Below are 240,475 nucleotides of genomic sequence, written 5' to 3'. Positions count from 1 at the left end.
GCAGCAGACAGACAGACGACAGACAGACAGGAGGAAAGAAGGGAAGAGTCCTTGGTTAGGCTGGGGGTGTAGTTTAGTAGAATGCTTGCTCTAAATAAATGAAGCCCTGGGTTCCATTTCTAGCATCAGTAAGTCATGTAGAGTGTGAAGTGGTACCTCGTACATAGCGACTGGGCCACATAAGACTCGGGGTGGTGGTACACAGTCTTTTCAGCATTTAGGAGGCAGAGGCAGGTAGATCTGAGTTCAGGGCCAACCTGGTCTACATATCAGGTTCTAAGACAGCCAGAGCTACACGGAGAACCCTGTCTAGGAAAAGAGAGAGAGAGAGAGAGAGAGAGAGAGAGAGAGAGAGAGAGAGAGAAAGAAAACAAAAATAATATCTGCCCCCCAAAAAAATTTTTTTAAACCTTCACATTATCTCATAGGGAAAAAAGATGGTGTGGATGTAGAGATTCAGTGAAGGAAACTGAGGCCCGGAAGCATCCACTTACTTTTCTAAGGCAAAATTTAGGATTAGATGGGGATATCTAGACTCCTTGCTTTAGTTCATGTAATTTTTTCCCCTTTTTTTAAAGACAGGGTCTTATATAGCCCAAGCTAGTAGCTAAAGTGAACTCCTGATCCTTCTGCCACTATTCAAGAATTACAAGCGCGTAAGTCACACCCGACTCTCTTATTGTTGTGGCAATGTTGGTGACGGTGCTCTATGACCAAGCTACATTCCAATCCTCTTTTTTACTTTTGTTTGTTTGTTTGTTTGTTTGTTTGAGACAGGGTTTCCCCATGTAGCCCTGGCTATCCTGGAATTTGCTCTGTAGATCAGGCTGGCCTCGAACTCACAGAGTTCTGGCTCTGCCTCCCAAGTGCTGGGATTAAAGGCGTGTGCCACCACTGCCCATCTCCTCTAACCATTTTTAAGGTTAAGCAAATATTTTTATTTATTTATTTTTGTTTTTTTTTCGAGACAGGGTTTCTCTGTGTAGTTTTGGAGCCTGTTCTGGAACTCGCTCTGTAGACCAGGCTGGCCTTGAACTCACAGAGATCCGCCTGCTTCTGCCTCCTAAGTGCTGAGAGTAAAGGCGTGCACAACCACGGGCAGCAAATATTTTTTTAAAAAAGCAATTCTAGCTGGGTGTGGTTGCACCCACCTTTAATTCCAGCACTCTAGAGGAAGAGGCAGGTGGATCTCTGAGTTCAAAGCCAGCCTGGTCTACAGCGCCACAGCCAAGGATACAAAGAGAAACCTTGTATTGAAAAACCCAAAAAAGGGGCTGGAGAGATGGCTCAGCAGTTAAGAGCAGTGGCTGCTCTTCCAGAGGACTTGGGTTCAATTCCCAGCACCCACATGGCAGTTCACCAACCGTAACTCTAGTTCCAGGGGATCTGACACCCCCACACAGACATACATGCAAAACATCAATGTATATAAAATGAGAATAAATAAATCATTTTTTAAAAAGAACAATTCCTGCCCCACCCCCGTCTCATCTATTTATTCTTTATCTTTCTGTTAAAATTCATCCACACTCTTGCCTGTTTTGCATTAGCCACAGTAAACAATGACTGTAGTAGCCAGGTCCTACGGTCCAAGAAACAAGCTTTCCACACACCCTCGCTCCTCCAGACCTGAACCCTATATGGGGCTCTAAACTTATAAAGTGCTCACAACTCCTCTTCCTTCCTAAGGACTTTGTTTACACAGTCTCACGTAGGCCACATTGGCTTTGAACTTGTGTAGCTGAGGATGACCTTGAGACTCAAGATTCACTTCCACCTGAGGAATGCTGGGATCACAGGTGTGTCCACAGCGCGCCATCCCTCCAATAACGTTCATTGAGGCAGGTATGAAACGAGGCACGGCTCCGACCAGTAGTGAGATTTGCTTGAGGCCACACAGCACACCTGCAAAGACTTTGCCGCATTGCAAAGCATCTACAGGTACCAAGGATTAGGAAGATGTGCATACTGTGCAGGAATCCCATTTTTCAGTCAGTGGAGGGTACAGCCCAGGTCTTCTTGACGCTAATTTACCCAACCACGGGGCTAAGTGTGAAAACCGATCCAAGCAAGGAATTTGTCAACCGGCTGATGAGAAAAGGTCAAGGGAGGGGAGGGGTGAGGTCACATCCCTAAACCACTGCTAGGCGGTGCCTGGGGTGGTCTCCCGTAGAGGCCAGCCTGGTGCGCCCAGATCCTGACGGGCGGCGCCCACGGAGTCAAAGGTTAGTAGAGGATGACTTGGACTGTGGGGGCGGACGTGCGGAAGACTTTGAGCCCCACACGATGGAACAAGGTCCGGGCGCCCGGGAGGCTGCAAGGGGAGGAGGCCCAGTACCAAGCCAGCCAACTCTCTCGTGCCCTCCCCTCACCTAAGGGCGGGGTGGGGGTGGGGGCACGGCAGGGACTAGGCCCAGAGAGCACGCCCCCTGCTGAGCAGATGCGCCGATCTCGGGGCTGCGGACTCGGAGCCCCTCTGCCAGCCTCAGCTCTTGGCAGCGCCCAGGGACCGCAGCCGCAGCCTCCCACCCGGGAGCGCTAAGGCGCACCGGGTTCGCGGGTGGGTGCGACCTCCAGACTCCCGCTGGGGGGCGCCGCTGAGCACCGCGCTCCGCTTAGGGCTTGGGAGACCCAACCCAGCACCGCCCGGCAGGGCTGGGGGGCTCGGGTCGGCTAGGATCAGACACCCGAAAGCTGGGGAGCGGGACTCCCGCCCTCCGAGACCTTCCTCTCAAGCTCCCTTGTCCGCTCGGCAGGTCCGGTGCCCTCCACCCCAACCTGCGGGTGCAGCGCTGCACCGCCGTTCCCGCTCTGTCCTTGGAGGGTGTGGAAGGGTGGGTTTGGGGCCGGGGGCGGGTCTGGGGGCGGACCCGGAGGCGGGGCTGTCTCTGCGGCAGGGCCCAGTTCGGCTCCCCCGGTCTCTCTCTGTCTCTCCTCCTCCCTCCTCCTGCTCCGGGCGGAGCCCGGCATGGGGGGGCCGGCGCCCGGCAGGCCAGGTATGGTGATGTAGAAACTGGGGAGGCTTCATGCGGGGAGGTGGTGATGGGGGCACTAGAGGCAGGGAGGATTGGCGGGGCGAGAGGCGGAGACACCCAGGGTACCAGGACAAGAGGAGGAGGAGGGGGTGCCCCGGGAACCTGGGGCCCTTGGATGGAAAGGGGGGGGGGGATGAAGCAGGCCAGGTTTGGAATAAACTGGGAAAGGAGGAGGACGGCTGTGAGGAGGGGCTCCAGGGAGGAGACGTGAGGCTGAAGGCGAAAGGGAGAGAGTCTGTTTGGGGGAAGGGACGCAGAAACGCAGGTATGGAGGCCGCAGCCCAGAAGGTTGCTATGGGGCCAGGCTGGAGACCCCCGCCCTCGCCAGGGTGGGATTCAGGGGCGGGACTACGAGGGGGAAGCCGGGGGTTCTCCCAAATCGTGGAGCAGAAAGAAGGTAGATTTGATTTGGGCCATCAGCGAGAGGAGGGAGGCAGAAACCGTTGCTGAGGGACCAGGGAGCTGGAATAGAGGTGGACGGAGGTCCAGGCCCGGGATTGGAAAAGCGGGACTCCAGGGAGTGAAGGTAGATGGATGGATGGGATTTTTAGTTACCCAACTCATTATCACCATCCTTCCTTCAGCATCCCCACCCTGACCTGATGATCCCCCAGTAAGCCTCAGGGCCCAAGAGAGGGTAGCAAGCCTAACTGCCCCCCCTTCCCTAGCTGGGTGCAGTGTACGCAAGTAGGCCCTGAGCACAACTCCTTGTCTGTAGGTGTGGCCAGTTCCATAGCAGATTTGTGTGCTAGAAGGTCTGTGTGTATCGGTGGGTGTGTCGGTGGGTGTTTATGTCTGTGTGTTTGCTGTTCCTGGGTTTGTGTTTACCTATGCCCCTCTCCGTCTGCCCCTGTTTGTAGATAGATCTGTGGCGGCGGCGGCGGGGTGGTGTGTCTAAATGTGCTCTGTGCTTACAGAGTTGCTGTATATTCGTGAGGTCTGCCTGTCTCTGGTGGTTCAGGTTGTATTTACACAGTATGGGGATCTGTGTCAACCTGATCTCTCCAGAGTGGCTCCAGACACCTTTGTCAGGGTGTGGGACTCTGTGCACACAGACTTCTACGTCTGTCTGTCTGGGAGGGGTCCTGTAGACTGTGTTGGATATTCTCTGCCCGTGTTTTCCTCCTCTGAAGACCCAAATCATGTCTCTGCTCCCTTTTTCTCCCTCCCCCAACCGTATCTTGCCTCTTCTCCTTCTCACCCGTTCCCCACATCAAGTGGATCCGGGACCCAGGGAGGGCCGCCCCCCGGGCCTGGTGGCGTTAAGCAGGGCCCCTCAGCCCCCACCTCCTGCCTCACGACATGAACCTTCTCTACCGAAAAACCAAGCTGGAGTGGAGACAACACAAAGAAGAAGAGTCCAAAAGGAGGTAAGGCTAGAGCCCTCGACTGTCCGACTGTCCGTCCCACGGCCTGTTGCACGGTCCCCCCGGGCCGTCCCCTTTGGCTCGGCCACAGCCCCTCCTGGGGGCCATCAACCCTGTCACCAGCGAGAGTTCTTTTTCCCCCTGATTGATTTTCCACTTAGCACAGAATGGCTGCAAATGCATATGCTTGGGCCCAGCCTTGTTCCGGCTCCCTGAGAGAGGGATATGGCCAGGGGCATGCCTTCCAGCTTTGGAGAACCCCATTGGCTTTTCCCTCTGCCTACGGCCCCCCAAGTCACTCCTTCCCAATCCTCTTTTCTGTTGTTTTGAGACTAGCTGCTGGCTTTCCTCTGTCACCTGACCTTGGAAAGGGCAGGCCCCACCATCCTCACAGGGTCTATGGCGAGGGTCATTTTAGGGGCCTCAAGAGCATTCATGTCTCTCCCACCCAGTCGCCCCTTTTGAGGGAAGTGAGTAACTAAAGAGGTGCGTGTGTGTGCGTGCGTGTGTGTGTGTGTGTGTGTGTGTGTGTGTGTGGTGTCGTTAGAGGATTTATAGGCTAGGTCCTACAGAAGAGCCAGGTGGAGACCCCCATGCCCCTCACTCTTACATCCCTACCAATCTTTCTCCTTGCCCTCCCAGGAACCCAGGCCTAATCCCTCAGCTTCCTCCCCCTCCTCCTCCTCCCCCTCCTCCTCCCCCTCCTCCTCCCCCTCCTCCTCCTCCTCCTCCTCCTCCTCCTCCTCCTCCTCCTCCTCCTCCTCCTCTTTCCCCTTTGACTACACAGCCTCTTGGAGCCTGAGTCAGAACCACCTCCCAGCTCCCTTCTCCCTCCTCACAACTGTGGAGTTTAATTCTTGTTGTTAATTAGATTAATCAGGGCGATCACTACAGCGATCTCCCCCTAATGAAGGGTTAGTAGACGGGGCCTTAATGAGAGCCCACCCCACAGCAGCTCCCCCTGTCTCTGCCAGCCACCCGCCTTCACTCACCCGGGACACAGAAAGGGAATAGGAGTGAGCTGGGGAGGCTGACAGAGAGAAGGCAGCAGAGAAGGAGGGAGGGAGGGAGAGAGGGCGGAGAGGCCCAGGGAGGCTGCTCCCGGTGATTCAGGCATCACACCCTGCCTCTGGAAGAGGTGGCCTGTGATGTGACTGAGGCCACAGGAGCGGGGCATGAAGGGAGACCAGAAGCCAGGTGTGGGGGAGCGCAGTGGCAGGTGTGTCTGTCTGCTTGTCTGTCAGGTGGCTGTTGCCTGGACTGTGTCTTTCTCCACACAACAGGCTGTGTACTAGTGAGGTGGTCAGTCAGCACAAGGGACACTGTCTTATACAAACACCATTTCTTCCATTTCTCACACCATACGCGGACCCCCCCCCCCCAGTGCCTGGCTTTTCTTAAGTCCAAATAATCTGCCTGAAAGCGTTCCTACCTTCAGATAACACTACCCCACGCTCCTGTCCTCCTCACTGGAGAAACAGTTGCTCTACCCTTGAAAAGGCCATCTCCTCCTGAGATGGAGGCAGGCAAGTTGGAGGCCTGATGTCTAACTTCTGTTCCATCCTGTCTTCTCTCCTTAGCTCCAGTAAGGAAACAGCCCCCACAGGCCCAGTGGGGCCTGGGGCTGTCCCAGGGCCTGGGGTCCGAGTGCGGGACATTGCCTCGCTTCGAAGGTCCCTCAGGATGGGCTTCATGACGATGCCCGCATCCCAGGAACACACCCCTCACCCCTGCCGCAGCGCCATGGCCCCACGCTCTCTCTCCTGCCATTCAGTGGGCAGCATGGACAGTGTAGGGGGTGGGCCTGCAGGAGGCGGGGGAGGTCTCACAGAGGACAGTAGCACCCGAAGACCCCCGGCCAAGCCCCGGAGACACCCCAGTACCAAGCTCAGCATGGCAGGATCAGGGGCAGAGACACCACCAAGTAAGAAAGCAGGTGAGAGAACCACCCTGTTCCCCCATCCCTTCTCAGGGGAAGCTAGCAGCCGGCAGGATCCATTCCAGACCAGGGGGGTGCCTCTGGGAGGGTTCATTCAGCCAAGAGCCAAGGAAGTTGGAAGGTTCCATTCTCAAAAGGAAAAGGGGGTTCCTTTTAGCTGGACCTCAGATGAACCATTCAAGGGCAGGAGACACTCCCTAAAAGAACAGTTCTTAGGAAAGGACACAAAGGTGGGTAGGAATTGCAGATCCTGGGATTGGTAGTGGGGGCTGAGGTAGGATGCTTGAGGCTAGCCTAGGGTACATGATGAGACCCAGTCTCAAAAGGAAAAAAAAAAAATACCAAACAACAAACAAAAAAAACCTGAAGAAAAACAAAAGCAAACCAACAAAGCCCTAGACATGGTAACACTGGCTTTAATTCCAACACTCAGGAAGCAGAGGCGAGAGGATCTCTGAGTTCAAGGCCAGCCTGAACTACATATCCAGGCTAGCCAAGGCTGCATAGTGAGACCCTGTCTCAAACAAACAAACAAAACGAAAAGAAGAGCGAGAAAGAGAAAGACGGGACTGATATGTAGAAAAGGAAGTTAGCGGGGTCTGAGTGGAAGGTTATGGGAAAGGTGACTGGACAGATATGTCCTTGAAGGTGGGTCAAGAGGTCAGGAATTTACCCGCTTTACTATAGAGTGAGTTCAAGGCCAGACTGGGCAACTTAGAGGCCCTATTTTAAAAGATAAAAAAATTTATTTAAAAAAACAAAACTGGGGATGTGCTTTAGTGGTAGAGCACCTGCCTGGAATCCCCCAGTGAGGGGCTGAGGTGTGGCTCAGTGGTAGAGCCTCTGCCTAGAATCCCCCAGTGAGGGGCTGGGGTGTGGCTCAGTGGTAGAGCCCCTGCCTAGAATCCCCCAGTGAGGGGCTGGGGTGTGGCTCAGTGGTAGAGCCTCTGCCTAGAATCCCCCAGTGAGGGGCTGGGGGTGTGGCTCAGTGGTAGAGCCTCTGCCTAGAATCCCCCAGTGAGGGGCTGGGGTGTGGCTCAGTGGTAGAGCCCCTGCCTAGAATCCCCCAGTGAGGGGCTGGGGTGTGGCTCAGTGGTAGAGCCTCTGCCTAGAATCCCCCAGTGAGGGGCTGGGGTGTGGCTCAGTGGTAGAACACCTGCCTAGAATCCCCCAGTGAGGGGCTGGGGTGTGGCTCAGTGGTAGAGCCCCTGCCTAGAATCCCCCAGTGAGGGGCTGGGGTGTGGCTCAGTGGTAGAGCCTCTGCCTAGAATCCCCCAGTGAGGGGCTGGGGTGTGGCTCAGTGGTAGAGTGCTCACCTGGCATGTTAGATGCTCTGTATTCAATAAGTTCCATTTCTTTTTCTGCTTCTCACCCTACTTAGGCTCTCAGAAGCCAACCCCTGAGTGCCGAGAATCTAGCCGGAAGGTTCCACCACAAAAACCCAGGCGAAGCCCCAACACCCAGCTGTCTGTGTCCTTCGATGAGTCTTGTGCCCCGGCCCCATGTCCTCGAGGGGGGAACCTGCCCCTGCAACGCCTCAGCAGGGCTTCTCGAATAGCCGGAGACCTGGATGCAGGTGCCCAAGAAGAAGAGCCCGTGTACATTGAGATGGTGGGGGATGTCTTTCGTGGAGGAGGAAGAAGCGGAGGAGGCCTGACCGGGCCTCCTCCTGGAAGTGGAGGCCCAACCCCTCCAGCTGGTGCCGATTCAGACTCTGAAGACAGCGAGGCTATATATGAAGAGATGAAGTACCCCTTGCCTGAAGAGGCAGGAGAAGGCAGAGCCAACGGGCCCCCTCCATTGATGGCACCCTCCCCTCCACAACAGCCCCATACCTTCCAACCGCACCCTCACCGCCGTCCAGCTTCAGCCCTCCCGAGCCGGAGGGATGGGACACCCACCAAGACCACTCCTTGTGAAATCCCCCCACCTTTTCCCAACCTCCTTCAGCACCGGCCTCCATTGCTGGCCTTCCCCCAAGCCAAGTCCGCTTCACGAGCCCCTGGCGATGGGGTCTCAAGGCTACCGGTCCTCTGCCACTCCAAGGAGCCAGCTGGTTCCACCCCAGCTCCCCAAGTGCCTGCACGAGAGCGGGAGACGCCTCCCCTGCCGCCTCCGCCTCCTGCTGCCAATCTGCTATTGCTGGGACCCTCAGGCCGAGCCCGGAGCCACTCAACACCATTGCCACCCCAGGGCTCCGGCCAGACCCGGGGGGAGCGGGAGCTCCCCAACTCTCACAGCATGATCTGCCCCAAAGCGGCAGGGGTATCGGCAGCCCACCCTGCCCCAGCTGCCTTGCTCCCCGGCCCCCCCAAGGACAAGGCCGTGTCGTACACTATGGTGTATTCTGCGGTGAAAGTGACCACACACTCGGTCCTGCCTGCTGGCCCGCCCCTGGGTGTTGGGGAGCCAAAGACGGAGGAGATCTCAGTTCTCCATGGAATGCTGTGTGCCAGTTCGAGGCCCCCTGTACCAGGGAAATCCAGCCCCCATAGTGGGGCAATGGGTTCAGCAGCTGGGGTCCTCCACCACCGTAGCTGCCTGGCTTCCCCCCACAGCCTTCCCGATCCAACTGCAGGCCCCCTGACCCCCCTCTGGACCTACCCAGCCACAGCAGCTGGGCTCAAGAGACCCCCTGCCTATGACAGTCTCAAGGCTGGGGGGGTGCTGAATAAGGGCTGTGGAATGGGAGCACCGTCCCCCATGGTCAAGATCCAGCTGCAAGAGCAAGGGTCTGATGGGGGCTCCTTTGCCAGCATCTCCTGTGCCCACGTTATCGCCAGTGCAGGGACACCAGAAGAAGAAGAGATGGGCGCCGCATTTGGGGCAGGCTGGGCTCTACAGAGGAAGGTCCTGTATGGAGGGAGGAAAGCGAAGGAACCGGACAGTGAGTGAGGAGTGGGCACTGGGTGTGGGGGTGCCCCTGGTGGCGTGGGGTTGGGGGTAAATACTGAAGGGAGGTATTTAGAAACCCGCAGGTCCATTGTCCTGACCTGGGAAGTTTTCTGGGAGACCAGATAGATGGGGATGGGGAGCGGAATGAATGGATGGAGGAGGGGAGATGTCTCTGAATGTGTTCAGGAAAGGTAGGAAGGGCTGGGATAGGGGCCGGGGTATAATCCAGCCTCATCCCGCTCCACCCTCTGCCCCTCCCTTCCTTGGGCTGCAAGGGTGTGTGTTTGTGAGTGTGTGCACACTAGGAGCTAAACACAGCTGCCTCCCAGCTATTACCATGGCAACCCATCCAGACAGGAGTGAGAGGAGAGGGAGGCCCCTACCGTTGCCAGGCAACGCAATGCTCTGCCAGGCCTGCTCTCAGAGATGGGCTTAGTTCACATACAGCCCTTCCCCCCACTCTATACACTCAGCATAACCCTCCCACCCCCTTTCTGAGATCAGGATTTGGGATTCTCCCCACTGAGAGACAGCACCCCTCTTTTCCAGGGTGTTCATTCTAACCCTATCTGGACCTGGAGAGGTTTCAAAGCCAAAGCTAGGGCAGAGAAAACCCCGCTGGCCAAGGGAAGGGCTTTCTGAACAGAGCACATATACATGATTCTGAGCCCCAGTGATGATAACAATGGGTAGAAGGGGAGGTGACAGGGCTGGGTCTGGTGTGCGTGCGTGTGTGTGTGTGCGTGTGTGTGTGTGTGTGTGTGTGTGTGTGTGTGTGTGTCCTGGGGGAGTGAGAGGTCTCCCATTCTCGTGGTGATTTGCAGAAGGGCCACCCATGCTGCATTGTATGTGCCTGCTGGGGAACAGAAAGGCCCCTCCCGCCTGCAGACACTGAGCTTTTTCTGTTATCCCAGCAGAAGTCGAGGACGGTGCCCGGGCCTGGACTGACAGTACAGAGGGTCCAGGCAAAGTAGAGCATGAGGACAGGGGCCCTGTGGCATCAGGGATCCCTGTGAGGAGCCAGGGGGCAGAGGGTCTGCTGGCCAGGATCCACCATGATCGCGGAGGGAGCCGCACAGCGCTGCCAGTCCCTTGCCAGACTTTCCCAGCCTGCCACCGGAATGGAGGTGACACCTTGCCCTCATACTCTGTACAGATACGGGTGGGTCAGGAATCTGCCAGGGTCTACCTTGGACCACCCTGCCTGACTTTCTATCAACTTTGTATGGCCATATCAACTCTATGGCCATTAACCTTTGAAAAATATTTCTTGTACTTTGAATGGAACCTAGGGGTTCCCTCATGCAAGGCAGGTGCTCTACCCCTGAGCCACACCCCAGCCCCTCACTGGGGGATTCTAGGCTGGTGCTCTACCACTGAGCCACGCCTCAGTCCCTCACTGGGGAGATTCTAGGCAGGTGCTCTACCACTGAGCCAGACCCCCAGCTCCTTACTGGGGTTCTAGGCAGGTGCTCTAACCACTGGACCACACCCCAGCCCCTCACTGGGGATTCTAGGCTGGTGCTCTACCACCAAGCCACACCCCCAGCCTAGAACCCTGAATCTCAACACTATCTCCATCGTCTTTCCATTGATGAGGCAGGGGACAGTTTGGCCTATAGCCTCCTCAGGGAGGTGAGGGACTAGGCATCTCTAGGTCTCTCTTCTCATCTCTGGTTTTTGGGCCTAGATTTCACAGGAGGGTACCGCCTGGGCCGCTCTGCCTCCACTTCTGGAGTCCGTCAGGCTGCGCTCCATACCTCTCGACCCTGCAGCCAGCCCAGGGTTACCCTGAGCCAGGTGAGATCTGGTCTTTGTTTTATCTTTGAAGAAGCAGCTAGAAAAGAAAGCTAGTGTATGGAAAGAAAAGATAGACCCACTCATTCACCCCTGTAGCCCAATGCTCTAGGGAAGCTGAGAAAAAAGAAAAAGAATTCATCGGGAGTTGGAGGCCAGCTTGGGCTACATTAAAAAAAATACTGTCTCAAAATACCAAATTAAATAATTTAATAAACAGGGTAAGAAAGGAGTCAGGGCACTATAGGGCACATACCTGTAATCTCAGTTTGGGAGGTGGGGCAGGAGGATTGGAAGTTCAAGGTCATCTTCCCTGAACTACATACTGAGTACCAGGCAAGCCTGTCTCAAAAAAGAAAAAAAGGGAGAAAAGAAAAAGGAGCTGGAGAGATGGCTGAACAGTTAAGAGCAGGTTCTTCCCCTGCGAAGGACCAGAGTTCAATTCCCAGCACCCACACTGGGCAATTCACAGCTGCCTGCAGCTCCAGCTCCAGGGGATCCCACGTCTTGCAGCCTCCAAGTCCAAACGTATAGCATATACTCACTCAGGCACATACACCAATAAGTGAAAGAACATCTTAAAAATAAGGTGGGCTGTGAAATGGTTCAGGGGGTCAAGGCACTTGCCGCCGCCAGCCCTGACGACTGAGTTTGATCCACAGAAGCCACAGGGTGGGAGGAGCGAGCTGACACCCAAAAGCTGCCCTCTGACCTCCATGAGCTGTGGCACGTGCCATCCTCCCAGACACAAAATAAATGAAAGGCTTTTAAAAATGGTTAGTAAATAAATAAGAAAGGAAGATGGATGAAAGAAATAAAAAAAAAAAAAGAAAGTCAGGCTGGGGACCGGCCAGTGTGGCCTGCGCAGATTGAGAGGAACGGGAACTAAAAACAAGAAGGGTAATAGACAAGTTTCCAGGAGGGGGCGAGCTACTTAACATGGTCACAAGTCGGGTCCTGGGTGGTGGCAAGTCTGGGCAGTGAGTAGTCTTTGGGGTACTTTTAGCGATTTAGGAAAAAAGACCCCCTTCAAAGACAAATTTGAAAAATACATGTCTGGTCTGGAAAGACTAGTATTTTTGTTTGTTTGGTTTTTGGCTTGTTTGTTTTTTGAGACTAGGAATGATCTCATGGTCTTCTCGAACAAGATCTTCATTAGGAGGGGGGGTTGTTTGTTTGTTTGTTTTGTTGGTTTTTTGAGACAGAGTCTCTGTGTAGCCCTGGCTGTCCTGGAACTCACTCTGTAGACAAGGCTGGCCTCGAACTGGGAAATCTGCCTGCCTCTGCCTCCCACAAGTGCTAGTTGTTGTTGGTGGTGTAGGTTTTTGTTTTTTAAAAGCGCCTTCCTTAGTGCCAGGCAGGCCTAATCTAACACCAGAGCATATCACTGTGGAAAGGGTGTCTGTCCATCACACCCACCGCCTGGGCGAGGGGACCCGATGCAGGCCTGGGGAATGGTTTGTTTCTATGGAAGGTCTTTGGTTTGGGCACCAGGTCCTTAACACTCCCTGTCCCACATATTTTTCTTTCTCTGGTGTTTGGCACAGACCCACCCTGTGCTGCCTCTGCCCCTGCCGCCCCAGCCTGCCCGGGAGCGCGATGGCAAACTCCTAGAGGTGATCGAGCGTAAACGCTGCGTGTGCAAGGAGATCAAGGCACGCCACCGCCCCGACCGGGGGCTCTGCAAGCAGGAGAGCATGCCCATCCTCCCCAGCTGGCGGCGGGGCCCCGAACCCCGCAAGTCCGGCACCCCGCCCTGCCGCCGGCAACACACGGTCCTCTGGGACACTGCCATCTGAGGATGCAGGGGCGGCTTGGGACGCCTGGATTCGAAGGGGAGGGGCCTGCCCGGGTCTACTTGAGACTTGAGAGGGAGGACCGAGGAGAGAGGGTTCCTACTAGGCCCATCGTGGCGACTTGAGGTGCTAGTAGCATCCCAAGTAATTTGGGGGAGGAGGAGGGTTTGCTTGATGTTGGAGGGAGGGGTCTGAGCGTGTAGACCCCTCTTTAAGTGAAGGCCAAGGTGGAGATCACCACCGGGAAAGGCAGGGTTTGGTGGAAGGTGGGGGTGGGGCATATTGACTGGAGAGACAGGGAAACTAGCTCTTTTATTGAGAGCCAGGGGGAGTGGGGAAGGGTATTTATTTTGTTATTTATTTTAGTCTGGAGGGCAGTTCTGGGCCCTTTTGACCTACTCCTGAGCAGGAGGTGGAGAACCGAGGCTAAATTTGCACCCTCCCCAAGGCCAGTGCCTAAAGACCTCCGCCATCCTTGCCCAGCTAAGAGGGGAGGATGGGTCCTGCTGGGGGGGCAGTCAGAAGGTAGAGGCTAGGCCGTGACAGTATTTATAGTTTTCCCAGAATTTGGTAGTGAGTGTGGTCTGCTGTAAAACAGGCATTTATTTAGTTCTGGGGTAAGGGTCTAGCCAGGGATGGGTGGGATGATAGGGAAAGAGGGGGAACTTAAATGGGTGGAGGGGGCGGGTATTTATTTAAATTAAAAAAAAAAAAGCTGTCAGGAACTTTTTTTAATTCCTTTCTTTTCAGAATAATATATTAAAAGACTCAAGATCCTAGAGCTGGCTTGTTATATTTCCCCCGTGTGCTCTGTCTTTTTCAAGGGCTCCTTTTCCCACAATGCCCTGGGTGGGTGGGAGTCCAGGGGGTCCCCGGGAGCTGCCATGATCAGTCACAAGGAAAGGTAGAGTTTCAGGTAAGTGGGAATTCCATCATGCTGTCCCATCACTCTGTGTGTGTGTGTGTGTGTGTGTGGTGAGCACACTTGTGTACTTGTGTGTACCCCCTGGGGTATGAACACGTGTTTGTGAATGTGTGCACATGAGTGTAGAGGTCAGAGACTGGTCTCGGGTGCCTTCCAGAATCCTTTCAGTGAACCTGGAGCTCATTGATTCTGATAGACTAGCTGGCCAAGAAGCTCCAGGGATCTGCCTGTTTCTACCTGGGATTGCAGATGTGGATGCCTGGTTTTCACTTGAGAGCTTGGGATTCAAGCTCAAAGCCTTGTGGTTGTTAGACAAGAACTCCATCAGCTGAGCCATCTCCCCAGCTCCGGCCACTCCATTCTTCCCGAGTATCTGCTGTGTTCCTGGCAGATGCAGAAGGAATGCTCAGACCCATGAGGCTTGCATGCACTCTGCTGACCTTGGGGGTCTACTGTGAGAGCTGAAACTCCCAGGCTCCAATACACACCGATGCAGGACTAGCAGAGAAGAAAAGGGCTGTTGGTCATTTAAGAACACAGGACAGGTGAGGAGGCTGGGGATATACGTCCACAGTAGAGCATTTGCTTGGAGTCTCCCAGGGAAGAGGGTGAGGCATGGGTCAGCAGTAGAGTTCTTGCCCAGAATCTCCCAGTGGGGGACTGGGGGTGTGACTTAGCACTTGCTACATCTGTTCCAAGCCTAAGGTTCAATCACCTGTACCACCAATAACAAATAAGTAATGGTGAGGCATTATATAGATTATTAGGAAATGCTGACAGCACCATGAAGGCTTTTAGAATTGAGGAAACGCCAATCAATTAATGGCCTGTTGGTGGTGGCTCAAAAAACCAAAAACAAACAAGAAAGAAAAAAAAAGGAAGAAAAAAAGAAATTAATGCTAGTTTGACGGGGTAAGATAGTGGGCAGTGAGGGTGTAGTCCTGTAATCCCAGCCTTTGGGAGGTGGGGGGACGGGGATTCAAAGTTCAAGGCCTGCCTGAGCTATATCACAAGACCCTGTCTCACTGAGCGGTGGTGGTACACAAATCTTTAGTCCCAGCACTCGGGAGGCAGAGCCAGGTGGATCTCTGTGAGTTCGAGGCTAGCCTGGTCTACAGAGCGAGATCCAGGACAGGCACCAAAACTTTACAGAGAAACCCTGTCTCAAACAAAAAAAAAGGGGGGGGGGCTGGTAAGGTGGCTGAACAGGTAAAGATCCCTGCTGCCAAGCCTGGTGGCCTGACCTGGATCCCCAGGACTCCCATAATAAAAAGAGAGAACCAACTCCCACAGGCTGTTATATGACCTCATTATTATATGACCTGTTATATGACCTCATGAGCACATTATGGCGTGCATACTCACACAGATATGAATAGAAAATAAAGCAAAAGGAAAAATGGAATGAAACAAAATAGTATATTAACAACAGCATCACGAGTCATGATATGGAGCTGGGCATGATGGCACCAACCTTTAGTCTCAAGACTCAGGGGGCAGGCAGACTTCTGTGAGTTTGAGGCCAGCCTGGTTTACATCGTGAGGTCCAGACCAGACAAGGCTCCAATAGTGAGATCCTGTCTCAAAAAATCAAAATCAAAAAAATCATAATGTGGGCCTGGGGATGTAGTTCAGATGGCAGAGTGCTTACATTCAGAGCCCTGAGTGAGCCCATCGTGAGTTTGAGACCTGTATATTAAAAAAATTATTACAGCCGGGCGGTGGCAACAGCAGTGGCGCAAACTTTTTTAATCCCAGCACCCAGGAGACAAGAGTCAGGAGGATCTCTGTTAGTTCGAGGCCAGCCTGATTTACACACACCAAAACTACACAGAGAAACTCTGTCTTGAAAAACAAAACAAACAAAAAAACAAAGAAAAATTATATATCTTTATAATTATTATATTATTAATATTATATATAGGGAGTGACTTTAATAAATATATAGAACTTAGAATTCATATCAGATCAATCAATAAAACCAACATCCTACAGGGTTATTTTAAAGAGGAAATCTAGACAGTAAATCCCTGCTCATAACACATCCAGCACTCCCCACCCCTGCACTCTTTCCCCCATCCCCCCCACCCTCATGCTCCCCATCCCCACCCCCTCCTGGAGAGCCAACTCAGCAGATAGGAGTGCTGGTTTCTCTTGTAGAGGGTCCCGAGCTTGGTTCTTAGCAGCTCCATGGTTCCCAGACACCTCTAACTCCAGTTCCAGGGCATCTGACATCCGCTTCTGACCTCATGGTACACAGGACATGGCAGACAAATACTCATAAATAAGTAAATCTAAAACCAAAATTCAATAAGTTAAAAAACAACAAGCGCCTGGTATGATGGCTCAGAGGGTAAAAATGCTTGCTGCCAAGCCCAGTGAACCAAGTTCAATCCCCAGAACCCCCCAAAGGTAGCTGGAGAAAAAGCACTCTACAAAGTTGTCCTCGACCTTGACAGGAACACTGTGGTCAGGATGCACACACACACACCACACACACACACACACACACACTAAATATTTTAAGGTAAAAGGGTAAGATTTGTTTGACTAAGCAAGGAGCAAGGACTTGTCGGTGCATTTAAATAGCTTCATAACAAAAGATGACAGTTTTCAAATGGATTTACCATAGCCCTCAGGGACTCACTTGGGAAAATTGATAAAATTTGAAAGTTCATCCAGAATGATAATGGGGAAAACCAGAACATTCTGAAACAGAATAACAGGGTGACCTGCCTTCCTGAACACTAAAACATAAAATCGGAACATGTCGGCCCTAGCACAGAACTCAAATATCAAATAACTCATCGGAATAAGAAGTGCCGAGAGGGGGCTGGAGAGATGGCTCAGTGGTTAAGAGCACAGGCTGCTCTTCCAGAGGACCCAGGTTCAATTCCCAGCACCCACATGGCAGCTCAAGACTGTCTGTAACTCCAGCTCCAGGGGTTCTGACACCCTTACACAGACATACATGCAGGCAAAACACCAGCGCAATACAACATACATAAAAAATAAAGATTAACCAACAACAAAAAACTAAAACAATAAGGAAAATAAACACCATGGAGTGTAAGAATTCAGGTATATTAAAAAAAAAAAAAAAAAAAAGAAGTGCCGAGAGACCCTAGCATCTGGCACTAACCGAAGAGGGAGCTGTTAGGAAGTTTGTAAGGAAGTGGTTGGTTCCTGTGGGGTGCTTGTGATCCCAGCACTCAGGAGGATCAGGAATTCGAGGCCATCCTCAGCCACAGAGCTAGCTTCAGGCTAGCCTGGGCTATCAGAGACACTGCTTCAAAACAAAAGTGATGTCTTGAACAGTTAACCCGTTTGGGGGGGTATGGTAGAGGCTGTAGCTCTCATCATTGGTGAATGTGTCCTACAGAAATAATAATGCAGCCCTGCGGAAGGAGTGCCTGCATGAGGGGGCTGATCACAGCATTGTTTGAAATCATGAAGAAAGCAGCCCCCAGAGGTCACTGGGACGACGCTGACCCAAGAATGTATGGTAACATGGACAGCAGAAGCTGTTAAATAGAATGCAGAAGATACAGATGTTCTGGACGAGACACAGTTCCCAGTATCACTGAAGGGAATTAAGCAATCTGTAGGCAAGACATACAGAAAGGAACTCTCTAGACAGCTTGTCCATTTGTAAATCTTGACAGAGGACAAGGTCTGGAGGAAGTACACCAAACAGCTGTGACTATTTTGAAGTCTGGAAGAAAAGAGACTTAACTTTTAAGAAGTTAATTGGGTGGTGAGGCGGGGAAGGGAGGGGCTGGAGAGAGGGTTAAGAGCACTGATTGCTTCTTCCAAGGGCCAGGGTTCAGTTCCCAGCACCCACAGAGTGACTCAGAATCATCCGGAACTCCAGGCAATCTGACATGACATTCTCTTCTGGCTTTCTCTGGACATGGCACACATACACACATGCAAACAAACACTCATATACTTGGAATAAAAGTAAGCTGGGCAGTGGTGGCAAAAGCCTTTAATCCCAGCACACATTTGTCTTCTGATCTCCACATTTGCCCTGTGCCAGCCATGTGCACACCCCCATCTCTCTCTCTCTCTCTCTCTCTCTCTCTCTCTCTCTCTCTCTCTCTCTCTGTCACACACACACACACACACACACACACACACACACACTCACAGATTAATACATTGTAATTGTAAAAAGTCTGGTGTGGTCACTCACACGTGTAATCCCAGAACTCAGGAATGTGAGGCAGGAGAATCGATTTGATGACTGGCCTATATAGGGAGACCCTTTCTCATGCTCCCCCTCCCCCAGAAAAAAAAACAGACATAAAAAAGAAAATATAAAACTGATACAAAGCACAGTTCTGGTGGCGCACGCCTTTAATCCCAGCACTTGGGAGGCAGAGGCATGTGGACCTCTGTGAGTTCGAGGCCAGCCTGGTCTACAGAGGGAGTTCCAGGACAGCCAGGGCTATACAGAGAAACCCTGTCTTGGAAAAAAAAAAAATCTTTTCTTTTAAGGGCCAATGAGATGGCTCAGAGGATAAAACTGCTGCTTGCCCCCAAGCCTGACAACCTAAATTTGATCCCTTGGACCGAGTGGTAGGAGGGGAGAATGGACTCCCACAAACATGCTGTGACAAGCTGCATTCCCTCACCACACCCACACTCACACAGAATCAATAAAATGTAATAATTTTTTTTTGAAATTAAGGATATAGAGATAGCTCAATGATGTAAAATGTTTGCTGAGGGACCATAAAGACTGAGTTTCGGGGTTGGGGATTTAGGTCAGTGGTAGAGCACTTGCCTAGCAAGTGCAAGACCCTGGGTTCGATCCTCAGCTCCAAAAAAAAAAAAAAAAAAAGACTGAGTTTGGCCAGGCCTGGTAGTACATGCCTTTAATCCCAGCACTCTGGAGGCAGAGCCAGGCGGATCTCTGTGAGTTCGAGGCCAGCCTGGTCTACAGAGTGAGTTCTAGGACAGCCAGAACTACACAGAGAAAACCTGTCTGGAAAAACCAAACCAAACAAACAAACAAAAAACAAAAAAGGCTGAGTTTGACCCCTATAATGCTTGTAAAAGCTGTATGTGGGGGCTCATACTTCTAACCCCAGCCCGGGGGAGGTGAAGATGGGGATCCATGGGGCTCACTGCTGGCCGGCCAGCCTAGCTGAGTTCATGGGCTCCAAGCCATTGAAGAGACTATCTCAAAAACCAAGGTGCCTGAGGGGTGGCACCCAGAGTTGACCTCTGACCTCCACGTGGGTTTGCACTCAGGCCCACATGTATTGGGTGCAGATATACACAGACACAGGAAATTAATTTTAAAGTTCTATGTTGAGGCTCACATCTGTCACTGCAGCACCCGGGAGGCTGAGAAAGGAGGACGCTGTGAGTTTGACCGCAGTTTGGTTTACATGAGTTCTAGGATAGCTGGGGCTACACAGTCAGATGCTGTCTCAAGAAAGAAAGAGAGGGCCTGGAGAGATGGCTCAGCGGTTAAGAGCACTGACTGCTCTTCAGGAGGACCCAGGTTCAATTCCCAGCACTCACATGGCAGCTCACAACTGTCTGTAACTCCAGTACCAAGAGATCCAACACCCATGGCAAAACAGCGATGCACATAAAAATAAAATAATTAACTAATTTTAAAAAAAGAAAGAGAACAAATACAACAATAATAATGACAATGGTCCTAATTTTTAATTGTGTGTGTGTGTGTGTGTGTGTGTGTGTGTGTGTACATTGTGAATTCAGGCATGTGTGTGCCAGGGTGAATGTATGGAGGTCAGAAAACAACTGAATTCCCTATCCTTGCCTTCTCCCTTGCTTGCTTGATTTATTTTTATTTCATGGGCGTTAGTGTTTTGCCTGCATGTATATCTGTACGAGGTTGTTGAATCCCCTGGAGCTGGAATTACAGACAGTTGTGAGCTGCCATGTGGGTGCTGGGAACTGAACCTGGGAACTCTGGAAGAGCAGCCAGTGCTCTTAATCGCTGAGCCATCTCTCCAGCCCCAACTTTTTCCCTTGCTTAGGGCGGGACTTCTTTGTTTTTCATCTCACATAGCCCACACCAACCTCAAACTTGCTATGTAGCCAAGGATGAGCTTGAACTACTGACCCTGCTGCTTTTACCTTCTGAGTGCTAGGATTTACCGGGGTGCTGGGGATCAAACCCCAGACATTGTAAATGTTAGGCAAGCATTCTGACGACTGAACCACATTCCCAGCCCATCCGTGTTTCTTCTTTTATTTTGTGTTTATGATTTTTTTTTTTGGTTTTTTGAGACAGGGTTTCTCTGTGTAGTTTTGGTGCCTGTCCTGGAACTCAGTGTTTATGATCTTTAATTATGTATATGCATGTATGTCTTATGTGTGGATGTGCACGTGAGTGCAGGTGCCTTCAGAGGCCTTGGGTCTCTGGAGCTGGAGTTACAGGTGGTGTAAGCTGCCTGATATGGGTGCTGGAAACCAAACTTGGGTCCTCTGCAAGAACAGTATGTACCCTTAACCACTGAGTGAGCCATTTCTCCAGCCCTCAAAACGCCTGTAAAAGTTAGCTTAGAGTCAGGTGTGGCATATGCCTTTTTATCTAGCACTGGGGAAGCAGAGGGAGGCAGATCTCTGAGTTCCAGGACAGCCAGGGATACACAGAGAAACCCTGTCTGGAAAAATAAATAAATTAATTAATTAAAGTTCACTGAGGACCAGGGAGATGGCTCAGCAGATAAAGGTGCTTGCAGACAAGCTTGATGACCTGGGTTCGATCCCTGGAACTCACAGGAGGGAAGAGGAGAATCAACTCCTACAAGTTGTCCCCTGCCCTCTCTATACCAGCTGTGACATGTGGGTGCCCACACACATTCACACACAAAATAAATTAATGTAATAAAATTTAAAGTTCCCTTATGTCATGTGCGGTGGCTCACATATGTAAACCCAGCAGGGACTTTGGATGCTGAGGCAGGAGGATCACCCTAGGTGCAAGGCCAGCCTTGACTACAGTAGTTCCAGGGCAGTATGGGTTACAGAATAAAACACTATCTCAAAAAAATTATTTTCTCATTTTGGCAGCATATATACTAAAATTAGATGATACAGTGAAGGTTGGCATGCTCCTTGTGCAGAGATGACACGAAAATCCATCGGTGTTACATACATTGTTTTCTCCTTTTTTTTTTTTTTTTTTCTGTTTTGTTTTTTCGAGACAGGGTCTCCCTGTGTAGCCTTGGCTGTCCTGGAACTCACTCTGTAGACCAGGCTGGCCTCGAACTCACAGAGATCTGACTGCCACTGCCCCCTGAGTGCTGGGATTAAAGGCGTGAACCACCATGGTGCATGGCTGTAGTCCATATTTTTTAGCAGAGCCTTGGCAGATGCATCTGGAGGTAGGCTATCACTCTGTAAAGACCTTTAATAAAATATTACCCAAAACAAACAAACAAAAAAACCACCCACCAGGCAGCGGTAGTGCACGCCTTTAATCTCAGCACTTGGTAGGCAGAGGCAGTCAGATCTCTGTAAATTCAAGGCCAGCCTGGGCTACAGAGTGAATTCCAGGACAGCTGCAGCTAGACAGAGAGACCTTGTCTCAAAAAAACAAAAAACAAAACCCAAAAAACAAACAAACAGAAAAACCTGGAAAAAAAACCCAGTGGGTTGGGCATTTCATGATATTATGGGACTTTATTATTTTGGGGGCATGACAATGCATTGTATTGTGTGTCCTTAAGAGTCCTCAAAGACATTGTACTGAAATATGAATAAGATGACTTGTATGAGACTTGGCAGTTGCTTCAAAATAAAATGAGAATAGGGAAAGATGCCCATGGTGGCCATGAGTAATCCCTGGAGGGTGGACAATGGGCACATGAGTGTTCACTGAAAGTGTTTTGTCTGAAAATGAGTCTGTTTGAAATTTTCCAAAGTGTTTATTTTAAGTCAGTATGACCGGTCAAAAATTTTTCCTCCTTTGGAAATTAAAAAAAAAAAAAAAAAAAAAACAAACAAGGTCTGGGAATGATAGACTAGGAAGTCCCTCCTGTAATAGACAACACTGACTCTAAAAATACCCCATTCTTTTTTTTTTTTTTAGATAGTCTTGTGTAGCCTAGGCTGGTCTCAAAATATAGCTGAGGATGACCCTGAATGTCTGTTCCCCCTGCCTCCATCTCCTTAGCTCTGAGGTAAAAAGCATAAGCCACCATGACCGATTTATGCACTGCAGGGATTGAACCTAGGGCTTCGTGTGTGCTAATTAAGCACACTTCCAACACAGTCATTTACTCAGCTTCTAAAAGATAATCCCCTTTGTGTTTACAGAAGCAATGTGTGTGTAAGGTGGAAATTTTCCAGGTGCTAAAAAGCAGAACTAAAACAAGCTATCCCCACCATCCACAAGTTAGAGTTTACTGTATGTTACAGAAAACTTTCTCTGCGTAGGTATATGTATACTAAAGCCAAAATCAGGCCATCCAGCAGGTTTTACGATGTATTTATTAATACTGTGGAGGGGAGGGGCTTGAGTGCCAGGCATTGGTGTGGATGTCAGAAGACATCTCTGCCATCAGCCCTCTCCTCTCACCCTGCTAGGAGAATATAGTCTGGGAAGGACTAGGGAGGGGACGCTCCACCTATGCATTCATGGGGGAGTCGTCATCCATGCTGGGTGCAGACCTTCCAGTGTATCTGCTGTAAGGTCGCTCACACTCTACCCGTAGCCCCTGTAGCTCTGTAAGGAAGCAGGAGAGGCTCCCTGGTTCCCCTGAGTCAACGCTGGAATCCTAGCTCCTTCATTTGTTCGTTTGTCTCCTCCCTGAGGAGGAGGGGTAGATGTTTACATCTCCCAGGGGAGGACTTTTTAGCCATATTTCCACACTTCTGAATCTCACACTCCTGTGGCAAGCCCTTGACCCACTGAGCCATCCCTCCAGCCCCTCCATACTTCTTTGTTTTTAATCTTTATTATACATTACTGATTTCCTTCTGTGGATGGGCAGGTGTGTGCAGGTGCCATGTGCCACAGGGTGAGTGGAGGTCAGAGAACACGTTGTGGGAGTCACCTCTCCTCCCATCGTGTGGGCGCTGCCATCAAACTCAGGCCCTCAGCCACGGCGGCAAGTGCCTTAACCCCGGAGTGACAACGCTGGGCCTGTTTGGTTTTAAGTAGCTCAAGTTGGCCGTGAGCTTCCAACACAGCAAGGATGACCTTGAATTTCTGATCCTCCTGCTTTCACTTCCCCAGTGCTGGAGTTACAGACAGTTATGAGCCACTGAACGTGGGTGCTAACCTGAACTCAGATCCTCTGGAAGAGCAGCAAGTGTTCTGCGCATTTGGTGCGCAGGATGAACCACCCACCATGTTGGGTTATTTCCGTTGTCCTGACGTGTGGAATAGCCTGGGCTAGGTGCATTGGAGAACATAGAATCCTTTATGAGCTTGGTTGCTTCCTCAAAACACCACCTAAGGTTCACAGGAAGTAGGAGCTAGAGGATCCCAGCACTTCCTGTTCAGGCCTTTGCGTCCCTTGTGCATGTACCAGCAGAGTGATAGCCCACCCTGAGTGTCCAGCTTCGATATCTCTGTCACCTCATGAGGGTGCCAAGCATGTTGTCTGGGCTCATCCAGCCCACTTCGTCCTCTGTCACCACCCTGGGGCAATCTCTGGTTACCAAAAATGGCCGACAGCCAGAACTCACAGGTGGGAAGTCCCAGAGATGGCATTGCCACTGTACCAAAAACTTTCCGCTGACCAGATGGTGACCTTTCCTGATTGTGTTTGGCATTCCTTCCTTAAAGCTCAGGGTTGGGTGGGACGGGACAGCGACATGTACACATTCCAGAAACTTCAATCATGAGGGAGAAACTGGAAAAATTAGAACTAGAGGGAAAATTTTAAATATATGCATTATTTATTTCAAGGCCCCCTTCCTATCTGAATTTACTGAGTTCATCTAGTAACTTCAAAGATATCTTTGCATTTGGGTCATAAACTGCCATGGTTGATCTACTTAAAGACATAGAAGTAAAAAAATATTGGGAAACACTCCCACTTCCCCCTTCTCTGCATTTTAAGGTTGGGCTGGGTGCGTAAAAAGATCTGGAGGAAAAACCATCCATTTTCTCCCTCTGTTTTCTTCTTTTGTGAGACAGAATCTCATATATTCCAGACTGACTGCCAACTCACTATGTAGCCAAGGATGTCTTGAACCCCCTTCTTCAACCTCCCAAGTTCTAGAATTAAAGTGTGTCCCATCATATCTGGTTTCCTTTTCCTACACCCTCCCTCCTTGGGTGGTAGTGTATTTTGTTTGAAACAAGGTCTCATGTAGCCCAGGCTGGCCTCCAACTTGCCATGTAGCCAAGGATTACCTTGGTCCTGATCCTCCTGCCTTCACATCCCATGTGCTGGGATTACAGATGTGCACCTGGGCCACATCTGGGCTCCCTTGCTTTCCTTTGTAGCTAGGTGAATCAAGAGAGATCTGAATGGAACCTTATTTTTTATTTTTAAGATTCATTTGCTAGGCAGTGGTGCGCATGTCTTTAATCCCAGCACTTGGGAGGCAGAGGTAGGCAGATCTCAGTGAGTTCAAGGCCAGCCTGGTCTACAGAGTGAATTTCAGGACAGCCAAAGACTGGTACACAGAGAAACCCTGTCTTGAAAAACCATACACATAAAAAAAGATTTATTTATGTGCAAATGTGTATGTGTGTTCTGTGTGTGTGTCCATGGATGACAGAGAAGCGTGTTGGATCCCCTAGAACTGGAGTTACAGACAGTTATGAGCCACTGAACGTGGGTGCTAACCTGAACTCAGATCCTCTGGAAGAGCAGCAAGTGTTCTCAAACACTAAGCCATTTCTCCTGGACTCTCTCACACACAGCACACCTGGAGGCAGAAAGGGCCTCAAGGCAGCAAAACACAACCAGAGCCCAGGACAAGTCAACTCCTGGAATTCCGGGGTGACAATGGTCCGCTCCCTTCCTGTGTCTACTTGCTTCCCTCCCAGCCTGCTGCTGTAGCTGACAGAGACCCAGCAACGGAGGATTCCCTTGCTATGATTCTGCCTAAGAGGAGGCCTTCTGATGGAGAAGGGACCGGGGCCCTGCCTACCGTCAAACCAACACATTCTCTTTCTTTTTTAATTTAATTTTTCAAAAACTCTCTGTGTGTGTGTGTGTGTGTGTGTGTGTGTGTGTGTGTGTGTGTGTTGTATGTCTGTGCACCACTGTGTGCCAGGTGCCTGTGGAAGCCAGAAGAGGTATCAGATTCCCTGGAATTGGAGTAACAGATCATTGTGAGCTGCCTCATGGGTGCTGGGAATCGAAACCAGGTCCTCTGGAAGAGGAACTAGGGCTCTTAGTCATTGAGCTATCTCTTTAGTCCCTGCCCAGTTTTTAAAAACAGAGTCTCATTATATAGCCCTGACTGACTTGAAGCTTGCTATATAGATCAGGCTGGCCTAGAACTCACAGAGATAAGCCTGCCTCTGCCTCCTGAGTAATGGAGTTCATTTCCCAACATGTCTCATCCCTCCAACTCCAGTGGAATATAATGCCTCTGGCATCCGTGAGCACCAGCACACACACACACACACACACACACACACACACACACACACACACTAAAAATAAACAAGATCATTAAAACAGCCCTAAATCAGATTATCTTTTTTTTTAAAAAAGATTTATTTATTTATTATGGATACAGCATTCTGCCTGCATGTATCCCTGCAGTCCAGAAGAGGACACCAGACCTCATTACAGATGGTTGTGAGCCACCATGTGGTTGCTGGGAATTGAACTCAGGACCTCTGGAAGAACAAGCAGTGCTCTTAACCACTGAGCCATCTCTCCAGCCCTAAATCAGATTATCTTAATGCTCAACAGGAAATACCTTTTGATTCCTGTTGCAAAACCTGACATCACTCTGTTTCCAAGTCCTGACCTTTTTGTTTTGTTTTGCTTTTGTGAAAGGGTCTCACTTGTGTATACAACTGGCTGTCCTGGAACTTACCACGTAGACCAGCCTGGCCTTGAACTCACAGAGATCTGCCTGCCTCTGCCTCCTGAGTGCTGGGTTAAAGACCATACCCAGCCCTTATTTTTTTAAGCATTGTTATATTCATATGCATCTGTATGATGTATGCATGTGGACATGAACATGGAGGTCAGAGGACACCCTTCAGGAGTCAGCTCTCTCCCTTAACTGTGGGTTCCAGGCACCCAACTAAGGCCATCAAACTTACCTGACAAGTGGTTTTATCATCTTAGTCATCTCAGGGCCCTGTGCTTGTTGTGTGCCCATAAGAACATATACACAGACCCTCCCTCCCTCCCTCCCTCCTTCCCTCCCTCCCTCCCTCTTTCTTTCTTACATTTTTATTTCTTCTAGTGTTTCTCAGAGCTAGAACTCTGTTCACCAGGCTTGGCATCTTCAAGCATCTTCACCCACAGAGACACCTCTACAGAAGACATTTTGTTGAACAGAATCTTCTTTTTTTCCCTAAGTCTCCATGAATTCCTAAAATGACCGCATTTCCCCACCCGATTATATATGTACATATATAATCATATATACATACCTATGTGTGAGTCCAAAACCAGCATTTCCAGCTCCATCCTCTTACATAGACTGCAGAACAGTTTGCCTAGGCCTGCCCCAAATCAGCACATCTGCTCTTGAACTCATTAGGGACCTCAACCACCTGCCATGTCCTGCTCAGCCAGCAGCAGCAGGATCCGCATCCCACAGCTGAAGTCTCTACATAGAAATATCTGTCTCCTTTCTGCCCCACTCACATACTTGATTAATTAAGGTATCAGATTAATCGCTTCAAAACAGACCCAAATGACAGCGATTTAACCCAAAGAGGGGTTTATTTCTTCCTTGTGTAACTATCTAGACATTAGCAGTCCAGAGCAGATGTGTGACTCCAATACAGCAGCAGCCAGGCTCTTTCTGATTCCCTGACATCCCTGGGGTGTTGTCTTTGATTCACAAGGTCCACCCAAGGAGTTTAAGACCAAATCCACTTTTTGTGCATCAGGATTATACCTTGTTGTGATGTAATAGACATTGTCTCCACACAGCACCGAGATACTGGTGACAACAGGTTCAACCATAAACAACTGACTTTTTTTTTTTTTTAGATGTAGCTTAGAAGGGCTGGGGTGTGGCTCAGTGGTAAAGTACATGCCTAGAATCCCCCAGTGAGGGGCTGGGGTGTGATTCAGTGGTAGAACACCTGCCTAGAATCCCCCAGTGAGGGGCTGGGGTGTGGCTCAGTGGTAGAGCACCTGCCTAGAATCCCCCAGTGAGGGGCTGGGGGTGTGGCTCAGTGGTAGAGCACCTGCCTAGAATCCCCCAGTGAGGGACTGGAGGCGTGGCTCAGGGGTGTAAAGTGCTTGTCTATCATGCTCAAGGTTTGAATTCTATCACCGGAGTCTGCCAGAAAAGAAAAAAAGGGTTCTTCAGTGGGTAGTCATGGGTCCTATTTCCCATATACTCATACCTTGTTTAAAAGAAAAATTAGCCGGGCGGTGGTGGCGCACGCCTTTAATCCCAGCACTCGGGAGGCAGAGCCAGGCGGATCTCTGTAGGTTCGAGGCCAGCCTGGGCTACCAAGTGAGTCCCAGGAAAGGCGCAAAGCTACACAGAGAAACCCTGTCTCGAAAAACCAAAAAAAAAAAAAAAAAAAAAAAAAAAAAAAAAAAGAAAAATTAACAGCTCAAGAGAAAAATGACAACAGCTTAATACAGCTACATAAGAATATCGTGAGGCCACAATGATGTTGAAAAGACCATTGATAGTGGCCTGAGATGACGGCTCGGTGATTAAGAGTCCTTCTTTGTACAATCATGGGGACCTGAGGTCAAGTTCCCACATAACTCTAACCCACATAAGCAGTCAGGTATGGCCACACACCTGTAACCCCAGCTCTAGTAGAAGACAGGAGGATCGCTGGGACTTGCTGGCTGCCCGCTGAGCTCCAGCTTCAGGGAGAGACCCTGTTTCAAGAGAATAACCTGGAGTGATAGAGGACATCCTGCACCTCTGCATATATGTGAATGGTTACACACATGTGCATATCACACACACACACACACACACACACACACACACAATCACTGCCAAATGAGTGGTAATAAAAGACTTTATTTTTCTGTTTCTTCTTTTGTTTTTTGTTTTATGAGGCCTGAAACTTGCTATGTATATAGATCAGGGCTGCCTCTGCCTCCTAGGTGTTGGCATCAAAGGCACATACCACGACACCCAGGATCTATTTTCTTCTTTTAAAGTAGTGTCACTATGTAGCCCAGGCTAGCTTTGAACTCTCGATGCTCTTGTCTCCTCCCTCCAAGCTCTGGGATGACTGTGAGCACCACCACATCCAGGTCAGCAGAGTATTACTTTGGTGAAAGAGAAGTTAGCAGTTACAAGCTCACTCTGTGCTTTTCAACACAAGTTTGAGAAGTTACCTGTGAAGACTGGGTTGCGTGTACTTAGGCTTTTCTTTCTCTCTCAGTATTCTGCACTTTCCATTTAAGAATCTGAGTTATGGGCCTTTGAGACTGCTCAGCAAGTAAAGGCTCTTACTACCAAGCCTGACCACCCGAGTTCAATCCCCGGGACCCACATGGTGGAAAGACAGAACCAACACCAGCAAGTTGTCCTGTGACCTGCCAAGGACTATGAGGGCTGTGGCGAGTGTGCACCACATGTAATCAATTAGTCCATCAACATTAAAAAAAAAGCTGGGCGGTGGTAGCTCACACCTGTTATCCCAGCACTGGGGAAGCAGAGGCAGGTGGATGTCTGTGAGTTCAAGGCCAGCCTTGTCTACAAAGCAAGTTCCAGGACAGCTAGAGCTGCTGTTACACAGAGAAACCCTGTCTCAAATAAACAAACAAACAAACAAATAAATAAATAGAATCTAGATTAGGTTTGCCACCACTGTGCGCCCCCCCACCGCCCTTTCTTGATATTCTTTGTCTCTCTGTCACACTGTCTTCCAACCTCACCCTGCCCTTCCACGTCTTGCCTGTGTAACTGTCACACATAAATCCCGAGTCTTTTCTACTCTTCACTGCGCACATTAAGTAGCTTGATCAGCTCTGCCCTTAATTTAAAATGCAGAAGAACAGAATGTCCCAGGACTCCACCTAGCTCCCATTTCCACCGAATCACACCTTCTTGCCTGGTCTTCCAGTTAATTAATTAGTTGGTATATTTGTCAGGTTAGATGTAGGCATAGGTTTGAAAGCCAGAGTGTGCTGGAAAGTTCAACCCGGATCGCTCCACCTCTTTTTACACTTCTGACCCGCTGCTCCGATTCAACAGTTTGCCAAGTCCTTCAGCTGTGTTTTCGACCAGGTTCCTCCCTGTTCCTAAGTGACATGCCTGTGCATCTGTTTCTTGATAACTCAGTGTCATATATAATCAGTGAGTTTTTAAAAATAGGAAATGAAGTGGGACCGGGACCTGTCCTTAGTGCATGAGCTGGCTGTTTGAAACCTGGGGCTTACGCAGGGACACTTCGCCAGCCTGGGAGGAGGGGACTGGACCTGCCTGGACTGAATCTACCAGGTTGAACTGAATCCCCAGGGGAGTCTTTGCCCTGGAGGAGATGGGAATGGGGGGTGGGCTGGGGGAAAGGTGCGTGGGGGGGGAGGACAGGGGAATCCATGGCTGATATGTAAAATTAAATTAAATTATAAAATTAAAAAAAAATACCAAAAAAAAAAAAATAAGAAATGAGCTGGTTGGTGGCGGCGCACGCCTTTAGTCCCAGCACTCGGGAGGCAGAAGCAGGTGGATCTCTGTGAGTTCAAGACCAGCCTGGTCTACAGAGTGAGTTCCAGGACAACCAAGGCTACACAAAAAAAACCAATCAATCAATCACAGGAAAAGGGGCCCAGCAAGATGGTTCAGTGGGTAAAGGCACTTACTGCCAATCCTAACAACCTGAGTTTGATTCCCAGGATCCACACAGTTGCAACACAAGAACTGACGTCCAGATGTTGTATTCTGACCTCCACACATGCACATGCACATCTGTGTGCCTGTCTCCCTCTCCCTCTCTCTCCAACCCCTCCCCTCTCAATAAAAATGTGAAGCAAAGCAGAAAAACAGGATTTAATTCTTCTATTCCCACCTGCAGTGTTTCAGTATTAACATATTAGTATTAAAATGCTAAGACCGTGTATTGGTATTAAGAATGTTGGACCTTGAGCTGCTGAGCCTCCCGAGTGCTGGAATTACAGGTCGCGTCAACACACCAGCAGGGAGTTGTTGTTTTAATTGTTCATAATGTGTGTATAAACTTCTACCACTACTAATCTCCTTTTCAGGATTAACAAGCTGAAAAGCCAAGCATGATGGCTGAACATTCAAAAGGCTGAGGCAGAAGATTACCAAAAATTCAAGGACAACCTCCATGAAAACTCTCAAAAGGGCTGGGAATATGGTTGGTGGTGGAGGGCTTGTCTAGCATGTAGAGGCCTTGGATTTGATCACAGTGTTTAAGAAGAGGCAGAGGCAGGCAGAGCTCTGTGAGTTCGAGGCCAGCCTGGTCTACAAAGTGAGTTCCAGGACAGCCAGGGCTACACAGAGAAACCCTGTCTGGGGAGTTGGGGATCTCAAGGTAGTCTTCAGCTATATAGCAATATAGCAAATTCCGGATTGGCCTGGGCCACAGGAGATCCTGTCTCAAAAGGAGACAGAACACTAATGCTGAGGTTCCAAGATTCTGCTAATCAAACACCAATCAATAATTTTCCCACCCAGAGTGGTCAGTGTCCAAAACTGACCATCTTCAAAACTGTCTTGTGTTGTTTTGGGGTCACATGTAACTCAGGCTGGCCTCGAACTCACTATCTAGCTGATGGCCTTGAATTTCAGTTGTAAAGAAATACTAGAGGGATACATAGGCTTTCTTAAACTAATATTTTATGTTATAGGTATGGGCATGTTTTTCTTACATGCGTGTCTGTATACCACATAGGTATACAGTGGGCAGAAGAGGACTTTGGATTCCCTAGAACTGGAATTACAAATGGCTGTGATCTGCCGTGCGGGCTTCCGGAAGGGCAACCAGTGCTCTTGGCTTCCGGAAGGGCAACCAGTGCTCTTGGCTTCCGGAAGGGCAACCAGTGCTCTTGGCTTCCGGAAGGGCAACCAGTGCTCTTGGCTTCCTGCTGAGCCCTTTCTCTATTGACTCTCACTGTGTAGCTCTGGCTAGCCTGGAACTCTCTCTGAAGACCAGGCTGGCCTGGAACTTGTGGTGATCCTCATGTTTCAGCCTCCTGAGTGTTGGGACTAAAGTGGATGTCACCAAATTCAACTTCGTGGGTTCAAAAAAAAAAAAAAATCTAGATTCTACATAGAAAACAAAACATGCAATATTTGTCTTTCTTTAACAAAAGCAATTAAAATTTATTATTAATGTGTGTTCATTTGTGTCGGGGGGGGGGCACATGCAGGCCATCAGCCCTGTGTGGAGGTCAGAAGAAAACTGTGGGGACAGTTTCTTTTTCTACCTTTATGTGAGTTCTGCGACTCGAACTCAGGTCTCTGTGCTTGAGTCACAATTACCTTCCTGCCAGACCAACAATTCTTTTCTAATTAACATGGTGATGCCCACTTGTATTTAATTTCTCGTGAACAACACGATTGCATTCTTCTTTATGACTGAACGATAATATACTACTGAGTATATATGTGTGCATGCATGTGTTTGTGTGTCTGTGCATATGTACATATATTCCTGTGTGTATGTTTATATGTGTGTTTGTATAAATGTGTGAGAATGTGTGTGTATATATGTATGTGAGTGTGTGTGTGCGTGTGTGCGTGTGTGTGTGTGAGTGTGCGTGTGTGTGTGTGTGCGTGTGTGTGTGTGTGTGTGTGTGAGACGTCCAGAGGAGGATATCTGACGTGCTGCTCTCTCAATCTCTGCCTTATTCCCATGAGCTAGGGTCTCTCACAGAACCTACAGCTCGGCTGGCAGCCAGCAAGTCCTCCAGCAGTCCTCCTGTGTCTGCCCCTCAAAATGATGAACTCACAGGTTCACTCAGACACTCACCTGGCTTTTTGACGTGGGTACTGGGGATTCAAACTCAGGTCCTCACACTTGTGCAACAGGCACCCCTTCCCTCTGAGCCATCGCCCACCCCCTGACTCTCGTTTTTAAAGCCCACAGTCCTGATTTTCAAGACCCCTTTCTGGTCTCTGATGCTTCTTTCCGCTGCCCTTGGTCCGGGCTTCAGGGAGGAAGCATCTATTCTTATCTAACCCAGCAAGCAACAATGTTAATCTTTTAAAGCCTTTCTTCTGTTTTTTTTGCTCCTGCTTCCCCAAGGTCACTTTTATCTGTGTTGTTTTGGTTCCTGTGTCTCACACCAAAAGCCGATTTGACCTTCGGGTCTCTATTTATACATCACTAACCTTGTGCTAGGTACTTCTTCCAGAGAGGACGCCATCAATCACACACAGGGCGTGGAGGAAGAAGGTGTGGGAATCCTGGCTCTGAGACTTGAAGGTGAGCGTGTGTAGGGAGAGGACAGCTGAAGGTCTCCCCTTGTTACCCACCCCCAGCCTTAGCTGTGTTATGCTCCCTGGGCTGGAGTCAGCCTCATTTAACCTCTCCAGAAGGTCACTATCACATCTTGAGCTCCTACTGGCAGGAAGTTGGTCACCTTGTTGTTCTTGGTGGGAGACTCTGTTCCTCACACCCTCCCAGGCTGGGGATGGAAGTCAAGGTTCTGTGCATGCCCACAGGAGCTGTGCTCACACCCCCTCACTGGGGGGATTCTAGGCAAGAGTGTGACCACTGAGCTGCAGCTCTAGCCCCTCACTGGGGGATTCTAGAAGGTTCAACCCATGAGCCACACCCCAGCCCCTTGCTGGTGGGTTCTAAGCAGGTTCTGTATTGCTGAGCTACATGCTCCCCCCAAGCCTCACAGCCTAGACTCTAGAATGCCCCAGTGAGGGGGGTGGAGGCATGGATGTGGCTAAGCAGTAGATTCATTGCCTAGCATACAAAACTCCTTAGCAACACACACACACACACACACACACACACACACTACAGAAAGCCTGCCAGACCCTCCAAATTAAGCTAAGTACCTATTCTCTGTGTGCCCTCGGTGCCGAGTGTACATCTGTTCTCATTGTGTCGGCTATCTTTCCTGCAGTACAAATTACTTCGAGGCTTTAGCGTTTTAAAATGACAGCTCTCATTTACCGTCTCACGGCTCTGTGGGCCGGGAGCGCGGGGCATGATGGGACTGACTTGGCTCGGCTGCCCTGGTGTCTGGGGCCTCAGCTGGAAGTCCTGAGGCTAGAGGGCTGAAGTCACCTGCAAGGCTGACTGATGCTGGCTGTTGAGCAGATGACTCACCTGGCAAGCAGGTCGGGACTGGCTGTGGGCACCCTGCCCCGGTTCCCCCTGGGTGGTCCTCTCCCCAGGCTGTCTGAAAAGTCTCCATGATAGGGCCCCTGGCTTTCCCCAGAAAGGATGATTCAAGACAGTGTGGTGTAGGTACCACCTGCCCCGCTCAGCGAGTGTGTGTGTGTGTGTGTGTAAGCCAGAGTTCAATCACAGGTGTCTTTCCTGATAGCTTACTATTTATTTATTCTTATTTTATGAGTTTGCCTGCATGTATATGGAGTGCACCATGTGTGTGCAGCACTCAAGTCAGAAGAGAGCCTCAGATCCCGGAACCTGGAGTAACAGACAGTTGTGTGTAGCCATGTGGGTGCTGGGATCCAAACCCAAGCCTTTCACAAGAACCACAAGTGCTCTTAACTGCTGAGCCATTTCTCCAGCGTCCCATCATAATCATTTTATCATATATCCTTCGGTACATTTCAGACACGAGTATGATGTATTTAGATCATATCCACCTCTCACGTCTCCCCTCCAACTCCTTCCGGATTCCCCCATCTCCTCCAGACTCCATATCTGCTGCGGCTGCTGTGGCTAATAACCCACTGAGTTCTCTATTAAGGGTGGGTTCTTGTGAGCACTTCCCCTTCACCTTATTTTTTGAGAAAAACTATGCCAGGCCCTCTTACTTGCCAAGTGCAATGATTGATTGAACCTAGGATTATCTCTGAGATAATCCTCTTCACGCCAGTGAGGAATGATCTAGGGTAGGTTAGCCTCTGGGCATGTCTGTGGGGATTATCATTGTTCAGGTCGTTGAGGTGGGGAAGGCCTCCCACTGTGGGTGGTACCATTCCCTAGGCAGGAGTCTTGGATTGTATAAAAAGGAGAAAGTGGTGGGCTGGTGAGATGGCTCACTGGAAATGGTTCTCAACCTTCCTAATGCTGCGACCCTCTAATACAGTTCCTCATGTTGTGACCCCCCCAACCATACAATTATTGTCGTTGCTGCTTCATAAGCTGTAATTTTGCTAGTGTTAGGAATCTCAGTGTAAATATCTGATATGTAGGATACCTGATATCTGACCCTGACCCACAGGTTGAGAACTAATAACGGAATGGCTCAAGGTGCTTACTACCAAGTCTGAGGACCTGGCTTTGATCCCTTAGACACACAAGGTGAAAGGAGAAAATCAACTCCTGCACGTTGTCCTCTGACCTCCATCTGGGCACGCTCCACACACAAGGTAAAGTAAATAAATACATGTAACTAAACAATATTTTCTTATAAGAGAAAGTGAGCCGAGCACAGTCTTCCTGAGGGTGACCGTATTGGGGCCAGCTGCTCCAGCCTCCGGCTGCCTTGACTCCCATCAACAATGGACTGTACCTCACGCTCTGAGCCCAAAGAAACCCTTCCTCCCTTAAGTTGCCTTGGTCAGAGTATTTTTATCACAGTGACAGGAAAAGAAACCAAGATGCTCAGCAAGCACAAGAGGGGCTCCCCAGGACCTGGCACCACTTCCTTGATCGCCTGACCTCTGAAGACGCCCGCCAACTGTCATTCCCATTACATACCGTTTGTTGGACTTGAGTCTCGAAACTAACACAGAACTGAGAACTGGCGAGTGAACGCCAGTTTGCAGGCCGGGGATACAGCCAGTGGAGTGCCTGCTTTGCATGCATGAAACCTCGGGGTCCTTTCATAAACTGGGCACGGTGGTGTATGCCTGTGTTCCCGGCGCTTGGCAGGTGGACGAGGGGGGACCGAGATTACCAGATTATCCTTGATTATGTAGGAATTTTGAGGCCACCCTGGGCCCTATCTCAAAAAGAAAATCTAAACTAGATTTAAAAAATAAACAACTATAATTTTGGATGGAGGCCTCTTTCAGGCTGTGTGAATACATTGGATGATCACCATGCCATTAGCATGACATTATTTTGAGTTACATGTTTTCCTTCACACTCTTCACCCCCATAAAGGCCAGGCTCTGACATCCAGCCTGGTACCCACTGGAGTGCCCAGTAGATACCTGACAACTACTTAAATGTAAGAACTCAACTGTGCTGACTCTGAGGCCATTGGGGGGGCGGTGTGTAGACCAGAGGCCATTGTCAGGCGGTATCTTTCATCTAGTCTCAACCTTATTTTTATTGTTGCTGGTTTTTTGTTTTATTTTCCTTGTTGAGATAGACTCTCACGATGGAGCCCTTGCTGAACTGGAACTCACTAGATCAGTGGTTCTCAGCCTGGGGTTTGCAACCCCTCTGGGGGACGAATGACCCTTTCACAGGGGTCGCATGTCAGATATCATGCATATCAGATATTTTTACATTATGATTCATAGCAGTAGCAAAATTACACTTTTTTTTTTTTTTTTATTTTTAAAACGCTTTTTTTTTTTTTTAAGATTTATTTATTTATTATGTATACAGTGTTCTGCCTGCATGTGTACCTTCACACCAGATTTCATTACAGGTGGTTGTGAGCCACCATGTGGTTGCTGGGAATTGAACTCAGGACCTCTGGAAGAGCAGCCACTGCTCTTAACCTCTGAGCCATCTCTCCAGGGGCGGTGTGTAGACCAGAGGCCATTGTCAGGCGGTATCTTTCATCTAGTCTCAACCTTATTTTTATTGTTGCTGGTTTTTTGTTTTATTTTCCTTGTTGAGATAGACTCTCACGATGGAGCCCTTGCTGAACTGGAACTCACTAGATCAGTGGTTCTCAGCCTGGGGTTTGCAACCCCTCTGGGGGACGAATGACCCTTTCACAGGGGTCGCATGTCAGATATCATGCATATCAGATATTTTTACATTATGATTCATAGCAGTAGCAAAATTACACTTATGAAGTAGCAATGAAAATAATTTTATGGTTGGGGATCACCAAAACATGAGGAACTGTATTGAAGGATCACAGCATTAGGAAGGGTGAGCAGGGGCTACAGCGGACCCCCACCCCCTGACACAGGGTGTAATGTATCCTTGGCAAGTGCACAGTCCTCCTGCCTGAGTCTCCCAATGCTAAGATTGTAAGCATATGCCAACATGCCTGGCAAGCCTCACGCTCCTGCCATTATTTCTTTTCCGCCATGATGGACTGTGTACCCTCAGTCTGTAAGCCAGAATAAACCCTTCCTCATTAAGCTGCTCTGTCAGACACTTTATCGAAGCAAGGAGAGATGTAATGAATACAATGGCTGAGTCATGCTTACCGTTACAGCAAAGGTTGGCGAGATAAGGGCACCTTTGTATAGGCCCACCTCCAGTTTCCCCAGCAACAACTCAGATACCACTTCCTTTTGACGGGGATTAGGGACACAATGGGGAAAACCAGTTAGCAACAGCAGATATTTGGGCCTGTGAGCACACCAGGCATCAATTATGGAATAGATAAATTATATGTTTCCTATACAGAGGGAGGGTTTAAATATACGTAAATAACAGATTAATGGAAGTGCAAATTCACTGAAATGTAATTGTGATTCTGTTAATGTTTTTTTTTTTTTTAAATCAACACAGCTATCTTTATGGGGATCATAAAAATCTTTTTAATGTTAAAAGAGATCCAGGGGCTGGAGAGATGACTCACCGGTTAAGAGCACTTGCTCTCTGACAGAGGACTTGAGTTTGATTCCCAGCATCCACATGACAGTTCACAAGTGTCTATAACAGCAGTCTCAGTGAACCCAAGGGCATCAGGCACTCATGTGGTGTACTGATACACATGCAGACACAGACAGACAGACAGATGGATGTAAAAGTAAAACAGACAGACAAACAAACAAAGTGGGGAGGTAGAGGCAGAAGGATCAGAAGTTCAGCATCATCCTTAGCTACATATCAAGTTTGAGATCAGCCTGGGTCTCAAGCCAATGAAAAGAATGAGAGTAACAAAGAGATCTCTAAAATTAGGGTTCCAGGTGTGTTAGTATGTGTGCAAAATGTAAATAAATACGAGAACGACTATACATTACTAAACAGCTGTGAAAAAGAACGAAGACACTCCCAAGGACTGATACAGAACAATTTCTAAGATAAACTAACAGTTAAAAAGTGAATTGAGAGAGCTGTTGGGCTAAGAGTCGTGCACTTGCTTATGCTCCATTCATGAAAAATCTCATGACTTATCTTTCCCTGGAGTAAAGAGTAGGAGGTAAAACATAGAAACCAACCATCTGCAAATGGGGTGAGGAGAGATCTTCCACAATGCAGCCTGCACAGTTTTTGGATTTTGAATCATAAGGCTATTTTGCTCATGTCTAAAAACCAAAGTAAATTCTTAGTGTTTAGTTTTATATATATATATCTTACTTTGCAGGCCTGGAAAGTAAGAGCCTGAAACTAAACACGAAGAATAAAGGATGTGGCTCAGTGGTAGAGCACCTGCCTAGAATCCCCCAGTGAGGGGCTGGGATGTGGCCTAAATTTCTCCTCCTACATACTCTCCCTGCCCAGAAGTCCCGCCTATACCTCCTCCCTCACTATTGGCTATTCAGCTTTTTATTAGACCAATCAGGTGCTTTAGGCAGGCAAGGTAAAACAGCAACACGTCTTTACATAGTTAAACAAATATTCCACAACATAAACAAATGCAACATATATTTACATAGTTAAACAAAGACATCTTTGCATAGTTAAACAAATTCTGCAACACCATCAATTCTGTCAAAGAGCCCTTCTAGGTGTTATAGACACAGAAATTAAAGAACACAGTCCTTTGACCTCCACACAGATGCCATGGCCATGTTCCCACCCATACACACAGAGACATACTAAATAAAAAATAAATATAAATTATTAAAGAATAATGCTTTTTAAACAATGAAAAGCTAAAGAGTTGGCTTATTGGTTAAGAGTACTTATCAGAATCACTCATAGATTCTCTCTCTCTCTCTCTCTCTGGTTTTTATTTTTTTAAGGAAACAGAGGAGGAGGTGATCTAGGGGGAGGGGTTCCATGGGGAAGGACTGGGAGGAGTGGAGGGAGGGGAAATTGCGGTCAGACTATAATGTATGCAAGAAGAATAAAAATTTTTAAAAAAGTACTTGTTACCGAGCAGTGGTGGCGCACGCCTTGAATCCCAGCACTCGGGAGGCAGAGCCAGGCGGATCTCTGTGAGTTCAAGGCCAGCCTAGTCTACAGAGCGAGATCCAGGAAAGGCGCAAAGCTACACGGAGAAACCCTGTCTCGGAAAAAAAAAAAAAAAAGGACTTGTTGCTCTTGCAGAAGACTAGGGTTCCATTCTCAGCACCCAAATGATGGCTTGCAATTGTCTGAAACCTCAGTTCTACAGGATCCGACACCCTCTTCTGGCATTCACAGGCACCAGGCACACATGTGGTAAACAGAAATATATGTGGACAAAACACTGGCACACATAAAATAAAATAAGTAATTTTATAAAAAATAAAAAATTATTTACTTAAGCCGGGCGATGGTGGCACACACCTTTAATCCCAGCACTTGGGAGGCAGAGGTAGGCGGATCTCTGTAGCCCAGCCTGGTCTACAGAGTGAGTTCCAGGAAAAGGCGCAAAGCTACACAGAGAAACCCTGTCTCAAAAAACAAAAACAAAAAAAAATTATTTACTTAATTTATTTTTATTAGTCCTGTCTGCACTGTTCCCACACCACTTGCCGGGCATGATGGCATGAGACTCAGGCATTGTGAGCTTGCCAGGGATATGTATCATCCTGTGTCAGGGGATGGGAGAGAGAGAGAGAGAGAGAGAGAGAGAGAGAGAGAGGGAGGGAGGGAGGAAGGGAGGTGGAGGGAGGAGAATTGGGAGTTCAAGGCTATCCTGGGCTATATAATAAGCTCAAGTTTAAGGCAGAATGGACCACACGGAACGCTATCTTTTTTTTTGTTGTTGTTGTTGTTTGTTTTGTTTGTTTCGAGACAGGGTTTCTCTGTATAGCCCTGGCTGGCCTGGAACTCACTCTGTAGACCACTCTGTAGTTCAAGGCTCTGTAGACCTCGAACTCAGAGATCTGCCTGCCTCTGCCTACCAAGGGATGGGATTAAGGCATTCCCCACCACTGCCTGGCTGATGGAACCCTGTCTTTAAAAAAGTAATAAGCCGGGCGGTGGTGGCGCACGCCTTTAATACCAGCACTCGGGAGGCAGAGGCAGGCGGATCTCTGTGAGTTCGAGGCCAGCCTGGACTACCAAGTGAGTTCCAGGAAAGGCTCAAAGCTACACAGAGAAACCCTGTCTCGAAAAACAAAAAACAAACAAACAAACAAAAAAAAGTAATAAAATAAGAACAGTGAGTGAGATATCAGTGTGCAAAGAAGCTTACCTTGTCACCCTGGTGACCTAATTTCATTTCTCCAGAACCCATGTAAAGAGAAGGAGAGAATCAGTTCCACAAAGTTGTCTTCTGATCTCCACACTTGCCCCGTGCTGTGTGAACACCCCCATCATACACACGCAAAATAATATACTATAAATAGTAAAAAATTAAAAAGTCTGGTGTGGTCACTCACACGTGTAACCCCAGAACCCAGGAATGTGATGTAGAAGAATCAATGTGATGACTGGCCTACATAGGGAGACCCTGTGTCGTGCTCCACCTGCCCCCCAAAAAACCACAAATAAGAAAATATAAAACTGATACAAAGCAGGTGCTGGTGGCACAAGCCTTTAGTCTAAATGTTCAGGGGGCAGAGGCAGGCAGATCTCTGAGTTCGAGACCAGCCTGGTCTACAAAGAGAAACCTTGTCTCAGGGGAAAAAAAAAGATACAAATCTAGACTGGAGGGTGATCAATGGCGACCTGTGTGTCTGTGGTGTCCTCACAGAGCCTAAGCCCTCAAAGGAAAGTCAACTGTCGTGTGGAATTTCCTCTCAACCAACTAGACTGTGTCTATCCAGCTCCCCTGCCGTTCTGGGGCACTGTGAGCACACCAACCAGTATTATCACGATGCCAAGACAGAACCCAATTGTCTGCTTTATCTCTGCCGTCAGACCATGTCTGCCAAGACCAGGGAGTAGGCTTTACATTCAAAAAGTTACATGAAGATGGGATTAGAATCAGGCCTTGACGGATGAAGATAATTTTAACTGTTGCTGCAGATGTGGAGAGGTTCGTGGATGCTGCAGTGCGAGGTGGCAGGGAGCAAAGGAGGATGGGGTAAGACCAAAGATGGCAGAAGACCTGTGGTCTGCGGCAGCAATAGTGAAGGACACGTGTGCACACTCCCCAGGGCCAGGGCCGTGTGAGACAAAGTGGGCTCGGTTTCTTAGAAGGTTTAGTTGTTCGGTTCTCTCATGCACCCTAGGGTAGTCTTGAAATTGCTATATCATTTTTATTTTATTTTATTTTATTTTATTTTATTTTATTTTATTTTATTTTATTTTATTTTATTTTATTGTGTGAGTCCAGGGCTTTTGGGCAGCCAAGTGCTCTACCACTGAGGCAAACCCCCAACCCCTCACTGGGAGCTTGCTGAAAGAAGTTAGTCACTAGTGGAGTGGTGGGTCCTTGGAGAATCTATCTTCCATGTCTTCCTCCTGTTCTGCTCGCCATCCACCAAGAAGTGAAAAATGGGCTGGAGAGACTGCTCTGTGGTTAAGAGCCCAGACTGATCTAGAGTTCAGTTCTCATCACCCACATCCTGCAGTTCACAACTGCCTGCAAATCCCACTCCAGAGGACCTGACACCGCATGCAGGTGCACAGACCCACACCCACACCCACACACATGCAATGTTCTTTGACGTTCTTATTCTGATTAGTTATGTGTAGGTGTGTGTGTCAGAATGTAGGTATGTTCACGTGAGTTCAGGCACCCACAGAGGCCAGAGGTGTTGGATCCTCTGGAGCTGGAGTTATAGATGGCTGTGAGTCACCTTACATGGGTCCTGGGAACTGAACTCTGGTTCTCTGGAACAGCAGCCATCTCTTCAGCTCCCATACTATTTTTTTTTTTTAAGTGAAAAGCAATCTTAGCCATATGTCCTAGCTGTCTTGGGGTTCTGTCCAAGTATGTGGGAACAACTGACACATACTGAGCCCTCTGAACCCATGAATCACAATAAATCTTTCCTTCCCACCCCCTCCATCCCCCCACCCCCCGCCCACACGGTCTCTCTACATAGTCCTGGCTGTCCTGGATCTCACTCTGTAGACCAGGCTGGCCTTCAACTCACAGAGATCCACGTGCCTCTGCCTCCCAAGTGCTGGGATTAAAGGTGTGTGCCACCGCCCAACCTTAAAAGATACTTTTATCACGTTTATGTGTGTGTGTGTGGGGGGGGGTTTACATGTGATACATGTGCACATGTGGACACCAGAAGACAACCTTCAGGGGTCAGTTCTCTCCTACCCTGGATTCCAGGAATCAAACTCTAGCCGCTGTTTGAAAGATATTCTCAGAGAATAATTAGGGGGTGGGAAAGCTGGCTCAGTGGGTAAAGTGCCTGCCAAGTCAGCATGGGATAGACTTTCGGTCTCCATATGCACAGACACTCACACACACACAGCGGCACACGTGTGTGGGCACACACATGTACTCACATATTCTCAAAAACCTCCACCTGTAGATGTAACCAACCTTCTTATTAAATAAGAAACACAGAACCAATGCAAAGAAGAAAGCCAAGAAGTCAGAGCTAAGAGCTAAAACCTTACCCTTCCTCCTGCAGTGGTCCTACCTCTCCGAACCAGAGCTACCCCTGTGTTAAAGTCTTTTTATATAGAGTTCCTGTTCTGCCTTCTCATTGGTTGTAAACCCAACCACATGACCGCCTGGTCACGGCCTGTCTGTATAGGCCTCCAGGTTTTCCATGCTTGGTATTGAGATTAAAGGCATGTGTGTCCAATAATGGCTGTATCCCTGAACACACAGAGACTTACCCAGCTCTGCACACCAAGTGCTGGGATTACAAGTGTATGCCACCACTGCCCTGCTTTCCTATGGCTTGCTAATAGCTCTGACCCCTGGGCAACTTTATTTATTAACATACAAATAACATTTTAATACAAATAAAATATCACCATATCCGCCCGCCCGCCCCGCCCCCCAAAATACCCAAGCATCAAGGAGATGGGTCAGTGGGTGAAGCTCTGCTGCCAAGGGGGCAAGCCTGAGAACTGGGGTGTGGAACCCAGAACCCACAGGAATGCGGGAAACACCAGGTGGAAGCAGCAGCTGCCAGGAATCCCAGCATTGGGAAGGTGGAGACAGGATCCCAGGGGCAAGCTGCCCAGCTAGACTGTCTGCCCGGGGAAACTCTGGGTCCAGCTGGAGAGACCCTGACTCAAGGAAGAAGGTGGAGCACAGTGGAGGAAAACTCCCATCGTCAACCTTAGGCTTCCAGACAGACAGACAGACATACACACACACACACACACACACACACACACACACACACACACACAGAGCAGAAATCTGAGAGAACGACAAGGAGTCTAAAGCCTGGGTTGGACGAACATTTCCCAGATGATCGAGTGATTTGTATCAGGAGTGCTCCAGGCTGAGGAGATGGCCCAGTGGGGCGGGTAAAGCTGCTTCCTGCCAGCCTGATGACCCATCACCGGAACCCGCGTGGTGGAGGGAGAGAACTGACTCCTGCAAGTTGTCCGGACCTCCACACACCTGTGCCACGGCACTCTCCACCCATGTACATTTACAAAATGAACAGATTTGCACTGAGGCTGTAGCTCAGTCGGTAGAGGGTTCGCCCAGTCCCCAGCATTGCACAAACCAGGCATTGTGGGATGTGTCTTCAACTGTCTATGAAGTCAAGGATGAGCATGAATACCTAGCTTCCTGTCCCCATCTCCTGGGTGCTGGGGTGACAAGCAGGTGCCTCCACACCTGGCTCATGGTTGCTTTGTTCCGCTGCATCATAGGTAACATACAGAGCATATTTCTTTTCTTTCTTTCTTTCTTTTCTTTCTTTTTTTTTTTTTTTTTTTTTTTTTTTGAGATAGGGTCTCTTTGTGTAGTTCTGGCTGTCCTGGAACTTGCTCTGTAGACCAGGCTGGACTCACAGAGATCAGCCTGCCTCTTCCTCCTGAGTGTTGGGATTCAAGGCGTGCGTCCCCACCATCTGGCTCAAAACATACTTCTTTATGTCCTTTCAAATATATTAGAAATATCTCCAAAATTAAATTAAATTATAAAATTAAATTAAATTAAAAAAAATATCTCTGCTAAGTATTTTATGATAAAATCATGACTGTTAGTTGCCAAATCACAACATTAATTAAACTCACAAATTCGCAGCGCTTCTGTGGTTCAAATGAAAGGTCTTGGCTATCAAAGAGTGGGAATTCTGGTGGCTGTTGCCACATCTTGAGGGGAGGGCCTTCCCTGGCCTCCTCAGCGCAGTTTCTGCTGCATTCATGGTTACCAAGCAAACACCGTGAATCGCCGCCTAAGAAGTCACAGGATTTGGACATACCAGGAAAGGAAAGGTGGTATGCAAAATGCTAGCAGAGAAAAGTGGAACCGTGGCAGAAGTTTCTAGGGAGATTTTTTTCGAGAGTGTGTGTGTGTGTGTGTGTGTGTGTGTGTGTACCCTTGGAGGCCGGAAGAAGACATCAGATCCCCAGAGCTGGAGTTACAGGCAGTTGTAAAACACCTGACGTGGGTACCAGGAACTAAATTCAGGTCCTCTGAGAGAGCAGCAGGTGTCTTTAACCACCGAACCATCTCTCCAGCCCCTACTTTTCAAAGAAACAAACAAACAAAAAAACAGTGTGTATACATATGAGTAACAATCTCCTAAGTTTCTTGTCTCCCACCTTATTTGAGACATGGCCTCTGCATTTTTTTTTCTACTACATATGCTAGCCTAGCTGGCCCACGGCGTTCTGGGTATTTTCACATCTCCACCTCCCATCTCCCCGTAGATGTTCTGAGACGAGCTTACTGTGGGTTATGAGGATTCGAACTCACATCCTCCCCGTACCAGAGTGCTTTACCAGCTGAGCCTCCTCTGTGTCTGTCTGGATCCCTGGCACCAGGCCATCTCTTTCTAGTCTCTTTCTGCCTTGACGTTAGTTGACTCCCGTTCTTTGAGTCATCGCTTGTGGTCCAATCCGCTAAGATCACGTGTGTTTCTTTGCCCAGCTGCCGCTGAAGAACTTGATAGCTCCCAGCACCTCGCTGGTAAATAAATATTAAGATTGAAGGACAAAAGGAATTAATTTGTCAACAGTGACCTGCTTGCAGCTGCTGTTCCCCACCCACACTCCCTAATGCCGTGTCCTTATTTAGGACACAGAAAATCTTAGCAATGATGAAAGACTAATTTGTTAAGCTCCTTGTTGGAGGAAGTTACCTAAGCCTGGGTCGGAAGAAGGGTGGTTAACCCATATCATTTTTTTTTTCTTTCAAGACAGGGTTTCTCTGTGTAGCCCTGCCTGTCCTGGAACTCGCTCTGTAGACCAGGCTGGCCTCAAACTCAGTGATTTGCCTGCCTCTGCCTCCCGAGTGCCGGGATTAAAGGCATGTGCCACCACTGCTGCCAGCACCACCACCTAGCCATATCAAATATCTTTAAATTATATATATTGTTTTTTTTTCGAGACAGGGTTTCTCTGTGTAGTTTTGGAGCCTGTCCTGGAACTCACTCTGTAGACCAGGTTGGCCTCGAACTCACAGAGATCTGCCTGGCTCTGCCTCCCGAGTGCTAGGATTAAAGGCGTGCGCCACCACCGCCTGGCAAATTATTTATATATTTATATATATCACATCGTACCATTCATATGAAGGTCAGGGGACAACTTGTGGTAGTCAGTTCTCTCCTTGGATCTTGGGGTTTGAACTCAGGTCCTCAGTCTTGCTGGGACGTTCCTTCACTCACTGAGCCATCTGCAGACTCTCACAGGAAATCACTGATGTAACACTGGGAAAGTGGGAAACGGTGGTTAGACCCGAGAGGAGGAAGGCATAGACCATTCCTTGGCTGGGGCTTTGTTCAGGGCAGGTTGATATGCCTCCAGGGTCCATCCTGGTTGCTGTAACACTGAAAAGCTCATGTCAGTTAGTAAGGGCTGCCTGGGGATGTAGCTCAGGTGGTAGAGTACTTGCTTGCTTAGCATGCCTGAAGCCCTGGGTTCCATCAGTAACTGACATGGTGGCACATGTCTATCATCCTGGTGCTGGGAGGTAGAGGCAGAAAGATCAAAGACTCAATGTCATCTTCCACTACACAGTGGATTCGAAGCCAGCCTGGCCTACATGACTCTTCACACACACACACACACACACACACACACACACACACACAGACACACACACACACATTATATACCATATATATGTATGATATGTATTATAATATATACATTACTGACAAGGTTTTTTAAGTGCCCCACCTCCCCCTAACTGCCTCCTGGCCACCAGACCTCACCCTTAGCGACAACTAAAGAGTTATAACCAACATAATGGTAGACCTCCAAGAATTTGACTTTGTGCTAAAGCAAGCGTGTGTTCAAGTTAGGATCGTAGCCATGTAGAAGCCAGTTGCTAAATAGTTTGAATACTGCCCCTAGTCAGGGTCATGAAAAAGCAAAACCCAAGTAAGTGTGATAAATGGTTTGTAGCAAATGATCTAACATTGAGCCGAGGTTTTGGCTTCTGCTTGGAGCTTTGGCAGGAGTTATACACCAAGGCGGGCCCGTGTTTTGCTTCATTTGTGCAGCAAAATAATGCCTTAGTTTAGAGAACAAAGGTCTGACTCAGGCCAGCACACTGCATACAGGTATGAGCTCTCTGACCACAACCATCTCAGAGTCAATCTCTACTCTGTTCCACCCCCACCCCACCCCAGGGACGAGGAAATGAGAACTTTGAAGGAAGTCTGCTCAAATGTCACTCAGGTCTCCAGATTGGTTGGTGCTGAGGACTGAAAGACTTCAAAAAGGAACAAAGGAGCCGGGCTGTGGTGGTGGCACACCTTCAGTCCCAGCACTCGGGAGGCAGAAGCAGGCCAATCTCTGTGAGTTCGAAGCCAGCCTGGTCTACAAAATGAGTTCCAGGGCAGCCAGGGCTACACAGAGAAATCCTGTCTCAAAAAACAAAACAAAACAAAAAGTCACTGTCTATTGGGGCTGGAGAGATGGCTCAGCAGTTAAGAACGCTGGCTGTTCTTCCAGAGGTCATGGTTCAGTTTCCAGCACCTTCATGGAGGGTCACAACTATCTATAACTCCAGTTCCAGGGATCCAATGCCCTTTTCCGGCCTCCACAGGCACCAGGCATACATGTAGGGCACAGACGTACATGCAGGCAAAACACTCATACACATAAAAGATTTAATTTACTATTTGTTATAGTTCATGTTAGTACTCCTCATCTGCTGTTTTTTAAATCAGAGCACAGCCAATAAAATTAATGTCTTTGTTGTTGTTTGTTTTTTATTTCTAAAGAATAGAACAGGCATTGTGATGCACATGTTTAAATCCCAGCATTTGGGAGGCAGAGGCACATGAATCTCTCTGAGTTTGAGGCCAACCTGGTCTACATAGTGAGATCTTGTCTCAAGTATAAATAAATGTACCGAACATGTTTGGTATAGATACAAGTTTCAACCCCATTCCTCTTTAGCTTAGAAAAATTATTTAAATATTTGTGCATGTGGTATATGTACGTGTGCCTGAGTGCATGTATGTGCACCATGTGCTTGCAGGAGCCCTTGGAACTAGAATCACAGATTTTTTTTTTTTTGAGACAGGGTTTCTCTGTGTGATTTTGGAGCCTGTCCTGGATCTCGCTCTGTAGCCCAAGCTGGCCTCAAACTCACAGAGATCTGCCTGGCTCTGCCTCCAGAATGCTGGGATTAAAGGCGTGCGCCACCGCCACCCAGCCTCACAGATGGTTTTGAGCCACTATGTGGGTGCTGGGAACTAAACCTGAGTCCTCTGGAAGAACAACCAATGCTCTAAACCACTGATCCGTCTCTCCAGCCCTAAACCCTCTATTTCCACCTCCTAGATGGTCAGGTTTCTAGGAGCAGAACTCACAGGTCTGCAGAACTGTTTGTGGTGTGACGACATCCCGCTGTAACTCTGCCACGTTTGTCCCGCCCTGTTGTCTGCTGACTTGGGCTGTTCCCATCTTTGTCTGTTGAGAGCAGTGCTGGTATGTGCAATCACACGCACGCATGCGTTTATGAGAGCGGCTACTGTCAGTTCTCTGGATATGTAATTTAAGATAATTCCGTTTCTGAGAATATACAAGGACTCCTGTTTCTCACTATCCTCAATGACAATGTTATTTTCTCCTTTTCTTTTTTCTTTCCTTTTTTCTTTTTTCAGATAGGATCTCTTGTAGCCCAGGCTGGCCTCAAACTCCCTGTGTAGCTGAGGATGACCTTACACTTTGGATCCTCCTGCCTTTGCTGGGATTACAGGCATGCATGGCCATGTCTGGTTAATCTTCCCAGTATATTTCGTTTTCATAGATAGTTTCTATTATGAATTCTTAATATTTTCTTGTGTCGAATATATTCTCAATACTACCCATTCTGCTTTTCATTTTAGACAATATGCTTCATTTGTGGGAGTTAGATTTCAGCCTTCCTTTCCTTTTTTTTTTTTTTTTTTTTTGAGACAGGCTCTCATGTAGCTGCGCATGACCTTGAACTACCTGACCCTCTCACCTCCCCGTCTCGAATGCTGGGATTACAGGCGTGCACCACTGCATCTGTGGTGCCTAGTGATGAGAATCGGACCCCGACTCTCTGTGTGCTAGACCAGGACTCAGCCGACTGAGCTGTAGCTCCAGCTGTGTGCCCTTCTTCTCGGAGCTTGCTTTTAAGCTTTCTCAGTGGAGGCCAAGTCACCTTTGGTCTGGAGCTAATTTGACTGCACTGCGGCCCGCGTCTCCGGGAGCCTCAGCACTCTGGTTGCTAGGAATGCGAGCTATTCCCAGCCATGCTTTTCCATAGCTCATTATCTGGACTTTAGTTCCTGTACAGCACATGTGCTGATAAGGCCACAGCTGACCACCCAAGAGAAGGCTCGGGAGTTACTAGGAATCTTCCTCTCCTCTTCTTTCCTCCTTGTTCCTTCCTCTTCTTCCTCTCCTTCATCTTCCTCCTCTACTTCCTCTCTTTCTCCTCCTCTTGTGCCCCCTCCTTCTCCTCCTTTTCTTCCCCTCTCCCACCTACCTCCCCTCCCTCTTCTCTTCCTCCTCCTCACGGTTCCCCTTCCCCTTCTCCTCTTCCTGCACCTTGAACCTTCTCAGCCTCCAAGAGTCCTTAACTCATGAGACTCAGGTGGGGCCCAGACAGCGTCTCTGTCTCCTCGCACCTACGGCAGATTGGAAATGGTCTACAGGCAGTAAACTACAGCAGTGTTAGAGCTGACCTCATGTGTCAATCCTTTCTTCAAAAGCATGTTTCTAGTCAGGTGTGGTGGCTCGGGCCTGTGGGTGAAGCATCCAGGAAGCTGAGGCAGGACAAGCCTGAGTTCAAGGCCAGCCAAGGCTATATCTAGTAAGCTTCAGGCCAGCCTGAGCTCTAGCAAAATACTTTGTCTCAAAAATAAACAAATAAGGGATGGGGGTTGTGACACACGCCTTTAATCCCAACACTCGGGAAGCAGAGGTAGGCAGATCTCTGTGAGTTCTAGGCCAGCCTGGTCAACAAAGTGAGTTCTGGGATAGCCAAGGCTATTACACAGAGAAATCTTATCTCACAAAACCAAAATAAATAAATATAAAATAAATATGTTAAAATAATTTAATAATAGTGGGAGAGTAAATCTGCATCCAGGTGGCTCAAGGGCATGGCCCTCACTAGGGCAGCGATGGCATGAATAAAAGGCAGACACAGACAGAAAGCTGGGGTGGAATGGTCTGGGGTCTCCTCTGGAGAAACTGAGGCACTCAGTGTGTTTATTACATAGAGTTGAATGGAAGGCAGAGTTGTTGCATTCAGCTAGACAAGGAGTCGGGTTTATGGTGTACAGCTGGATCAAGGAGACAGGACTGGTAGGAGCTGTCTCTGAAGGAGCAGTCTTCAGGCTACAGACATATGGGAGAGAAAGCGATGGTGGACATTTCCGCACACATTGTCATCATTCACACAGGAACCAGAGGAAAAGTTTGACCTTCCTCAGTTCTCTCTGAGCCTGGAGCTATGTGTCCTTGACATGGCTGTGGCCACCTCGACAGCAACATTCACCTGACTTCACTCACGGAAGGCTGTCTCCACTCCCCACAGACGACAGTTCCCTACAGCTGCCTCTACGGAGCCTTCCCTTCTGTTCATCATCCACTCTATATGCCCTAACCCCTTCCAAGACAACATCGAGCTGAGGCAGGAGGATTACATATAGCTTGGGGTGGGAGGTGGTCACAAGAGTGGCTGGAATCTCAGGTGAGAGACAAAGGACAAATTACCCTCTCTACCTGCGCCTTCTTTTTTTTTTAGTTTTCGAGACAGGGTTTCTCTGTGTAGCCCTGGCTGTCCTGGAACTCGATCTGTAGACCAAGCTGACCTTGAACTCACAGAGACTGGCCTGCCTCTGCCTCCTGAGTGCTGAGATTGAAGGCGTGAGCCACCACCACCCAGCTCTGCCTACTCCTTCTGAGAGGGAACATCAACAGGCCTGATGTCCTTGGGGGCCTCTCGTGCAGGTAGCTCTGACTGAGAGGGTAGGGGCTATTACGTCCATCGCTGGAATCCCAGATGGTGGTCCAGACAGGTCTGTGTCTCCACGCACAAACCTTGCTTCTAAGTGAAAGGAGACAGGGCCGGGAAGAGACAGCCCAGCCGGTAAGGCACTTGTACAAGCACGGGGACCTAGATTCAATCCCCCTAGCCAGGTATACTGACAGAAGTTTGTAGTCCCAGCCCTGGGTCACAGAGGCAGGGGCATCCCTGGGGCTTACTGCTAGCCTGGCGTAATCAGTGATCTCCAGGCCAGTGGAAGACTACCTTGGAAACAAGGTGCAAGGCACCTGAGGGACAGCACCTGAGGTTGACCTCTGGCATGAACTCACACGCACACACACACACACACACACACACACACACACACACACACGAATGCCTGGGAGTACATGCACATGAGCACAGGAGGAAAAAAAAAGGTTGTTGGCCAGGCAAGGGCCCGTATCATATTTCTTGTGCACCAGAAGCAGCTGGCCAAATAATGCCCATGAAATGGTCCCTGAAAACTGATCTAGTGGTATCTGGGAGACCATACCCGCGAGGCTGGACCTTTCCCTTGCTGATGGGGATATGTGATCCAGTGACTGACATGGTGTCAGTTCATCCCCAGCCAAGATAGAAACCGAGTTACAAAGGTCTGGGAAGCTCTCACCATTACTAGTGTGTGTGTGTGTGTGTGTGTGTGTGTGTGTGTGTGTTAAGGTACCTCAGGAGCCATCCACCGTTTTTAAGGTTTTGTTTAGATGTATTTATTTTATTTTATGTGTATGAGTGTTTTGGCTGCGTGTATATCTGTATACCACATGCATGCCTGGGGCCCTCAGAGGTCAGAGGAGAGTGTCAGATCCCCAGGGATGGATGGTACCCTGTAGGTACTGTGAACCAAACTCAGCCATACTGCAAGAGCAACCAGTGCTCTTAACTATTGGGCCATCACTTCAGCCCTCTTTTTCTCTTTATTATTATTAACCAACTTGGTTTTTGTTTGTTTGGTTTGGGTCTTTTTTGTTTGTCTGTTTGTTTGAGATAGAGTATCTCTATGTAGTCCTGGCTGTCCTGGAACTCACTCTGTAGCCCAGGCTGCCCTTGAACTCACAGAGATCCGCCTGCCTCTGCCTCCCGAGTGCTGGTATTAAAGGTGTGCGCCACCACCGCCCGGCCCCACCTTGTTTCTTAGACAAAGCCCCTCATTTGGATCTGGGGTTCCCTGATTGGCTGCTAGCTGGTTGGTGAGCTCCAGGGATGCACCTGTCTCCACCTTCCCAGAGTTGGGATTACCAGCATGTACTACCATGCTCAGCTTTTTCAAATGGATTCTTTTTTTTTTTTTTTTTTTTTTTTTTTTTGGTTTTTCGAGACAGGGTTTCTCTGTGTAGTTTTGGTACCTGTCCTGGAACTCACAGGCTGGACTCGAACTCACAGAGATCTGCCTGGCTCTGCCTCCCGAGTGCTGGGATTAAAGGGGTGCGCCACCACTGCCCGGCCTTTTTTCTTTTCTGGAGCTGAGGACTGAACCCAGGGCCTTGCGCTTGCTAGGCAAGCACTCTACCACTGGGCTAAATCCCCAACCCCTCAGATGGATTCTAGAGGTCAAGTTCAGGTCTTCATGCTTGCATGGTGGGCACTGACTGAACTATCAACCTAGGCCACCACTCCTGTACCCTCCACCCCTGATTATTGGTGTGTGTGTGTGTGTGTGTGTGTGTGTGTGTGTGTATGACACATGTGGGCCGGTGCCTTGAGGACAGAAGTCATTGGATGGATCCCTTGGAGCTGTAGTAATAGTGATTGTGTATCACCTAGTGTGGGTACTGGGAACCGAACTTGAATCCTCTGGAGGAGCAGCAAGTGTTCCCCACCCCTCCAGCCCCTACTACGATACTCTTTGAAAAAACATTTGCCTTCCACCCCCCAGATCACCCAGGTTCTATCGACTTAACTCCCCAAGGGCAAAGGGCTCCTACCAGGGAAGCCACCAAGGCACTAGCAGAAGAGGGTGTCCCCGAGCTGCCTGTGCTCTTGCTGATTATGAGAGGAAATAGGGTTGTTCCTCCCTGATATGGCCTGGGTGGAGTGGACACAGGAGGAGGAAGCACCCTTTGGTTGCTCTTGCAGACCACACCCTGGAGGAAAAAAAAAAACTGACTGAAAGCTATCAGAGTCCAATGGTCATCCAATGTCTTTTTCATTTGCTAGTGGTGGTGGGTAAGTGTAGTGGTTTGTTTAACCTTCCAAGAGGTGAAGAAATAACTGTTGGCTAAAGAGAAGCTGCAGAAGAAGCAGACAGCACAGGGGAGACGATGAACTCTGAGAAAGTACAGAAGCCTTCCTTCCTTCCTTCCTTTCTTTCTTTCTTTTTTTTTTTTTTTTTTTTTTTTTTTGAGACAGGGTCTCACGATGTAGCCCTGGATGTCCTGGAACTCGCTACATAGACCAGACTAGCCTCACACTCACAGAGATCCTCCTGCTTGGAATTCAAGCCGTGTGCAATCGTATCAGGCAGCGATGTTTTAAATGGACAAAGATGTTCCCCCTGCATGTCTGGATGGGACTTAATGTCACCTTCTTTCAGGGGTGAAGTGTATTTGTGGCTCTGACAATTGGAGAGGTGGAACAAACTGTCACTTACATCTGGACTTCTTGTATTCTTTCTTCCTGTCTGCATAGATGTATGTGTGTATAGGTATGTATGTATGTGTGTATATATGATATAATTTGCCATCCTGGAGAGGAAATACTGTTCCCACCACTGATCCAGCACCCCACTATGGAAGACTGTGTGTGTGTGCTCATGTGCACAAGTATTTCAAAGCCAGAGGTCAATACCAGGTCCTCGATCAGTTTTCACTTTGGTTTTCTTTTTCTTCCCCTGGGGGAAAGTGTATCTCAGTGGCCTGGAGCACATTCATTTAGCTAGATGGTTGGCGATCAAGCCCCAGGGACCCTCCTGTCTCTGACTCCCCAGCTCCAAGATTACAGGGGCACACTGGCTTCTACAGGGGTTCTGAGGCTCGAACCCGGGTCCTCAGGCATGCATGGCAAGCACACTTCACCGACAGAGCCATCTCCGCAGCCCTGGACTTTCTAGTCTTCATCTACATGGGACCCGTAAGCAACTTCATCTGCTCCGGGGCTCTCCATAACTCCTGTGTACTGGTGACTCCCAACCCCATCTCTCTGGCTCTGGCCTCTCCTGGAATCAGGCCTCCGCCTACCCACCTCCTTCATCAGCCCACTGGAGGTTTCACAAAGCCATTCCATTGACGCGTCTGAAACAAAACTGCTGATTTATGGTTGTCAACATCCCTAAGCCCCCTCTCTTTCAGCCTTTCCCTTTTGAGGCAGTGACCGAGGAGGACCCCGAACCTCGAAAACTCCTACCTCTACTTCCCAAATGCTCGAATTACAGGCCTGTGCCACCACTCTGGGTTGTACGCAGAACTGGAGGTTGAACCCAGAGCTCAGTCTGTGCTAGGCAAGCACTCTACCCACTGAGATACATCCTTGGCCCCAGAGCGGAGCTTTTAAAATCGAAAGACTCAGATTCAAATTCTGACCGAGCCACAACCCAGTTCTGTGATACACTTCAACATGTTTTCTTGAATATATAGTTTAAACATAAAGTGTGTGTGTGTGTGTGTGTGTGTGTGTGTGTGTGTGTACACTCATGGAGATCAGATGACTGCTTACAGGGGTCGGTTTTCTTACAGGAGTGAGCTCCGGGGATCAAGCTCGGGTTGTAAGGGTCGATGGCCAATGCCTTCATCCCTTAAGCTATCTTGGGTATCCAACCTCGAGTTTTTAACTTTAAAGTGGGGGCTCCACCTATGACATGGGTAAATAAAACATCTTTTATAAAGCACTCGCCCTCACCGTCTCTGTCTTTCCCTTTCTCCGTCAGCCCCTCCTAGGGCTTTGCTTCTTTTCTGCTTTGCTCGTCTCCAGCCAGGCTCAGCCTTGGAACAAGCCTTTGAAATTTGGCGGGAATTAGTACCAGCCGGGGGATGAGCACTGCGCACGCGCGGAACATCTCCTTTCTCTCGCACGCTAATTTTGCAACCTTCACAACCAATAAGAGTCTTCCTGAGAACCCGTGGCGAGAGGGGGCGGGGACAAGGAGGAGGGCACGCTCGGTGCTAGCACGGCGGGGGTCTTTGTGAGCCAATGGAAGAGGCAGGAGGCCGGGCGGCCGGGAGGCGTGGCTCTGGAGGCTCGAGCAACCGGAGGCCGTCCCGAATCGGGCCAATCAGAGCGAGGAGGTGGGAGGGGACTGGCCAATCAGCGTGCAGAACAGGACGAGGAAGGGGGCGGCGGAGTCTCTCGCGGTCGCGGTCGGGGCTGCAGGAGCTGGTGTCAGGGTTGCCGGGCGTGCGAAGGCGGCGGAGGCGGGAAAGGCGGCGAGCGGTGAGAGGGGAGCGACCGCTGACTTGCTGCAGAGCAGCTCGGAGGAGAGATGGTGATGGCAGCTAAGAAGGGCCCGGGCCCAGGTGGCGGGGTCGGAGGGAGCAAAGCGGAGGCTGAAGCGGCTTCGGAGGTGTGGTGCCGCCGGGTGCGGGAGCTGGGCGGCTGCAGCCAGGCCGGGAACCGCCACTGTTTCGAGTGTGCCCAGCGCGGGGTCACCTATGTGGACATCACCGTGGGCAGCTTCGTCTGCACCACCTGCTCCGGCCTCCTGTGAGTGGACCCGGGGAAAAGTGGGTTTGGGGTGGAGGGGAGCTCGGAGCGATCCGGGAGGCCAGCGGGGGGGAACCCCGGCGTTGGACGCGGTTGGTGGAAGGTCGCCTGCTGCAGAGATGTGTCGTGGGGGGAAAGGGAAACAGCGCACGGGGACAGAAGGCGAGGCTGGAGTCGGGTTGCGGAGGGAAGGGTGGGGGCTGGAGAGGGACACCGGGAGAGGATTGGAGAAACTCCCTGTGGGAGGCGAGGGCGAATTGCAGGTGGGGAGAGAGAAAGTGTGGAGAATTGAAAGGCACTGGGGTGGGGTGGGGTGGGGGAGGGACTTAAAGGGCCAGAAATTGACGTAGACCTTTAAAGGGAACTTTAGCTGGGGATGTATCTCAGTTGGTAGAGGTGCTCGCCAAGCCTGCTCCGAGTTTTCATCCACAGCGCTGCATAATAATACCGAGTACTGTGGTACTCGCCTGTAATCCCAGCACTGAGGGGCCGGTGGATCAGGAGTTCAAGGCCAGCCTGTGATACTCGAGACCCTCTCCCCTCCACGACAAAAAAATAAAATAAAAAGGAAAGAAGCAGGGAAATCGAGCTTAGGATAAAAGTGCCCTGCTCCGGCTGGCTTGTGTGCCTCCAGCAGTGCGATGGACGCAGAAGGGAATGGAAAACACTACGTGCTTTCGTCCAGGCTGACAGCCTGGAGTGGCAGGTCCGAGGCCAGGGATCAGGTGCAGATCCTAATCTTCCAGAGCTCTGGAATGCTAGCTAGAGGGGTGGACGACTTATGAAATCGAGCAAGGGCAGAGAGCCAGCGGGTTATCCTAGCGGACAGCTCTACTTCCCCAACGAGATGAGGATCAGAACGGGAGATTCTTTTCTTTCCCCTTTTCTACTTCCCTTTAAAGTTACATTTTCTTTATTTATTTTGTACTGTGGGGGCAGGTAGGTTCCGTGGCTTGTGTGGGGATCAGAGGACAACTTGTAGGAATCAGCACTTCCCTTCCAGTATGTGGGTCCCGGGGATCACACTCAGGTGGTCCACAGGCATGCCTGCAAGCTCCCATTCTTGCTGAGCCAGCATACTATTAATTTTTTTTTTTTTAATGAGATGGAATCTCATACAGTCCGGGCTGACCTGTTTGTTTGATTTTTTTTTTTTTTTTTTTTTTTTTTTTTTTTTTGAGGCAGAGTTTCTCTTGTGTGCTGTCCTGGCTGCCTTGGAACTCATTCTGTAGACTGGGTGGGATTCAAGACATGCACCACCACCACCACCACTGCCGCCCAGCCCAGGCTGACCTGTAATTCGCTGTGTAGCTGAGGCTAGCCTTGGAATGCAGATCCTCCTGCCTCCACCGACCAAGGGCTGGGATTCCCCGAATGCACTGCCATGCTCAGCGTGGGGTCCTTCTGAAGTGCACTGAGTCTCACCTAGTAAACTGTAAATTTGGGGACAGAGGCTTTGGTTGTAAAATCCACAGTGCTCCCTCCAGCGTGGACACTATTTATTCAGGCCCCGCTACTTCAGGTAACAGCGCTCACCCAGATTTCGTATATAGTAAGCTCCCCCTCCTTAGGGAATTATTTGATGAGTGTCAGGTACCAGATCTTTGGGTTTTTAGGGGACTTATTTTGCCCGGTTTTCTAGTGTTATTTTAGTACACTGCTGTTTTGTTGTTGTTGTTGTTGTTGTTGTTTATTCAATAAGGAAAGTTCTCCTGTTCTTATATGCATACCAGCCTAAAAAACAAGGAGTATTGTTCTTATGCGACAGATGGGAGATCAAAAGCAGAAAGAGGTTTAGTAATTTACCCAGTGCCATATGGAGGACTCTGCAGCGTTTGTTATTTAGTGTGAGTTATGATCGTGGGGAAACCAGAAACGAGGATCCGGGTGTCCTAGGAGACAGTTTGGAACCACATCTCTACTCAGTTGCCCTTCTTCTCCAAATCTCTGTGTTCTTTTTTTTTTTTCTTCCTTTTTGAGACAGTCTCATGTAGTCCAGGCTAGCCTTGAATATGTGGCAGAGGATGGCTTTAGAATTCTGTTCCTCCTGCTTCCATCCCCTGAGTGCTGGGGTTACAGGTGTGCCACTCTTGCCTGGTTTGCGAGGTGCTGGGGTCCAGCCCCGGCCTTTATGAATGTTAGGAGTGCGCCTGACTGAGCAGGAGCCCCAGCTGCCTCTCACCTGCCCTTCTGTATTGTGAAGTTGAAAGTGATTTTTGGAGCAGGCGGTGGTGGTGCACCCCTTTAATCCCTGCTCTTAGGAGGCAGAGGCGGGTGCATCTCTGTGAGTTCGAGGCCAGCCTGGTCTACAGAGCGAGTTCCAGGACACACACACACACACACACACACACACACACACACACACACAGAAGAGGGGAAATGCATGGGTTTGAGGGGATAGCTCGGTGGATAAATACTTGCCGTGCCAGCATGAGGACCTGAGTTTAGACCCGCAGTACCCAGGTAAATGGCAGGAGGTCGTGGTAGCTTGTAATCCTGTTACTTGGAGGAGGGTGTAAGGGGTCATGGCAAGCTGGCTAGTAAGAGTGACTGAATCAGTCAGCTTCTGGTTCAGGAGAGAGACATTGCCTCAGGATATAAGGTGGAGAGAGATGGAGGAAGATAACCAATGTCAGCCACTGGCCCCTGCCTGCACATGCACTCACACACATGTGACCATACGTGCATATACCCTCCCTGCCGCTCAAAGGGGAGTAACTATACCATAGCATATAGTAAAAAAGAAAGCATAAATCTTGAAATGTTATGCGAAGGGACATCTGTATTGTTGTTCGGATACTTGGGTTTGAACTCAGGGCCTTACACATGACAGGCAAGTACTCTGTGACTGAGCCACGCCCCCCCAGTCCTGGAAAATCAAATTACAGCGTTGGTTAGAAGTGAAGAGAAGCCTTAATGACTCCTCAGAGCTGGGCCGTAGAAAGAAACTGCCAGGAGAACTGTTCATTTGTCCCAGTGGTTAGTGGTGAGGGCATGGGAGATAACACACTGGGGGTGGGCTGGGGCCGGAGAGATGGCTCAGCAGTTAAAAGTGCTTGCTTTTCCGTAAGACCCAGGTTCAGTTCCCACCACCGACAAGGCAGTTCACGACTGTCTGTAACTCCAGTGCGAGGGGATCCAATGTCTTCTTCTGGCCCCCAAAAGCACTAGGTATACGTGCGGTGTACAGGCATACATACAGAGGAAACACTCATACACCTATCCTTTTTTGTTTGTTTGTTTTTGGTTTTTCGAGATAGGGTTTCTCTGTGTAGCTTTGCGCCTTTCCTGGAACTCACTCTGTAGCCCAGGCTGGCCTCGAACTCACAGAGATCCGCCTAGCTCTGCCGAGTGCTGGTATTAAAGGCGTGCACCACCCCCGCCCGGCCTCATACACCTATTCTTTGTTTCTTTGTTTTTCTTGTTTTGTTTTTGAGACTGGGTCTCATTGTGAACTCTGTCTGTCCTTGAACTCGATCTGTAGACCAGGGTGGCCTGGAATTTATAGGGCTTCACCTGCCTTTGCTTCTGGAGTGCTGGGATTAAAGGCATGGGCCATTTTATTTTTATTCTAAAAATAAATAAATTAAAACAAACCAAACAAAACAACAACAACAAAAAAAAAAAAAACCCAGGGGGCCAGAGAGATGGCTCAGCAGTTCAGAGCAGTGGCTGCTCTTCCAGAGGTCCCGGGTTCAATTCCCAGCACCCACATAGCAGCTCACAACTGTCTGTAATTCTAGTTCCAGGGAATCTGACACCCTCACACAGACATATGTGCAGGCAGAACACCAATGCACGTAAATAAATCTTTAAAAAAAAAAAAAACAACAACAAAACCAGAGCCCGGTGAGTAATAATAAAAAAACAAACAAAACACAAACCTTGGGCAGGCAGGGGCTAGATCTCACTTGATAGAGTCTAGAGTGCATGGGGCCCCAGGTTCAGTCCTCCACACTGTGTAAAACGCATCTGCAATTTCATCACTTGGGGGGGACACAGGAGGATAAAGAATCCAAGGTCATCTTTAGCTACTTAGTGAGCTTGGGGTTAGCCTGTGATACAGGAGACCTTGTCTTTAAAAAAAAAGAGAGAGAGAGAGTGAGGGAGACGGCTCAGCTGTAAAAGTGTCTGCAGCCAAGCCTGACGACCTGAGTTCAACCCCCAGGACCTGAAATGTGGGGCGAGGAGAGCTGATTCCCCCGAGTTGTCCTCTGACCGCTACACATAGGCCATGGCACAGGTGTATACACACACAGAATAGATAAATGTAATTAAATTGGGCCCGGGCTGTCCTAGAACTGGCCGTATAGACCAGGCTGGCCTCAAACTTAGAGATCTGGCTACCTCTGCGTCCCAAGTGCTGGGATAGAAGGCATGCACTCACTACAACGCCCAGCTTGGAAAAAAAAATTTTTTTTAAGGTTTTAAAAAGATAAAACTCTGCATAAGTAGGAAGTGCTGACATTGTTACCATTGTTTTCTAGATTTTGTTTCAAGTATCCCTTGATAATCTCCGTCTTCTATAATGAATATCCCTCAACCAGGACAGAAGGGAGGCCAGGGGATCTGGGACACTGTAAAAACCTGGTTTCTTCTGCTGGAGAAGTTAACTGCTTCTGTATCAGTGCACGATTTATAGAACTTTATACCTCTTCTGTTGGTCAGGACCTGGGCTGGTGAGATGACTCTGTGGGTAAAGGTGCTTGCTGCCAAGCCTGATGACCGGAGTTTGATTCCCTGGATCCCCACGGTAGAGGGAGAGAACTGTCTCCTCCAAAGCTGTCCTCTGACCTCCACTGGAGCACCGTGGCACACGCACGCACACGCACGCACGCACGCACACACACACGAATGACTAGGGGCTGGAGTGATGGCTCAGTGGTTAAGAACACTTGTTGTTTTTGCAGAGGACCAGGGTTCAATTTTCAACACCCACACAGTGGCTCACAACCACCTGTAACTCCAGTTCCAGGGGATCTGATGCCCCCTTCTGGCTCTGAGGACACCAGGCATGAATGTGGAATATATTCATACACTCAAGCAAAAGCACACATAAAAAAAATAATTATTATTTTTTTTAAATCTTCAAAAAAATTTTTAAGTGTACTGAAAAAAGTTGACTCTTGTGATTTAGGTAAACACTGGATGGGGGTTGCTGTGGTTGGCTTTGTGTCTCAGACTGGGTGGGCTGCTGAGGATCTCCTGTTCCCATGGCATTAAGTACCAGAACTCAGTTCTCAGTGGGATGTCTATATGGCTCAGTGCATAAAGGGGCTTGCTGCCAAGGCTGACAACCTGAGTTCGATACCCAGGACCCATTTGGTGGAAGGGAAGAACTGATTCCAAAAGGGTGTCCTCCCTCAGACCTTCATACTCCTGCCATAGCTCAAGGAGACAGACACTCACAGGGAGTAATAAATAAATTATTAGATTGAATTTTTAAGAGTCCATCAAGTTGATTGCCCATACATTAGGATTTTGTGATGCTGGTAAATGGAAATAGTAGTGGGCCCACAGCCTGCATACTTACGTATTTGGGTAGTTGACAGATTTCAGTTGAATAACCCCAGCCACTGCCCTGGGTACTGCAGATCCAGCAGTAACAGTTCACCAGCTTACCTCAGTGGAGCCTGGGGGCTAGAAATAGAGCCTTCTCTGTGTAAGTATGTATGTGGTGCGCCTGTCAAGGCCAGCAGAGCTCGGTGTGGGGGGCAGGGCAGTGTGAGCACTTATTAAGGTATGGTGTCAAAAACAGACCTAGGGAGATGGCTCAGCTGCCTAATCCACTTGCCCCACCGTAGTCTGTTCTCTGTTGCTACGGTAAAACATCATGACCAAAAGCAACTTGGGGAGGAAAGGGTGTGTAGCTGGAGTGTTCCTGTGACCCAGCCTGCCGGCAGTCGGGACACATCTCTCCCACTCACGTCCCCCAAGTAAACACAGAAACTCATATTACTTATAAACTGTATGGCCGTGGCAGGCTGCTTGCTCTCTGTTCTTATATCTTAAATTAACCCATTTCTATAAATCTATACCTTGCCACGTGGCTCGTGGCTTACGGGTATCTTATGTCATGCTTCTCGTCATGCTTCTCGTGGTGGCTGGCAGCGTCTCCCCACCTCAGCCTTCCACCTCCCAGCATTCTCCTCTCTCCTTGTTCCGCCTACACTATCCTTCCTGCCTGGCTACTGGCCAATCAGCATTTTATTTATCAATCAATCATAGCAACATATATTCACAGCATACGGGACATCCCACAGCAAGGGTGTATTTTTGATTATCATGCTCCAGTCACAGCCCGTCGTGAAGGGAAGTCAAGGCAGGAAATTGGAGGCAGGAGGGGAAGCAGAGGCCAGTGCTGCTTACTGGTTTGCTCTCCATGGGTTGGTCAGCTGCCTTTCTTATATCATCCAGGACCACCTGCCCAGAGGCCCCACCCACAGTGGGCTGGGCCCTCCCACATCAATCATTAATCAATAAAATGTCCTATTCCCTCTTGTCAGAAGACTTTAGCTTGTGTCAGATTGACAGAAACCGACCCTCAAAGCCTGAGGAGCTGAGTTCAAATGCCCAGTACCTGTGGGCATGGTGGCGCACGCCTTCGATCCCAGCACTCTGGAGGCAGAGGCAGCTGGATCTCTACAACTTCAAGACCAGCTAGATCTACATAGGGAGTACCAGGCCAGGCAGGTCTGGGATGGCTCCGTGTGTGTCTGTAACCCAGTGCTGTCGGGAGCAGAGACAGGAGGATCCCTGGGGTTTGATGGCTCCAGGGTAAGTGAGAGACCCTGTCTCAGGAAAGGTACCTGCCACTAGGCATGAACCCAGGGACCCACATGGCGGAAGGAGAGAACTGACTCTCCCAAGCTGTCCTCTGACCTCCACATGGACACGGTGGCATAGGCATGCACACATGTATGTCTCTGTACTATGTGCGTTCAGGGCCCACAGAGGCCAGAAGAAGGCCTCGGATCCGCAGGAACATGTGGATACTAGGAATCAAACCTGGGTCCTCTGGAAGAGCAGCCAGTGCGCTTAACTGCTGAACCATCTCTCCAGCCCCCTGCATTCCTTTCTTCTTTTCCTTCCTTCCTTCCTTCCTTCCTTCCTTCCTTCCTTCCTTCCTTCCTTCCTTCCTTTGTTACGGGGTTTAATGTAGCCCAGGCTAGCCTCAAACTAGCCAAGTAGCCAAGGGTGGCCTCGAAGTTCTGGTCCTCCTGCCTCTACCTCCCAAGTGCTGGGATTACAGATATGCACTGCCCTCCTGTACCCAGTTTATGAGAATTGAACCAAGGCTTCAGGCATGCTAGCAAGCAACTCTACCAACTGAGCTACGTCCCAACGCCTCCCCCCCCCCCCCCCAATAGCAGACTGAGGAGCCAGATACCTTTAGCACCCTAGTCAGGGAAAGGAAATAGCAGACTAGGTTTCATCTTAAAGGCCATTTTTCTGTTGGCTGTATTATAAACATGGCTGCCTTGTAGAGAGGGAGTCTTCTGGGCTCAGTGCAGAACTGCCAGAGTTCCCAGTTGGCCAGATTGGCTGATGCAATAGAGCTGTGTGTTCTTGCCAAAGCTCAATTCCCTAAGATTTGAGGAAAGAAAAAAAAACTCATTTTATTTCGTTTTGTACATACTTATTGCGAGTGTCTGCGTATGTGTGTGCATGCCTATGCCACGGTGGCCATGCGGAGGTCAGAGGACAAGTTGGGGTTCTCTCCTCGCACCATGTGGGTCCCTGGGTTCATGCTTAGTGGCAGGTACCTTTCGTTACCCACAGAGCCATCTGACTGGCCAGAATTCCACATTTCACATTAGCAGACAGGTTTCCTAAGCCCCCGCTGCATATATGAGTTTATATGTTCACGCTTTTTCTTTGTTTTTTGTTTGTTTTTCGAGACAGGGTTTCTCTGTGCAGCCCTGGTTATCCTGGAACTCTCTCTGTAGGCCATGCTGGCCTCGAACTCAAAAATCTGCCTGCTGAGTGCTGGGATTAAAGGTGTGCGCCACCACCGCCCCGGCACTTTTTTTTTAATGAGGTCTTTTCTCAGCTGTAGCAATAATCTGCCACGTTGGTGGGAGGGCCTGAGAGCGGCTGCTAGTTGGTGTAGTTTCTAAATTTGCATTCGTTTGCATACGGGCTGCCACAAATGTGGTTGCCAAATCTGACTTTGATCATTTTGTTTTCTTCCAATACCTAGCTTCTCTCTTTGGCAGTACTGGGGATTGAACTATGGACCCCATGCATATGAAGCAAGCACTCTACCAGTGAGCTACAGCCCCAACCCCCCAATACCTAGTTCCTTTAACCAGGATTTAGATGTTTTGGATGTCCCCCAACATACACACATGCTTAAGATTTTTCTTTGTGCTGGGCGGTGGTGGTGCACGCCTTTAATCCCAGCACTCGGGAGGCAGAGGCAGGCGGATCTCTGTGAGTTCGAGGCCAGCCTGGGCTACCAAGTGAGTCCCAGGAAAGGCGCAAAGCTACACAGAGAAACCCTGTCTCGAAAAACCAAAAAAAAAAAAGATTTTTCTTTGTAACTGCATGTGCTTGTTTGTGTGGAAGTCAGAGGAGAGCCATAGATAGATAGGCATTGGCTCTCTCCTTGTACTATGTGGGTCCTAAAGATCCAATTCAGGTCCAATCCAAGCACCTTTACCTGCCAACCCATCTCACAAGCCCTTGTCTTGTCTTTGAGACAGGTTCTCATGTAGTCCAGGCTAGCCTCAAACCTCCTATATAACCAAGGCAGGCTAGCATCAAGCCTCTCTATAACCAAGGCTGGTTTGCTACCTCACAAGTGCTGGGGTCCCAGGCATGTATCACTGTCTTGGTTTCACGTAGCCCAGACTGGCCTCCAACTCCCTGTGTATTGTGTACTTACAATTCTAACTCTCCTCCAGGAGGATGGACCTGCCTCTTGATGCTTAAACTAAGGTAAATATTGTTACTGAGAAGCCATCTGTTGAGCTGGTGTAGTGGCATGCACACTGTAACCCCGCCACTCATGAGGCCTAGGCAGCGGGGTAGAGTTTAAGGTCAGCCTGGGTAACATGTTGAGACCCCGTTTCAAAGAAAAGGCATCTACAGAGCAGTACCTTAATGTTCTGTATTTGTGTGTGTATGTGTCCACATGTACATGTGGGGCCAGGGGTTAGCCTTGTGTATCAAGTGTCACCATCTTGGTTTTGGTTTTTTAAGACAGAGTCTCTCACTAGCCAGGAACTCACTAGTGAAGCTAGGCTGCCTGACCAGCAAGTAACGGGAAGTCATCTGCCTCCGCTCCCTGGTGCTGATTACAGTCATGTGCCGCCACATCCGGCTTTCTTTATATTGATTCTGGGGATTGGACTTGTGCTTGTTCAGTAAACACTGTGTAGACTGAGCTGTTTCCCTCATCCCTGTTCTTTCCCAGGCTTTCTTAAGAGCCCCTGTGGGATAAAACACTGTTTGGAAAGAGAATGGAAGCCGGTCAGGGTGCCACATGCCTACAGTCTCAGCACTCAGAGCTGGAGGCTGCAGGATCAGGTGTTCAAAGTCATCTTTAGCTGTGTAGTAAGTTGAGATCAGCCTACATGAGACTCCTGCCTTAATATATCCCCCCCCCCCAAAAAAAAAAGAAAAGAAAGAAAGAGAGAGAAAAAGAAAGAAACTAACTTTGATGCTACTTTTTTTTTTTTTTTTTTTTTTTGGTTTTGGTTTTGGTTTTTCGAGACAGGGTTTCTCTGTAGTTTTGGAGCCCATCCTGGATCTCACTCTGTAGACCAGGCTGGCCTCGAACTCACAGAGATCTGCCTGCCTCTGCCTCCTGAGTGCTGGGATCAAAGGCGTGTGCCACCGCTGCCTGGCGGCAGGTCCTTATTTAATACTTAAGGTCTCACTAATAGACACTTTTTACCCCTGCCCATCTTTATGTGACCGTGAGAGTCAGACTTTTAACATGGATGGTGCTCCAGGAGGGCGTTTATAGAGATGTGCTCTGACAGCTCTTTCTTTGAAATCAGTCCCACATTACACGTGCCTCAGTTTCCCTGCCTGACTTGCTAGAAGTGGTTCCTACTTGAAGCGTCCTGTCTCTGTGGAAGGAAGGTGTAGCTGGCTGTCCCGTAATTCGGTACTTTTCCATCTGTTTGAGTAGGAAGGTACACATGAACCTTGCCCTGTTCGATCTCTAGTGCCCTCTGCTCCCTCGTCGCTCGCTCGTAGCCGCCTTTACGGGGCGGTAAACGGCAGAGGTTCACTTAATAATTGACTTAGGCTTTGTGTACGGGGGTGTGGCTAAAGCTGGTGTCGTTCCCCAGGAACTCTCCACCTGGTTTTTGTTTTTTGTTTTGTTTTGTTTTGAGACACTGTCTCTCTGTGTAGCTCTGACTATTGTGGAACGCACAGAGATCCACCTGCCTCTGCCTCCCTGGTGCTGAGAGTAAAGGACCCAGCCCTGTTACACTTTAACCCTGGTTCTGTCTCTGGCCTGGAGCTTACCAGCCATGCCTGGCCTTTTTTTTTTTTTTTGAGACAGGGTTTCTCGGTAGAGCTTTGGAGCTCATTCTATAGACCAGGCTGGTCTCGAACTAGGAGATCCCCCTGCCTCTGCCTCTTAAGCACTGGGATTAAAGGCATATGCCACCATGCCTGATGACTTGGCTTTGGTTTTAAGCATCAAACTCAGGTTCTGGAGCTTGTGAGATAATCTCTTTACCATCCCAAAGTCCCTGATTGATTCATTTTATGTTAGAGGTCCATAAATAACTTGAAAAACCTCTAAAGAAGTAATTAAAAAAAAAAAAAAAAAGGTGAAAAGAAGCGAGGCGTGGTGGCCTAGGTCTGTGACCCTAGCACTGAGAAAGGCTAGCCTGGGCTCCCTAGACCCAGTCTCAAAAAGCAGAAGAGCCAGTGAGCTAGCTCATGCGGTCAAGGAGCCTGCCACCAAGCCTGACCCCACAGGGTGGGGGGAGAAAGCCGACTCCCTAGAGTTGACCTCTGACCTCCACGTGCAGACTGGCACACGTGTCCCCACACACAGAGACACACAAACAGGGGAGCCTGTCGCCTGGGTCCACGGGTAAAGGTGCTTGCTGTGTAAAATAAATAAATGTTGTTTTCCTTTTTAACCAGAACAAAAGGAAAAGAAGGTGGGGACGTCACTGTGGACGGTGGCGCCACGCACACCTGTAATCCTGACACGTGGGAGGCGGGAAAAGGAAATAGAGGTGACAGGCTTGAGAGTGGGGAGGGGAGGAGCCCGCGGGGCCGCCAGGCCAGCGTGGCCGTGCTCTGCACCACGAAGTGCTGTCGTCCTCCCAGCTGAGGAAGGATGGCGCCGTGGATTGGAGCAGGGTTGAGATAGGAAGAGAGTTTTACGTTAGTGAGATCGACCGCGGAGCAGGGTGACGGGGACCTTCCTCAGGACTGTGGAAGCCCCTCGCGGAGACTTCTTGGTGTGTGTCCAAGAGGGTAAAGGCTCCTACCCGCAAGCCTGATGACCTGAGTTCAATCCCCAGGACCCGAGTGCTGGAAGGCGAGGGCTGGCTCCTGCGTGTTGTCCTCTGCCCTACACACACACACACAGACACACACACACACACACACACACACATACACACACACACATACACACCACATACATACACACCACATACATACACACACATACACATACATACACACACATACATACACACATACACACACATACATACACACACATACACACACATATACATACACACACATATATACACATACACACACATGTTACATAAGTCAAGTTTATTTATTTATTTATCTATTTATTTTTTATTAGGAAAGAGCTAAACAGGTTTACCTATCCCTTGCTCACAAGAGTGGAGCCGAGTGCGGAGATTCCAGCAGTAAAGAAACCCAGATCCAGGGTGTTGAATCTGAACACAAACATTCAGAGGAAAGGAATTCCCAAGTTTGAATTTGGCACCGAAGAGAGGCGAAGTTAGATGCTGGGTGGGACTGGGTTTTTTCCACTGTTGACCTGGCAGAACCTTCTCCTCTCAGCCTCACAGCAGGTTTGATGCTCTCGTGGATCGAGATTGAAGCAGAAATATAGGCCAGCGTGAGGGTGATGAGGTGTGGTAAGGTGGAGATACTTGTGTGTCTAATAAAATCAGAGGGGAGGAGAGAGGCGGGGAGACTCCTCCGGTGTCTGTACATGCATGAAGTTGCCTTTGCAGAGGACTGTGGAGCATTTCGAATGCTATTAGGGGCCTGGTTAAAAAAAAAAAGTAGGGCCTGGAGATGTGGCTCTGTTGGTGGATGCTTGCCTAGCGTGCGGGAAGATGCTGATTGGTCCCCAGTGTTTCATAAGTTGGGCATGGTGGTCCAAGGGTATAATCCCATCCGTCACTGGAGAGGTGGAAACAGAAAAATCAAGAGTCCAGTGCCATCCTCGGCTGAAGAGCAAGTTCAAGGTTCAGCCTGGGCTGCGTGTTTCAGAAGAAGTGAGGAGGGAGAAGAGAGAAAGTGGATAATAACGCAGGCTTAAGACTTAAGTCCTAGAAACCAGTTTGCTTTCTCCTGGGGTTGCAGAGAGGCTCTAGGGGTAAGAGTCCGCACCCCCAGCCTCCACGTAAAAAGCTAGGCATGTACATGTAACAGTAAGGAGGCGGGAGGTGGAGGCAGGGGGATTGCTGGGACTCGCTGGTTGCCAACCTAGCTCCAGGTTCAGCCTCACTCAGGAGAGTGACAGAGCAGCACTGTCTCTCACCCCCTCACATGCACACCGCACAGGCACATTCATTAACTAATTTCAAATGGTTGCCCTATTCAGACTGGGCAAGTAGATTTAGTCTCTGGGTTTGTCTGGCATGGGGTTGTCATCACAGAAGGGCAGTACCTCTTTGTGTGTGTGTGTGTGTGTGTGTGTGTGTGTGTGTGTGTGTGTGTGTGTGTAGGGGGGAACCTGAGTTTTGTTGGGGACACTGGGTGTGAGCCAGAGGGTTGGGTCTGTTTCATTCCAGGCCAGTGAGTCACATCTGGCCCATCACATGACCCTGGAACTCACATGACCCTGGGCTGGACCCAACGAAATGCAAAACACCTAGGCCAACTCTCTCAGCTGCTGGCAGGAGAGGGCCACGTTTCTACATCAGTGTTCGTTCGCAGCCAGCAGTGGCCTCTGTATGATTCACAGAGACATGGTCTGACTCATAGGCCCTCTTCCCGAGCTGCAGCCTCCTTGTGGAGAGTTCTCCCTGCCCCCCAGACTGGCTGTGGTTATTCATAATCCAGTCCCCAGGCATCAAGGTCAGAGCCGGGCTCTCAGTGCTGTACCACAGAAACATCCTGTTCCCTTCAGATGCATTCAGCCCCATGTTTTCCAATCACTTCTCGGCCTTCCTTCACCTGTCATACACCCCCCTCCCGAGACACCCCTCCTGCCAAGCTCTGGGGGAAGGCCTGCTGTTCTTTTGATTGATGCCTGCCTGAGTCCCGCCTCCTTGTCCTTCCCCCTAACAAGGAAGCGCCTCTGTGTTTACAACTGCTAACAGTTCCTGGTTGTCCTTTCAGGAAATGTCAGTGACCTTCTTATGATAGGCTTAAAATCTGTTTTTCTAATGTAAACATAATAAATTTGACCATTCCCATGACCTGACGGTTCTGTTCCTCCCCCACTGCTAATATACTGAATTGCACCCTCTAATCCATCAGTGTTTGACTGGATGGTATCTATTGCAATGAAAAGTACTCTTGTGTCAGCTTTTTGAGTCCCCAGCCTTCCTGGGGTTTTTTAATTTAATTTAATTTTATTTTATTTTATTGAGACAGGGTTTCTCTGTGTAGCTTTGGAGCCTTTCCTGGAACTCACTCTGTAGCTCAGGCTGGCCTCGAACTCACAGAGATCCGCCTGTCTCTGCCTCCCACTCCTGAGTGCTGGGATTAAAGGCGTGCACCATCACTGCCCGGCTTTCCTGGGTTTCTGTTTGGTTGTTTTTTGTTTTTTCAATACTGAGGAGTAGAACTCAGGGCTTTATACATTAGGCCACTGAGCTATATCACTGTAGTGTGTGTGTGTGTGTGTGTGTGTGAGCTAACACGTGCACAGGAGTGTATTTGTATATGTGTGAGTACACTTGCATGTGTACATACTTGTGTGGAGGCCCTGATCAGCCTCAAGTGTTGGCCTCAGGTGCTGCCCACCTTGTGTTTTGAAATAGAACCCCAGTGGGACCCAAGGTTGCAGTTTGCCCAGGCTGGTTAACAAGCCGTGGGGATCCACCTGTCTCTGCCTCCCCAGCCCTGGAGTTGCAAGCATGTACTACAGTGCCTGGTTCTGGGAATCAAACTCAAAACCTCAGGCTCACACAGCAAGGACTGTACGGGCTGAGCTCTCTCTTCCCGATGTCTTCTCCCAGTCTTGTGTTTTGTTTCGAGGCCTCACCAAGTTGCCTAGGCTGGCCTTGAACTGATTGTGTAGCCAAGGCTGTCCTAGAACTTACAATTCTCCTGCTTTGGTCTCCCAAGTAGCTGAGATTGCCCTGACAGTGAACTCCTTGGGTCATTGGATACACTTGGCGGTCCAGACTCTGTCCTTCAATTTGCGTTTTCCTCCGAGCTCCCGCGTCATTATAACGCCTTGTACTTTGGCAAAGTGAAGATTTGTCAGTGGCCTGGTGTGGTGGTTGCAGGCCTGCAATCTCAGGAATTGAGTGGCGGGAGGCAGGGGGATGAACCTGAACTCTTTCATGAAACCTTGTCTAAGAAACAAAAGCAAAAACAGGCCTGGGGATGTGGCTCAGTGTGTAGAGTGCTTGCCTGTCGTGCAGGAAGGCTCGGGTTCCATCCGCTAGCACCATTAAAGCACCCTGGTGGTGCATGCACACCTGTAAGCCCAGCACTTGGGAGGTGGAGGAAGGACGGTCAGAAGTTCAAGGTCATCCTCGACTACATGTGGAGTTGGAGGCCAACCTGAGCTACAAGAGAACCCACCTAAAAAGACAAAAAGGACTCAGCAGTGGAGGGACAACGGAGAGAAAAAGTGGAGAGACAGCAGAATGGACTCGGGCTGGGATGCAGAATGCCCTGGTGGTCTGAACAGGGAGAATTTGGAGGCTAAGGAGAGTAGACAATGGAAATGGTTTATTAAAAGCAGGCTGGCAGCCGGGCGGCGGTGGCACGCCTTTAATCCCAGCACTCGGGAGACAGAGCCAAGTGGATCTCTGTGAGTTCGAGGCCAGCCTGGTCTACAGAGTGAGATCCAGGATGGGCTCCAAAACTACACAGAGAAACCCTGTCGGGGGAGGGGAGGGCCAGGAAGCAGGCTGGAGCGGCTGGGGTATAGCTCAGTCGGTAGAGTGTTTATGGACCATGCAGGAAGCCCCAGGTTCGACCCCCAGCATGCATAGGAGGGGACATGGTCTCTAACACTTGTAATCCCAGCACTTGGGAAGTGGAGGCAGTGGGGTTGGAGCTCAAGGTCATTCTTCACCACATAGCAAATTCCAGGCCAACCTGGACTATTTGGGAGTCTTTGTCCCAAAAATAAAAGAAGGGGGAGAAGCAGGCTGACTCAAATTAACAACCAAACCAAATCAAGTCGTTAGTGAGCAAGCGCTCAGAGGAAGCTGGACTAGCTGAGAAACCGGATCCCAGCAGACTTCAGGACGGATCCTGTTGAGGAGCTATTGTCTGCTCCAGTTCCCGGCTCTGCTGTCTGGTCCCCTCTCCCCTTTCTTGAGACGTCCTCCTCCTGGATCCCGCTTGTCGTTGTATAAGGGCATTTGGAGAGCCCTTACTCAAAAGTCTAGCCGCGCCGGGCGGTGGTGGCGCACGCCTTTAATCCCAGCACTCGGGAGGCAGAGCCAGGTGGATCTCTGCGAGTTCCAGGCCAGCCTGGGCTACCAAGTGAGTTCCAGGAAAAGGCGCAAAGCTACACAGAGAAACCCTGTCTCGAAAAACCAAAAAAAAAAAGTCTAGCCGCAAGAATGGCTGGAAACAACCTCCCGTGTCTCGGCCATTGCTAAAAATCCCTCAATGAGCCGTTCATCACCCAGGAGCAGCCGTCCTTCCCTCTTCATTCTGGGGTTAGCATCTGCCCCTCCCCACAGTCGGCCGTCACTGACGCTGCTGGCACGTTCACTGCCATTCTCCCAAACTTGGCAGGGATATCTTTGTGCTGTGAGTGTAGGTATATATTCCTCACTTAAGTATTTTTTTATTTTATTATTTTACATGTATGGGTGTTTGGTCTGTATGTCTGTGTACCATGTGGGTGCAGTGCTATCTGAGGCCAGAAGAGGGCGTCAGAGTCCCTGGAACTGGAGTTAGAGATGGTTGTGACCCACCATGTGGTTGCTGAGAATCCAACGCAGGTCCTCTGCAAGAGCAGCCAGTGCTCTATGAACTACTGAGCCATCTCCCCAGCCCCATATTTTTGGTCTTTTTTTTTTTTTTTTTTTTTTTTTGAGACAGGGTCTCATTCCCGGCTAGCCTTGTACTTGCTCATATAGCCAAGGATGGCCTCCTACACCTCCCCAGAGCTGTGACTGCAGGTATCTCTGCCACCACAGCGGGTTTATGAAGGGCTTCATGAAGCATTCGACCAACTGAGTTACAGTCCTAGAACCTCCCCAGTGTTTCAAAGCCAAAGAGGCCTCAGTATCAGAGACTTTCTTATGTGCGTCCGAGGTCTCTCATTTCCTGGTCTAATTTATTTGTTTTTGCTTGGCTGGTTTTGTTTTTTGAGATGAGAGTAATAGGTCTACACCAGAGTAAAATGTAAAGTATAAAGCAAGGAGGACCTGGGGGCTGGGGAGATGGACCAGTGGGTAAAGGCACTTGCCACCAAGCCTGATGACCTGAGTCGGAGCCGCATGGCGGAAGGAGAGAACTGAGTCCCGCAAGTTGGCCTCTGACCTCCACACGTGTGCACCCTGTAGTGTACACACAATAAACAAGTCAATAAATAAATTTAAGAAAGGCGAACCCATGAAGCCTCCACCTAGCTGAGGCCCCCTGGTTTCCTGTCAGAACCGCTCTGCACCGGAAGGCCAAGTGAGTGGGAGTGGGAAGTCTTTCTTTGCTATTGTAATCCCCACAGGGTGTCTGTGGGGAACTTGGCTCTCCAGGGAGTTGACAGCAGGCACAGAAGCATGGCTGTGAGCCCATGTCCTTCTCTCTCGTGGCTGAACTTGACTTCCTCCTGCTTTATTAAAAGATCCTGGAGGAGGAAAGCCTGGGATAGTTCTTTGTCCAGATGTGGCTCCCTGACGGGGCAGGGCGATGTGTGTGTGTGTGGGGGGGGGCGGGCGGGGAACTACACGCTGTCCATTCCCACCCACACCTCCATCCTTCTGCTAAGGGAACAAGGCAGCTGCCTTCCAGATCCCGACTCTGGTCGACATAAGCCTATCTCTTGTCGCCAAGGGGCCCCTTTTCTGCCATATCTCCTGCTCGGCGGAGTTCATGGGACCTCAGGATGTGCCGCCACAGGTCAAGAATAACAGGAGGAAATGGGATATGTGGCTGAGTGTCTCAGCTCCCAGAAGTCACCCCTCAGTCTACAGGGGTGGACAGGATCTGAGCTAGACGAGAAGAGGTGTCCAGATGACAGGCCTCTGCCTCCTCCTCCGAGTCATTGACAGGGTCACAGTGTGTCTGTCTCTCTTCCTTGTCTCTCATTTGAAGTCTACAGAATATCCTCATGTACGTTTTCCCCTGATACTAGCTTTTTAATTACATTTATTTATTGAGTGTGTGGGGCACATGTGCCACAGTGCATGTGGAAGTCAGACAAGAATTTGCAGGCATCGTTTCTCCCCTTCTGTTGTGTGAGTCTTGGGTGCTCAGATCTTGAAGCTCTGCGAAAAGCTCCTGTACCCACTGAAGCATCTTGGAAGGACTTTCTTGTTATTGTATGGTGTCCCCACACACACTTGTATTGGAGATAGAACCCAGGGCCTTGTGTATGCTAAGCCAACCAATTTTCAACTGACAAATCACACCCCAGCCCCTCACTGGGGGATTCTAGGCAGATGCTCTACCACTGAACCACACCCCAGCCCCTCACTGGGGGATTCTAGGCAGATGCTCTACCACTGAGCCACACCCCAGCCCCTCACTGGGGGATTCTAGGCAGATGCTCTACCACTGAACCACACCCCAGCCCCACACTGGGGGATTCTAGGCAGGTGCTCTACCACTGAGCCACACCCCAGCCCCTCACTGGGGGATTCTAGGCAGGTGTTCTACCACTGAGCCACACCCCAGCCCCTCACTGGAGGATTCTAGGCAGGTGCTCTACCACTGAGTCACACCCCAGCCCCTCACTGGGGGATTCTAGGCAGGTGCTCTACCACTGAGTCACACCCCAGCCCCTCACTGGGGGATTCTAGGCAGGTGATCTACCACTGAGCCACACTCCAGCCCCTCACTGGGGGATTCTAGGCAGGTGCTCTACCACTGAGTCACACCCCAGCCCCTCACTGGGGGATTCTAGGCAGGTGATCTACCACTGAGTCACACCCCAGCCCCTCACTGGGGGATTCTAGGCAGGTGCTCTACCACTGAGTCACACCCCAGCCCCTCACTGGGGGATTCTAGGCAGGTGCTCTACCACTGAGCCACACCCCGGCCCCTCACTGGGGGATTCTAGGCAGGTGCTCTACCACTGAGCCATGCCCCAGCCCTGGGGTGTGGTCCTAACTGGGAAGATCGTACATGCTGCTGATTTATTTCTCCTCCATCACTCCCTTAATACATACACTGCCCTGGCTCACCTCTCTATCTCTGCCCTACAGGAGAGGCCTAAACCCCCCACATCGAGTCAAGTCCATCTCCATGACAACTTTCACTGAGCCTGAAGTCTTGTTCCTCCAATCTCGTGGAAATGAGGTGAGCAGCCACCGCCGAAGGAGGCGGGAGCAGGCCACAGCTGCGCCACTTGCCAGCAGAACTTTGTCTCAAGATGAAAAACCCAATAGTTTCCTTTGAATTTATTTTCTTTTTTTTTTAACATTTATCTATTTAGAGTGTTTGTGTGTGTGTGTGTGTGTGTGTGTGTGTGTGTGTGTGTGTGTGTGTCTGTCTGTCTGTCTGTCTGTGGTTGGGGGAAGAAAAGGTTCTCTCCTTTCATCATCTGGGTCCCAAGGATCCAGCTCAGGCCATCAGCTTATCTTCCCAGCCCCCAACAGTTTCTTTTGGGATGAATTTCTCTTTATATTTTTAGTATGTGCTAATGTTTGCCTTATGCATGTTGTATGTTTATCTAAGGCCTGACCTATTCACTTATAAACTGTGGGTCAGGGATTTGTAGGTGCATGCAGATCCTCCCACTGTGTCCAAGCTCAGTAGATATTTTGTCTTTGAAGACATCGACCGGAAATCATTCCATTCACACTTGGTACAGTTTACCGGTTCCGTTCCTTCAGGTTTGCCGCAAGATCTGGCTGGGTCTTTTTGATGCTCGGACATCGTTGATACCAGATTCCAGGGATCCTCAGAAAGTGAAGGAGTTTCTCCAAGAAAAATATGAGAAAAAAAGATGGTAAGGAGGAAGGAGGAAGAGAGAGACACATGTCCAAGGCACCTTGTTGGGCGGCCCCATTGCCAAAGTATTGCTGGCATTTCTCCAAGACCAGACTTGACCCCAGCTCCCAGGTTGAATTAGTGTTAAATTCTGACTTCAAAGTAGTGAATTGAAACTGAGCGTATGGGTGCATGCCTGTAATCCCAGCTCTCGGGAGGCTGAAGCAGGAGGATCAGAAATTCAAGGTCATAGCTGGGCAGTGGTGGTACACATTTTTTTTTAGCGTCAGCACGCAAGAGGCAGAGGCAGGTGAATCTCTGTGAGTTCAAGGCCAGCCTAGTTTACAGAGCTAATTCTAGGACAGCCAGAACTTCACAAACAAACCCTATCTCAAACAAACAAACAAACAAACAAAAAATGAATTCAAGGTCATCCTTGGCTACTTTGTGAGTTCTGGGCAAACCTGGGCTACATGAGACCCTGTCTCAAAATAATGAGATAACAAATCAACATTGTGCTCGTTATGCATCACTAACCCTGCAGTTCTGTTTGTTTGAGACGTGTAGCCCAGGCCAACCCTGAGCTCCGTACATATCCAAGGATGACCTTGAACTTTGGATTCTTCTGCTGCTGCCTTCTGAGTGCTGAGATTTGAAGTATGCACCACCACACCTGGCTTATTGGGGCTTCCGTGCATGTTTGGCCGGTGTTTTACCTGCTGAGCCACATCCCTAGCCCTAACCCTGCAGTTTTGATGTCCCTCTGTTGGGGAATGATTGGACCAAGGAGACAGATCTGTCCACGTGAACTGGTTTCTACCGCTCCGTAGATCTTGAATACACACATGTGCATGTGTGTGCCAGGGCGTGTGTGTAGAGGTCAGAGGACAAGTTTGTGGAGCAGCTTCCCCTTCCAGGTGGGTCTCAGGGATTGAACTCAGGTCATCAGGCTTGGCAGCAAGCCCCTTCACCTACCGAGCCAAATCACAGGCCCTCCATTTCAATTTTTTTTTAAAAGATTTATTTATTATGTATACAGTGTTCTGCCTGCATGTGTCCCTGCAGGCCAGAAGAGGGAGCCAGATGTCATTACAGATGGTTGTGAGCCACCACCATGTGGGTGCTGGGAATTGAACTCAGGACCTCTGGAAGAACAGCCAGTGTTCTTAACCTCTGAGCCATCTCTCCAGCCCCCCCTCCATTTCAATTTTGAGGCAGGGTCTTTTGGTGAACCTGACACTTGACACTTCAGGTAGACTGGCTTCCCGGTGAGCTCCTGAGACCTACTTGTCTCTACCCCTAGAGCTGGGATTACAGAGAGACTTGCCCCACCACATGACCTTATGTGGGTGTTGGGGATGTGAACTCAAGTCCTCATGGTTATACCCACTGAACCTGAGACCACTTCCTTGGGGTGCCCTAGCATTAAGATGCTTCCAGAATAAGGGTTGTAAACATAGGGACTGGAGATCGGGACAGACTGAGCTCCATGTTGGACAAGGTATAGTCAAATTCTCTGTGGGACTGAGAGGGAGAAGTCAGAAAATCTGGTAGTGCGGCCAGTGATCCTAGCCACTCCAGAGGCTGAGGGAGGAGGAGGGAGTTCATGGCCAGCCTGGGCAACTTAGTGAGACCTTGTCTCAAAATCACAAGTGCAGAAAGGGCTCCTGTGTAACCTGTGGGAGGCCCAGACTTCAGTCCCTAACACTGAGAGAGAGTCAGCGACAGGGAGAGACCCAGAAAGTTAAAGAGGGGTTGGGGGCTCAAGAAGGAAGTTGTAGGGGCTGGAGAGAGGGCTCAGGAGTTAAGACAGGCTGCTCTTCCAGAGGTCTTGAGTTCAATTCCCAGCAACCACGTGGTGGCTCACAACCATCTATAATGAGATCTGGTGCCCTCTTTTGGTGTAAAGGTGGACATGCAGCTAGAACACTCATATACATAAAATAAATTTTTTTTTTTTAAAGAAGGAAGTTGTAAAATAACAAAATTGCTCCATCCGTATTGTGTATCTGATCACTTAAAACCAAGAAAGTTTGAGATGTTGAAAGAGGAAGGAGAGAAATCCGTTTTTTTGTTTTTTTAATTATGTGTACAGGGTTCTGCTTGCAGGCCAGAAGAGGGCACCAGATCTCATTACAGATGGTTGTGAGCCACCATGTAGGTGCTATGAGTTGAACTCAGGACCTCCAGAAGAGTAGCCAGTGCTCTTAGTAGCCATCTCACCAGCGTTATTTTGTTTTGTTTTGTTTTGTTTTCCAAGGCAGGTTCTTCTGTTTAGCCTTGTCTGTCCTGGAACTCACTTACAGAGCAGGCTTGCCCTGAATGCAGAGATCCTCCTGTCTCTGCCTCCGTCATCCTAGGATTAAAGGCATACACCACCACCACCACCTGGTGAAATCCATTATTTTGAACAAATAACATAAGCTCATTAAAAAAGTTCTTTAAAGAACCCGGGTGTGGTGGTAAAGACCTTTAATTCCAGCACTTGGGAAGCAGAGGCAGGCAGATCTCTGTGAGTTCGAGGCTAGCCTGGTCTACAGATTGAGTTCTGGGACAGTCAAGGTTACATATTAAACCCTATCTCGGAAAAAAAAAATAGAAAATGCCCAGAGAAAACTGGATATTCCTGAAGGAAATATTTATCAAAATCTGGGCGTGGTAGTATACACGTTGAGTCCCGGCACTCTGGGAGTGGAGGCAGGGAGATCAGTTAAGTCATTTATGGTTACATCCTGACACCATGTCTCAAAAACCCAAAGGAGTGATGGCAGGATGGGTTAGCAGGTAAAAGCACCTGGTGACCCGAGTTCAGTCCCTGGGACCCACGTGGCGGAAGGAGAGAACAGACTCCTGCACGTTGTCCTCTGACCTCCAGTGACACACATGCCTGTACACACACATCTACTTGCACATGTAGCACACACATACACACTCACATAATAATACAAAACTTAAACATAAAGTAAAGAAAGACGCATTAAGATACCCAGGAGGCTGCTGGGTATGGGTAGCTCCTGCCTAAACAGCCTGGGTGTGTAGCTTAGTGGTAGAACATTTATCCTAGAGTCCCCCAGTGAGGGCTGGGGTGTGGCTCAGTGATAGAGCACCTGCCTAGAATCCCCCAGTGAGGGGCTGGGGTGTGACTCAGTGGTAGAGCACCTGCCTAGAGTCCCCCAGTGAGGGGCTGGGGTGTGACTCAGTGGTAGAGCACCTGCCTAGAATCCCCCAGTGAGGGGCTGGGGTGTGACTCAGTGGTAGAGCACCTGCCTAGAATCCCCCAGTGAGGGGCTGGGGTGTGGCTCAGTGGTAGAGCACCTGCCTAGACTCTCCCAGTGAGGGGCTAGGGTGTGGCTCAGTGGTAGAGCACCTGCCTAGAATCCTCCAGTGAGGGCTGGGGTGTGGCTCAGTGGTAGAGCACCTGCCTAGAATCCCCCAGTGAGGGGCTGGGGTGTGGCTCAGTGGTAGAGTACTTACCTTGCTTGCACAAAGCCCAGCTCACAGAAGCAGAGGGGCACACTCGAGAACATTGTTAGATCGCTAAATTCTTTGTATTCATAAAAGGGAACTGCTAAAGCAACAATAAAACTTTGACCCTGTGACTTGTTTTTTTCTCAACCACCTCAGCTGACACAGTCAAGGTTTTCTCTTTCACAGCGTAACTGTTCTTTCTCACAGGTACGTCCCCCCGGAGCAAGTCAAAGGGCCCCCTTACAGCAAAGGCAGTGCCTGTACCTCCGCCCAGGGCTCTGTCCCGGAAGGGAAGCCCGTGCGGACACTTCTGGGAGACCCTGTGCCCTCTGATGCTGCTTCCTCTTCGAGCCAGGTAACCCGGACCTGATCCTCCCGTTCCCACTGTGGCTTGTGTAGATGGTGTGCGGCAGGGTCGGTGCTTTCCAAAGGCAGATCTCCAGGATTTAGCAGACCAGCAGTCCAGGAGCTGGAAGTTGGTTCTCAGCCCTGCTGCTCCCTCAGGCTTGTATCTGGTATCCCGGGACCCCAGGAGGAAGTGGTACCTAATGACCTCAGTCCTGACCCTCCCTTCTGAGGAGCTAGGACAGCACTTCCTGGATCCGGCAAAGACGCAGACGGGAGAGCTCCTGGACACTGTGGCAAGTTGCCATGTGTCTTAGGGCCTACCTCTACGTGCCCTCAAATACTTGCTTCTAGGGGCTGATGTTCTGAGAGAGGATTAGCTGAGTTACAAGAGATGCTTAGAGTTCTAGGAGACCCAACACACTCTTCTGGCTTCCAAAGTCACCAGGTACACATATGGTATACACATATAAATGCAGGCAAAACACCCATACATATAAAATTAAAAGGAAGAAAAGAAAAAAAAAGAGGAACTGAGGTGACTTCTGCGTGGGACCCCTCTCAGCCGAGACACCAACTCACTCTGCCTTCTCTCTGTTTAACTGTTTGGGGGCAGCCTGGGAAGGTCTGGAGGGACTCAGGTCACGGGTGGGATTCTGACTGTCACACGCGATTCTTTCCCACGTCTGGCAACCAGTCCCAGGCTCGTACAGCCCAGGCCAGGACTTCCCAGCCTCCTTCCCACTCGTCCACCAAGAAAGCCAGCACTGACCTGCTGGCCGATATCGGCGGAGACCCCTTTGCTGCTCCCCAGGTGGCACCAGCCTTTGCCTCGTTCCCAGCCTTTGGAGGTGAGTGCCGCCTGTGGTGAGAACCTGTCTGCACCGTGTATAGTACCACAAAGACGTTCGGTCCACTGGGGCCTGACTTTTCCATGTGGCTGGCAGAACAGGGGGTCAGGGAACAGCATGGACTGTATTTGGGAGTTTAGCCGTAGAGTGTCTCCGTGGGGGCCCCCAGCCCGTCCTTTATCAGTCCGAGAACCCATTTTATTACTTCATCTCTGCTAAGCAGGGAGCCAGGTGCATGCCTGTAATCCTGGTACTCGGGAGGCTGCAGCCAGAGAAGAAAAGGCTGACTGATTTTCCCCACGTACATGTGTATGTCCATGGTCATGTGCGTGCACTTAGAGGCCAGGGGACTACACTGGCTGTTGTTCCTCCGCTATCGGCCACCTTTTCTTTTGTCCTTTGTACTTTTTTTTTTTAGATTTATTTACTTTATACTTATGAATGTTTCTCATATATGGATGTCTGTGCACCTCACGCATGCCTGGTGCCCACGGAGGTCAGAAGAGGACTTACATTCTCTGGAACCAGAGTTACAATGGCCGTGAGTCACCATATTAGTGCTGGCCATGGAACCCCAGTCCTCCGCAAGAAGAAGTGTTCTTCACCACTGAGCCATCTCTTCAGCACCGACCTTTTTAATTAAAATAAAACAAACAAAAACCACTTCTCACTGGCCTGGAACTTGCCACGTATGCTAAGCTGGCCGGCCAGTGAGTCTCAGAGGTCTGTGTCCTCAGTGCCGGGATTATAAGCACATTACATGGGTCCTGGGGACAGAGCTACCCTCTAGCAGAGACAGAGAGAGACTGTCTGACTCTGTCTGTTTTGGAGACAGGGCCATACTATGTAGCTCAGGCTGGTCTCGAACTCATGATTTTCCCCACTCCAGCCTCCTGAGTCCTGGGGTCACAGGTGTGAGCCACCGTGCTTGGGTGTCTAACTTAGGTTTCTGTTGCTGTGATAAAACACTGACCAAAACCAGTTTGGGGAGGAAAGGGTTTATTTGGCTTACATATCCTGGTTCACAGTCCCTTAAAGTAAGTCGTAGCGGGAACTCATGGCGGAAACCGAAGCAGAAACTATGGAGGAACACTGCTTACACACTTGTTCCTTATGGCTTGCTCAGCTGCTTTCTTCTTTTTCTTTTATTTCCAAGACAGGGTTTCTCTGTGTAGCTTTGGAGCCTTTCCTGGAACTCGCTCTGTAGCCCAGGCTGGCCTCGAACTCACAGAGATCCACCTGGCTCTGCCTCCCGAGTGCTGGGATTAAAGGCGTGCGCCACCACTGCCCGGCTCTTTTTCTTTTTCATGTTTTGTTTTGTTTTGAAGTTTTGAGACAGGGCCCCACTGTATAGCTCTGATGGACCTGGAACATTCTATACAGACTAGTCAGCCTGCTTTCTTACGTAACCAGGGACCACCTGCCCAGAGTGGCACTGCCTGGGTTGGGCTGGACCCTCTCATATTAGTCAAGGAAATGCCCCCACAGACTTGCTACAAGTCAGTCTGATGGAGGCACTTTCTTTTTCTCTCTCTTCTCTTTTGGTGGTGGGGTAGGGGGTCTCCATGGAGCCTTGGCTCTCCTAGAACAAACTATATAAACCAGGCTGGCCTTGAGCTCACAGAGACCCCCGCCTCTGCCTCCCAAATGCTGGAATTAAGAGCATGCACCACCGTGTATGGTGGAGGCATTTTCTCAATTTGAGGTTCCTCTTGCTGAATGACTTTAGCTTGTTTTAAGCGGGCAAACCAGCCAACTGTAGTGGTTGGAAAGAAAATGGCCCCTAAAGGGGATGGCATTCTTAGGAGGTGTGGCTTTGTTGAAGTGGGTGTGGCCTTGTTAGAGGAAGTGTGTCACTGTGGGGGTGGGCTTTGAGGTCTCCTGTGCTCAAGCTACACCCAATGAGACAGTCCACTTCCTGTTGCCTTCTGATCAAGATGTAGCCAGCACCCTGCCTGCCTGCATGCCGCCATGCTGCTAATGGACTGAACCTCTGAACCGTAAGCCCCCACCTCAATGAAATGCTCTCCTTTATAAGAGTTGCCGTGGTCACGGTGTCCTTCACAGCAGTGGAAACCTGACTGAGACACCAACACATCTCGCTCTGTGCACATTTCATTCACACAGCCTTTGTCTTCCTCCACCTGTAGGCCAGACTCCTTCCCACGGAGGCTTCGCCAACTTTGACGCCTTCGGCGGCAGCCCTGGCACTCCCGCCTTCGGAAGCCTCCCTCCATCGGTCCAAGCCCCGTTCCAGGCCCAGCCGACCCCTGCAGGTAAACTGCCTTACCTATTGCCTGCCTGTCTTTCAATAGCATCAACTGTCCACGTCTATGTCTTCCTTCCCATCCCCATTGACTGGCGAGGAGGCATAAAAAACTGCTTCTCCCTGAAGGGTAATGAGTGTAGGGCCGGCCAGTTACAGACAGAGGGCGCTATGGTCCTGTCTTCCATAGGAGGAAAATTGCCACAAGATCAGCACAGATTCTACCCCGAGACAATTTTCTTTCTTGTTTTTAATAGTAATTTATTTTACATATTTGGGGTTTTTTTGTTTGTTTGTGTTTTTTGTTTGTTTGTTTTTTTGATTCAGGGTTTCTCTATTTTACATATTTACATGTGTGTGTGCATACCCAGGCAGGCCCATGGGTGCCATGGCACTCATGTGGAGGTCAGATGACAATTTACATGAATGGTCCTGGGGACCAAAGCTAGGCCTTCAGACTTGCATCACGAGTGTCTTTACCTGCTCCTCTGACCCGGTCAGAAAACTTCTGACTGGAAATACCGGAGGCCCGAGTCCTATAAAAATGTGTGCATCCTGTTCTTATTGTCTGTAATATCCTGCCCCAAAGGGTCAAGTGGCTAGGTGAAGTTCAGGGTAATCCCCAGGCATCCACACCCACCCCTTCCAAGATCAAAGGTCTTTAAAACCAAGTGTTGTGTTTTTAGGGATTCCAGGAGACTCTGGCTCCCTTTCAAGCCTGTGATTCCTTCCAAAGCCTCCAGATATCTGTCTCCATAGCCCTAAGGCTGCCTCTCTTCCTTCGGCTGTTCAGGACACTAGGAGTTGGCAGCTGAAGGGCTGTCGACCAGATGTCTAGGGACAAGCCAATGACTCACACTCTTTTTCCCTTCTCCGCCCTCATTAGCAGCCAATCGGATGCTAGCCGGAAGTTACAGCTTTGGTGAGTCCTTCTATGCAGCCCCCAGCCAACTCCAGGTCCTCTGAAGTCTTTAAACGTGTAGCTGGGCACGCCGGTACACACCTTTAATCCTAGTACTTGGAAAGCAGAGGCAGGCATATCTCTGTGAGTTCGAGGCCAGCCTGGTCTACATAGTGAGTACCAGGACAGCCAAGGCTACATAGTGAGACCCTGTCTCAAAAATAAATAAAATGTAGCCAAGGTATGGTTCAAGTGGTAAAGTGTAATTAGAGTACTTGAGAGCCTGGGTTCTATCACCAGAATGAAAAAAATACAGCATTATAAAACAGATTATCTAATTGTGCAACATAGGATAACAGAACCAAAACTTCCTGGCTCTGCCTTAACATCAGCTCTGTGCCACTCAGGACTGCAGGGCTGCTTTGGTTTGATTGATTGATTAATTGATTGATTTTGTGGTACTGGGAATTGAACATCGGCCTCAGGCAACCACTACCACTGAGCCACACCCCAGCCCCTCACTGGGGGATTCTAGGCAGGTGCTCTACCACTGAGCCTCGCCCCAAGGTACTCACTGAGGCATCTAGGAAAGTACTTTACTACTGAACTATATCCCTCGTCACTCTTAGTTTGGAACAGGATCTAAGTTGTCCACACTGGTCTTGAACTTTCAGTCCCCATGCCTTCACCATTTTATACTGATAAAAGTAAAATCCAGGCTGACAAGATTGTCTGTTGGTTAAAGGTGCATGCCGCCAATCCTGACCATCACAGTCAAATCCCAGAAACTCAAAGTTGGAAGAAAACCAATGGAGGAACGTTGTCCTCAGAGCTTCCCATGGGGCCATGCACTCCCTGACACACACTATAAACACATCAATGTAAACAAGACGTTTATGTTAAAATCCATACAGAGAGCCGGGCGGTGGTGGCGCACGCCTTTAATCCCAGCACTTGGGAGGCAGAGCCAGGCGGATCTCTGTGAGTTCGAGGCCAGCCTGGGCTACCAAGTGAGTCCCAGGAAAGGCGCACAGCTACACAGAGAAACTCTGTCTCGAAAAACCAAAAAAAAAAAAAATCCATACAGAGGTTCCCGTAGATGTACTGAAAGTAACTGACAGTTCAGCCTTGAGACTGGCAGAGCACGGACTACCAGACATAATGAGGATTTGAGACAGGGATTGTCTGTGCAGCCCTGGCTGTCCTGGAACTCACTCTGTAGTCCAGGCTGGCCTCGAACTCACAAAGATCCGCCTGCCTCAGCTTCCCGAGTGCTGGGAGTAAAGGTGTGCGCCACTACCGCCTAGCCCGACACAATGAGAATTTAATAAGCCAAGTGAGTAGGAGTCTGTGGTCTCTCCCTCAGGAGATTAATGGACACCGTGTGATTGGAGCCAGCTGAGGGCGACCTGAGGAACTATTAAGCAAGTTCGCTCTGAAATAAAAATGGGACTTTGTGACCCACTGACAGAATCTCCCTCCAGAATATATTTTTCCTTTAATAATTTATTGTTATTTTTTATGTGCATTGGTGTTTTGCCTGCATGGATGTCTGTGTGAAGATGTTGGATCCTGTGAAACTAGAGTTACAAACAGTTGTGAGCTGCCGTGTGCGGGGGTGCTGGGAATCGAACCCAGGTCCTCTGGAAGAGCAGCCAGTGCTTCTAACTGCTGAATCATCTCTCCAGCTTCCCCACCCCGTTTTTAAATTTTGTTTTATTTTTATTTGTGTATGAGTGTTTTAGGCCTACATGCATGCATGTACCCCACGTGTGGTGTCCAGAAGAGGGCATTGAAACCTCTGGAACTGGAGGTAGGTGGTTGTGAGCCACCGCACGGGTGCTGAGAACCAAACCTGGTTCCTCTGCGATCACAGGAAGTCCTCTTAACCGCTGAGCCACCTCTCCAGCCCCTGAATATTTTTTTTTCAAACGTAATCCTTTCATGGTTGGACATGCACTAGGAAACAGAAGTCCCATAAATTCCAACAAATAAGAGTTACATATGTCGGGCTTGAGAGATGGCTCAGTGGTTAAAGCGCCCTGAATGTTTTCCAGAGGACCCAGGTCCGATTCCCAGCACCTGCATTGGCTCAGAGACATCTGTAGCTCCAGTTCCGGGGGATCTGATGCCCCCTTCTGGCCTCTTTACACCAGGCACATGTGCAAGGAAATTTTTTTAATTTTTGAAAATTTAAAATTTTGGCTTCTATTTATTTATAGTTCAGTTGGTAGGGTGTTTGCCTAGCTTGTCCAAGACACTAGGTTTGGTCCTTATGACCACAGAAATCAGGGATGGCTGGGCCAGGCCCGTCATCCTGGCATTCAGAAGTTTAAGGTCATTAGCTACATTGGGGGTTTCAGGCCAGCCTGGACTACATGAGACCCTGCCTGAAAAGACATCGAGAAGGGGAAGGGTTGGGGGGACGCCTGCCTACAGCACCTGACTGCATTCCAGTAGAACTGGTATCTAGGGCTGGAGAGATGGCTCAGCGGTTAAGAGCACTGACTGCTCTTCCAGAGGTCCTGAGTTCAATTCCCAGCAACCACATGGTGGCTCACAGCCATTTGTAATGTGATCTGGAGCCCTCTTCTGGCATGCAAAGACACATGCAGGCAGAACACTGTATACATGATAAATAAAATAAAATTAAAAAAAAAAACAACCTGGTATCTATCTGAAGAAGAAAGATAGCAAGAGGAAAGTCCCGAGACTCACAGCCTTCCCGGGGCATTGGGCCTGAATGTCTCTAACTGTGGACAGGCCATCACGGGAAGAGGATCCTCATTGTGCACGTGGCTAAAATGGAGTGGAGCTGCTCGCTGGAGGGTGTAGCTCGGCGGTAGAGCACCTGCCTTGCACATTCGAGGCCCCAGGTCCCACCCCCAGCAACACAAGGGATAGAGGGATCTGTCAGACTTGATGGGAGATTTTGAGAGGTGGGCAGCTCTTCTGACAGGCTGGGTTTCGTTTGTGTAGGTCAAAGGAGTGTGAAAAGGAGAAGTTGCTAAATGTGCAGAGCAGCGTCCTGAGGCCAGCGAGATGGCCCAGTGGGTAAAGAAAGGCATTTGCCGCCAAGCCCAATGACCTGAGTTTGATCCCTAGAACCCACATGATGTAAGGAGAGAACCAGCTACTGCGGGTCCTCTGACCTCCATGTGCACCCCTCTCTGCAAAAAATTAATGAATAAATACTGAACTGCCGCTTTGGAGCTGGCGATGGTTCAGTGGTTGACCCGAGTTGTTTTTTTTTTTTAAGCTCAGCTCTGCCCCCTAGTGTCCACAGGGAACCACTTCACAGACCGCGATCCAGCTAGGGTGAAAAGCTCCCTCTCCCTGGAAGTAGCTGGAACATGGAGACCCAGGCAGCATTGAAGGGTTGACTCATTCCTGGAGGTAGCTGCGTTAGCTCAGAAACCCCATGTACTCTGAGTCAGGCAGGCAGGCAGGGGAAAAGCATGACCCAGATCTACCTGCCTTCCATTCTGTGGTTGAAAGCCTGGACGGGGGCTGTTGAGATGACTCATGGGTCAAGGCGCTTGCTGTGCGAGCCGATGACCTGAGTTCCATCTCCAGAACCTACGTAAAAAGCTCTTTCACCCACACACAAATAAAAAGTAATTAAAAAAGAAAAGATGAATACAGCCTTTGGAGGATGGGGAGCATAGAAATTGAAATTACAATGTTAGGGCGTTTGAAAGAAGCCAGAACTGAACTGGAATGTGGCTCTGGCAGAGTACTTGCCTAGCATGCACAAAGCCCTGGGTTCTTTACTCAGCACCCCTGGAGGGGATTGGGAGGGGGAACACTGAATGTAGTGACCTCCCAACACTCAGGAAAATGAAATAGGATTGCTGCAAGTTTGAGGTCTCCCTGGCTACACAGTGAGACACCGTCCGAAAATCATCAAAGGTTTGGGACATAGCTCCATGGTACGGCACTTGTCTAGCAAGACAAAGGACCCTACATTTGATTCTTGGTACAATTAATAAACTAATTTTTTTGTTCTTTGGGTGGTTGATTTGGGTTTTTTTGGGTTTTTTGGTTTTGTTTTTGTTTTCTTCAAGACAAAGTTACTCTGTGTAGCCCTGGCTGTCCTGAAACTCTCTGTAGACCAGGCTGGCCTCAAACTCAGAGATTCACCTGCCTCTGCCTCCTGAGTGCTGAGATTAAAGATGTGCACCACCACTGCCCAGCTAACTAGTTAGTTTTTAAGATCAATTAGAAGCTAGGATTGTAGCCCGGTTAGTAGAGCATTTGTCTTGTATACACAAAGCCCTAGGTCCGATCCCTAGCACCATCTATTCCAGGCCTACTTGTAATCCCAGCATGCAGGAGGCCGAGGCAAGGGGATGGAGGAGAGTTCAAGGCCAGCCTGGGCTCCACATTGAGACCCTGTCTCACAAAAGAGAGAGGAATGGCATTTTGCTGAAGAGACAGGCATCCATCTAGGACATACAGATCCAGCTGTATGACGTGAAGGAGGACAGCCAAGGTGAGGGTGGCCGTTTACATCACTGGGCAGCTGCAGAAGGTCTGGGCTACTGCCTTACCCGGGAGTTCAGGAGACGAGCTCCCCCATGCTAGGTGATCATGGGAAAACCGGGCTGGCTCAGAGGGTAGGCGTCTCTCACCCGTCATCACCGCATCCCACCCTCCACACCCCACCTCCATCTCCTCTCCTGCCCCTTGCCTCCAGTCTCACCCCAGCCTCCTCGTTTTATCTCGTCATCCAGGGAGCAGCCAGATGTCTGCATTCGGTGTGGCTCCCCTCGCGGCTGCCACTCAGCCCAGCAGCCTCGCAGACGTGGGTGGCCTCCTGGGACCCAGGGTGGCAGCTGGAGGTCTCCCTGGCAGGTGGGTCCAGATGTGAAGGTGACTCACTCACCTGAAGGTGGGTGGCGTTGTCCCGGGCTGATAGCAGCACCTCATGGCCCGCTGTCTCCCCTGGGCTTCCCGGCCTGGCCTGGGCTAACATGGTGGGCTCGCCTCCTCACCCCCCTCCTCTGCTCTTCCTGGAAGATGCCCATTCCCACCTCTCTCCCTGTGCCACAGTGTTTTTGGGATGCCCAGCCAGGTTCCTGCATTACAGCCAGCTCTGCCAGGTGTTAGCGGCAATGCAGGGCTCACCTTTGGAGGTGAGTCCTACCTGCGGAGACCTGGGGGGCGGGGGACACACCCCCAAGAGCGACAGGACTCAAACCATCTTTCTCTCCCCCCCGCCTCTCTCTGCTGTGAGCAGCCTTCACCAACCCCTTCGCCACCCCTGCCCAACCCCAGCTGCCTTCTACCAACCCATTCCAGACCAATGGCCTAGCCTCGGGTAAGTCCAGAGCTGCATTCCACTGTTTCAGAGTGCAGAGTCTCCTAACCTATGTCTCTCACTACCCAAAGAGTAGTCAGCCACCCACTCCTCCCCACCACCAGCAGCCCAGGCTAGACCCGTCTGCAGACCCAGGCCTCCTAGTGGGCTGAAAGCCAACACCCCACCCCCCCCACCCCGTAGTACCAGTACTGCCTAAGAAAGAGGATTACAAGTTCAAGGACAGGCTGGGGTACCCAGTCAAGTCCAGGCCACCCCCGCTCTACATAGTGAGACCCTGTCTCAAAAAAAGAAAAAAGGAAGGAGAGCCGAGAAAGGAGGAAGGGGGTGGGTGGAGAAGAGGGAAGGAAGAGGAAGAAAAGCATGCTTTTCCCCCAGTTGGTTCTGAAGTGTGTTTTCCCATTGGCTGACGGTGTCATGATGGTCCTGTTCGCAGCCCCTGTCCAGATCCCCTCGGGGGATCCAGTTAGCGCCCCAAGCCTGAGCTACCAGAGAACCACAGTGAAACAATCCTTATTCCCTGTCCTTCTCAGCAAGGCCTTGCAGTGGCTTCCCACCCACCCTCCACAGCCTCTATAGTGTCCCCTCAGACTCCTCAAGTCCCCCTAGCTCAATGAAGTCTCGGGGCCAGGAAGACAGGAGGCCACCTAGAGAAAGCTGAGTCACACATGCTGGGTGCCTCCCGTTGTTAGCTCTCGGAGTGGCCCTGTGAGGTGGGTGCCGCGCCCACTCTAGGGATGAAATAGTGGAGCTGGGCATGATGGCATCAATCTGTCATCCCAGCGCTAGGGAGGTAGGGGTGAGGACAGGCGTTCAAGGACAGCCAGCCTGGGCTCCTCGAGACTCTGCCTCATAAAAGGGGGGTGGGGGAGGCAGAGAGAATGGATGAGGCAGGACACAGTTCACCTTGCCTGTGTTGTTTTTAATGGGCACGATTCAGTGTGGTTCACAGGAACTGCCCTCCAAGCCAGGAGCCCCGAGTGCAGGGAGATCACAGGGTCGGTAGCTTTCCGGGGGGAAAGCTGAATGGCTCTGTGGACTCATTCAAGGTCCTTCCACTGTGGGAAACGTGACCCCATTTCCCATATGGAGGTTTGGGGAAGAAAATAAAAAGCTTGTCATCTTACCATCCTCAAGCTCACCCGAGCTTCCGGTCTCTCACTCCACAGGGCCCGGCTTCGGGATGAGCAGTGTTGGGCCTGGCCTCCTCCAGCCGGTACCACCTGGTGGGGCCTTTGCCAGCCCCTTCCCTACACCAGTGTTCCCCACACAGGCTGCGCTGGCTGAGCAGCAGAATGGTAAGAGGACTGGGTGTGAACCCCCTCCTCCTCCACGCTTCCCGCTGTATGTTGGTACAGTACGGCTCCTGAGTATTCCGTGTGGTCTGTTCCGGGGCTCCCGTGCGCACAGGACTCCACAGACGCTGCTTATGTGAACGGTGTATCATTTACACAGAGCCTCTGCACACTTGGTGTGCATCCTATAATCCCAGCTACCCAAGAGGTGAAGACAAGTTCAAGACCATCTCAAAAACCGAAAGGAAGGCAGGGATATGTAGCTCACAGGCAGAGCTCTTGGCTAGCATGAGTGAGGCACTGAGTTTCATTCCCCGTACAATAAAGAAGGGAGGAGTACACACACACACACACACACACACACACACACACACACACACACACCCCGTACAATAAAGAAGGGAGGAATACACACACACACACACACACACACACACACACACACACACCCCGTACAATAAAGAAGGGAGGAATACACACACACACACACACACACACACACACACACACACACACACACACACACACACCCTCCCTCCCTCTCTCCGTATATATATCCTTTAAGAGGAGTTTTTGTTTTGTATCTATGGGTGTTTTGCCTGCATGATGTCCATGCAGCATATGCATGCAGTACCTGAAGAGGCCAGAAGAGGGCATCAGATCCCCCTGTATTGGAGCCGCAAATGGCTTGATACACCCGGTGTGTACTGGGATTTGAACCCTGGTCCTCTACAAGAGTGGCCTGTGTTCTTAACTGTAGAGCCCTCTCTCTCCAAGCCTTTGCCTTTTGTGGTTTTTTGTTTGTTTTTTGGTTGCTCGAGACAGGGTTTCTCTGTGTAGCTCTGGCTATCCTGGAATTCGCTCTGTATTAACAGTTATTTGGGCGCTGGGGGGGCACATATCACATCACTGCTATGAAGGTCAAGACAGTCTGTGATAGTCAGGTCTCTCCTTCCACCCGGTGGATCCTGGGGATTGAACTCGGGTCGGCAGACTTGGCAGCAAGAACCTTTACTACTGAGCCACCTCACCAGCCTTTTTATTTTATCTTATTTTGTTTTGTTTTGAGATAGGTTTGCAGTATGTAACCCAGGCTAGCATTGAATTTACTATGATCATCTCACCTCGGCCTGCCGGGTGCTGGGATTACGTAACTGGGCCGCTATGCTTGGCTGCCTATGATCTAATGCAACAGAAACGCCATGTAAACGCCTGTAAAGACAAGAAAGGGACTCCAACACATGTCAGATGTAATCTTTCTTCACATTTTGTTTGGTTTTGGTTTTGGTTGAGACAGGGTTTCTCTGTGGAGCTCTGGATGTCCTGGAACTCAGTCTGTAGCCCAGGCTGGCCTCAAACTCAGAGATCCACCAGCCTCTGCCTCCCGAGTGCTGGGATTTAAAGGCGTGCGCCACCACCGCCCAGAGGTGTAATTTTTAAATTTAACTCTCTCTTTATATGTATGTGTGTCTCTGTGTGGGTGTGTGTAGGTACTCCCAAAGGCCAGAAAAAGGCATCAAACGCCCTGGAGCTGGGGTTGTCATTTGTGAGCTATGCAGTGTGGATGCTGGGAACCCAACGTGGGAACCCAACCCGCTGAAAGAGTAGTGTGTGCTTTCAACCACTGTGCACAAGCATGCACACCCACACATAGATACGAATTTAAAATTTTTTTCAATGTATTTATTTATTTTCCGGAACTGAGGACCGAACCCAGGGCCTTGCGCTTGCTAGGCAAGCGCTCTACCACTGAGCTAAGTCCCCAACCCTTTTTTTTTTGAGACAAGGTCTCTATGTAGCTCTGGCTGTTCTAGAACTCACTCTGTAGACCAGGCTGGCCTTGAACTAAAAGATCGCCTGCCCCTGCCTCCTGAGTGTTGGTATTAAAGGTGTGCGCCACCACTGCCTAGCCAAATATTTTTAAAGATTTTTTTTTTTTTTTTAGTCCCCAGTTGCTTGAACCATAGGAAGATAAATTTGTGGAGGGGTGGGGGCTGGCGGGGGAAGGTTGCCTGAACTACACACACAGAGACTCTTTCTGACCAGTAGGGGGACCAGATGAGCTATAGGTCTGCCCGTGTCCGATGGCTCCATACTTTTTCCGAGAATTCTGGAAGGGCCCTTCTTGGGTCTTCACTGGGGATATAGCAGTGGCTCCCCTCCAGGAAGGTGATGGACACACTCAGCCAAATTATTGCCCTTGCCTCCTAGGCTCTTCCTTTGGTGACTTGGGACCCTCCAAGCTGGGGCAGAGGCCTCTGAGCCAGGTGTCTGGGATCTCCACCAACCCTTTCATGGTGAGTACCACACTGTGGCAGTGGAGACGTCTTTCCAGAAGATGGTGATGTGGGATAAAATCCCGTCTTTGAGTGCATGTGTGTACCCATGCACTCACCGAGGCCGGAGGAGGAATTAAGGTGCCCTTCTTTTTTTTTTTTTTTTTTTTTGTTTGTTTGTTTGTTTGTTTTTTGAGACAGGGTTTCTCTGTGTAGCTTTGCGCCTTTCCTGGAACTCACTTGGTAGCCCAGGCTGGCCTCGAACTCACAGAGATCCGCCTGGCTCTGCCTCCCGAGTGCTGGGATTAAAGGCGTGTGCCACCACCGCCCGGCTAAGGTGCCCTTCTATCCCTCTCCACCTTCTCTTCTTGAGATGGGGCCTCTCACTGAACCTGGACAGTTAGACTGGTGGTCAGCAAGCCTCCGGTCACTGTGCCCACAACACGGGGGGTCAAAGGTGCACGTGTGACCACACCAGCTTTCTTCGTGGGCGCTGGAGATTCGTGCTCAGGTCTCCATGCTGGCACAGCAAATGCTTTTACCCACAGAGCCAACACCCCCTCCCTTTTTTGAGACTGAGTCACACTTTGTAGCTCAGGCTAACCTAGAACTCATGATCCTCCTGCCTCAGCTTTCTGAGTGCTGGGATGACAGGGGTGTATCACCACACCCAGCTCCCAGGCCCCCTCTGTATTCCACTCCTTTCACATCCCCTCCATCTCCCTTGCTCTGTGGTCCTCAAGCGCAGTTATGTTCTGTGGCCTCTACAATTTCCCCCCCTAACCTATTAACCTTTTGCTCTTTCTTTCCAGACTGGAACCTCAGCCTTTGCCTCCAAACCTCCAACCACAAACCCATTCTTGTAGCACTGTGTCCTTGGGGGAAGAAGGAGCTCTCCCCTACCCTGGGGTGGGGGGCTCCCCTGTCCCCTTAGAGCTCTGTTGACCATCTGCCTGTGGAGCATTTCTGTGGGTCTGAGGCTGGGGTTGGGCCTGGTTTGCAGGGCTAGGGATCTGGGAACAGGGGAGGTGCTTGAGGCTTATAGATGAATCAGACTGAGGCCTCCCGGTCTGCCGCCCAGGGGCTTCCTCCCTGCTCGCTGTCACCTGTCCAGGAAGAAGCCCAGAAGGAGCAAAGACACCCTTACCAGGGGGCCCCACAACCGTGTATTTCTGTCAGATTATTCGGTATGAAGACAGCCCTCCGTCTGGCCCTCCTGGCCTGTGGTGAGGGAAGTCAGGCCAGCAGCAGCCTCCCCCGAGGGAGCAGCCGCCCCACGCCAACCTTCCAAAGCGGCCTCACTCCTCCAGCTAGAAACCAAGCCGGGAATGTAGGGTAAAGATGAGGCCTGGTGTTGACAGCCAGCAGACGGCCCCGGGACTGGAAGCTTCTGGTGTCCAGTATTTCTGTTTTTTTTCCTGGCTCAGCCACACCCTCTTTTCCACCTCCATTTCCCTTCCCAGGCTGCCCCCCATCCTGGCACTCAGGATGCAGAGTTTGACCTACGGGGTCCATGTGCCCGGCTTCTGTCAAGCACTTTAGTTAACCGTGTCATGTTTGGATACCAGTGTTTTATATTTATAGAGAATTTTCTAATATAGCCTATTATATACATATATATATATATGCACACAAATGTAAACAAATATACACCCAGCCATTCTTCCTCTCCCAGACAACCCTGTAACTTGGGGGATTAAGCTGAGTTTGGCGCAGGCCTGTAATCCTAGAACTTGGGGGACTTAGATAGGAGGATATCACAAGTTCAAAGCTAGCCTGGACTATAGAGTGAAGTCAAGGCTGGTCTGGGCAGCTTAGTGAGACTTTGTCTCAAAATCAACTAAGAAGATAAAAAGTAAAAAAGAGGGCTCAGGATATAGTTGAGTGGTAGAGCCCCTGCCTAGAATCCCCCAGTGAGGGGCTGGGGTGTGGCTCAGTGGTAGAGCCCCTGCCTAGAATCCCCCAGTGAGGGGCCGGGGTGTGGCTCAGTGGTAGAGCACCTGCCTAGAATCCTCTTGTGAATTTGAGGAATAGGGTAACCCCTGTCTGTGCCTGGGTAGTAAATTCTGGAGCCCAAGGGGTAGAGGGTGAGTAACCAAGTGTCCTCATTCTCTCCACAACACACAAACACAGGAGCGTGTACCCCCGAGTCTAGGCTTTTCCGATGAAAGGGCTGTGATTGGCTGGGGAGTTCGTTCTTTTCTTTTTTTCTCCACATTCCTCCCGCTGCTCCTAAATATCTGCACCAAAGCTTGTTTGGAGGCAATGTTGGAAAAGACTGCATTTGAAAGAAGAACAAAGTGGCTCTCGGCGTCTTGCTTTGTGCCAGCTGGAGTGGACACGGATCAGTCAACACGACCGATCCGCACTGCCCGGGCTGATAAAACACGTGACCTCAACCAAAGGCTGAACTGCGTACCCTCTGTTAGCAAGAGGCAGGGATGAGTGGGGGTCCCCGTCTGCGGCTGGAGCTCAGTAGTCACGGGGCAGGTGCCACAGGGGAGGGATTTGGTGAGTAAACAGTCCCCTCCCCGGCATTCTCAGAATCTCCAGCAGTTCCTTACCCCGGGCGGGCGGCTGGGTCAGCAGCCAGGTGTCTGGGCGATCGTGCAGGGATAAATACTCCCCTCCAGCTGAGAAGACACTTGGCGTTTGCTGTTTACCCCAGGAGGCCTGGCGAGGCCCCGCCCTGCAGACCTCAGCCAAGAGTTCCTGGCCCTGGAAACTACTCATTCTTAGGATTTCTCTGGGCCTTCCACAGGGACCTGCAAAGGGATGTGGGAATTGGGTTATCATTTACTTTACTTACTAGACTTTTCTGGAAAGATTTCTAGCTCTTGCTATTTGCTAAGCCAGGCTTGGCCTTCCTGTTTTGCAACAAGATTCAATCCTTCACTGTTTCCTACAGGCCTAGCCTCTTCCCTCTCCTGGGAGGGGGGAGGAGGGAGGTCACCCAGCTGGCCCCTAGCCTTTGTACAGATTTTTCCGTATTTTTCTGTCTCCCGTCTGATTTTTTTTTTCTTTCTTCATGGTCATCCTTAGGATCACTCTTCCCCACCACCACCAAGCCTGTGTAGCTCAGGCTATCCTCCGCCTCCCAAACACCAAGGTTCCCGGTGTGTGCCCTCTTGCAAGGCTTCCTCTCCGGTTGCTTTTTGCTGCTGCTGTTTTGGGCCCAGGATCTCGCTGTGTAGCCCTGGCTTGCCTGGAACTCACTCCGTAGCCTGGGCTGGCCTCAAACTCCTGACGCGCTACCACACGGTTTTAGGAGGTGCTGGGGATCAGGCCCAAGCTTCCTGCGTGCTGGGCAAACACTCCCGGAAGAGCCACGTCTCCGGGTGCTCCCCTTTCCCCTCATTCTGCTCTCAGCCAGGAGTGAGGGCTTCCACAGTCCCAGGCTTCTTTCACCCAGCTTCCCTCGCTCTGGCTCCAGATCACTTCAGATTTAAAGGGCCCTAAAGTCCAAGTCACACTGTGCCGTACATATCCCAGGGGCTTTCCTGTCGCCCACTTGCTGCCGGGGCCAGGACCTCCTGGCTGCTGTCTGTCCGTCTTGTCCCCTGTCTGACAGGGACCCTGGCCAGTCTTCTGGCCAGCACTAGATACTAGGCTGAGAATCTGCCCTGGGTTAGCCTCAAACATTCCCTGGGCACAGGCTGAGGCTGGGGCTGAACCACTGTCCTTAGCAAGGAAGGGCCCGGCACTCTCCTCCATATAGCCTCTCCAGACCAGTGGCAAAAACAATGGAATCATCCCTGATTGAGTAGGCCTGTCTTCCTCTTTGTACAGCCTCGCCTGACTACATCTAACCAGATGTGTGTACCCACATGTGCACGCACACGTGCACAAGCAGGCTGGAACTGCATTTGGCTCACACACTGTCCAGGTCCTTCATACAGGCCCTGGCCAATGCTCTAGCCATACTATACAGGTGACAGCCCTCTGGCTCGGGGCCCATCTGTCAGCCAGTCACCCATGGGTAGCCTCTGCGGGTAACAAAGCAGGAGCTGAACCTCTGGAATTTTCTCCACGTGGGAGCCACGGGGTGGGATGATTGATGGAGCTCATATAGCTTGGTCCTGTACCCTCACCCATCCACCCCGCCCGCCCCAGTCCACAACATACACACCCAGAGAATAAGCCATCACAGGGACCATCCACAGGCTCCACTAAATGGATTCCTACCCCTGATAACAAAATTTCATAGATGTCGTGTGCCCCGAACCTAGCAGGGCCCCAAATATGCCGCTTCCTGGGTTGCTGGGGTTTCAGATTATAAAATATGCTTAAGCAGGGCCAAGAGCAGAGTTGTTGCTATGGCAACTGAGGTAAGCCAGGCTTTTCCTGGTACCCAGCAGACCAAGTCACCTGGCATTGTTTACATCTCCTAGCTCTTGCTAGTCCACACCCCAGGTCCTTGGATAACTGCTGCTTCCTGCTTTATCTTTTACCCAGCGCTCCAGGGCTGAATGACACAGAGCGTTAGAGCCGTCTCTGTGACAGCAGATGGGATTTCACAAGGACAGATGTTTGCAAGATGACCAGATTCAGGGAGGCAGGAAGAGAGAGAGACCCTTCCTGGATAGCGTCAAATCAATCCTGAGGGAGTGAGACTGTTTCCCTTGAGATGGAGACCTGTTTGCCACCATATACCTCAGGCTAACAGCCTAGAGATCTGCTGGGGTCCTGCTGTCTCCACTACCCACCTCACTTGGGGCCTCTAGAGTTCCGGTTGAGGCTTCCATGTCCAGCTTTCTGTGCATCCTGAGGACCCAGCTCAAGTCACAAACTTGCAAAAGCGCTTTATCCACAGGGCTCCCTTCCAGGGCCTACCAGCTGAACTTGGAGCTTTTCTCTGTGCCCTGGGTGGGGCTCTGCCTGGCTGGGAAGCACCTGGGGCAGGCCCCAGGCACTCGATGCCCATATGGATGATGGTTGTTGGTACTGGGTATCTGCTCTCAGTGTGGTGTTTGGAAAGGTGTTCAAAGTTGCCCAGTTTCAAAGGTCATGGCAAGTAATTTCTCCAGTATTCCAGATTACAAGTGGGCCGTGGACCTCTGCTTGGGCTGCCCTTGGACTGGCCTGAGAAAAAGACCCAAGTTCTTCTGCTTCTGTTTACTTGTTAGATGGGTCTTTTCTTCTCTATACCTTCAGCTTTCCCCACGGGGATTTTGTTTGTCACAGCATTGGGGAATCACCGTGTCTGCTTAGGCCCCACTACTTGTCAACTACGCTGTGACCGACTGCACTGCACCACTCCCTACCCCTCGATCTGTATGTACCAGTGTTCCTAGTACGGAAAAACAAGATATCCAAGGGGCTGGGGAGATAGGTTGGTTGGCAGAGTCCTTGCTGTGCAAGCCCGATGGCCCATTTGATCCTCAGAATCCACGTAAGAGTGGGATTCATGGCATGCATCATAATCCCAGGACTCCTATAGCAAGATATAAATATATATAAAACTACCACTAGCTGGGCAGCGGTGGTACATGCCTTTAATCCCAGCACTTCGTGACAGAGGCAGGTAGATCTCTGAGACCGAGGCCAGCCTGGTCTACAGAGTGTTCCGGGACAGCAAAGGCTACAAATAACTAGCTTTGAAGCTCCCGGGCCAGTGTGCCCCGAGTACATGGCACAGCAGCAAAAAGAGACCCTGCTTCAACAAGACGGAAGGCAAGAACCAACTTCCCAAAGCTGTCCTCTGACCTACACATGCAGGCAACCTGCACAACACACACAATACATATTTTAGAAGCTGGGCGTGGTAGCATGCACTTGTAATCCCAGTGCGCGGTAAGTGGAGTCAGATCTCTGGGGCCTCCTGGCCAGCTAGCCTAATCTGTTAGCCAAGTTCCCAGCGGGTAAGCCTGTCTCAGAAAACAAGGGGGCTGGCTCTTGTTGATACCAGAGGTCGGCCTCTGGCCTCCACAGGCGTGTACACTCATGGTGTGTGTACGCATATGCAGTCTGATCTCTGACCCCACCCTCACCTCTCAGGATGCAAAGGGTCACGAGGCATCTACCACAGAATCCTGGCTTCTGTGACCACAGCCACGGGCAGGTTCAGGTCAGCCTTTTGACTTGATGGCGAGGGGAACTTTGAAGGTGTCCCTGAGAAGGGTCCTCTTCTTCGTCGTCGTATCTTTCAGTGGCATTCAAGTCGAATGCAGAGGAATCTGGTGGGTACGGTTCGTGACCAGGGGCCAGTCTACTCATTTCCCTGTCCTGGGACATCCATCGCCCCAAACTCATTGAGGAACCGCAGTTAGAACCTCTGCGGTGATCAGCAGCCGTGTTCTCTGAATAACTGGGAGCAAAGGCACAAAAATCATCTCTGGGTGGGAAGGAGAGGGACACTGCGGGTAGAGGTGGAGCGGGGTGGCTCCGGCCTGGGGAGCTGGTGCTGGCAGGATGGCCCGCTAGGCGGCTCTTCTAATCACTTGTCCCATCACTACTAAGCACAGCCGCTTCTGCACCCTGGTATCTGGCTTTCGGGATTGCCCGAGGCTGCCCCTGGCGGTACTCCTCCACCCCCATATCCAGTCAGCTGATTGGTGGAGACGCCCGCACACTCCCCGCCCCTGTGAAAGTTCGGTCCCAGCGGTGCAGGACTCCTACTCTAGCCTGTGGGTCCCAAACTCAAATTCCTGCGCTCGGGCGTGGGAGGGTTAACTTGAAGGGGTGGAGACTCCAAGAGGGAGGTTGACCCAGCTGGGTCAGCTTTCCTTAGACCTAGGAGTCCTGGTGTCACTGGCCACTGGGACACACTCACGCTGGTGCACAGGCTCCTTGTGCACCAGCTTCAGGTCCGGAGAGGGCGTGGGGAGATGCAGGGTAACCAGACAGTTGCCATCTCCCAGGTCTCTGCTACTCGTCCCAAGCCGGTGGTGGCTCAGGGGACCCTATCCAAATCAGTCCTTCCGAGGGCACTTGACTGCCTTTGGCTGGAGATGAAGCCGGCAGGCACGGGACCCACAGTGGGTCCCACCGTCTCCCCCGGGGCCGAGCCCACCGACGCGTCCCTTGGCTCGCCGTTTCCCTGGCCCTGCCCAGCCGACGTGCGGCTCTGTGGCCACCTGCGGAAGCAGAAGTCCCAGCGCCGCCGCTTTTTCGTCCTGCGCGCGGACCCTCCGCGCCTGGAGTGCTACGAGAGCGAGAAAAAGTTCCTGGCCGGCGGCTGCCGCCCGCCGCGACCCCGGCGCAGCGTGAGCCTGGAGGGTGCCTGCACCATCAGCAAGCGTGCCGATGCCCGCCAGCGCCACCTGATCGTCGTCTATACCAGCGACAGCAGCCTGGGCGTCGCGGCGGCCAGCGAAGCGGAGCAGCAAGCGTGGTACAGCGCAATGCTGGAGGTGCGCGCCTCCGCCGCTGCGGCTGCTGCCACGGCTATGGGTGAGCCCCGGGCGACAGGGAGGGCAGGGGGGTGCCAGCTTAGCTTATCCAGTGACCCCAACCCCTGCCTCCCAGTGACTTGCCTGTTCTCTCCAGGTCTCAGTCCCCAAGAGGCCCCTGAGTCTTGGATCTTCGCCCCGTTCCAGGACGTCTGGCCTGTGACACTGCGGTCCAAGGGGCTGGGGCGAGCACGAGGCCTGAGCAGCGGCAGCTATCGCCTGTGCCTGGGTTCTGGGTCCCTGAGCCTCCTGCGGAAGCCAGGAAGCAAAGGCTCCAGAGACAGCCGGACATCGCCACCACCGGCCCTGCGCCTGTCCTTGCTCAGCGTGCGCCGCTGCGGCCATGCGGACTCCTTCTTCTTCCTGGAACTCGGGCGCTCAGCGCCCACGGGTCCCGGGGAGCTGTGGATGCAGGCGCCTGATGCAGTGGTGGCCCAAAGCATTCATGAGACGGTCCTGGCTGCCATGAAGAGGCTGGGGAGCAGTGGGAAGGATGAGCCACCGTCCGGAGAGCCTCCGAAGAGTGCTTCTGCAGCCCCTGCCCCGGCACCGTATGAAACCCCTGTTTCTGCAGCGCAACCACGAAGCCCCGGTGAGAGAGAAAAGCAGGACTACTTCAAGGCCTTGGAAAGGCTGGGGCCCGCACCCTCCTACAAGGGGCTAGCTCTGGATGGGGACTCTATCGCCATGGGAGTGAGGGATGACTACGTGCACATGGGGGGAAGAGAGGCTGGTGACTACATGTGGATGGCACCCCCAGGCCTTCCTCCCACCCCTGCCAGGGCAGCTCTTGGCAAGTCGCTTCAGGATTCTGAGGGCACAGAATACATGCCCATGAATAGATTCTTACCAGGACCTTTGTACTACGAGCTCAAGGCCAGGGAACCTGAACTTGGGCATCAGGGTTTCCCCTGCAGCATTAGGAACAGATGGGGACCCACAGAGGCTCAGGCCCACTCTTCCAAACTTTCAGAACTATCTGGGGACTACATGTACATCCCAGACTATGTAGGAATGAACAGTGCTAAGCCAGGGTCTCTGGACAACTGCCTCAACTACGTGGACCTGGACCTAATCCCTCCCTTGGAAGTGCCCAGAGCAGCCCCTGGGGAGAGTCCACATGGCTATGCCAGCATCAAGTTCTAGAACTCTGTGGGAGATGGTCAGGGGAGGAGACCCAGGCACTGGTCAGGGAAGAGAGGAAAAGAGGAGAAAAAGTTACTAGCTCAGCTCAGCTCAGCTCCTGCACGCGGGAGCGAGGCGCCCTGTGGCCACCACGTCCCTTGTAAGCTGCTCTGCTGCCCCTTGCCGGTTGTCACTTCCAGCTAAGAAACCCTCAGGAAGAGATTCTCCCCAGAAATTAGACTCTTGGAAAGTTCTAGACCCTCTCTCTGCCCCAACCCCCAAAAACCAACCAAACAAACAAAAAACCCCAAAACCTTACAAAGTTTGGGCCCTCTCAGCCGAAACCCCCTGATCTTATCTCCCTGAAGAATTCCTACAGAATCGGTCTCAAGCTAGCTGTGGCCAAGCCATGGATGAAGATTCCCCACCCCAATTTGGACAGTTCTGTCCCCTCACATGTTGGCAGCTGACACTAGATGTCACTGTGTCCTCTGAGCCCAAGAGATATCCTCACTCAACTTTTCCAAGTCAGAGAGGAACTCCGAGAACCCCAGCTCAAAAACGACGGGAGCATCAGGCATCTCATCAGAGCTCCCCAGCAACCTGCCCTCCCGAGTCCTCCTCTGGTGCCCGTCAGGCTCACCTGACCCTTCTCGGGGCCTGGCCCAGCTGACCAAGCCCTTGCTTCCTAGAGCACGGCCCAGTCACATCCTGTGGACCCAACCTACCCATTAAAGGTGCTCTGCACCCTGACTGTCTGGCTCAGTGGATTTCCCCACCCCAAGTAGTGGGCGAGCGGTGAGTGAGGAGACTGAAGGAAGGGCAAGTGAGTGTGGCGGGATGAAGGAGCCCACCTCCTGCACATCCCATGCCCACTGTCCCCGGCTGCACACACAGTCTGCTTTGCAAACTAACGGATTTATTGTGGACGGAACAGCTTGTGGGAAGCGAGCACTCACGGAGGGAGGGGACTATGAACAGTGGGTATCTGGGCTCCGTGTGGGACATGGGTCAGTGCTTCCAGAACAGCTCTGGCCACCACTGGGGCCTGGGTCTTCGGGGGCAGAGACGGGGTCTGGGCAGCTGGTAGAGGTCAGCGGGCTGGCCAAGGAGTGAGACCGGGGCTCGCTCTGGCTCATCTGCAGCAGACCAGTGAGGGCAATCATCTCTGCTTCGCTGAGCCAGGCGGAGGAGCAGGTCTGGGACGACGACGAGGGACACACAGAGGAGGACACGATGGGAGGTGGGGGCAGCAGCTTCCGAGAGCCCATGGCCTGAGGAAACGGAAGGGAAAGTCATCCTCCCAGGCCTGGCGGAGGAGGTATGGAAAGGGCTCACTCTTCTTACCTGCTGAGGGGGCTTGGACAGGTACAGGGGAACACGCTGCCCACAGGGTAGCAGAGGGTCCAAGAGGAAGACATCATCATAGCTTGTCACCGGGAGCCCTGAGGAGGACAGCCTGCTAGCTTGGTGGCCTCGGCCTCCCATCCTAGCCCTCACTGCAGAAACACCCCAACTGAGCTGAGGGGCCACGAACAGTACCTGCATCCCTGGACACCCGCTCTTCTTCTGGATGCCCTGAGGTAGGGATGCTACCCCAGGCGTCATACATAGGCCAGGAAGGATGACACAGTGTCCTGCCAGACAAAGACACGCCTGACCCACAGCCGGCCCCCTGTGGAGAGCAGGAAGTGACTGAGCTCCATCTCTCTCATGGCACCTCTTGCTACCTGGAGACGGAGCCACACATCTCCCAACTCACCATCAGCTGAGGTCTGGCCTTAGCCTCATGGCTGGGATCCCAGAGTGGCAGTGGGGTCATCCTTGAGGTGGTGACCCGGGAGGTCACCTGGGGAGAAAGAGGTACTGCAAAGGAGAGACAAGATTAGAACAGGCTCTGAATCCCCGGGGCCTTGTGGGTAAAAACAGCAAGACCTGGAGCCTACCCGGGGCTTCGGCGGCCTGCCCAGTGGCCAGGTGACTGGAGGGCGGCGACGGCTTTGCTCCGGCCTCAGATGGGCTGTGTGAAGGGAAGGACATGCTCTTCCACACGCGTCCCTTCCCAGGGCTGACCTGAGTCAGGGCCAGCACCCAGCCCGGGTGCGACCTCCTCCTGGGACTTCCTCGGTTCGGGAAAGTGCCCACAGCGCCTCCTAGCGGCCGCGCCACGCCCTCACCTGTCCTGCGCGGGCGGCCCTGGCTCTTCCGTGCTTTCCTCTCCAGGGCTCCGGTCTCGGCCGTGGTCACTGCCTGTGGAGAGGCCTGGCTCCCCCGGCGCCTCCCCCGGGCCTGTGCCCCACGGCCCAAGCCAGGGCAACATTGTGTGGTGGAGCGCAGGCACGCCTCCGCCGGGCCGCCCACCCGCCCGTGGCCCCGACTACATGGGCGCCCAAGGCTTAGCCGACCCCAGGGCCTCGGCACGACGCCTGCGCCAGAGCGCCCAGCCACGTGGTGCGCTCCCGCCAGCTTCTCGAGGGCGCCCCCTGGCGGCAGAGCCGTGGGGCACTTGTGCCCTGCCAGCCCCAGGGCTGCCCAGCACAGGACGCGGCAGACTGACCGCCCGGGGACCCACCGCAGAGGACCCAGGTCCCCAAGAAGCTCGCGCACTCACAGACAGGCACACACCTGAGGGCCAAGCTGCAGGCCTTTGGGCTTTTCTTTATTGTGTTCGACACAACACTCTTCACCCAGACCCGGGGCTGCACCCCGGCAGCCTAAGGGCAGGGGGATACCCAAGCCCCTGCTACGCGCAGGGCCGTGGTCACCAAGTCCTTGTTAACTGGCAAGGCTCAGGTGTCATCTGTTCCCAGGACAGGTCCGGTGGTGGCTGGGGCCAAGCGCCCCAACCTCTACCCTAAGGCTGTTCCAGAAGTGCGTGAAGGACAGCAGCGATGTGAGGGAGGCCCCTTCCAGGGGCCCCCTCCTCTTCCAGGATGTGGTGGGGCTGGCACAGGGACTCCTGGGGGGAGGGGCCCAGGTTAAGTTTTCCCTGGCATTCCCCAAGCAAGGCTGGCGGGGTGGGGCGCGCTCCTGGTTGACACTGCCCCATGCCTGGGGCAGACGACACATGGAAGCTGTCAGCACATGACAGAAGGGGGGACACAGAAGGCTCAGGGCAGGAGAGGCCTGACATCTCCAAACGGAGATGCTTGGACAGGCGGGCTGACGGACACGGAGCCCAGGCAGGCCAGGGCCTGGCTGCGGCAGCCGCTCACACAAGACACACAGAAGTGACGCTCTATACAGTTTATACACAGAACCAGGGGCCCACAACGGCCGCACCCCTACAAATATAGAGTTCTCTCTACAAAACAGAGATAATTTAGCTCCCCCTAGCAGCCAGCAGGGGGAGGGAGGAGGGAGGGGGGGAAGGGCCGAGGGCTGTCATCCTCTGGGGGACAGGGCTGCTGGGGACATGAAGGCACCGTCAGCACTAGTGGGTAAGGGCTACTGTGGGCACTGAGGGGCTTCTGAGGTCAGTGTTGGTGAGGGTACACTAGTGTCTTTGGTGGGGCTGAAGGCACTGCCGGGGCACGGCTGACTAGGAGGGCTATAAATAGAAGGTGGGGTAGGTAGGGACAGCGTGGGTCCTAGGAGCCCAGGAGCCGAGTGTAGACGACATAGAGCAGCAGCATGGAGACCACGTAGAAGAGGAGGAAGCCACCCAGACCGGAGGAGGGCTGGACTGGGAGAGGGGCCTTGCCCCCCACCAGGATCACAGCCTCCAGTATGGTCCGCAGCCCCTGGGTGGTGCCCCGGAGGAGATCTGAGGACGAGCACAGGTCAGCCTGGGAAGGGAGGGCAGGGCACATGGACAAGGACAAATAACAGGCGTCAGCAGCATCAAGCCACAGACCTTCCCACCCTCGCCTCACACACCAGGAGCACAGCCAGAGCCATACCGACATGCAGACATGCAGGACCGGGAGCCAGGAGGGAGGCAGGGCAGAGCTGTGAGGGTGGGCCCAGGACACATGCTTCGGGAGAATTAGATCCCCTGCGGATGGAACGCCACCCCTCATGCACCGTATTCAGCTGAGCCCCAGAGCAAAGAGCACCCCCATACCTCAGGCACACCCATTTTTCGACAGGCTTCTAAGAAACTCTCCACGTTCTTCCGAGACTTGAGGGCACTGAGCTTTGGCTGAAGGTGGGGGAAGGGAAGAGTTTGGAAAGGCCAAGCCACACACCTGTCCCATGCCCTCCTCCTCCTCCTCCTCCTCCTCCTCCTCCTCCTCCTCCTCCTCCTCCGGGCTCCCACTGACCACAGCAGGTGAGGGCACATGAATGAAGGGCACAGAGCGGGGCCGCAGCTGGTTGGCTAGCTGACAGAGGATGACCCCATTGGCGAGGGCCTCTGCCAGGTCCTCAGGCAGGGGCTGCTGCAGCCGGGACTCGAGGACCTGGAAGCGGAGACAGGAGGAGCCGGTGAGGTCAGCAGGAACTCACTCCATCCCTTCCCCTCCTCGATAACGGTTCTGGGTCAGGAAGGAGAAGCTGGGGCTGTGTGGGTCCTGAGGAAAGAAAGGGGAAGGAGGTCCACGCTGGGTCAGGCCTCTGCCTCCACACATCGCGCTCTGCTCACCTGGCGAAGTTGGGACATTAGCTCCTTCTCGTCGAGAGTCTGAGGAAAGGGCCGAGGTCTCACAATGGAGTCTGGAGAGGAAGGGCCTAGGAGAGCAAGGAGGGTGGGGTAGCTCTGCTTCACGGGGAAACTCTGGAGGCAGCTTCCCACAGTCTCATACCAAAACCACCTCCTGCCTGTGGGATTCCCACGAAGAGGGACAACACCCCGAGAGACTCAAGGCCCAAGAGACAGAACGGCAGACACTCACCAGAGCCACTCTGAGAGGACGGACGGAAGAGGAAGCTGTTTGGTCTCTGAATGGAGCCCAGTGGCCTGGGAACAGGAGCTGTCCCTGGGGAAAGCCAGGGACAGGCAAGAGAGACCCCCTCAGTGGCCCACTCTTCTTCCTGTGTCCCAAGCAACCCCAAGCCACCATCTGAAACACTGTCCTACCTGGTCCAGATACAGGAACGGGGTCCTGGGAGAGGGGGGATGGTGTGGGAGCTCCCTGCCCCCCGGAAACTCCTAGTTGGGTAGCACTGGACTTCGGTGGGCCACTGAAGAAAAACAAGGGACTCAGAGAAGGCCACGAAGAAGGCGTAGGGAGACGGGTCACGGGAGGACACCTACTTGGAGGCGGCCTGTGTGGACGAGGCCGAGGCGCCCGCGGCTCTGACCCCCCGCTTAAGGACCCTGGAAGAAGCAGAGGCGGCGTGAGCTCTACAGTCAGGCCACCCCCTCAGAACACAAGTCTGAGGGGGTTGCATCTGCCCGCTGTCCAGCCCCCCCCCCCCCCCCGTCCCTCCGGGGGTCCCCACCCCCCACTCTGCTGCTGCTGCTGCTGCTGCTGCCTCCGCTCCCGCTCCTGCCACAACTGCAGAGTGTCCGGGCGCCGTCTCTCCTCCCCTGCAGGCTCCTCCCGCCTGCAGAAGACAGCCCGGGAGAGACCTCTGTCAGGTGAGGGGAGGTCCCCAGGACTGTTGAGCACGGGGCAGAGGTGTGGGCTTGGGGGCTGAAGTACCTGCTGCTCCACGTCTTCTCCACATCTGCGACAAGGCTTAACTCGGCAGGCAGCTGCTCCTGAGGACAGAGCAGCAGAGGCTGAGGAAAGGCCTGGTCCCCCGGTTTGCCCTGGTGTCCCCATTAGTACCCTTCCCTTCCCCTGGACAAGGGCATCACGGGTCCTCACCTCAGCCGCACCCCGCTCTTCATCTTCCCCAGGAACATGGCTGTCAATAAAGTCAATCTGCTCCAGGTCTCCATCGCCTGCAAGGCCAGGGCACTTTAGCGAGCACGCAGGAGGGGATTCCAGGCCCTCCCTCACCCTCGCCCTCCTGGACAGACTCCCGCGCTCACCAGAACCATCTTCCCTCTGGTGTCTAGGCCCCCGGGGCTCCCGGGCCAACTCTGAGATCCGGAAGGACAGCTCTGAAAAATCATCTGTGGACTTTAAGGCAGAGATGGGACATGGGCTGAGACCATATGGGGTCCCACACTGGGTCAGGGGGAGAGCCAGCCTCTTGGGGATAGAGGGAGGAGGAGTCCCAGTCATGACCTCTTACTGGAGGTGCCTCTTACAAGGGATTCGGTCAGGGTCCTCAGTGCCGAGTCCCCTCAGCGGTGACACCCCGGTGTCCTTACCTCGTTTCCCGACCACCGCTTGCTGCCACTGTCAACACTGTGGAAGCCAGAGTCCAGGCCACCATCATACCGGCGTCCCGGAAATAAGTCTTCGGCAGGGCTAGAGCAGCCAGGGAGACCTGGTCAGCCCCATGCTGGCAGCACCCCCCCCTCACCCTGGAATCCAGGGGTGGTCTCTGGTCCCAGGAAGAGGATTCTTTCCCCTTACCAAGGACTAAAACTTGGGGGGCGGGAAGGGACCAGGTCCCCGAGGGCAGCTCCCCGCCGTCCGGCCTCCATCGTTAAGTACTTGAAGATGTGGAGTTTCCCCTTCAGACAGATCTGTGGGGGGGCACAGGCATGAGAATAAGGTGGCTCCCCAAGCCTTACTGGACCCTCCCATGCTAACAGCATCACTGTCCTCAAGGTCCACCCAGACTGCGCCTCACCTGGGCAGGCGGGCTCTGCAGGGGGTTGCTATCCAGCAGAATGACCTGCAGGTGCCTGAGGCGGCAGAAGGAGACCGGGATTCGGGAGACACGGTTACAGGAGAAATCCAGGCGGACCAGAGGAAGGTCCCCCAGCTCTAGGGTTGGGCAAGGGGAGAGTTAGGAGAAGCCCAGGCCTGAGGCCTTGAGTTCTCTTCCTTGTCTTTGGCTCTGACCAGCCAGTCACTCCTGGGCTGGCTCAGTTCACTTACCAGAAACAACCTGCTCCTCTCCCCACTCACATCTGAGCCAAGCCCTGTGTGCGTCAGCTGCCGCGGAGCCCGACGCATCCTCCTCCCCTGCCAGCCCCCACCGAAACCCACTCTACACTCTCAAGTGAGCAGCACAAGACAAACCAACTGACTGCTGCACAAAAGCCTCCCATACCACACAGCCATGGCTGCTGAAGTCGGGTGGGCATGGTGTGCAGAAGAGCACACAATTCAAGGCCAGCCTCAGCGACATAATAGTGCATTAGTTCAAGGCCATCCTGAGCTACACGAGAGCCTCAATCAATCAATCAATCAGGAAGCCTATTTTCAAGCTTTACCTCTTCTATGAATCTTCACATACCTCAGGGTCCTGGAATTCACTGTTCCTTCATACTCAAGAAGCGTTTTGCTCGGGTCTTTCATGGCCCCAGGGAGAACTCCCTGTATTTATGCCCCTACTGCTATGACTAACTTTCAAGCGTTAGATACTTAATCACCAAATCCCTGACACTGGTGTTCTGAGGTGGGATTAACAGGAGGTAACGGGGTCATGGGTCTCTCGAGGGATGAATGGAATGGGCTATTCCACGGTGGATTCATGGATTAATGGACCATTAAGTGGCCTTTTCAGCCAGGCAGTGGTGGCGCATACCTCTAAAACCAGCACTGGGGAGGCAGAGGCAGGCGGATCTCTGTGAGTTCGAGGCCAGCCTGGTCTACAGAGCGAGATCCAGGACAGACACCAAAACTACACAGAGAAACCCTGTCTCGGGGAAAAAAAAAAAAAAAGAAGTGGCCTTTTCTCTGGCACTCTTGCTCTATGCTGCCCTGTGCTGCCCTGGTGACACCCACAGGCATGTGATACTTGCACATATGAATGTGTAGGTACCCACAATAAATAAATAAATAAGCAAGAAAGTAAATAAATAAATAAAAAGAAATGTTTTTAAATTACATTACTTGGTCCTCAGGCCTCCAATGCTGGCTCACACTTACAATCCCAGCACTTGGGAGGCTGAGACAAAAGGCGCATCACAAGTTAAGGGCTAGCCTGGGCTTCAGGGTGAAACCCTATCTCAAAAACCAAAGAAATAAAAGGAGTGCTAGGTACATAGCCCAGTTGGTGGAATGCTGACCTGGATGCATAAAGCTCTAGGTCTGGTCCTCAGTACTGCAGAGACCAGGCATGGCGGCACATGCCTGTAACCCCACCACACAGAAGGTAAAAGCAGGAGAAGCAGGGGTTCAAGGCCATTCTTGGCTACATACTGAGTTGGAGGCCATCCTGAACTACAAGAGACAAAGAACAAAAAAAAAAAAAAAAAAAGAAAGAACCAAAAAAAAAAAAAAAAAAAACTCCAGCCAAACAAAACACAAAATTTTGTTGTTTATTCTCAAAGAACAAAACAAAAAACAAAATTCCAGCCAGGTAGCGCACACCTTTAATCCCAGTACTCGGGAGGCAGAGGCAGGTGGATCTCTGTGAGTTCCAGGCCAGCCTGGTCTACAGAGAGAGATCCAGGGCGGCTACATAGTGAGATCCTGTCTCAATTCAACAAAACCAAATTCCTTAGCTTCAGTTATTTTGTTACAGTAAGAGAAAATTAATTAAGACACTTAACAGACTTGGGAGGTGGACGGACGGACGGACGGACGGACGGCAGAGGCAGAAAGAGGCAGGAAAATGGGTGCCCACTACTCCTGTTCTTCCTGCCGCCCCCGAGTTTGTCTTTCTAAGTGCACCCATGCTGCACCATGCTCCCCGTCTCCATGCTCTGCATATGGTGCTCCTTCCTCTGCCTGGACGAAGCATGGACCGCTCACCTCCTAAGGTCTGAGCTTCGGGGAGACGTGACTTCCCAGGCTCCGCAGAAGAGCCCTCTTCTCCCTCACTCCCTGGGCTCCCTAGCCTCCTGCTTTAGCAGGTCCCTATGAATGCCTGTCTCTCCATTAAGCCACTAAACCTTTGAGGGATGGTCTCAGATCTCGGTCACATCTATCGCCCCACCTGAAACACAGGAAGCACACATACCTGGCTGAGCAACAAGCCTGCTTCCCAACAGACCATCTGGTACGTCATAATTACCTCATTAAACAGGGCTGCCTAGACTGTCATGTCAGGACCCCCCCCACACCTCCAGTTCAGAGGCCTTGAGAGGAGGTTCAAGAGCATCACCTGACCAGTGTTTCGAGAGCTCTTGCTGGGCTGGGTGCTTGGGTGGGCCTTAAGGTCCCTTCCAACCTTAGGATTGATTCTACAGTTGACTGACTTCACTCCTACCCTTCTTTCCTAGCCTGTTTCCACGTAAAAACAGACCTGGGAATCCACGCCTTCCCAGCCTCAGAGGGTTGCCATAGTCAAGAGCAAATACAACTGTTTACTGTTTGCTTTAGCTACTGAAAATCCCTGAGCAACTAAGGCAAGGTTATTTTTAAAAGATTTCTTGCTGTGACTTTTCCAAGGTAGAAGCATTATTTCAGATTCAGTGTTTGTGCCCCTCTGCCATGTCATGTGTTGAAATCATAACCTTCAAAGTGAATGGTACGAGAAGTGGGGCCTCTGGGTGGTAAGCAAGGCCATGAGGCAGAGTCCAGAAGGGATTAGCATCCTTATACCATAGAGCTCAGAGACCCCAGGAGCTCTCTGCGCTGTGAGGTGAGGAGCCGGTGAGGTGGGACCCTAACACCACCTGACCACACGGCACCCTGATCTAACGGTGGGAAGCGACAGTGCTGTTCAGAGCCCCGTCTACGGCATCTTCATTACAGCAGCCTAGCTGAAGGCGCCCCCCCCCACCCACACACAGGCACACACCCCGCCATCCTCTGTGCTCCCTTTTCCTCACCATCAGGCAGGGCACTGAGCTGGTTCCTCCGAACATTGAGATCCCGCAGGGATCGGAGGCTGCACAGCTCCACAGGGAGAGACTGCAGCTCATTGCTGCTCACGTCCTAGGTCAGAGAAGGCGCCGTCAGCCCAGGAGCGGCGGAAATCGCTCTGCCGTTGTTTCTCCCTGGCCACTTGTCTTTAGTCCAAGCCTTTTCCCAAGGGTGCTTCCTACCCTTCTCTAGCTACCCCCCAAAGTCCCTCTTCTGGCCCTTGCCCCTCATTCTCACAAGCTGCCGCAGGCTTCCTAAGGTGCTGATGTCTGGAGGCAGGGCTCCTAGCTTGTTGTTGCTGACAATAAGTACTCGAAGGGGCAGCTGGCAGATGTAGGGTGGCAACGAGGACAGCTGGTTCCGGCTGTGGAAGGGAGAAAGGCAGCAGGCGCAGTCCTCAGGCAAGGCACCCCAGCACTGGGCCTGCTCTGGGGAGCCAGGAGGACCTCTCAGGGCAATAGCACTGGTCTTGGAGGCCTAGAGAAGCAGCTCCCACTACCTGAGGTTGAGGTAGGTGAGGGCTGTGAGATTCCCCAGGGCTGGGTTCAGGCATCTCAGGCAATTGTGGTAGAGGTTCAGGCCTTCCAGGGACACCAGCTGGCACGCTGCCTCGGGCACCTCGGGAAACCGGTTCCGAGACAAGTCTAAGGAAAGTAAGGGTCAGGAGAGGCTCAGCCTTGCACAAGGGGACTGAGTGTCCCCTGAACCAGCGCCAGCTCCCGAGCCCCCGCTGACCGAAGGAATCAGGCCCCTAGGGCTGAGGAGCCAGCTCCGTGGGTAAAGCTGTTGCCCGTGAGTGAGGACCTGAGCTCCAGCCCCCAGAACCCACATATAAAAAGGCAGGTGTGGCAGTGTTCGCTTGCAATTCCACACTGGAGAGGCGGGGCTAAGTGGCTCCTTGGTGCTCAGTGGTCAGCTGAGCAGACAGCCTGGCTGGTTCAGTGACCAGGTCAGTGAAGAGACTGCTTCAAAGAAGCAGAGTGGGTGGCACCTGATGAACAGTTGAGATCGAGCCCCTCGCCTCCACACACGTGTGCCCACATACACACGCGTTCACGCACGTGGGCTCCCTGGGCAAACAACAAGCCTTCTACAAACTGAGCACGTTACAAGCACGACCAGAAAGGCCAAGAGAAGGCCAGACTTGAGAGGGTACAACAGACCATAAACACCATCTTTATTACAAATGAAGCCGCATGGGGTGGCTCACGTCTGTAACTCCAACAATCAGAACCGCTGAGAGAGGAGAATCAAGAGTTCAGGACTAGACAGCTTGCTAGACTCTGTCCCACCCCTACCCCCCAAAATAAGACAAATGAAGATTTCTCCTAGCAGTGTGGCGGCAGGGTTCTGTGACGCTGTGCTCTCTGTGTTCTGAGATGTCAGGAGAACGGAAAGGCGAAAGATCCCAGAAGGGGGATGGGCTTGGAAGGAAACAGTCTGAGGGATGAAGAGAGGGCTCAGGGAGCAAGCACACTCACTACACAGCATGCGGACCCGAGTTTAGATCCCACATTCATGTAAAACACTGGGCACGGGTATGCACCTGTGACCTCAGTGCTGGGGGACTGGCTGGGAGTCAGAAGACATTAGCTGGGCCTGTGGGCTGCCAGCCTAGCTCCAGATTCAGTGAGATGCCCTCTCAAGACAGTAAGGTGGAGAGTGATGGAGCAGCACACCCAACATCCTCTCCTGGCCTCCATACACACTTATGAACTTACTCTCCCCCCTCCCTGCCAAAAAAAAAAGCTGGTTAGGGCTGGCTGTGATCGATGGGTCTAGCACACAGACAGCTCTGGATGTGATCCCAGCACGAGAGAGAGAAGTTGAAAACCACAGTGAGAGGATAGGTAGGAGAGGTCAGGGGATAACACAGAAGCCGCTGGGGGAAGCACAGGGAGGAGAGCCCTTCCTCCCTGCGTCAGCCTGTGTTCAACCCGGGGAAGAAATGAAGAACGAGATAGACCCCAGCTCTAGGGACTCTCCGCCAGCTTTTCATCAGCCTCCAGGACCAAAGGACTAAGAACATCCAGCTCCAGGGAGTCTAGGAGGGAAAGGCAGCAGGCTAAGCTGGCCCGGGAAGCGAGTTCTCAGAGTCCTCGAGGTCCCTCCCACTGGAGTCCCTTGTCCCCAGGCTGGCTGCCCTATTCCAACCCCAGCTGTCTTCCTCCACTTCCTCTCTGACCCAGGCCCAGGCGCCGAGTCTTTGCATTCACCTTAAGCAGAGCAAGTAGCAGAGTGAGGAGGGGAAGAGCCTTCTTCCCCTTATTTCAAACACTGCTCACTACGGCAGTGCCAGAGGTGAGTCTGTGGTTCCCTGCAGTGTGGACACAGACCACAGACCCCTAGAAGCCCCTGTTTCTGTTTGTTCTGTTCAGCATGCCCTGGGAGGTGTCTGGGCTTTTGAGGGGAAATCCCAGGCAAGAGACGTTGTGAGCTTCTTTAAGGGCCTCCTTAGTGGGGGGTAAAAGCTAAGAGGAGGGGAAGCTGGGGATAGTCCCTGAGGAAATGCATCTTGTGACAGGAAATGGGGTAGAAACAATCCATTGGGTTGTGGCTTGTAGGATCTGTTTCCCAGGGGATATTAGCCTGATGCCCTACAAACTGCTCACTCCTCTTCTCTGCCCCAGCCTTAGTGAACACAGAGCTAGTGTGGGAAAAATAGTTCCAGAGAGGGTGGAAGGCTTGCATCTGGTCCTCCACCCATGCCCGACACCTGCCTGTTTCCTCTGTGCCCACAAATGCATAAGTATGTGTGTGTGTGTGTGTGTGTGTGTGTGCGCACATGTGTGTGTACGCGTGCATGCATGCATGCATGCGTGCATGTGTGTGTGTGCATGTTCACTGGAGTGGAGACCACGTTAAGATGGGATAAGGGGTAAGGGGTAAAGGGGCAGAAGTCAGGGGCGGAAGGAGCCCAGGCTGGAGGAGGCCGGGCTTAGGGGCACAGGATGTGGTCTGTGGGAGAGTGATCTACACTTCTCCTTTGCTGAAGGTGCCCTCCCCCAACCCAGCTCTCTACCAGTAGGCCAAGGGAACACAGTCCTCCAGTGTCAGGAATGTCCACAGAGGGGGCATGCAGGGGCAGCGCAAGCAGGAGACGGTTCAGAACAGTCCAGCAGCACAACGCTAAAGTACTTGGTCTGGGTTAGAGAGCGAGGGGATGTGGAGGACAGGGTACCGGGCAACTCTGGGCTTCAGTCACACACACACCCCTCCCAGGCTAGGAGTACCCAGCTTGGAGAGAGGAGACAGGTCAGCTGGACATAATGGAACCCACCTGCCTAGAACCTGGGCCCCGAAGAGACTGAAGAAGGCAGAGGGGCTTTCAGGATTTCCCACTTTACCACACAACTGAACCTGTACCCGGGGAGCCCTCGCTGCACCCTCAGCCGGAATGCTGAGGAGGAGGCTGGGTGGGGGCAGGAGCTGGGAAGGGCGAGGAGTGCTGGGTAGTTTTCCCAAGAGTCCACTCACTGAGACAGAGCCCTGAGGAAGTAAAGAAAAACATTTGGTCTTTGTCAAAAAACAAGCAAAGGGGGGAGGGGAAAGGGAACAGACGGCCAGTGTCACACAGCTGCTGAGGTCAATCTGGAGCTGGGGGGTTGGGGGGCCTGGGAGGGGCAAGAACGGCTCGTGGGGCTCACCCATTCCCAGGACTCACTCGGCGGGTATGGGGGAAAAGAACTTAAAAACAGAGAGATTTAAACTTTTTCTCTCCAGAGCTGTAAGGGGAGATTGTGGCCCAGCCAGCGGGTGTGATTGCAGGTGGGCAGGCACCTGCTGGAGCAACGTGCTCTTTGATCCCGCCCTGGGGCTGAGAGGTGCAGAAAGGGGCCCTCCCGCACCAGCCTAGACCGGGGTGGGGCTCCCGGAATGCAGTCCTGTGTTCTGATCCCCACCCTCAGCTGCCAGCCCAAGTTCATAGGCTGCCTCCTAAGCAGCTGAACCCTGACTCACCTGTCACAGTACAGTCCCCAGGGCCTGGCCATCAACAGACACAGGGTAGAGGGGACATGATTAGAGGGATCCCAAACACACACACACACACACACACACACACACACACACACACCCACCAGGGTGGAGGGGACATGATTAGAGGGATCCTGAGGGCGGGGACTGGAAAGAGAGTCTCCAGCAGGTCAGCACTCCTAACTACGAGATACAATTTCCTTCCTTTCAGTAAACTGCCTCAAGTTCCTCCCCTAAGGGAAAAGCAGAACCTGAAATGGTAATTCTAGGGTTCCTATGAGGTCACAGGCTCCACAGTGACCTCACAGAGAGGCAGGAAGAAGATAAAGGAGGCAGCGACAATAGATGGAAAGTTAACAGCGGGGGATTCACTTCTTTCACACAGACGGGCTGGGGAGGACGCGGGAGAGGGTCTGGGACGTGTGGAGACCAGGGTACAGCAAGCAGAAACGTCGGGTTGTTAGGGGCGATCCTTGGGAAGGAGATAACTGGGGCAGCTGGGATAGGGGTGGAGGGGTGAGGAAGGAGTTGGAAACGACCAGAAGGATGAAAAACGCAGTGACTGTTGATTACAAGTGGGGGCTTGCTTTAAGGGCCCATCAGATCTAGGACTGAAGAAGAAAGGAGGTGAGGGGCGGGACCACGCTACAGGTGCGCAATATGCAAATAAAGCGGAGAGTCTGAGAGAGCCCGGCCGAGAGTGTTGTGTGCAAGCTGGAAGCCAACTCCTCGTCCAGCGGTTCTGATACGGCGGGGAGGGGAGGTCGCAGGCTCGATGCCGATCCCGAGGGGCGAGCCCTCAAGAGTGCCAGGTGAAGGGGTGGGCCTGCTTCGGACGCCAGGCGGGGCTATGCAAATGAGGGGTCGCGGTCCCGTGTGGGTCCCCTCCTCCTCTCTCCGGGCACCGGCGCAACTCACCAGCCTGGGTGATGTCTGACAGGTCGTAACTGCGGGCCGCGCCCCGCGGGAAGTGCTTCAAACGCCGGTTGGACAAGTTCAGGGTCCCGGTGGCCACAGCCTCCTCTAGGGCTCGTTCTGCGCTGCGGCTCCCGGGTAGGCCAGGAGACCCCGGCACGGAGACTGAAGCTGCAGCTTCCTCACCCCCGGCGGCCAGTGGGCCCGCTACCACCGCCGCCATCCGCTCCCGGCGGTTCCCGCTGCCTGACTGACGGCACCGGCCGGCCCTCCTCGCCCCTCCCCCACCTCCGAGCCGCCGTAGTCGCCCCCGGGGGGCGGGAACGAGGGTCGGGAACCCCGCGGACCAATCACGAGCCAGAGACGCCTTAGAACTGCCCAATCAGAAAACGCCAAGGAGGTGGAGCTTCTCGAGTCTCGACCCGGCCGAGGGACGGGAGGGGGTCAGTGCGGACCCTCGCCAACGGCCGCGGCTTCTGGATGGCCCGCCCCGCACAGCGACAACCAATCACAACTCTGGAGGCGAGAGATGGAGCCAATGAAACGCACCCAGGAGGCGGGGACAACAGCCCTCGACTTCAAGGGATTAGACACCCAGAGACCGCAAGCCCGAGAGTCCGGCCCTCTTTCAAAGGAGACCAATTGCAATCTAGAGACGGGCGAGTGACTGTCAAGAGCACCAATTAGAACCTCGAAAGGGCACCTGTCCCGGCCTCTTCTCTGAGGGACGGCTCTGCCGACCAATAGCATAGGCGAGGAGAAGGTGCTTTCACTAAACAGGAGGCGGGGGAACTAGAATTTTTGAGACGCAGGTAAAGACGGACCGCGGCGTGCTGGGCGGGCTGACAATGCAGTGTCCTAGCTGGGTCCTAGCTGAACGTGCTGGGGAAGCGAGGAAGGGAGAGGCATGCCCCGGGCCGGCGTCCAGGCTGTTGTCTTAGCAGAAGGGACCGTTTCCGGTCGTGCAGGCTGCGTCCCAACGGGGGACTCCAGGGTTGACCGGTGGGTGAGGGGGTTTCCAGCTCAGCCTGGGAAAGTCGCCAGACCTGCCAGCTCCACCAGAGTCCCCCCCGGACAACACTTGAGACTACGAAAGATCTCAAGATCGTTGTTTTTTGTTTGTTTTGTTGATTTTTTGGAAACAGTTTCTCTGTGTAGCCCTGGCTGTCCTGGAACTCGATCTGTAGACCAGGCTGGCCTCGAACTCACAGAGATCCGCCTGCCTCTGCCTCCTGAGTGCTGAGACTAAAGACGTGCGCCGCCACGGCCCGACTAAGATCTTCGTTTTTTCATAAATGAAGAAACTGATGCTGAGCAAATCTCAGGCCTCCACGTGGGACTCTCTCCCACTTTCATAATGCACTTTGTCTATTGGAAACCTCTTGTTTGAACCCGGGTGTAGTGGCATGAGCCTGCCATGCCAGCATTTGGGAAGATGATAGGAGGATCAACACTTCCGGGTCAGGTTATTCCAAGCCAGCCTGAACATGAGACCTTTGTCTCAAAACTAAAGGTTTTTGTTTTGTTTTGTTTTTTTAACTTCTTGAGGTGAAATGGAGTACAGAAAAGGATCCCAAATGCAAGAGGCAGTAAAAGGATACCTTTTTTTTTTTTTTTTTTTTGAGATTTTTTACTTTTTAAAGAATGTTAGCATTTAATGAACCTCCCTGACTGGCTTCCAGCCACTAGGAAACAGACACCCCCAACACCTTTGATCTCCTCAGCTCTTCTGTTGCAGAATTTGGTCTTTCCGGTGATAGACTGCTTAGCCAGCTTTCCCACCCCCATAACTTGGTGGTATCCCAGGAGCGGCTCCTGTCTTGGTTTTTGGCAACATCACCCGAGTCTGCTCACGGATCGGTGTCCACAGTTTATCCGGGTGGACAGTTCGGCCGAAGCTCTGGTTCCTCTTTAAGTGGTAATGACTCATACCGGCTTTCCCAGAGTCACCTGGATGATTCTGTCGAAGTTGATCCTGTGATGAGGCATGCCACTAGCATCCCCTTTCTCCTCCTGGACGCTTCCGGTACTTTCCCAGAATTTCACAGTCCTTTCCTCAGTCTGGGTGGCATGGTGGTCTAAGGAAAGAGGAAGACTGGTTCTTTGAGACAAGAGCTCATATAGCCCAGGCTGGCCTCCAGCTGGCTATGTAGCTGGGAATGACGGTGCACTCTTCCTGCCTCGAAAGTGCTAGATTACAGGTGTGCACCATCATGCAAGGCTCACTTAGCTTAAAATCCTTTGTAGTGACACGAGACCCCAAGTCTGCTTCCTGGGCTGCCTGACCACCGGTAACTGAAGTTGCTTTCTCCTAAGTCATACCTGCTATGCTAATGTGCCTAAACATCAAATTATTAAAATTTGCGGGAGAGTTTAGCTGGCTGCTCTTGCAGAAGACTGTCTGAAGCAGCCGTAGAGTGGCTCCCTGTATCCAGCTTGAGGGGATGTCCAGGGCTCTCTTCCGGCTGCCACGGGCGCTGCATGCACATTCCTCCACATACACCCCGGCACACACAATGAAAAAGAAGTCAAGTCTTAGGGGGCTGGAGAGAAGATGGCTCAGAGGCTGTGAGCACTTGCGGCCCTTGCAGAGGACCCAGGTTTTGTTTGCAGCATTCACATGGCAGTTTACAACCGCCTGAAACTCCCAATTCCATGAGACTCAGGCATTTATATATTCATATGGTATACATACATACAGGCAACACACAAAAGATCTTTTTACAGTGTAAGTGTTTAAATAATAGCTGGACATGATGGCCCACATCTTTAATCCCAGCACTGGGTGAGGGAGGGATGGGGGGTGCAGGAGGCAGGCGGATCTCTGTGAGATTGAGGTCAGCCTGGTCTATAGAGCGAGTTCTAGGATAGCCAGGGCTAAGGGCTACACAGAGAAACCCTGTTTCAATCCCCAACACACCAAAAAAAGAAAGCAGGTGTTGGAATCCGAGGCCATGCACATGTTAAGCAGATGCCCTACACATGAACTGTATTTCCTAGTTACCACAGATAACGGAGTTGGTGTGAATGATGAACGTCTGACTAGAGCAGTCAATGAATGGATCTGCTGGGCACTTACGCACTGGTTTTAAATCCTCTTGTGATCCTGAAAAGGCTATACTCCTTACATTTACTGGTGTAGACTTGCCCCTACCTATCATGTACAATAATCTCATCTGCGGTTTCTCCTCGACAAAGTCACTCCACAGAAAAAACTAAGTGCCTAGGCTCTAGAAGATGCCCTAAACTCTGGAAAAAATTCACCCTTTCCCCCACCTTAACAGCTTGTCCTTCGCACATGCCACGAGGCCACTGGTCGAAGGGAAGAAGCCTGTGATTTTGGACTTGTTTTCAGTAGCTTGTGAAGAATTTGTTTCAACTGTTCCCATTTGCATCTTGCCTTTGGGAGCAGGAAGTGAGATCAGGGTCCCCCTTTTCTCCATTGTCATTGTCCGTCAATTTTTTTTTTTTTGAGACAATGTCTCATATAATGCAGTGATGCAGACTGGCCAAACTCTTTATGTAGCCAACGATGACCTTGAACTCCTTCCTCATCCTCCTGTTTCCACTTCCCACGTGCTGGGATTGCAGGTGTGCACCACCATATTGGTTTTATTTGGTGCTGGGGATCAAACCCAGGGCTTCGTGCATGATAGGCAAGCACTCTACCAAGTGAGCTACATGTAGCCCTATACTTTTTTCTTTCTTTTCTGGCTTTGTACTCTTGAGATATAGAGACCGAGGACTGCTCAGGAGTCCCCATTTGCCTCTTCAGAGTTAAAATTAAAAGTGAGAAAATCTACTACTACTTCCTAAGAGGAGAGGACTTACCATCTACCAATAGTTCCCTCTTTATGTCTCCGGTAAACCATGAATCCCATGAGCCATCTGGTGGCTGGATCTGAGCTAGAACCCAGAAGCTAGTTCTGGGGTCAGGTTAAGGAGAATAGGTCACAGTCACTGGACAGTGAGGTCACAAAAAGGTTTATGTGCCCCAGACTCCATGGGGGTGGAGCCTAGATGATCGAGGGGCCCTAGAGGTCCCCCAAGCCCAGACTGGGGACATGGTGTGGGAAAGGCAGCGGGGACAGGGGCCTGGGGCCTGGGGAGCCAAGGGGCCTGGAGAGATGAGGGCAGGAGCAGGGAGGGGACAGTCAGGATGTTGAGGAGAAGCCGGAGACAGAAGCTGCAAAAATGGACCAGGCTGTGCAGACAGGAGGAGGGGCTCAGGGTGAGGGGGGTGGCAAGGCCAGGGAAGGGCAGGGAGTTGACTGACAGCGAGAAATCCGGGGAGAGGCCAAGGAATAAGGCAGGCAAGGGAGGGAAGACGGCCTGAGGTCCTGGAGAGCGATGGGAGGGCTGGATTTGCTAGCACAGAGCTGGAGTGGGATGGGCCCTAAGGCAGGCGTTTACAGAGACGTAACAGTTTGACAGCAGGGAAGGAAAGCAGGTGTGTGACCCCCACAGAACCCTTCGCTCCCTTTCCGCCCTGGCAGGTGAAGCGCAGCTGCCCTTCCTGCGGTCTGGAGGCCGGGAATGAGAAGGAGAGAGGGAACCCTATTTCTGTACAGTTGTTCCCCCCCGAGCTGGTGAGTCTTTAGGGTCTGGTGAGGATTGTGAATGTGGGGCTGAGGGGCAGCCCGTGACTCCCCCAACTGCCCCTCCTGCCCCTCCACAGGTGGAACACATCGTCTCGTTCCTCCCGGTCAAAGATGTTGTCGCCCTAGGCCAGACCTGCCACTACTTCCACGAAGTGTGTGATGCCGAGGGCGTGTGGAGACGCATCTGTCGAAGGCTCTGTCCACGCGTCCGTGACCAGGGCTCTGGTGCCCGGCCCTGGAAGAGAGCTGCCATCCTTAACTGTACACTTCCCTCAGTAACTTCTTCTTCTCCTTGCCTCTCGCCTTCCTTATTCTGGAAACTTCCTTCTTGGTCAAGTTGCCTGGTGATCTTTGCACCCCCTGGCAACCTTTCTCTAGAAGAAACTGGTTAAACTCAAACATACTCCATGGAGTACTTCCTCCAAGGTTCTCTGGTCACCTCTGACAGACATCCAATTCACAGCTCAGTACCATTTCAGCCAGGTCTCCCTGCATGTACCAACTCTTCCAGATCTTACCCTAGAGACACCCCTAGTCCCCAGACCTGGAGTTTCGCCCTCTTTTAAATCAGAGTTAACATTGTCAGCTTTTGCGTATATCGTGTGTGTGTGTGTGTGTGTGTGTGTGTGTGTGTGTGTGTGTACTGATGCATCTGCTAGTGTAGTCACATGTGGAGGCCAGAGGTTGACATTAGTTATCTTCCTCTATCCCTCTCTACCTTACTTTTTTTAATATTTATTTTTATTTTATGTGTACGGACATTTTGTCTGCACATGTGCCTATGCACAACATGCATGCAGTGCCTGTGTAGGCCAGAAGAGGGCATCAGATCATCTGGACCTGGACTGCCTCGTGGGTACTGGAAACCAAACCCTGGTCCTCTGGAAGAGCAGCCAGTGCTCTTAACCACTGAGCTATCTCTAGCCCTGACTGAGGTTTTTATTTGTTTTGTTTTCAAGACAGGGTTTCTCTGTGTAGCTTTGCGCCTTTCCTGGAACTCACTCTGTAGCCCAGGCTGGCCTCGAACTCACAGAGATCCGCCTGCCTCTGCCTCCCAAGTGCTGGGATTAAAGGCATGCGCCACCGCCCAGCCTGCTTTAGGTTTTTAAACAGGCTCTCACTGAACCTGGAGCTTGCCATGGCTAGACAGGATGGCCAGCAAGCCCGGGGATCCTTCTATCTCTCCCTTCCCCTTCCCCCAACCAGTGCATGCTAGCATTAAAAATATCCATGCCAGCTTTCACGTGGGTGCCAGGGCTCTGAATGCAGGTCCTCGTGCTTGCACAGCAAATGCTTTACACATGACCCACCGCCCCAGCTTTGTGACCTGATGACAGTTGAGATGAGCAACTCTCTCTTATGTTTATGTGTGTGGTGTGTGTGTCTATATGTATGCATGTTTGCATGTGTGCACATTGGGGTATGTGCATGTAGAGACCAAGGTTGATCTCAGGAATTACCGTCCATCACCCTTCACTGTATTCAATGAAGCAGAGCCTCTCCCTCAGTCAGACTCAGAAGTCTTGCTAGCTAGCTTGCTCTGAGGCTCCTGCTGCCACGTCCGAGTCTCCCAGTTTCGGGGCCAGAATTACAGGTGGTCAAGAAGGCCATCCAGTATTTACGCCTCAGCTCTGGTCCGCATGCTTGCAAGGCAAGGACTTAGCCACGGAGTCACCTCCCCAGCCAGAGATGAAATACTTCTTTGTTGTGGTGGCTGTCCTGTTTATTGTGTGACAGCAGTACCAACTCCGTAGTTATGACAACCAGTCTCCGTGAGGGACAAAATCACCCCAGCTTGAGAGAGAACGGTGATCCAAATACTCCAGAAAGGCGCTACCTAATTACTTATTTCACACATAGAGAAACAGCCACAGCCGGGGGTGAGAGGAGATGCCTGGCCTTGCCTGGCCATCCTTTTCTCTCTCCTTTCTGCTTCCTTTCTGTGTTTATTCTTATACTTCCTTGATGTCTCTGATTCAAGGCGGGACTAAAGAAATGCTACTGAGAAGCGCATGTGTGGCCCTGGGATGAAGTGGGACAGATGTAGGGTATAAACCAAGTTTTCTGTGTCACCTCAGGAAGGAGTCTGATCCCTAGTGTTGGGGGTGGAAAAGAGCTAAATTCCAGGGTGTCTGGAAAAAAGCCAATCTAGCTCACCCTCGCTCTGACCCTTACCATCATGTCACCTCAGCCTTGAAACCATTTCCTTCTGGTCTTCAGATACAAAGGGCCTGTATTTCCAGGCATTCGGAGGACGCCGCCGATGTCTCAGCAAGAGTGTGGCCCCAATGCTAGCCCATGGCTACCGCCGCTTCTTACCCACGAAGGACCATGTGTTCATTCTTGACTATGTGGGGACCCTCTTCTTCCTCAAAAATGCTCTGGTGTCCTCCACCCTTGGCCAGATCCAGTGGAAGCGGGCCTGCCGCTATGTGGTGTTGTGTCGAGGTGCTAAGGATGTGAGTAGGGGAATTCTGGGTGCTGAGAATCCACCTTAGTGGTCTTGAGTGGTCTCTCCCTTAGGGAGGGATGTCAGGACATCTATCCTCTCCTAGAGAACCGAAAGCGATCCATTTATCTGTCATTTGCTCGTTTTTTTTTGGTGCTGGGAATTGAACCCAGGACCTCACACATGCTAGGCAAGCATTCTATCACTGAGTTAGATTGCCAATCCTAAATAAGCTCTCATTTCTTAACCCTGGGCCCCATCATCTCATTTCCCGTCCCATGATCTGCCCTAGCCTTACCCCATTCAGAGTCTCTAGATCCCAGACAGCCTCACTTTGTGCCACAGTTTGCCTCCGACCCAAGATGTGACACAGTTTACCGGAAATACCTCTACGTTTTGGCCACTCGGGAGCAGCCAGCAGTGGTGGGCACCACCAGCAGCCGGGCCTGCGACTGCGTGGAAGTCTATCTGCAGTCCAGTGGGCAGCGGGTCTTCAAGATGACATTCCATCCCTCCATGAGCTTCAAGCAGATCGTGCTGGTCGGCCAGGAGACCCAGCGGGCTCTACTGCTCCTCACAGGTGTCCCCTACCAAGCAGTGATTTGCAAATGTCTAGCAGATTCTTCAGGGTCTGCTCCAGGGGAGAGGAACGAGGAGTCTGTCAGAGAGAGTTCTACCTTCTCCTGCTCCACAGCTCTCAACCCGAAAAATTCTAGAATTCTGCATAGAATTTCAGATAAAGGTCCTTCTCGGGCTGGGGGTGTGTAGATCCATCTATATGAAGCACCAGGTTCAACTCCCAGCACCATATAAAGTGGGTGTAGTGATACATGTCTGTACTCCCAGTATTTGGAAGGTGGAGCCAGGAGAATCCTAAGTTCAAGGTTATTCTTTTTTTTTTTTTTTTTAATTTTATTTATTTATTATGGATACAGCATTCTGCCTGCATGTATACCTGCAGGCCAGAAGAGGGCACCAGATCTCATTACAGATGGTTGTGAGCCACCATGTGGTTGCTGGGAATTGAACTCAGGACCTCTGGAAGAACAGTCAGTGCTCTTAACCTCTGAGCCATCTCTCCCCTCAAGGTTATTCTTAAGCTGCATAGTTTGAGGCCAGTCTACATAAGATCCTGTTTCAAAAATAAAAATGCAGTGCTGAGTAGATGGTACAGTGGGTAGATGATTTGTTGCAACAACCATGAGGATGTGAGCTTGGATTCCCAGAACCAACATAAAGGTAGTTCAAGTTGGTAATCCTAGCATTCTTTTTCTTTTTTTAAAAGATTTATTTATTATGTATACAGTGTGCCTTCATATATGCCTGCATGCCAGAAGAGGGCACAAGATCAAATTTTAGATTGTTGTGAGCCACCATGTGGTTGCTGGGAATTGAACTCAGGACCTCTGGAAGAGCAACCAGTGCTTTTAAACTCTGAGCCATCTCTCCAGCCCAATCCTAGGACTCTTATAGTGAGATTCAAGATGGAGACAGGAGACTCCCAGAAGTCCGCAGGCCAGCTAGGCTGGCCTATGTAGTGGTATTGGTGAGACTCTAACTCAAGCAAGGTAGCTGGTAAGGACCAGCACCCCAGTCGTCCTTTGCCTCCTGCGCATGCGCTGTGGCGTGTGAGCCCACACAGCAATGGTTTAAGTAGTTTGGAAATCACTGCTGTAGTGAATATCTAATTTTTCAACTCTAATCCCCTCCTATCCTCCGTGCCAGGCACTTCACTTTATACCCCAAGTTGCCCCCTCCCCCTTTCCCAGTGTCCTCTATAGTTGACTGCACCCTCCTTAAGCCTGAGACCCTGTGGATTCCGAATGCCAGGCAGGAGCCTAAATGTCCAGACTTCCTTCTTCCCAACACTCAAATTAGGGGCTGCAGCATCTAATCACTGGGTTTGCTCTCCACTAGTCTCTCGTGCTGAAGTTCCTCCCTGTTTTACTTTCAGGGTTGAAGGCTGGGGGCTGGAAGCCATTCTCTCTTTTTTCCTTTCTTCTTCCTTTTTTAAATTTTAAAAAAAAATTATTTTTCCCAAGACAGGGTTTCTCTGTGTATCCCTGGCTATCCTGGACTTGCTCTGTAGATTAGTCCGCCCTTGAACTGGGGCCTGACTCTGCCTCTCAAGTGCTGGGATTAAAGGCGTGCGCCACCACCGCCCGGCTCTTTCTTTCTTCTTATTTTATTTTATTTTTGTTGTTGAGACAGAGCCTCACTGTGTATGTAGTTCAGTCCTGGCTGGCCTAGAACTTACTATGTAGACCTTTAACTCACAGAAGTGTGTCTGCCTCTGCCTCCCAAATGCTGAAATTAAAAGTGTGTATCACCATACTTTATTCCCCCTCCCACTTTCGCACGTGTATGTGTGTGTGTGTGAGTGTGTGTGTGTGTGTGTGTGTGTGTGTGTGCATTTCCTCTTTCTACCATGGGTTTCAGTAGTTGAACTCTGGTTGTCAAGCCCGTACAACGTGTAGCCATCTCACTGGGCCTCTACCCTTTTTCGTGTGTCTCTACTCTAGGGCGGTAAATGTTTCTGTTGAGTGTCCCATGGGATGTTAATCTGGGCATTGATGAATCCCTTCCTCCATGGAATTGTATGCTTCCCTTCATATCCCCAGAGGAAGGGAAGATCTACTCCTTGGTAGTGAATGAGACCCAGCTGGACCAGCCACGCTCCTACACAGTACAGCTGACCCTCAGGAAGGTGTCGCGGTGCCTGCCTCACCTTCGTGTGACATGCATGGCTTCCAACCAGAGCAGCACCCTCTATATCACAGGTAAGAAGCACCTCCCAGAGCCGGGGAGGTAAAAGTAAAAGGTAAAAGTACTGGTTGTGTAAGGTTGAGGGTAAGTTCAAGTCCCCGGTACCCACATAGAGCTGGACCCAGTAGCACATGTCTGTAATCCCAAGGGCAGAGAAGGGCATTCCCTGTAAACCTGTGGGCCAGCTAGTCTGGCATCAAAATGGCAAGAGACCCTACTTCAAACAAGGTGGAAGACCCCGACCAATACCTGAGTCTGTCCTCTGATTTTGATATGTATGCTATGGCACATACATACCAATATCTACATTCATGCCAAGATCATACACATACATCACATATCACACACACACACACACACACACACACACACACACACACACACACTGGAAAAAAAAAAGAACTATATTCCTTTCTCTCAAGACTCCAGTCTTGGACAGATCCCTCCACACACTGACACTCCTTAGGCATGCTGGTGACTATGGGTAGGCTCCCAGCTGTCGGGCTGGTGTGTTGATTATATGCGACCCCTGCAATCTCTGAGCTTTCACCATCAAGGTAGGGCCTTATCCCTAGGAAATGGGTGCCCAAAGCTGCTGAGCTGAGGGCTCCCGACCCCCCAGACCAGGGGGGAGTGTATTTTGAGGTGCATACCCCAGGGGTGTATCGTGATCTCTTTGGGACCCTTCAAGCCTTTGACCCTCTGGACCACCAGATGCCGCTTGCGCTCTCCCTGCCTGCCAAGGTAGGATGCTGGTGTGGAGGATGGCGGGCAGATTGCAGAGGGCTGGGCTCTAGGGGTTGGAAGGATAGATGTGGGTGGGACAGAGGGATTCAGGGAGAGGTCAGCTGGGATCTGTTGGGGGGCAGTTCTGGAGCTGAGTTTCCTAGGAACTGAGTGCTCACATGCTCTTGCTGTCTTAATCTCCCTAGGTCCTGTTCTGTGCTCTTGGCTACAATCACCTTGGCCTGGTGGATGAATTTGGCCGGATCTTTATGCAGGGAAATAACAGATATGGGCAGCTGGGAACTGGAGACAAAATGGACCGAGGGGAACCCACATTGGTGAGATTGTTTCCTGGCAACTCTTATCCAATCTCCTAACCCTGAACCCAGCTACTTTGCCACATTTCCTAGAAACCACTTTCTCCTCCCCTAGGCAAAGCTAAGCCCATCATAGACAGCACCTGTGCTGCTGGTGCAGGCCTCAGCCAGGGCTGGCCCCAGAAGGTCTGTTCTGCGCTGTGTGTGCAGAAGGAATTCAGGAAGGAGTGGGCTGGGGACCTGGGTGTGTCGAAGTACTAGAAAAGGGGAGATGCAGCCTGAGAAGATGGCTCAGGGGGTAAAATGCTTGTCACGTGAGCATGAAGACCCAAGTTCAGATCCCCAATCCCCGTGTAAAAAGCTGGACACAGCTGTGAGCGCCTATGATGCCCGCACTAGGAGAAGGAGACAGAAGGATCCCAGGGACTCACTGGCCAGCCTGTCTAGCCAATCGGTGAGCTCCAGGGGCAGTGGGAGACCCTGCCTCAACAAAATAAGGTAGAGGGCAAGTGAGGAAGGCAGACAGTTAGCATTGACCTCGGGCCTCAGTAGCCACATTCGTGAATGCACATCCCTAAATACAGACATATTTCTTAAAAGGTAAGACATATTTCTTAAAAGGTAAGAAAAAGGGCCTGTGCGTTTGGGGAGATTCAGGTGAGGATAGAGAAAAGTATTCCATGCAGCGAGGACAAAAACAATGATGACGTTTATACACAAGACAGTAAAAAGACTGGCCAGATGGACTAGATGTATCCATTGGTAGACAGCACTTACCTAGCATGTACAATGTCCTAAAGTGAGCCGGGCCGTGGTGGCGCACACCTTAAATCCCAGCACTCGGGAGGCAGAGCCAGGTGGATTTCTGTGTGTTCGAGGCCAGCCTGGGCTACAGATCAAGTTCCAGGACAGGCGCCAAAGCTACACTGAGAAACCCTGTCTCAAAAAAAAAAAAAAAAAAAAAAAAAAAAGTGAGGAGGAGGCAGAAGAGAGTGAGTTCCAGGACAGCCAGGGCCACACAGAGAAACTCTGTCTTGAAAACACATACACACACACACACACACACACACACACACAAACAAACAAAAAAAAAACTGAGACAAGAGTGGCAGATGTAGGCAGTGTCTGTCATTGTCACAGAATGAGAAGAGATGTCCTTGAGTCAGGGACAGGGTTTAGTTGGTAGAATGCTTGTCTGGCATCATGAGACCCTGAGTTTCATCCCCAGCACTATGAAAACCAGGCAGAATGGTGCATACCTATAATCCCAGCAATTGATATGTGGAAAAAGGAGGATCAGAAATTGAAGATCATCTTCAGCTACACAATGAGTTCTAGGCTAGCCTAGGCTACATGTGACCTGTTTTCTTTTTTTGTTTTTTTGTTTAAATATTTCAAGACAGGGTTCCTCTATGTAGCCCTGGCTGTCCTGGAACTTGCTCTGTAGACCAGACTGGCCTTGAACTCAGAGATCTGTCTGCCTCTGCCTCTCAAGCGCTTGAATCAAAGGTTTATGCCACCACCACCCAGACCAAGGCAATTCTTATAAAAGAAAGCATTTAATTGGGGGTTTGCTTACAGTTTTAGAGGATTAGTCCATTATCACCATGGTGGGAAGCAGACAGGCATGACGCTAGAGCAGTAGCTGAGAACTTTGTGTCCTGACCCACAGGCAGCAGAGAGAGACCTGGCATGGACTTTGAAACCTCAAAGCCCACCCTCAGCAACACACCTCCTCCAAGGCCACACCTCCTCCAACCAGGCCACACCTTTAAATCCTTTAATCCTTCTCAAACAGTTCCACTCCCTGGTGACCAAGCATTCAAATATATGAGCCTATGGAGGCCATTCTTATTCAATCCACCACATGACCCTATCCCAAAATAAACAGAGTTGTGGAAGTGGTTCATCAGGTAGCAGCACTGGCTACCAAGCCTAGTGATCTGAGTTTAATCCCTGGGACCCCCACGGTGGAAGGAGAGAACTGATATGCAGAAGTTGTCCTCTGACCTCCACACGTGTGCTATGCACACTTGCGTCACACACAAACAAAAGCAATAGACTAAACAAACAAAAACTTTATGAAAATTATCTCATCTTTTTTGTTTTGTTTTGTGTTTTTTGAGACAGGGTTTCTCTGTGTGTGGTTTTGGTGCCTGTCCTGGATCTCGCTCTGTTGAACAGGCTGGTCTCGAACTCACAGAGATCCGCCTGGCTCTGCCTCCCGAGTGCTGGGATTAAAGGCGTGAGCCACCACACCCCACATTATCTCATCTTTTATTAAAAATACATAACATTTACCCATGTCTGAGGATGGGGGGAAAGGTCTATTCAAGGTCAGCCTGCACTACACCAAGTTTAAAGCCAGCCTGGCAATATATCAAGTCTCTGTCTCAAAAAAAAAAAAAAGAAAGAAGAAAAAATTGAGTGGAGGATACAGTTCAGTATTAGAGTACTTGTCTGGCATGCATAAGACTAGATTCACTACCCAGTACTGTTGACAAATGTGTACGTGCTTCTTTAGGAAAACAGTAAAACATGGATATCCATCACTAGAGAGAAAGCTCAGTTGGCACCGTGCTTGCCTTGCAAGTAGGAGGGTCTGAGTTTGAGCCCCAGGAAACATGTTCCCCAAAGAGCCAGCGTAGTAGTTCATGTAGCCTCATCGACAGGAGGCAGAGATCCCTGGAGCTCTCTGGCCAGGCAGCCCAGTGTGCTTGCTGAGCTCCAAGCTGACTCAGACACGAGGTGGACAGTGCGCCAGGAGTGACAGGTTGACAGATATGCACACCTGTACACATACAGCACATACACAGAGACCAGCCATCGGGAAGTTAGTAGTTAGTAGTGGGATTTCCAGTTTCTTTGTTGTTGTTGTTTTGAGACAAACTCTCACTACGTAGCCTGGATTAGACTGGAACTCACTTTAATCCGCCTGCTTCCCCAGGCCTGGCTGGCTTTTTAATTGTTACTTGCTGGTATTTTGTAATTAAAGATTTATTTATTTATTTATTCATTCATTCATTCATTCATTCATTTATTTATTTTTACTGTGTGCGTATTGCACGTGCAAGAATGCACATGTGTGTGCATACAAACGTGTGCAGGTGCCCAGGGAAGCCTGAAGAGGGCATCAGGTCTTGTCCTTAAGAAAGAGCGAATTTCCTGAAGGGCAAGACACAAAGTTTTACCAAGTACCAGAACCCATATAGTCAGACGTTGTGGGCACAGGGACAGATTGCCAGTTTGCAGGGCAGGGCCGACCTTCTGGGACAGGACCCTCTTTTCTTCCAACTCCCAAGACTGCACTCTGCGCCAATTCCTCTAGTATCCCCACCTTAAAGCCCTGGCCATGTTGTCCGTCTATCCTCAGGTTCATTATCTACAGCGTCCCATTGCCCTGTGGTGTGGCCTCAACCATTCCTTGGTGCTGAGTCAGACCTCGGATTTCAGCAAGGAGCTGCTGGGGTGCGGCTGTGGGGCTGGAGGCCGCCTTCCTGGCTGGCCTAAGGGGAGTGCCTCCTTTGTCAAGCTACATATCAAGGTCAGAGCAGGGTCGGGCAGCGGATGGACAGGGAGGGCAGAGCGGCAGAGCCAGGTGGCCCTCAGGACCATAGCCAGGACTCAATTTCCCTTCTCTCAAAAATTTTTTTTAACATTTACTTGGGAGGGGTTATGCCACAATGTGCCTGTGGAGGGCAGAGGACAACTTGTGAAAGTTAGTTCTCTCCTTCAGTGATGTTGGTCACCAAGCTTGGCAGCAAGGTGAGCCATTTCACTGGACTCCTTTTTCAAGCAGTCTCACTGTGTAGCCCAGGCTGGTCTTAAACGCTAGATTTTCCTGGCTCTCCTGTCACCATGCCCAGCTTGTACCTGGGACCCCTGCCAGGGACCCATTGGTTCCATGTCCCCTGGATCATGAAATCATGAAATCTCCCTTTCTTGCCCCCCACCCCCCACCCCCCTGCTCGCCGCTCGCTCTCTCCTTAGCTGAGCATGCTGGCTTTATCCAGGTTCACATGGTCCTGGAACAGAGCAAGCTGAGGCTCACTTCCTGGTTCAGGGCCTGTCTGAGAGGGATCCACATAGCATCAGGCTTAGGCAGCTTCCTGGAAGCCTGGCCGTGCTGAGCCTCCCTCAGCCCCGCCCCTTCTCTCCTCTAAGGTTCCCTTGTGCGCCTGCTCCCTCTGCTCCACCAGAGAGTGTCTCTATATGCTGTCCAGCCACGACATCGAACAATGCCCAGTCTATCGAGACCTGCCGGCCAGCAGGGTGGGGGGAAGCCCTGAACCTAGCCAGGGGGCTGGAGCCCCTCAAGACCCTGGGGGAACGGCCCAGGTCTGTGAGGAGTACCTCAGCCAGATCCACAGTTGCCCCACGTTGCAGGACCGAATGGCGAAGATGAAGGAGATTGTGGGCTGGATGCCCTTGATGGCGGCCCAGAAGGATTTCTTCTGGGAGGCACTGGACATGCTGCAGAGGGCTGCTGGTGGGAGCGGCCCAGGCACCTCGAACCCTGAGAGCTGACCCTCCTCTAGCCTTGACTCCTGAAGGAAATCAGGCCCTGGGCTAGGGGCTGGGGAGAGATGGAGAGGCAAACAACATTGTGTGTACACGGGAGCTGGGGTGGGTTTGGGCTGGGTCGTGGGGAGTAGTGCTGGACGTGTCAGGGTAGGGTAGGGAACTCTTTTTTAAATATTCAGGGGGCTGCCCAGGTGGGGCCCCAACCTGACTATCATGGACAAGAAATTTGATGGACAATAGAATAAAAGGCTAAAGGCAGGCCTGTTTTGAAACCCTGGGCCTTACGGGGGACAAGGGGGAAGGGATGGAGGGGGCCTTGGCTGCGGAAGGAGGGAGGGAGGACAGAAAGAGCCCAAGCTGTTGGTTTACTGAGCAATGCCAACACCCCAACTCACTCCAGAAAGCTCACTTCGTCTTTCTGATGGGGAAGTCGGGCCTGGTCTTGTGGAGTAACTCAAGTCAACACACCTTGTTTGCCCAGTTGGGAACCTCCGCTGGGTCTGGAACCTTAACTGGAATCTGTTCATTTTGTTTGTGACAGCGCCTCACTGTGCGGTCCAAGCTGACCTCTTTAACCATCCTGACTCCGTCTCCAGAGTGCTGGGATTGCAGGTGTGCTCCCTGCACACCTGGACTGGCCCAGGGATCTGAGTGTCCCCTCTACTCCTGGAAGCACCTCCCCCAGCTAGCCCTGAGTCCTAGCAGCCAGCACCCTCTTCTCTCTCTGTCGTTTTCCAAGCCCAGTCTCGTCTCTTTTCCCTTTCTGCTCCTTCCCCTCTGCCCAGGGAAAGGCATACTCGGTGCCTCCCTTAACCCTTCTCCAGTACCTAAAATAGTTGGAAGAGAAAATAAGGGGTTAGAACTTTCCTTCCTTGGCCTTATCTGGTCCAGTGTTAAAGGGAAAGCCATAAGCATGTGCAGAAGATCCTGGGTAAGGGGTGCAGGCCTGTAATCCCAGCACTTGGGAAGCTGAGGCAGGAGGATTGAAAGTTCCAGCTAGTCAGGACTTCACGGCAAGACTGTCTTAACAACAACAAAAACTATCTAGAATGTGCAGTGGGCCAGGGGATGATGGCCAAGAGACTCAAGAAGGACGTCCTCTCTGGACGCCGAGAGAACAGCGGGTAAAGAGGTCCATCTGCACCTGGAAGTCTACAGGAAAGACCAGGTTCTCAGGCACAGGACAGAGTGGAGTCGCCAATGACATCATTCGACGTAGACGATGCTCTTTCTGCCTCCTGTAGCTCCCAGCATCCTTTAGTCAATCAATATATGTCCAAGACATAGAGAGGCCCCTGCAGGGACTCACCACTGTCCCAGCTGTCTCCCTGTCCCGCCTCCCCTGCCGCCCGCCCAGTTGGCCAGTCCCCACGCCCACACACCCAGGGCTGCCTCATCTGGTACTGATTATCCTGCTGCTGCTGCTGTTGCTGCTGCTGCTGCTGCTGCTGCTGCTGCTGCTGCTGCTGCTGCTGCTGCTTCCAGCACTCCCCCTACACAATGCTGTCTGCTGCCCTAACCTCCCTCCTGGGGCCATTCCTTGTGGCCTGGGTACTGCCTCTTGCCCGGGGCCAGAACCCCAACTATACCAGGTAGGTCTCATGTCTTCCAGATGGCGTCCAGAGGGAGCTTCGAAATGCTTGTGACTCTGGGAGGGCTGTGCCTTTAGGTCCTGTGAGCTCTTCTGCTAGCAACCCCTGCACATTCCCCATCTTCCTCTAAGATTCATACTCTCCCTGTCTGCTGCGAAGCCATGCTGCTCTGCAGACCACCACTGTCCCACCACTTCACTACCGTTCTCCTGCCCTAAGTCTGCCTTCCACCCAGAGCCATGCCTCTGCGTGGAGTTTGAACCCAGAAAGCCACGACCTTGAACTTGTCTCTTAGCTGACATTCAGAAAATGAGACTGGGGGAAGGGCAGCACGCAGGAGTCAGATACTGGTCCTTAGCTGGCTCTGGAGCAGGGCAAAGGTGGGAACCCCTAACCGTATGTCCACTGCTGCTCCCTCAGTTCTCTGGCCCCCTCCCCCTCATGGCCTCATGGCTTGTCACATCTGGAAGTAGTTAGGCGCGGCTCCTGTCCTTGACTGCCAGGCAGGGCAAGGAGGGGGGTAGAGAAAGCTAGGGGGACTGAGGAGGATTCCGGGAATTCCTGCCGGCGTGGGGGTGGAGGCTCCAGGGGCTGGAGAGATGGTCCCGTTGCCTGGCCCCCTTCCCTGGTCCTTGGGCAGGAGTCCCTGCCCCACAGGCCAAGGCCTTTCCAGCATCCTCCTCCTTTATTGCCCGGGGCTTCACATTCTCAAACCATCTCTCCAGTGGCTCTGTTCTGCCTGACACCTCTTCTGTCCTCCAGACCTGTGTTCCTGTGTGGAGGGGACGTGACAGGAGAGTCGGGTTACGTGGCAAGTGAGGGTTTCCCCAACCTCTACCCCCCAAATAAGAAGTGCATCTGGACAATAACGGTGAGAAGGTCCCTCGGGTCATCATTGCCTTTCATCAGTTTCTCTAACAAAACCCTGACAGCACAGGGTTACCCTCCCCACCACCAGGCATCACCGAAATCTGCAAAGCCCTCTTCTCCCCTTTGGATGTCAGGCTCCAGAGTAACGTGCTCTGACATATCCTAACCTTCCTACCCCTTTGTCCTCCCCCACCACTGGAAATGGAACCCTGGGACTTGCCAGCCATATATATAATTTTTTTTTTTTTTTTTTCGAGACAGGGTTTATCTGTGTAGCTTTGGTGCCTGTCTTGGATCTCACTCTGTAGACCAGGCTGGCCTCGAACTCACAGAGATCCGCTTGGCTCTGCCTCCTGAGTGCTGGGATTAAAGGCGTGCACCACCACCGCCCAGCCATCCCAGCCATTTATTCATTTAGGTTTTTTTTTCTTTGTGTGTGTGTGTGTGTGTGTGTGTACTCACACATGCATGTGCACAGAGGTCAGAGTGGTATGTTGGGTGTTCTAGAGTTCTACCCCTCTCCACCCTGTTTCCTTGAGACAAAGTCTCTACATCTAGAGCTAGTGTGAGGTCAGCAAGCCCCAGTGACGCTCCTGTCTCTGCCTCCCACAGGGCTGGGTTCCGGCATACCCGTGGAGACTTTTAAATGTGGCCTTTCATAAGGGTTCTGGGGATTTGAACTTGAACTTTACCCCCTGAGCCATCCCCCCAGACCCCTTTACCTTTTATTTTTGAGAGAGGGTCTCTGTAAATTATGGGCCTTGCATTTATGACCCTCCTGCCTCCGTTTCCCAAATAGCTGGGATCACAGACATGCACTCATGGTGCTGAGCCTTAATTCTTTGTTTCTGGAGACAGTCTCACTGTGTAGTTTAGGCTGGCCTTGCTTGAACTTTGAGGCAGTCTGGGATTACAGGTGTGAGCTGCCATACCTAGCTTTAGCTTTCGTGGGTTTTTGTTTTTGCTGTTGTTGTTTTCTTATGGTAACAACCCTGTTCTTTGCCTCCAGAGACCAGGGGCAGGGAGTAGAGCCCAGGCCCTCTGTGTGCACTGGCCAGGGGCAGGGAGTAGAGCCCAGGCCCTCTGTGTGCACTGGCCAGGGGCAGGGAGTAGAGCCCAGGCCCTCTGTGTGCACTGGCCAGGGGTCTTTCCAGTTATGACTGTTTCTCTGGGACGTACTTGGGGGAGGGGGTGATGCCCACTGTTAGGGTTGTTTGGGGCCTGATTTTGTGGGTGCCTGTTTTGTCAGGTGCCTGAGGGCCAGACTGTGTCCCTGTCCTTCCGAGTCTTCGATATGGAGCTCCACCCTTCCTGCCGCTATGATGCTCTGGAGGTCTTTGCTGGATCTGGGACCTCAGGCCAGCGGCTTGGACGCTTCTGTGGCACCTTCCGGCCTGCACCTGTAGTCGCCCCTGGCAACCAGGTGACTTTAAGGATGACGACGGACGAGGGCACTGGGGGACGAGGCTTCCTGCTCTGGTACAGCGGTCGGGCCACCTCAGGCACTGGTGAGCATCCTCACCTCCTCTTTCCCCTCTCCTGGCCCCACCCCGGTTCAGGTCCCCACCCCTGCCCTAACCTCGACCCTCCCCAGATTACTCCCAAGAGTTAGGGCCACCATTACTCCCTTTCTTCTCACTAACCGCCCCTTCAGTCCCTCCTCCTGGTCTTCTCTCCCTCTCCCGCTCCCACCTACCCCTCTTCCAGGGCCTCCCCCAGGTGCGAGGCGGAAATGGGTCATGGACCCGCGGGTGGAATGGGCGGCCTGGGGTTACTGGGACGGTGAGTAACTGCCCGCCCCCCTCCGCAATCGGGCTCCTCTGACAGGAGTAAGGGGGCACCCTGAAGCTGGGGGACTAGGATTCCCTCATCTGGAGCCCCCTGGACCCAGCTCTGGGATCCCGATTGCGGTCCCATCACCCCCTCCCAGCAGCACAAAGTCTCTCTGGCTGTTTCAGGCAGACCTCATCAGAGGGGAGGGCCCCTCACAACCTGAGAGCTCTCTAGCCTGTTGAGAGGACTCTTCTGCTAGGCCGGGATGGAGAGATGGGATCTCCTAGGGGAACAGGCGTGGTGTGGCGGAGGGTCTGGGAGGGGCCAGAGGGATCCATTCAAACATTTCGTCTCTGTTGGGCGCCCCAGCCCCGTCTTCCCAGCTGTTTGCTGACCTGCCCTCTCTACTGTCCCCTTCCTGTGCCCTCATCCTAAGACCCATGCCAGCTCCCAGTCTAGAGCTTCTACTCTAGCTGACCGAGGGTCTCCACCGCCCCCCACCCGGCCCCTCTCTCCCCTTCTCAGAGCACCAGTTTTGCGGGGGGCGGATGGAGAAGGCGCAGGGAACCCTGACCACGCCCAACTGGCCTGAGTCGGACTACCCCCCAGGCATCAGCTGCTCCTGGCACATCATCGCACCCTCCAACCAGGTACTGACCTTCTTGCCGAGGCTGTCCACCAGGCACCCAGGCAGCATCCTTAAAGGAGCCAGCCGGCAACATGTTATTGAACATCTGTGTCCTGATCCCTGAGCTTGCCCTGGAAGAGACCAAAACCAGACCCAGACCAGCTTACATGCAAGCCAAAATGGCAGACGGGCACTACTGGCCTTAGGGGAGGGAAGTACCAGGTCCTGATAGGAACTGTGTGTGGAACTCATGGGGCGGAAGGAGATCTGTCCACCGGGGGCTAAGACGCACTGGACCTTGCCCACCAGGGCAAAGGATGCTCCCTGTGGGGTATAGGCACGTGTGTGTATGACCCTCAGGCTAGCAGTGTGAGAACATTAAAGAGAGAACAAGGGTACTTACTATTGGTACTACTACCAAGTATACTGGGGCTGAGGAGGGGCGGGGCACTACTCGTCCACTTGGCCTGTTGCTACGCAGCCGATGCCTCTCCCAGGTGATCATGCTAACCTTCGGGAAGTTTGATGTGGAGCCCGACACCTACTGCCGCTATGACTCTGTCAGCGTGTTCAACGGCCCTGTGAGCGATGACTCTAAGAGGCTGGGGAAATTCTGCGGAGACAAGGCCCCCAGGTGAGGGATGGATCCTGGGATGGGCAGTGGTGGGCCTAACTCCTCATCCCTGTGTGAACAGTTGCCAAAGGCCGTGCAGGGTTCGGGGAGGCTCGGCTGACCAGGCAAGATCTGAGCTCTAGGATTCCAAGCCATTGGTCTGAACAAGGGTAGGAGCTGGTGAAGGTTTAGTGGATCTTCCGAGTCTACAGAGTCTGATGTCAGAGGACTAGTTTAAGGTTGGCCACTGGGGGACAGAACAGGGTGCACAGTCTGCCTTGGTGTCTCAGCTGGTTCTCTTCTGCCTACGGCAGCCCCATCTCTTCTGAAGGGAATGAGCTCTTGGTCCAGTTTGTATCGGATCTCAGTGTCACCGCAGATGGCTTCTCAGCTTCCTACAAGACCCTGCCACGGGATGCCGTGGAAAAGGAGCCAGCCCCAAGCCAAAGGGAGGATGTGCAGCATGGTCCCCAATCCCGCTCTGACCCAAAGACAGGAACTGGGCCCAAAGTCAAGCCACCCAGCAAATCTAAACCCCAACCTGCAGAGAAACCAGAGGCCTCCCCTGATACCCAGGAGACTCCAGCAGTCCCAGGTGAGTGTGAAAAGGTGGGAGAAGGTACTGGAGAGATGGCTCAGTGGATAAGAGCACTGGTTGCTCTTCCAGAGGACCCGGGTTTGATTCCCAGCACCCACATGGCCACTCACAACCATCAGTAACTCCAGACGTACATACAGACAAAACACCCATACACATAAAAGAAAAAGAAAAAGTGGAAGATGGGGCATAGACTAAAGGAAGCACTAAGTTCTTCCTTGGTTCAGCATTCATTCATTCATTCATTCATTCATCCATCCATCCATTCATTCAACACTCACTGGTGCCTGCCTCCTGTCAGTGTCTGGAACAGTGCTGGGAAGCAATGCTGTGTGGAGCTCTGCGTTTCCATCTATATGGCTGTTACAATTTCAGATGTGACTAGCTAGGGCAGAGTTTGCCTAGAATCTCCCAGTGAGGGCTAAAGGCATGGCTCAGTGGTAGATCTTTTCTAAAATTCTCGCAATAAGGGGCCAGAAGTTCGGCTCAGCTGTAGAATGTCTGTCCCAGAATCCTCTAGTAAGGATCTGGGGTGTGACTTGGCGGCAAGGTGCTTGCCTGGAATCCTCCAGTGAGATCCAAAGGCTGTGGCTGTGCTGTAGAGTATCTGCCTAGCATCACCAGACTCTGGCTCTATTCCTAGCACTGCAAAGAAAGGAATAAATAAATAGGCGGATGTGAGGCCAATGGTCCCGCCTGCCCTCCACAAGCAGCACTGTCTTTCCTAGATGCACCCAGTGTCACCTGTCCAAAGCAGTACAAGCGGCTGGGCACCCTGCAGAGCAACATGTGTACCAGTAGTCTGGGTAAGACTCTCCATCCTGCCCTCCCGCTCCTCACGCCCTCCTCCAAGCCCAGCCCTAGCCCCTGGACTCTTATCTCTCACCCCCATCCTTCCACAGTGGTGACCGGAACAGTGAAGACCATGGTCCGAGGCCCAGGCGAGGGTCTCACTGTTACCATCAGTCTTATTGGTGTTTACAAAAGCGGAGGACTACACCTGCCCTCTCCACCCAGGGACACCTCTCTGAAGCTCTATGTGCCCTGCAAGCAGATGCCCCCCATGAAGAAGGGTAAGGGGCCTGGGAAATGGGGATGGGCACTGAGCACACTGCAGTCACGAAGGGGGAAGATCTGATCAAGAAGAAGGTGTCACAAGGTCTTGATAACTTGAGCTCTCACCCCGCCCCCACAGGAGCCAGTTATCTGCTGATGGGTCAGGTGGACGAACACAGAGGCCCCATCCTCCCTCCAGAGAGCTTCGTGGTTCTCTACAAGCCCAACCAGGACCAGATCCTCACTAACCTAAGCAAGAGGAAGTGTCCCGCCCAACCTAGGCCAGCTGCCTGAGGTCCCAGCCAGATACAGCCTCGGAATGTGGTGCTCTCATCCAAATAAATATTTCTTAACTCAGGAAGGGGTCATATATCAGCTCTATGGTTGTGTGTGTGTGGGGGTGTGCATCTTGGATTTCAGAATACCTTTTCCTTTGGGTAATAGGAAAAGTACTAGAGGATGAACTCGGACTTACGCATGCTAGGCAAGTGCTCTACCACTGAGCTCTATCTTCAGCCTTCAGAACACTCTTTTAAGAACATATGGTAGGGGCCTGGCAGTGGTGGTGCACACCTTTAATCCCAGCACTTGGGAGGCGGAGGCAGGCAGATCTCTGAGTTCGAGGCTAGCCTGGTCTACAGAGCAAGTTTCAGGACATCCAGGGCTACACAGGGAAACCCTGTCTCAAAAAACCACAAAACCAAACAAAGAAACAAATGAACATACGGTAGGGGCAGGCAGGCTGGCTCAGTGGGAAAAGGTGCCTGCTGCCTAAAGGCCTCCACTCAATCCCTGGGATCCACACGGTGAAGGAGAATTGACTCCTGCAAGTTCTCCTCTGACTTCAACAGATGCATTGTGCACACACACAAATACAAATACAAAAAGAATAAAACAAAACCAAAGGAAATAAGGTGGGAGGCTGGAGAAACGGCTTCGTAAAGCGCTCACCGTGCAAGCACGTGGCTCCCAGCACCCACAAAAGTAACCAGGCACAACAGTATGTACCTGTATCCCCAGTTCTGGGCGGGCAGAGAGAAGAGGCTCCAGGAGACTTGCTGGCTAGGCAGTCTAGCCCGCAAGCTTCAGTTTCAGCGAGAGACCCTGTGTCCAAACCAGGTCGACGGATGTGACGGCTGTGGGGCTAAAGGCATTTGCCGTTAGGCCTGATGCTCTGAATTCAACCGTAGACCCTGTATGGTGGAAAGAGAGAATGAACCTCAACAAGTTGTCCTCTGCCTTCTACATATGCACTGTGTGATGGGTGTCATGGCACATATGTCTGCACAAACAGACATACATGCACCAAAAATAAAAATGTGTTACTTAAAAATAAGGAATAAAGGGGCTGGAGAGATGGCTCAGAGGTTAAGAGCACTGACTGCTCTTCCAGAGGTCCTGAGTTCAATTCCCAGCACCCACATTACAGATGGTTGTGAGATCTGGTGCCCTCTTCTGGCGTATAAGGTTACATGGAGGCAGAATGGTGTATACATAATAAATAAATCTCAAAAAAAAAAGTGATAAGGTGGAGAGCAACTTAAGAAAACACTCATAGCCGGGCGGTGGTGGCGCACGCCTTTAATCCCAGCACTCAGGAGGCAGAGCCAGGCGGATCTCTGTGAGTTCGAGGCTAGCCTGGTCTCCAAAGTGAGTTCCAGGAAAGGCGCAAAGCTACACAGAGAAACCCTGTCTCGAAAAACCAAAAAAAAAAAAAAAAAAAAAAAAAAAAAAAAAGAGAGAGAGAGAGAGAGAGAGAGAGAGAGAGAAAACACTCACTGTTGACTTCTGGACACCATTCTACACACACCGCACAGAAAATAAAGAATGTAAAGTAGAAGCTGAGTGAGTAGGGCTGGAGAAAGGGCTGAGTGCTTAAGAGTACTGGCAGGCTCTTCCAGAGCCTGGGTTCGGTTCCCAACACCCACATGGTGGCTCACAACATCCTGTAACCAGTTCCAGGAGATTCAGTGCCCTCTTTTGGCCTCTGCAGGCAGCAGCATGCAAGTGGGCACAGACACACATGCAGGGGACATCCCCCTTCCCCCCTCAACAAAAAGTCTTAAACTCTTGCTCCCCGCCCCCATCCCAACCAGAAGTTGAGAGTGTGCTCCCTGTAATCACAGCACTTGGGAGGTGGAGGCAAGATGATCAGGAGTTCAAGGCCAGCCTGGGCTACACAGAAGCTGAAGGCCAAATCTGAGCTATATAAGATTCTTTTGCTTTAAGAAGTTAGAAGAACTGGGCCATGGTGGCACACGCCTCTAATCCCATCACTAGGGTCAGAAGCAGGTGGATCTCTGAGTTCGAGGCCAGCCTGGTCTACAGAGGGAGTTCCAGGACAGCCAGGGCTACACAGAGAAGCCCTGTCTCGAAAAAACAAACAAATTGGGGAATCTGTGGTTGGTATGTAAAATGAATAAAAAAATTTTAATTAAAAAAAGCAAATAATAGCCGGGCGGTGGTGGCGCACGCCTTTAATCCCAGCACTCGGGAGGCAGCGGCAGGATGTGACCTCTGTGAGTTTGAGGCCAGCCTGGTCTACAAAATGAGTTACAGGAAAGGCACAAAGCTACACAGAGAAACCCTGCCTTGAAAAACAAAAACAAAAAAAACAAAACAAAAAAAAAAGCAAATAAGGGCTGGAGAGACCGCTCAGAGGTTAAGAGCACTGACTGCTCTTCCAGAGGTCCTGAGTTTAGTTCCCAGCAACCACATGGTGGCTCACAGCCATCTATGATGAGATCTGGTGCCCTCTTCTGGCCTGCAGTCATACATGCTGTATACACAATAAATACATAAATCTTAAAAAAGAAATCCTTAAGAAAAAAAAAAGCAAACAAGTTAGAAGAGTAAGTTGCATATGGCCACTCCATTGCTCCAAATGCTGAGGACTGGGCCACTGAGATGGCTTGCTGCCAAGCCTGGTGACCCAAGTTCTCCCTTCAGGCTCACACGGTGGAAGGAGAGAGCCCACCCCTGGAAGTTGTCCTCTGTTTCTACAAGTGCACTGTAACTAACACACACACACACACACACACAAAAACAGGGCCAGAGAGATGGCTCAGCGGTTAAGAGCACTGGCTGCTCTTCCAGAGGACCCGGGTTCAATGCCCAGCACCCACTTGGCAGCTCACAACTGTCTGTAACTCCAGTTCCAGAGCTTCTGACGCCCTCATACAGACACCAATGCACATAAAAATAAGTGATTAATAAATGAACTGATGTACTTTTTAAAATTCTGAGGATGGTTCTCAAAATAGAGACCAATTTCACTGTGGGTCTTGCTCTCGATACTCTACAGCTTCCCTCCTCCCTCATCGCTTACTGTTACCTCCGGTGCCTCACTGTCCCGTGTCCCCGACCCCCTTCCCATTCATTCCTCTTCCCTTTTATTATTGTTTAAACAGGATCTCACTATCTTGCCTAGCATGACCTTCAACTTACTGTGTAGCCCAGGCTGGCCCTGAATTTGCAATCCTTAGTTTCTGGAGTATTGGAATGGCAGGTGAGTGCCACTACACCAGCTCTCCTAGTTCATGTCTCTCTCTTTTCTGTATGTGCATGAACATGTGTTTAGAGGGCAAAGAACAGCCTTGGGTGTCATCTTCAAAAACAACATCCACCTCTTGTTTCTTTTGATATTGTAACTTAAAAAAGTGTGTGTGTGTGTGTGTGTGTGTGTGTATGTGTGTGTGTGTGCGTGTGTGTGTGTGTGTGTGTGTGTGTGTGTGTGTGTGTGTGCGCGCTCAAAGAGGCCAGAAGAGGGTGTTGGATCCCCTGGAGCTGGAGTTACAAGTGGTTGAGAGCTGAATAACATAGATGCTAGGAACCGAACTTGTGTCCTTTAAAAAGCAACAAGCAGCCGGGCAGTGGTGGCGCACGCCTTTAATCCCAGCACTCGGGAGGCAGAGCCAGGCAGACCTCTGTGAGTTCGAGGCCAGCCTGGTCTACAGAGCAAGATCCAGGACAGGCACCAAAACTACACAGAGAAACCCTGTCTCGAAAAACCAAAAACACAAAACAAACAAACAAACAAACAAACAAACAAACAAACAAAAACCCCACCTCTGAACCATCCTCCAGCTCCACCTCACCTTCCCCTTCACCAGCTTTGAAACAGACCTCCTGTGGAACTATAAGAACGCACTGCCATGCTCCACATTTTTCTTCAGGGTTACCACTCAGGCCCTTGTGCTTGCAAACCACCCCCCACTTCTAGGACAGTTCAGCTTCGGGATTTTGCTGTTTCCCTCCATCTGGAATTCTTTCCCATAGATACATTTTGGATTCCTTCCTAAGTCTAGTCAGGTCTCTGCTCAAAGTTCATCTAACTCATTCCTTTGTCCTTGCCAAATGGCAGATTAAGTACTGAAAATACACCAGAAAACAAACGTCCCTGCATTTGGAGAGGACATTCTCTGGAGGAGAGATTTAACAAAATACGATGTCAAGTATCGAGAATGTGCTAGGAAGAAGCAAGACAAAACCAGGTGGTGCTGGCACATGCCTCTAATCCCAGCACTCGGGAGGCAGAGTGAGTTCCAGGATGGCCAGGGTTACACAGAGAATCCCTGTCTTGGAAAAACAAAACAAAACAAAAAGCAAGGCAATGGCCAGTGGTTGTAATTCCAGCTACCCTGAAGACCGAAACAGGACTGCAAGCTCAAGGTCAGTCTAGGCAAGTTAGGACTAAGGATGTAGCTTGTGGTTGAGCATTTGTCTAGCAAGGGTAAGACTTTGGGTTCAATGCTCAGGACCACAAAAAATAAACAAAACAAAGTGAAAGCATGATAAAAGGAAAACAAGGTTTTCAGGAAATGCTTTCCCCATAAAAACAACTTAGATTTAATTTTTTGCACTTATTTTGCACACGCACACACATGTACATATATGCACACCGTTTTAGCTCATGTAGAGGCTGCTTCTCTCCTCCTACCAGGAGAGTCCTAAAGATCCAGCCCAGGCCTTTAGGCTCACAGAAACTCCTTTGCTGGGTGAGCCATCTTGCCAGGCCAGTGCTGTTGGTTTTGTTTTTATTTTGTCTTGAGATCGGGTCTCACTATGCAGCCCTGGCTGCCCTCAAACTCACAGAGATCCACCTGCCTCCACCTGGATCCAGAGTGCTTGGATTTGAAGTGTGTGCTATCATGTTAGCACCTGCCCCTAATGTTTGTGTTTTTTGAGACAAGACTTCACGATGTAGCCTTGGCTGGCCTGGAACTCCCTATGTGTAATAGACCAGGTTAGCTTCAAACTTCCGGCAATCCACCTCACCTGCCTTTAGTACTTGGGACTACAGGAATGCGCCTGGCTTCTGTTGGTTGTTTTATTTTTCTCTTTGTTGTTTCTCCCCGCCCCCATCATCATATTAATTACAGATAATTAGTTTTATAGAAATAAAGTGATCTCATCATGGCATTTTTATACATGTGTATAATGAATTTTGACTACATTCACTACCACTATGTCCGTTGATCCCCGTTCCTGTGGATTCCCTTCCCCTTCCCAGGTATTTCTGATTTCTTGGTGGTTCTTATTTTGGTGTTTTGGTGAACCAGTAAGTTTTATTGCGGTTGCTTCTAGGAGCACAGGCAATTTAATAGTGGTTATCCCAAGGAAGAAAATGTCTCTCCTTTCCCAGCAACCATTAGCCACCTAGAGGAGCTGGGCCTCGTAAGTCCTTTAAAACTCTTTTTTAGGGCTGGAGAGATGACTGAGAGGTTAAGAGCATTAACTGCTCTTCCAGAAGTCCTAAGTTCAATTCCCAGCAACCACACGGAGGCTCACAACCATCAACAATTGAGATCTGGTGCCCTCTTCTGGCGTGCAGGCAAACATGCAGCCAGAACACTATATGCATAATAAATTAAAAAAAAATCTAAAAAGGAACTTTAGATTTGTTCAGGTACATCTAGTGTTTTGTCTGCATGTATATGAACCACGTACCGGTAGAGGTCACAGGAGGGCGTCCGATTCCATGAAACTGGAGTTACATATGGTTATGAACCCTGTGAACGCTGGGACCGAACTCGGGTCCTTTTAACAGCTGAGCTAACCCTTCAGCACCCTTCCCCCCTTTTTAAAGTGTAACCAAAGCTGGTTGAGACTCTTGCTTCATCCAGTTCTGTTATTGATTACTGACTATTAACCTTACGTCACTGTGCACACGTGTTTTCTCAGGCCCAAGTAGGAAGGAAAGAAAAGCGAAACGAAAAAAAAAAGAAAAAGTCTAGTAGGGCTGAGCTCAGAGAAAGACACAGTAGCCGGCAGCCCAGGACCGCCTCTCCGAGTTATTACCAGAGTTGGAACTCGGGACCCGTAAAATACTTACCCAAGACGCAGCCAATCATTAGCGCCGAGAGAGGCGTGTTTGGTCTTTGAAGACCACCAATCAGCGTACAGTTAGGCGGAAGCGAGACAGCACCAACCAATGAGAGAGGCCGTACGGCGGAAGTACCTCAAGGAACTTTCGGGAAGATGGCGACCTTAGCCCGGAGACAAGTTGACTGGAGGAAACTTTGACGACAAGGTGATTATCGTAGTACGAGCGGCCATTCGGAGGCGGAAGGCCGGAGACGGCACAAGCCGAGCTTAAGGGACGGGGTCAGAGACACAACCCGGTGACCTGGAGATCCGGAGGACTCAAGAGGACAGAGTCCGCCATGAGCGGGAACCCCGGAAGGGGCGGGGCTTACTGCACCATACGAGAAGACCCGGATTGGGAAGCGACTAGGCGGGCCAGATTTTTAGCCGAGTGGGCGTGGCCATTGCGGTGCGGTTTGGAGGCGGGACCTCCAGGAACCTGGGGCCCAGCGGGACGGGGAAAGGGTTTGGGAACCCGGGCCTGGGGCTGTAGGACCCACACCTGGCAGGGTACCGAGGCCGCGGTGACATCAGGCCAGGCTCTGCCGCGATCTCACCCGGTCCTCTTTTCGTCCCTCGCGCCACTAGCCCTAGACTCCAAGGCCCTCCTATCCTTCTGAGCTCTGCCCTCGGATGTCCGACCGCCCAGAGCCTGCATGCGCCGTGGGGCGCCCCAGGACCAGGAGCTGGTGGGTCCGGGGGCCCCTGGGCGGGGGCCCCGGGGCTCCGCTCCTTCCTCAGGACCCGTTGTCCCGGTGCTCGTCTTTCCCCCGGATCTAGTATTCAGGGCGGACCAAAGGAGTGGACCCCGGCAGCTGCTGACCCTCTACAACCCCACGGGAACTGCGCTTCGCTTCCGAGGTGAAGAGATGGACGCCTAGAGCGAGGGTTCTGGAGATTGGTAGCAGGCTATGGAAGGATTATGTGGGCTGGAGGAATTAGTTAAGTAAGAGGCAAGGTGACCAGCTTTGGGTCGGAAAAAAATCATGTCCCTCTCTGGGGTGGCTGACAGAAAGGGGCTCTGGTGACCCACCATGAGCAAAACTTGCCTAAGGTCTCTTTGTGTATCTTTATCCCACAGTTCTGTGTACAGCACCTGCCAAATACACGGTATTCGATGCAGAAGGATATGTGAAGCCACAGTCTTGCATTGACATGTGAGTGGGGAGGGCGGGAAAGCGGCCTTTGGTCTCCGACCTTTTCACCCGCTGGCTGCAGTCACTCTGGGAAGAGTTTCTGGGGAGGAGATCTGGTTGGTTGCTTCTCACTTACTTCCTCCCAATGGGTCAGTGTGATACGGCACGTGGCCCCCATCCCCAGCCACTATGATGTCCAGGACCGATTCCGAATTGAGCTATCTGAGGAGGGGGCTGAGGGACGTGTGGTTGGACGGAAAGACATCACCTCTGTTCTTCGGGCCCCAGCGTACCCCCTGGAGCTTCAGGGACATTCTGAGCCAACACCCAACCCAGGGCCTCCTGTGTGGACAGGACCAACCCCAGCCAGACACCTTCAGGAGAGTGAGTTGAAACGGATTCTTTGTGTGTGTGGTGTTGTGTATGTGTATTATGTGAGTATGTGCGTGTGGGTTCTTGTGCACGTGTGTGTGTGTGTGTGTGTGTGTGTGTGTGTGTGTGTGCATTTGTGGAGGCCAAAAGTTGATTTTCCTCAGTCTCTTTCCACCTTCATTTTTTGAGACAGAGTCTCTCCCTGAACCTAAAGCACATTCATTTGGCTGGGCTAGATGGCCAGTTAACTTGAGAATACAGGATCCACCTGTCTCCACCACCCAGGTTTTCCAGTGGGTTCTGGGGATCTGAACTCCGGTCCTCATGCTTGCACTGTGGGCCCTTTACTGACTGAGTTGTCCCTCCACAGTGCTTGTTTTTCTGCAGCACTGGGGGATCGCCTTGTCCCTACGGCATACCAAGCAAGCACTCTACTACTGAGCAGTATCCCCAGCCCTGCAGTAGGGACTCCTGAATTTTTTTTTTCCTGTAGGGAAAGAAGTAGCTTTACCCTAGAAATGAACTAAACGGGGTTTGAAGAAGTCTCTGGGTTCAGGTGTGTGTGTGTGTGTGTGTGTGTGTGTGTGTGTGTGTGTGTGTGTAGATGTTCCCGGTTGAGGTTTTCTGTCGGGTGAGAGAAGACTTTGCGGTTGTTCTGGTGTCCACCTTCTAATCAGAGGGACAGGTTCCTCTCCAGCTCCAACTGTTATCAGGTGCCAGCTACGTTCAGTTCAGTAAGAAACCTGTACTGAGTGGTCACGCTCTTGTGTGCTGGGTATGGGAGATATAGAGGTCCCTGCCTGTCAGCCCAGGACACTGAGAACACAGTATAGAAGGCAGGAGGAGGTGGGGGGCACCAAAGGACAGAGAGTTTCTTGTGGCTTCAGAACAGAAGCTCCAAGGAGGAGAGGATACTCCCAGGATACCCTTGGAGGGCAATAAAATGTAAACACAAAGGCCAGCGTGATGGCCCAAGCCTGGGATACCACCACTTGGGGGGCTACAAGGAAGGAAAGAGGATTTCAGGTTCCAAGCCAGCCTGGGCTATATAGTAAGGCTTTGAAAAACGGGGGTGGATGTGAGCAGGGAGTGTTGGGGAGATAGTTCAGTTGGTCAAGTGTTTGCCACGTAAGAACGAGTTCAGTCCCCAGCACCCATGACATGGCAGCATTGTGTTTGGAATTCCAGGTCTGAGGAGGCAGAGACAGGCAGATCCTTGGGGCTGGCTAATCAGTCAGCCAGTCTAACAGACAAGTCCATCCCATTGAGAAAAGCTGGATGGTTCCTGAGGAACCACACTGGAGGCTGACTTCTGGCCTCGGTGCATAACACACGTGTGTATGTGTATCCACCCACTCACATCGATACACACTTAAGAAAGATAACCAAGGCTGGATGTGGTATTGCACACACCTGTAATCCTAGCACTTGGGAGGTAGAGGCAGGAGGATCAGAAGTTCAAGACCATCCTTGGCTACCTAATGAGTCTGAGGCCGTCCTGGACGACATACATGTGAGTCCCTGTCTTAGAATAAATAAACAGTATATGAATAAACCCCAAACAAAGTGGTTGCGTCTCCCTTTTCATCCTGATCCCCGGCAGACCGTGGGCCGCCAGCTCTCTCGTCCCTCTTTTGCAGATGCCCCCCAGCAGCTGGCCACCAGCTCCTTCCTGCTCTTCCTGCTGACAGGCATCATCTCTGTGGCCTTCCTGCTGCTGCCGCTGCAGGACGAACTGGGCAGCCAGCTGCCTCAAGTCCTGCACGTGTCCCTGGGACAGAAGCTGGTGGCCGCTTACGTCTTAGGTGAGCATAGAAGGGGAGCACCTGGGCCTACTTCCAGAGAAGGACAGGGGAGGAGGACTCCTGCGTGGACTCTCTCTCTCTCTCTCTCTGTCTTTTCTCACCCTCAGGCCTCCTCACCATGGTGTTCCTCCGGACCTGAGGTCTCAGCTGAAGCCACCCCGCCCACCCTCGTCTTCGAAGGCAGGGACCTGAGGCGGCCACTGTGATGTTTGCATCCTGCCCCTTCTCCCTCTTTCTGCCCCTCCATCAGTTACCATCCTGCCCCTTCTCTCTCTTTTCTGCCCCTCCATCAGTTCCCATCCTGCCCCCGGCACTGAACACCCAGGGATTTATACTCATTTTCCAAGTTGAATAAAATAAGTTTTAAAAATCAAAATGTGAAATGTAGGATGCTTGTCCCTGGCTTCTCAGCCTTTATTTATTTATTTATTTATTTATTTTTAAATGCGTGTGTGTGCTTGCACGTGTGTGCAACCCCCACCCCCTGCACCTGTGCATGAGGCTAGAGGTCTCTACCTCAGGTGTCTTCAAGTGTGCGCACAGGCAAGCACAGAGATCAAAAGACAGCTTTCAGAGTTGGTTCTCTCTTCTACCATGTGGATTCCAGGCATTGAACTCAGGTCATCAGAATTGGTGGCAAGTGCTGTTACCCAAAAGCTAATTTTTTTGCCAGCCCCTATACCTTATTTTTTTGAGGCAAGGGCTCTCCCTGAACCTAGAGCTCAGTGGTTTGCTAGGTTCCCTGACCAGTGAGCTCCAGGGTCTCCACCCCCCGCACCCAGGTTACACACTCACAAAGCTGCGCTGTTAGCTGTGAACTTGACAGGCTTTAGCATCACCTGGGAGGTGGTCTGCTGGGCGTCAGGGGGATTCTCCTGATTAGGTTAATTGGGAATCCCTGCCCTGTGTGTGGGCTGCAAGATTGCATGGGTTTGGTCTTGGAATGAATGAATGAGGGGGAACTGAGCACTGCATTCGTCATGCCCTCTGACAACAGAGGTGGTGTGGCCAGCTGACTTCAAGCTGCTCTCACTTCCTGACCATGATGGACCCTGCATGAACCATGAGCGAAAACAAACCCAGTCTTCCTTCAGTGGCTTTTGTTGGGGTGCGTTGTCACAGCAGCAGGAAAGAAACTCGGACAGCATGGGTGCTGGGGATCCGAACTCAGGTGCTCCTGCTTGCATGGCAGGCTCAGTGGTGACTGACCTTTCTCCCCGGCCCTCCCTACCCTTCTCCCCAGCCCTCCCTACGCTTCTTTTTAAAACCATTTTTTTTTTATTTTATTTTTTTGACACAGGGTTTCTCTGTGCAGCTTTGGCTGTCCTGGAACTTGTTCTGTAGACCAGGCTGGCCTCTGCCTCCCAAGTGCGAGGATTAAAGGTGTGTGCCCCTACTGCCCATAAAATCATTTTTAATTTTTTAAAAAGTAATTTATTATTTATTTATTATTTTATGAACATTGGTGTTTTGCCCACACGTATGTCTGTGTGAGGGTGCCAGATCCCCTGAAACAGGAATTACGTAAGGTTGGGAGTTGCCATGTGGGTGCTGAGAATTGAACCCGGGTCCTCTGGAAGAGCAGTCAGTGCTCTTAACCGCTGAGCCATCTCTCCAGCCCCATTTTTAATTTTTCACTAAGGATTTCTTCCTATGTGTATGAATGTTTTTGCTTGCGTGTATGTATATGTACTACATACATGCCTAGCACCTTGCAGAAGTCAGAGAGGGTGTCAGATTCCCTGGAACTGGAATTACAGAAGGTGGAGAACTATCATGTAGGTGCTGGGAACCAAACCTGGGTCCTCTGGAAGAGCAACCAGTGCTCTTAACCACCCACTGAGCCACTGGCCTCCTGCGCCACCATCCCAGCCCTTCTCCAGATATCCAGACAGCCTCTTGTTCTTCCCACGCCCATTCCCAGGGATCCAGGGGAAGTTAAAGGGCAGCTTGGGCAAATTAGTAAGATCCTGTCTCAAAATAAAAAGCAAAATGAGGGCTCGGGCCAGTGTGGTAGCACAGGCAGGGGCAGGTAGATCTTTGTGAATTTGGGGCCAGCCTGGTCTACATAGTTTCAGACCAGTCAAGGCTACTTAGTGAGACCTGGTCTCAAAAAATCCACAGACAAAGCAACAGAAACAAAAAGAGGCTTAGGCTATGGCTCAACGGTAGAGTATTTGTCTAATGTGGGTGAGTCTCTAGGTTCAGTTCCCGTTATGGAAGAAAAAAGACCCCCCCCCATACACACACACACACACACACACACACACACACACACACACACTCATCATTAGAACAGGGCTGTGGCTCAGAAGTTGGGCACTTTTCAGCATGCCTGAGACCTTGGGTTCCAATCCAAGCACCACAAAGGATTGAAAAAAAATTTCCCTTTGCTCATACAATAGAGATTTGCCCCTCGGCCAGTATATCTCGCCTTCCAGGAAACATCTAATTGAGTTTGCTATAATCTTAGTTGTCAACTTGACTATATCTAAAATCAGCCAAAACACAAGAACCGGGGCCTATCTGTGGGGTTTTTTGACTGGCTCATTTGAGCGCAGAAGGCCCAACCTTCCGGTGGCAGCCCACATAAAAGGACACGGAGGAAGGAAGCTTTGCTCACCGCCTGCTTGCCCTCGCTCTCATCCCCAAGTTCATCTACCCTGCTGCTGAGGTGTTCCTTCCCTGGTCTTAGGACCTACATCTTCAGGATTCCACAGCAGACTGAGGACCAGCAGCTCTCTAGGAGTCCTCCAGGCCTCCAGCACCAGATGGGGAGTGCTGAGACACCCCGTGTTGGGGATCTGAATGACTACCAGATCCTCGGGTCTTTCCATCATGAGGCAGCCATTGTTGGACTAACCCAGACCAGGGCCTGTAAGCAACCCTAAGTTCTCCCGACTTTTTGTATAGATAAGCATTCTATCAAGTCTGTTCTTTTAGAGAACACTATATAGCCCAGTTTTAAGCAGACAGAGCCCCTTTGCAAGGTCATACACATGCTGGCCACCTCCAGGATACTCTGCTGACTTTGTGACTCCCCCAGCTCAGGCTGGTTTTGAACTTTCCACCCTCCTTTCTTATCCCTTTGAGTAGGCTTTTGAAGCCTATGTTTTTTTTTGTTTTTTTGTTTTTTTTTTTTTTTTTTTTTTTTTTTCGAGACAGGATCTCTCTGTGTAGCTTCGGAGCTTATCCTGGAACTCACTCTGTAGACCAGGCTGGCCTCACTCACAAAGATCCACCTGCCCCTGCCTCCCAAGTGCTGGGACTAAAGGCGTGCGCCACCACCGCCCGGCGAGTTGTCATTGTTTTTAACATTTATTTATTTTGGGGGGAAGGGGTTGGCACATGCACGCCATGGCCTTGAAGTGAAGGTCAGAGGACAATTTGTTGGACTCCAATCTCTGCTTCTACCGGGTGAGTTCCAGAGATTAAACTCGGGTCGTCAGGCGTGGTGGCAAGCACCTTTATTCACTGAGCCGTCACTGACAGCCCCAGTCCTATTTTGTTTGTTTATTACGTTTTGTTTTGTGACAGAATCTCACGTAGCCCAGGCTAGCCTCCACTGAGGGCAATCTTGAATCCCTAATCCTACCTCTACCTCCTGAGTGTTGGGATTAGAAGCAAGTTTCACCACACCCCCCATTTATGTGGCGCTAGGGATGAAACAGGATTCTGTGCATTCTGGACAACGGGGCTACATATTCAGCTGTTTTTAGGCTCTTTTTTTTTTTTTTCTTAATTAAAAAATTGCATATGTATTGAGTTAGTATAAGTGTATGTATGTGTACCATGTGCAAGCAGACACCCACACAAGCCAGAAGATCATGTCAGATCTCCTGGAACTGGAGTCACAGGTGGTTGTGACCAGGGTGCTGGGATCTGAACCCCACTCCTCTGCAAGAATCGTGATAGCTCTTTACTGCGAAACTGTCTCTCCAGCCCTGTGCGGGCGCTTCTTCATGACCTCAGCTCCCATGCATCAGAACTCCAAGGCCCCCGCCGAGATAGGCAGAAAGGAATTGGCCTGACATGCCCACACTATAACTGTGCCGTAGAAACCAAGGCACAGCCAGAGAACAGGGTCTTCAGAAGGCAGCATCTGCTCTGGCCACCCTCCTTCAGATGCAGGGAGGTGGTGGAGAAGGGAGAGCCGGGGACACTGGACGGACGGTGGATTGGCAGCCCAGAGTCAGCAAGATAACACAAGACAGACCCAGTCTGTTATGCTGATGAATGTTATCAGTTTCCCCAGCTGGGCTGTGGGGGCTTTGGGACGGTCACACTACCCCGGCAATATGTGTGTGTGTGTGTGTGTGTGTGTGTGCAGGTACATGGAAGGTCAGAGGTCAACCTCGGGTATCTCCCTCAGTTGCTCTCCGCCTTATTTATTTTATTTTATCTCAAATTACATGTATTTACTTATTTAAGGGATGGAGTACACATGAGTGCCACAATGTGTGTGTGTGTGTGTGTGTGTGTGTGTGTGTGTGAGAGAGAGAGAGAGAGAGAGAGAGAGAGAGAGAGAGAGAGAGAGAGAGAGAGGAACTTGCAGGAGCTGGTTCTCTCCTCCCACGTGGAGCCCATGGGTTGAACGCCGGTCCTCAGGCTTGGCAACAAATGTCTCCACCCACTGAGCCATCTTGCTGGCTCCTCCATCTTATCTTTGAGACAGAGTCTCTCCATTTTATTGGGAGCTGGCTGATTTGGCTAGGCTGGCTGGCCAACAAGCCTAGAGATCCTCTATTCTCCACCTCTCCAGTGATGGGATTACAGGCATATGCCATTAAAAACTGGGTTTTTGTTTGTTTGTTTTATTTGGGTACTGGGTATCAAGGTCAGGCCTTCACACTTGCATGTGAGCACTTACTGTCTGAGCCATCTCCCTGGCCCCCCCTGCCCTAAGATTCTTGTTTCTCCCATGTCCCCAAGATGCTCTGGGGATGGCCTCATAGAATACATAAAATGAGTCCAAAGTCTGTGCCCACGAGTTGGAGGTGGGGAGCTCTGGCAATCCGCTCTTTCCAAGTTCCATGTGGGGTTGCTCACCATTTACCCTGTGCCAGCTTTAGACACGCCCCCAAGATGAGGTGAGAGTCTCCACACGTGAGGATGTTTGCAGTGTCTGCTGGGAAAATCCCTGGTAACAGTGAGGTCAGGAAGGCTTCTGTTTGATGTTCTATTTTACTTTGTTATTTGTTTGTTTGGTTAGTTTGTTTTGCTTTTCCAGACAGGGTTTCTCTGTGTAACCCTGGCTGTCCTGGAACTCACTCTGTAGGCCAGGCTGGTCTCAGAGATTCATCTGCCTCCGCCTCCCGAGTGCTGGGATTAAAGGTGTGTGCCACCACATCTGGCGATGGAGCTTTCTTTTCTTTAATTTTGTTTTCTTTTGGGGCCAGAGAGATGGCTTAGTGGTTAAGAGCACTTGGTGCTCTTGCAGAGGACAAAGGTCTGGTTCCCAGGATCCACATGGTGGCTCAGAACCATCTGCAACTATAGTTCCAGGGGATCTGTCATCCTTTTCTGGCATCCCTGGGCACCACACATGTACCGAGTGAGCGTACATGCGTACGCTCATACAAATAAAATAAAAACAAATAAATCTACTAAAACTGTACAAGTAGCATAAAGAGTCCACTCTGCTTGACAAGTGCTACCGTGGTTGGTGGGTTCATCACTTTAACTTAACTTTAAAGGCCTTGTACCTAACATTCTCTGTAACCCTAGTGCTCAGGAGGTTGATCCAGTAGGATCTTGAGTTCAAGGCCAGCTTGTGCTACACAGTGAGCCCTGGTCTTCAAAAGAAGAAGCCAGGTGATGGTGGCACACACCTTTATCTAATCCCCACAGTCGAGAGACAAGAAATAGGCAGATCCCTGAGTTCGAGGCCAGCCTGGTCTACTGAGTGAGTTTCAGCACAGCCAGGGCTATGCAGAGAAACCCTGTCTCAAAAAAACCCAAAAAACCCAAACCAAACAAAAAACAAAACAAAACAAAAACAAAAACAGGGGCTGGAGAGACGGCTCAGTGACTAAGAGCACTGACTACTCTTCCAAAGGACCTGGGTTCAATTCCCAGCACATGGCAGCTAACAACTGTCTGTAACTCCAAGATCTGACATCCTCACACAGATATGCAGGCAAACACCAATACACACAAAATAAAAATAAATAACTTAAAAAAAAATTAAGTCCTTAAAAAAAAAACCCTAACAACAACAACAGCAAAGCCCTATCTATATCCACAGCCACATTCTGAAGTGCTGGGAGGCGAAGCTTCCACACAAGGCCTTGGGAATGGGAGGACACGATTCAGACCTTTAATCTCAGCCAGGCACGGCAGCACATGCTCTTAATCCCAGTATTTGAGCAGAGGCAGGAGACTCTAAAGTTCGGGGTAACCCCTTGGAGAGTCCCATGCAGCCTGAACTACATGAGACTCGGCCTCAGAAACAAAGAGGAGGCAGAGGAGGATGAAGTGGAAGGGAGGGGAGGAGGAGGGGGAAGAGACCTCAAGTCACAACTGCCAAGTCCATTCTGCCTATTAGATGACATTTGTTGACACACTACAATGTGGACATCTTTGTGAATACCACTTTCTGTCTATACAAGCAACTGGGCAAAAGGCAGGAGGGCTGGGAAACCCCACTGGAAAATGCGCTGTCGAGGAAGAGAACAGTTGAGGTTTCTGACCCCAATTCAGGCCCAAGGTCCTGAGAACCTAGCAAGTCAGTCTCGGTGGGAGAGGGGAAAGGCAGAGAGAAGGGAGTTTCATCCTGAAATTCAAAACCTGGGACATCTCAAGCTATAGATAAAGAGCTCTCTGCTTCTCAGTGCCCGAGGAGCTGGGTGAGACCTCCCAAACTATGATGGGGGCAGGAAAAGAATAAGGAGATGCCAGTGGTATTTATATCCCTGCCCAGCAAGTAAAAGCCAGGCTGCAGCTCCGAAGCCATGCTTAAAAAGAAAGAACTGGGGGGGGGGGGGCTGGAGAGATGGCTCAGAGGTGAAGAGCACTGGCTGTTCTTCCAGAGGTCCTGAGTTCAATTCCCAGCAACCACATGGTGGCTCACAACCATCTGTAATGAGATCTGGTGCCCTCTTCTGGCCTGCAGACATGCATGTAGGCAGAACACTGTATACATAATAAATAAACAAATCTAAAAAGAAAGAAAGAAAGAAGGAAAGAAGGAAAGAACGAACTGGGCCAGGGAGATGGTCCAGCGGGTCAAGACACCTGGCACCAAGCCTAGGTACCTGATCCCCATCCCAGAGCCCCACAGGATGGAAGAGAGAACTGCCTCCTCCAAGTTATCCTCTGACCTCCACACATGGGCTGTGGCATATATGTGCACACAAGAAATTAAAAAAAAATACAATAAGAATTTTAATGCATAAAGTAGGTTAACCCCACCCTAAAGCAGAAAAAAAAAAAGAATTTTAATGCAAAGAGATAGAACTGCCATCATTTAAAATCTCCTAACCTTTAGCTCACATTTAAGGTCTCCATCCTCACTGGACAAAGATCGGCCATTGGGAATCCCAGAGGAAATGTCCTAGACAGGATCAACCTAAGAGGTGTGTGACCAGCACAGTCTTACAGGGGCCCACGCTGTGTGGGGGGGGCATGTTCATGTGTGTGTGAGTGCATGTGTGTGCACATGCATGTGGGAGCCAGAGGCCAACCTTGGGTATTGTTCCTCAGCAGCTGTCCACTTTACTTTCCATTAATTATTTTTTTACATTGATTTACTGTGTGTGTATACACTTGCTCACCCATGAGCATGCTCGCGGAGGTGGTCAGAGGCCAACCTTCGGAGTTAGCTCCTCCCACCACGTAACCGGATCATCAGGCTTGGCGGCAAGTGCTCCCACATGCTGAGACATCATCTCACTGGCCTCCACCTTGTTTTCCTCTTTCTCTTTTTTTTTTTTTAAGACTGAGGGCTGGAGAGATGGCTCAGTGGTTTAACAACATTTGTTGTTTTTTCAGGGACCCAGCACACACAATCAGGTGGTTCACAACCACCTGTAGCTTTAGCTCCAGAGGACCTGTCACCCTCTTCTGGTCCCCAAAGGCACTGCACTCACATGTGCAAATACCCACACATACATAGGCATAATTAAAAAAAATTTTTTTTTTTGAGACAAGGTTTCTCTGTGTAGTTCTGGCTGTCCTGGATCTCACTCTGTAGACCAGGCTGGCCTCAAACGCACAAAGATCCACCTGGCTCTGCCTCCCGAGTGCTGGGATTAAAGGCGTGTGCCACCACCGCCCGGCTCAATTTAATTTTATTTGTTTTTACTTTATGTGTATGGTGTTTTGCCCGCATGTATGTCTGTGCAGCACGTGCGTGAATGCCTATGGAGGCCGGAAGAGGGCGTCAGATCCCCTGGAACTGGAGTGACAGGCAGTTGGAAGCCGCCCCTGGAAGTGCTGGAAAGAAAACTAGTGTCCCCTGGAAGAGCATCGAGTGCTTTTAACCACAAACTTTCACCATGTGGGTCCTGGGGATTGAACTCAGGCCATCAGGCTTGGCAGCAAGCATCGTTCCTGATGAGTTATCCCTCCGTCTTCCTTTCGTTATCTTTAGGCAACGGAACAGTTATTTCCCCCACGGAGATAGCATCTTGCAGGCATGCTGGCAGGTCCCTTCTGTCCATCCTTCCCTAGGTCTCAAGGTGGGTGTGAGGGGTGGGGACGGCAGGAAAAGGAAGCGAAACTGCTTACAGACTACAGATGTTACCAGGTGGTTTATTGACAACTAATCCCCTTGGGCCTCCCACCACAGACCACCCACTAAAAGGGCTGGCCGGATCCCAGCGCCCACGTAGTCTCTAGACAGGGAAGACTTCACTCCTGAAGGTGGAAGAACCAGTAATGGGAAGAAAGCCGCTTTCCGGATCAGTATGGATGTCACACTGAGAAAACAAGGCTCACCTACATTGCAGGACCCGGGGTGTTCGTGAGAATAGGTCGCAATGAGAGGCGCATGGGGCACCTCCTTTCGCCTGCACCACTCCAACAGGGAGACGGGAGAATGCCGTGGGGCTCAGGTAGGGCTGGGCGCCTCAAAAGTTATTGTCAATGTTCCACACGTCGCCGCTGAGCGCGTTGGCTGCCCCCTGCAGCGTCCACGTGAGCAGCGCCAGCTGGCGCCGGAAGCGGCTCTCCTGGAAGCCCAGACCTGATGCCAACCCGGGAGAGACGGCCTTGGAGGCGTTGGAGCGCAGCATGCGCAGGTGGTCTAGCAGGGCACCCAAAGTGTGGTCGCCTTGGCCCAGGAAGATGTGGCGGAATGGGGAGTCAGCCGGCGACACGTACTGGGACAGGAGGTAGAATTCCACCTGCAGGAAAAAGTGAGCGCAGGTCACTCCTCCCTCCCCCAGGTCCTAACTCACCCGGAGGCCCCCTAGTACCTGCTTCACAGAGGATGTACCTTGCTTGCACACTCAACGTCTTTTGTGTGTGTGCATGCATGTATGTGGAGGCCAAGGTCAACACTAGTAAGTCTTCCTCAATCATGCTCCACAATATTTTTTGAGGCAGGGTCTCTCACTGAACCTGGAACTTGGTGCTCTGGCTAGACTAGCTGGCCAGTGAGCCCCGGGCTTCTCCTCTGCCTCCCTAGTCCGAGGTCCAGGCATACACCACTGAGCCTGACTTTTTACGTATGTACTGGTGCTTCGAGTTCAAGGCCTCATGTGTATATGGCAAACGCTTTACCAACCCAGCCCTCACCCTGTTTGCTTTCCTTTGAAACAAAGACTCACTGTGTAGCCCAGGCTGACCTGTAATTCACTATGTAGCCCACCCAGGCTGACCTGTAATTCACTATGTAGCTCAGGCTGACCTGTAATTCACTATGTAGCCCAGGCTGGCCTCAAGCTCACCATTCTCTTGACTCGGCCTCAGGAGACCTGAGATCGTGGATTTATAGTGTGCACCTCCACACCAGCAGCACTTGTACCTTTTAAAACATCTGTTCAAGAGTCCATGTGTGCCTATGACTTTGACCAGAATCTCAGTGGGCACAGCTTCCAAGTCGCTTTGCCAAATCACTCACAGGATCCTGCTCTACAGGATTAGGGGATATCTGGACGTAGCCTCACACGCATGCCAGCATCAGCTTCTTACACATGAGATTCAGAGGCCAGGGGTGTGGCTTAGTGGTACAGCATGATGCATTTAGTTCCAGCCCTGGTACCCACATCTATCTATCTATCTATCTATCTATCTATCTATCTATCTATCTATGTATTCCCTTCCTTCTCTCTCTCTCTCTCTCTCTCTCTCTCTCTCTCTCTCTCTCTCTCTTTCTCTCTCGGGGGGGGGGGGGAAGGGTCTCATCATGTAGCCCAGGCTGGTTGTCTCAACGTTCCGAGAGACGGGAATACAGGCACCTTCACATAGCTCTTGGTACTGGGGACGGAGCCCAGGGTTTCATGCATACCAGAAAGTACTCCATCAACGGAGCTACAGCCCTAGCCCATTTTATTTTTTTCTCTTTCTCTTTTCTTCCCTCCTTCCTTTCCCTCCCCCTCTTTCCCTTCCTTTTTCATGGCATGGAGCACAGGCTATGGGGTCAGAGTTCCTCTAACTTTGGCTCCATCACTTCCTGTGTGATCTTGGGTAAGTTAACTTGGCTTCTCTGAGCCTACACTACTGCCAACCTCACAGCATGGCAGGAAGTCCTGCTATTGAACAAAATGAAGTAACATCATTAGCCTCTGGGAGCTCGCTACAAACGCCAGCTGCTGTTATCATGATCGAACTCTGCTTTCAACACCTTGCGTGTGCATTTTTTTCCTGCTAAATGACGCCCATCGGCACTGGCACCCCCTACAGGCATTTGTTGGCCCCTGCAGCTGGCATCCAGGACCCAACCTTCATGAAGTCCATTTCCTCCGCAGGCCATTGGCACTCCCGCCAGAACCCTTTCCACAAGCTCTGCTTTGCCACCTCACCTCCTTGTAAGAAATTTTCGTGATGCCTAGACACTCAAAATTCAAAATCCTGAGCCTTGCCTGGGGGCACACGCCCATAATCCCGGTTACTTGGAGGAATGAGGCAGATGGAGATCTACCCGGGCTACAAAGCGAGTTCAAGATTATTCTGGGCAACCTAGGAAGACTTTCAAAATGTAAAACAAAAAGTGGGTTGGAGGCACGCCTCAGTGGTAGAGCACCTGCCTAGACTCCCCCAGTGAGGGGCTGGGGTGTGGCTCAGTGGTAGAGCCCCTGCCTAGAATCCCCCAGTGAGGGGCTGGGGTGTGGCTCAGTGGTAGAGCACCTGCCTAGAATCCCCCAGTGAGGGGCTGGGGTGTGGCTCAGTGGTAGAGCACCTGCCTAGAATCCCCCAGTGAGGGGCTGGGGTGTGGCTCAGTGGTAGAGCACCTGCCTAGAATCCCCCAGTGAGGGGCTGGGGTGTGGCTCAGTGGTAAAGCACCTGCCTAGACTCTCCCCGTGAGGGGCTGGGGTGTGGCTCAGTGGTAAGGCATTTGTTTAACACGCACAATACCCTGCTTTGATCCCCACCACACACAAACACACAAAAACCCAAATTTCTTCAGCTGTGCAAAGGCTGATCACAACTGGTCCCTGTTCGGTGCTCCACAGGGTCTCTGTTCTGGCTCTGATGACCCGTGCGCAGCTCCCAAGAAAGGCCGGGTTCACTCCCCTGCCTCACCCTCCACCCTGAAATGTCCTTTTTTCTTTGCCTACACCCACGTTTTGCCTGTTCTTGAACACTCAAGCCACACAGTCTAAAGCAGAGGTCAGCAAACTTTCATTTCTGCGAAAAGCCATGGAGTAAATACTTTAGGCTTTGCAGGTTAAACAGTAGACAACGAGGAGGCAGGTTTTTCCTAACCATTTCATCACCTGCCAGAGCCTGCAAAAGTGGGTCTTCTAGCCAGGCTGCTTTATGAACCCTGTGTGTCCGGTGTAGTACGCCCAGAGACAGGGAATCACAGGGGGCGCAGTGCTTTAGAGTGTCAGGTCCTGGGATGAGGGACCCCAGGCCAGAAGGGGGCGGGCGGGAGCGGGGGCCTCACCCTCATGATGCGCACGTTGTACATGCGCATCAGACGCTCGTCGCTCTGCTCGGAGCTGTAAATCTCCTTCCGCAGCTTCTCCGCCGCCCGGATGTAGTCCCCCCTCGCGGAGTACACCCACTGCAGAGTCAGTCCGCGGGCCTGTGGGTGAGGCACAGTCTGAGACTGACAGATCGGTCCCAGCACCGATGCCTAGGGTGGGGTCAAAGCGCTGCCAGGAAGGGGGAAGGGATGCAGGGAGGCCACCAGGCCTTTGAGGTCAGGGAGGGCAGATCCCAGGCACTCGGGTCGCACTGGTTGTGTCCTCGGGGATTAAGTGACTGGAGGTAGAAATAAAAAGGGCCAGACTGCAGGATGGGACCTAGATCTCAGGGTTGTTGAGAGGAGAAGCCGGACACCCCCAGAGTTGAAGCGCCCTGCAGGCTGGGAGCGGGATCGGCATCTTGGACCTTGAGGTCTCCAGAGAACTCGTTGAGGTTGCCAATGTGCCTGAGGACCACGTCCCCATAGCGGCCAAAGTCGAGCGGCAGCAGATGATCGTGGCTTAGTCGGATGAGGAGCAGGCCTGTGAGCTGAGCCACTGCCTGGGCCACGGCGGGCAGGCGACCTCGCAGCATCTTGTGCAGATTCTCATACGTGTCCTCCTTCGTGTGCAGGAATGGGTACACCCGATCATCCTGCCGGGACATGGAAGGGCTGGGCGCAGGAACGTGGTGCTGACCGGCTGGGGGCCTGGTGTCCTGGGGCAAGGGCTGGGGAATCTCACCTCCGTGAAGGAGAACTCCACAGCTGGGACCCCCGCAAAAGCCGTGAAGGAGTATGCACTGCTGTCCATGGGCAGGGGCCGAATCCTGGGGGCAGGCAGATGGGAGGCCTCTGAGGACTCAGTTTCCCCAGGCTTCCACCCCTAGTCCTCGGTTCAACTTACACTTCGGCATCCCAGTTGGGATTGGTCAACACCCCTTGTTCATAGAGCGTCTGTCCGCTGTGGTTAGGGGAATCCACCTGAGGCAGGATGAGGGGCACGAGTCAGGCTGTGCCCCCTTTGGGCTACAGTCTCACAAGCGTATCTGTCACCCCCAGTCCCAGCCTGTCTTGCCTGCTTCAGGATATTCTCAATGAGGCTGATCAGAAGGGGGCTGGTCTTGGCGTGAAATGTGCCATCTCCTGTAGAGAAAGAAGGGGAGGGATGACAGTCTCAGGGGCAGATTCCATGGCACAGATGGACCTGAGAGACAGGGCCAGGTAGCATTGCCCAGCTCACCCAACACTGAGTTGTCCAGGCTCACATATACCACGGCTTTGAGGTGTAGCACGCTGAGGTAGCCCTGTGGGTCGGGAAGAGTGTGAAGAAGGAAGGGTCCCCTCCCCCCGCCTCTCCCCATTACTTGTGCAGAACCCCAAATCACCTCCAACCACTCCATGGATCCCACGTTGCCAAAGTCACCTCCGTCCCAGCTGATGAACAAGAGACTTCTTCGCGGTCTGAACCCTACGTGAAGAGGGACGACACACGGGTTCAACACCCCCTGCACCTTCCTCTATCCCTGTCCCCAGAGGCTCTCCATTTCCTCTTCACTCACCCAGCATCCTCGCCCATCTCTCCTGATCTACCCTGACTCAGTAATAATACCTTGGAGTGGCTTCTAAAGATGCCATTTCTTGCTTAATTGTCACTCTGGCCATTGACACCACATTCCAGTCTTTATTTAGTTTTTTAATTTTTTTTTTTTTTTTTGGTTTTTTCGAGACAGGGTTTCTCTGTGTAGCTTTGCGCCTTTCCTGGGACTCACTTGGTAGTCCAGGCTGGCCTCGATCTCACAGAGATCCGCCTGGCTCTGCCTCCCGAGTGCTGGGATTAAAGGCGTGCGCCACCACCGCCCGGGAATTTTTTTTTTTTGTTGTTGTTGTTGTTGAGACAGGGTTTCTCTGTGTGTAACAGTCCTGCCTGTCCTGGAACTCACTCTGTAGCCCAGGCTGGCCTCGATCTCACAGAGATCCGCTTGCCTCTGCCTCCCGAGTGCTGGGATCAAAGGCGTGTGCCACCACTGCCTGGCTTAGTTTTTAATTTTTAAAAATAATTTCTTTGTGTGTGTGTGGGCACACACCCACCTCAGTGGGGGGAAGTGGAGGTCAGAGGACAACTAGCAGGAGCCTGTTCTCTGCTCCCACCACGTGGGTTCTGGGAACTCCAGCTCAGGTTCTTGGGCTTGCCAACAAGTACCTGCTGCTACCATCTGCCTGCCCTTATTCGATGTCTTAAGACAGGGTCACATGTAGCCCAGGCTGGCCACGAATTCCCTATACGGTAAAAGATGACTTGTTTCCAACTCCAAGTGCTGGAATAACAGGTGTGGGCCCCATGACTGGCCTAGTTAATGTCTGAGGTCAACATGCAAAGGGATTTTACTATGGCATCGGCACACGTGTGTGCCATTCCGCTTTGTTCTAACTAGTCCCCTCCCCCACCATGCTCTTGGTTGTCCCCTCAGTAGCCTGGCACCTCCCTCTCTCTCTCTCTCTCTCTCTCTCTCTCTCTCTCTCTCTCTCTCTCTCTGTAGTCCTAGGGATTAAACAAGGGCCTCTTGCAAGCTGTCTACCACTAAGCTATATCCCCACCTCTTTTTTTTTTTTTTTTTTAACTTTTGTTCATTTTTTTTTTAATGGTTCTGTTTTGGAACAGGGTCTTGCTATGTAGACCTGACAGGCTAGATACTTGCTATGGAAACCAGGCTGGCCCTTGAAGTTACAGCAATCCCTCTGCCTCTACCTCCTGACTGCTGGGATTACAGATGCGTACCACCATGCCTGACCAGTTTTTTTGGTTGGTTGGTTTGGGTTACCTCCCTGTGTAGTCAGGGATTACCTTGAACTCCTGATCACCCTGCTCTCACTTCTGGAATGCTAAGATTACGTAAGAGCACCACCATGCTCAAATATTTTTTTTTCTTTCTGTTTGTAACAGGGTCTCATTATGTAGACCAGGCTGGCCTCAAACTCACAGTGATCTTCCTGTGGAGGTACTGGGATTGAAGGCATGTGCCACCATGCCTGGCTTTGTTTGTTTGTTTTTGTTTTATGAGACATAAACTCATGTAGCCCAGGCTGGCCTAGAACTCCTTATGTAGTTGAGAATGACCTTGAAATCTTGATCTTCCTGCCTCAGTCTCCCAAGGGCCAGAATTATAGGTATATCTAGCCAACTCATTTAAAAAATTAAAAATATTTTTGTGTGTATGTGTGTGTGCATGCATGTGGTGGCATATGTGTGGCGATCAGGGGACCACTTTCGGGAGCTGGATTTCTCTTTTTACCATGTGGTTTCTGGGAATCCAACTCAGGTTATTGGATTCGGTATCCTAGGCTAACACACTGATGAAATAGTATTTTGGTGAAGTTACTTACCTGGAACCACACACTGGATACTCCAGTCATGGGACTCTGACCCAAGTGACCTCTTTCCAGTACATGCTGCCAACTACCTTTGACCTAGGCCTAGCTCAGGACACAGCCCCAACTCACCCAGGCTGGCTCTGACCTTACCATTGCTGACCATGGAGGAAAAGGTCTGAACCAGTTCCAGCAGGATGGCAGTCCCCACCGCAGATTTGGCTGCTCCTGGGCCCCACGCATCCCTCTGGGCCCCGATAACAACGTAGTGATCTGGGGAAGGTGTGTGTAGAGCCCACATCTTAAACTGACAAGGTCTCCCCATGTGGCTCTGGAGGGTGGGTGCTCCCAGAGCCTCACCCTTTCCTCTCCACTCCCCGACCCCCGACCCCCGACCCCCAAGAGCTTCCACGCTATAGACCCTCCCTGTTCCACAAGCATAGCTCTCTAATCCCTGCTAGGTCAGAAGACCACGCCCATGTCTCTTGGCCCCGCCCAGATGGGCTGACCCATCAATAGGCTTTTGGAGATGATTCAAACACACAGACCTCCCCGCGTGAGCACACACACACACACACACACACACACACACACACACACACACACCTTTGTTTCTGAAAACAGGGTCTCACATAACCGAAGCTGGTCTCAAACTCCTGACATTTCTGCTTCCCTTCTTCCCAGGTGCCAGGATTACAGGCACGTACCACCACATCAGGTTGCACGAAGTGCTGGCATGAAACCCTGGTTTCTCCCATGCTAGGCAACCACTCTATCGGCTGAGCTGCTGCCGATAGAGGGGGTATTCTGTTTTGCTGGAGTTTTTGTTTTTGTTTTTCTTTGTATCCTACACTGGCCTTGAACCTCTGATTTCCTGGCTCTAGGTGTGTGCCACCACCCCGGCTCCTTCCTCTGCTTAATACAGGCTCTCGAGGCCTAGGCTATGTAGCATAGGCTGGCCTTGAACTCATCAACCTCTGCCTCAGACTCTTGAGTGCCGGGATGACAGATGTGAAGTACCACGCCTGACCAAACCCTAAGGACATTCTGGACTCCATTCTCTCCCTGGTCAGGCAGGTCTGCACCTTCCCTAGCCTGCTGCCCTCACCCCAGCTCTTCTGCACCCCTACTCCGACCTCCAACATCCTCATCCGAGTGTCACGCCAGGTCCCTGATTCTCCCTCAACACCTGGGCTTCCCAGGTCTGCCCCACCCTGACAAGTCTGCTCAGCCACCTTGGATTCCCTACTACCAGAGTCAGTTGTCCAATCTGGTCCTTGTTTGTTGCTTGGATATCCAGTATAATAACATTATCCAACATACGCTTGCTTACCCCCAGTGTATGGGGAGCTCACTACTGAACAATACCGCCCATTTGGAGGGCTCCTCACTGCCACCTCTCATCAGCTTCCATTCCCTGGGCATCACTCCTGGCCCTTCTCGAGGGCCTCCTGCATCAGTCCTTGGTTGGGTTTAGGAGCAGAGCCTAAGTTGTGGGAGATACCGGCAGACAAGCCCACCTGGTTCTGCGAAGCCTTCAATGCAGGCAAAGATGTTACTGATGGGAGTCGAGGCTCTGCGGTTGTTGACCACAAGGCGCAGGGCTGGCCCAGGACCCAGCCGATACGGAGAGCCTGACAGGTGTCCTTTCCACTCCTGGGGGGCCACTGGGCCTTTGAGTTTCCTGGAAAAAGATGGAGCAGAGACGTCTTGAAGTGGTAGTGCGGCCTAGGCCGCAGAAGAGCCTAGAACCCCATTTCATCCTCTCTTGTCCCCACGGACAGTGGTACAGGCTGTGTCCTGGGCAAGGGTCCTCAGCACTTGTGGGTGTACCAGACGGTGGGGCCTGGTAAAAGGTGTGCCCACCTAGAGGGTCACCTCTTTCTTTTGTGTGTGTACGCATGCACATGTGTGTGGAAGTGTGTGTGCAGAGGCCAACCCCACATCCTGCCCTCAAGTGCTAGTCACTTTTTGTTTGTAAGTTTATAACACATTTTTTTGTTTGTGTGTGAGTGTGCAGCATGTGTGTCGCAGTGTGCGTGTGGAGGTCGGAGGACAACTTGTGGATGTCAGTCCTCTCTGAGTGTGTGATACTTGGAGACGGTCTTCAGGCTTCCTGGAAAGTGCCTTTACCCACTGAGGCACCTGAATAGGACTTCTTGGTTTATTTATTTATTTATTTATTTATTTATTTATTTATTTATTTATTTATTGACAGGATCTGCATTTGGCCTGAAGCTCACCAGTGACCCTAAGCTGGATGCCAATGAGCTTCAGGGATCCACCTGGCTCTGCCTCTCCAGGGGAGGATTGCATACACACTTAGGTTTTGTTTATTTTTTTTTTTTATTTTTTATTTTTTTTTGGTTTTTTGAGACAGGGTTTCTCTGTGTAGCTTTGCACCTTTTCCTGGAACTCACTTGGTAGCCCAGGCTGGCCTAAAACTCACAGAGATCCGCCTGGCTCTGCCTCCCGAGTGCTGGGATTAAAGGCGTGCGCCACCACCGCCCGGCTTAGGTTTTGTTTATTTTTTATTTTTTGGGTTTTGTTTTGTTTTTTGAGACAGGGTTTCTCCGTGTAGTTTTGGTGCCTGTCCTGGATCTCGCTCTGTGTACCAGGCTGGCCTTGAACTCACAGAGATCTGCCTGCCTCTGCCTCCTAGGTGACCCTCTAGGTGGGCACATTCCGGAGACAGAGACAGGGAGTGCTGGGATTAAAGGCGTGCGCCACTGACGCCCGGTGGCTTTGTGCTTTGTTTTTAACACGCACGGGTTCTGGGGATGTAAAACCGGTCCTCATACTTGAGCGGCAAGCCCTTTACTGACAGAACTATCTCTAGGGAGTTAGTTATCTAAGATAGTTCCAGCGTCACCTTCTTATTCACCCAAGGAACCCTTCAGTATCCTCCCCACTCCCCCACACCCACACACTTTCCATCTCTTACCTGAGCAAGCGAACTGCGACGTTGGCACTGATGGGCTGGGCAGGGATGCTCGGAAGGCCTGATGACTCTACCGGCGGGAACTGGGTTTGATTGAAGGAAGGGAAGCCAGGTGTGTAAGGGTCTCCCCGAGGTGCACCTAAAGAGGAAAGGGGTCCTCGCTCTGAAACTGTGGGCTGAACAAGCCCCATTGTGCATCCCTGGGCCCCAAGACTCACATGTCCATACACAGCCTGGTAGCTGGGCAGGCCTGGCTTGTGAGGGTCCTGGGAGAAGTCTGCTGGGTCGGGGTATATCAGTACTCCTTGGACCCCAAAGTCCTGGGCAATGGCTACCTGAGGGAGCACAGAAAAGCTAGGAAAGGTAAAAATGGCTCCTTCCAGCGGATCTAACATCTCATCTGGCCTCCACAAGCACCAGGCACATATACGGTGCACGGACTGCATGCAGTATGCAAAAGACACCAATATACATAATAAAATTAAAAAATTAAAAATCTCTGTCCAAGCCGTGAACGCCTTTAATCCCAGCAGTCAGGAGGCAGAGGCAGGCGGATCTCTGTGAGTTCGAGGCCAGCCTGGTCTACAAAGTGAGTTCCAGGACACCTAGGGCTGTTACACTGTTACACAGAGAAACTTTGTCTCAAAAAACAAAAAACAAAAACAAAACAACAACAACAAAAAAAAAAAAAACAACCAACCAAACAAGCAAAACCTGTGTGCCACACTGCCTCCCTTTCTCTTCCCTGGCTGATTTAACCAAACCTCCCGATTTTGTTCATTGCTAACGTTTGTCTTTCACTCCTGAGATTTAGCCAAGGGCCTGGCACATGTTACATGTGGAGTCAGTGTTCTCTTCCCACCATGTGTATCCTGGGAGGGTAACTTGGGTCATCAGGCGAGACAGCAAGCACCTTTACCTGCAGAGACACCTCACCGTCTCCCAGCCTTGTTTTTCTTTTATTTCGTTTTGAAATAGTCTCTAGCACAAGCAGGTCTTGAACTCTCTGTAGCCAGGGATGATCTTGACTTCCTAACCTCCTGCTTCCTCATCCTCAGGGCTGGGATTGCAGGTGTGTGCTACCATGACTGGTGTATGCCGTGCTGGGGAATCAAACTCCGGGCTTTGGGCATGCTAGGCAAGCACTCTACCAACTGCACTGCATCACAAGCCCATGTGCTATTTTATTTGGAAAGAGAATCGTGTATTTATTTATCTGTGTGTCGAGGACAGCTTGCAAGAACAGGTTCTCCTCTCCCGCCTCTAGGTCCCAGAGGTTGGATTCAGACTTGGTAGTACGTGCCTTTTCCCACCGAGCTATTTCCCTTATCTCTCTGGTTTGGTTTTTTAGACGGAATCTTACGTATTCCAGGCTGGCTTCAAATTCTTTATGTGGCTGAAAATGACTGAACCTTAATCTTCCTGCCTCCACTGGCCCCTGCAAGCACTGAGATGACAAATCTGTGCCACCACATCTGGCTGTCAGCTGTATTTTCATTATTTAATTTAAAAAAATGAGACATGCCAGGAGGCATTGGTGCACGTATTTAATCCCAGCATTCGGGAAGATCTCTGAATTTGAAGATAGCCTGGGCTACAGAGTGAGTTCCAGAGGGCTGCACAAAGAAACCCTGTTTTGAGAGAGAGAGAGAGAGAGAGAGAGAGAGAGAGAGAGAGAGAGAGAGAGAGAGAGAGAGACCGGGTCTCGCTGTGTAGCCCAGGCAGGTCTTGAATTTAATCTTCCTGCCTCAGCTTCCTACGCAGCTGGGGTTACAGGTTACATGCCTGTCTTCTGCCAACACGTTCTTAAAATGTGCCTGATTTTTCTTTTCTCCCGGTGACAGCCTCCTAGATCCTCGACGAAGACACGCCTGTTCCTCCCCAGACCTCTCGCGCCTCACTGCACACACTGCCCTATGCGGGACCCTCACCTTCTGGGCGAAGCTGGTAATCCCCGCGCGCACTAGCAGGAGGCTGCCGGCCAGCTCCACGCCCTTGGCTCTCAGCTCCTGCAGATCCTCCGGCCGCCCGTAGTGGGCGTACACCAGCTTGCCCTGGGGACCGAGGAGTCTTTGAGGATCCTCCCATCCCTGCGATCCCGACTCAGCTACCCACCGAGGGCGACGTGATAGGCTCGCTCACCGTGGCGTTGCCAGTGGCGCTGTAGGGACAGTAGACTTCCGGATCCTCCAGCGGCAGCTGCTCCTGGGCGCTCCCGGCTGCATCCACCCAGTGCAAGGTGTTAGGGTGAGCCCTGAGGACGGGGAGGGTGAGCACCCCTGGCTGTGCAACCCCACGGCATGTCCCATTGTCGCGTCCCCAGACTCACAGGTCCGGGAACTGAAGCCCCACATAGTGAGTGTCAGTCCACACGTGGTCCAGCTTCTGGCTTGAGAACATATCGAGGATGTCTTTGACCAGAGTGGCCATCTTGGTTGAGCCAGCCACGCGTTCCCGGAGGGTGGTCACCCTGAGCAGAGAGGGGTCACACTGGGAAGGGAGTTGTGCAGAAAAGGGACTCCCATTTCCCCCACAGAAGTGGGGAAAACGCAGGTCTGGAATGCCATCTAATGAATCCCAGGCTAGCCTCGAACTCAGGTAGAAAGCACTTGGGAGATGGAGGCAGGAGGAACGAGCTTCAGGACAGGACCTCACCCTGTCTGCTTCTGTCATCATCACCCAGCAAGAAATTGTCACCTAAACTCTTCTCGACTCGAGCATGTGCTGCCCTCTCATGGTTTGTGACCAAGGTCTGTCTGAAACCTTTGCAAGAGAAACTACCCTCCCCATTTATCACAGACCTGTGGCCTTGGCAGAGCCCTGGCCATTCCCAGAGTGGACACATCTCCCACCGGACTCTTGGTTTTCCCGACCTCTAGTCTTGGGATGGAGGTGCTCCTGCCTCTCTAGACCCGCTCCCTCTCTCTTTCCCTTCCTTGTAGGGGATTCTAGGAAATCACTCTATCACTGGGCTACAGCCATTACCCCAAACCACCTTTACATTTTTTTCTGTTCTATTTTTAGACAAGGCTATGCTGAATTGGCAAGACTAGCCACAGACTCCCTCGAAACCCAGGTAGACCCAGAACTTCTCCGTTTTAGCTTTAGGATAAGTTAGAATCTGGTTCTCTCCTCCCATCCCTGCGATCCCGGGGATTGAACTCTGGTTGTTGGACTTGGCAGCAATCACCTTTACCCGCTGAGCCATCTCGCCAGCTCTGAGCCTCCCTTTTTGACTACACCTTTTGAGGTTCTGGTTTTGGTTTCCCCCCTTCATCCTCACTGTATTTGCCAGTCTGTCTGTCTGTCTGTCTGTCTTGGGAGGAGACATTTATGTTGGCTCACATTTCCAGAGCCTTTTTCATTCCTTACTATGTTGCAGAGGGTATGGATTTAGGAAACCTTGGCAGGTTTTTTAGCTCTACCCATTTCCTGGCTTTCATAAGATCTTTTTAGGGGGTGGGGTGGAGGGTGGAGGACAAGATCTCATTTGGCCTGGAAGTCACTATGTGGCCAAGGACAGCTTTGAACTCCTGACCCTCCTGCTCCTACCTCCCAGGTACTGGGATCACAGGTGTGAACCACCACACTTAGTTCACGCCATTTAGGGGATCATGCTAGGTCACCAGAGCTATAGCTCGAGCCTCAGATTGGAGGTCCTTACACGTGATAGAGCCATATGTTTTGATCAAGTGCCCTGCTGTGTATCAAAAGATACACCATGATCAGGCTCGGTAAGGAAACACGTGTATCCAAATGGCTACATCAACGTTAAAGACAGCACTAGCTTAGCTTAGATCCTCAGTGCAGAGGAGGAGGAGGAGAACCTAGGCACACACCTATAATCCTAGCACTTGGGGGGGGGGGGTTAAAGGGAGAGGATCTCAAGTTTGAGACCAGCCTGGGCTACATCACAAGACCCTGTCTGGAAAAAAAAAAAGCTAAAAACAAAACAAATTAAATCAAACAAAATAGAAAAAAGGGTTAGAGACGTAGCTCAGCAGCTGAGTACTTGTCTACGAGCATGCAAGGTCCTAGGTTCAACCCCCAGAACTGTAGACAAAAAAAATTGAAGAAGCCCAGTGAGATGGCTCAGAAGGTAAACGGCACTTGTGGTCAAGCCTGAGGACCTAGGTTCAATCCCTGGGTTCTACATGGCAGTAGGAGAGAACTGACTTCTGCAAGTTGTTCTCTGACCTCCACACATGCGCAGCAGCACCCAAGCACCATACCCTGGTAATAAATAAATAACTGCTTAAAAAGAAGAAAGAGGGAGCCGGGCGGTGGTGGCGCACGCCTTTAATCCCAGCACTCGGGAGGCAGAGCCAGGTGGATCTCTGTGAGTTCGAGGCCAGCCTGGGCTACCAAGTGAGTTCCAGGAAAGGTGCAAAGCTACACAGAGAAACCCTGTCTCGAAAAACCGAAAAAAAAAAAAAAAAAAAAAAGAAGAAGAAGAAGAAGAAGAAGAAGAAGAAAGAGGGTCTGGAGAGATGGCTCAGCAGTTAAGAGCACTGGCTGCTCTTCCAGAGGACCCAGGTTCAATTCTCAGCATCCATAAGGCAGCTCACAACTGTCTGGAACTCCAATTGCAGGGGATCTGACATCCTCACACAGACACACATGGGGGCAAAACATCAATGTATATAAAATAAATAAATGAAAAAGAAAATAAATTTAAAAAGAAAGAAAGAAACCCAAAGAGGAAAAAAAATCATGTGGTTGTCTTAGTACATGCTGAAAAAATACTTAAAAAAAAAAAATCAAACCTATTCTTCATTACCTGACCATTACATAAAATAAAATTAAAATGTCATTTACCTTTACAAATTATTATTTTTTTTTTTTGAGATGGGTCTCATGTGTCCCAGGCTAGCCTCCAATTTACTATGTAGCCAAGGATGTCCGTGAACTCCTAATCCTCCTGCATCTACTTCCTGAGTGCTGGCACTACAGGCATAGGCCACCAGGCCCTGGTCCCTCTGTTTTCTTTTGCTCAGCTGCTTGTCTCCTAAATAAACCATCCTCAATGTCTCAGGTCCTTGGGTACTCAGCTCCTGGTATCTGCCATCCTTCCAAGGGCCACTGAACGTGGAAGCCAGCAGGGAGGGTGGAAAGACCCAAGAGGGGACTTAGGTAACATGAGAACTGACGGGGCCTCCAGTTTGAATTGCACTGGACACTGGGTCAGGAAGGAAGCCAGGCTACTCTTACCTGATGGTGTCCTCCAGGTGGCCCTCCCCAAGGAACCGAAGAAACATGGCCTGGAGGTCACTCCAGTACAACGTGCCCAGGCCGGAGTTGAGGTCCAGCTCAGAGTTGACATCCTCACCGACCATCAACACGGAGTCCCCGCATGCCTGGCAGGACCCTCGAAAGGTCACATAGCCCAGGAGGAAGGCTGGCAGGTGGTAAGATGTGGGTTCTCTTATGCCCCTCTTCTACTGGACCCCAGAAGTGCCCCCAGCCCAGGCCTTTCGCTGAGGAAGAGGAAGGGAACACTCACCCCCAGTGAAGATCAACAGGGTGGTCAGGACCAGATAGGGGGCAGCCTTTCGACCTGCTGCCGCCCAGGGGATGGGAGCTGACCTCCCGGGGCGGGAGCCTAAGGGCTCAGGGCCCTTGAGTTCCATGGGGCAGAACTGGACAGGCAGCTCGGCCTCTTCCTCCCTGTCTTCCTCTTCCTCCTCCAGGTGCCCCAGATCAGGGCCTTCCACACGTTTATAGATGGTCTGAGAGGGTCTTGGGGACCACTGTTGCTGTGTGGAGCGGGCAGGTAGGCATGAGATTAGGGGAAGGGGCCTAGGAGTTGGGGAAGGGTTAGGCAAGAATGGTGTCACCGGCTGGGGCAGGGAGGGAGCTCTAGGGGGGAGGCTGGAGAGGAGGCACCCAAGGGGGATGAGGTGGGGCCAACCTTACGCATTAGGGAGGGGCCTGAGGACCATGGAGGAAGACCTAATGTGTGTAACCCTCCCACCCGCGTGGTCTTACCGCTCTCTGCAGTAGACCCCAAAGTTGGTCCATGCTTGTGCCCCCTCCTGAACCCTGCAAATAGTCCCCCCCAATGACAAACCGTTTGTGGGAGCCCCAGAGGGCCCCTTATCAGCCCTGGCAGGCAGCCTGAGCCTAGGCCGTTCCTCACTCCCCAAAAGGGTGGGAGCTCAGTCTGGCCTCGGTCCAGCCTTCCGGACATTCCTCCCCCGCCCCGGACCCCGCCCCAGCTCACGCTAGATGACAAGGGGGCTGTGCCTTCGCCTGCCAATCCTTCCACAGACCCCACTGCTGCGGGCTGACTGCAAAACAATCAATTTTTTTAAACCTCAGGGCAGACTTTGAACACCTTAGTTCCCGGCACAGGTCGGGGGAAGGGGAGCTGAAAGTGAGGGGGAAGGGGAGATGTGGCCAGATCCCTCCTTTTTTCCTGATTCCACCCTCTCTCAGTGTCCTTGGAAGCTTCATCATGAAAATTCCTGTCCCCCTCCACCCCTTGTGGGGTTTTTAGGTTCCCCAACATACAGCCCTCCAAACGACCTGTTAGCTGATCTTCCTGCCCCGACCTCTGCTCAGCTAGATCCCAAACTAGCGGCAGCCTAGTGGGGGTGACTCGGTAGTTTAATCTGACCATAAAGTTGTCTGTCTGTGCTGGGGAGGGAGGGCTATAAATAAGGTGAAGAGGTCAAAAGAAATCGATGAGTGGGTCCCGGGGTCAGGAAGCTCTGGGTCGGGCGCCCCAAAACCAGCTCCTCTTGGGTCACTAAAGGACTTAATTAGATGTTTCTCTTTGGGGGTCTAGGGCTCTCTAAGAATTTGATGAATGGCCACAGCCTCAGTTTACCCTCCAGTTTCAAATCCAAGACAGCCAGGACCCGCAGCTCTGAATGGGAAAGTTCAGGGTCCACCTCACCCTCACTCCCGATCCGGGTCTCCCCTGGGAAACTGCAGGTCCCAGCCAGGTCCAGAGAGATCTGAGAGGTAGGGGCTCACCAGTACCCCAGCCCCGGCCTCGTGCCTGTCAAAAGCCGAGTCCTGGGTGGGACGACACAGCAGCCAAGCTCGCTTTAGCAACAGGTCGCTGGATTTCTTTGACCACGCTGCCGGGGAGACCCAAAGCCTGCGCTTAGGCCACGCCCACTAGAGCACGCCCCCTCCCAGAGCCCCGCCCCCGCATGTCCTTTTCCGCCGAGTCCTCAGGTCTTGTAACTTCCAGGGTCCTGACCCCACTGAAACCTAACAATTTCGTGCCCCGGTGTAGCATGAACGTAGAAGGGACTCTCTCTGGCCCCCCTCACCAGACCCCCGCCCCATTCCCTATCCCCAAGGAAGTCAAATTATTTGTATTTTCTTAAAACTTTTTTTTTAAACTTATTCCAACTCAGAAACATCACAGTCTAAGAAGGTGTGGGTAAGAGAGGAGAGGGCAGTGGGAGATGGAGGGTTCAGCGCTTTCGGAGGCCTGGCTGGTAGAACGCCCCTCTGGAGGGGGTGGGTGGGTGTTTGCGGAGAGGGAGGGGTCAACCTCAGGGGCACTTCCGCTCCACGCACTGCTTCCCTCCCTCCTCGTATTCCTGCTTGGAGATCCACATCTGCTGGAACGTGCCCTGGGAGAAAGGGGCAACATACGCTGTCAGGAGAGCCTGGCGTCACCCCACACGCCTCTACACCTGTTGTTCCTTCTTACCTCCATGTCTCTCACCTGTACCCCTCCCCCTCACTGGGGGATTCTAGGGAGGTGCTCTAACCACTGAGCCACACCCCAGCCCCTCACTGGGGGATTCTAGGCAGGTGCTCTAACCACTGAGCCACACCCCAGCCCCTCACTGGGGGATTCTAGGCAGGTGCTCTACCACTGAGTCACACCCCAGCCCCTCACTGGGGGATTCTAGGCAGGTGCTCTACCACTGAGCCACGCCCCAGCCCCTCACTGGGGGATTCTAGGCAGGTGCTCTACCATGAGCCACACCCCAGCCCCTCACTGGGGGATTAAAAGTTCTTTGTTCGGCCGGGCGGTGGTGGCGCACGCCTTTAATCCCAGCACTCGGGAGGCAGAGCCAGGTGGATCTCTGTGAGTTCGAGGCCAGCCTGGGCTACCAAGTGAGTGCCAGGAAAGGCACAAAGCTACACAGAGAAACCCTGTCTCGAAAAAACAAAAAAAAAAAACAAAAACAAAAACAAAAACAAAACAAAACAAAACAAAAGTTCTTTGTTCATCTGTGCCTGTGTTTGCATGTGTGATGATCGGCTCACGTGGACATATGGAGGACAGAGGGCAACCTCGGGTGTCTGTCCTCTCCTTTCTATGTTGAGGCACTCTGTCTGGAAGATGGCTGGCCTGTCAGCTTCGGGAGCTGCTCCTATCTTCTCCTCCCATTTTGCTGTTAAGAGCGCTGAGATTACAGACAAATGCTCTCATGCTCCGATTTGTGTGGGTTCTAGGGATTCGAACCGGGATTCGAACCCAGGTCCTCAGGCTTGTGTAGCAAGTGCTTTACCCACTAAGCCGTCTTCTCAGCCCTTGTGTTTGTTTTCCTTTTATTTTGACAAAGGGTCTCACTGAGTTGCCCGGGCTGACCTTGACCTTGGGATCTTCCTGCCTCCTCCGCTTCCAGGTGAGCTGGGACTACACCTCTGCCACACAGCCAGCTCCACATCATCATTCTGACACGGCCTGGCTCCCACCCCTGCTGCCCTTGAGGAATCCTGTCCCGGACAGGCGGGCATCTCACACTGGCTCTTCTCACAGATGGCTGCTGGGCTTCCATCTGAAGGCTGGTGTCTCCAGCTCACGGGCAACCTTCCTGGGTGACCTCATTCGATCCTCCCTGCCACTCCCCAGCCTCTTGTTCCAGACTCAGACACCCAGCTGTGTCCTGGCCACTTCCTCCTGAATACCCTTGACCTTAACCTTTCTCTGTCTATTACTGAGCTCATCATCTTCCTGCAGGCTTTGCCCAGATCTATTCTCCTTTGGCCTTCTCCCCCCTCTCCCCTCCTGTCCCTTTTCCTCTCCTCTCCTCCCCTCCTTCCCTCCTGTTCCCTTCCCCCAGATCCCCTCTCTTTCTTTCAACAGGCTCTCATGTAACACAGGCTGGCCTTGAACTCCGTGTAGCTGAGAGCATGATTCTACCCCCGCCCCAAACCCACATATAAAATCTGGACATGACGGCATGCACTTTGAACCCCAGCACTAGGCAGGCAGAGACAGGCAGATCCCTGAGGCTCACAGGCGATCCAGTCTTCTCGGCATAGCCCCCTTGGCCATGCAGATCCCAGGCCACACCGTGGGAGGCTCACGACACATCTGTCATCGCCACTCCTCTATCCCAAATTCCAGGATGTCCCCTCTACTCACTGATGGCCTCACCCAAACCGTATCCTCACCAATCTCTCTGCTTCTCGATTCGTACCCCGAGGGAGCCCCCAGTCTGCAGGGAGCACTCATTGATTGCGCTCTCTCCAGAAACATTTTTTTCTTTTTCAGGGCTGGGGTTATATGTCTCAGTCAGTAAAGTGCTTGCTTTAGAAGCACAAGGACCTGAGTTGTTAAGTCTCCAGAACCCATGTAAAGAAAAAAAAAAATCTGTGCTGTCATCCCAGTGGCAGGGATGTAGAGACAGGATTTGAGTTGACTGGGTAGCTAGCCTACATGAATCAGTGACTTCCAGAACAATGAGGGTCCCGGCCTCAACAAACAAGGTGGGAGGCACCTAGGAAGGACAGCTCAGTTTGTTCTCTGGCAACAGGATCTTGCTATGTAGGCCAGGCAGGCCTTGAACTTGAAATCCTCTTGCCTCGGCCTCTCTAGTGCTGGGATTACAGGTGTGACTAGGTGCATGTTGCTGAGTAAAAATGGGCAACCGCCGGGCGGTGGTGGCACACGCCTTTAATCCCAGCACTCGGGAGGCAGAGCCAGGCGGATCTCTGTGAGTTCGAGGCCAGCCTGGGCTACCAAGTGAGTTCCAGGAAAGGCGCAAAGCTACACAGAGAAACCCTGTCTCGAAAAACCAAAAAAAAAAAAAAAAAAAAAAAAAAAAAGGGCAACCATCAGGGTCTTCTCTCCGAATACTCAGTGGCGTGCCCCTTCCCTCTCACCAGTGAGGCCAAGATGGAGCCCCCAATCCAGGGGCTGAACTTGCGTTCCATGGTGCTGTTGCTGGCGATGAGTTTCAGCCGCATGCTCTGGGGGAGAAAAGGGAGCTGGGGGAAGTGGACATCTAGATCCTGGGAAGGGACAAGGCTTGGGAGGCAGGAGGAAGCCACAGAGGCAGGAACTCTGAGCATTTCCATGTAGGGGAATCAAGAGGGATTTGGGGTTTCAAGAGCTAAGCAGGGACTGGAATCCGGGCGCCCTGAGCCGGGTGGAGTCGGGTGGGCTCTTACCGGTGGGGTCTTCTGGGAAAGCTCTCGATTAAGCCTGTCTGTGAAGCCCTGAAGCAGCGTGTTCCCGCCCGTGACAATGACGCTACCGTACAGACCCTGGGAGCAGGGAGAAGGGTGAGCCTCCTGAGCAGGTCCTTCCCTTCCTCCATGTTAGCCCTAGCACCCTCTGCCCAGCCTTAGGTTCTGGCCTCACCGGGCGGATGTCAATGTCACACATGCCGATGCTGGTGGTAACCACGTGACCCACTCCTAGCATAGTATTCCCAGACAGGCCCTGTGGATAAAGGCGATGTGGACTTCGGGGACTCTGCCTCCCTCTTCCCCAAACCCCTATCATCCTTCCCAGACTCCCCCACCACACCTCTGGATCCAAGACTCCAGCCAGCCCCACCCCAACCCAAACCCAGCAACCAGCCAGACCTTGACATTGGAGGGATCAAAAAGGCCCTCGGGGATTCGAAGTCTCTCGGCTCCATAGTCCGTGTTGTAACCGTTGGGCATTTCATAGTGTACAGTGGGCATTTGTGCAGCCACCCTATCCAAGGAAGGAGCAAGACTATGGACTACCCTCTAGAGGGTCCCGTGAACCCCAATCATGTCCCCCCCATCTTTGGTTTGTGAAATGGCGTCTCATGTAGCCCAGACATGCCTCCACCTCAACAAGTAGCAGAGGCTGGCCTTGAACTCTTGATTCTCTTGCCTCTGACTTCCAAGTGGGTTTCAAACTTGTACCACTGAGATCCATAGATGTGTGGCTGAGGAGGGAACCCGGATCTTTGTATGTAGTAGACAAGGTGTCCACCCCCACCCCACCCAGTTTTTGAGACTGGGTCCTGCTGTGTAGGCCAGGCCGACCTGGGACTCTCCATCCCTCCTGCCTCAACCTTCCCGCATGCTAACATTACAGGAACTCAGTATGCCCGGTATCAGTTGTGCCCTCCCTGCAGCGCTGAGCCCGACTCACTGTTCGTCATAAGGGGAGTCAGACACCTGGAGCACGGAGGCCTGGAAGTCTTGGATCACCTCCTGAGAAGCAGGGAGAGGTGAGGTCTGGCCGCCCTCTGTCTCCATCTCCAGCGCCCCTTCCCCCAGCTCCAGTCCACCCACAGTCACACCCTCCACCTCCTCTAGTTACACAGCAGGGGACCAGGGGCTAGTAGGGGTGTGGGGGGAGGGAAGCTCCTTTCAGCTACAGCCTCACGTTGCACATGTAGTTATGCCAGGACTTGGAGACTTGGGGTAGCTTCTCCTTCTTTTTCCAGTTTGGGGGGGCTCCCTCCCGTACAGGCTCCTGCGGGGACACAGTCTTTTGAATGTCCTGCCCCAGCTGGTGCTTGCCCAGCCCATGGGCACATCTGCCTCCCTAGCGCTGGCCAGCTCTGCCGCTGACCAGCCGTGAGGCTCCGCTCTGTCTCCAAGGAGACGGAGTGACTTGTCACCCTTCCCTAATGGAGATGTGAAGAGAGTGAGAGGCGTGTGTGAAACACACGCTGCAGATATGATCAGAAGGGCCTGAGTCAGGGGCTAGGGATGTAGCCGAGTGGGTAGAGCACTTGCCTAGCATGCGAGAAACCCTGGGTTTCATCCCAGCCCCCGCCCCCCTGCATAAACCGGGTGTAATGTAGAATGTAGTTCTCTTATAATCCCAGCACTCAGGAGGTAGAGGCAGGAGGATTGAGAATTCAAAATCATCCTCAGTCTCATAGTGAGCTTGAGGCCAACCTGGGTTATGTGAGATCCCATCTCAAAACACTAATCAATGGAGCTTTTTTCCTTCATCTGGGAAGCTTTCATATGATGCTCTGGGTTTTGTGGCAGAGGAATGACTTGAACCTGGGTTATTTTGTTGTTGTTGTTCAGATTTTTTTTGAGATGGGCTTGATGACGTCATCCAGGCTGGCCTTCTTATAGCCATAGTTGATGCGGTGCTAAGGATCCAAGTCAAGACTCCTTACATATCAAGACCTTCTTAACTGAGCCACATCCCTGGTCCTTGTTTATTTGCTTTTTGAGGGAGAGTGACTTGTGTGGCTTAGGCTGGCCCCCAGCTCGATATGTTCCCAAGGCTGACCTTGAACTCCTGGCTTTCCTCCCTCCACCTCTCAAGTGCTGGGATTACAGATGTGCTTCACCACATCTGGCTCAAGAATTCGGATCTGTCAGACCCTCGAACCCATCCCACTGGCCCTCACCCATCTATCAGCTGACTGCATGGCTTCAGCCATGACCTGAAGCCTGTCCCAATCTCTGGAAAATGAGGAACTAGATTCATGATCTTCTGGGGAATTTGGTCCATGATCTCATGGGTCAGGGGACTGGTGGGTATAAGGCAAACGCCGGGGCTATAGATGGCACATCTGGGCGCAGCCGAGGGCCTACCTTGGCTGCAATCATGTAAGGGGGGATGATGTCAATAGCCATTTCCTGGAAGAGCTCCCGGCACTGCATGGAGATGAAGTCCCCTGCCAGGGGGGACTTGACTATGCCTGAAAGAAGAGGCAGCATCAGAGCTGGGCTTCCCTGGGCCACCCCGCAGCCCTGACAAGGTCCTACCTTGCTGTAGGACGTAGCCATCATGGACTGGGATGGCTGTGGTGTGGGTGGCCCCGCTGTCCAGCACCAGGCCTGTGGAGCGTCCATTTGCAAAGCTGGCGTGGGATGGGTCCGTCAAGGAACTAGCAGCAGACAGTGAGAGAGTCTGGAGCTGGGTCAGGCCTTGGTCCTTCTCTGTGCTCTTGGGGTAAAGCCAATCCTAGTCTGCAAAGATAACCCTTTGATCTACCTTTTTTTTCTTTTGTTCTTTTTGCATATGTGCACGTGCATGCGTGTGTGTGTGTGTGTGTGTGTGTGTGTGTGTGTGTGTGCATGTGTATGTGTGTGTATGTGTGTGTATGTGTGTGGTGTGTGTGTGTGTGCGTGTGGTGTGTATGCGTGTGTGTGTGTGCGTGCATGCATGTGTGTGTGTGTATGTGTGTGTGTGTATGTATGTGTGTGTGTATGCATGTACATATGTGTGTGTTTGCAGAGGCCCAAGGTTCATGTCAAGAGTCATCCTTGGGGCTGGAGAGATGGCTCAGAGGTTAAGAGCACTCACTGGCTGCTCTTCCAGAGGTCCTGAGTTCAATTCCCAGCAACCACATGGTGGCTTACAACCATCTATAATGAGATCTGGTGCCCTCTTCTGGCTTGCAGGCGTACGTGCAAGCAGAATACTGTATATGTAATAAATAAATTTAAAAAAAAAAATAAATAAAGGTGTGTGCCACTACACCTGGCTTTAAAAAAAAAAAAAAAAGTCATCCTTGATCACTGTTCCGCCTTATTCATTCAGGAAAGTGCTCTCAGTTAAGTGCAGAGCTCTGTGCTCTGGCTCCTCTTGCCGGCTGCCACCCCCTGAGGCTGTATTTACATGTAGGTCATCAAGCCTACCAGGCATACACGCGGGTTTCTGAGGACCCAGACTCTGACCCTCATATCTGTGCGGCCATTGCTTTCATTGCTGAGCTGTCCCGTGCTGGTACTGTAAATCAACCCAGGTCCTCTACAAGAGCAGCAAGTACTCTTAAGTGCTGAGCCATTGCTCCAGCCCCCGAACCCCATATATATATATTTGTCTCACTATGAACTCCCTATGTAGCTCAGGCTGGCCTCAAACTAAAGGCAGTCATCCTGCCTTGGTCTCCAAAGTGCATTTCCTAACCTAGCGTATGTGGAGCTGGGAACTAGGGCCTTTGACATGCGAGGCCAGCCAGGCTCCATCCCCAGCCCCTTGTTCTCGGTTTTGGTAGCCCAGGCTTTGAATGCTAACTTCATCTCTTTAAGCCCTTTGAGTGACAGGGTCCCAGGTACATATGGTCCTGTGTCCTGTGGACTCTTTAAATTGGGGTCCCTGTCACCCCATACCTAGCACCGAGTTCAGTATACCACCGATTCTGAAAAAAGACAATGGCCCTAACTGGCCACCTGTGTCCTTTCCCTCTGTGTCCCGACCCAGTCACCCAGTCAGTCCCTGATGTTTACTCGGCCCAGCTCCTCCTGCTGAGATTGACCTATGGAACAGGGAAGGGCCATTAACCTGCTCCCCTTCCCCCAGCTCCAAGCCTTCAACCTATGGGGCCTTCCTGCACTAGTGAGGTGCAAGGATGTGTCTTCCCACCCAAGATAGTGATCTCCAGGGAAGCAGGCGGAACCCCAACGCATCTCACACACACCCCACTCAGGCCCTCCACCCAGCAGAGCAGTAGGATACGCTGTGAGGACGGCTGTCTTGCACAAGAAGAAGGCAGGAATGTTGTACTGCTCGAACATCAGCTCCGTCAGTTTCTCCCGCTTGGCCCGGGTGTTCCACTGCGGAGAGAGCACAAGAGGGGAGGGGATGGAGGCACAGCCAGAGTATCTGTGTGAATGTTTGTGTGCGTGTGTGGGGTGTGTGTGTGTGTGTGTGTGTGTGTGTGTGTGTGCGCGCGCGCGCGCGCACGCACGCACGCACGCACATGTGCAGGCATACACAGCAACAAATACACTCATAGGATCAAACACACATATATAGACCTTCCTACACAACGTGTTACATGATGTATGTAAACAGATGCATGGATTCGGACACAAATATGCACACCGATGCAAACACTCCCATACACACATTCACATACATTTCACATACACGTATGAAAACATTCTTACACGCATGCACGTACATATATATATATATATAAAACAGGCTAGGAAACAGGTCAATATACATCTTTACAATGTAAGAACTACAAGGAACTTATTCAATTTTATTTTGCCATTCCAGGGTTAAAACCGGTGGCCTGGTGCACGCAAGACAAACACTCTGTCATTGACCTGTGTCCTCAGCCCTATCTTGTTTTATACTTTAGTTTATTTTGACACAAGATCTAGCTGTGTAGTCTGAACTTCTTGCCTCAGATTGTTGATCTTCCTCCTAGGGTCTTCCAAGCATTGGTGTAACAGGTATACACCACCATGCCTGGTTAGGAATGTCATTTTCCCATTTGTTTGTCCGTTGGTTTAGTGTGTGTGTGTGTGTGTGTGTGTGTGTGTGTGTGTGTGTGTGTGTCTGTCTGTCTGTCTGTCTGTCTGTCTGTCTGTCTATGCATACGCCTGGGAAGACCAGAAGTTGAATAAGGTACCTCCACAGCCACTCCCCACCCTATGTTTTGAGGCACGGTCTCTCGTTGATCTTGGAGCTCACCAGTTTTGCTAGGTTGGGTAGCCAGCACACCGCAGGGAATCTCTTGGGTCTGTCTCCCCAGAGCTGGGTTTGCGGGTGTCTGTTGCTGCACTCGGCTTTTTCACATGGATGCTGGGGGTTGAAGTCAGGTCCTCGTGCTTCTGTGGCAAACACTGCCAACTGAGCCACCTCCCTGGGTTTTGGGTTTGTTTTTGTTTTTTTGATTTTTGTTTTTATTTTTTCAGACAAGAACCCTCGTAGCCCAGGGTAGCCTTGAACTTGATACTTAGTTGAGGATGTACTTAAACTTTTAATCCTCCTGCCTCCATCTCTGAGCACTGGGACTGTGGGCCTGTGGTTTACGTGGTGTCAGGAGTGGAAGCCACGGCTTCCTGCATGCTAGCCCAGTGTTCTACCAACTGAGCTACAGCCTCGGTCCCACAGTTCTTTTTTTTTTTTTTTTTTTTTTTTTTGTTGTTTTCGAGACAGGGTTTCTCTGTGTAGCTTTGCGCCTTTCCTGGGACTCACTTGGTAGCCCAGGCTGGCCTCGAACTCACAGAGATCCGCCTGGCTCTGCCTCCCGAGTGCTGGGATTAAAGGCGTGCGCCACCACCGCCCGGCTTGGTCCCACAGTTCTTAGTGGGGCTGGATCTGGAGTCTCCATCCTTCTGCGTCTGGCTCAGTGTTCCTTATTGTACACTCTACACCTCAGCCTCTTCCAGGCTTCCACCCCCACCCTAGTTATCTCAGATGCCAGGATGCAAGAGAAGACGATTTCTGGGTAACGACGGGAGACTGAATACAAACATCTAATTTTCCACCTCTCAAGATTCCAGCGAAAACAGAGACATTTTTAAAGACAGAAACCTACAAAAGCCAGCAAGCACATGGAGAGATGTGCCACTAGGGGAATGCAAATCTAGCGTCATTAGTCACTGGAGAAATGCAAATCAAAAGCATAATGAGGTCCTACTTCACACCTACATAGACAATGTGGGTAATTAAAAACCAGAACAGCGGGGCTGGTGAGATGGCTTAGCTGGTAAAAGTGCCTGAGCCAAGCTTGACGGCCTGAGTTCAAGCCCCAGGGTCCACACGGTGGATGGACAGACCCGACTCCTGCAAGTTGACCTCTCACCTCCACATGTGTGCCATGGCATGCAGGTGCCAACATACAGACACGATAAACAAAGAACCGCCCTCCATATAAAGCCTAGAAAGCGACCCGCTGATGAGAAATTGGAACCCTCTCGTCCCTGGCGGGCCCGGTAGAAGGGTTCAGCCACTGCAGAACGTAGCTGTTGGTCCCTCAACATAGATAACAGAGAAGTTCCACGGGACCCAGTGATTCCAGTGCTGGTTACGGACCCAAAAGAAATGAAAGCGAGGGTCTGGAGAGAAGGCTCCGTGGCTGCTCTCGCCGAGGACCCAGGTTTGGTTCCCAGCACAAGCGTGGAGGCTCACAACGACCTATAGGGATCCTATGCTCCCTTCTGTCATCCACAGGCTCCAGGAACGCCCGCGGTGCACACACAGACATGGAGGCTAAGTGCTAACACACATTAAATAAGAGAAATAATCCTTTTTAAGAAGGTGAAAACAAGTACTAGAGGAAATCTTGGCACACAACAGCTGGTGGCTGGATACGTGAATGGATGGCTGGATACGTGAATGGATGGCTGGATACGTGAATGGATGGCTGGATACGTGAATGGATGGCTGGATACGTGAATGGATGGCTGGATACGTGAATGGATGGCTGGATATGTGAACTGTGGTATGTCTTTGAAGGGGAATATTGTTCACCCAAAACAAAAAAATGAAATGCTGATAAGTATTACAACGTGGATAACATAAAATATGTTAAGTAAACAAACAGAGATGCAAGGCAGCAGGCAGCTCCAAGGTAGAAGGCGTGACGGCCATGCCAGCCTCTTAGTGCCGATCCCCACCCCCCAAAAGAACACGGACGCAGAGTCATACTGTGTGATGCCATTTTTATGGAACACCCTGAGCAGGTATCTGTACAGGGACAGAAGCAGCCAGGTGTAATGATGCATATCTGTGATCCCAGCACTGAGGAAGCTGAGGCAGGAGGATAGAGACTTTGAGCTTAAACTAGGTTATATAATGAGTTCCAGCTCACACAGTCAACTATTTAAGTAATAGATCCCTAAACTATTTATCAGACTCCATGTCTTTGGGCTGTTGTCCATTCAAACTCCCCAAGTTGATTCTTCAAAGAGAGTCAGTCTGAGCATCCCAGAGCTGGTGGGACCCTTGACACGGATGGAAATGAAAATATCGTACTGAGAACTGAGTGATACCATGTATTTTCAGGACCCCCTCCCCAACCCACCCCATGCCTTCACTAGGCTCTAAGGAACGGGCAATCAGATGAATCTTGGGGTAGAAATATGTGACACCACATTGAAAAACAGGGGCTGGAGAGATGGCTCAGCCGTTAAGAGCATCTGCTGCTCTTGCAGAGGACCCACGTTTGGTTCCCAGCACGTACATGGGACAGCTCACAGCCAGCTGTGACTCCAGCTGCCAGGGGATTTGACGTCTTCTGGCCTCCACGGGAACTTGCACACATGTGAGCCTACCCACACACAGACACATTGGCACACACATAATTAAAAAATAACATAAATGATCTTACAAACTAAAACAGATGTTTTAAAAATCAAAACAATAGGGCTGGAGAGATGGCTCAGAGGTTAAGAGCACCGGCTGCTCTTCCAGAGGTCCTGAGTTCAATTTCCAGCACCCACATGGTGGCTCACAACCATCTATGATGAGATCTAGTGCCCTCTTCTGGCCTACAGACAGAACACTGTATACATAATAAAGAAATAAATCTTTAAAAAAAAAACAATAAATAAGCTGGGCGGTGGTAGCACATGGCTTTAGTCTCAGCACTCAGGAAGTAGAGGCTGGTGTATCTCTGAGTGTGAGGCCAACCTGGTCTACAAAGCTAGTTCTGGGACAGCCAAGACTGTTACACAGTGAAACCCTGTCTCAAAAAACCAAAATAATAATAATAATAATAGTTAGTTAATTTAATTAAAAAGTAATTTAGGGCTGGAGAGTTAGCTCAGCACATAAAGCTCTTACTTGTTGCTCTTGAAGAGGACCTGAGTTCAATTCCTAACACTCTCAAGACAGATCACAGCCATTGATAACTCCAGGCCCGGGCAATCTGACACCTTCTTCTGACCTCCAAGGGCACCAGACACACACATGGTACACATACATATGTACAAGCAAAACACTCATACACATAAAATAATTTTTAAAAATCTAACCATTTTGGGAGGCCTGATCCTTTCTGAATGGAGACAGAGGAGGAGTGGATGGGGAGAAGGGTAGATGGAAGTGGGGGGGAGGGGGAGGAAACAGGAGGAGAGGAGGGAGGGGAAACTGTGGTTGGTATGTAAAATAAATGAAAAAATGTTAATAAAATAAAATTTAAAAAACTTAAAAAAATCTAAAATTTTTCAGTTTAATTAAAAAAATTTATAAAGATACCAAAGCAGAGATTTCCCTCAAACCTCCCTGCTCAAATAGTCCTACAGCAGAGAACATAGCAAGCCCCATTCCCCTTACACAGGAATTCTCTCTCTCTTTCTAATGTACCACTTTTAAACAAAATCAGGCAATCCATTTGCATCTTCCAAAATAAAATGGATGCCAAAATATGGCTGGAAAAACAGTGTAGGAGAAGGAAGATTCCTAATGACAAATTAGTGATATCTTTAGTAAAGGAACATGATATTGGACCCATGAAACAAGAGCAAGATGCCCCCAAAAAGAACATTCATAGGGATGTGTCCTGGTGGTAGGGCTTCTGCCTAGAATTCTTGAGGCCCTAATTTCAACCACCGGTATCCCTCTCCCAGGAAAATAAAAATAGCCTTCAGATGTTTTCAGGCTCCAGTCATTTAAAAAGAAGACGGAAATTAAAAAGAATATTCACAGAAAATAAAAGAGCTTGTTGAGATTAAGGATACAGGAGCAGATATAATACACTCAGTAAAATGGTTGGACAAGACAAAGTCTTGGAAATTAGAAGAAATGGCAATGATGGAAAACAAAAGGGAAAATATAAGAAAAACGGGATACAAATTATAAGTAATCGGATTTCCCAAAAGTGGAAACAGAAGAAATGGAAAGAAATAAATAGTAAAAATTTAATTAAATTTTTTTTACTCAATGGGCTAGTAGGTGCTTGCCACCAATCCTGATGACCTAATTTGATTTCCAGATCTTACATGGCGAAAGAGGAGAGCCAAGTCCTGCAAGCTGTCTTCTGATGTACAATATGACACGCTCTCTTTCTCCCTATCCCCCCCTCTCTCTCTCACACGTACACACAAATAAGAAACACAATATACACATAGGTAAGAAAATTACATAAAATTTTTTCACTTAACTGAAAGACAAAGGTTTCTAGAACAATTTTTGTTTGTTTGTTTGTTTGTTTGTTTGTTTTTTCAAGACAGGGTTTCTCTGTGTAGCCCTGGCTGTCCTGGAACTCTGTAGACCAGGCTGGCCTAGAACTCACAGAGATCCACCTGCCTCTGCCTCCCAAGTGCTGGAATTAAAGGTGTGCATCACTACTGCCCCACCCAGTGGTTTCCAGAACAATTAATAAAATATGCCAACCTCATGACATATCACGATGAAGTTTTATAACACTTAGGATAGAGTGAAAATTCTAACTACTTTTTTTGGGGGGGAACAGTAAGATGGTTAAAGACTTCTCAGTATTAACAGTAGATGTTTAAGGACAGCAGAAGGTAATGCTTGCAAGATCTGAAGAAAAACGTCTTCCAGCTCGGAGTATGATACCTAGCTAAACTATCAACGCCAAGCCTCAGAAGAAATACTTCCTGTGATCTAAGTGGTTGCTGAAGGATTTGCTCCATGAAAATAAAGGAGCAAGTCAAGAAAAGGACTCAAGGTACAGATACACCTGCTTTTCTCAGAAGAAAAACAAAGAAATTCTCCTAGGTAAGGCTGAAGGGAGAGGTTAGTGTAACAGCTATTTCCCAAATTTAAGCCAGAGTGGAATGTCTGGGCTCTGAGAGAAGTTTCTTCAGTAGGACTAAATAAATAGAATATATCATGGAATTAGTGTCTTGAGAAAATGCATAGATATCTGATGGGTAACCTAGGGTATCACTGATAAATTAAAATTTAAGTAAAATAAAACCCACAATTCTTAGATCTGGGGAAGACAAAAGTTGCCTAAGAATGAAAAAGTAACCGTGGTTTATTCCTGACTCAGCTCCTATTAGCCTGCAAGATATAAGAGAGCATAAACTCAGATTTTTTTTTTTTTTTTTTTAAATTGAGTCAGGGTTTTTCTGTGTTACAGCTCTAGCTGTCCTGGAACTCAGTTTATAGATCAGGCTGGTCTTGAACTCACAGAGATCTGACTGCCTCTGCCTCCTGAGTGCTGGGATTAAGGATGTGCACCACCACCCAGCTGTGTTTTTTTTTTCCTTTGTTTAAGTATAAAATATAACTGTAGTTAAAGGTGGGAAAGTGAAAAGCACTTATGATACAGGGGAAAGAAAGAGCTAATTATTCATCTTCCATGGTGGAAAACCCTTGGATGATGCATCAAATAAAACACAAGAGTGGACATGATGGTTCAGCCTGACAACCTGAACCTGAGTTCAGTCCTTGGGACCTACAGGCTAGAAGGTGAGAATTGACTCTGGCAAGCTGTCCTCTGACCTCCGCATTGACACTGTGGCATACTCACCTCCCCCCACCCCTAAACACATATGCAAAATAAAAACAATAAAATGCAATTTTTAAAATGCGCAGAAAGGGGCTGGAGAGATGGCTCAATGGTTAAGAGAGCTTGCTCAGGTGAGGACCTGAGTTCAGTTCCCAACACCCACAACGGGTGGCCTTTACCTCTAGTTCCCGGGGATCAGATGCCCTCTTCTGGCTTCCATGGGGAATGCATGCATGTGATGCATCTACAGACAAGTTGGCCTATACACAGACACATAATACAATTTTAAAAATACATTAAATAGTCAATGCAGTAATTCAAGTGTGGTGTTTAGAGATATAGAAGGAATGGGTCCCAATAGTATCTACCAGTAAGCTCAGTACTCAGGAGTCTGAGGCAGAAGGATCTCAAGTTTGAGGCCAGTATGAGCTACACAGGGAGACCTTGTCTCAAAAACCGACAAACGGGGCTGGTAAGAGGACTCGGTGGTGGGTCAAGACATTTGCCACCAAGTCTGAGCTCAATCTCAGAGCCCACACGGTGGAGTTGAGTCCTGTAAGTTGTCCTCTGACCTCTCCCACCCACACAAATAAGAAGACAGACAAGCAAAACATATGTGAAAAGCACATAGGAAAAAAACAAAAAAGTCAACTGAAATCCCCGCGTGGCCGAGGGAAGGACCCACGAAGCCCCACCCCTAGCTGAGGAGTTGATTGACAGCTGTGAGAGAGGCCGAGAGACAGCTCTCTTTAGGGATGAGGCTTCGGAGAGCTACTCATGCTCTAGGAGATGTCTTACACCCACACACATACAGACGGTGCTAGATGGGCAGCACTAAGTGGACTCAGTCTTCTTTGTTTGTTTGGCTGTTTGGTTTTTAAAGCACGTGGAGTTGGGAGACAAACGTGGTACAAGAAATAAGGGAAGAACCGGAGGGGAGGGTGGGGTATATGTCATTTAAAAAACACATTATATGCACGTATGAAATTCTCAACAACAAAAAAACATACAAGGAAAAGGTATATATATATATATATATATATATATATATATATATATATATATATGTATGTGTATATATATACATATATATATATACACATACATATATATAAATGAATCTCTTTATGTAGTCCTGGCTGTCCTGGAACTCATTATGTAGTTGAGGATTACCTTGAATTGCTGATTCTCCTGCTTCTACCTCCTGAGTACTGGGATTACAGGCTTAACCTTTTTCCCTTCAGTAGTGGGGATTGAACCCAGAGCCTTGTGCATGCCAGGCGAGCACTCTACCAACTGAGCTACAGTGGTAATGTGTGTATAGGTAACATTGACCAAAAAGTTAAGTATAGTGAACAACCATGGGCAATGGAGTGGATGGAGCAGAAGAGAGAGGAAGGAATGGAGAGTGGGGCGGGGGAGGAAAGCGTGTGGTGGACGGTGACAGGGTGAGAAGGAAAATTCTGGAAAGGAAGGTGAAGTGGCTGACAGCAGTGGCTCCCAGTTAGAGGTGATGGTGGGAGGGATGTGTCCCTGGGGACCCAGGGTCCCACGTGGGATGAGGCACTCACCGGGGCCTCCGACATGAGCACTGGGTGCAGGTTGGGCTCGGACTTGACATGTTTGCTGTAGGTATGATCCAGGATGGCTCTGAAACACTCCCAATCCTCAACTAGGGACAGAGGACCAGCACGGAGAGATAGACCGGAAGGTGGGGAGGGAGGCAGGGATCAGAGACAGGAAGTAAAGGGGGGAGGAAGGCCAAGTCGAGAGGTAGGGAGTCCAACTTCAGCTGACAAGCACCCCCTCCCTTAAGTTCCAGAATTCTTGGGGGGGGGTCCTGGTCTGAGACCCCTGTTGGGAGCAATGAGGAAGTTCTTGGGACTTGGGCAGCAGCAAGCAGGACTCTGTGGGTGTGGAGATCTGTGTCCACACGTCGGGGGCAGGGCTCCCCGTCTGCCTCAGAAGGTGGTGGGTGGGGGCCCCTTACTCATGCCATTCTTGAGGGGCGACATGACCTCTGCTCCATCCCGAGGCACGTGCAGGGCGTTGGTGTCGATGTGGAAAATCTTCCCTTTCTTCTCTTTCTCCCCCTCCAGCTCCAGCCCTCCCCCCTCTTCTGCGGCCAGCAGCCCCACAGTGGTGGGGAAGTCAGCCTGGGAATGAGGAACATGAGGGGGAAGCCAGGTTACTCCCTCCTTTTTTGGAGACAGGGTCTCACCGTGAAACCCCAACCGGCCTGGAAATCTCTGTGTAGACCAGGCTGGTCTCGAACTTACAGAGATCCTCATGTCTCTGCCTGAGTGCTGGGATGAAAGGGGTGTGCTACCATGCTGAGTGCTGAGTGCTACCATGCCCAGCTGGATCACCCCTTAGTCTAGTCCCTTGTCCAACTGTACTTAAGGCCCTCAGCCACCCCTTGGCTTCCTCCCCTCCACTCAGGTGAGCTACTTGGATTGAACTGTGCGAGCTGACCCGCCTGGCAGAGGGTGTCCCAGCCCCAGGGATTTGGGGAGGGGACTGGAAGGCTCACCTTGGGGCAGTCCTCCCCAGCGTACCCAGCTCGGACTGAGAAGGAGCCAATGTCAAAGACGAGCGCCCCCACCTCATCTGTGCAAGGAGACAGGTGTGTGAGGAGACCTCTCTCAGACTGTCCCCCTAAACAGCTTGGAGAGGAGTCTGGGGGTATAACCACAGTTTGAACTTCAGCATGGAGTAGGTGGGAGATCCACCTGGACTTCAGGGCGTCCTGGAAGTGGAGGGTCAAAGCCACCAAAGTTCCCCCTCTTGCCTAGTGGCCTGGCAGGGAGAAGAAAGGCCCAGGGGCCGTGGGGCGGGGGGCCGTGCACGCTTGGGAACCCGAAAAGAATGGAGAGCAGAAGTAGCGGGAGACCCAAACCTCAGGCTGGACCTGATGCAGTACGGAGGTGACAGGCCCGGGGATGCTCAGGGCTTGGGACGCGCGGGTTCGGGATGCAGGGCTGGAGACCAGGCCGAGAGCCCGGTGCCCCAGGCCGCCTCACCTCCGCCGTAGACGCCCCCGCTCATAGTGCCCTCTCTCCGCGGCTCGCGGCCCGTGGGCGGCGGCGGGATCAGCACCGAGGCGGCCGGACAGCTCCCGGGATCCGGGCGGGGCGGGGCGCAGCGGCGGCCAATCAGGAGGCCGGATCCCCTGCCCCCAACGGCGCGGCCGATTGGTTACGAAGAGAGACAATAACCCGGCTGGGGGCCGCCGCTTTAAAGGGGCAGCCGCTTCTTCACGCCGAGGTTGGGAGGGGGTGAGGGTCCAACAGCGGGAGCCCCAGAGACTGGTTCAACACAGAGAGAAAGTAGGGAAGAGATGGGGACTCGGACTCCACAGGGTGACGGAGGGGACGGGACCCCTGATGGCGTGGGACCCCTGTTTCCTTAGTGGTTTTTTGTTTGTTTGGTTGGTTGGTTATTGTTTTTTGGTCTTTTTTAATGCAAATGAAGAAGAGGTCGCCAGAGCTGTCCATCCCTAGACTCCTGAGTCAGAGTCTACCACATTCAGCCTAAATGCAATCCTAGAAAGACCGGGGAGATGGGAGGGTAGAGAGAGGAACCAGAGGAGTATTTCTCTCCATCTCTCCCTGTGCTTTCCACCTCTGTCTTTGGGCTTATTTATTTTGTAGACCAGGCTGGCCTCTGCTTCAGGTGCCACAACAACTGGTTTATTCTCTTTTATTTGGGGCAGGGTCTCATTTAGCCCAGACGATGCTCAAACTCATTATGTATCTGAGGATGACTTTGAACTTGTGACCTCCCTACCTCCACTTCCAGAGTGCCAGCATTACAAAGCCTATGCCAGAACCCCAGTTTGTGAGGCTCCGGAGCTGGAACCCAGGGCTTCATGCCTATTAGATATGAACTCTGCCAACTGAACCATGTCTCCAGCCCCGTCCCCTTCGTCTTTCTGATGGCCGTTTTTCCTTCCACCATTCCCCGGGTTCTTGACTTTGTACATAACACATATTATAACTCGTGTGTGTTCACATGTTTACATGTAGGCACTGGCTAACCCAGCAAACTTACTGTTTCTTTTATTTATTTTTATTTTATGTGCATTGGTGTTTTGCCAAGAGTGTTAGGTCCCCAGGAACTGGAATTACAGACAGTTAGGAACTGCCATGTGGGTGCTGGGAATTGAACCCAGGTCCTCTGAAAGAGCAGCCAGTGCTCTTAACCATTGAGCCATCTCTCCAGCCTCTGTTTCTTTTATTTTTGAGATTCTAATACACTACATAATTTTCTCCTTTCCCTTCTTCCCTCCAGACTCTCCCATATACCTCTCCTTGCTCTCTTTCAAATCTATGGCCTTTTTTCAGGGGGGGGTGTATGTATATATGTATATATTCCTAAATATAACCTGTTCGGTCTGTATGTTATTGTACACAGGTTTTCAGGGCCGACGATTCGGTATTGAATAACTAACCGACTTGCTGTTCCCTGGTGAAGACTATTTCCCATGCTCTCAGCACTCCAGTAAGCCCTGTTGACTCACCTCCCTACCCAGAGGCCTGTGATCTAATGTCATTCACCAGAAAGTCCTGTTCTTTGCAGGGTGTCGTGGCAAGTGCCTGTCTTTCCAGCATTTTGAAGGCTGTGGCAGGATAGTATGTGGGAAGTGATCTGTGCTATGTAGGACTTAGAGAAACCTTGTCTCAAAAAACTAAATAAATAAGACAGAACAGAAAAAAGAAGTGGAGGAGATGGCCCAGTTGGCAAAGCGTGAGGACCTGAGTTTGGATTCCTAGCTCTCATGTGAAAATCCAAGTGTGGCAGCTTGTGACCCCATGGTGGGGGGGGGGCAGATAGAGACAGGAAGATCCCAAGAGGCTTGTGGGCTGGCCAGTCTCACTGAATCCATGCTCCCCAGGTTCAGTGAGAGATCCTGTCTCAAAAACTAAGGTAAAGGATGATTGAAAAAGACACTTAACATGGACCTCTCTCTTTCACACACACACACACACACACACACACACACACACGTGCACATGCAAATGAACACTCGAGTGCATACACACAGAACGCCACATGTGCTCACAAAGTCCATTTTCTGAAAGGTCCCTAAGTTCTTGAGGGTCTCTGGTACCACGGACATACCAATTTTGACAGTGACAGTTAAGGAATGACTTTGATCACCTGGAGTGTCCAAGAGACTCTAGGTAACCCATGTGTCCATGTATACGTGTTGGTGTGTACTAGTATATGTGCACACAGGTACACTGAATGCATGTGCACATTGGACACACTCCCACCTGCTGCCAGAGGTGGTGCAGGAAGAGGACACTGTGACAGCCATGCACTTCTGAAAATGTCTCTACTTACTCATTGTTGGAGGGTTGAGTCATGTGTCTGCCATAAGATTTGGGCATTGGAATATTGGTTCCTCCGTGGATGGCTGTTCTGGCAGGATTGGGAGGTGTGGCTCTGGAGGAAGTCTGTCTCCGGGAGGAGGGCCTTGAGGTTTCCAGATGTGCGTTCTCAACTGCTCCAGCTGCCACGCCTCTGCTCAGGCATCACAGTGTCTAACCCTGTGGAACCGAAAGCTGAGCATCTTCTGTAAACTGCCCTGGTCACTTATCGCTCTATCACAGCGATAGAAAAGTAGCCAATATAGCCGCTCAATGGCAGCGCACACCTTTGATCCCAGCACTCCGGAGGCATAGGCAGGCAGATCTCTGTGAGTTCGAGGCCAGCCTGGTCTACAGAGCAAATTCTAGCACAGCCAGGGCTACACAGAGCAACCCTGTCTCAAACAACAAAAACAAGCAAACGAATAAAAAAGTAATCAATGCACTCGCTATGCAGAAGACTCCACTCTTCCTGGCCAAAAGACGGATGGGTTAAGCTGCCTAATTGGTTGTCTGCTGGTGACAGGCGCTTACCATGACCAGCTGTGTCTGACTTCAGATTTGGATCCCTCAATGGGACAGATCCAGGTGTTACTGGGAGGTGGGAAGTGTAGGGGAGAGAGGTGACTCTGGAGCTGGGAGACAGATTTCCCCAAGTGACCCCTCAGTTAGTCACTGTTCTCTATACACAGGAGTCACCTCTTAGAGCCTGTATTTCCTCATGCTCTGAAATGCAGATGTGAGGATAAAAGGAAAACTGGGGGAGGGAATAATTTTGGTAATAACTTCTGATTATCTTCCACCTCCTTCTGTTGGTGTCTGAGATCAAATCCAGACAAGTACTCCACTATTGAACCACACCCCAGCCCCTCACTGGGAGATTCTAGGCAGGTGCTCTACCACTGAGTCACATCCCAGCCCCTCACTGGGGGATTCTAGGCAGGTGCTCTACCACTGAGCCACACCCCAGCCCCTCACTGGGGGATTCTAGGCAGGTTCTCACCACTGAGCCACACCCCAGCCCCTCACTGGGGGATTCTAGGCAGGTGCTCTACCACTGAGCCACACCCCAGCCCCTCACGGGGAGAGTCTAGGCAGGTGCTCTACCACTGAGCCACACCCCAGCCCCTCACTGGGGGATCCTAGGCAGGTGCTCTACCACTGAGCCACACCCCAGCCCCTCACTGGGGGATCCTAGGCAGGTGCTCTACCACTGAGCCACACCCCCAGACAAGATGCTTTCCTGTTTTGTTATGCCTAAGTTAGGAATCTGCAGTCCATCTAGTGGTAGGTACTGTATTTTCTTCTGGCTGCAGGAAAAGGTGCATCTGGCTAACTAAGAAGACAATTCACCCCTCAGTCAACTGTGGCCAATATTCATTTGTCGTGGAACCTGACCTAGATTCTAGCATACTATAGACATGGGTAGGTTAAAATAATTACTGCATCTCATTTGTTTCATTCATTAATTCAGGAAACACCTTTTAGCTGGGTATGGTAGCACAGACCTATCATAACAGCATTTAGGGGGCTATGGCAGGAGGACTGTAGGTTCAAGGCCAGCCTGGGCTATGTCGCAAAATGCTGTATAAACAAACAAACAAAAGTTTTCTGCTGAATGAGAGGTATGCAATACAAACTGTGCTAGCTAAGGGAAGGCACATAAAACACACACTTCCTCTAAAGGAACTTGATGTAGCAGGAAGCAGAGATACACATGAAAAGTGAGGTGAAGGCTGGCAAGATGGCTCAGAGGGTAAAAGCCTGCTGCCAAGTCTGATGAACCTGAGTTCGATCCCCGGGACCCACGTGGTGGAAGAAGAGAACCAATTCCTACAAGTTGTTCTGTGACCTCCACATGCACACTATGGCACACACACACACACACACACACACACACACACACACACACAGAAATAAAATATAGGGTCACACAGTGAAATCATGTCTCAAAAAATATATATATATATTTATATATATGTATATATGGCTATAATTATTAAAAATTAAATAAAATGAGGTGATATGGAGGCTGGGAGTCCAGACAGGCTTATGTGAGTAAAGTTCATGTTGAACTGTTGAGACGTTAGGGGCTCATAAGTGAACAAGGTAGGAAAGGTTTCCCGCACAGAACAGCATGGGGAAAGATAGCTGGAATCTGTGGAAAGAGGAGTTTGGCCTAGGAGAAAGGCTATGAGCAGAAGCCATGTCGACGGCAGACTAGACTGGAAAAGGAAGCAGAGGTTCCCCTCTGTGATTTTATTGTTGTTGTTTGTCTGTTTGAGGCAGGGACTCACACGGCCCCACCGGCCTCCAGTTCACTCAGTAGATGTAGCTGACTTGAGGCTGGTCTTGAACTCCTCCTGCCTCTGGCTCTGAAGTGTTAGGTTTACAACAGTGTGCATCACCATAACTGTTAGGAGCTTTCTTTCTTTGTTTGTTTCTTTTCTTTTCTTTTGGTTTTTCGAGACAGAGTTTCTCTGTGTAGCTTTAGTGCCTGTCCTGGATCTCACTCTGTAGACCAGGCTGGCCTTGAGCTCACAGAGAGTTCGGCTCTGCCTCCAGAGGGCTGGGATTGAAGGCGTGCGCCACTGCCGCCCGGATGAGCTATGTTTCTTTTATTGTTGTTGTAATTATCATCATGAGTGTGTGTGTGTGTGTGTGTGTGTGTGTGTGTGTGTGCTATGGGTATGTGATTTTGTGTGTATGACTGTGTGTGTGAGATACTGTGTGTGTATTATGGGTGTGTGACTGTGTATGTGCACTATGAGTGTGATTGTGTATGTGTGCTATGGGTGTGGGATTTGCGTGTGTGCTGTGTGTGTGCACTATGAGTGTGACTGTGTGTGTGCTATGGATGTGGGATTGTGTGTGCTGTGTGTGTGCACTGAGTGTGAGTGTGTATGTACTCTGAGTGTGAGATTGTGTGTGTATGTGTGTCTGTGTGCATGCTATGGGTGTGTGAGTGCAGGTGTGCACATGCCAGGGTGTGCATATGGAGGTCAGGGAACAACTTTGGGTAGTCAGTTCTCTCCCTCCACCTGTGGAGGTCAGATTGCTTTCCTTTCCATTGCTCCGCCGTAAATATCAAGCTAGCTGGTCTGTGAGCTTCTGGGTGATTCTCCTGTCTCTACCTCCCACCTCCCCACAGGACTGCTGCGATCTCACGTGCACACCATTGCATTTGGCTTCCTGTCTTACGGTTCCTCCTCATGCTCAGGTCATGAGGTTTGCACTAATGAGCTTTCTCCGCCCACTGGGCCATCTCACAGTCCTAGGAACTCCATTTCTCACTAAGGAAACAACAGTGTCTACTGTGTGCCCAGAATTTCTATAAAGGCTTTACAAACACAAATTTGTTTACTCCTTAAAGCAAGCCAATTATGAGCATGATTTTCCAACAACAAAGGCAAAGAAAGTTTAAGGACGAATTGAGCATGGTAGTGCACATCTGCCACCCCAGCGCTCAGAAGCATTGTGCAGGAAGATTGTACGTTCAAGCTCAGCCTGGCTACACAGCAACATCCTGTCTCAAAAAGTAAGAAAAGCAGGCTGGAAAGATGGCTCAATGGTTAAGAGTGCTTGTTGCTCTTGCAGAGGACCTGGGTTCAATTCCCAGCACCCATATGGGGTTCACGACCATTCATAACTCTAGTTCCAGGGGACCTGACCCCTTTTCTGACCTCCCTGGGCATCAGGCATGCACCCGGTGCACAGATATACACACAGGCAAGAAACTCACCCACATTAAATAAAAAACTCTTCTTTTAAAAACACAAAGCAAAAGAAAAGATAAAGTTAATGAGTTGTCCAAGATCACTCAGCCAGCAACTGATCACTGATATTTGAATCAAATTGTGTGAAAAGTGCTGATATTAGGGTAAATGTTTTTATTCTTACTGTAACTTTAATTGTTCTGTATTTTAAAATGTTTTTATTTTTATTATGTATATATGGTGCACAAATATACATTGTCTCCATGTATATTTATGCACCATATATACATTTGGTACCTGTACCTACAAAGGCCAGAAGAGGGATCCCCTGGAACTGGAGTTACCGGCAGTTGTGAGCTGCCATGTAAGTGCTGAGAATCAAACCCAGATCCCCTGGAAGAGCAGCCATGTGAGTGCTGTGGGTGTGTGAATGCATGTGTGTGAGTGTGCATATGTACTATGGCTGTGTGTGTATGTATGTGTCTGTGTGCATGCTATGAGTGTGTGAGTGCATGAGTGTGAGTGTGGGGGTGTGTGCATATGTGCTATGGGTGTGTTTGTATGTGTCTGTGTGCATGCTATGAGTGTGTGAGTGCATGAGTGTGAGTGTGTGTATGTGCTATGTGTGTGTGTGTGTGTCTGTGTGCATGCTACGAGGGTGTGAGTGCATGTGTGTGAGTGTGTGTATGTGCTACGGGTGTGTGTGTGTCTGTGTGCATGCTATGAGTGTATGAGTGCAGGTGTGCCCATGCCACAACCACTGAGCCACTCTAGCCCCCCTCCAGTGTGTTTTAAATCATATTGATGAATTGATTGGTTGATTGTGTGTGTGAGTGTGCTCATACACGATCGCAAGTACATGCACACACACACACACACAGATACACACACTCATGTGCCACAGTTTGCCTGTGAAGGTCACAGGACAACTTGCAAGACTCGATTTTCCCATTCCACATGCCTGGAAAGAAGTGGGGAACCCAAGGGCCCAATGACCCTCCCCATTCCCTCTTCCACGAAACAGTGTCAACAGCCCACAGGCCCAGTTGTGATGAATTTGCATGCAGGCACGGCTGATCTGGTGGAGATAGCAGCTGCTTTGCTGAGCAGACATATTCTATCTACACTTGGCATCTTGTGAGAGTCTGTTTCTTGCTGGCCCAGGTCTCATCCTGCCTTCTGCCAGATAACCAAATGCTTTGGCTACACAGGAAGTCCTTGGCCCAGCACAGGTGGCAGGAACTCAAAAATACCCAGCCTGGTTTAAAAAGGCTGCAGTAGAGATGGGGCCAGAGTGGCAGTGGGGTGGGAGGCATTCTAAATGGAGGGGGCGCGACCCGACCTGAGTGTCATGCAGCTAAGTTTGGTCCTTCATATGGAAGAAGCAACAAGAAATGACCACATGGGTTTTTATTTTACAGAACTGAGGATTGAACGTAGGGCTTGTACACGTCATGCAAGCTCTCTACCACTGAGCCACACCCCAGCCCCTCACAGGGGGATTCTAGGCAGGTGCTCTCCCACTGAGCCACACCCCAGCCCCTCACTGGGGGATTCTAGGCAGGTGCTCTCCCACTGAGCCACACCCCAGCCCCTCACTGGAGGATTCTAGGCAGGAGCTCTACCACTGAGCCACACCCCAGGCCCTCACTGGGGAATTCTAGGCAGGTGCTCTACCACTGAGCCACACCCCAGCCCCTCACTGGGGGATTCTAGGCTCTATTTCTCAACTACTTGATTTGGAACAGGGAAGTTGTAGGATCCAATTTGCGTTTCAGAAAGATATCTGGCAGCTGATTAGTAGGGTGATTAGAGAAGGACCATCCTAGAGCCAGAAAATAAGTAGGAAACAGCAGTTGGTATAAATTAGAGGGGTAGATTTACACTGTATCCAAGAGATAGTGATATAAACCGCTAACCTTTCACCGAAATCTACCCTCCCTAGCCCAGACAGAGTCTGGCCTTGTAGGCCAAGCTGTCCTTCAACTCCTGGATTTAGGCATAAAGCCACCCACCACCATGCCTGCCCATCATCCTTCTTTGCTTTTCTAACAATATTCTAGATTAATACATGTCTAGCAACTGCATACCCCAGCCTTCTGTGTCTGATCAGCTGTAAGCAGAGGGGAAGGACTTGCAGCCCCATGGTTCTAGAATGTTTCTTTGGGGTTATTTCTTAAGTCCTTGCTTGCACTTTTTTTTCTTTTAATGTGTAGCCCAGGGTGGCCTCAAACCCTCGATCCTCTGGCCTCCGCCTCGTTAGCATTTCATCCCAGGGTGTACAGCTTCAACTAGCACTTGTGCTGTTTCTCTTTGCTTTGTTTGCCGAGCCAAGAGCTCACCATGCAGCCCAGACTGGCCTTGAGCTCATAGCAACTCTCATGTTTTCGATTCTCAAACACTGAGATTAAAGGCCTAAGCTACCGTGCCCAGCTGCTCTCTTTGTTGTAGTTGGGTATGAGAGGACGAGGTGTTCCTGAGTGGCTGGTGGTTAGTCTGTACTAGTTAGTCTAAGGCTGACAGGAGAAGATGCTGGGGGAGATGGCAAACCTAATTTGGGAAGGCTGGACGTGGAGGTGCACATCTGTAATCTCAGCACTGGAGAGGCCATGGTAGGAAAAAAGATTTCTTTCTTTCTTTCTTTCTTTCTTTCTTTCTTTCTTTCTTTCTTTCTTTCTTTCTTTCTTTTTTTCTTCCTTTCTTTCTTCCTTTCTTTCTTTCTTCCTTTCTTTTTTTCTTTCTTTCTTCCTTTTTTTCTTTTTTCCTTCCTTCCTTCCTTCCTTCCTTCCTTCCTTCCTTTCTTTCCTTTCTTTCTTTCCTTTTGGTTTTTGGAGACTGGGTTTCTCTGTGTAGCCCTGACCATCCTGGAACTCACTCTGTAGACCAAGCTGGCCTCGAACTCAGAGATCCCCCTGGCTCTGCCTCCCGAGTGCTGGGATTAAAGGCATGAGCCACCACACCTGGCTTAACTTTTTCTTTTTTAAAGATCTACTTTTATTATTTATGTATGTCTCTGTCTGTGCATGTGAGTTTGGGTGCTCATGGAGGCCAGGGTGTGGGATCCCCGGGGCTGGAGTTGCAGGAGGTCGTGAGTCACTTGACATGAATGTTGAGAGTGAGGTCCTGTCTTCTGCAAGAGCAGCAAGTGCTGTTCTTAATGCTGAGCCGTCTCTCCAGCTCTGTGGAATACCGCTCTAGTTTGAAGCCAACCTAGACTACTTCGTTGAGATCAAATGTCAAAAAAATTTAAACCGTACAGTGGTGTCATACACCTTTAGTTCTAACACTCAGGAGGCAGGGGTAGGCAGGCAGGTCTCTGTGAGTTCGAGGCCAGCCTGGTCTATAGATTGAGTTCCAGGACAGCCAGGGCTACACAGAGAAACCCTGTCTTGAAAAAACAAACAACAAAATTTAAGGCGTGGAAAGTCGCTCAGTTGACAGGGTGCTTGCCTAGCACACACGAAGCCCTCAGTTCGATCCCCCTACCACGTAGAACTTGACCTGGTGGCGCACCCCTGCAGTCCCGGAACTTGTAATGCAGAGGCAGAAGAGCAGAAGTTCAAGGTCATCCTGAGCCACCCTGTCTCAAAGACACTAAAAAAATTGTCTTGGTTGCGAATATGTTGAGGTGTCTATTTACAGCAGTGTGTAGTGTGTGTGTGTGTGTGTGTGTGTGTGTGTGTGTGTGTGTTGATCCTGGGCTCACCTATGCATGTATATTCTGAAGCCTGTGGTCCACATTAGGTGGCTTCCTCTATTACCCCCCTCCTTTTGTTTGGAGACAGAGCCTCTCACTTGGCTTGGAGCTTGCCGTTTTAGCCAGGCTGGTTATTCTGCAAGTCCTCAGGACCTGTCTGTCCCTGTTGCTCAGTGCTGCGGTTGTAGGTGTGTACTGACTGTCACGGCTTTTTTTTTTTAACATGGTGCTAGACATGCAAACTGAAGTCCTCCTCCTTGCATGGTAAACACATACACATGGAGCCATCTTACCAGCTCCTCTCTCTGCTGAGTGTCTCTTCAAGGAGGGGGGCGGGGCTGACGAGAAGCATTTGTGGATTTCCATGATGTAAATACTCCAGCAGAGACTGGCTTCCAGTTCCTACAATCCACATTGATTCACTGAAGAAGCAGTTAGGTTGTGAGGTGGACAATGGGCTCTCCTGAGCTGGCATGAGCTGGCACAAGCTGACGCCAACACGCCACGGTTCGTGTATCCAAATGCGGATATTCAGCCTGCCATTGGACAGACGCCAATTCTGCACACTGAGAAGATTCAACTAGGCTTTGAGTGCTGTTAGAGGACTAAGTGGGTAAAGAGGCCGAGAAGATGGTACAGTCAGTAAAAACTCCTGACGCACAAGCGTAAGGACCCGAGTTCACATCCTAAGCACACACAGCGAGACGCCAGGCGTGCTGGCGTGGCAGAACTCAGCCCTGGCAGAGGGGACAGTAAGAGGGACAACGGATGTCTGGGGTCACTGGCCAGCCAGCCTAGCTCATCAGTGGACTCCAGGTTCATTGAGAGAACCCTGTCTCAACAAATAAGAGCGTGATAGAGCGAGATGCCTGGCTTTGACCTGTGGTCTCTATCTACATGCATGTGCACCTACACCTACACACACACACACACACACACACACACACACACGTGCACACACGCACGCGCACACACCCACACCCACACGGGCGCGCGCGCGCACACACACACACTCACACACACGCACACATGTGCACCAGGAACAAATACTAAATATTCCAATAGGCAACACTAATTGGACTCAGTGGGGTGCAGAAAAATAGAAAGGAAAAAACATGAAAGTAGAACAGGTGTGTGTATTGGGGGTATGTAAGACAGAGGGAAGACAGGAATTGGGGTAGATGTGATCAAGATACTTGTATGAGCCGAGCGGTGGTGGCGCACGCCTTTAATCCCAGCACTCAGGAGGCAGAGCCAGGCGGATCTCTGTGAGTTCGAGGCCAGCCTGGTCTACAGAGCGAGATCCAGGAAAGGCACAAAGCTACACAGAGAAACCCTGTCTCAAAAAACAAAAACAAAAAACAAGATACTTGTATGAAATAGTCTTTGACTAAATAAAAGCTATCCTAAAGATAATAAAAATAGTAAATTTTTAAATTGGGGTTGGGAAGATGACTCGGTGGATTTAGGGCACTTACTGGCATCTCAGACAGTGTGAGCTTCATTCTTGGATCCCACCGGGCAGAAGGAGAGGGCGGACTCCTGCAAGTTGTCCTCTGACCTCCATGGGTGCACACAGCAACCTGTGCCCACACGCACACACTGCACATCATTAACACACACACAATAATAATAAAACAAAACACAAAATGAAATAATAACTAAAGTGGGTTCGGGGCGTGTAAGCTGTGCAAGCAGAAGGCGACTGAGAGATGAGAAAGAGATCACATGTGAGTGAGTGCGTGTGTGTGTGTGTGTGTGTGCGTGCGTGTGTGTATGAAGCTGTGTATATGTGCAGATGTGCCCACTCTGTGTGTATGTGTGCGCACATGCATACAGGTACACAGCATATATGTGGAGGTCAGAGGATATCTTGCAAGAGTTGGTTCTCTCCTTCCACCATGTGGGTCCCAGGGACCAAAAGGAGGCTTGGCACCAAGTGTCTTCATCCCGAGCCATCTTGATGTCCCCAAAGGAGGATCTTCATGGAGGGAGTGGGGGTGGGGAGGAGGAGGGTGGTGGAATTCATGTGACATGAAGCAGAAAGAAGGGCTGTTTGTGAGGAGGAAGGTGGGGAAGTGGGGGATTGGGCAAGGGCAGCGGGGGAGGGGATGAACAGCGTGCCCTGACGGTGTGTATAAACGTCAGAGTGAAACCAGTCACTTTGTATGCTAACTTTAAAAATTAACTTAGCGTTCTTAATTAAAGGAACAAAAAAAGCAAGTTATTTCAAGCATTGTCGAGTATGTCTGTAATCCAACACTCAGGCTGAGGCAGGAGGATCAAGAGCTCAAGGCCAGCCTGGGCTACATAGTGAGCCCCTATTCAAAAAAACCCAATATATATGAAAAAAAAAAAAACACCCTAAAGTAAGTGAATAAGTAGAATGAAAAGTAGGCATCAGCTTGGGATATTATCCAGTGGCAGGGCACTAGCCTGAAGTCCTGGGTCTGATCCCCATCTCCTTTGCCAAAAAAACACAGTAGACATTTGACTCTCCAGGATCTTCCCATGCTGCTCCATCCTTCATGACTTCTCTAGGCCTCGATTTCCAAAGCCTTAGCCACTTAGACCTCCAACTGCCTCACTGCCCACACGTCCTCACGTCACTTATGTGAGTTTTCCTGGGTACATAGGAACAAAACATCTACCATAGAAACAAGCCCACCCAAGGGGCCGGGAAGACAGCTCCCATAGTAAGCACACGGACATGAGTTTCATGCGGAAAAGCCATGGGAAACAGCAGGGCATGGTGGTATGTCTAAAATCTCAGTATTGGAGAGCTGGAGGCAGGTTGCTCCCTGGACTCACTGGGCAGCCAGCCTTCTTGATTCAGTGAGTTTCAGGTCAGTGAGGGACAAGCTAGGAGGCTTGAGAGAGAAGTTGTTGGGTAAGATCACTTGCTATGAAAGCATGATGACCTGAATTTGAAACTTAAGCACTCATGGAAAAAGATGGGCGTGTCCATGCACCTCTAGCCCCAGCCCTGTGGGAGACAGACATGAAGACCTCTGAGGCTTGCTGGCTGCCAGCCTAGCTCTAGGTTCAGTGGGAGACCCTGCCTCAAGGGAAGAAGATGGTGAATGATAGAGCAGGACCCCTGACACCGCTCTTGCCTCCATGGGTACACCAGCACCGGAACACACATGAACCCCCAAAAAGAAAAGGATGAAACAAACGTGGATGGCGTTCCTAAGGAACAACACCCAAGCTCTTCACAGATCTGTACACACATGCATGTCCCTCTGTACCCACATACCCACCCGCACACACACAGGAACTTAGAAAGAAGTAACCTGGGCCAGGTGCAGTGGCGCACACCTTTAATTGCAGCACTCAGGAGCCAGAGGCAAGAGGATCTCCATGAGTTCGAGGCCAGCCAGGTAAACTAGCGAGTTTATATGAATTTACTGGGGAGAATGAGTGTCAGCTCAAAAAAGTTACATCCCTGGAGCTCCCTGCCCAGCCTTCAGGCAGCTCCACCAGAGAGTCTCGTTTCCCCAGCAGTTATGAGCTGCTTATATAAGCTTGGGGAAGGGGCCTTGCGGGACGTGTAATGTTGGTAAGTGCGCTGAGCCTTGCAGGTTTCCTTATGATCCTCCCGCCTCCCTCCGGCCAGGAAGGCTTCCATGTGGAGGACACAGCTAGGCACAGTCACTCTCTCAGGCTCCTCTCAACTCCTTGCAAGTGGTCTAGACGAGGCTCCCAGTGGCCTCTGTGCTGCTCAGCCCGGTGCGCACATCTCAGAGCAGTCTTGGTTCATCTATCTGCGGCACGGAACGACCGTTCTTCTGCAATGCCTATTGAGAACATTTTTGGATTCCAGAACCCCACATTCTCCCGAGTTTCTCCGCAGCTCTCTGGCTTCCTGCTTTGGCAGTTTGGAGAATGGCTGACCTCTAAATGTTGGAGTTCCTTAGAGGTTGGTCTTTGGCCATTTTTGTCTTTTCCCTGAGACTTTTTTTTTTTTTTTTTTTTTTTTATGACCTCATCTGCTTGAATGTGCCACTCACTCTTAGGGCTCCATTCCAAGCCAGATTTCTGTGTTGAGTCCCAGATCAGCTTCTACACTACACAGTGAACATTTCTCTCTGTGCCTCAGATCTAAAACTTCTACCTCCTTCATCAAGTGTCTCCTCTCTCAAATATATTGTGTTCCCTAGTGCAGTGAGGGAAGGGAATTGATGAAAACCGAGCACCAGGGGATGTCCGTAGGAAGACGCAGTAATGGAATCCATCTCTATGGACGTACCTTCAGGCCGTGCGGCTGACAGTCTTGAGTGGCAGCTCAATGGGAGTTAGAGGGTCACCTGGGAGACAGGCTTCCAGGTGTGTCTGCCAGGGTGTTTCCGGAAAGATTTAGTGGAGGTGGGAAGACCCACTTTGAGTGTGGGCGGTATCACGGCATCACAGCATCAACTGAAGCCCTGGACTGAATAAAAAGGAGAAAGCGAGCGAGCATCAGTGTTCATGTTCTCTGCTTCCTGGCTGTTCGTAAACAATGTGGCCAGTTCCTCGTGCCCCTGCCATGAAGCTTTCCCCGCCGTGGTGGACTGTGTCCCCTCAAACTGCAAGCCCAAACGAACCCTTCCCTCCTTAAGTTGCCTCCGGCAAAGCCGCTCATGCTGGGCATCAACACTGACTTTTCTTCCCATGCTCACCTTCCGTCCCTCCTCCTCTGTAGACCACAGTCTCCTTGAAAGGGGAGGGAGGGGGCTGGAGAGATGGCTCAGAGGTTAAGAGCACTGACTGCTCTTCCAGAGGTCCTGAGTTCAATTCCCAGCAACCACATGGTGGCTCACAACCATCTGTAATGAGATCTGGTGCCCTCTTCTGGCCTGCAGGCATACTGTATACATAATAAATAAATCTTTAAAAAAAAAAAAAAAAAAAAGAAAGGGGAGGGAGGGACCGCACTCTCAGTGCCGACGCCAGAGCCTCCAGGACGTCACCAGGGCTCAGGAAATATCGGCTCAGTGAGCTAAATTAAGGGAAGCCATTAGTGTAGAAATCAGCACGAGAGACGGCAGGTCGGCAGAGGCTGGTGCTAGGCAGCGAGCTCACTTAAGGGGTCTCCAGGAAGTCACTTTGCCCCTTTGGACTTTACGACAATGGGAGTAAAACAATCTATAAGGTCCTTTCCAAATTCCAATGCTGACTCTATTATCTATATACATCATAGAATTCACAAGTGCACATATGTGCAATCTGTGAATAATGAATGTTGCTTAAAAACAAACAAACAAACAAAAACAGAAGCTGGTGCACGATTTTAATCCCAGCACAAGGGAGGCAGAGGCAGGTGGATCTCTGAGTTCAAGGCCAACCTGGTCTACAGAGCAGAGTTCCAGGACAGCCAGGGCTACACAGAGAAACCCTGTCTTTAAAAACAAAACAAAACAAAAAACTGAATGACTAGTGTTGCTTCTTTGTTTTGCTTTATGTCCTGTGTTTTTGAGACATGGTGTTGCTATGTAGGTCTGGTGTTACAAGTGTGGGCAACCACTTCTGATGACTAGGTGGTTTAAGTGGGTAGTGGTGGATGGTGTCTTCCTCAATTACTCTGAACCTTACGTTTATTTTATTTTATGTGTATGCATATTTTGCTTGTATGTATGTGTGTGCCTTGTATGTGAACCTGATGTACCAGAAGAGGGCATTTGATTCCCTGAAACTGGAGTTACAGAAGGTCTTGAGCCACCATGGAAGTCCTGGCAACTGACCCCAGGTCCTCTGGAAGAGCAGAAGTGCTTTTAACTGAGGAACCACCTCTCCACCTCCCACCTTGATGTTTGAGACAAGATATCTCACTGAACCTTGAACTCCCTGATTTAGTGAGACTGGCTATCCAGCAATCCCTCAGGTTTGCCCCAAGTTTCAGTTTCTGTCTCCAGATGTTGGGACTGTAGGCATGACCATTGTGCCTGGATTTTTTTTTTTTTTTTCTCTGTGTAGCTTTGGAGCCTATCCTGGAACTCACTCTGTAGCCCAGGCTGGCCTCAAACTCACAGAGATCCACCAGCCTCTGCCTCCTGAGTGCCGGGATTAAATGTGCGCCGCCACTGCCCGGCCTGTATTTTTTTTTTTTTAACATGTTTTTGGGGATCAAATTTGGGTGGTCATGTTTGCATGGCAAGAACTTTGCTGACTGAGCCCTCTCCTAAGTCTCCCCCCCACCACACATTATGTAGCCCAACCTGGCCTCCAACTCAACATGCAGGTAAAGATGAATGTGAACTCTTGATTCTCCTGTCTTTATAAGTGTCCACGAAATCCACCACACTCTATTTTGAATAATGTGTTTTGATCCACTCAACTATGAGGACTGTCCGAAGGCCATACGGCAACTTGAATTTTCCCCAAACACTTTCACTATCTACGGTGATCGGAGTCCCAACAACCCAGGAGACTTGAGGATAATCATCAATGCACTCATTGAACAGGTTTGGGAATCAAGTCTCAATCTTTTATTGTGCTCTCTCGGTGGAGGTGCTCCACGATGTAGTTTCCTTCAATGGCTGCACAGTCAAGTTACAAAAGCTGCCTGAGATCGTGATCTCAGCTGATCCGGAAACAGTATCGTGAGGATTAATAAGCAAAGTATAGGCTGGAGAGGCGGTTCCGTGGATAGAACCTTCGCCTAGCATTCTGGAAGCCCAGAGTTCCACCCTGCATAAATCAGGCACGGTGGTGCATACATTCTAATCCCGGCACTGGGGAGGTAGAAGCAGGCACGGAGGTGCATACATTCTGCTTGAGAGGTAGAAGCAGGGGGATTTAATCAGATCAGGGTCATCCTTGGCTATGTGTAGTGGGCTCACGACACAAAACAAAACCCTTTAGCCGTGCAAATCAGTGAATATGAACTGTTTATTGCTGCGGTATGAGGCCTAGTCTAGGAGCCTACAACCCCCCACAGGGCTGCGCTGAAGAACTGTTCGGGTGTTATTCCCTCTGACTGTATTTTCCGGGCTCCGAGCGGTCACCAACCGCTGTCTTTTTTTTTTTTGCCCCTCTGTCCTACACTGGTTTGGACTCCTCTAGCTCCGCCTCCGGGAAGGGGGCGTGGCCTCGCCCAGAGGGGCGTGACCAAGCCGAGAACTGGGCCTGCAAGCCTCCAGTCTGGAGCCGCCCAATGTCGGGGGGTGTGGGGGAGTGGGGTGGGGGGGGCGGAGGAAGAATGGAAGGAGGTCGGTCACGTGACCGGAGAGGGGGGTTGCACCCTCCCCTGTGCCTATACCACCTCTGCCGTCCCTGGGGAGGATGTTCTTTGCCCCCTTTTTCAGGGAGCCAACCACTGGCTGTGGTCCCGGCTGAGTTGGAAAAAACCACGGCGTGGTGCTTTTCCCGGGACGGAGCCCGTGCGCGCCCCTGCCGCGGCGCGGTCGCCTCCCCACTCCCCCCCCCCGCACTCGGGTAGTTGGTCTCGCCCAGCCTGGCCCTGGGCGCGGCGGCGGCGGCCGCGTCACTGGCGGGCGGGATCCCTCCGCTCTGGGGAGAGCTGCGCTGGCCGGTTGAGTTGGGGTGACGGAGGAAATCCATCCGCGCCGCCGCCGCCGCCGCCGCCGCCGCCGCCTCCGCCGCGGAGGAAGACAGGACCTCCCGCGCTCCTGCAGGCGACCCCTTGGCAGAGTCCCACCACCCCCAGGTACCTCCGCTGACAAAAGGAGTCCTCCTCGCCCCCAGCCCCAAATTCCCACGGGTGTGTGCGCGGCAGGGGGAAGCCCCCGTTCCTTCCGTCTCCCGGGTTCGGCTCTTGGGAAACGGACGTAACTCCCCAGACCTCCCCTCCCTTCCTCTGGCCCGGTCGCTGCCGAACCCGGAAGGGGAACTGGGGGGGACCCTCGGCTTCAATAATGCATGCGTTCCCTGCGGTATCAGTGGCAGATTTTTTTTTTTTTTTTGACCCTAACCCCCGTCCCAGCCCCGCCTGCCTCTTGCTCCCTTCATAGCTGGGGGGCTGAATTCCGGGTTTCTTCTCAGTCCTGTCCCGCCCCCTTGCCCCACCACCACCCCGCTGCCTGCCCCTGGGTAGCAGCCCTCGTGCCCACTCGTTTCAAAGCCTTGCTTGCATTGGACTTGCAGAACTCCAGAATCCTAGGAGATACAGCCGAGGCCTCAAGGCCACCCTTGCCTTCGTCTCCACCCTACTGTCGGTCCCTTGGTTTGGGCTCTGTCTGTGTTTTTTTCCTTCTTTTTCTCTGAGTCCCCTACCCCACACTGGAGATCTCAGCACCTTATTCTTTTGACAAATCCCTACCCCAAGTCTAGCTCCTCGTCGCCTGTCCCCTTTGCCCAGACTTCTTTTGGGCAAAATGGAGGTCCTAGGAACTGGAGGGCCTGGCCCATTGCACTTCCCAGCACCACACCAGCCTTCCAGCTGCCAGATCTGAAGACCCTTCCTTGTCTCCTCTCACACCCGCGGAGGCGGTGGCACCCCCCCTTTTTTTGTTTGGGGGCTGTGGTGGTTTTATTCCCAGAATCTAGGCGCTGCTGAGGTTGTCTTGGAGGAGAAGGGAATCTTAGGGCTAGGAGCATGGCCCCCGACCCAGTGGCTTCTTCCTGGCCTGTTTTCCCTCTGCCCCAGGCCTGTGTCATTGCGGCTAGACCTGGGCTGCTGGAAGCTGGAAGGAAGGAGCGTCTGTCCACAGCTGGAGTGGGGTGGTAGCGGTGTCGTTGCCCGCTCCCATCTCGTTGTGGAGGGGCATCCCCTGGCACTGGCGCAGAAAGCTGAACTCGCAGAGGGGGAAATATCGCTGGGGAAGAGGAACGCCCAGTGGTTGGGGGAAGTGGGAGCTGGGTGGGGGCCGCCTGGGTCGCCGGAGTGCAGTGTGCACGGCCAGATCGCACAGGTGTCCCGGGGAAGGCAGGACGTCGGAGGCTGGAGCGGTGCCAGCTAGGCCTCGGGGGCTCCTGGGCGTAGAGCTGGGCTCTTGGGGTGCCTGGGGGCATCGGGCCAAGCCGTCTGGGGCCGCTTGCCGGCGCCTGGGAGAGAACAGCTCCGCGCACGGGGCCGAGGGCCTCCCTCCGGAGCCCTAATTACTTCTGAGCGGCTCCCACGGGCTTTGTGCGGGCGCGGCGGGGCGGGCGACCTCGGTGCTGGAGGGAGCAGGCTGCTTGGGGGCTTGCCTGCCCCGCTGCTCTCAGCGGCTAATGGGGTGCAGCCGGCCCGGAATGGGGATTATCCCGGGTTGAGCCGTCCCGAACCTATTAGTGCTCAATCGGCTTTCCCCAAATCCTGTAAACAGCCACCCTGGCCGGTTCTGGGGAAGAGGCGGGAGACTAGGTCGGGCGGGGGCGATGGGGGCCGGGGGTGGGGTCACCCACCCTACAGGTCTCTGCCGCGGATGCGGTTGCCTTGGCAACGAGGCTAGGGTGGGGGCCCTTCACCAATGAGGTGCTCTCAGTCCGGGTGACGGTTGCCTAGGCAACCCCACGAACAGCCTAGCTTCTCCCCTCAGCCCCCCCATCACCACCTCTGTCTTAGCTGGGGGTGTGTGTGGAGGGTGTGCGGTGTGGGGGTGCATTTAAAGAGGCACCGCCCCTTTTTAAAATTAGGTGCTGGGAGGGCGGCGCCTTGTGCGGGCTGGGGCGGACGCCAGGTCTGTTTTCGAAGGGACTCCCCCCCCCCCCATCCCCAGTTCCTGCCGCCCGAGTGTCCCGCCCGGGCTGCTGTCCGAGGGAGGGGTTTCCCCCGTTCTTCCTCTTGCACTTCCCACTCCGTTTCCGGGGGCCCGGGAGGAAGATTGGGGAAGTCGTCTGTTCCTCGGCAACGTCTCTCGGGTGCCCGAGACCCCAGTCCTGCCCCGGGTACCGCGTCCTCTGCTCCCCCTGCCCAGCTGACCCCTTCCGGGCCGCGGGCTTCCACCCCGCCTTTGCCGGCTGCTTCCCGGGCGGTCTTGGGGCCTGACGTCAGCCTTGCATCCCCCCTCCCAGGCCTCGGGCCAGCGGCCAGGAGCTGCCTCCCCCAGCCCCCGTCCCGCGGCCCCCAGCCGCCCCCAACCCCGCCCCACGGGCCCGGCGCCATGAGTGAGCTGGAGCAACTGAGACAGGAGGCCGAGCAGCTCCGGAACCAGATCCGGGTGAGGGCCTGGCGGCTGTGATGGGGAGGCCGAGCCCGGCCAGGCGTGGCTTGAGTGTGTATGCTGTTTCCCTTTGACCTGAGCAGAGTGGGTTGCCTGGGGCCGGGGTGTGTGTGTGTGTGTGTGTGTGTGCGCGTGTGTGTTCTGCGGGTGAGAGGAGAAAGGGGTGCTAATCTCCCAATGTCTCCGTCTCATCCTCCCTTGCCTCTGCCTTCTGTTTTCGTTATTCCTTCCTCACCACCCTCGGTCCCGTCTCCTGCTCTGCCCATCACTTACAGGACGCCAGAAAAGCATGCGGGGATTCCACACTGACCCAGGTGAGGTGACTGCAGGGCTGGGGGGGGGGCACCGAAGGGAGGGCACTGGACGGGCGTCTGTTGCTTGGGTCTCCTTGTACCATCGGTCTCCGTTGTTCCAGATCACAGCTGGGCTGGACCCAGTGGGGAGAATTCAGATGAGAACACGGAGGACCCTCCGTGGACACCTGGCAAAAATCTATGCCATGCACTGGGGGACAGACTCAAGGTGCGTGGGTGGCCTCTGCTTTAGCGCCCCTAGGCTCTGGGGTGATTCTATATAATGGGTAGAATGGTGGCACAGGATGTGAGGGGACCCCAGGTCGTCCCCCCCCCCCAGTCTGGTGGGGAGGACCTTTGTCAGTAAGTTTGGGAATATTGATTCCCAGTGTCCCTAGTGGACCAGGGATGCAGGTTATACTGAGGATTTGGGGGGATGTCTGAAGAGCGTCTGTAGATGGGAAGGGATAGGGGCCGGGTGCTGTCCTCACTCTGACCTGTCTGCATCCTCCTGCCACTGCCCACCAGGCTGCTGGTCAGCGCCTCCCAGGATGGAAAGCTCATCATATGGGACAGCTACACCACCAACAAGGTAAAACTGGCACTCAAAGTGGGTAGGTTAGGGCTGCCAGTCTCTGGCTGGCTCTAACTAGGGGTGCTGCTCTCCTCTAGGTCCATGCTATCCCTCTGCGCTCCTCCTGGGTCATGACCTGTGCCTACGCCCCCTCTGGGAACTTTGTAGCCTGTGGGGGTTTGGACAACATCTGCTCCATCTATAGCCTCAAGACTCGGGAGGGCAATGTCAGGGTCAGCAGAGAGCTGCCTGGCCACACTGGTGAGTGCGCCTGAAAGGCAAGGACGCCGTCTGGGGGACAGGGCAGGGGAGGCACTGGTCTCTGAAATGTCTGACCACAACCTCCTTTCCCAAGGGTACCTTTCATGCTGCCGCTTCCTGGACGACAACCAAATCATCACCAGCTCTGGGGATACCACCTGGTGAGGCTCTGCCAGGCTGGGTTCCCTGCCTTCGGGGGATCCAGGGCCCAGCAGGTGGCACATTCCTGAGCACCTAGTCCTCCCCTCTGGGTAGGGGCCAAGTGGCTCCCCCACCACTTCCGGCTCCAGGCCTTCTTTCTAGACAGTCCTGTCAGGACCTCGTGGGGTGGGAGAGCCAGGGATTCTGTCCAACTCTTTTCTGATCCTTCTTCCGATGTCTCTCCAGTGCCCTGTGGGACATTGAGACAGGCCAGCAGACGGTGGGTTTTGCTGGACACAGTGGGGATGTGATGTCCCTGTCACTGGCCCCCGATGGCCGTACCTTTGTGTCAGGCGCCTGTGACGCCTCCATCAAGCTGTGGGATGTTCGGGATTCCATGTGCCGACAGACATTCATAGGTCATGAGTCTGACATCAACGCCGTGGCTGTAAGTTGGGAGAATGGTGGACAGCCCCCATACTCTATGGCCCTGGCCCCACACCCTCACGGTCACCGGCCCAAATCTTGCAGTTCTTTCCCAATGGCTATGCCTTCACCACGGGATCAGATGACGCCACATGTCGCCTGTTTGACCTGCGGGCCGATCAGGAGCTGCTCATGTATTCCCATGACAACATCATCTGCGGCATCACCTCGGTTGCCTTCTCACGCAGTGGCCGGCTGCTGCTCGCGGGCTATGACGACTTCAACTGCAACATCTGGGATGCCATGAAGGGTGACCGTGCAGGTGAGGCTTGTGTGGGGCCCTCGGAGGGGAGAGGTACAAAGTGTGGGCCAGGCTAGTCCTCATGTCCCTCTCTTCTCTAGGTGTCCTCGCTGGCCACGATAACCGTGTGAGCTGCCTTGGGGTCACAGATGATGGGATGGCCGTGGCCACAGGCTCCTGGGACTCCTTCCTCAAGATCTGGAACTAACCACCCCAACCCCAGATGGGCCTAGGCAGGGAGCATCCCTGCCCATGCCCACACTACAGGCCCGGGGCTTTGCAGCTGGGTACACATGCCAAGCCTCCCTCCCTGGGCTACAGGGCCTTGGGTCCTGCTCCTATACCCAGGTTTGGTTCCTCCCGGGGGGGCCCCCCACTGTGGAGATAAAAGTCGGGATGGAATGGGGGAAGAGGAAGGGCAGGAAAGCCCTCAACCTTTGCTGCCCTGGGGCTGGGGCCTCATCCCTCTGGAGGGCCAGAGGCAAGAGGTGGAAACTCCAGGGGCTGGCTTTTTTAACTGGTTTTATTTTAATTTTTATTATATTTTCAGTTTTTCCATAAAGGAACCACTTCCAACTCTGTACCTAGTCTCCTTGCTTGCTGTTCCCGTCCCCCCCCAGAGCTGACAGGCAGTGGGTGTGAAGCTCCTCCAGGCTATAGACGGAGGGTGCCTGAGGCCAGCAGTCCCCAGAGGTGTACAGCCCTACCCGACTCGGCCTCGTCCCAGCTCAGTACCATGAAAAAGCCAGCAGACACATGGACTGGGGGGACACACCGAGTTTTATTGGGAGTATTTACAAGGGTGGGCAGAAGGGAAGTCACATGGGGTAGAGGTAGGGTAAACTGGGGCACACAGGACACCTACACTACCCTGAACCCCAGGAGGGCGTGGAGCAGCTAGGGCCTGTAAGACTGGATGGGGAAAGGATTGAGATGGGGGTGGGGTGTCTGAGTCCCTGGGCTAGGAGCTCAGGGCTTGTAAACATTGACCACTCTCAGAGGGGATGGGGTGGGAGAGGGCTCCCCCTACACTTCCTCACAGGGTTAAGGCCTCTCCAGGCTCATGGGCCCCCAAGTTCAAAGTCTCTTTAGCTGGGGGAAGGGGTAGGAAGAGACAAGTGCCCTCCCTTCCCCTGCATTGGCTGTGGCAGGGGCAGGTAGGTTACATTCAGTCACAACAGGAGTCTCTCCCACCCCTCCAATGCCACCAAAATGGCAAGAGGGACAGGGAGCTGGGGGGCCAGCAGCAGCAAGACATTTCCCCCTGGCCCATCACCCCCTTATTGCTTTAGAGAGAATATTGTCTTTTCACAGACGCTAACACTGTCAAAACCAGGGAGAAGTAGGTGGAGGGGCCTTCCACCCAGAGGCCAGCCTTATCCCCAACACTGACCCAGTTGCCACTTTGGTGCAAAAAAAAAAAAAAAAAAGAGCAACAAAAAAAACAAAAAAGAAAAGTCAAAACAAAAGGTCATCTCTGGAGACAAATGGGAAAGAAGAAACCGGGGCCATTTCCACTTCCCCAGGCTAGAAAAGAGAAATACATTCATGGAGGGGAGGCAGTGGCAGTCTCGCCCTAATACTGCGTTCTGAGCAATGAGGTCGATGGGAGAACTCACTAACGTAAGAGCGTATTTTCAAAAAGAAAGAAAGCCAACAACAACGGAGGGAGACGAGCCCAGGCGGGGACGGGACAGGAGTGAAGTCGGTGAGCAACAGGCAAGACGGCCCCAGCCTGGACGTGGGCGCGGCCTCCAGCTCCACACCCAGCGTGTGAAAAACACAGCAAGGAGAGGGCTGCTGGCCCTCTCCCATTTGGTCAATGGAGGGGTCAGGTGCAGAGCTGTGGTCCGCTTCCCACGCAGCTGGCTGCAGACGGGGCTCCCATGGTCCGCCGCCTCGGGTTCAGCCCCAAGCCGCCCTTCACTGTCTTTCCTCACACAAGCAAGGACTCGGCCATGATGAGGGGAGGCGGTGTTCTCCAGCTGCTGGAGGAAGGGCTGAGTCCCTTCTCGGAGGGGGAGAGACGGGCTCGGGGGCCAGAGAATACATTCATGTGGCAAAGGCAGGGAGCCGGGGTTTCAGTGTCGCACCCAGGCTGTCCCCCGAAATGGCAGCAGTGGGGGCAGCCCCTCAGCAGGTCTGAGTACAGACCCCACCTCTGACAGGCTGGCACTGACAGGTCCTCCCCAGGCTCCCTCAGCCAGTGTGGGAGGCTGCTGAGGGGGAGGGAGAGGGGCTGAGGCAGCTTGGCCAATTTGTGCAATGTCCTCCGAGAGCAGCTGAGGCGAAGGGCAACGCGGCCCCCTGACCAGACACCTGCCACAGTAACCACCACAGGGAGCTGTTCACATCGGGTCCAGTGGGCAGGGCTTCTGGAGAGGGCCTCGCTGTGCCAACTGCCAGCACCCAACTTCCAGTTACCCCCGTGACCACCTTCTGGGGGCAGCAGCAGGGTAAGTTGCAGCCTTAGGGAAGCCAGGCAGGACAGTTCCATGGGGCCTGGTACCCACTGCCCCAAAATAACAGTGTGATTTTTTTTTTTTTCTTTCAGCCTAACTTTTTTTTTCATTATTTTTCATCTTTTCTTAAAAAAACAAAAAACAAAACAAAACAAAACAAAAAAACCAACCCCAAAACAAAACCTCTTGTGGACCTTCCAATGTCACACCCATTATCCCCAAAGGGGTGAAGGGGTCTACAGTCTAGTTTCTGAATGATACTTTTGTCTCTCCTAACATTTAAAATTAAAGAGAAAAGAGCCCCTCCCCCATCTGTAAAGTGCCTCGTGGTGGGTGAGTTAAGGTGCATTGTGGTTTGTAACAAGTGCTGGGGACCCCGCCCCACTTGCTTCCTCCTCTGCTCCTGCTTGGGAGCCTGCAGGCTGGAGACCCAAGGGTCCAGGCCGCCGCCGCCACCCAAGCCTAAAGCCCAGGGGGCTGGTGGGACAGGCTGGTCAGTAGTCATCCACGCTCTCGATCTCATCGGAAGGGCCGTGCAGGGAGTACCCTGAAGCCAGGGGAGAAGTGAGGGTGAGCTCCCCAGGTCCTGTGCGGGGACAGTAGAGCTCCCCAGCACCCCTATGCTTACCCAAGATGCTGGGGTCTGAGTGTAGCATCAGCGCCCGCCTCTTGGCCTTGCTGCCCTCCCCAGGGCCCAGTTTGGTGCTGTGGTTGGCCTGAAAGGCTGTCTGTAGGGAGGTACTGCTCAGCCAGGCCTCCTAAGGCAAGAGAGCGTGGAGTCAGGAGAGTCCTGGGCACCCTGCCTCCCCAGGTCCCCCAAGACTCCACCTGCTGCTGTTGCTGCTGCTGCTGCTGCCGCTGTTGGCTGGCTTTCTGCTTGGCCCTCCGCTCCAGGAATTGTTTGGCAAATTCTTTGGCTTCCAGCGTGTCCCCCAGGCAGGAACGGATATAATCATGGACATCATAGGGGGACTCCACCTCCTTGAGGATCGCTACAGCCATGGGCACTATGGGGAGGGGGACAGTCAAGCATGCTGGACAGGTCTGGAGTCCCCGTGCCAGCATGGCTCAAGGATTGCCTTCATACCATCCAGGCTGCCTGTGGTGCTCAGGGTGTGTAGCATCTGCTCACACCACTGGGTGAAGCCGTCCTGGGGCCGAGGGATGCCCTGGAGCAGCTTCAGCAACTTATCTTCCTCTTCTGTCTTTTTGCGAACAGGTCGACCTGACAGGTGACTGTACGAGTCACTGAGGTGGGTGGGGAGTTGGAGGCCACAGATGAGCCCAGGAGCTGAGCACCCATCCCCCCCAGACAGACCCCAGCTACACAGGTCATCTCACCCACCTGAGAGATGGGCTGCTCCGACTGTTCTTTAGGCCCAAGCTCCGGGCCAGGCTCCCGCCACTCTTGAGGGTGTCTTCCCAGAGTCCCAGGCTGCCACTGCTGCTGCCCCCACTCTTGTCTGGCCCGCCCCACAGTGGCCCAGCCTCAGACACCCACTGGTTCAGAGGGGCAGTGCCCAAGCCCCCAAGCTGCGGCAAATGGCAGGACGTCAGGGGGCTCTGAAACGGAGCCCTGGACACTAGGCAGGGAGGCTCATTTGGGGGCTAAGGGAAGGGGAGGAGGTAAAGACTAGGGAGAGGAGACATCCTTCCAATATCGGAGAGAACCAGGTCTCCAGCTGGGGTGGAGTCTGCACGTAAGGACAAAACCGCCGCCCCCATCTCCTGAGTGCTGGACGCTGCACTGGAGGGGTTGCTTCCCTGGGGACGCTGCTGCTTACCACTCGGTGGTTGGGGGCCTGGGCCCGCAGAGGCTCCCGGGGTGCAGGCTGCTTGTGCAGCTGCCGCTCGCTCTCCATCTGCAGCTCCAGCAGAGTCTTCATGGACAGACCCTGCTTGGCTAGGCCAGCCCAGAGTGGGGGCGGGGAGCTGGGTGCAGGGGGCACAGGGACATTCGTGGCTTGCTGCTGCTGTAGCAGCTTCAGCAGCAGTTCCTGCTGCCGCACCTAGGGGAGGACATGACGGGTGTTGGTGGCCGGCTGGCGCCAGGCCCAGGCCAGGCCCGGCCCAGGAGACAGGTAGGACTTGAACCTGCTTGCGCCGGAAGAGCTCCTCCTCCTCCTGCCGCCGCTTCTGCTCCTCCTGCTGCTGCTGCTGCTGACGGCGCTTCTCCTCACGGCGTTTGCGCTCCTCTTCCTCACGCTTCGCCCTGAGCTCCACTTCTCTGCGCTCTTGAAACTGCGGTGACAAGGACTTAGTTAGCTGGGAGGTGGCGCCAGCTTCAGCCAGCCTTCGACAGGCCGGCCTGCTACTTACTTTATGTTGCAGCTGGAGTTGTTCTAGAATTGGACCCTGAGTCGAAGAGTTAATTGGTATGTCCCAAAGACTGGCCTCACCACCTGCGGGAGGAAGGGCAGCTGCGGAGGCCCAGGCCCAGGCCCAGGCCCAGCGGAACCACCCAGATAGGAAGCAGAGCCACCGAGTGTAACGAGCAGAGACTGGGGTAAAGGGACCAGGATGCAGCATGGGGCCGGCTGGCCACTCACCTGACTGTGATGAAGCTGAGGTATGTAAGTCCCAGAGGGGGCCTGAATCTGGCACCGACAAGGACCGGCTCATCGTCGGGAGCAGGTTCTGGTCCCCACCCCTAAGAAGCAAACCACTGGCCCTCAGGACACTACATTCACTTGTAGCCTGACCTCCTCCATCTCTGTCTCACCAGCACACATATTCACACACATTCACACACACACACACACACACACACATGCTCGCACACAGAAAGAGACACACAGATACACATGCACAGAGGCACACACACAGACACAGGCATAGACATAGACACACACACGTGCACACACACACACACACACACACACACACAGAGCACACTCGCACATACCTGGGGGTTTTGAGAGCCTGGAGCTGCTGCAGCCCCCCCATGCGCACAGACACACACATGTGCACACACACACACACACACACACACATGTGCACACACACACACGCACACACACACACACCTGGGGGTTTTGAGAGCCTGGAGCTGCTGCAGGAAGGTTGTGAGCTGCTGCTGCTGCTGCGGCGGCGTCAGGTCCCCCATAGCTGCCTTTTCCCGGAGCGTGCACTGCGGGAGCTGGCGGCTACAGACAGACTGGGCTCAGACAGCAGACCACCCAGGACCACTGCCTTGCCCTCATCAGCCCCGAAGCTCCCCATACCTGCCAACCAGCTGCAGAAAGTGCTGGTGCTGCAGCTGCTGGTAGAGGGCCGCGGCAGCCAGCTCCTGCTGCTTCTTCAGCCGCTCCTGATCCATGTTCCCCTGCGGGAGGTCAGAGCAGGCCTGTGTGAGCGTGCCCAGCGGGAGCATGCCGAGCAAGCCGGGCAGTGGGAAAGCCTGCGGGCCTGCTGCTGCCCCCACTGGCCTTCCCTGCCACCTGCAGAGCGGACAGTGCTCACCAGCAGCGGGGGTGGCGAGGGCCCGGGGGCAAAGGGCACGCGGCCCCACATCTTGATCACCTCTCCCAGAGGCTGGAAGCCCTCGTCACACCCCCTCTTCACTAGGAGTGACATGGGGAAATAGCCGGCCTGGAACCACTCCGCCATCTCCTGGGTCGTGAACGGGCCTGGAACGAGGGCGTGAGAGGGGTCAGAGAGCACACTCCAGTCTGCCCCGGCAAACCAGCTCCCGGCAGTCTGCCGCCCACAGCTACCTTGGATTTCCCCCTGTGGGTCCTTGTAGAACCACTTTCGGGCAGCGCCATGGCTGAGGGGGAGGGCAGTGGCGGCTGTGGAGTGGCGAAGGCCCTGGGTCTGCATGGCAGCCGTAAACTGCTCCTCCTCCAGGGAGCTGTCCTGCAGGGAGGCCACCAGCTTCTCTGCCTCCTGGGAGTCAACAAAGAGAGGCAAGTCTGAGCCGACTAATACCACAAATACCCCAAGGAGGCTGGGCTCGGGAGGGCAGGCCAGGGACCATGTCAGACAGATCTGGGACGGAGGGGGCAAGGTACTCTGCAACCCTGGAGTGGAGGCCCCCTGAGCACGCACAGGCACCCCCCTCCAAACCTGCTGCAGGTGCTTCAAGCCTTCTTCATCTTCCAGATCTCCAGGTGGGCCAGGAGGTGAGCCGACTCCAGGGCTCAGGGACAGTCCCCTCATCTCGTCTCCTGGGAGAAGAGTTGGGAAAGTAGGGAGGGGCAGAGGAGGGCTCTTCTCCCCGCTAGGAGAACAGGCTCCTGCCGCAGCCCCGCAGCCCCACAGCCCCACTTCCACACCCACGCCCCGGCGCTCCCTCCCGCACGAGCTCTCGCCGGTCTACCTTCAGCGGGCGGAAGCTCTTTCTCCACTGCTTCATCACCATCCTCCTGCGTCGTCCAGAGAGGGCCCAAGGCAGGCAGTGAAGACGGGGAGCTAGACTTCTCTGGAGGAGGCAATGGGGTCACCTCCTTCCCCCCTGGAAGAAACAGGTGACTGCCTGAACTCAAACCTGAAGGGGCTGAGGCTGAGGAGTCGGCTCAGCGCGCAAGTGTTTGCCTACAACCATGGGGACCTGTGTTGGAATCGCAAGAACCTGTACAGAAGCCACACGTGGGGGTGCCTTTAATCCCAGTCTTCCTATGAAAGGGGGAGGCAGAGGTAGGACACTCTCCACAAGTTGGTAGGCCCAACTGGGCACAATGGGAAAAGAACAGAGAGCCTACCTCACACAAGGTGAAAGGCAGGGCCCTGTACCCACGGTTGTATACCCTCTGACCTCCACATACATGGTGGACATGCATTTATACACATCCAGATGCAATCAAAAGAAAAGAGCAGGGGAGGGCCATGTGAGTGAGGTGCACACCCAGCTCCCAGACCTTGGCTAGCGTCTATCCTTTGTAACTCCCCAACTCGGCATGAAGCAGGACGCCTAACTGAACTGTCTGCACTGTGCACACTGGCCCCAGCCCTGCGCTGCGACCTGTCAGTTAGGACCCACGAGCGGTGAGGGCTGTGTGGGCGCCTGCAGGCTCCACAGCTTCCAAAGGTCATTCTGTTCACACCGACTGCTGGCCTGGCGCATGCATGCACGCACAGGTGCACGGATGTGGCAGATTAGAGGACAACTTGGCAAGGTCTTAAGGGCTCACCTGCCTCAGGCCCCTCTTCATCTACCCCCTCGGAAGGCTCCTCCTCCTCTTCCTCCAGGCCCTGGAAATCAAGCTCTTGCTCCTCGGGAATCGGTTCCTTGGGGCCCTTCTGTGTGAGGAAGGGCAGAGTGGGTCCAGCGGGAGAGCGGCTGGGGGACGGCTTCCCCAACCCAGCTGGTCCCGAGCTGTACCTTAAGGGGCAAGAAGGCCCCCGAGGCGTCGAAAGTCCCCATCTCCTCATCTTCATCATCCAGGCACCACTCAGGGAGCCCGTCCTTGTCCTCTTCAAACCCATCGAGGCCCCGGCATCGCCGGAGGTGGGAGCTGCCTCCCCCAACCCGCCCGTCGTCTTCACCACACCCTCCTCGCTCCCCTCGCAAGTCAAAATCAAACTTGCGCCTCCGCTCCCCATGCTCCCGCCAGCCAGCAGAGCGGGGACCGCCATCTGGAAGAGAAAGTCGGAGAAGGCAAACCAAACCAAACACAAAAGTCAGTGTCCGGCCCAACGACGGTCTGCCTTCCGCAGCTCACCAGGCCTTCCCAACTAGCATGTCTTCCCTGGGATGTTCTCACTCCTCACATGCATGGCCATCGGCTTCCCCAGCATCAGCCCCCCCCCCCTGCACCCCGCCTTGCCCCATCTTACCAGGGCTGGTAGAACGCCAGCGATCACCGTCCCGTCGGGGTCCTGCCCCGAGTCTCCAGCTGCCATCCTCCTCCTGCTCCTCTCGCAGTGAACGCCAGTTCTCACTGTCTGAGCGTGCGTGCTCCTTCCTCGGGCCAGCCCCTCCCTCCTCAAACCCAGATCGTGCTGGTATGGGGGAGACGGACAATGAGCACCGAAGAGCCTCAGGACAACTTACTCCTGTCTCTCCCCCCATCCTCTACCTGGGAACCCCACCTCAGTTGCCTCCCTACCGACTGGCCGCCACACTCGACACTCTCATACCTCCGTCCCTCCTTGCAGACTTCTCAAACCGCCTCTCACCTCTGTGGAAGAAAGGTGCGGGTCAAGGCATACACATCACCTCCTCTGCTCTCAGGCGGGCAGAGGCAACTAGGGGACATCGGGCTGGGGAGAAAACGACAGGACCCCAGAACAACCAGAATGAAAAGGGCAGGCAGGAACCAGAGGGCTCTGGCCAGGGCTGGCCTGTTCCTGGTCTCTCTACCGTCACCCCACCACCAGCCCAGCCCTCACCACCCTCTCTTCTGCCTGCATTCCTCATTTTCCACTCCACCTGTCATCCCAGCTCTGGCTTCGCTGGATCTCCCGGGGATTGCGTCCGAAGGCCCCATCGCCTTCCTCAATGCTTCTTTGGTAAAAGCAGCTGTCCCCACGGCCACGGCCTGAGGGAAGAGGGCTCACATCTGGGTCTGGACCTTCCAGTGCCCCTCTATATCCTTAGCACCACCCATTCCGACGCTGCCCATCTCCTCCCCTAAAAAACACGGGGAGTCATCCTCTACCTCGGCTCCGTGTGCTGCCCCTGCCACGGGAGGTGGCAGCCAAAGGGGGCCCAGCCCCTTTCCCCATCAGCCTCAGCACGGCCACACTGTTCACTGACAGGGAGAAGTTTCTCTGAGGAGGGAGCCAGGGATGGGAGTGAGGACATATCACTCAGTCAAACCCCAGCCTCAAGCCCGGCTCCTCCTTCCTCCACCCGAGGCCCATTTGCCTCGCCTGGCTGGGCCCAGCCCACCTGCTCCTCCTCAGTCAGAGGTTCCAGGGCCAGAGGTTGCAATGGCTCCTCCTGTAACACCGCGGCGAACTCCTTGTCCCTCAGCTCCTCGGGGACCTGTGACGGGCAGGTCATTATACACGTACATTACACCCCAGGGCCACTCACTGACGAGGCAAACGGGAGGGAGTGATGCTCCATCCCAAGCTCACCTTGTTCTCCTTGACATAGAGGGCCAGCATCTCCTCTCGCCCGTAGCGGTAGTCGGCCAGCTTGTATTTGGGCATGGCAGGGGATGGAGGTGGAGAGGCCACACTGCCACCACTCGACAGGGCCCTCAGCCTACACCAGGCACAGAAAGGAAGGAGGGAGAGGGAGGTCCGCATGGCCCTTCCCCACTGCCCCAGCTTCTTCCCAGGAGCCAGAGCTTGAGCAACCCACCACTCAGGCCCAAAGTTGAGCGTCTCCGCTGCCATCGTGGAGTTGAGACGCTTCTCAAAGGTCAAGGACGAGCAGAGAGGGGAGGACCGGGCGTGCACTGTCCAAATACCTGCAGGGCCACAGACAGGGCCATCAGTAACCATCTGCAGGTTAGTCATGGGGCCAGGACCTTACTGGGCCAGTCACAGGCCTCTTCTAGATGGTCAGTCATTTTGGCACTGAAGAACTCACCTACACCAGACCCGAGACCACACACACCATGAGTTAACCCAAGTCGAGTCGGAGGAGGGGAGGGTCCTAGGGGAGTGAGAGAACAAGGAAGCTTGAGCCCTTTCTGCCTCAGAGGGGCGCCCTCTGGTGGCCCAACGCTCACCTGACAGTCCTGCCCTGGGAAGCAGAGGCAGCAAGGACTCTCTTCTGGCAGGGCCTGGGCTGAGCTGGACCAGAGTCCCCAAGCAACTAGCTATGGTCTAGGGCCTCGGTAGTGCCAGGGAGAAACTTTCACATCTGGGAAAGATCCTTAGGGAGAAGAAAAGGAAGGGGTGGTTACACCACTGAGTCAGATGGCCTCCCAACCTCTGGCCCACATCTGCGGGGTACAGTGAACTCAGGACAGATGTACAGGCGTGGCCAGTGGTCAGTGCTCTCACGGGGTGGCAGAGGTGGCCAGTGCAGCACGGAACACAGTGAGGAGAAAGGAAGGGCAGTGATGGCCTTTCAGGACCGCAAACCAGGTAAGTAAGCCACCAGGGCCAGGCGTGGCGGGGCCCACGCTCGCAAGCCCAGCACTCTGGAGGCTGAGGCAGGAGGATTGCAAGTTTAAGGTCAACCTGGGACACACTGTAGGACCGTGTTGCAGAAACAGCAAATGGACTGGGGATTTAGTTCAGCTGGTAGAGTGCTCATTTACCACAGAGGCAGCCCTGGGTTCTGACCCCAGCACCACACAGATAAGGTGTGGTAGCACATGCCTGTGATCCCAAAAACTTGGGAGATGGAGTCAGGAGGTTCAGAAATTTACGGTCATTCCTGGCGACACACAAGTTCAGGGTCAGCCTGGGCTACACAAGGCCCTGTCTCAAAATAAAATAAAATAAAACACAAAGGCACTGGGACCACTTATGTCCTACAGAGGAATGGCCCATTTTAGAGAGCATCACAGTAAATCTTGCAACAAGATGACTTCTTTAAAGAAAAAAACTTGGAGCACCTGTCTGGAAATCAGAGACTCAAGGGACTGGGTTTAGTCAGAAACCAAACACAAAAAGGAGCAGACGGACACTGCCAGGGCCAAGTAGGCATGCTTAGAGCAGGGGGTGTGGCCACAGCACCCCAGGCTCATCTAGGAAATGGGATCAAGCCCTCGACTCCTTCCCTTACAGCAAGAACTGTCCCTCAGAACAAAGTTCAAGGTGGGAATGGTTCTCAGATGGTTGCCCTCACCATACGGGAAGAGGCAAGTTCAGTCTCTGAGGCTGATGAGGCAGCAGGAGCAACAGCTGGGGAAGGTTCCTCGAGGAGCCTGGGGAGGAGGCTCTCAGGAGGGGTTCATCCAGGAAGGGCGGAGTAGAGGAGGCGGCAGACAGTGTCCAGAGGGTGTGCGCGGGTTTCTATCACTGGCTGGACAGGAGGCTGGACCAGTGTGCCTCTGCAGGCCCCATCCGCTGCTGGATGCCAGGAGTCTAGAGGACGGAGGAAGAGAGTCTCCCCTGTAGCTAAACCGAGACACCACGGCAGACAATGGGGTGACCCAGAATCCCAGCACCCCAAGAGCCTGGGCTGGCCCAGAGCCCCTGTGCTGCATAGTACTCTGGAGGCCTCCATAAGCACAACTTTCTAAACTACCACCCTGAAGACGTGATGCTAAGTGTAACAAGTCAGACACAGAGAGCTCAGCTCTGGGCTTGGGGATGTCGCTCAACTGGCAGAGTGCTTGCCTAGCATACACAGAGCCCTGGGTTTGACCTCAGCATCACATAAACCAGATGTGGTGGTATACACCTGTAATCCTAGCACTCAGGTGCTGGGTGCAGAAGAATCACAAGGTCAAGCTCCCCCACTCCCCACCGCAAGGAAAAACAAAACAAAAAACTAAAGGGGCCGGGCGGTGGTGGCGCACGCCTTTAATCCCAGCACTCGGGAGGCAGAGCCAGGCGGATCTCTGTGAGTTCGAGGCCAGCCTGGGCTACCAAGTGAGTTCCAGGAAAGGCGCAAAGCTGCACAGAGAAACCCTGTCTCGAAAAACAAAACAAAACAAAACAAAAAAACAAACAAACAAAACTAAAGGGGCTGGAGATGTCACTGGTCAAGCACTTGCCTAGCACACAGGCCCTGTCTTCGACCACCAGAACTGTCAAAAAAGGGACTTGGGGCTGGAGAGACGGCTCGGTGGTTGACTGTGCTTGTGGCTCACCTAAAGGACCTGAGTTCAGTTCCCAGCACTGGGGGGGGAGGGGGGATAAAACCTCTGCAGTAGGATGTTTCTTACAGAGGAGCCAGGTAGGTTAGGGGCAGGTCAAACACAAAGACCTGGAGTTGGGACAGAACCACCAGCAAATGCTGAATGGGTCCAGGGTTTCAGCTGGGCACGGGGAGGGTCTGGAGGTATCAGTGGTGACAGGTGACGGAGGCACACTGTGAATGTATGAACATCGACCCCATAGAACTGCACACCTAAAGAATGATTAAAATGTTTAAAGAATCCTTTCCTCTCAACCTTCTGAGTGCTGGGATTAGACACATTCACCACCATGCCTGGCTTACACCCATCATTTTATTTTTATTTCTTAATTATGTGTGTGTGTGTGTGTGTGTGTGTGTGTGTGTGTGTGTGTGTGGTGGGGGAAAGATGGTATGTGCCCTTGAATGCAGGTGTCCGGGGTCTAGAAGGTGTCGGATCCTCCGGAGCTAGAGTTACAGGTGGCTGTGATGTTGGGAGTCACACTCTACAAGGGTTGTATGTGCACTTAACTGCTGAGCCATCTCTCCAGCCCCTACACCAACAATCATTTTAACAAAGGGAGGCTGGTGGCACAGGACATGCTTAGCATGCGCAAGCCCTGGGCTCCTGCCCTTGGCATTTCTTTTTAAGAAAACGTTTTAGGGCTGGAGAGGTGGCTCAGTGGTTAAGAGAATTGACTACTCCTCCAGAGAACCAGGAGTTCAATTCCTAGCACCCACATGGCAGCTCACAACTGTCTGTGACTCAAGTTCCAGTGGATCTGACTCTCTCACACAGACATACATCCAGGCCAAATACCAATGCACATAAAATAAAAATAAATCATTAAAAAAATAAAAAAGCGTTTTGTAGGGCAGGGTAGATGGCTCAGTCAGAAAAGTGCTTGCTGTACAGACACAGGACCTGAGTTCAAGCCCCGACACTCACAAAAGCCAAGCACTCCTGCCTATAACCCTAGCTGTACCCTAGGGAGGTAGAAAGAGGAGGATCTCTGAGACTTGCTGGCCATCCAATCTAGCCAAATTGGTACTTCCAGGTTTAAGCAGATGACTGGAGAGACGGCTCAGTGGGTAAAGTGCTTGCTGCACGTGCCTGAGGACCCGAGTTCTAATCCCCAGAGCCCATGTAAAGACAGATGTATGGTGTTCCTACAGGGAGATGGGAGGTGGAGACGGAGGACCCTTGGGAGACCATGGACCAGTTAACCTGATGAATGATGCCTCCAGCAAGAGACCCTGTCTCCAACAAGGTGGAGGGGCCACCATCCGAGGTTCCCTGCCCTCCATGTGTGTACACACTCACACATGCATATACACAAAGATTGAAAAAGCAGTAAGATGGACAGCAAGAGAAAGGGTCTCAATATCAACCTGGGGTCTTCACATATTCATTTGCATGTGCTCACACACAAAAGTTTTAGGGGGAAAAGTCACGATGGGGACAAAGTCTTTCCCATTCCAAACAAACACCCCACACTCCTTCAAACCACCTCCAAAGCGACACTCTTGAACCTTCTCAGTCACTCCTGGTGGAGCAGGTATTGGTCTTGGCAGTGTGGAGGGGCTGTCCAGTAGGGGAGGTCAGGGGTATCCTACCCTCACCTCCTGCTCCTCCCACCCTTCATGGAGCTGCCCTGGTTGGAAAGAACAAGGAGAGGTGGGCTGGCAATGGGGCTCAGCCTGGTAACGGTGCTTGCTGCCAAGCCTGACGACCTGAGTTCGATCCCTTAGAACCTACGCAGTGGAAAGGGAGAAGCACCAAGTTATCCTCAGACCTCCACATGCATGCTATGGTGCGCACACACACACACACACACACACACACACACACACACACACACACAGTGGAGGGTGGGGTGGGAAGGAGGTGGACACAATGACGCCCTTAATTTAAAAAGAGAAAAGAAAAACCAAAAAAGAATAAGCAGCAGCACTGTGGAGGGAGCAGGGCCAGTGCAGAGGCGGGGGAGGCCCAGGGGAAAGAGAGCAAGCTCTGGGGCCTGCAAACCAGCCGAGCAAAGCGCCAGGGGCTGGGCAGCCCTGGGCTTCTTGCTCACACTGAAGGGACCGGGAAGCAGCAGGCAGCGCAATGTGTGCTCTCTGAGGGAGAGTCTAGTCCCTGAGGAATACGGACAATGACTGCAGACACTTCAGGCTGTCACAGCTGGGCAGAAGGGTACTACTGACTTAGAAGAGACCAGGGATGCTGTGGGCCACCTTACAACCCACAGGACAACCCAACACAAAGTACATGCAGGCTGGGCATGCGACTCAGCTGGTAGAATGCTTGTCTAGCATGCACGAGGCCCTGGGTTCGGTCCCCAGCAGCGCATCCATCAGGCAGATGGAGTGCAGGCCTGTCATCCAGCACAGATCCAGGCAGAGGCACTTGGCCTGAGATGCCAATAATGCAAGACTGAAACTCTCCTCTGCCCAGAGCCCAGGAGGAGACCCTGGAGCATTTCAATAAGAGAAACCTGTAGGCTCCCTTGCCCCTCCGCCGCAGGGAAGGGCTTCCCTCATCACATTGTCCCATGAGAAAGTACAAAGTCCTGCCAGGAGGCAAGTCCTGGGGAAAAGAATAGACTGAAAAAACAACAGCATCCAGCTGGCAAAATGGTTCAGCTGATAAAGGAGCTTTTGTGGCCAAGCCTGATGACCTGAGTTTGATCCTCAGGACCCACATGGTGGAAGAAGAGAACCATCTCCTCCAAGTTGTCCCCTGACCCCACACACCAGGATACACACAGATACACAATTTAAAAATTAGAGAAAAAAAAAAAAAAAAAAAACAAGTTTGCCCATCCCAGCTCCTCCAAGGAAGTAACCGAGTCCCTTTCTAATAAAGAAAACAGGACATCAGGGTTGGGGACCACATCTTTTCTCACCTCTACTTCTACTGGCTGCCTAGGCGAAGGGTCTTTTCCTCCCAGGCCACCTCTGCTTCGCAAGGCCCCCTCCCCACAGCCTACTTCAACTCCCCCAGGGTCTGTGGTCTCTTGATATTCAAAGAGTGACCCCTGCTGGAGGCACCGGCTGGGGCTGGCAGCTAGCAGCTTCCCTGAAGGGCTGCTCATCCTGTGTGCAGAACTCCAAGCACAAGCTGAACACAGTTAGGGATGATGCTTCCTCACTGGATCACCCCTAAACTTTGTCCCAGTATAACTATGCACCATCCTGTACCAGTGTTAACAGAGTCAAACCCCCAATGTTCCAAAGTGGAGCAATCACCCAGCCACCCAGCCTGCTGAAGACCACTTTCCATGGATGGATGGATGGATGGATGGATGGATGGATGGATGGATGGATGGATGGAGACTCTGTGTGCATGTATTCTCCCTCCATGTGTAGTGGGAGGAGGAAAGGCTATAGGCCCTCATCAGCCCCAGGGCAGCAGTTACCCCCGGCTCTACTCTGAGCCACAGTGATGAATAACCCCAGCGCTTGGCAATTGTGAACTGACTTCACAGTTTTCAAAGCAGTTTCACGCTTTACCTCATTTGATCCCTCCTGCCAGCTCGGCTAGCCAGGGGACTCCAGTACCTAGGAAATGAAGTTACAGCTTCCCTGACAGGGCACCCCGACACCCTCACCATCACCCGAGACCGACAGAGATGTGATAGGTCGCGGGGGCCATCTGAACGTTCAGGCCTCCTATGGGAGTGAGTCTGAAGCCGTTTCGAATTCCTTCTTAGACTTTGGGCTGACGACGCCTGGTGAGACAGTCTCATGCCGTACCCGAGGCTGGCCTCAAACTTAAAGCAGCCCTCCTGCTTCCTGAATGTCCCCATGATTGGCACAGCCTTCCAAGTCAAGTTCTCAAGACTTTCATGTTTTGCATGTGTGTATGGTGTCCGTGTATGTATTCAAATTCATGTGTGGATGCACACACGTGTGTGTGAATGTAGAGGCCTGAGGTTGACACCTAGTGTCTTCAGTCGCTCTCCACTGTATTTATTGAGGCAGGGTCTCTCGCTGAGGCAGAATATGCTGTTTTGGCTAGCCAGCCCTCTTCCAAGAGGGATTGTCTTCCTGGGATGGCTGGGATGACAGGCGAGCCTCCACGGCCACCTAGCATTTATGTGGCGCTGGAGACCCAACCTCTGGTCCTCACGCTTGCTCAAGCGCTTGAACCACGAGCATCCTTTCCTCAGACTTCTGTGTCACCCTCTCTCACCTAAAGCTAGGCTGTTTTTCTTTTCCTCTCTTTTTATTATTATTGTATGATGAGGGGGAGGGGCACACGGGCAGAGGACAACTTCGTGGAGTCTGTTCTCTACTCCCACCCTCAAGTGGGTTCTTGGTCAACAGGCTTGCACACCAAGTGTCTTGACCTGCTGAGCCATCTCACCATTGGGCTGTTTCCTATGCCAAACGCCAACAACAGACTACCAGGCTCGGGTTAACTTGGGGTCTCTTACTCACTATCCCTACAAGCCACTAATTTGCAATCACTAGCGGACAAAGTCAGTCAACAAAAGTGAACACACTGTAAAATTTTACCAGCATCCCCATGTGGGACACTCAAGGCCCCCGAGCCCACCTAAGTCCACAGAGAGAGAGAGAATACGCCAACTTGCACAAACCCTCCCTCAGATTCGAGATACTGATGTCCCACCACCTATGAAATCCAACTTGAGCTGGGGTGGGGGGCGGCTGGCCTGGGGCTGCAAGGGGAATAGCTGGATGGGTAGATGCCAGAACAAATCAGACACTGGTCCTAGATGGGTTGGGGGCTTGAGTAGCAAGTGGCGTGCCAGCTTGGAGGGGCAATGGCTGTTGGGAAGGGGCTTTGCCCGAGGGGTAGCACTTTGAGCTGTGAGAAGGGAGAAGGACCGGGGTGGGTGGAGGAAAGATCTGGCCATCAAGTATTTACTGAGCATCTCCCTGGCCCAGCACTGTAAGCTGCTTGGGAGCTGTAGTAACTATTGGGTCTAAGAGGGGACACAGAAGGGTCTTTCAACTTGAAAAAACAAAATTTAAGAGGAAGAATTCTAGGCAAACTGTGAGGGGCAGCGACCTGCAGCTGTCCCGTCTAGCGGGGACATATGGACCGGGAAGAGCCTGGTCTAATGTCAGGGAAGCCCAGCAGCCTAGCTCAGCCAGACAGGTGTCTCACGCGCCCGGACAACCGAGGAGGGAAGCGGGACCTCGATGACCAAGCAGTTAGGTGACCGCTTAAAACGCAAGAAACCGGGGTGACGATCCGAGAGACGAGACGCTCGGGCAGGATGGATCTTCCATGTTGCCCCAAGTGCCAGAACGCTTGGACCAGCAGCAAGCCCCGCCAGGCCCCGGTTCGGCCACCAGAACCGTGCTTGGCACGGAGGGGGGGGGGAAGAGGGGACACCGCCAAAAGGGGAGGTCGGGGACGCGCGCACACACAGCACACAAGCCGAGAGGCCCGGCCCGGGGCGGGACATTTCGGGGAGCCTGGAGGGGGGACCCCAGAGCCGCGACCGTTACTTCAGGACCGAGCACGGGGAGGTGCGGGAAAGCGCGGGCCGGGGAGGACGGCGTGCCCTTCAGGGAGGGGCGCCAGGTGCGCGGGGCGCGCGCGGGGACGGCCCCTCGGCCCCTCTCACTCCCCGTCCTCCCGCCCGAGGCACCGAGGGGCAGCGGGGGCCTCCTCCTCCTCCTCCTCCTCCTCCCATCACCCCACCACCGGAGCCCGGGAGCCCCGAGCCGAGGCCGCGGGGGCCGCTCCGGAGAGAGAGAGGGAGGGTCGGGTGGGAGGGAGGAGGGAGGAGGGAGGAGGGAGGGCTGGCAGCGCCGGGCAAGCGACCTGGACGAGGAGGAGGAGGAGGAGGAGGAGGAGGAGGAGGAGGAGGAGGAGGAGGGCCCGCGCGCGCCGCGGCTCCGGCTCCGGCGGCGGCGGCGGCGGCTTCTGCCCGCAAAGGCTCCCGGGCGGCCGCCGCTGGCGTCGGGGGCGGGCCTGCTCCGGTGCTCGCCAGAGCTTACCGGGGCACGGCACGAGGTTCCCGGTCCTCCCCGGGGCGTTGGTGACCCGGGCGCGGCGGCGGCGGCGGCGGCGGCGGCGGTGACGGTGACGGTGACGGTGACGGGCGGGCGGCGCGCGGCGGGGCCGGGACGGCGGCGGCAAGGGGGGGACCGGAGGGGGGGCGCTGGCGCTCCCGCGGCGGCCGCTCCTCTCTGTTTGTGTTTGTAGCAAGATGGCTGCCCGCCTCGTACCACGTGACACGGACGCGGGGCCGCCCCCTCCAACGCCACCGCGGCCGCCGCCGCCGCCGCCGCCGCCGCCGCCGCCGCCGCGGCTCCCGCGGGCCGCCTGGCTCCGGAACGCCGGACGCGCCCGCCGGGATCTCCCGACCCCGACCGCCCCCCACGGTGCACCCCGCCACCCAATGCAAGGGGCTCCCCCCACCCCACCCCGTGCACGTTGACCCGGGAGCGTGTCGTGTGTCCCCCCCCTGCACGCGTCACGTGACGGGGTGCCTGTGCAACCTGAGGCTTGGTGAAGTGGGGGGTGGTGGGGGTGGTGGTGGGGTGTCCCCACTTCCCCCGCCCTCTCCTGGGCATGCCCAGCCTCCTCCAGGGAGCCCGCCTGGGTTAGAGGTGAGACAGTCAAATTCAGAATGGTCCTCCCCACCCCCGGGACTCCGGGACTCCGCCGTGGGGGTTCGGGGTAACGCGAATGCGCCGTGATTTAGAAGCGGTCTGATCTGACCCAGGCTGTCTTTCGGGTGAAAGGATTTTCTGTGTAGGCTGGGAAGTGGAAGCAGGAGGATGAGTGAGTGGTGCAAAGTCAGCCTGGGCTACAGGGTACCTGCACATGCCGAGAGAGGTACATCCTGCACTCCGGCACTTAGGAGCAGTTTCCAGACCGGCCTGGGCAGGAGACCTCCAAGCATAAACCAAAGAAAGTTGAAGGTGGTACATGTTATAATCCCAGCACTTGGGAGGTAGAGACAGAAGGGTCAGGAGTTCAAGGCTAGCCTTGGCTACGAATTATTGTGTCTGAGAGTGTTTTTTAAAAATCTGAAAGATTCAGAAATGACTTTTCCTTGAGACTGATGAACTCAGGATGTCGAAGTTTGGTGTGTGTCTCCATGGTTTCCTTTGGAAGAGTATTTCCTCCCTTCCTTCCTTTTTTCCTTCTTGTCTTCTATTGTGTTTCTGTTTGTTTTGAGACGCGGTCTCACTGTGTAGCCTTGCTATGTAGATCAGTCTGGCCTTGAACTCAGAGAACCACCTGCCTCTGCCTCCCAGTGACTTGGTTTTTGAAACTGAGTCTCACACACTGTAGCCCACCGGGTGGCCCTTCCACCAGCCTGGAAATCATGGTAGTCTTCTGCCTCTGCCTCCCAGGTGCTCGGCTTTACAGACATGCACCTCCATGCCCGACACCATTTTGAACATTGTTTCTGGGAAGTGCCATTACCTGCTGTGCTAAGGAGGGCTCTCCAGGTGTGGCAGTTGGGAGTACGTTGCTGCAGTCCTAGAAGTTAGGAAGTAGGTGGAGACAGGAGGATCAGAAGTTCAAGGCCTGCCCAGGCAACCTGAGCCCTTGTCTATAAAAATAAACAGAAAGAGCCCCAAGCCATGATTTTGCCCCAAGCCAAAAGCGGTAAAGATGGAATCAACATAGGTATCCTTTCTCTTCTTTTAAAAAGAAAATTTTAAAATGTGATTTTGTGAAAGTGTTTGTCTGTGTAAGGTGTGTGCACATAAGTGCAGGAGCCTAAGGGAGCCAAAAGAGGGCACCCAACCCCCTGAAGCTGGAGACAGGCGGTTGTGAGCTGTCTGACAAGGGTACTGGGAACTGAACTTGGGTCCTCTGCAAGCCATCCTCTAGTTTAGTGGTTTTCAACCTGGGTTTTGTGACACCAAAAGGACCCTCAGAAAACACAGATATTTACATTACGATTCATAACATTAGCAAAATTGCAGTTATGAAGTAGCAATGAAATAATTTTATGGTGGTGGGGTCACCACAACATGAGGACCTGCATTAAAGGGCTGCAGCATTAGGAAGGTTGAGAACCACTGCGCTAGCCCTCATGATATAGTTTTATCTAAAGCTTTCATTGGGGCACTGATGTAGCTCAGTGGTAGGGCACCTGCCTAGAATCCCCCAGTGAGGGGCTGGGGTGTGGCTCAGTGGTAGAGCACCTGCCTAGAATCCCCCAGTGAGGGGCTGGGGTGTGACTCAGTGGTAGAGCACCTGCCTAGAATCCCCCAGTGAGGGGCTGGGGTGTGGCTCAGTGGGAGAGCACCTGCCTAGAATCCCCCAGTGAGGGGCTGGGGTGTGGCTCAGTGGTAGAGCACCTGCCTAGAATCCCCCAGTGAGGGGCTGGGGTGTGACTCAGTGGTAGAGCACCTGCCTAGAATCCCCCAGTGAGGGGCTGGGGTGTAGCTCAGTGGGAGAGCACCTGCCTAGAATCCCCCAGTGAGGGGCTGGGGTGTGGCTCAGTGGTAGAGTGCTTGCTTAGCTTGTGCAAGACCCTGAATTCAATATATAATTTAATATACACACAAACACAGGCAGAGAAAGATAGAGGAAAAACAACTTTTGTCGGTGCCAGACTTGGAGATGGAAAGAAGGCTGGGGGTGGGTCATTACTTTAAGAAAGGTGGATGAGGAGGGAAAGGTGAATGGATATGAACTGGAATGCAAAGTGATGGGAGAAAGAACCTAGCAAAAGAGCGTGAACATCGAATTTTGGTTGAGAGCTTTGATTCCCATTGTGAAGCCCAGATAAATATTTAATCTTTTTTTTTTTAAAGATTTATTTATTTATTATGTATACAGAGTTCTGCCTACATGCATGCCTGCAGGTCAGAAGAGGGCACCAGATCTCCTTATGGATGGTTGTGAGCCACCATGTGGTTGCTGGGAATTGAACTCAGGACCTCTGGAAGAACAGCCAGTGCTCTTAACCGCTGAGCCATCTCTCCAGCCCATATTTAATCTTTTTAACATTTGTATGTGCTCGTCATGTGTGTGAACCTGCCATGGCACACATGTAGCGGTCAGAGGACACCTTGCAGGAGTTGGCATCCCTGGATTCAAGCTCAGATCATCAGCCTTGATACTGAGTGCCTTCCACTCCCTCCCACTGGCCACACACATACAATTATACATGTGTATGTTTGTTTTATGGTTGGTTGGTTTAGGTATATGTGACACACACACACACACACACACACACACACACACACACAGACACTCATGGTGTTTTCTTTTTGGCAGTGGTAGGTACTAAACCCAGAGTTTCAAGTATACTAAACAAGTACTCTTACCACTGAGATATGTCCCCAGTTCCTGGGGTTTGTTTAGGCAGTTGGTTGGTTGGTTGGGTTTTGGTTTTCCTGAGACAAGATGTCTCTGTATGTAGCTCAGGCTGGCCTCAAGTCCACAGGAATCCTTCTGCTTCAGCCTCCTGAGTTTTGGGGCTCAGGCTGCACCACCATAAATCTAGCTTGTCAAACAGGATTTTAAAAACCTTGGAAAGACACACAGCTTGAGTCAGGGAATGCTCATTTAAAAACTGTGTTTATTGTTTTGTGAGTGAGTTTTGTTTTTGTTTTTGTCTGTATTTGGTTTTTCAAGACAAGCTTTCTCTGTGTAGCCCTGGCTGTCCTAGAACTCACTCTGTAGACCAGGCTGGCCTCAAACTCACAGAGATCCTCCTGCCTCTGCCTCCTGAGTGCTGGGATCAAAGGCGTGTGCCACCACCACCAGGCTTTAGAAGTGTTTTTTTTTTCTTTTCTTTTTTTTTTTTTTAATTTATTTATTTATTGTGTATACAGTGTTCTGTCTGCACATATACCTGCATGCCAGAAGAGGGCACCAGATCTCATTACAGATGGTTATGAGCCACCATGTGGTTGCTGGGAATTGAACTCAGGACCTCTGGAAGAGCAGCCAAATCAACGCTCTTAACCGCTGAGCCATCTCTCCAGCCCAGAAGTGTTTTCTAGAATGATACCTTGATAACTTTTCCTAAGAAGATACACACAGATGTCTATTCAGCCACAAAACAAACAGTTCCACCAAAGTCCACCTTGGAGAAACTGTGAATTTCTTAGGGTTACTTGCAGGAGCATGGATGACCAGAGGCAGCTGTGGCACTGGAAGGTCGACTTCACATGGGTGATGACTCAGGAAAGCTGCATCCCTGGAGCTCCCTCCCTGTGGGACTTGTGGAGGGAGCTTGGGTTTTCCAACTTCAGGCTATTATATATATAAACTACTGAGAACATGCCAAGATCTATCTATCTATTTATCTATCTATCTATCTATCTATCTATCTATCTATCTATCTATCTAATCATCTATCTATTTAATCATCTATCGAGTCCTGGGTATAGGACTGAGAACTAGTTCTATCAAGACCCACCCCCTTATGAATTTTGTTAGTTTCAGGAACTTTCTAAGCCTTCTATGTTTCATTTTATTTATTTATTTATTTATTTATTTATTTATGGTTTTTTGAGACAGGGTTTCTCTGTGTAGCTTTGGTGGTGCCTTTCCTGGAACTCATTCTGTAGCCCAGGCTGGCCTCGAACTCACGGAGATCCACCTGGCTCTGCCTCCTGAGTGCTGGGATTAAAGGCGTGTGCCACCACTGCCCGGCCACTTCCTGAGTCTTAAAGAGCCCCCTTCTAAGACAGAATGTTTTCATTTGGAGGGAAAAGCCACACAATAAATGACTGAGCCATTTCACATTTCCAGAAATCTAGCAAGTGAGATCCTGGTTTTTCTGCACTTCCATCTGAACTTTGATATCGTCAAGATTTTTTTTTTTTTTTTAAGCAGAGCCTCAAACTTACTGTGTAGCTGAGAACGACCTTGAACTTCTGATCCTCCTGCTTCTACCTCCTGAGTGCTAGGATTTCAGGTGCCCCCTGTTTTCTGGTTTATGCCTGGCTGGGGATGGAGCCCAGGGTTTCCTGTACACTAGACAAGCACTCTGTCAGTAGAGCCACATCCCGCCCCTCACTGTGGTTTTAATGTGCATTTCTCTAATGGCCAACTATACTGGACATCTTGCGAGGTACTTACCATCCTTACGCCCCCTTGCTGAAATGTGAGTCTGCTTATTTTGTAATTGAGTTGTTTTTTCTCTTCTTTCTTTGTTTTTTGTTTTTATTTTGTTTTGTTTTGTTTTGAGGCAGCGTTTCTCTGTGTAGCCCTGGCTGTCCTGGAACTCACTCTGTAGACCAGACTGGCCTTAAACTCAGAGATCCAGCTGCTTCTGCCTCCTGAGTGCTGGGATTAAAGGTGTGCACCACCACTGCCCACTGGGTCTTTTTGGTTTTTCGGGTTTTTTTTCTTTCTTTTTTTTTTTTTTTTCCCCTAAAGATTTATTTATTATGTATACAGTGTTATTTCTGGAGGCCAGAAGAGGGCACCAGATCTCATTACAGATGGTTGTGAGCCACCATGTGGTTGCTGGAAATTGAACTCAGGACCTCAGGAAGAGCAGTCAATGCTCTTAACCGCTGAGCCATCTCTCCAGCCCCTGGGTTTTTTGGTTTTTTTTTTTTTCTAACTTTACTTATTGATACATGGTTTTTTGCTTTCCTGAAACATGTCCTTGCTGCCTCATCCTTCAAAGAGCTGGGCTTACAGGCACCATGATGCCACTTGAGAGATTCAAACGCTTCAGTTCCCAGAAACTTGTATATAGTCTATATGTAAATCTTTTATTGAATGTGTGACTGCAAATGTGGCTTCCTGCACCTTGTCCCCCTTTATAATTCATTTATTATTATTATTGCGTGTGCATGTGGGTATGGTATACGGTGGAGGAGAGATAGGTGTGCCAGCCCCATCACTGTGTGGAGGTCAGAGGACAGCTGTGGACTTGGTTCTCTTCTTCTGCCTTTCAGTAGGTTCTGGGGATCAAACTGAGGTCATCAGGCTTGGACAGAATTCACTTTACCCATTCAGCCATCTCCCCAACCCTACTCTTTCTGGACAGGGTCTCACATACCCAAGCTGACCTCAGGCTTGCTATGTAGCTGAGGATGGGGTTGAACCCCTTAGTCTCTGGCCTCCGCCTCCTGAGTGCCAGGACCAAGCACCGGGCACTGCACCCAAGATCCTGTTTTCATACTATTTTGGTCTTTCATAAAAGTTTAATTTCCGAGACAGGGTCTTATGTTGTAGTTTGGAGCACTTTAGCTCAAGACGTCCTCAAACCCATGGCAATCCTCCTGCCTCAGCTTCTAAGTGCTTGTATTGCAGGCATGAGGCATCGTGCCCAGCCTTAATGGTTTTTCGATTTTATTTTGACATTTGTTTATTTTGAATGTGTTTGGGGAGTATATGTGTATAGAAGTCAGAGGACAACTTGTAGGAATGCATTTTTTTTCTCTTTTCTCCTTCTACTATATGGGCCCTAGGGACCTAGCTCTGATCCTTAGGCTTCAAAGCAGGTGGCTTTACTTATGTTATAGACCCTCCAAGCTTGAAATTCTAATGAACCAGTTTGTCTTCGTCCTCCACACCCACCCATCTCTGGACTTGTTTTGACTACCCTCTTTTTTTTTTTGTTTGTTTGTTTTTGGTTTTTTGGTTTTTTTTGGTTTTTCGAGACAGGGTTTCTCTGTGTAGCTTTGCGCCTTTCCTGGAACTCACTTGGTAGCCCAGGCTGGCCTCGAACTCACAGAGATCCGCCTGGCTCTGCCTCCCGAGTGCTGGGATTAAAGGCGTGCGCCACCACCGCCCGGCTTGACTACCCTCTTATATATATAATGTGCATTAGTGTTTGGCCGTGGGTTTTGGGCCCCCTGGAACTGGAGTTACAGGCAGTTGTGGACTGTCATGTGGGTGCTGGGAATTGAACCCAGATCCTCTGGAAGAGCAGTCAGTGCTCTTAACCATTGAGCCATCTCTCCAGCCCTCGACTAGCCTCTTGAAGAGCTCCCTTACATTTTCTCCAAATGGTTTATAGTTAACAGTTTCATATTTAGACCCACTGTCCATGTTATGGTCTTTTGTTGTTTCTCCAGACAGGGTTTCTCTGTGTAGCCCTGGCTGTCCTGGAACTCACTCTGTAGACCAGGCTGGCCTCGAACTCAGAGATCCGCCTGCCTCTGCCTTGAGAGTGCTGGGGTTATAGGCGTGCGCCACCACCGCTGGGCTCCATGCTATGGTTTTAAGGCTCTTTTCTTTCCCTGGCCTGTTTCAGCAATATTTGAAACACAATCTCTTTGCAGTGTGCTATGTTTGCATTTCAGCCAAAACATGAATGGCTGGGGATATAGCTCAGATGGTCGCAAGCGCGAAGCCCTGGGTTCCATCCCTAGCGCTGCATAAATCAGGTGTGCTGGCCCACACCTGTAATTCCCACACTTGGCAGACGGAGGCAGGAGGATCAGAACTTAAAGAGCATTCTCAGCAAGTCTGATGTCAGCCTGGCTAGAAGAGACCCTTTCTCAAAAGGGTTTATTTTACTTGTATGTTTCTGAGTTCTCTGTTTCGTTGACTTTTGTAACTATACATCTGCCAACAGCACACTTTTCTTTCTTTTTTTGAATTGATTTTATTTTATAATCATTTTCTCATGCAACATATCCTGTTTAGAGTTCCCTTCCCTCCACTCCCAACCTCCCACCTACTCTCCCCTCCATATCAAGCTAGTAGCTGGCTCTGTCCTCCGATCCCCAGGCAAGTTTATTAGGGTACACAATATATCACAACTCCCTTTCTGCCTCTGATTAGAAAAGAACAGGATTCTAAAAGATAACAACCAAACATGACAAAATAAAATATAAATAAGATGAAGCAAAAACTATTATCTCAAAGTTGGTCATGGCAACCCAACAGGAGATCCAAGAGGCGTAAGGGTCAGAGACAAACTCACTCTTACAGTCAGGAGTCCCATAAAAACACTAAGCCAGTAACCGTAATCTGTATGTAGAGGACCTGATACAGACGTGTGTAGGACTCGCAGCACACTTTTCTGAATGACTGTATTTACCTAGTTAGGTCTTAAGGGGCCAGCAAGATAGTTCAGAATGTAAAGTGGTTGCTGTGTGAGGCTTTGATCCCCAGAACCTTGACTCCATAAAGTGTCATAGTATGCTCCCCCATCGTCATACACACAATAATCATAAAGATTTTTTTAAAGTACATATTGAATTTTTTTTTTTTTTTGGTTTTTTGAGACAGAGTTTCTCTGTGTAGCCCTGGCTGTCCTGGAACCACTCTGTAGACCAGGCTGGCCTTGGACTCATAGAAATTCTCCTGCCTTTGCCAAAAGCTGGCATTAAAGGCATTTGTCACCACCACCTGGCCTATATTTTTTATTTTTTATTTTTATGTATGTGTGTGTGTGTGAGTGTCTAGGCACCCACACAAGCCAGAAGAGGGTGTCAGGTCTCCTGAAGCTGGAGTTACAGGTGGTTGTGAGCCACCCAACATGGGTACTGGGAACTAAACTCAGATCCTCTGGGAGTCATCTCTGAAGATCAGCAAGTGCTCTTAACTGCTGAGACAATAGGAGTCCAATAACTTTGCAAAATTATTTTATTTGCCTTTTCGTAAGTTTTAGGATAAATTTATCAAGATGGCACAATGGTGCACACCTGTAATGCTAGCACTCAGGAGGAGTATGAGTTCTAGGCTAGCCTGAGCTACATAGCTAAACCCTATCCTCCCCAAATTGACGTCTAGAATGTCAAACCTTCCATTTCAACACAAAACCCAGAGGCTAGGGATGTAGTTTGGTTGATGGTGCCTGCTAATCCCAACATTCACAAGTTGGAGGCAGAGGGATCAGAAGTTCATGGTCATCTTTGACTATATAGCACGGAACAAGGTTCTCTTTCCAACCTTCAAATCAGATTCTGCCCAGGTAGGTAGCCTGGGGGTGTAGTACGAGTTCCCAAATGCAGGTTTTACTCATTTCTGTAGGGAACTGTCCAAAGGCTTTACCAATCTGGGCAGAGAGCCAGGTCCCCACTACTAAGGGACTAGGAACCCACGTATTTGCTGTCCCTGTCCCTCCCGCCAGGGGGCAGCCCGCCACGACTCGCAGGTCGCGGGTAGCCGCTGGCTGAGTGCTGCATGGAGAGGTGTGGCGGGAAGCTGCAAACGCTTGGCACCTAGTGTGGGTCCCTGGCAGAGGGAGGAGCCCAAGGTGGACATCCGGCCTTCACTCGGTCCCTTCGATCTCTCTGCGCCCGGGGCTGCCAGGACCCCGGGAGGGAGGTCAGCTGTCAGTGCCGCGGCTGAGCAGAGCGATGGATGCGGATTCCAGACTCACCTCCCGGACCTGGGCGGTCCCAGCTCCTACACCGACCCGATCCCCCTTTCCCAATCCTGCAAAGCTCGAGAACTGCTCCCCGCGCCTGGATCCTCGAGTCCCGCCGGGCTGACGGGGGGCGACGACAGCCGGGGAGATCCGCACCACGCCCCTCTTGGCCCCGCCTTCATCGATTAGCCCCACCTCTGGCAGCCAGCCCCGCCCACGATGCGCTCGAGACTGGAACGCCTCGAGTCCGGAAGTCTCGCGAGACTGAAGCGCCCTTGCGCAGGCGTCTGAGGCAAGGGGGGTGGGCCGGAGAACGGAGGCCGGGAAGGCTACGAGCGGATGGGTTCCGGCTTGGGGACGGCGGTGCGCGTGCGCAGTGCGTAGTCCTTGCGGGCGCCACTCTCCGGCGTCCCTGCGGCGGCCGCTTCTTCTTCATTGTTTCTCTGGGCGTCTGGGGCAGCAGCGCCCGCTTGGGTCGGCCGGCCAGGCGCACGCGAGTGAAGGGCACGGTGGGACGGAGAAGGTAGGCGGGGAAGCGCCGGGAATGGGAACCACGTGACGAATGAATTAAAACTGGGAGAGGATAAAGCGGAAGTGGGGCGGGGGGACGGAGAGGCTGGGACGGAAGAGGGTCGTCGAGGGCGCCCCCTTCCGGTTGCACCCTTGGAAAGCGGGGCAGGAAAGGATTCTCTGGTCATTCTCCCTGAATCCTGCTCCTTCCCCATGCCAGGACTCAAAGCATGGCGGAAAACAGGGAGCCCCGTGGTGCCATCGAGGCCGAGCTGGACCCCGTGGAGTACACCCTTCGGAAACGACTTCCTCACCGCCTGCCCCGGAGGCCCAATGACATTTACGTCAACATGAAGACTGATTTTAAGGCCCAGCTAGCCCGCTGTCAAAAGCTGCTGGACGGAGGCAGTAGGGGGCAGAGCGCATGCACTGAGATCTACATTCATGGCTTGGGCCTGGCCATTAACCGCGCCATCAACATCGCCCTGCAGCTGCAGGCAGGCAGCTTTGGCTCCCTACAGGTGGCCGCCAATACCTCCACCGTGGAGCTGGTGGATGAGTTGGAACCAGAGACTGACTCCCGAGAGCCACTGACCAGGATCCGGAACAACTCGGCCATCCACATCCGGGTCTTCAGGGTCACGCCCAAGTAATGGAAGTGAAGCTGACTTTCATCCACCAACTCCTTTGTGCACACACATCCAGGCTCCATGTGGCTGAGGTTTCTACTGATTCATATGGCTCTTGTTTTGGCATGGGCCTCTTGTCAGAGCCTTGTAAGAAAATACATGTTGCCTCAGCCTAGAGAACTGTAAATGGAGAGCCCAAGAAGGGAATCCTCCTTGTCCTGTACAATAAAAGTATCAAGTTGTGTTGGTGCCGGGCGTCCCATGGCCTCTGCTTCCTTGTATAATTCTGTGTGTACTTGAATAGGAACGGTCGGAAACTTTACAAGTCCCTAGGCCAGGAAGAGCCCACATTGTACTACAGTGTGACGTGAATCCAATTGTTGAGTGTATCACGGAGGCTCAGTAGTTACAGTGTGCTCTCGGGAAGACTAGAGAGTAGACGCTCATCCATTGAACTAACTGCAGCCGGGGTGTATCAGGCTCCTCTCTCTCTCATGGTTCCCAGGCGTGGGAATAGAGAAGGTTTAAAGGTGAAGGGAGTTGTGGATATAACTCAGTGGGGGACTGTACTAGTGTTACCTAGTTGCCTAGCACGGGATTGGACCCTAGGTTCAAGCCCTAGTAACCACAAGATTTAAGGTGGAGGATGACTGGGGAGATGGCTCGATGGGAGAAGCACTTGCCGAACAATCATAAATCCTTGAGTTTGGATACCCAGGACCCATTTCACACTGGGCACTGTAGCACTCGAATCGACTTCCCATGCTTCTGTAGTGAGATGGGCGTCACGTGGGATTCTCTATGGCTTGTGGGCTAGCCAACAAGAAGAAACCCTGTCTCAAAGTGAAGGTGAGGATTGATGCCTGAAGTCCTTTGACTTACATGTAGCACATGTACCCATACTCACATAGAATAAGGGCATGCAAAAATTAAAAAAAAAAAAAAAAAGATGAAGACTGTAGCTTTCTAAAATTAGCTTCCTTGAACTGACAGTTTTGTTTGCTGGAAGCCAAACCTAGACCCTTGGTGTGCTAAGTAAATGTACTGGTGCAGAGCCACAGCCCAGCTCTTCAATGGTGGATTCTAGGTAACTCCTCTACTGCTGAGCTGGGCTCCAGCTCTTGAACACCTTTGACTGTGACTCTTAATTCCAGTTCCTGCAGAGTCCACATGTTTCTGGCGCTTCTTTAGGCTAGAGTCAGATCAGTCAGGTTCAGCTATTTCGTGGGCAAAGGAGATCTCCCCTAAGTAATTTATTATTGGTTGTGATGGTTAATCTCCATTGCCAGCCCGCTGCA

At 51.7% G+C, this 240,475-nt stretch overlaps 13 protein-coding genes and 1 long non-coding RNA gene across 20 annotated transcripts; 8 read left to right on the top strand and 6 right to left on the bottom strand.

Annotated features, from left to right (window-relative positions):
* Window positions 1–3,195: 3,195 nt before the first annotated feature.
* Nyap1 (neuronal tyrosine phosphorylated phosphoinositide-3-kinase adaptor 1) lies at window positions 3,196–13,482 on the top strand. Its single transcript, XM_059249166.1, has 6 exons — window positions 3,196–4,405; window positions 5,983–6,338; window positions 7,723–9,228; window positions 10,154–10,363; window positions 10,927–11,036; window positions 12,581–13,482. The coding sequence occupies exons 1-6, from the start codon at window positions 4,338–4,340 to the stop codon at window positions 12,830–12,832; spliced, it is 2,502 nt and encodes an 833-aa protein (XP_059105149.1). The 5' UTR covers window positions 3,196–4,337; the 3' UTR covers window positions 12,833–13,482.
* A 40,599-nt stretch (window positions 13,483–54,081) lies between these two features.
* Window positions 54,082–92,982, top strand: Agfg2 (ArfGAP with FG repeats 2). Of its 2 annotated transcripts, XM_059249085.1 has the most exons (13): window positions 54,082–54,457; window positions 73,231–73,324; window positions 73,861–73,976; window positions 77,633–77,780; window positions 78,468–78,621; window positions 80,772–80,897; window positions 81,774–81,809; window positions 86,525–86,645; window positions 86,844–86,926; window positions 87,031–87,111; window positions 88,281–88,409; window positions 90,618–90,703; window positions 91,495–92,982. In XM_059249085.1, the coding sequence occupies exons 1-13, from the start codon at window positions 54,237–54,239 to the stop codon at window positions 91,546–91,548; spliced, it is 1,449 nt and encodes a 482-aa protein (XP_059105068.1). In that variant the 5' UTR covers window positions 54,082–54,236; the 3' UTR covers window positions 91,549–92,982. The 2 variants fall into 2 exon arrangements, with proteins under 2 accessions (XP_059105068.1, XP_059105069.1); XM_059249086.1 differs by lacking the exon at window positions 81,774–81,809.
* Window positions 92,983–97,453: 4,471 nt separating this feature from the next.
* Window positions 97,454–100,177, top strand: LOC131897828 (insulin receptor substrate 2-like). Its single transcript, XM_059248784.1, has 2 exons — window positions 97,454–98,074; window positions 98,171–100,177. Exons 1-2 carry the CDS (start codon window positions 97,510–97,512, stop codon window positions 99,217–99,219), a joined length of 1,614 nt encoding a protein of 537 aa, XP_059104767.1. The 5' UTR covers window positions 97,454–97,509; the 3' UTR covers window positions 99,220–100,177.
* Sap25 (Sin3A associated protein 25) lies at window positions 100,101–101,714 on the bottom strand. Its single transcript, XM_059249795.1, has 6 exons — window positions 101,376–101,714; window positions 101,145–101,218; window positions 100,961–101,064; window positions 100,741–100,873; window positions 100,546–100,643; window positions 100,101–100,472 (listed from the first exon to the last, which is right to left on the bottom strand). The coding sequence occupies exons 1-6, from the start codon at window positions 101,516–101,518 to the stop codon at window positions 100,170–100,172; spliced, it is 855 nt and encodes a 284-aa protein (XP_059105778.1). The 5' UTR covers window positions 101,519–101,714; the 3' UTR covers window positions 100,101–100,169.
* Window positions 101,715–101,824: 110 nt separating this feature from the next.
* Lrch4 (leucine rich repeats and calponin homology domain containing 4) lies at window positions 101,825–114,169 on the bottom strand. Of its 2 annotated transcripts, none has more exons than XM_059248783.1 (18): window positions 113,859–114,169; window positions 109,465–109,609; window positions 109,203–109,329; window positions 108,932–109,037; window positions 105,835–105,971; window positions 105,615–105,727; window positions 105,407–105,506; window positions 105,122–105,212; window positions 104,955–105,031; window positions 104,787–104,845; window positions 104,568–104,688; window positions 104,396–104,466; window positions 104,219–104,322; window positions 104,034–104,117; window positions 103,784–103,869; window positions 103,464–103,601; window positions 103,265–103,342; window positions 101,825–102,157 (listed from the first exon to the last, which is right to left on the bottom strand). In XM_059248783.1, the coding sequence occupies exons 1-18, from the start codon at window positions 114,076–114,078 to the stop codon at window positions 102,053–102,055; spliced, it is 1,962 nt and encodes a 653-aa protein (XP_059104766.1). In that variant the 5' UTR covers window positions 114,079–114,169; the 3' UTR covers window positions 101,825–102,052. The 2 variants fall into 2 exon arrangements, with proteins under 2 accessions (XP_059104766.1, XP_059104765.1); XM_059248782.1 differs by lacking the exon at window positions 101,825–102,157 and adding an exon at window positions 102,430–102,986 and having other exon boundaries at window positions 104,396–104,458; window positions 104,584–104,688; window positions 113,859–114,168.
* Window positions 114,170–117,856: 3,687 nt separating this feature from the next.
* Window positions 117,857–129,339, top strand: Fbxo24 (F-box protein 24). 2 transcript variants are annotated; one of them, XM_059249017.1, is made up of 10 exons: window positions 117,857–118,086; window positions 118,352–118,444; window positions 118,534–118,717; window positions 120,677–120,915; window positions 121,251–121,485; window positions 123,527–123,685; window positions 124,294–124,415; window positions 124,604–124,735; window positions 128,088–128,258; window positions 128,879–129,339. In XM_059249017.1, the coding sequence occupies exons 1-10, from the start codon at window positions 118,015–118,017 to the stop codon at window positions 129,239–129,241; spliced, it is 1,770 nt and encodes a 589-aa protein (XP_059105000.1). In that variant the 5' UTR covers window positions 117,857–118,014; the 3' UTR covers window positions 129,242–129,339. The 2 variants fall into 2 exon arrangements, with proteins under 2 accessions (XP_059105000.1, XP_059105001.1); XM_059249018.1 differs by having other exon boundaries at window positions 117,898–117,922.
* Window positions 129,340–130,375: 1,036 nt separating this feature from the next.
* On the bottom strand, window positions 130,376–137,547 carry LOC131898248 (uncharacterized). Its single transcript, XR_009375885.1, has 3 exons — window positions 137,377–137,547; window positions 134,132–134,232; window positions 130,376–131,602 (listed from the first exon to the last, which is right to left on the bottom strand). It is a non-coding gene; the product is annotated as an uncharacterized LOC131898248 (long non-coding RNA).
* On the top strand, window positions 130,669–136,729 carry Pcolce (procollagen C-endopeptidase enhancer). 2 transcript variants are annotated; one of them, XM_059249363.1, is made up of 9 exons: window positions 130,669–130,830; window positions 131,593–131,701; window positions 132,950–133,208; window positions 133,999–134,123; window positions 134,599–134,735; window positions 135,029–135,309; window positions 136,041–136,118; window positions 136,215–136,385; window positions 136,508–136,729. In XM_059249363.1, exons 1-9 carry the CDS (start codon window positions 130,739–130,741, stop codon window positions 136,660–136,662), a joined length of 1,407 nt encoding a protein of 468 aa, XP_059105346.1. In that variant the 5' UTR covers window positions 130,669–130,738; the 3' UTR covers window positions 136,663–136,729. The 2 variants fall into 2 exon arrangements, with proteins under 2 accessions (XP_059105346.1, XP_059105347.1); XM_059249364.1 differs by lacking the exon at window positions 130,669–130,830 and adding an exon at window positions 130,848–131,210.
* A 5,272-nt stretch (window positions 137,548–142,819) lies between the features above and the next one.
* Mospd3 (motile sperm domain containing 3) lies at window positions 142,820–146,297 on the top strand. Of its 2 annotated transcripts, XM_059249074.1 has the most exons (6): window positions 142,820–142,900; window positions 143,323–143,595; window positions 143,816–143,891; window positions 144,025–144,254; window positions 145,883–146,047; window positions 146,155–146,297. In XM_059249074.1, the coding sequence occupies exons 2-6, from the start codon at window positions 143,391–143,393 to the stop codon at window positions 146,184–146,186; spliced, it is 708 nt and encodes a 235-aa protein (XP_059105057.1). In that variant the 5' UTR covers window positions 142,820–142,900; window positions 143,323–143,390; the 3' UTR covers window positions 146,187–146,297. The 2 variants fall into 2 exon arrangements, with proteins under 2 accessions (XP_059105057.1, XP_059105056.1); XM_059249073.1 differs by lacking the exon at window positions 142,820–142,900 and having other exon boundaries at window positions 142,966–143,595.
* An 8,551-nt stretch (window positions 146,298–154,848) lies between these two features.
* On the bottom strand, window positions 154,849–169,831 carry Tfr2 (transferrin receptor 2). Its single transcript, XM_059249355.1, has 16 exons — window positions 169,645–169,831; window positions 166,763–166,903; window positions 166,576–166,687; window positions 166,365–166,487; window positions 164,648–164,768; window positions 164,437–164,572; window positions 163,013–163,176; window positions 161,646–161,765; window positions 159,512–159,594; window positions 159,367–159,430; window positions 159,202–159,269; window positions 159,031–159,107; window positions 158,869–158,953; window positions 158,552–158,779; window positions 158,103–158,243; window positions 154,849–155,394 (listed from the first exon to the last, which is right to left on the bottom strand). Exons 1-16 carry the CDS (start codon window positions 169,767–169,769, stop codon window positions 155,119–155,121), a joined length of 2,064 nt encoding a protein of 687 aa, XP_059105338.1. The 5' UTR covers window positions 169,770–169,831; the 3' UTR covers window positions 154,849–155,118.
* Window positions 169,832–171,947: 2,116 nt separating this feature from the next.
* On the bottom strand, window positions 171,948–188,810 carry Actl6b (actin like 6B). The gene is made up of 14 exons (XM_059249670.1): window positions 188,786–188,810; window positions 188,296–188,372; window positions 187,753–187,918; window positions 187,334–187,434; window positions 179,057–179,154; window positions 177,361–177,455; window positions 177,187–177,293; window positions 176,009–176,098; window positions 175,772–175,833; window positions 175,228–175,342; window positions 175,001–175,081; window positions 174,808–174,903; window positions 174,520–174,606; window positions 171,948–172,028 (listed from the first exon to the last, which is right to left on the bottom strand). Exons 1-14 carry the CDS (start codon window positions 188,808–188,810, stop codon window positions 171,948–171,950), a joined length of 1,281 nt encoding a protein of 426 aa, XP_059105653.1.
* Window positions 188,811–206,031: 17,221 nt separating this feature from the next.
* On the top strand, window positions 206,032–211,212 carry Gnb2 (G protein subunit beta 2). The gene is made up of 10 exons (XM_059248821.1): window positions 206,032–206,198; window positions 208,487–208,632; window positions 208,911–208,949; window positions 209,051–209,157; window positions 209,457–209,520; window positions 209,601–209,763; window positions 209,858–209,924; window positions 210,151–210,352; window positions 210,436–210,652; window positions 210,733–211,212. Exons 2-10 carry the CDS (start codon window positions 208,576–208,578, stop codon window positions 210,837–210,839), a joined length of 1,023 nt encoding a protein of 340 aa, XP_059104804.1. The 5' UTR covers window positions 206,032–206,198; window positions 208,487–208,575; the 3' UTR covers window positions 210,840–211,212.
* A 2,276-nt stretch (window positions 211,213–213,488) lies between these two features.
* On the bottom strand, window positions 213,489–221,884 carry Gigyf1 (GRB10 interacting GYF protein 1). 2 transcript variants are annotated; one of them, XM_059248819.1, is made up of 26 exons: window positions 221,792–221,884; window positions 220,580–220,867; window positions 220,349–220,457; window positions 220,120–220,249; window positions 219,929–220,024; window positions 219,696–219,807; window positions 219,467–219,575; window positions 219,175–219,215; window positions 218,872–219,036; window positions 218,417–218,670; window positions 218,226–218,334; window positions 217,415–217,549; window positions 217,162–217,262; window positions 216,810–216,981; window positions 216,556–216,722; window positions 216,318–216,418; window positions 216,120–216,239; window positions 215,643–215,743; window positions 215,413–215,495; window positions 215,188–215,334; window positions 214,878–215,102; window positions 214,444–214,626; window positions 214,181–214,346; window positions 213,922–214,100; window positions 213,722–213,851; window positions 213,588–213,640 (listed from the first exon to the last, which is right to left on the bottom strand). In XM_059248819.1, the coding sequence occupies exons 3-26, from the start codon at window positions 220,381–220,383 to the stop codon at window positions 213,588–213,590; spliced, it is 3,114 nt and encodes a 1,037-aa protein (XP_059104802.1). In that variant the 5' UTR covers window positions 220,384–220,457; window positions 220,580–220,867; window positions 221,792–221,884. The 2 variants fall into 2 exon arrangements, with proteins under 2 accessions (XP_059104801.1, XP_059104802.1); XM_059248818.1 differs by having other exon boundaries at window positions 213,489–213,640; window positions 213,722–214,100.
* A 16,768-nt stretch (window positions 221,885–238,652) lies between these two features.
* On the top strand, window positions 238,653–239,426 carry Pop7 (POP7 homolog, ribonuclease P/MRP subunit). The gene has a single exon (XM_059249247.1). It carries the CDS (start codon window positions 238,779–238,781, stop codon window positions 239,199–239,201), a length of 423 nt encoding a protein of 140 aa, XP_059105230.1. The 5' UTR covers window positions 238,653–238,778; the 3' UTR covers window positions 239,202–239,426.
* Window positions 239,427–240,475: the final 1,049 nt, after the last annotated feature.

This window comes from Peromyscus eremicus, chromosome 23 (genome assembly GCF_949786415.1).
Source record: "Peromyscus eremicus chromosome 23, PerEre_H2_v1, whole genome shotgun sequence".
Taxonomy (NCBI): domain Eukaryota; kingdom Metazoa; phylum Chordata; class Mammalia; order Rodentia; family Cricetidae; genus Peromyscus; species Peromyscus eremicus.
Note: the sequence above shows the minus strand (reverse complement) of the source record. Positions and strands in the feature narration are given on the sequence as shown.

Bases quoted from the DNA above. Each gene is read 5' to 3' on its own strand.
- Nyap1 (XM_059249166.1), top strand. From the start codon at position 4,338: ATGAACCTTCTCTACCGAAAAACCAAGCTGGAGTGGAGACAACACAAA. The intron at 4,406-5,982 runs GTAAGGCTAGAG...TTCTCTCCTTAG, and splicing joins GAAGAAGAGTCCAAAAGGAG to CTCCAGTAAGGAAACAGCCC. The intron at 6,339-7,722 runs GTGAGAGAACCA...CACCCTACTTAG, and splicing joins ACCACCAAGTAAGAAAGCAG to GCTCTCAGAAGCCAACCCCT.
- Agfg2 (XM_059249085.1), top strand. From the start codon at position 54,237: ATGGTGATGGCAGCTAAGAAGGGCCCGGGCCCAGGTGGCGGGGTCGGA. The intron at 73,977-77,632 runs GTAAGGAGGAAG...TCTTTCTCACAG, and splicing joins AAATATGAGAAAAAAAGATG to GTACGTCCCCCCGGAGCAAG. The intron at 77,781-78,467 runs GTAACCCGGACC...TCTGGCAACCAG, and splicing joins CTGCTTCCTCTTCGAGCCAG to TCCCAGGCTCGTACAGCCCA.
- LOC131897828 (XM_059248784.1), top strand. From the start codon at position 97,510: ATGCAGGGTAACCAGACAGTTGCCATCTCCCAGGTCTCTGCTACTCGT. The intron at 98,075-98,170 runs GTGAGCCCCGGG...TGTTCTCTCCAG, and splicing joins GGCTGCTGCCACGGCTATGG to GTCTCAGTCCCCAAGAGGCC.
- Sap25 (XM_059249795.1), bottom strand. From the start codon at position 101,518: ATGTTGCCCTGGCTTGGGCCGTGGGGCACAGGCCCGGGGGAGGCGCCG. The intron at 101,219-101,375 runs GTGAGGGCGTGG...CCCTTCACACAG, and splicing joins GGGCCGCCCGCGCAGGACAG to CCCATCTGAGGCCGGAGCAA. The intron at 100,874-100,960 runs GTGAGTTGGGAG...TGCTCTCCACAG, and splicing joins AGGCCAGACCTCAGCTGATG to GGGGCCGGCTGTGGGTCAGG.
- Lrch4 (XM_059248782.1), bottom strand. From the start codon at position 114,078: ATGGCGGCGGTGGTAGCGGGCCCACTGGCCGCCGGGGGTGAGGAAGCT. The intron at 105,972-108,931 runs GTGAGGAAAAGG...GCCCAACCCTAG, and splicing joins GCTCAGTGCCCTGCCTGATG to AGCTGGGGGACCTTCCTCTG. The intron at 104,118-104,218 runs GTAGGACAGTGT...GGCTTTCCCCAG, and splicing joins CGTTCCTGTATCTGGACCAG to GGACAGCTCCTGTTCCCAGG.
- Fbxo24 (XM_059249017.1), top strand. From the start codon at position 118,015: ATGTTGAGGAGAAGCCGGAGACAGAAGCTGCAAAAATGGACCAGGCTG. The intron at 120,916-121,250 runs GTGAGTAGGGGA...TTTGTGCCACAG, and splicing joins TGTGTCGAGGTGCTAAGGAT to TTTGCCTCCGACCCAAGATG. The intron at 124,736-128,087 runs GTGAGATTGTTT...GTCTATCCTCAG, and splicing joins ACCGAGGGGAACCCACATTG to GTTCATTATCTACAGCGTCC.
- Pcolce (XM_059249363.1), top strand. From the start codon at position 130,739: ATGCTGTCTGCTGCCCTAACCTCCCTCCTGGGGCCATTCCTTGTGGCC. The intron at 130,831-131,592 runs GTAGGTCTCATG...TCTGTCCTCCAG, and splicing joins CAGAACCCCAACTATACCAG to ACCTGTGTTCCTGTGTGGAG. The intron at 136,119-136,214 runs GTAAGACTCTCC...ATCCTTCCACAG, and splicing joins CATGTGTACCAGTAGTCTGG to TGGTGACCGGAACAGTGAAG.
- Mospd3 (XM_059249074.1), top strand. From the start codon at position 143,391: ATGCGCCGTGGGGCGCCCCAGGACCAGGAGCTGGTGGGTCCGGGGGCC. The intron at 143,596-143,815 runs GTGAAGAGATGG...TTTATCCCACAG, and splicing joins AACTGCGCTTCGCTTCCGAG to TTCTGTGTACAGCACCTGCC. The intron at 143,892-144,024 runs GTGAGTGGGGAG...CCAATGGGTCAG, and splicing joins CCACAGTCTTGCATTGACAT to TGTGATACGGCACGTGGCCC.
- Tfr2 (XM_059249355.1), bottom strand. From the start codon at position 169,769: ATGGTCGGTGAGGATGTCAACTCTGAGCTGGACCTCAACTCCGGCCTG. The intron at 166,904-169,644 runs GTAAGAGTAGCC...CTCTCTGCTCAG, and splicing joins CACCTGGAGGACACCATCAG to GGTGACCACCCTCCGGGAAC. The intron at 164,573-164,647 runs GTCTTGGGGCCC...TTTCCTCTTTAG, and splicing joins GGCTGTGTATGGACATGTGA to GTGCACCTCGGGGAGACCCT.
- Actl6b (XM_059249670.1), bottom strand. From the start codon at position 188,810: ATGAGCGGGGGCGTCTACGGCGGAG. The intron at 187,435-187,752 runs GTAAGGGGCCCC...CTCTGTCCCTAG, and splicing joins GCCCCTCAAGAATGGCATGA to TTGAGGATTGGGAGTGTTTC. The intron at 174,607-174,807 runs GTAAGAGCCCAC...TTTCTCCCCCAG, and splicing joins TTTCCCAGAAGACCCCACCG to AGCATGCGGCTGAAACTCAT.
- Gnb2 (XM_059248821.1), top strand. From the start codon at position 208,576: ATGAGTGAGCTGGAGCAACTGAGACAGGAGGCCGAGCAGCTCCGGAAC. The intron at 208,950-209,050 runs GTGAGGTGACTG...CCGTTGTTCCAG, and splicing joins GGGATTCCACACTGACCCAG to ATCACAGCTGGGCTGGACCC. The intron at 210,653-210,732 runs GTGAGGCTTGTG...TCTCTTCTCTAG, and splicing joins CATGAAGGGTGACCGTGCAG to GTGTCCTCGCTGGCCACGAT.
- Gigyf1 (XM_059248818.1), bottom strand. From the start codon at position 220,383: ATGGCAGCGGAGACGCTCAACTTTGGGCCTGAGTG. The intron at 218,671-218,871 runs GTAAGATGGGGC...TTTCTCTTCCAG, and splicing joins CTGGCGTTCTACCAGCCCTG to ATGGCGGTCCCCGCTCTGCT. The intron at 215,496-215,642 runs GTGAGTGGCCAG...TTCCTCCCGCAG, and splicing joins CTCAGCTTCATCACAGTCAG to GTGGTGAGGCCAGTCTTTGG.
- Pop7 (XM_059249247.1), top strand. From the start codon at position 238,779: ATGGCGGAAAACAGGGAGCCCCGTGGTGCCATCGAGGCCGAGCTGGAC.